The sequence below is a fragment of the Apus apus genome, chromosome 1 (genome assembly GCF_020740795.1).
Source record: "Apus apus isolate bApuApu2 chromosome 1, bApuApu2.pri.cur, whole genome shotgun sequence".
Classification (NCBI taxonomy): domain Eukaryota; kingdom Metazoa; phylum Chordata; class Aves; order Apodiformes; family Apodidae; genus Apus; species Apus apus.
Genome location: NC_067282.1, coordinates 122,732,824 through 123,021,181, shown reverse-complemented (window position 1 = coordinate 123,021,181; position 288,358 = coordinate 122,732,824). Strand labels below are relative to the sequence as shown.

At 42.5% G+C, this 288,358-nt stretch overlaps 1 protein-coding gene across 2 annotated transcripts; it reads right to left on the bottom strand.

Annotated features, from left to right (window-relative positions):
- Positions 1-49,726: 49,726 nt before the first annotated feature.
- ATP10A (ATPase phospholipid transporting 10A (putative)) lies at positions 49,727-166,508 on the bottom strand. 2 transcript variants are annotated; one of them, XM_051608599.1, is made up of 21 exons: positions 165,957-166,508; positions 119,656-119,860; positions 99,138-99,223; positions 92,894-93,000; positions 92,657-92,788; positions 90,135-90,268; positions 88,483-88,735; positions 77,583-77,800; positions 75,979-76,173; positions 74,054-74,615; positions 69,388-69,491; positions 69,088-69,214; positions 66,704-66,888; positions 65,036-65,357; positions 63,107-63,183; positions 59,184-59,309; positions 54,703-54,903; positions 52,425-52,505; positions 52,230-52,334; positions 51,712-51,899; positions 49,727-51,029 (listed from the first exon to the last, which is right to left on the bottom strand). In XM_051608599.1, exons 1-21 carry the CDS (start codon positions 166,400-166,402, stop codon positions 50,324-50,326), a joined length of 4,560 nt encoding a protein of 1,519 aa, XP_051464559.1. In that variant the 5' UTR covers positions 166,403-166,508; the 3' UTR covers positions 49,727-50,323. The 2 variants fall into 2 exon arrangements, with proteins under 2 accessions (XP_051464559.1, XP_051464560.1); XM_051608600.1 differs by lacking the exon at positions 51,712-51,899 and having other exon boundaries at positions 50,897-51,029.
- Positions 166,509-288,358: the final 121,850 nt, after the last annotated feature.

Here is a 288,358-nt window from a genome sequence, read left to right as displayed (position 1 = left end):
ATCTGTCTTTCTCCACTGAAGACTCTTCCCAGAGAGTTTCCAACTTTCCTAAAACACAGTGTACATACTCAGACATTGAGCTACAGCTGGGCTTTGAATAAGAAGTTATTTTGGGTGTTTTATAATCCTGTTCATACACCTCAGTATTATCTTCACGTAACAGTTCTGCCTCACTTTCAGCTCAGGATGAACCCCTACATCCTCTCCTGCATAACTCCTACTGAGATTTTCCCCACCCTTTAGGTCTCTAGTTGATTATTTTTGCATACCTGAACTAACTTGCATTTATCTCACTGAGTTTTGTGCTTTTTTTTTTTTTTTCAGCCTACATCTCCTGTTTGTTGAGATAATTTTGAATTCCAACCGTCTTTTGATGTACTTTCACATCAAAGTCTTCTCAAAGCTTGGTATTTACAGATTAAATAGCCACGAGGTTATTAAACACTTCCTGATCTCTCTCTGTTGCACCTACTTCTTACAAATAAGCCACAGAGGAAACACGAAAGACCAAAGGAAGATGTTCTTGTGCTATTGGAGGCTACTTCTGAGCTACGTTTTCACTGAGAAAAACAAAACCCGTCGGTTATGGCCACCTGCAAACAAAGGCCATATCATCCTCCAGATGATGAGGCAATTGATATCCCACCAGGGTGAAGGGTCATATCCTGAACCAAGCCAGCTAACACACTTGAGACACACATTCCCCTGCTGAAGGGCATGGTTTGGAAGGAGCTACATGCCCGCGGTGGAGAAAGCCTGGCTCTTGCAGCACAGTGCCAAGAAGTCTGCATTGACGTCTTCTGTGGAGCTGCTGCCTTCCCTCAGAGACCCACACTGCCTGCCTCCTCAGGCTGCAGGGTGTCTGGCCCATCTCTGTGTCTCAGGCCCAGGGCTTTTTGGTGCCACCCTGTTTTTTACTTCACCCAAGCAGACCAGCATCTGTACAGCCATCTCATATCAACCAGTGAGCGGTTCACAGGCAGAGGGGCTGTCTGTGCTAAGTGCTGTTTTGACTCCTCTTCTGATGCTTTAATGAATACCTCTGCTCTTCCTGTTTTCCAAATACTATAGGAAAAATGCTCAAAAGCATTGAGCTGCAGAAATGCTTTTGCCATGTGCAGATGTCCAGGCCCATAAGGCTACCATAAGCCTGACATGCAAATGTCACTGTCTGTCAAACCAGGGGTGGGGGGAAGCTCACATTATTATCTCCAGTTTGCTGAAAATGTGAGAGGTGTTTCTTTATAAAGAATTTTCAGTCTTTTAATCACCTCTCTTCGTTGGCTCCAGATTTTCCCATCTGAATGGCTGGGCATAATGAGACATAAAGTCCTGAAAGAAGATCTGTAACGTTAGCTTTGCAAGGACTCAAGGGATGGGCCACCTCTGCACAAAGGGCTCCTTTGGAGAAAACAAATACATTTGCTGTAGGCTTGCATGACACCAGTGAGAACAGGCAGCTTTCTGTCCATGCAGTTCACTCTTGACCATATGAGGTGATTGGTCAGGAAGCAGCAGTTTACTTCCAGGGTGGTAATACTGGCCCTGAGCTCATTCCCTTAGTGCTGGTTTGGGGTTTGTACACCGAGCAGTTACAAGAAGCCTCTGTCATTGCAGGCCCATGTAAGTTCATGAAAGTATCTTTGCAGAGCTACAGCATAAAAATGGGTGTGTGTTGCTGGACATGGGATGGCCTGTTGAGGAGAGCAAAAGGGGTATTTCTTCCCTGTGGCTTCTCCATAAACCAGATAAGCTACCTGTACGTAGCTGTACAAACGATGTTTTGCAATTAAACTATTAAATTAAATTGAAAATTGTGCTTACAGTGCTTTGATCCCACTCGCAGGATCCCCATTCTCTTGCAATTTCTTCCCTCTTCCTTATTTGGACTGGAGGAAAAGATAAGAAAGCAGTTTGTCCCAAAACACCCTGTCTGCAGAGGTCTGAAAGGGCAGCTTACATCAGAGGAGGTCCTGGTGTAGACTCAGAGCCAACTTTTCCTCTGGAGCAATGGACCTACTGGTTGCCCCCGTGTCCTGTCTTCCCTCTGATCCTCTGCCAGGCTATAGCTCTTTCAGCTACAGTCTGCCACAAAGCTCATACCACTAGAGAATAACAGTTGGATCCTTCCACTTCTCACAGACTCTTGTGTTAGCAGCAATAGGCCAAATTTCCAGTATCTATGTAGTAGAAAGACACATAACTCCTACTGCTGCATTAGCTCAGTTCACTGTAGAAATCCAGTTTGTGTATCCAAGTACAGACTTAGATGTTCAAACAGCAGACCCCACACAGCCTTTATGTGGAAACTGTGATGCATAAACCTACACGACTAATGTCAGGTGTATTTTTTTACTCAGAAATCACACGTTTTTTCTCAGAGATAAGATGTGTTTGAATAACTCAGAGGGTAGGTTAAAGACTCAGTGTTTAAATCAGGAGGTGATTTGGACAAGTACAAATCCTGCTTTTCATGGCTGAGCCAGTTGTGAGGCTTTTCATGGTGTCTCTCAGGGTAAAGTCTCCAGGGTTATCTCTGCACTGCTGAACTGGTGTGAACCAAAGCCTGTGTCCGTGCTTGAGAACTTTCTGGGGGAGATTCATCTCATCTAACATACTAATAATTGTAGGTGTCTTCATCTGAACTAATCACTCAGGCCTCCCTTTATAATTAATGGAGCGAAATAGGCAATTTTAGGCTGTGACTCATCTGACATATCTTAACATCTACTTTAGAGTGAAGTGAATCATGGTCTAGAGTTGTTCTTTTTCTTTTAACTTTTTTTTTCTTTTTTTAAACTTTTTTTTCTTTTAAATTTTTTTTTCTCTCAAGGCAGCTAGGAATGCTAAATGGGGCAGATACTTCTAAACAGCTTCCTCCCCTTTTGCCCTAGAATGCATCCAAATTACAGGATCTCCTCTTAGCCTCTGAATACATAGGCTTTCATACACTGAGTTTGTGATCTGGTCACACCTTTGCCGTGACTTTAATATGTTCACTGGCAAAGTCCATCAGAAGTCACCCCACAACACTCTCTTCCTGCATCTCCCCATGATTCTGCAGATATTTCCTCCTCGTACTGCCAGGGAGCTGAGCAGGACACCATAATATCTCCCGTGCCTTGGGAATGTCCATACCCTGTGAGAAACACTTGTATTTGCCCAATGCTGCCTTCTACTCTTACATTGCTTCTGTCTCCACAGTGTCCAGCTAACACCTAGTTAAGTGATAGTTAAGCAAAGTCCCATCCTCAAGCTGAATACAAAGAATACAACAAACACTGTGGGTTTGGGAGAAGGAGACATATCTCAAAGTCAGTCTCTGGGTGACACCAACCCCAAGTGAGCCCTGAAGAATACAGGAGAAGCGTTCTTCTGGAGAGCTCATTTACTGGCACCTGCAACAGAGCATGAGAGATGCCTGTGTGCCATTAGTGTTCCCAGCACAAGCTGAGAATCCCATTCTCTTGAACTGTGCTTCAATTTCAAGTACGTCTGCAATGCTGATTACCCACAGATATATTACTTCTGTAGTACCACTGCTGCATCCACCCAGCAGGGCCTCCACTGGTGGCTTGCATCACTACATCATTTATCCAGGTACCAGAGGCTAACTGGGTTTCCAGAGAGCAGTAATAACTTGGTTTTGCATTGATATGGCATTGGGCTGATAGCTGCCCTGGAGTGAGCTCATGATACAGAGGAATTTGTTCTCTCCTGCAGAAATTCCAGAGCCAGAATACAACCCCACTGTGGTGAGTGAATTTCCTTGCTCCTCAACAGCTGCCTTGCAGGTGGGGTAAGAAAGCAATCACAGCATGCATGATGCTTGGCAAGTATGTGATACCCTCTACTCCTGGATATCCCTGAGGATCCCTGCAAGTCCTAAAAGTGTTTCTTTTCCCAGCAGCCTCCCTGCATGAAGGCTTCAGCTGCAACTGGGAAGCTGGGTTGCTTCATGCTGCTATGAGATGCCCGTGGGAGTGGTGCAGAGGGCTGTTGAGCCACCACTCTAATGGGAGGGAACAGTTTCCATCTTTTGGAGCTGCAGAGAGCAGCAGGCAGTATCCATTGCTGCTGTGCCAACTGCTGAGCAAAGAGATCATCCCTCGCGTCTAGAAAGGCTCTTCTTTTCTGTCCACTGTGCAAGGGTGCCTTCTGTAGCCTGTGCACCTATCCCAGAAACTGGAAGGTGGAGGGGTCTGTCCTGAGCAATCAATTGACTCAGCTTGGATGGAAAGGGGACAGTCACACAAGCTGAGCCACATAAATGCTGTTGACAGACACTCTCGCTTCCCTACATGACAAGATTAGAAGGTGCAAGAAAGCATGTGGTGGGATATCCCCTCCAGGAGATGTCCAAGCAACGTGGGATCACAGGGTTCATTTGCCTGACTGGGATTTTTCATGATTGGGATTTTTTCGCTCTAACATCCTGTAGGAACTTTTGACATCTGACATCCTTTTCTAATCCTCCAGTCTCTTCCTATAATTTTTACTACTTGTTTTGCTGGAATTTTTAAGATGGAAGCAGCTAAAACACTTTTGGAGAAAAGGGAAGAAATTAAAGCAGGGGGACAGATTGCAATCTATTGCTAGTTTCAGAAAAAAACCAGCAGTTCTATTACTGAAAAGGAATCTGTAGTGCAATATTTAGAGATAAATTTCTTTGAGAAAGAAATTACTCTAAGAGGGATGAATATTCTATTGCATATGTGAGATTGGTGTTCATCCAGGATAAAAAAGGACATTTTATAAGGTCATATGAAACATTTTCAGCAAGCAGAAAATGTTACCCATTTACATTCCCCAAGTTTTTTTCTTAATTTAAATATTTTCTAGAGCAAAAAATAGTTTCAGGCTAAAAGACCTCATTCACTAGGATTACATTTCTCTTTGGTTTGCACACTATGAGAGGCAAAGGTGTAGTTCTGCTTTCTGCTGAATCAGAGCAGTATTTAGGGACAAAAGCAGCCCAGCTGAAACAAATCATCTCCTTTGTGGAGGAAGAGATGTTTCAGTGAAGTGGCAGAGCCTTAATAAAAAGGCTTGGTGCTGAAAGATGTTTAGCAGTCTGGCACTGATCCCTCATGGTCTGAAATCTGTGACATAACCATGTCTGTACTGTCCAGCGCTTAGTTCCATAATGCAAGAGCAAAATACCCCATCCACACCCTACAGGATATAGGCCCAAACGAGGAGAAGAAATAACCTGAGCACAACAGGACAGAGGTTTTGAAATGCTAAGAGAGCTGGTGAAGTAAAAATGTTGACCTCAAGAGGCACCCAACTGATGTGCAGTTGGTGTGTGAGCCAGGCAGATTTTAATAGATACTGACTGGTGAGGTAGCTGTGCTCCAACCAGCTGGTATCCTGTTCTTCATCTTTAGATACAAGCTAGAGCAATTAAAGTTAATCCTATTATACATGCTACATGGAAGATTTGGGAGCCAAAAAGATTGCTTGGCACTTGCTGTTCATATTTTTATATATATATATAATTTTTTTGGGGGGGAGGAGTTGAAGACTCAGGATATTTTTTATCTTTTAAACATTAAGACCCTGAAGTTTTCATATTCTTGCAGATTCTGGAATTTTTCTTTCTCTACTTCAGTGTATTAGACACTAGGTCTTTAATTCCCTGCCTGATTTGAAAATGATGACAACACCAACAAGGGTATTTGCCAAGTCAAATGGTTTATTTTTTCAAGGATACTTCTCACCGGAATCTCTTAAGTTCTTTAATTTTTTAAACTCTTATCAGGGTAAAACCAAAATGATAACTGCAAAGTATTATAAGACTACCCTACATCCATAGAAGTCAATCTAAAAGTTTAGTTTTCATTGGCCATATAAATAAGCTGCTCTCAGTGACCACTGATAACTTCTTGCTTTAGAAATGTTAAAAAATGAGCTTTTTTTGGATCAGACCTTTGTGGACAGCAATTATGCCCCAAGAATGGCTCATACGGGATGTCTTGGGAGAAGGACCAGGAAATCCTAGAATATCTCAAGTTGGAAGGGACCCGTAAGGATCATCAAGTCAAAACCCCCACTCCTCACAAGACTACTTAAAACTAAACGACATGACTAAGAGCGTCGTCCAGATGCTCCTTGAACTCTGACAGGCTTGGTGCTGTGATTGCTGCTGGTTTTCAACTGCTCGTATTCTAGGGGCTTCCCACAGGGATGCTTCCCAGCATGGTTTCTTGGCCACCAATCACCTGAGCTTGACATGCCTCAGAACTGCCCCAAGCCTAGCAATCCTCTGAAAACCTTGCATCAGAAGTTTTCTGGAGGACTCTTCCATTTAATTTATCTTTGAAGGGTAGTATCCTTCCCCAAATGAAAGCCAGGAGTCATTGCATGGTGAGGATCAGAATAGATGCACGTTTCTTGGTTTCTCTGGGCCAGTCATGCTGGAGAAAAACAGACAGGATTAAATTGGGGTTTAGTTTCTAAACATCTGTCTGTCAGCCAATGAGTCATGAGCCGGTCAAAAGCTGAGGGGATGTGGTGGCTGGAGCTGCTTTTGAGACATTGTTTTCCTATGCTGGGAATTAACAAAAGCAGCTAATGACTGTGCTGAGCCACAGGAGTGCACATGGGTGTCCTGCACCCCTTCTCCCCCAGGAGCTGGGGAAACAGCTCGTGACCATCTCCATGTCTAGTGCTGCATGTGCAGGAGGAGACGTTGGCTGCAGAAGCTTCAGTTTCCTCCTGAATATTGTCAGGCTCTCCAGGGGAAGGGAAGGGGCATAGGGACACATCCCATGATCTGTGGGCTGTCAGCTGGACCACTGTGAATAGAGGCTGGTGTTGCCCCACGAGCACAGACAGAAAGCAACCATCCCTCCTTCTGTAGAAAACAGCAGGATGGTAATGCTCTTGTTTCCTAATAAGGAGATTTTGCAGAGAATTTTAGTTCAGCCAGTTTTTGTCACATATTGCTATTTAATTGTTTTTGTCTCTTAATTAAGTTAATCTGCCAAGATTTACCCAGAGAACTGTATCTAAGAGCTCTTTTGCTGACTGCAAACACTTGTCTTTGAGAACATTTGTTCCTAAATTTTTGGGTTTGCTCTACTTGGGTTTGTCAGTCAGCATCATCAAACATTTAGGACAGGACTCCTGCTACATTTAAGGAGGACTCTGAAATTTGTAACTGGCAAAGTTTAAGTTTGGATAATGATATTAGAGGTTCCCAGACACCTCTCCCCCTCCAGAACCTGAAAAGCACAACAACAGATCAGAGGTGAATATAGAGTTGCTGAGCTTCAGCATAGTTACCTTTGTGAACCTGAACCCAAGCTCCATAACATGAGATGATTCATTGTCTCACAACAGAGTCATCCAAAACTTGGCTTTTTGTTGTTGCAAGGGAAAATTCCACAGCTTTGACATCTCTCTGAGTTTGTTGTGCTTACACAGTTAATTTTTAAAAGGCAAAACAGATGCTACTTTGAGAAAATCTATGTAAAGAAATTAAAGGAAAAAGATGATTACTGACTGAACTAGAACAAAAGGACAGTGTACAGAAACTTTTCTTATTTTATTTGCTTTTTATCCACTGCAAGTATGTAAAAGCTGAGGCTGCTATCATCAGAACAAATACAGAAATAAGAATGGTTCCTTACACCAGTAAGTATTTATTTTTTATCCTCCAAAAAGTTTTGGACACATGTTGGTAACTTTAATTTCAAATGGGTTCTCTGTCTTAGATTTTGGAAAAAACAGTCTTCTATGTAAAAAGACCCCAACACTGGGCTCCAAAATATATTTAGTGCTTAAATATATCCTGTTGTGAGATATAGCACATGTGCTCATGTCCTCATCTTTCAGTATTCATACTGAACACCTCTCATTTTCTTGGGTCATGAAGAATTATCTGCATTTCTCTGACTTCAGAAGAACAGCTGCATTTATAAAGTGTCTGCATCTTCCTTATATTTACTGCTACAAATAATAGGTAATGGAAGCCAAACATGATGGACAACAAGGCAATTGCTACATTGCAGTTTCTCAGTGGATCCAAATTTCCATTGAATGCAATGCAAATGGTTCCAGACATTCAGGGTAGTGAAACATCTCTAGTCCTGATCAGCTGGGAGACAATCCCCCAGCAATCCTAAATAAATCTTCCTGAATTTTTGGGGGTTTTTATAGACTGGAGGGCTGGGCAAAGAGGAAGCTAATAAGGTTCAACAAGAGCAAATGCAGAGTCCTGCACCTTGAAAGCAACAACAAAATGCACCAGTACAGGCTAGGAGGTGATCTGCTAGAGAGCAGCTCCATGGAGAAGGACCTTGGAGTCCTGGTAGACAACAAGTTATCCATGGGACAACAATGTGCCCTTGTAGCCAAGAAGGCCAATGGTATCCTGGGGTGCATGAGGAGGAGTGTGTCCAGCAGGTTGAGGGAAGTTCTTCTCCCCCTCTACTTGGCCCTGGTGAGACCTCACTTGGAGTATTTTGTCCGGTTCTGGGCTCCCCAGTTCAAGAGGGACAGGGATCTACTTGAGAGAGCCCAACAGAGGGCTATGGGGATGATGAAGGGACTGGAACACCTGCCTTATGAGGAAAGGCTGGGAGACCTGGGGCTGTTCAGTCTGGAGAGGAGAAGATTGAGGGGGGATCTAATTAATGTCTATAAATACATGAGGGCTGGGTGTCAGGAAGGCAGGGACAAGCTCTTTCCACTTGTGCCCTGTGATAGCACGGGGGGCAATGGATTCAAACAAACATAGGAAGTTCCACCTCAACATGAGGAAGAACTTACTTACTATGAGGGTGACAGAGCACTGGAACAGGCTCCCTAGAGAGGTTGTGGAGTCTCCTTCTCCAGAGACTTTCAAGACCTGCCTGGATGCCTTTCTGAGTGATCTGTCCTAGTTCTGGTCCTGCTCTGGCAGGGGAGTTGGACTCAATGATCTTCAGAGGTCCCTTCTGACCCCCAACATTCTGTGATTCTGTGAAATCACAAGAAACAGTCAATTTCCCACTGTGGTCATGTCGTGAAACACCAAGGTTCACTGTGTCCATGGAACAAGAGGAAGCAGCACAGTCAACAAGATGGATCACTACATCCATTTTCCAGCTACAATGTGCTGGAGAAGCCTCTTCACCTTCCTGCACATTTGCTTAGCTTTATGAATCTTGTGGGAACTGTGGACTTAAGGACTGTCTAAGTATTTCCACAGTGCTTGGTGAAATGGGTGGCCTTTCTTGATACTAAATGTAGTGGGCAAAAGGGTTGGGAAAGAAAAAATAAAAGAAAATGCTAGTAGGTGATGGCTAAAGAGCAGTTCAGTTCCCATCTGGATATTCCCAGTTAACCCACATCAAGTGAAATGGCTTTTTTAAGGTGTACAAGTCAAGGAAATGGCCTCATCTTTAAAGACAAAGGGTCACGTGCAATCCTGCAGCAGGCAGGCATGTTGGCAGGAGGAAAGAAATCAGAAAAGAACAAAGGGGATGGATCCTTTTATAAGAACTGAACTTGCCCTACAGAATGGAAGAGGTTGCCAGTCTGTGGTAAATGACACTGTCCTTGTACTTCAAGCAACCACAGCCCCAATAAGTCTCTGAAGAGAACTCCAGAAAATGAGAAAAGCAAGTGTCAGACACGCTCTTTTAAGGAGATTATTTTTCCAATTTATCTTTTATGTAGAGGGGAACTGATTCTGTGCCATCTCAATCTTAGAGTTTGCTACGAGATTTGCCATTTTTATAGTCTTCAGTGAACAGAATAATTGTTTGCTTTTTGCTTCACCTTGGAGAGAAACACTGAAACCTAGAAATGTTGCCAGCAAACAGATGGGGATATTTCTCAGGAAGATGGAAAAGCAAAGACTTAATAAATGAAGAACATTTGAGAAGGAAAGGCTCTGCTACACTGTGTTTAGCATTATTATTTTAGCAATGTAAGTAGTTTAAATTTTTTTAAAAAATGTTTCAACTGCTGCAAAGCCTCTGAAGAGGTGGGTGGATGGTGTTTATGGTACACCACTAAGGACCAACCTGATGTAGGTCCCAAACCTAGCTATATGCCAGCTTTTCAGGTCTCCTGCAGCTCTGTCTTGGCCAAAGGGCTGCAGTACTGCCAGCCCTTCTCTGTGGCTTCAGCATCCCCTTCCTTGGGAGTCTGTCCTTGCTGGTGCCAGTCAATCCATCCTAGTAACCACCCTGAGACTCGGAGGCAGCCAGCTGAGGGGTCTGGTCTCCAGCTTGGCTTTTCCCCTTCTCTCTGTATGTTAAGAGGTGCCGGTGGAGAACACCACCAGTGGCTTTATGTTTGTGATCTGAGGCTGAACCTGGTGCAACAGTGAGAAAATCAGGGTGAGGCGTAGAAAGTTGGGTCCCAGCATAGCACTTGTACTACAGCTACAGCAGGGTACTCTGGATATACCCTAGGTGTCTGCTTAGCTGTTCCCATCTAACTTCCTTGCTTGACATATTACTTTTGAAATTGAATAATCTGTCTCTCTGAGGTGAGACAGTCTCTTCTCTATAAATTAGACATTTTTTTGTTCAGTGTCTTTTTGGTTGAGCAAAGAGTCTCAACAGAGGAAACTGAATTATAGTTTTGTGTGTGTGGTGTTGCGGTTTGTTGTTTTTTTAAAGCTGGAAGTGTATTTTATTCCTTCAATTTCCAGTAATCTGAAAGTTTTCTTTCAAAACTAATATGTGAACAAAGTTTTCTCCTGAGACCAAACATGAAGAATCTGAGATTCAGCAGAGAGTTTATCATCAAGACAGCATCCTGTGAAAGCCAGCACTCCTAATAGAAATTTATAGATTTTAAATCCAGAAAGGGCATCATGAATGCATAATATGACCTCTTGTGTAACATCATCCATAGATTTTTACTTAAAGATTCTCAACCACCTTAACTAAACCAAATCATTTTGAAAAGATAGCTGGTCTCTTTTCAACAATGTAAGATTTAAAGACATACTCTGGTATTCATATTTTGTTTTACCAAAGAGTAATTGCTGTCGCTGTTAAAAAATATTGATCACTTCTGTTGTGAGTTTCTCTTAACTGTAATGCACATCAGTCTGCTCTGGAAAGAATCTTCTCACATCCAAGTTCTTCTCACAAGTGATCAGCTCACATCCATAAACAAATCATTTCCTCCCCTTATCCTGCAGACTAACCAGAGTGAGCTCCCTCATGTTCAGTGGAGGAGCCAATTTTACAAACCTAGAATAATTTCTGTTGCTGTATGGTGGGGTTTTAAAAATTGCTTATTTGGTGTGTCAGCAGCTTGTGGACTTGCAGAGAAAGTCTTCTTTCCTCTTCTGCTTCAAATGGTCAAAAAGCATGTGAAGCATGTTTTGTGGGCCCATCCATGCTTAAGATGACTGATGCTGGCTAGCAGATCTGCTTTGTTTCACCAAGGCTTTTTTTGGTTTTGCCTGTACAGGAGTAAGTCCTTCAATCAGTGAAAACTGGGGGGGAGGAGAGTGGGGAGGTGTTAAATAATAAGGCAAAGACATGCAGAGCCACATGCAAGGGAGGACATTTTCTTTATGGCCACTGGAGCTATCTGTAACCCATACGAGTTATTTGAGTTTGCACAGTGCATTTCGTTTAGATATGTTCATGTCCTGGCCTCACAAACAAGTAAAAGTAATTTGATTTGGAGGGAAGAATTAATGGATTGTTCCACTGTATTTAGGGCTTATATGTCAAAAATATACGTGGAAGAACTTGAAGAGACTCCACATTATCTGCCTCTGTAACCAACTTGAAAGCAACAGAAGACACAGGCTGGTCTCTTTGTGAATGTACATTACATGTGGCAAATTACAGAGCTGTAGAGCTACTTGCCACAGAATGGATGGGCCCAAATGAAAACACCATTGTCCAGCTAGGAAAAATATCACAGAACCACAGAGTTTTTTCAGTTGGAAGGGACCTTACAGATCACCTAGTTCTAACCCCCCTGCATGGGCAGGGGCACCTCCCACTAGAACAGGCTGCTCAGAGCCCCATCCAGCCTGCCCTTGAACACCTCTATCAACTAGCTGATCTGGAATTGGCTATGTAAAATTGATTTGAACAGAACAACAGATTTATGCAGCTATCGATTTTGTGGGTATTTTGATTACATTTGGAATTTGCAGTCGAGGCCTCTTGCTGATAAAAAAGAAGGTTGCAGAAATGTTTGATCCTAAGCACAGGCTTATGTCTTACAGTCATGAGACGAAAAGTTGTGTTTCCAGGGGTGGCAGCTGCCAAAGTGCCAAGAGTAAATTTCTGTCTAAATTGTAACTAGCCCTTTCTAAAGAGAAAGCAGCAGCAGCAACATTTGCTCATGTCCATCTATTGAAAAGGATCGTGAAAAGAAAAATTCAACAAGGTGCAAGCACCTGTCACTCTGTTACACACAAAATATATCTGAGCTTGGAGTGAAGAGGAGCAGAAAGCACAGTCCTGTCAGCACACTTTGGAAACCAGTGGAAGCTTTGAGCAATTCAGAGTTTTCCCTTCAGTGATTGATCAAGAGGCATCCTTTACATTATTGAGTTAGCTTTTCTACTATCTCATCTTCCTCCACCTCCTTGCTAGTCTTTGAAGCTAGTTGTTGGTATGTGGGCAAAGGGCAGCCCCCAGTTACTAGCAGCATTAATCTGCATTGCCTATGGGGGTACCTCACCTTTCTGAAGGAACAGGCTCACTCCAGCTTTTCTTTCTAGACTTGGGTGATAGTTTTTCTTTTTATTGTATGTATCATTTTATACTGTTAATGAGTGACAACCAAATGACACTTAGCTGCACAGCAGCTTTACAAAATGTCATGTTTTTATACCAGACTGTCACATTTTTATTGGGGATGAGCAGGCTATTTTCCCACTAGAAAACTTGGTGACTTCATTTGGACTGCTGGTAGAGTGGGGGCCCACTGAAAGCTCAGCCTCCTCTTTGCTCCTGGTAAGGCAGTTTTTACAATGAACGAAGACCCTTTGATCTCCAGCATCTCAGCCTTGGTAAAACAGCAGTGTCACCAAAGATAGCAGGATGAGGGTTTGAGCTTTTGCTGGAATGTTAAGCAGGCCATTGTTTCACATTTCCTACTTAGTTCCTTTAAAAATTCCATTTGATCTAACTCCATTGCTAGTAGTCTAGAAATAAAGCAATTCCTTGGGGCATGAATGCTATTCAGACAAAATAATACCAATATTTGTCTGCCTTCCCTCCCTGGTATCCAGCACCTTTGCCAGCTAATTTTCATCAAAAAGGAAATAGCCCATTTCTGGAATTCAGATTTTCCTGACTTCTTGGAAACAGGGAGTATCAAGTGTTCTCAGTAATGTTTCCCTTTGAGACTCTCCTAAAATAGTCTTTAAAATATCTGCCACTTTTAAAAGTTTTAAGCTCCCTGGGGGTGTAGTTCTGCTGACATTGAGGGCATCTGCCAGCAGAAACTCTGGTTCTGCAGTTTCTTCTATGAGCTGCATTGCCCTTTGCTTAGTGAGGAAAGCTGCATGAAGCAGGTCCAAACCCAGCCATGAGTGTCTTTTTGCTACACTTTTCTCAGGCTGTGCCCAGCATCTACGCAGGTCTGATGCTTATTTGCCAGGAGTTGAGCTACTCTGGTTGGCTGGGTCACCGCTCCGAGGATGAGGAAAGGGCAGCCCTCAAAAATATTGGGTATGGAAAAAGGCAAGAATTTGATCATTTTCAGATGGAACCAAGAAAACTACTATAAATCAAAAAGCCAAGGTCTCTCACATTACCAGAAGAGAGGTAAAAGGCTCATAATTCTTAGTGAACACATCACATGCAAGTGAGTCATTCATAATTGCTTTACAAAAATAGTGAATAAACGCTGTCTTATTCTGTGCTTGATTAAGCACGTGTATATCTTTAGTCAAAAGAACCTGTCTTCTGAGCACAAAATTGGGGGAATAAGGCTCAGTAAGAACAGCACCTTGTGGAAAGTATGAATCCCACAGCCAAAAATGTCTTTGGGAGATGCAGTTACCTTTTAAAGTGGATCTGCTGGAGGAAGATTTGCTTCTGTGTCGAGAAAGAGCCTCTGCTTGTGTCTTTAGTCTATCTTTGTGTACATGAAACTGGATCCCAAGTAAGCATGATGGAAGTAGGGATCTCATTTATCTAAAAATGAATTTCTTCATACATTTGTTGTTTATCTACCTGGATACTAGATGGGAATGATGGGTCAATTGTGTTTTACCTTTGTTATGTTTTTGCTCATAATGCTTTTTTTTCTCCCCGCAGTGAAAGTGTCAGCTAAACTCTGAATGCAAAATAAAAGCAAGTCAAACAAATATTCAGGTACAATGCCCTAAAAAGGGGAAAACTTATGCCATGCTGAATTTCACAAATTCATTTTTTTAAGGTTAGTGCTATCATTTTTTGGCTGGGGCAGTTCAGCATCTCTAAAGCTAAATACAGTCCAAGGAATCATTTTCTTTTTCACACACACATGTAAAAGTCAACACGAATATATGAGTTTGGCTTGAAAAACAGTTTCTTTGACAGGTATTGCCCAAGGGAGCCAAGCAGTCTTCAGTCCACTCACCTGCAGCTCTCCTACTGACAGGTGAGCACATTCAGCACTCCCTCAATCAATATTTCAAGAAGTTGCTTGTGGAAAGAGAATCTCAGAAAGCTCTTGCAAAGTGGAGCATGGGGTGTTAACATGGAGGGCTAGCAAGTCCATAAATACAGTCTTGATGGGAAGGCTGGAAAGGCTGAATAGTCCTGCATTGCCTGTGTCTCATTCATTTGGTAGAGGCCCAGCATCCTGCAGGTGGAGGTCTGCCTGATGGATTTATGTGCTCCAGCCCTGTTGACTGTCGGGATCCCTGATAAGATCCAAACTTAGACACAAAAATTTAGGTGCCCGCACACAGGGATGGGAGCTCAGCTTCCCTTGTTGGCAGCTGGGATCTCCTCAAGGCAGTCTGAGGACTGTCCAGCACACCCTAAAAGAAATGTCTACATCTGGTCAGTGCAACTGCTCTTCAGAATTATATGAAAACATCTAAATGTGTGTTAATCTGTGAGGTATGAGCCAGCTGTGGTGGGTCTGTAGAGATCATGCTGTTGCCACTGCTCCTCCTCCTCCCACTGCAGGGACACCAGGGCTGTCCTTTCCCACTAGAGCTGGTGCAGGTCTGTGTACCCCTCCGAGAGTGAAGAAGATATTTGACAGATCTGTGCTCCTGGTGTCTTCCACCTCAAAATGCCCCAGAGTGCTTTTCCAACACACAAATTTGGACATCAAGGACATACTTCAAGCTTTTTCTTACAAGTAATTGAACAGAAAGCTGCAGACACCTTGTTGTTACTTTTAGGATGACAAGCAAACAATGAATGAGGGCAATATTCAAAATAATAGGGATTCATACATTTAAGGATCTTAAAGGTATTTTTCTGTAAATCATTTGCTCAACAGCATTAGGCCCAGGAGTAGCTCATCTAGCTCTCAGGGTTATCTAAAATGAGTGAACCTCCTAGGCCAGATCTGGTAAAATAAATTGCTTCTCCAGGCCTGGTAAGTATATTCATTACCAGGGCAGTACTGGTGTGAGGCAGAAATGCAAGTTCTTCATCTGCCACCAGGTCTGTCATAACATGGCCTTGCTGGTCTTCTGGTTGTCTCTTGGCTGCTACACCATGTCCAAAGAAGACATGGGCAGTGCTCCTCTGCTCTGGGGCTCAAAGAAAATCCCATCTGCTCTGGCAGCATCTCTGGGGGTGTCAGACTTGTAGGAGGAACTGGAAGAGAAGTTAGTTGTGCTTGCTGCCAGGAGAAGTGTTGTGCATGGCAGCTGCCTGGAGGCTAGGATCTGGTTCTTCTCCCAGTGCTGGGCACCATGGCAGCTCTGATTAATGCTGTTGTCACCTCCTGCATTGATTCTTTCAGCTATCCTTGTCCTCTTCTTCAGCTTGTCCTAATTCAGGAGATGGCTGCTCAGCAAGAAAGTCCCCATCTCTCTCACACAGACAACCTACCAGTCATGTGGCGGTGACCTACCCAGCCATGGTCTGCTTCAGAGTGGATAAGTTTTATGCCTGATCTGAGGTGGGGTGAAGTCTCATGCAGCATTTCACCATGTGTTTTGCCATGTGTTTTGGCAGGGCTGTTCTGCCACTCTGTCGTGTGGCTCATGGGTGCTTCACCCACCATGGGCACCGTGGGTTGCTGGCATTCCTGGAGTGACCACTCACCCTCAGAAACACCACTCATTACTTTTTAAATATGGCTATTTCCTTAAATACTGGAGACTGAATAGTGAAACCCTCAAGCCCTTCCAGCACAGGGAACAGCAGAGATCTCCATTCCTGACACAGCACTGTGCAGCTCTGAGAAGTTGCAGAGAAGGGGGTGAAGGGTGTGAATAGGCTGAGAGGAGGGGACTCGCCCTGCACCCACCCTGTCCAGCTCCCAAAGCAGCCAAGGACCAGCTCTGCCTTGGCTTCTGCCTGTTACTGAGTAGTGATGCAGCTGCTAATTACTGGGAAACTGTCCCACATGGTTGCATGCTGTTCAGCGTCTTTTTTATAAGTATTCCAAACGGATTCCTGACGTTGCCCATTGTGGTAGGAAGATGACAAACATGGACAAGCAGCTAATGGCCACAGGCAGATCTGAGCCAGGCCTAGCACACTGCCCTGTTCTCCTCTGCCTGAGCAGAAGACATTTGCACACATGATCTCCTCACTGTCCTGGGGGCGACTATGCCAGCCCAGGACTTGCCCAACCATGGCACCATGATAAACGTGGCACACAAGTGTCCTGAGCTGCACTGGGTAATGAGACCAAGTGTGTTAAGGAGAGAACAAACCCAAGTGACAACAACCAACAGAGTCTGTGCACATTCCATCCCTACAAGTTTTACCAGTGTACCTGTGCTCCCTCCTGAAACCATCTTCTTTTTCTGGTCCAGGTGCAAACGAGAAGTTCTTACAGTAGCCCAAACATGTTGATTTGATTAAAGGTATAACATGGTTTTAATATAAACTGTGACCTTAAAGAGTGCTTTTTCACCACTGGATGGCAGAATCTTCCTCTGGTCTAACAGCAGAAAAGCAAACCAATTTGCTAAAATTAAAGCAAAATTGGAATTGTCTTAATCAATCTGTTGTCTCACCAGAGTGGAAGGATCTACTGGAAATGTAATCACAGAGGCAAAAACTATATTTTTAAGAAACTCCTTTCAGACTATAACAACTGAGCTTTTAATAACCCTCTTGTTTACACGACCTGCAGGGCAGTTGTTCTGCAGATTTGTGAGTGTCCCACAACACTGCCCACCTTGTCAATGTGACACATGCTTACACTGATTTTTTTTTCTCTTGAATCCTATATTGCATCACAACTAACCATTTTACTTGCAGAAACCACCACACCCTTGGGTTATGTGTTTAGAAAGATGTGTAGTTGGCAATAGTAGAACCTCTTAAAAATACAAACATAATAGTAGGTACAGGTGTTTAAGTAATATAGTTCTTGGGCCAGCAATGGCAGTGTTTTAAAAGAAAATTATGTATTTGATTTCTATTGGGGCCATGTGGTATTGTTAACAGCTGCAGCTTTTCAGGAGTTACTTTTAAATAAGCAAAAATAGATGTCTAGATCCACCATTTCTTCTTTTACTTAGAGTACATACTGAGCAGCTGCACTGGACAGTGTGTGAGGAAAAGGAGAATTAAGGTAATGAGCTAAGACTTCACCACTGCCAAGTGGGAAGACAAACTTTTTCTGTATTCTCAGAGGGCTGGTGTTAGTTTCAATCAAGTACACACTATTAGTTTCTATTAGCAGAGATTATTAAGTAATTCTGAGTATTCTGAGTAAAACTGATTCTTTTCTAAGAACTTCTTCCATGGGGTTGTATGTCCACGAGAAGTGTTGGTAAAAGTTTTCAGAGGTTTGAGTAACATTCAAAATGAACCAAATCTTGTTACACTTGACAATAATTATTTTAAAAGCATATTTTTAAAATGTTCAAACAGAAAACTTCTCCCTGAATTATTTATATGGAAATCAAGAAGTTTGCAGACAGATCACAAAGGACAAAATCCAAGGCACCACATAAAGTTGGTTGAGCACATGAAACATCTGCTTGTTCCGATCTTTGACTTCTGCAGCATCCTGTGGCAATGAGTTCAATGACTTCATTACATACTTTGTACAGAGTGTGTCTTTAGCAGTCTTTGTTCATGTTATTTTTGCCCCCTTTTTCTGGGTTATTTACGAATGTCTAAACTATACCTCCTCATTGAAGCAATTTTAGTTTAGAAGGGCATAAATAGCATTTAGACCAGTAGGAACTGAAATGTCCTTTGAGTCATTCTATCAGCAATGAAATACACAGGCTATTGCAGAAGAAGCAAAGGAGAAAGCAAACATGGCATGATGAGTGCAAACAAAACAAAACCCCCCTACACATCTCCAAAGGGATCGATGGGCAGAGGCCAGTTGTGTAAGGCCAAGTGTCGGGTCATGCACTTTGGTAACAACATCCCCAGGCAACCCTACAGACTTGGGGCAGAGTGGCTGGAGAGCTGCCCAGAGGAAAAGGACCTGGGGGTGCTGGTTGACAACAGCTGAACATGAGCCAGCAGGGTGCCCAGGTGGCCAAGAAGGCCAACAGCATCCTGGCCTGCATCAGGAATAGCGTGGTCAACGGGAGTAGGGATGTGATTCTCCCCCTGTGCTCAGCACTGGTGAGGCTGCACCTCGAGTTCTGTGAGCAGTTCTGGGCCTCTCACTATAAGAAGGACATTGAGATGCTGGAGCGTGTCCAGAGGAGAGCAACAAGGCTGGTGAAGGATTTAGAGAGCAAGTCCTATCAGGAATAGCTGAGAGAAGTGGGTCGGTTTAGTCTGGAGAAGAGGAGGTTGAGAGGAGGCCTCATTGCTCTCTACAGCTACCTGAAAGGAGGTTGTAGGGAGATGGGAGCTGGCCTCTTCTCCCTAGTGAATAATGACAGGACTAGAGGAAATGGCCTGAAGTTGTGCCAGGGAAGGTTTAGATTGGATATTGGGAAGAATTTCTTTACTGAGAGTGGTCAGGCACTGGAACAAGCTGCCCAGGGAGGTGGTGGAGTTACCATGCCTGGAGGTATTCAAGAAACGTGTAGATGTGGTGCTTCAGCCCTGCTCTAGTGGGCGTGGTGGGGTTTTTTTTGTGAGTGTATTGTTGATTTTGTGGGCTGTGTTGTTCTGGGGTTTTTGTTGTTGTTCGGGTAGGTTGCGTTTTTTCCTTTCCCTGCCCCACCCTGGGCGGACAGTTGGACTAGGTGATCTTAGAGATCTTTTCCAGCCGTGACAATATTGTGATTCTGTGATTCTGTGAAAGGGGTGGAGGATGCCACTTGCATAGGCATGAACGTGGGATCTTCCCACATCTTGGCTGGTGCTCTGCTGGAGCAGCATTTCAGCACGCAGTGGCAGCTTGTGTGGGAAACCCCAGTGAGGGGCTGGGGATCTGCCTCTTCACCCTGCTCAGGGGATTGCTGTTTGGCTCAGGATTACAGGTCATCTTGATTAAAATGACCCTGCAGATCATCTAGGATCTAGCCCCACCATCCCTCTGTGCTGAGCAATCCTCCTTGGTGTGCTCTCCAAAGAGCATCTTAACACTGAAAACTGCAGAGCTGCAGTTCCCCCGTGCGGTGCTTGTCGAGGCACGCTGGAGGGTAAGAGGGCCTTGAGAACATCTGGATTATAATGAAGCAGGACTTTACAGTAACTACATCTAAGTGGCTTGGACACCAAATTTACTGCTGATAAAGCCAGATGAGTTTACCCAGCTAATCCTCCGTGTTTCCTTCTGTCCTGAATAAAAATGCAGCTTTGTTATTTATATTGGGGGAGCACCGAGAGAGCCTCTTTTTCACTTGAAGGCTAATTGCACCTCCCATAGAAGATTTCAGCTGCACCATGGCATTACACAGCAGAGTTACTGTTTGCCTGTGTGCTGGGCTTGGTGGAGAGACATAAGATCCTAGCTGCTGATTAAGAAATGCAAAACCAGATTCAGGGCAAATAAACCATCAGTTATGATGTTTTAAAATATTGTGTTGAAGGCATAGTGAAAGTACACAAAGAATTTGCAGTGGGGCCTGTAGTTTATTTTTCTAAAGGCCTCCTTATTCAGCAGGGGCATGTTGGGGTAAATGGCCAAGACACCTGGACTCAGAATCACAGAATCACCAAGGTTGGAAAAGACCTTCAAGATCATCAAGTCCAATAACCCTTGACCACTAAACCAGCTCCTGAAACACCACATCTACCTGTTTTTTAACACCTCCAAGGATGGTGCCTCTACCACCTCCCTGAGAAGCCTGTTCCAATGCCTCACCACTTTTTCTGTGAAGAAATTTTTCCTAATATCCAATTTGAACCTCCCCTGGTGCAACTTGACCCCATTTCCTCTTGTCCTATCACTATTCAGTATACCTCCTCTCAGGTAGTTGTAGAGAGCAACGAGGTCTCCCCTCAGTCTCCTCTTCTCCAACCTGAACAGCCCCAGCTCCCTCAGCCTCTCCTCAGAAGACCTGTTCTCCAGACCCCTAATCAGCCCAGCTGCCCTTCTCTGCACCCTCTCCAGCACCTCAATGTCCTTCCTGTTACTGCGGTGCCCAAACCTGCACACAGTGCTCAAGGTGCAGCCTCACCAAGGCTGAATAGAGGGGCAGGAGCACCTCCCTGGTCCTGCTGGTCACGCTATTCCTGATGCAGGCCAGGATGCTGTTGGCCTTCTTGGCCACCTGGGCACCCTGCTGGCTCATGTTCAGCTGCTGTCAATCAGCACCCCCAGGTCCCTCTCTGCTGGGCAGCTCTCCAGCCACTCTTCCCCAAGCCTGTGGTGCTGCTGGGGGTTGTTGTGGCCGAAGTGCAGGACCCGATGTTTGGCCTTGCTGAAACTCATGCCATTGGCCTTTGCCCATCTGTCAGGCCTGTCCAGGTCCCTCTGCAGAGCCTCCCCACCCTCAAGCAGATCGGCACTTCCACCCAGCTAAGTGTCATCTGCAAACTTACTGAGGGTGCACTCTGTCCTCTCATCCAAGTCATCACACTTGCCTGCCACTGATATTCATAATCTGCTAACAGGGTAAGACATTGATGTTACACCTGAATTAAACACACCTGGGACTGCCCTCTTGCATCAGACCAGCAGGTCTTGGGGCCACCCTCACCATATTTTTCAGCCTCACTTCACTTTGGTAGCAGGACAGGGGCAGCCAGCTTGTGCACTCAGAGCGGCTGCTGGAAGTGGGATTCTCTGACCACAGCCCATAGAAAGGTCTCTGCTGCTCTCCTTGTGAGACCCTACAAAGAGAAGGCTGTACCTCTTTTGTTCCCTGTTTTATTACAGAAACCAAGGTCTGTCCAGTCCTTGGCCTTTTATTTTTCTTTCTTTGGGTGCTTACCTCCCCCAAAGGTGGCACAAAGCACCCTCCACACAGGTGGAAACTCCTTGAGGTCTCCTCTTATAACTCACATCTGCAGCAGCATTAATGCTGCTATCTTACACTTGCCAAATCTCTGTTGTCTTGCTGTTAGGTGGAATTTTTGCTGATATTTTTTATGTCAGACCACCTTTTTCTTCCATTAATGCATGGGGCACTGCCCCATAAACCTGCTAACAGACTTTGGGTGGCTCATTTTGAGGGCAGGTCTTGTGTTGACACCACACAGCCCTCAGCTGCCAATGTCTTCATCCACTGCATAGCAGGTTCACTTTGGAAGGACCTGACAGACTAATTGGGCATGTCAAAGCTAATGTTGTGAAATCCTTGGGTGTATCAACGTTTCAAAGCACAGTAATACAACAGGCTGCCCAGGGAAGTGGTGGAGTCACCATCTCTGGAGGTATTTAAAAGAAATATAGTGCTTAGCAACATGATTTAAGCACTGAACAGGTAAATCAGGTTATGGTAGGGGGATTTAGGTTATGGTTGGACTTGATGATCTTCAAGGCCCCTTCCAACCAGGATGATTCTATTATTCTATTCTATGATTCTGTAATAAATGTCAGCAACTTCAGCAATGGGCTGAGTAAAGCAAAATTATGGCTTAACCTATGGTGAAGAGTAGTCTCCAAAAAACTAGTGATCTTGTCTGTGTTTTGCTATGTATGTCTTTGGTGGAGGTCACACTGGGAAGTCACTCCCGAGTGTTTAACAGAAAAAATGGTGTACAACCTGGTGCTTATAAACTAATCTTGAATTTTTGCTTGTGCTTTCAACATCCATCTGGTTTTCCCATTTGCTGTCTTTCCTTCTGCAAGGTTATCCCTGCTGTCTGACTGTCCCTGTGACATGGCTGCTGTCTTTCAGTGTTAATGTCACAGATACGGGGCTTTGTCTCTCTGTGACTCTGTTCCTGTCTGTAAAACAACCCAGGTAAGCTCAGAGAAGCATGTGAAAAGCCCTTGGTCCTCCTATCAGCATCATCCAATCTGTTACTGTCAGGCTAATGGAAAAGTCGTCACTTATGGCCTAACCCTACTCAGTAAGGTCAGGATTAAGTGTAAGGGTTTCCTTAACTGAGCTCCTCAGGGCTAATTCCTTTTCTCTGGCAAAAGGACTTTTGAGAGGGGATTCCAGTTTGATGTCTCATCTGGGGAGAAAGCCCCAGCGGCTTTTCTCAAATGGACTTTTCCTCCAACAGTTCAAGTCTTTCTCAAGTCCCTTCCAGAGGCTCAAGTGGCCCCTTTCTTCTTGTGCCAGCTCTCTATGTGGGTGCAAACCACCACCTCAGGACACAAAATTGTCTCGTTTGCCAAGGTGGAAATCTGCTTCTGCTTCAGAAAATGAGGTATGATTTGCAGAGGGATTTGGGAACGGATGGGATGTGCCATCTTTCGGACTTAACTCTCTCAAGCTAAATGCAAAGTGGGGTAAAGATTGTCTAGCAGCAACAGGGAAGAAACAGGTATCTGTTTTGCATAGCTGTTATCCAGGGAGACAGGGCCAGAGCACACATATTCAGTGATAAGTGTCCTTTTTTGCCTCATTTCTGGGTGTAAAAAAATCACAGCTTCAAGATCAAGCAGGCAGAATTGGACACAGAGCATGAAGCTTGCTGGAGGGGCTTGGCTGGGATAAACCAAGAGACATGCACACAAGACCAGAGTGGGTTTGTGCTGAGAAGAGCACTTGCAGTTCTTGTGGAACAAAACTATAGGCAGGTCTCTACAAATCTAGGGTTTTTTAATGTATTTTTAAATATTTATATATATTTTTTTAAGAGAATAGAAAATCTTCATGGCGAGGAAGTAAAAATCCCTTAGTCCTTCCAGAAATGGTGGCTCACACTTCTCCAGAGGTTCTTAATCCTTCAACAGCCTTTGGAGGATAATGAGGTGATCTGTGGAGGACTCCTTCAGCTATTAGTCTTCCCTGGACTGAGTGGTACTACAGAGAATTAAAGCTCCCAGAAGACAACGGCCATTCCCATGGCCTCAATACATTTTATTTCTTTAAGTGGAAGAAAAAGCTCCAATAGAACTATTCACCCTCCCCCTACTCCCCACAACTTCCTTCATCACTGTTCTATAAATTAAAGCTTGCAAGGATTTTTCTCCCAAGCAGCCTCTCAGGGAAAGTGCAAAATTCATTAAATGGAAACAAATGTTCAACCCTTCCATGTTATTTCCCTTCCCAACCGGCCTCTTTAAAAAAAAAAAATCATGAAACTGAAATAGAAGAAGGTAGGTGTGTCCTGTTTTGCTCCCTGAAGTGAAAGGCCAGGCTGAGCCCTGATGGATGCAGTGGGACCATCCATCCTTGAATTGAGACTGACTGAGAAGGGAGAAGCAGTTTTGGGAGTTGGTGTGGGGATGCTGGATGCTGAGCTCCAGGGATAGCTGGTGAATGAGGGGGACCAAAGCATGTGCCTCTTCTTTGGAGAACAGCCCCATGCCACCTCTGGGTGCAGGCCTGCATGCGGGCACTGTGTCCACCAGCAGCTGGAGAAAAGGCTTGAGCTGGCCACTTACTGGTTGTAGATGCACTCAGGGTGGTTCCAGCTGTGGTGCAATGAAGAGAAGAACCACCATGGAGATACATCAGCTTTGCAGAAATACAGTGAGTTTGCCTCCCTGGTCATTAGGAGGAGGTGTGAGCAGAAAAAAATATGCAGAGGAGCATTGGAGAGGGTGAAATGGCCACCTGATGACAAAGAACTTGAACAAAATACAGTGGAAAACACAATTTCTTAGAAAACTAGGGGCACTTTACTGCTGTCCAAGGGTGCCTGAAATGGAGACATTTCTGAGGGGTAAGTTTCCAGCAGCATGCTGCAGAGGTTTGTTGGGAACACCAGGCTTCCTGTGGCAGTTTTCCTTTGCCCTGGTGTGAACTAATGTCTTCATAACTCTCTTGTCAGTGAATTGTATTAACTGCAGTTCAGAGTAATCAGTCTCTCTTGGGAAGTTACCATTTGACTTTCTCACTTGCCCTTACTAAGTAATACCATAAATCTTTGAATCGTCTGCCTGCCTTGGATCTAGCTGCAAGTCTTGTGGAATACTTGGTGACTGCAGTGGAGGAAGGAGGGCAAAAAGTACCTCTTTTCGGTGGTAAAGTCATTCAGAGTGCTGAAGGGGAAAAAATAAAAGAAAAAGAGATGGATATGGCTCATCTTCGTAATGAAACGAGCTCAGATTGTGTTGCTACAATTTGTGTTATCACACTTCAGAGCTGGGGAGAAAAGATTAATTTCCTAAGTGTATGTTCTGGAGAGTGAAAAATTACCTCAAATTACTCTTAGGCTAAGATCCTGCCAACAGCAGAACCCACAGGTTGGTTGTAAACAGCACTTTGATGCACAATAAAACAAAGGATTTGAGCAGGACAAACCTGGGGGAGATACACTGCCTGCAGGTGGAGCACCCAGGGCAGAAGACAGGGAACTAGGTTTGCTACATTTGCAGCACAAACGAGTCATAAGCCTAAGTGATGGCAAGCCAGAAAAACCTTTTGACTTCCGAAGACTGGGATTAATCTCATTAAATTCAGGTCTCACACGGTGTTCTAGAGTCCCTTTAGAGGCTAACAAACGTACTCAGCTCGTTGCACTCCCACCAAAATGTGAAGCTGACCCTGGTTTTTTTGTTCCTAGTGAGTTGAGGGCTGCTGTTTGCATTGCCCCTTCAAGCAGGCCAAGGGGCACTTTCCTGTCCCCTCCATATTAATTACTGACATTGTTGTGATGTTGTGAAGCAGGAAGACAGACCCAAATCCTCTATCAAAACTAGCATGGGCTGTAAGAAGCATTTAGAACAGCTACGACTGGGCAGACAACTCTCTTGTGGTGGATCAGGCATTGCTGAGGTGCATGAGGTGCAGGGCAGCAAGATGAGGTGGGGGAGGTGCTTTGCTGAGAGGCAGCTTCATCTGGTGAAGCGACACTGGTCTTACTACACCACAGCAACATCCCAGACACCACTTTGCTCTGCAATCTGTTCAGAAAAATGAGAGTGATAGCTGTGCCAAGCAGTACATTAAAAAAGAAAAAACAAAACGAGGGGTACTTGCGAGGCTATCAGCCACATCTCTCAGCAATCATATCTATTAACATGATTATTATTCATAATGTGCCCTTCTGTTCCAAGCTTCCTTAATTTGAGCATTCATGGCAATCAGGTCCACAAATTTTATTTTGGGAATATCACTATCCAAAATTATTGTCAATGATGAGAAATCTCTGAAAAAAATGCCTTCCTCTAGGAATTTAATGTTGGCATCCTTTTTAAAAAATATTACTCTGCAAATCTCTGCAACAAGAGCAGAAATGGGAGAAAAATGTGTCCTTGAGTGCATGATCAGTGCTCAAATTCAGCTGCAGCACCAGATTTGAATGAGACAGCAATGCAAGGACAATCACCTTTTACTCCTGAATGCTCTTGAGGTCACAAGAGAGAGAAAGGACCATTCAGCTACAGAGATCTCCAGCTTCTGAGGCAATGACTTATTTTTTTGCTGTTATCAGCTGCTCGCAGTGCTGTATGTTACATAAAAAAATGACTCCCCCACCCTTTATATCCTTGTATTGTGCTTGTTTATGCAATTCTGCTGAGGCGCTTACAGAACAACCCGAGGAAGTCTGAAACTAAGCCTCCTATAGTATTATACAAGGCTGACATGTGTGTGTGTTTATGTGGGAATACATATCTATTTCTCTGGAGTATAGTATAGTTCTGGAGTGTAGTATTGTTCTGGAGTATACTCAGGCATCCCTGGATACATTTATATATGCCCTAAATAGAACAGTGTGTCTCACTATTAAAAAAGAGGCAACCTTGTTTTATATATATATATATATATATATATGTATATATATATGTATGTAACCACACACCTGTGTGCCCAGTCTATCCCCATTGTCACAGATGTGCCCACGAAGGTGTGTTACAGAGTGTAGCTTTCTGGCTACCCTCACAAAAAGTGTACATTGTACATAGGTTGATTAGTACTAGCTTTCCAGTCCTTATGGGAAGCATTATTTCCAGCTTAAAATATATTAGGGTTTAGCAGCCTTGAATTTCTTTTGGGAAGAGGAAGGCTTTTACTCTTCAGAAAAGAGGGGTGACTAGAAAGCAAGTCTGGTTTGATTTTTTTGGGGAAAAAACTTGATGTTTTTATTATGTTCCAGGACAACACTACCTTCCTATTTTTTGCAAGCAGCAGGGAAAGCATATTTTGTGAAACACACTTCAACTCTCTTGACACAGCACACCAAATTAATGCAATTGGTCAAAACTATGGGCAAGAAAGCCAGGTGCCAGACTACCAAGGGCAATGAAAGCACTTTTCTCAGCTGTAGTAAAGTCAGAGGTGCAAAACGTACCATCTGCTTTCATCCAGTGTGTGGGATTCACCTCTGGGGCTGCTCAGCTGAATCACAGAATCACAGAATTGAAGAGTTGGAAGAGACCTCTAGAGATCATCTAGTCCAACTCTCCCACTGAAGCAGGATCCCCTAGAGCACATTACTCAGGGCTGCATCCAGGTGGGTCTTGAGTATCTCCAGAGAAGGGGACTCCACAACCTCTCTGGGCATATGCAACAGGGTACATTTGGGGAGGGAAAGTGTTGCAACAATGGTTATGAAAAGGGAAGGAAAGGCAAAGAGCAGGCGCTGTGGTGCACTTTTTATCTGCCTGCTTTGGCTAGTTTACTCTGTCATGAGGGAGCGTTCCCTGCTTCCCACATTTGCAGCAGAGCACTCCCCCAGTGTGAAACAAGCCAGGAGATGCAACATCCATCCCAGACAGCAGGATTAGCTCACCAGCCATTGCCAGTGTATAAAGATAAAACGCCAGGAGGAGGTTGCATGAGAAATACTAATTCCCTCTAATGGCCGAGAGCAGAGTCATGAGCATCAGTTGGATTTCATGTATTTTTTTTAAGCAGTGAAGCAGGTCACCTTGGATCTGCTCCAGACAGCTTATTCTTGGCTTGTAATAGAGTGAATAAATATCACTTCTTGCTTGTAAGGCCAGGTCCAAGTAGGTGACATTCCCCCTGGAGAAGCTCTGTCAACCTCTCTTCAGCTCTACCACGATCCTATGATTAGGCTGAGTGTATTATACAGTAATAAGCCTCTTCAGTACTTTGAAAGTCTATATTAGAGCCAGCAAACAGGGGCTTGCATGACAGTACAGATGGATGGACAGCCTGGGTCTGTTGACAGCAGCAACATCAACAACACCGGCAGGATATCAGCTCCTGGCAAAGGCTGTGGCAGGCTGAAAATGAGAACAGGTTCAGGGAAGCTTAAAAACATGTCCCTGGAGACCTTTATTGCAGCTTGAGTCCTTACATCTGTAACCACAGGCCATGTAACCAAGCTGTGGGAGCAATCACCCCCTCAGGAAGCTGCTGCTTACCTGGTCTCCCAAAAGGCTCATGGATCAAGACAAAGGACAAGGAGGGTTCTTCACCGATTAAGGTCCCAGGCAAAACAGACTCAATGTAGGGAAAAATAATAATTTAATTTCACCCTAACCACACACACCCAAGACACAGACACACACAGAGCAGGGCTTGCAGATGTTACCCCACCCCTCCCTTCTTCCTGGGCCCAAATCCCTTTGTTCCCGGTTTCTCTCCCTCCTTCCCCCCAGCAGCACAGGGGGACAGGGGATGGGGTTTAGAGTCACTTCACAGGCTGGTGGTTCCTGCTGCTCCTTCCTCCTCAGGAAGAAGGATTCCTCACAGTCCTGCCCTGCTTCCCCACGGGGTCCCTCCCATGGCAGAGAGTCCTCCACCAACCTCTCCTTCATGAGTCCTTCCCACGAGGTCCGGAGCTGCTCCAGCCTGGGCTTCCCACAGAGTCAGGGGCTGCTTCGGGAACAGCCACCTCCCCTGGCCCCGGGGTCTTCCACAGCTGGGCAATCAGAGTCCACTGGCAGCAAATCCTCTGGCCACAACATCCAAGTCCAGTGGCCAAGTTCCCCCCTCCTGGCGCCTTCAGGGAATGTTCCACCACGTTCCCCTATGAGTGCAGGGGGACAGCTGGCATCTCGCCATGGGCTGCAGGGAAACTTCTGCTTGGGCACCTTCCTCCCCTTCTTCCTCACCAACCACTGAGATCTTCACCCCAGCACTGCCTTCCACCTCTCCAGCTCAGCTCTTCTTTTTTTTCTACCTACTAACTCTGCTCATTCTGCTCAGGTCTCATCTCAGTTCTTTCACATGTTAATGGCAGAGGCGCATCTATTGTCATGGCTCTCCTCTGCATAGCCACCCTGTTTGCATCCCCAGGCCAGGGGCCAAGCAAAGCAGGGAAGGAAGATCTGCTGCCACCACTCATGGCTGCATGAACCAGGGCAACAGAATCATAGAATCATAGAATGCCAGGTTGAAAGGGACTTCAAGGATCATCTGGTCAAATGTTTCTAGGTAGGAACACAATTTAGATGAGGTGGCCCAGCACTTTGTAAAGCTGAGTCTTGAAAGTGTCCAGTGTTGGGGAATCCACCACTTTCCTGGGGAGACTAGGGACTCTTTTGCATGTACTCGTGGGACAGAGTTGCTAAGCTGATGACATTTTGAAATTAGAATCACAGAATCACAGAATGGTTTGGAGTGGACCTTAAAGATCATCTGGATACAACCCACCTATGTGGGCAGGGACACCTACTGCGAGCAAGTTTGCCACATTAGTAATGCTCTTGCTGCTGTGCTTGCAAAGCCATGAAGGACTTCCCAAAAGGGTAAAGTTTCTGGCCAAAGAGCTGTGTTCTTATTCGTATTAACTACAGCCAAGCAGGACCAGGACAAAGTATGGCAGCTGTTATACTGGGGCAAATGGGGCTACCTCAAAACCCAGTCATTTCCGACTGTCTTTTTTTGAAGCCTATCACACATATGTTAAAGACTCAAGAGGTCAAATGCTCCAGTATAGACATCCTGACCTCTGCAATTTCTGAGTGCTGCCAAATTGCTCTGGGCTGTTTGGCCTCATATCAACTTCTCAAATGAAGGGAAAAATCTTTAGAAGACACAGTTTTCCTCAAAGCCTTACTTTATCCTTCTACAAGGACAGTGGAGATTTCCTCTATAACAAAGGGAGAAGCCTCTTCCTCTTCCCGATCACTATACCACTTGGCAACAGCCAAAACACCTCTTCTGGAAATAGCTGTGTGGAACAATTCAGATCCAAGAGCAGACTGGAGCCAAACCACTGCTGTAGTGGTCTCCTGGGGATGGAGTATCTTCCTTCAGAGTCCCTCAAGGTCTCTCCATAGCCTGAACGCATCTCACAGCCAGCACAAGAGACACCCTCCAGCCTCAGGATGAAGCCTGTGACCGTCTCGTTTCCCTGTTGAGCAAACCACCTCCAAGAAAATCTCTGATCTCACTGTGGGGAGTAATACTCATCATGTAGACCTTGCCACAAAGACCAAAGAACTTTGTATGGGACTGGAGCAAGTGCACTTGCAATAAGCAACCCTGGTCCTATTGAGGGAGTGCCTTTGGTCTGCTTTTGGTTGCTCAGCCAGGAGCTGCAGCCAGCAGTGTGCTGGAGGCTGGACATTTGCAGCCCTTCAGGCAACTCCCAGGGCTGAGAATCCATGTCCCAACCATCCACACTCACTCCTCAACAGTGTCATGTCTCCTCTTGTCAGCCTTATAGATTATGGCTCAACAGAAGCTGCAGTGAATTAAAATCTATCTAGCAGAGCTTGGTCTGCAAACAGGGCAGTCTGGGGAGGTCTGGCAAGTCCCCAGAGCACTACATGATAATCAGGTCGGGTTTTAATTATTTTTAATTTACAAGAGCAAGTGTCTCTAGTTAAACCGTGTAAAATGCTTCTGTATTCACCAAAAGGATTTCCTGCTGGGCTTTTACACAAAAGCTTTCTGCTGCTCATTGCTAAAGGCAATCATCTCTCTGGCTTTTCAGGACTTGTAACCTCAAAGCTCAAAAAAAAAAAAATTAAAAAAATCTCTTAGTCACATTTTTATCCCAGAAAGAGTTCATTAATGAAACCCAGTATCCTGCTTTTTACCTTTTACCAGTGAAAGTCTTTGATTTCAGACCACAGCTGGTAGCCCCTGTACTTTTCAGGGCTCAGCCTTTTCCTTCTCCTTCCTTTTGTATGCTTGTTTCTTCTAGTTTACCAGCTCCATCAAAGAAAGAGATGGCTGTTATGATTATGCTCCATGCTGAGTTAAATGTTACTAACAGTGTTGAAGGATTGCTATGGAACAAAATGCCCCCCTGGGTGAAAATACAGTAGTTAAGTGCAGAAAACACGAGTCTCTCCAGGCAGTCAAAACACAATTTAAAGCAGTTGGGTTTCAAAAGTGCTTTAGCTGGGCAAATATAATACATACTTTGGTTATCAAAATATATCTAGATCAATATTCCTCTTTGAAATCCCACAAAGTCTCTGCTGGAAGAGAGCTGTCATGAAAATCACTCTGTCTAGGATTTCACATTGGGCTTTGTTTGCTCTCTAACCAAGAGAGAGGTCAGAGAAATGCTGATGCTGAGTGTACCGGGGCTACCTCTGAAAGTCCTTCAGCTTTTCTTTGGTGTTTGATGGCCCAGGGATGCAAGGCAATGGAAGTCAGGCAGAGCAATTGCTACAGACCCTGCTAAGTCTCAAAACACAAGATTATAAACTCAAGATATTACTGAGCCCTAAAAGCAGATTGGTTAACATTTATTAATATTGATTTCTTTTTTCTTTTCTCTCAGTGGGATACTTGCACTTGAATTCATGGTACCATAATAGCAACTTTTCAGAAAGAAAAAATGAAATTGAAGGAAGTGGTGATCAGTGCTTTAATACTGCAAAGTTGCTTTCTTTCTGGGGGGGAAGGTTTCTTCTGAGATATGTGCGTGGCTTGCAAAAATCTAGTAGGAACATGGGGATATTGGAAAAAAACAAAGCCATTTCAAACTGCTAATGTCCCATCTGCATCCCTAACACTCCAGACCCTCTGCAGTTTCTTATCTCATCCCCGCCTTGATGTAGCTTTTTATACTATTGCCCCTGCAGGGATGAAAACAAGCCCCACTGATAACTAACTGTATGCACCAGAAAAGCACAGCCTCAGGATCAACCTGCCCATCTGTAGCTCGGGCCAAGGGCCAGGTGCTGGGAGATGGGACAGTTCCCTGAAGGAGCCTGCTCGGTTGGTGTTCAGTACACCCACACACCATCGACTGTAGAATTTCCTTGTCATGGTGATGCAAGTGCACATGTTGTCAAATAATCTGAAGGATGGATAATAACTTCCAAAATGCATTTTTAAGGGAAGTGCATATGTTCTGCAACGCCTGCTAACAAGATGTGCAGGATTAGCATGGAAATCAGGATACCCCTGCCCCTGCTGAGACTAGGAAATGCTATTCAGAGCAGGTGGATTTTTTTAAATATTTTATTTTAGTGGAGAGAATTGCTTTAGAAACTTATAGTCTCTATAGTATTATGAAATGTATGCCCTGAAAAGCATGTTGTTTAATATGTTTTCTTGTTTGTGTACAATTTAATGCAAAAGTGAATGTCATGGTTTGGGCCAAACACAACAACAAGGAACCAGCCCCGTGGCCACTCACTCAACTCCCCCCTCACACACACACTGGGATAGGGAGGACAAAGCCCAACTAGAAGCTCATGGGTCAAGACAATGGACAAGGAGGGATCTTCACTGATTAAGGTCCCAGGCAAAACAGACTCAGCTTGAGGAAACTAATGATTTGATTTCACATTAACCCAATGCACACAGGACACAGACACACACAGAGCAGGGCTTGCATATGTTACCCCACCCCTCCCTTCTTCCCGGGCCCAAATCCCTTTGTTCCCAGTTTCTCTCCCTCCTTCCCCCCAGCGGCACAGGGGGACAGGGGATGGGGTTTAGAGTCACTTCACAGGCTGGTGGTTCCTGCTGCTCCTTCCTCCTCAGGAAGAAGGGTTCCTCACAGTCCTGCCCTGCTTCCCCACGGGGTCCCTCCCATGGCAGAGTCCTCCACCAGCCTCTCCTTCATGAGTCCTTCCCACGAGGTCCGGAGCTGCTCCAGCCTGGGCTTCCCACAGAGTCAGGGGCTGCTTCGGGAACAGCCACCTCCCCTGGCCCCGGGGTCTTCCACAGCTGGGCAATCAGAGTCCACTGGCAGCAAATCCTCTGGCCACAACATCCAAGTCCAGTGGCCAAGTTCCCCCCTCCTGGCGCCTTCAGGGAATGTTCCACCACATTCCTCCATGAGTGCAGGGGGACAGCTGCCATCTCGCCATGGGCTGCAGGGAAACTTCTGCTTGGGCACCTTCTTCACCTTCTTCCTCACCTACCACCTGCACCGCTCTCCCTCTCCAGCTTAGCTCTTCTTCATCTACTAACTGCTCACTGGGCTCAGCTCTTTATTCAGTTCTTTCACATGTTAATGGCAGAGGTGCATCTCTTGTCCCTCTAATGGCTCCTTGGCTGGGTTTGGAGCAGGGGGAGTGTGTCAGCTTCTCACAGGAGTGACTCCTGGGGCCCTTCCCCAGCTACCAAAAACCCCGCCAAAACAAACCAGCAAAGTGAAAATATGTAAAAAAAAGGAAATGCAGAGGTTTTCTACTGTTCTCTCCTTAGCAGGTTTTTGGAAGACAGTTGGTATGTGAAAGCAAGGGACATGGTATTGCCTCTGTGGTAGAGATGCAAAGAGGGGTGCACTTGGGACGGGCAGGGATGAAACGTGAAGTGAGGAGCTGAGCTCTTCCTACCACACTGGGAGGGGGAATTTATGCTGCTGCTTAACACAAACAAGAAAGGGGTTGAGCTTTTCGGTGTTTCATCAGCACTCCAGCCATTTCAGGACATGGCAACAGCCTTAGAGGGAAATGGCTATCTGGTACCACTGATAGCACCCATATGGCTAGAGCTGGGCTTTCTCACACCAAAAGTGATGGGCTCACTCCAAAATCTCAACCAGAAAGTTTCAAAACTTGGAAAAAAAAAGTTGCTCATTTTAGCCCAAACTTTCCAGAGCAGGATTGTTTCTGTTCCTAACCTACCTGCAGAATAAATGGCTCAGTAAGCCCTTTCTGTACTTAGTGAAAAGAAATTCAAGGCAATTTCTGCCAGAAAAAGAGGGTCATTCTGGGGGCTGAGATGCTGGCCTGCAGAAAGGGTGGTTTTCCCTCCTGGTTCTGGCAGGTGCACAGCCTCCAGCCTCATCCTGCCCTGCTCCCGTGAGCTGGACAGAGACAGTCACACCCACACAGGGCTCTGGGGAGCACCCTCAGCCCCTGCCCACAGACGTGGCTGCAGAAATACCGCCAGGCAGATGTTTTGGGGTTTAAAAAATACTTGCTGTCAAGTAGGGCAGCTCCATTTTCCAGCAGTTCGCCAGCAAAAAAAAGCAATTCCTGGGATGGCTCTGGTGGGATGCCAAGTGATTCCTGGTTCTGAGGCAGCCCTGGAGGGTGGTGGCCATGGGCTGCAGTACAGGCACTTAATCCCTCCAGTAATCTTTATAGTGAGACAAAGACAATTGAAGTCTGGATGCAAAATGAAAATCCATTGAATAAAGGCTGAGACAGTTGAGGTTGTTCAGCCTGGAGAAGAGAAGGCTCCAGGGAGACCTTATTGAGACCTTTCAGTAGTTAGAGAGGGCTTATAAGAAAGATGGGGTGTAACTTTTTAGCAGGGCCCGTTTTGGTAGGACAAGGGGTGATGAGACTGAGGGGCGACCTCATCAATGTTTACAAATACGTTAAGGGTGAGTGTCAGGATGATGGAGCCAGGCTTTGTTCAGTGATGTCCAGTGATAGGACGAGGGACAATGGGTGCAAACTGGAGCATAGGAGGTTCCATATAAACATCAGGAAGAACTTTCCTGTGAGAGTGACAGAGCCCTGGAACAGGCTGCCCAAAGAGGCTGTGGAGTCTCCTTCACTGAAGACATTCAAAACCCACCTGGACACATTCCTGTGTGATGTGCTCTGGGTGACCCTGCTCTGGCAGGGGGGTTGGACTGGATGGTCTTTCGAGGTCCCTTCCAACCCCTTAGATTCTGTGATTCTGTGATTCTGTGAAGGGGTAATGGTTTTAAATGAAAAGAGGGTGGATTTAGACTAGATATAAGGACACTTCAGGTTCAAGAGGAGAGGAGGAAAGAGACTTATCAGTCTGGACATGGGACTCCCGACACCCCTCACCTTGCAGCTGCCTGCACTGAGCACAGGCCCTGCCCTTTTCCTAGGAAGATTTTTTGGTGAGATTTCTCCAAGGCTGTGCAACTCCTCTGCTCTTTTGGCCCACGGTAGCTTTGCAGGGGGCAAAGATAAGGGGCTTTGCCTCCCTCCTGCAGCCCTGGATCTGTGTCTGGCTCCCCACAGGATGGGAGCACTTCTCAGCCCATCCTGCCATCCCACTCTCGCTGTGAGTGAAATTCCTGGCTGTATTGTGGCACCAGCATACTGTAAAAATAATAATAATAAAAAATTAAAAGGCCCAAAAGCAGTGTTTCCTACAGATTTCCCTGGTGCATGACATAGTTGTGATCAAAATACCTGAGGCAGCGTTTTCAGAGCTTCCAGTAAGTGTATGGGCTAATCCAAGGAACTTTCTTGGTACAAAGGACTGTCCTCTGGCAGTGGCTGATGGAAATAGGACTAACCCGGGTATCAGGCACAGCAGCTCTTCAGCTCCAGCCTCCTAAATGCTTCATCAGCTGTCACTCGGATGTTCCACCTGCCTCAAGTGACCATACTCTGAAAAACCCTTCTTGTCAGAATTACTGAAAGCAAAATACCTCTTTAATCTACTCAAGCATCCAGTGATGATGGCCTTCATCATGCTGCCTGGGCATCTCCAAAGATTGATGGCAGCCTGGAATTTGTGAGATATGAAAGAGGGACTGCAAAAAAGATCCCAAATTCTACTAAAGTCTTCCCTGGAGATGCAGAATGCTGCCCAGAGGGACAGGATTTCCTCATGGCACAAGGCTTGGACTACAGCTTCTTACCCTGAGAGGAAAAAATAAAACAGGGTACTGATTTTTTGAGAGCATGAGAAAGGACCCACCCTTCAGGCACAAATTTTCCTTCAATAACAGAGTCTGAGACTAAAAACAAAATAAAAGAGTGAAAAAGAAGAGTGGCCAGGTTTAAAAGCAATATCAGGGGTAGGAGCCTTGCAGTCATGCACAGCTGTATTCTGGGTTTTTGATCTACATCCTGGACGTTTTATGGCTGGTAACTCCAGAAGTACCTCAGCTAGAAAATAAAAGCACAGAAATCAGCTAGTGCCTTCCTAAATCAATACAGCTGGCAGCAATCATATTATGGGAAAGAGAAAGTACTCAATTTTGTCTTAATTGCTCTTTGATTTTTTTTAGGGAAACAAATGCTTTAAAAACCTGTTGCTGAATATATTAATAAATAATAAAAATAATGAACCCAAACTGGATTGGTCCTAGCCAAACAGCATTCCCAAATTAAAAGATGCACTCAAGAAAAAGCAAATTCAAGTGCTGGTCATTTAATAATAGAAGTCAGAAGACTTTTTATGATCTGTATAAGAAAACTAAGGAGTGCCCCCAAGTGAAAGCAGCCTGTGGAGTACTAGGAAAACAAATGGTTGACCATTTCCCAGATGGTTTTAGCCTTAGCTGTGTCATTTGAGAAAGGTCACTTCTCAGGTTGGTGGAAAGAGATGTCTGGCTGTGGAAACAGGGGGGAAACAGGTTGGATGGCTGTAAACTGGAAGAGGGGAGATTTAAGTTAGACATTAGGGAGAAATTCTTTAGTGTGAGGGGGGTGAGACACTGGCACAGGTTGCCCAGGGAAGTTGTGGCTGCCCCATCCCTGGAAGTGTTCAAGGGCAGGTTGGATGGGGCTCTGAACAGCCTGGTCTGGTGGGAGGTGTCCCTGCCCATGCAGGGGGGTTGGATCTAGATGATCTTTAAGGTCCCTTCCAGCCCAAACCATTCTATGATTCTATAAAAACAGGGATGTAAATCGAGGTGGGGTGAGTGTGTCCACAGACAGGGTAGATGCTGAATGTAAAAACTTCAGTTTTCGGGTAGTCTTAGTCTGTTTGTCTAGCCCAGCCTTTCTTATTTCATTTGTGCCAAATACCGAGAGGATGGTGAGCGGCAGGTCCAGGATCTGCTGTGACATCAAGTTACTCACGTTCTCAGGGCAAGCACGTGTGGAAGAAGGGGCCAGCAGTGGATGCTTTCTGACGGGAAATTTATGGCTGCAGAGGTAGGTGAGACTTTTTGGCAATGGGGTTGGAGGCAGCACAAGAACTGGGAAAGTTTCATTTCATGATTTGAATTGGAATTGTCAGTCATTTTTCCTTCCAGGCCAGTGGTCGGAAAAAAACAGGGAGCCTCTGTTTTGGTATCAGAGAGATGTTAAATTCAGGCTGTAATTCTTGCATGGCCCTTGAGACAATTTGCTCCAGCCTACGAATGCAAGATGGAGCCATGCTTGGTACCAAGATGAGACGTCAAGTTGCTCTGCCCTTCTGAGTGAGATGAGAAAGACACCTCGGACATTATTGCATCCATCTTGAATGCCTGCCTGCAACCCCCTCGGGTCTGCCTACAAAGGAATAAACCTGACAGCTGTGCATTGGGCTGGCTCTCAAACACAGGCATGCCCAGCTTCTCTGCGTGGACACTGGGTTTTTATCTGAGCTCCAGGAATTTGAACAGGGAAGCTGGCAGCTGCCTCAGCAGGGGTCACCTCCCATCCTTGCCAGCAGCCTGGTGAGCCCGTGGCAGCATCTGCAGCACAAGCACATCTCGTGTCCTGCTGCATCCTGTGGCATCCCACAGCATCCCACTGAATCCAAAGACCCTATGTATAATGGCTTTCCTGTACCTGACGGGGACCTACAAGAAAGATGAGGAGGGACTTTTTACAAGGGTGTGTTGCAAGAGGACAAGAGGTAATGGATTAAAACTGCAAGAGGGGAGATTTAGGTTAGACATTAGGGAGAATTTCCTTAGTGTGTGGGTGGTGAGACACTGGCACAGGCTGCCCAGGGAAGTTGTGGAAGCCTCATCCCTGGAAGTGTTCAAGGCCAGGTTGGATGGGGCTCTGAGCAACCTGGTCTAGTGGGAGGTGTCCCTGCCCATGCAGGGGGGGTTGGCACTAGGTGATCTTTAAGGTCCCTTCCAACCCAGACCATTCTATGATTCTGCCACGTCTCTTTGCATCCTGCTGCCCTGTCACTGAAGAGGAGCTCATTTACCCCTTCCAGCTGGGCTGGCCCAGGGGAAGGATGCTGCTTTCCTGACCAGACTTTCCTGGCTTGTACAGAGATGGCACCTAAATGTAAGCACTGTAGTTTGTTCAGTGTATCCCCTTTGAATATAGGTCACAGAGGCAATTTAGGCAATGGAGGTGCCTTGCTTCCCAGCCAGTCTATAACCATGTCTTTATTTTGGTTGCAAAGGACCAGAAAAAGGGACATGCCAACATTTATGAAGTCACATGTGTTATCAAGGAGAGGAAAAGGAAAAAAAAAAAAAAAGCCTTATTAAAACTAAGCAGCACTGTGGCTGGCAGAGCAAGCTGCTGCTCTCACGATCCATGCAGCAATGTTTGCAGGCTGGTGGGGCTTTGGGGATGGTCTTGGCAGGACCCCAGAGCTGCCTGCAGTGACAGACACCCCCTCCTCTGCCTGCACCCCACGCGGTGGCACAGGCAATCCTGTCATGCAGTTCCCATGTTTCCTCACTCTGCTCATGCAAATCCACCTCATCAGCCAGGCTGCTTTTCCTGCCGGGCTTGCAGTTCTGTGTTAGATTGAGTGGTGCATTTTTTTATTAGCTAATTAACCTGGCCCCAGTCTGTGCTTTTGTCACTGTGAAGTGTTATGGGGACTTGAGGTACTTGAGTCTGTGGTTTCGCCCATCTGCTTCCGTCCTGGGGCTCCCAGGGTGAACCCCTCTCAGGTATGGAATGGCTTAACTTCTGGCCAGGTTTATTTAAATCTCACAGGAGACACGCACACACCAACACATACACATCCACCTTTTTATGTTTTAATACTAGAAACAAAAGTGGCCCCACTATTCTTTCTCTGCTGACTGGTGCGTTGCTTCTTTATTGGCTCTAAAGCTCTGCTGCTTGCTCTGCACTGCCTGGGAAAACCTGTGGAAAAGACCAGCCCTGCATGGCAAACTGTTCATTGCAGGAGGGAGGGAGCAGACAAGCTTGCCTTGTTCCATGGTTTGTTTTGGAGGTTTGTCACAGCCTGACACCTGCCTTGTCCAGGCACCACCCAGCCTCTGTGGCACTCATATACCCCTAGGGGACCCCAGGGACTCCTTGGTGCCTTCAGGGTGGAGACAGTTTTCCCAGAAACCCACTCCCTTGAAAACTGGAGTAAAAAGTAGTCATTTGGTATAGGATTTGCTAGCAGTGTGCCTGTTTTTTTGGGAGGCATGAAGAACAGCTTTCAATATGGTATGAGTGTTTTTCCAGATTAACGGTGGTTTAAAAATATATCCTGACCTTTTAAGGTCATGAAGACATTTTAATGTCTTCATAAACCTGTCTCAAATGGGTTTCTTAAGGATAAGCCTCACCTAAATCTGAAGCAAATATAATTGAAAATATTCCAGGTTTTCCTTCACATTTCCTTCGTCAGTTTTGCAAGGAGCAAAACGTGGTTCTCCCCCTTGGAGGCTGCTGAAGCTGAGCTTTCATCTTCAGGTACCTTGTTGCAGGTTTAAAATCTCCTCGTTGTTTTCCAACAATGTGCCTGGCAGCCAAGAGGGCAAACCACATCACACACAGCACACCAGCTGCCAAAATAGGTTCTTACCCTACTGGAGTCAGTGTTGGTGTGGCTTCACTGTGAGCACTGTGTGCAGTTCTGGCCCCCTCCCCATTTAAGCAGGGTGTGAAGGTCCTTGAATGCAGGAGGAGGGCAACAAAGCTGTTGAAAGGGCTGAAATGAATGTCCCATGGGCTAAGGACCTCAGGCTTGTCTAGTTTGGATAAAAGGAAACTGAGGGGTGACCTTGTTGCTCTCTACAGCTTCCTGAGGAAGGGAAGTGGAGAGGGAGGTGCTGGAAGCCAGTGACAGGATGTGGGGGAATGGATCAAAGCTGCTCCAGGAGATGTTTAGATTTGGCATTAGGATCCATTCCTTTACCAAGAGGGTGGCCAAACACTGGACCAGGCTTCCTAGAGAGGTGGTCAATGCCTCATGCCTGTCAGTGTTTCAGGGGCATTTGGACAATGCCCTTAATAACATGCTTTAACTTGGTCAGCCCTGAATTGCTCAGGCAAAAGGACTAGATGATCATTGTAGGTCCCTTCCAGTTGAGAGATTCTATGCTATGCTATTCCATTCCACTCTAAATAAATGACACAGTTTTTGCTTTTAATTAACCTTCCCCCCCCCGCCCGCCATGGAGAAGCACCTTTTGTCCATGACAAGCCTTGATAACAAGTGGCTGCAAACAGAGGCCAGCACTGGTGAGCAGAGGCAGTTCCAAGCACTGGCTGTGTTCCCAGCCCTGCTCATGCAGCACTGCTGGCTCCACAGCCCTGGGCACCCTGCAGACCAGACTACAAAGCCATGCAGATGTTAGTGCCTGGCCAAGTGATTCCGAAGGGAAAAACAGTTCTCATGCTGACATCCAGCACCCCCATGCTGCTGATGGGATGGGGAAAGGTGAAAATCTAAAGTAATTTTTTTTTTCCCCCCCTTATTTTCTTCTTTTCTACCCCATTTCCTACACCCCCTCAGATTTTTCTCTGAAGTCAGGTGTGGGGCCATAAACAAAGGCTTGCAGTGTTAGAACATGACAGACTTGTTTAAGCTGGGGCACTAGAGGGCTATGAAGACTTTGCTGGACTTCAAGTAGTTGATTTGTTGTTTTTTTTCCTACTCCCAACAAACAACAGAAGATGTGAATTGCTTCTCTCTTCAGACAACACTAAAGTACCTCTAAGTTGAAGTGCCTATTATTCACACCTGAAGAAGACTGCCTGCTTCTTTCTGCTTCCTTTGAAAAACAGAAGTTTTCTCCTCTTCAAAAACCAGAGGCACTGACCTCTGGGCTGTGCTGGAGGTGCCAATGTAGACCTGTCCTTGCTGTGTGGCAGGGGATGATGAACTGAACAGCTGTCCCCAGCACAGAGCTGCAGGGCAGGAGAAACCCAGCATTCAAAGAGCAACAGCAGCAGCAGCAGAAGGAAGGAGACAGGCTGGATATTTATTTATTTTTTTTTTCAGCAGCATTTCACTCCACCCTGTGGTGCCAGCAGATGGAAAATACTGGTGGTGGATCTGTGGCTGTAACAATAATTGTGGTAAAGCCCCTCTTGGAGCACACAGCCTTAGCAGGACTGGTGTCCCAGAGGTGTCAGCCAACCTCCTGCTTAATAAAATGTGATATTTGGTTTTTATGATGGACCTTTGGGACAAAGAATGAACCTTGGATGCATTACATGAGAAGAGCTACGCAGGGAAGTGGAAGTGGCTGAAGCAAGATCCCAGGGAATGTTTATATCAGACTGAGTGAAGACGAACGAGCTGGGGGACAGAGGAGGGTCCATGGGTGTTTGTATGGAAATGTGTGCAGGAATGTGTTTCCTCTGCTCACACTGCTGGATGCACAGGGGCTGCAGGTGCCCACGCAATGGGGAAGGTGCAGGTTTTTCAGAAGCTGGGAAAGGGCTGACACCTCCTCATCCGTGGGGCAGAGGTGTCCACTGAGACCTCTCGGTATTCGGTGTGTCCCCAGAACCTCGTGTTAGGAAACACTGCCTGACTTGGGGTGAGGAGGGGCCACCCAGCAGGGCGGTCACTGCTGGGCTACAACAACAGCCAAATTAATGCAATAAAACCAGATGGGGAGCTGCTTTAGAAAAGCCAGCATCTCTCTTTTCCTTGGGCTGCTGTTTAAAGCAAAACTTAACTGGCAGAAAATGCTGATCCCCCCTGCATGGGCAGGGACACCTCCCACTGGACCAGGCTCCTCAGAGCCCCATCCAGCCTGGCCTTGAACACTTCCAGGGATGGGGCATCCACCACTTCCCTGGGCAACTTGTGCCAGTGCCTCACCACCCTCACACTAAAGAATTTCTCCCTAATGTCTAACCTAAATCTCCCCTCTGCCAGTTTAAATCCATTACCCCTTGTCCTCTTGCTACCAACCCTTGTAAAAAGCCCCTCCCCAGCTTTCTTGTGGGTCCCCTTCAGGTTGTCTGGATTTGACATTGCACACACCACTAGTATGATCAGATAGAAATAAATTACTTCATTTTTAAGCTTCAAAATTCAGACAACTTCAGACAAATTGCAACTCTCAGTACCTTTGTTGATCATGATCATTTCTAGAGTCAGCCAGGGGAGAGGAGCCTTTGCCTGCAACTCCTCCCCATGGTGTCATAATTTGCCCTCAGTTACCAGATGATGCCAACCCAAACTTGCTGTTTCCATCATCTTATGTGGAGCTGAAGATTGAAGCTCTTTCAGCTGTAATGGTTCTAATGAGTTGTTGGGAGCTTAGCAGAACAAACCAGCTACAAAGTTAATTGTGTCTGCAAAATTACAGGGATCTTACAAACTGCAAAGACCCAGCCCACTCCAGATAAAATTGGTTCATGCAGCTCAAACAGGACACATGGCTGATTGAAAGAGTTTGTCTGAAATATGGGTTTTTAGTAAATACAACCCCCACATATTTATCAGCAATTTAATTTTAAAAGAAAGAGCTTTTTTCATTTTCAGGTGTTTATGGTGAAAAGCTCAATATCACTCCCAAGTTTTGGAGCATTTGTGTGTAAAAAGTAGGACAAGAGCAGTGTTGGATGCTGCTGAACCCTCCTCAGTGGCCAGGTGTGCTGAAGGTCGTATCCACCAAGGTGTTACTTGAACTAGAAGCATCTCTGCTTTTTCCACTAAAAAAAAAGGGGCCTGGAGCCCACACCTGTCTTTTGCTTCCAGGCATGTAGATGGTGAGCAATGTATCTATCATGGATTGAGTTTCTGAAAATCCAAGTGAGTCTGTGGCCTCCATGTTTCCAGGAGGAAAGCGGGGAAGGGTGGAAAGGCAGGAGCTGCATCCATGCAGACCTGGCTGCTGGGATGGTTTGGTGCCTTAAAACGTACAACAGTCCATCTGGCAATAAACTGGAGACTTTTAAGACCTACAGCTTTTGGGAAATGCGATGAGCAAACACAAGCAATATCCCCCTGGGAATTTCAGGCCAGGATCTACTAACCTTAGCTACAGCAGTGTTGTGTTGGGTTTTAGCACCCAAAGGGCTGCAGGGCCACAGTGAGAGGCCCCTTGCTCCAGCTCTGAGTCAGCACTGCCTCTGGCGTGGGGCAACTGCCCAGATAATAAACAGGGCTTGAAATCCTGGGACATCTCTCTGCAGAGGGAACCAGGCACTCTAGCTAGTCTGAGCAACTTTTATTTGCCTGGTGCCAGTTCTTCACTGACACCTTTTCCGGTCTCTCAAAAGGCTCTTTCAAGCATTTTGTCTTCACAAAGAGACTGCTTCCATGCATGTGCTAGACGAGCTGGGACAACACCAATGACCATGCTAAATGTTGAAGGCCTTAATCCACTTTTAACAAGGTTCTTGTTTAGTCACACCTCTCATGAGGCTACACTGCGGGCAGACATTATGCAAGACAAGCTGATGAAACAGGACTCTGAGGGCTGACCTAGTCAATGTCCTTCCAGCAGCAGAGCTGGCTGCAGGACCTGGCTGTCTTTGCCTGCCCTGGCTGGGATGTGCTAAACCTCCTCTTGGAAGGATTTATGGAGTGCTGCACTTCATGTATCAAGGGAGGCATAACTGCACTGAGCAAACAGCTTTACTTAGAACCACAGGGAAGCTGATGCTCAGAACAGAGATAATTCCTCATGCAGCTGTGTAGGAAAATCTTCCTTAAAAGTTAGTCCTTTCTTTTAACTACTCTTTTTCCATGCAAATAAAATAACAATTCTCATGGCACAGGCACCATTTTCAACAGTGGCTTCTGATTCTGGACCTTAGGATTTAAGGGTGGCCAGCCTTCCAGGAAACCCAGGAAGTTCTGAAGACATAAAGCACCAGAGATCCCTCTGAATGTGTGATGGAGACCTTGCCCCAGCAAGGGTTTCCCAGCCCAGGACAGCTAGAAAAAACTCATCTTGATCTGGGTGTCCAGAACTAGGGACATTTTTAAGTCTTTCCCTATTATGAACCTCTTAAGTCAGGGTGAAAGTATTTTGTTGGGTTTTTTTCACTGAAGATAAATGGGCTGTGACCACACAGTGTCTCCTCCAGCATGAAGAAACCTCAGTGAGCAGCACACGTGGTGACCAATGGAGCTAATGGGGAAGGTGCTTCTCACCCCTGTGCAGTGGTCCCTGGCACTGGTGCTTCACGGGGCTGCTCCTGGTGCCAGCAGCAGAATCCCTGTAGCATCTTCAGCAGCAGGAAGAGCAGCCATCCCAGGAGGTTTCTGCTGGCCAGGATTACTATTAGAAAGCAGGGAAGAAAACCAGAGGCATTTATGAAATGGCACAGGAGATTCCTGATGGAACAGGAAGGATTTCTCCACCACGTTACCTGCTGCTTCTCTCACATGCTGCTAAATGCCTGAAGTTGTCCTGGACACTGCAAACAGTGTGGTCTCAGTTTATTGAGTAGTGGAGGGTTGCTCAGGTCCTCTGTGCATGGGAGGACACCAGAGTCCCCCTTGTTCTGGCTCTGACCCTGGCTTTTGACACAGGGAGGGACCCTGGGACTGGTACTGGGACCTGCCCTGGTCACAGGTACTGGCTAGGGACCACTCTCAACCAGGGCACAGCCAGCACGTTCCTGTTTGCAAAGCAAACACCAACCTACCTCCACGTGAGTCAGTAGAGCTGCATTGCTTGTCACCTGCTGGGTGTCCGACCCCATGATGCATGCTCAGATGCAGCCCATGAGGCAGGTCCCCTTGTGGTGTAGCTCTTGTGAAGTTTAAGGTCTGTACAAATAATCCTGCCAGTGGGTGCAGAGGGAGAAGTGCAGAACCACTTTGCAAAAACCACGTGGTTGGAAACCCCTGAAGGTCCCATCCTCTCGCTACCCACCTCAGGGCTTCCAAATAGCATCTAGCAGTGCTTTTCCTTCCTGGCTTCACTACAGCTGCAAGCCCCTCTCTCTTGGGGCTTCCAGAGTGTCTTTGACACGTATCTGCTTCTGCTCCATCACAGCACATGGCCCGTTGTATCAGCATCATCTTGCTGAACTGCCATGTGTGCTCAGTTCCAACAGGCCACTGCTGGATTTCATGCTGAGCTGAATACTGCCCGAGGCACTGAGCAGCCTGGATCAAGAGTGAGCTGCTGCAAAGCATCAGGCTTTTTTTTTTTTTTTTTTTTTAGTGCAGGTTTTGATGCAGAAGTTATCATTAGGGCAGGAATTGTCTCTCCCAAATGACCCAACCACATGCAGTTCTGACTGAGTTCATTTTTAAGCTTAACACCTCCACATGCAGCACCCAGAGAAATGTAAGCATGCCTCTAGAAAGCTGGGCCACAACTTAACAAAGCAGCACTTGTTCATGAAGGGGATCCTACAGGAGACATTCTGGGAGCAAGCACAGACTGTGGTCCAAAGCAGAATCTGGTGTGATTCATGACAAGTCCAGGTTTGGCACAGGATAGATGGGAAAGTCTTACAGTGGCAGCAGGAGAAGTCTCTGCTTGAATCATTTGGAAGGCTCTGAGGAAATGGCTAAACGATGAGCTCTCCCCACCAACAAAGCAGTTAAATCAATACAGGGTGCCACAGGGTTTAGCTACAGTGACAATTCAGCACTTGTCACCAGCTTTCCAGTTGATGAAAAGCGTGGAACATCATTTAATGACCACCAAGGGGGAAGGGCCGTGGTTCCACAGCTGATGCAGGAGGATGGCAAACAGGTGCACGACTGTCTGGGCACACAGAGTAGTGATGTATAGCTGGAATATCTTGGAAGAAAGATGAGAGTGCTGCTTTGTTCCCGTTTTGACATCTATATGCCAAGTTCCAGTACACTGGCATATATAGCAGATAAAAATTCTGGGATTAGAGTGTTAACCTGATAGAAGATTCTGGTTGTTTCTCAAAGACCTTTCCACATCCAAGAGAAATTTATAAAACAGATCAATGATCACTGGGAAGTTAGTTCACAGAAAGAAGAACTATGGAATGCTGTGATGCTTAATTCACAACTCTCCTCAGTCATCAATTTCAGCTGGACTGTTTCAGCTGGCAACATCGAGCAGATGTAGAAGTGCTGGCAGAGGTCAGTGCAAATATTTGGGTGAGTGTGTGTGCGTTGGTAACAGACCAAACCCAGGTATTGTTTTAATTGCCTCGTGGGACTTCCAAACAGTTGGATGCTCCTTGAAGGATTGGCCTCATGCATTTCAAGCTTTGTTTGGCCTGATACAACAACTGCTCCACTGCACTGACAGGAATAGTGTTACAAGTTTTTTACTATCTTATTAAAATCAATGTATACAGCTTCAAAAAGCCATTAGTAAGTATTTGTTTATTGAAAGTGTCTCAAATATTAATAGCAACTTCAAAATGATGACAAACCCTGAAAGCCCAGCAAGTAACATGCTTTGATGTGTTTGTATTCTGGCAGCTGAAGAGAGAACTTCTGATTTGAAATGAAAAGAATTACTTTGCTTCATATTTTCTTTTCAAACGTAAAATCTGTTGGGTTTTTTCCTCCCAACCGTGTTTGAAATTGCATTGTATTGATATTATATTATGATTTATTTCTCAAAGGAAAATGGAGACCTCTTGCTTACTGACATCCTACTGACCTGCTTCTGTGCCCGTATGCATCTTGCTGTTGAAGTTTTGGCACGTGGAAGCCTCCACGTGGCACATCTCCCAGTCTAGCTGTGAGCATGCAAACCCTCCTGCTGACGTCAGTGGGATTAGCTGGTTTATTTCAGATTAAACTCATGCAGGTTTGCAGGATTCCTGCCATACTAAGGTGGGTTTGTTTTTTTTCTCTTTTTGTGTGAAGGAAGCATTTACTATTTATGGACTTCAAAAGGTATTTCTCAGGATTTGTTTATTTATTTGTTGGCTTTGCTACAAAATACAGCACTTACTGAGGCCTGATTCCCAGCTGGGGTAAAACAACTTGCAGAAATTAAAGGGTCTATGATGGTTGTAAAAGGTGAGGATCTAGATCTACACTTTCCCTAAACACATAACACACATGTTCTGCTCTCACACTCCCAGTGGCAACTTAACACAACTGTCTGGCAGCACATGAGCATCTCTGAGTCCCAAAGGAACATTTTCAAGCTTTAGCTACACAAATAGTCTTTGAAACACTGCAAGCACAACTAAACCAAACCTTGTGTCACAAAGGCACGGTTGGTGAGGAATTTAGGTTCTTTTTGATGAGAATATCATTGAAAGGCCAAAGCCCAGTGATGCTCCAGCCCTTTCTACTGTCAGAAGGCAGGCACCACAAAGGCCTGTGGGACACCAAACATACTGTGGGAAGATGTGGATATGAGTCAATAAGCTCAAGAGATCCTCACTCTCCTGAGGGCACATAAATCACATCGATGGCAAACTCCTGTTGCTACCACCTCACAACACTCTTGGACTGACTCCAATGTCTTGCAAACCTATGAACTCTGCTTAACTCTGATTCTGTGTGTCCTTCTGTGAGATCCTGTTTGACTTTTCTAACCAGATACCAATATTTACACCTTTCAAAGTGCATTTGACTTCCCCTCTGACATTAAAAGGCACTGCAGCTCTACACAGATGAGACAATCACTGCAGAGTTTGTGTTAAATACAGCCAGCTAACCTTGCAAAAAACTACCTGCAAAGTCATCCCAACAGTTACTACCAAGAATGAGGAGGCTGGTAGAGCCATTAGAGATGTCTAAAACAGGAAATGTCTCACCCAACAAGAGACTCTTGCAAATGAGGTTTCTCCACCTGAGCTGAATCCTGCAGGCTTCCTTTCCAAGGAGCAGAAAGAGGTGTTCTGAGGGCATAGGACTCTGCTCTGCTTTACAGGTGTGTGTCAGGACACACCTCCCAGTGGCTCCAGGCTCACATTGGTACTGGCAGTGCAGATGCCCATTTGCCTTCATGGAAACACACTGGTTGACACCCTGGAAGGGATGCCAACCAGAGGGACCTTGCCAGGCTCATACCAATCTCATGAAGTTCAGCAAGGCCAAGTGCAAGTTCCTGCACCTGGGTCAGGGCAATCCCAAGCAGAAATACAGGTTGGGTGGAGAATGGCTAGAGAGCAGCCCTGAGAAGAAGGACTTGGGGGTGATGGTGGAGGAGAAACCCAACATGAGCAGGCAATGTGCACTTGCAGCCCAGAAAGCCAAACGTGTCCTGGGCTGCATCAACAGAAGCGTGGCCAGCAGGTCAAGGGAGGTGATTCTCCCTCTCTTCTCTGCTCTTGTGAGACCCCACCTGGAGTGCTGTGTCCAGTTCTGGAGTCCCTAACATAAGAAGGACATGGACCTCTTGGAGCAAAACCAGAGGAAGGCCACAAAGACGATCAGAGGGCTGGGACACCTCTGCTAGGAAGACAGGCTGAGAGAGTTGGGGCTGTTCAGCCTGGAGAAGAGAAGGCTCTGGGGGGACCTTATAGTGACCTTCCAGTACCTGAAGGAGCTACAGGAAAGCTGGGGAGGAGCTTTTCACAAGGGCATGTAATGATAGGATGAGGGGTAATGGTTTTAAGCAGGAAGAGGGGAGATTTAGGTTAGACATTAGGAAGAAATTGTTTCCTGTAAGGGTGGTGAGACACTGGCACAGGTTGCCCAAGGAAGTTGTGGAAGCCCCGTCACTGGAAGTGTTCAAGGGCAGGTTCGATGGGGCTTGGAGAAATCTAGTCTATTGGAAGGTGTCCCTGCCCATGCAGGGGGGTTGGAACTATATTTTTAAGGTCTCTTCCAACTCAAACTATTAAAAGTAAACAACAAAAAACCCCAAGTGCCCACTCATTGCTTCATTTCCATTGTAACACTGTAAAGCAAAAAATGGCTTAATGGTTCCAGCCAGTAACAAACAAGTCAATACTTGTACTTTTTCTGCTAAGATCTAGTGGGAGGTGTCTCTGCCAGTGCAGGGGAGTTGGATCTAGACAATCTTTAAGCTCCCTTCTAACCCAAACCATTCTGTGATTCTGTGATCTACATACATAAACCCACGTGCCCTAACTAGAAGCTAAAAACAAGAAGTTGTGCTTTATGTAGTTTTCTTTTTTTTTTTTTTTTTTTTCCAATCAATCAATCACATGCTTCAAGCTGTTCACAGGAGACTCAATATCCTGTGAGTTCCTTGGCATTTTTGCCCTGTCCTCAAACAATTCTAATCCCAAATGTAAGTTGAGCTACATATGAATGTGTCATGTTTCATGAGGATAACGTATTTACAGGCTGACAGCTCCTATTTAGATGGCTTACATCTCCTCCTTTCATTGGCATTTTAAAGTTTCATAGTACCAATTCTGCCTTCGGGGAAGAGGCCAGTGTATAAATCTTGCCAAAAAACCCACAAAAGCATCCCAAGTGGATTATCCAGTGGCACATGGTAGGCACTGTGGGCTGATGGGTTGAGGCAATCCATGCTGGAGCCCGGCTGCCTGGCACACACAGCTTTTGGCCTCACAGAACTGGTGGCAAGCAAGGGAAAAGCCAGCTGAAACCCCCCCACCAAAGAAACGAAGAAGTGGAGCAGCTATTTAATACACGGTCATGGTGACTCGATGTGAAAAACCCAAGCAGCCCTCCAAGGCCAAAGGCCCTGGGATTGGCACAGCCAAGCTGCACACCTGTGTTCCAGTGGTGGCTTGAGGTGCACGGTGACAGGGCAACTCAGGCCTAACCTCAGCAGGCAGCCCCTCCCTTGGGGGCTGGAGCCAGCCTGTCTTAGCCCAGGCTCAGCACCGCACACTCACGGCTGGTCATGCCCTCCCTGACCACCAAGGACTTGACTTAACCTGGCTGAAGCAACGCTGCAGGTGCAGAACTAAACTCCACCTCCGCTCACAAGCAGGACTGACGACTTCAGCAAAACCAGCCTAGTCATGGGATGGCTCCACCACAGAAGATCACAGACCCTCTCAGGTCACACTCTACAGCAGACGCAGTGCACGGGCTCGTTGCCACTGAATCATTCCTCACAAACAAGCAGCAGCTTTTCTCCAGGAGTTCCAAGCCATGAGTTGAATTACTAAAGCCAGACTGGGAAGTCACTTTGCAATACGGATGGTCATTTATTTATTGCTTTATCATGACACATAAAATGCTATGGCTGCAATATCAAAATACGGTGTCACTTATAAAATACCAGTATTATTAATGTGGTGGTGAGATACTGTTAACATTTACAGAGGTGTGTAAATAATTCGATAGTCTTGCCTAGTGATTTGCTCCAGTGACAAAACACCCTGGCAAGCAGATGATGGATGGAATAGTGTCTATTTATTACCATGGTTTTTCCTCCTTGATTACTGAATGGCCTATAATGATAATTGTTGCTGAATCTAATCCTTTTGAATATGGTAGCTAGGTCCTTTGCTTTTACAGTATGTGTCAGAATAAAAGAGAAGCATCTGAAAAATAGAGACAGCATTTCCTTACAAAATGAGATGAAAAAATAAAACAATATACATTGAACTTTCAAGTGTTTCTTTTTATATTTAAAGCTCTTATTTCAATATATAGTATTTAAACATTCTTAAATAATCATTCTGTACCTTTGATTTTCTGTTTCATCTTTGGAAACAAATAGAGTATTCTCACTACAAATGTGTGCAAATAGAAAATATATAAATATATTTAAGGCCCTCGTCATAAAAAGGTGGTCTCGCAATTGTCAGTTTTACAATGATCAGCTGGGGTCCCTTTCGTTTTGTCCTGCAAGTTGTTTGAGCTCTGTTCTTTCAAGCCTTTGAAGTCCACATGCAAAGGGGAGCCAAGCACACACACGCTGTCCTGCGTTTCGTTCTGTAAACTGCTCGATGACACCTGTAACACGGTCCCGATGCGACTGAACAGCGGAGTTGACGTGATCCACTTCAACAAACTGAAGTCTGCTTGGTCGACTGCTGAGCTCCACGGGAATGTTATGCCTACAGGCAACGACTCCATCTCTGAAGTGCCACGTCTAACTTCATGAAATCCCATGGACCTTTCCATGCTACTTGCTGATGCGGGGAGTTTGTTCTCCCCGAGCAACACTGCGCCCTGGGGAGAGGCAGCCACAGTCTGACCTGTGGTATGTTCTGCCTTTGCGTGCTGCTGGAAAAGCGACTCATTTGTTTGAGGAGAAGTTGGCAGGGGTGTGCTTTGGTTATAAGCCTTGAAACAACCACTAGCATTTGAGCCAAGGCTGGGTGAGAAGGTATCTGCAAAGGGTTGTGTCTGATGTGCTGTTTCCTTTACATTCAACTTGGTCAGAAGCTGGGTGTGCATCTCTGGGGATAGTTTACTCAACTGGCGTCCAAGCTGAAGCTCAGTTGGGAATAGTGTTCCCTGGAGGGTTCGGTACAGGAATCTGCAAGAGGAGAATATGCAGGTGAAAAGAACTGAAAGAAGGAAGCACCCAAGATATCATTAAGAGGAAACAGCCAAGACAAAAAGTACAAGACAGAAGAAGAAGAGAGTTTCACGTGCCTTTCTTGCGTTCGACACAAGCAAGCTTGCAGATGAAAAGCTCTAAATGCTATGCTAATAATTTAATTTATAACAAGCAGTGTAATCAGACTGCAGCTTTAGCCAGTGATTCACCTTGTGATTACACATGATGGGGAATAAAAGGCAATGGGAATCTGTCTGCAAGGCAGGCCTCCTACATCCGTAACTAGGCAAGTAAGTCCACAACACACTATCAGAATTTCTGTCCTATGCATGTTACGGAAGAATGGGTTGAATCTGGAAGCATCACAGAAAACCTCAGAGGGTAGCAAATCTCTCCATGGCCAGAAGTTCAACCAACAGTCTACAATTATCCCACTCCTGTGGTCTATGGCCAGGAGCTGTGGTTTGTTCCTGTAGTCAGGAGCTCAGAAAAGGTCAGACAACCTGATTTCAGACAATCAGCTGCTAAAAAAAACCTGACTTGGCTGGTTAGGCCAAAAGAAAGAGAGGGAGTGGAAAAGGAAATGTTTCTTGTGCTCCCAACCATGTGCATAAAGTGCTTTCATAGATGAGAAAAGATGTGAGAGAAGATACAATACCTGGGCAGCAATGCAATGACTGGTGATATAATGCAAGTGAAATAGAACATAGGGTCTCCCATCAGCCTTTCCATAGTCCAGTAGGGATTGGATGGAGGATGGCACACTGGGCAGGAAGCATTGTAAACCAGAGCCACAAAGAAAAATAAAAGGATACTGAAGATGCAAGATGACCAATGGAGGAAAGTCTAGAACAAAAAAAAACAACAACAGAAGAGTAATGATTCTTTCTACTCTGAGAAACTTGCTGTGATTCTGAATTAATAATTTCTGGAGCCAAATCCATGCACAGCAAAGTGTTTGCAGCCTTGTATTTTCTAAAATTCTTATTATAGACACAAAACCACAAAGCTGTTTGCAGATCAGTTTAAATCCTTTTTCATGTTTGCTTAAAATGCCTGCTAAAAATAGAATGTGATGAGGGGATGAAACAACCATCTTCTGCTTTTGAAGAATGGCACTATGAAAATGATTAAGTATATGACAGCAAGTTTCTATGTAGGCTGTGGGTACCTTACCCAAGTTTTGGTTTCTATAGCCAAATGCAGTATGATGGTGAAAAGAGCTATTGTGGTGATGGGGGTTCCCCAGGAGAAGATATCCACCTCCGAATCATAGTAACTCTGTAAAGAAAGAGACAGAATTTACCCCAAGTTGTATCACTAGTTCTTGTCAAAATGCTAGAAATAGGATGCCTTAAGCCAAACACTTACAAAATAGGGGATGAAGAAGCAAACCAGGCTTTGATATATAGCATCAATCATGTTCATCCAAAACATGTGTGGCTGGTACTCCTGCGGCACAAAAAAAAGTGAAGAGAATCAGAGCCCAGTGAAACTGCTGTTTGCTAGGGTTAAGTATTTTGAGGGGGTCATTCAAATGGGCACTTTTAAAGGCTGGTGCAAATAGCTTCACAACTTTGCCAGTCTTGAGGATGCTCTCGGGGATTAAGTATGAAGAGTCAACCTAGAAGTCGCTCTGTTCTGGGAACTCTTCTGCTTTCTCTTTTCTTCTTTCACCCCTGACAGAGAGTGTCATTTGAATCTGACATTCAGGCCAGCAAACATTTAAGAAGATGCCCAGCTTTATGCACTATAGTTAGACTGCTGATTTCAGGAAGAGTTCTCTGAGGTGTAAGCACCTTTAATGAATGATGTAAATGCGCTTTACATGGTGGACATGAAAGTACAGAGTATTTATTCACACGAGTATTTCTCACAAGCTAGAAAAAGCACACACAGTTAGAAAAGAAGATCCACAACAATGATCTTCAGCAAGCAGTGCAGCAATATATGCTATATTATAAATACCTAAATAAACATATTTACATGTGCACACATGTGTATCTGTGTGTCTGGGCTGAAAATTGCTTGCTACGAAACAATATGAAACTAAAATTTGGGTTTAAGGACATACACAATTCCAGAGGTATGGATGGTCATAGGAAAGAGCTGGGTATAAGGAAAAATAGTTCATAAATGACAAAATATGTATGTAATTAATTTTGGGATATAGGCTTTCATCTGCACCCACTGGGCTCATCACGGCTCTTTAGCTCTGTGGAGAATATAACTGCAGCTTCAAAATGCAAATTGACAGATCCTTAGAAACAATTCTGCTGTTATTTGGCCTACTGAAATAACATGCAGTTAAGCACTGGAACAGGTTGCTTAGAGGGACTGCAGAATCTCCACTCTTGGAGACATCCAAAACTGAACTAGATAAAGACCTGAGAAACCCTAATTGCTCAGAAGCTGTTCCAAGCAGGGGGCTGGAACAGAAGTTCTCCAGAGGTCCCTTCCATAGGCTTTGAATCGGTGATACCTTTTTGAAAGAGATTCTACCTGAAGCAGGATCACTGGCAAGTTTTAAAAATGCCTTATTATATAACCATTCTGAGAACATGCTCACTAGATTTCAAACAAACTTAGAATGGTCCCTGGGCTTCACTATGAAAATAATTGTACTGTGAACCTGGGAGACTTTGCTCCTCAGTTTGCCAGTTGAGGACAGGTGGACAGGACTTCTCAATGAGCTTAAGACATTACAATATTTCTATCACCTTAAAAAACGTGGAAAAAAAAGGAAGGTATTCATGTTACAGACCAGTGGAACAGAAGAAATGTAGAAAATTAAGAACAACAGCTGGGTGTAAAACAGCGAATTTGGACTAAAGCAACAGAAATAAGTGATGCTAAAATTATCCTTTCACCTTGCCAGGACAGTTTCAAGGAACGTCACTAAAGATGTAGGGTATCAAATGCAGGTGCACAGTTAGTGGCACGAGATACTGACTGTCTCCTCTCAGAGGGCACCACGTCAGATACTTTTTAAGAAAAGCTTTTGCTTTGGAAGCAATGTCTTCATATGGATAGTTCTGCCAAGCAGAAAGATTTTTCCCGCAGTTCGCTGTAACCGTAATTACCAGAAATAGTTTGGCTCAAATCCCTCCTGCAATTTCTTCTTTTTTCATTGTACAATTCAAGCAGATGGGGACAAGTTGTTTTCAACAGGCATTTCAGCTGGATATGTCATCTTGCTGGTTACTGCCTCCCTCAGAGTCTCTATCTAAGCCTATCAACCTCTGCTTACTCCTAAAGCCATCTTTCACTTCTGACCGTAAAGGGCTGGGGCCTCAAGTTTTGTGTAAGTAGTGTGAGGCTATTCTGTGAAAGTCTAGTCTGCAAGGTATAACCGGCTTTACTTTGGTGGTTAGTTGTGAGTCTGGACCATTAGGGAGGTGTTCAGCTTAGGAAGACTTAAAGCATCCAGCCTTCTCCCCATGACATATTTCAAAATACAGCTTTTTGTTTGTTTGAAATGTATTTTGGGTATTTAGATGCACTGACTCAGACGAGAAAGATCACTAAATATTATTAGTGACTTCCCAGACTGTTTTCATCAGTCAACCACCCTTTGAGAGCAGGGTTGTTTTTTGGTAGAAACTAAAGATGTCTAGGAAAAAAATTAGAAAAAGCAAGAAGTTTTTACCTCCATATTCTGGCCACTTTTATAAAGCTGAGGTACAGCAATTAACACTTCAGCTGGCACATCCTTATCCAGCACGCCAGTGATCAGTTGTGGAAGAGAAGAGAAGAATAAATTAAAGAAGATGAGATACCACTGATCAATCATTGATGAGCCAGAGAACCCGCAGTAGAACTGGTACCAGAAGAGAAGGGCCACAAACATCTGAAACAGAATGAGCAATGCTGTAAATATGACAGGATAAGAAGGGTCACCACCCATTGCATTCTGAAACCATTCTGATTTCAGTTCTGCAAGGAATTGTCTATGAACTTTTAATATGTGAGCAATCCTTCTAAGGACACCTAGTAACTTCCTGTTGCTGATGCCCAGACTGCTTTGCTAAGCTACAAACATCTCTCACACCTGTAAGTCTTTGTGTTGCTGGAATCTCAGATCCCACCTGTCAGGGATGACTTCACACAAAATTATCTTTCAGATCTAGTGAAACGCTGAGGTGCAAACTAATTAAAAAGCTCTTCCAACCATCACTGACCTCTAGGTATGTGAGTACTGATCTCATAGCACTTACATTACTATCCTAAGGGTAAGCATCTCCATAACAATATCCTCTGCTGGCTTGAGCTGTTTTGGGAGGCTCAGCTGCTCTGCAATAAGTAAATGTGGAGTTTTTTTGCAAGATCAACGTAAGATTAGCAGCAACAAGGAAAGTAAAACTGTAAGGTCCAATAATGTTAACTATTCTATCTTTTTGCTTTGAAACTCTGCAAATTAGCAGCGCCCTAAAGATTCCCGTCTCCCTTCCTTTTCAGCTGCTTAAAGAAAACAGCTGCATTCACAACTGCATTGGGACTGTCCACACAGCTGGGTTAGAATCACCCAAAAAGAGACAAACCACACAGCTTGCTGGTCCTACAATCTCTGCAGCATGGAGGATCCTCAGACTGAAAGTCTCAGGAGAGGTGCTGATCTCACCATTTGAGGCCTAGAAAAAGACAGACAGCTTCCCAGGGAATGTAATAAATTCCCAGGCCTGGTCCTCCTAGAACTGCGATTTTTATCATTCTTTGTGAAGTTATCAGCACTAAACGGAAGGCAACCAGAAAAACCTTGGTAACTGTCCCTTGAGGGTTTTACCCATTTGAACTATGAAGAAGGGAAATGACCTCTCCTTTCACTTCCTCTTCTTTTTGTATTCTGTTCTCAAAAGCTTTCAGCCTGCTGGATCATGTCAACCCTTCATCCTTGTTAGATATACAGAGGAAACTGTAGATCTGTTCTATCCATACACCAAAATATGTCTGAGCTTTAAATGTAGGAGAAAAAAAGAAAGCTGTGGCCTTGATTGGTCAGTGAAAACTGCTTGAAGGAAAGTGAGTCTATCTTGTGAAGAGGAATTGCCACAGAATAAGAGGGTCAGTCTGCTGTACAGAAATGTACAGGTATGTGTGTATATGTATATATATACACACACGTATATATATTTTCAGGCAATGTTTGCATCCTATGTTGAAGTGGCTTCTATATCAGCAGCAACACACCTCTCACTCTTTGTAAGCCCATACTATAAACAAACCTATAAGAAGTTAAATGGTAGTATTTGTTTAAAGATCACGTCTGGAAATGTTTCTGTAAAGAGGTTCCAGGAAAAAATAATCTTTCTCTGCCTCAAACAAGACTGAGTTACCAGAGTTTGCCCTCTTCAGTACAGTTGGCTGGGAGGTGGCAATTTCATCTCAAAATTGAACAGATAGTGAAATTTATTTCCTTTCTGGAAACTCCACAAAACTTTCTGAGTCTTTTCTCAAACCAGAATTGCAATAAATATGTGTATTTAGATACTTTCATCTCACTCGTTTGAAATAAACAAAATTCAGCTAAGCCTGAACCTAAGACATTTTCCTCTCTAGAGCCTTGCTAAAACTAATCTGTCTTGGAAACAATTCAGTTCTGACAAAAAACAGTTAGTTTGATAAAAATATAGTTAGCTGAGAGTTTTCCTACCACCTCTAGTATGGATCTCAGCAGTGCTCTAAAAGAAAGCTGCACAAATAAATGACTTTTCAGTAACCAACCTTAAATCAGATTTTTTTCCCCTGACATTTTAGTTTCTATTAAACAAGTGTTCAATTTAATTTCAAATAGAATGTTAGAATTTTAATAAAAAAGGTTTCTTTTTTCCCCCCAGATGAGACTCCTTCATGAATGTGGCCCCAGACAGAATTCCTCAGGGAATGAAATGTATGTCAAAAAAATGTCCAGTGCTGTCTTTCAGAGATAATGTATAAAGGGAAAGAAGCAGTGCCTGCTACTACAGGTAGAATTTTGTTTACATTAAGTGCCTTTTTGTCAAGCTCAGATATTTCCAGTCATCCTATGTTTTAATTTATATTTCACTTGTATTTGTATTCTCTCCACTAAGCCCACATCTTCTTGAATAAGTACTCTGAGATTCCAAATGGCTTTTGCAGCAGTTTGGAGTTTAAACTTTGAATTAGAGAGGTTCTAGTGGAGGATGAAAAATTTCACTCTATGAGCAAATGGGGAAAAAAAACAACTTGCAGAATATTTGCAGTGTAGCTGTCTTGACTCTCCGTGGAGAATCATCCAGAGTAGTCTCCTTGCAAAGGGATCAGGTGCTCCTATGTTTCATTTTCAAACATTTTTTCCTTAAGGGCAGGTACTATGTCAGACATATTCATGTCTAGATGCTGGATACCCCAGTCAGTAGCAACAAGCAATGCTCAGAAAGCTCTCAGGGCTGGCAGAGCAGAGCCAACACAAAGAGATATTCTTCAGTTGTACTTCAGCCTTGAGGCAGCAACTTCTGAAAATGTCTTACTAAAAATGGCATGAGAAATAATACTTTTAATCAAAGGGAGTTGTACCAAAGGAAATGCAAGATTTTACAGGAGCTGAGTAAAAATGTAGATGTATGAACAACCTCTCAGGCTGCGGATTGCTGGAATGTCTGAGGGACATTAATTTTTTAACATTTTATTTTGATGTAAGGTGGTCTGCATACACTTCTTGGAAGTTCAGATTCAACATTCTTATGCCAAAGGCTATCTTGGAAATATACAGCAGTAGGGATGGGAGCACAGACGTTCAGCATCATTCAGGATTGTGGAGAACAGCCCGTCTTCCCCCCAGACACGAACCGACAAGGATTAAGCCTTGAAACTCAGGCATTTGAACACCAGCATCTGTTTCACTGTTGTGTTTCACCAGGTAGCTCTCCACTCATCAAGGCATTATCTAAAACTGCTTACTATTTCAGACCCAGGCACCAGTTTAGACTATCCAAGCCCCTTCTTTTTTTGTGTGTGTCTGGAAGGTTGCCTGCATGCAGTTTCTGATCAGACCACAGAACATATTTTAACATGCTTGTGTTAACACAAAGGTGCTTTATTATTTCTTTATCTCCCTTAGGTATTCCTGAGATGTTCAGAACTTTGAGCAAATGATGGTCTTCTCCTGATAAAATATCTGCCTTCAGATGGAGATCAGTTGGGATTAGTCAAGCAAGGATGAATTTGCATGAAAAAGTTGCCATTGATTGAAAAAATGGAGGATTAGATTAAATTTGGAAAGCAACTTCTATGAAATTGAGAGCTACTTTTGTTCTGATATTGAAGATAAAATGCAGCCTCCCGCTCACAGTTCACACGTTACCCTCTGGAGCAAACAGAGGTATGAGAGTTGTGGCTCTCCTCTCTTCCCTGCCTCTTCATATCCCTTGCTCCCAAAGGGATTTGTAGGAGTCACAAGTGAGCAGACCTGCGTGCCTGTGAGTGATTCCTACACAGCTGATGGAATTCTTGGTTGTCTTGTTTGGCAGTTTTTAATAATCATCTTTGTACCCTGAGATCAATGCAAAGGGCCTTTGTTAGGGCCAAGGAATTGAGCTGCTACTGGCTCAGTGCCCAGTACTGGACTAACTCCCCTTTCATACACCAGGGAGGAAACGCAAATCCATAGTCTGTTCTTTACACACTGTGCTTCCTTTCTTGGTTAGTTGAGAGTAAGATAAATCAAGAAAAAACCTTTCCAGTCTCTGCATCTGAGACACAGAGAGGACTCAAAATATCTCAAGTCACTTGGGAGTATGTACAGTGATTCATAAGCAAGAATGAGATAGGAAAAGACACTCAACTGCTACTTTGGACCAATGCTGGATGGCTTTGGCATTAAAGACTCCTGTGTCTAGCCAGCTAAATTCTGCAAAACTGCTCTATAAAGAGGAGTTTTTAAAGCAGTGCTTGTTATTTCTGCTACCTAATTTGCACATTCAGCAGCACACTGGAGCTGCTATGCAGTGGGTCCTGTATTTCTGCAAATGGCAGTCAGCTGTCTTTCAACTCTGCAAATTTCTTTGCAGCTTATTTATAAACCATTTGAAGGGGCTGACCTAATGCTCACTTAGCACAAAATCCACCCTGGAAACATGTGATGCCATAAAGCTACCACGTTAAAACACTTACTGCATTTTTGTAGAAGAAATACAGCACCATGTTAGCAAGTCGGGAATAACACCAGTGGCCATGAACAAGCAAGAGCTTCTCCAAATGCCGGAACCTTGGGATTGCAAAGTCGCTTGCCATCACCGCCTTTAAGGAAAAACAAGTTGGAATCATTATTCTAAAGCATCACCTTCAACACCAACAGTGAGTCTAGTCACCTTCTTCAACTCATACAGCCATACTGATGAAGAATGAAATCCATCAGAGTGCATCTGAAATGCAGCTGTCTCTGCAGTGACTTGGAACACCTTGGGAGCAAACCCGGCGGCTTGGCAGAACATGCCAGGCATGCTGGTCCTCACCCAAAGGAGATGACAGCCTGTGTTCCAGATGGTGACAAGCAGCAGCAAAAAGCAAGTGGTGGGAGAATGGCTGGCAGTTGCAGCTGGATGCGCATGAAGGCTCAGGGTCCACATGCAAACAGCTTGGTGGCTGTTACATCTTTCTCTGTAAAACTACAGGGTACTTACAGGGTATTTACAGGGTACTTACAGGGCAAAATGTATTTACAGAGAATAACAGAAGAAAAGCACAATTAAATGGCTGCATTATAACTACTGGACTTCAAAAGACAAAGCAATAAAAATATTAGTTTTAATTAACATTTGCAATCCTGGCTTATAAAATTTACTCAGCTGCCCTGAGATCAGTATGTGTAGGGGTTTTTAAAACTGCATGTTTTCTAAAACTGTCTGTGAAAAAATATCACAGTGGATGAGACTCCTCTGTGACTGTGCAGACTGCCAAGTCACACTGACAAAATGAATCACTCAGTTTCTCTCTACGTCTGACTATAACTTAGGGTACTGTACATCTAGATGAGATCTTCTTGTAAATGATGGTGTTATCACAGTCGTTTCCTGATCCTCCATGCCCTCAGGATCACACTAAGATTTCATTTAATATTATTTTACATTTCATTTTCTATTTTGGTGTCACCTTTCTTCTCACAGTCCAGCAAAAACATGAGGAAAGGTGAAAACCTCCGAAGGTGTCTTCCTCACACTCTGTATTTTGGCTGTATTTTTAGATGAGATACATCCTTCCTTTTAATTTTTTCTAATTCCCTTTCTTGGTAGATCATCAAAAAGGGCTCAGTTTTCCCAAGCAGGTGCTTGGAGGAGCTATTAAAATAAACTCTAAAACAGTATGCAAGGGAAGTTGTAATAATGCATTGTAATTTAGGCAGTGTATGCATATAAGCACTGGGACATTTTTTAATAAGTTGATACATCCTGGGATTTCTCAGGTACTGAGATACACTTGGAACAGCCTCCTCACACAGAACAGTCTGATTTCTCTTGCAGATGTGCAGCTATCTTGCAGTCTGAGGAGAAGAGAGCTGTGCTATGTCTGCTTCCTTGTCCCCCCTCCTCAGCCTATTCCACTGTCAAAACAAAACTGCTAGCTTCTTTTCACTTGTGATTCTAACAGAGTACTTGACAATACATTGTGAGAAGTGTTGTGGTTTTTTTTCTTTTTTATTCTATTTTGATTACAGCGAGGAACGTAGCGAAGAAGATGGTGTTACCCAATTACATTTGCACGTTTATTTCGTCTCAATATATCTCCTTGCTTTTCACATTTTTATTTTTTCTGCCAGCTTTTTCACAGGGAAAAAGTGATTCATGCTCCACACGCTTCCACAGAACGTGGAAAGAAAATAAATCAGAGAGTATTGCTGGTTTAGACATCTAAATGCTCAACGCCTTCTGAGTACCTGCATGTGCAAGATTCTGGCAGTTGTTTATAGTGAAGAGGCCTGCATGGCTCCTTAGAACCTTGCAGTAAAGGAAGGGAACTATAAACAACTATAAACATTTTCCACCCTGCTGAACTTTCATTTAGAAAAAAATCAAACAGGTAGTTTAATGGGTTTCAGGTTTGAACATATCACAAAAGCCAGGGGCATTAGAGGAGGGATTATTTTAAGTGTATGAACTCAACTGAAAGTTGTAGAATGGGGAGAGGAGAAAAAAATATACTAGGAGCACTGTATGTCTGCTTTAGGAAAAAAAGTGATCTGAATTAATACATTGACAGTAGGAGCTAGTAAGTTCATAAGAGATGATAAGAAACAAGGTCTCTGAGGTAGACTTTTTTGAATTTACAGGCTTGGAGGGGACCCCACAAAATCAGTCTCCTCTGGGTTCTCTGGAGCCAGGACTGCCTGCAGAGTGATCCTGCAGAAATGACACAAAGCTCCTGGAACCTAGTGAAGGCTGTGGAACCACAAAGACACTGGGTATCAGCTTCATCTACAACTTCCGTTTCTCCTGCCGTCTCCAGCCATCACAGCCACACAGGGTCTGTGGCTGGGGTGCCACATGCACAGTGAGTATCTGAGTATTTTTGTGGCAGCTTCTTTCCAGTCTAACTTACAGCTGCTAACATGTTTGGAAAGGCATTTTTAATGGATTGCAGGCCTGAAATCTGTTTGTTTGAATAATGCTGATAGACACCCATCTGCCCTGGCTATTACTTTGACTGAATATACTGGGAAAAGTGTAATAGCTCTGCTGGATCAGGCTGAAGCCCATCTTCCCTAGTATCCAGGCACCAACAATGGCCAAGAGAGGATGCCTTTGGAAGAGTATATGAATAAGTAAGAAAAACATCTACTGACTTTTCTACAGAGTACTCTCCTAGCTTCTGGTGACCTACAGGTGAGAAAATGTACAGAGTTGACTTCCAAGTTCATAACTCAGTTAAATTTTTGTTTCATAAAAGTGTGTGTTGACCCAGTTAAAATTACAGCATTCATGAAATTCCATAGAATAAAATTCTATAGCCAACTTGTGCACTGTGTGAAGGATGACTTCCTTCCATTTTGAGCAAAACATCCAGCCAGTGTTGCAAAAAATGCAATGTGGGTCAGAGAACCACCCACTGGTAGCTAAGTTAAGGAGCATGTTCATCCGCCTAGGTCCTCAGGATGGAAACACTTCCCATCTTCTCTGAAGAATTCTTCATCATGTACTCAGCTACTCTATTTTCTCATGCAATCAGGTCTGCACCCAGCCCAAATACAAGGTAGGTTGTGGAAATGAGGTATCTTCCTCATTCTCTGTGTTTTGCTGCCATGTCTGGTGCCAACAAGGCAACTGAACCACACTGGCAGGTGAGGAGGCAGAGGTAACAGGTAATACAGTAGGGAACACATCCTGTACACACACATACTCTCTTCTTGGGTCTGCAGAAGTACCTCTAATACAGTGCTAAATACAGTAATCACAGGCTGAACACATCCAAAAGACTACAGGGCAAGTTTCCTTACCTTGCTGTTCCCTGTGGCAGGAAATGGGGAGAAAACCAAGACTTGGAGGAACAGTGTGCAGGGAGCAGTGGTTCTGCAAAGGGCTGCAGTTTTCTTTTTTTTCACTGTTCTGCTGTCTGAACAAGCTGAGTGAGCGAGGTGTGTGGGTGGCTGGACTAGGGGTCACCACCATACTATGCAAATAAGCTGCATCAGCTGGATGTGCTTGTGCAGCCTCTCCACAGAATAAGTATACCAAGCAATACAGGAGAGAGGAGAGTAAAAGCCAATAAGATAAACCTTTATTTCCTAAATAATGCATAGCTGAGCTTTTTTTCCTCCTTTAAATCAGTATTTAATAAATGATTTCTAAGCTCAGAGGAATCTGATAAGGTGAATTTGCTGAGAAAGTCGCATGCTTAAGTTCACCACAGATCTGAGAACAAACACAAGCTCAAACTCAAGCTGAAAGTATCCTTACAGTGTGCTGCTGATACTCCTAAGCACAACTTGTCACTTCTCCTTTATTTGTGCTGGCTAGCCAAAAGTAGTTTGGTCAAGCTGACATATGGGCAGTGCCTATTTCACCCTTTCATGGAAGTGCTTTTCAGTGAGTAAGCAACATTACCTGCATGCCTTCTTGACCAGAGATCCCCACACCAACATCTGCCACTTGGATCATGCTGACATCATTAGCACCATCACCTAAAGATCACAATATACAGTTTTGTTGTCACTAGTAGATCAGGAACAATTAGCAGCAGCGAAGCAAAGGAAAAGCAATGGTTACTGAGTGTTGGGTGGGCACAGTAAGGGAGATGTGGGTCAGGAAAGGCCCCATCTTTGGAATTTAAGGTTCAAAGCTTGGCAAAACTGCCAAGACATTCTGATCTTTGTACACCTTTTATAATGGAAAAGTAAAAATGAAACAAGCCTTTTTAGTAAGACTTAAAATTCAATTATTGAGCCTAAACTGCATGAATACTAAACCACTGAAAGGCTGAGAATGAGGTTCCCAATACTTCTGCTTCCTGATAAACTGTGCCTGCGATCAGGTATGACTAAGAATGAAATGCAGAAGGTGGCCTAAAGTCAATGAGAATGCCTAAACAGTAAAAATACAATAAAGATAAAAAGTAGATGAATTTTTTACTTGGATTGACCAGATGATGATCTTTAATACACCCATCACAGGTAGATTTAACTACATTGGTTGCACACTCTCCCTTGCTCTGCTTTCCTATCATGATACCACAAGTGATAGGTGCCACAGAACAGATAACAGAACAGGACATCTATCTACTTCTTAACCTCTTAAATTTACAGCCAGTCTGCTAGTAGAAAATGAAACTGTATTAGCTAACCATAAGAAACTTCAGCGGCTGAGGCACACATTCACATCTCACCCCAGTTTCCCTGCTGTTGGTACATGTAAGAGTGGTATCTGCTCACCTGACAAAGCTGTGTGACATATCTTTGTGACTGTGCCACACCACCCCAAGCCACCTTCTGCTGGTGGAAAGGGAGCTCAGCTTTTTAAGCTACACCAGATGCTTAAGTTCAACTCACAGGCTCAAGATGCTCAGAAAGAACGCAAACACAAGCTGCCCAGCCTCCACCAGTGTTTCTAAGCATTCTGGATAATTCAAGTTAACCAGTCAGACATTTTTGACAACATATGCTAATGATTACGTCCACAGTCAGCCAGCCAAAGACATAAATTCAGTATGAGAAAGGCATATTTGAGCTAGATACAATACAGGGAGTGCGAGGACTGCAATGAGCACACACTTGGTGATGCATATATCACAGGAGTCTGGCAATTTTTATCTGTATTTCGGGTTTCTCACGGGTAGGTCTAAACCATGTCTTGCTGCTTTCATTAACCAAGACAGGTAGATGAAAGCTGGTGTGTTTGTGACAATCTATGCTCCAATCATACCTTGTAATGCAACGAGAGCCTAAACTTGAGACAGGGAAAGAACCGGTCGACTTTTCTTATGTCAAAATCATGGAGACATGGAAAATGCTGCCAGATTTAAAACTGGGTGACTGACAAAATCTCTCCTTTGCCAGCTAAGCAATTAGCTGGGAAGAAGCGTAAGCACTGGCATGATGCCAACTGCAAATCTATTCTCTATATTGACAAGGCCAATTCACACTCTATGCTGTATGTCCCACTTGTGATGGAAAATGCAGAACGTTTTGTTTAAACATGATCGGATGAAACAACACTGAGCACCATCTTGTGTTTTGTAACACAGTGACTGCAAAACACTGTTCTGCACAGCATCAGCTAACCTAGTTCTTCACCCGTGGTCCCAATCAGCCAGCTTCTGTAGGAAGAAAACCCAACTACTACTCCAGAGTTCTATCTTGGTTTTGAATAAATATGTTAGAGTAAATATGTTAGAGCTGTCAGACAAAGTTTCAGACAAAACTGGAAAGCTATTTGAGTTGTGAGGCCGCTGGAAGGGTCCAACTGCAAGTCAAACCCTCAAAAATCTCAAAACACAGCATATGTCAAGGCAGGCTAGTTTAAACTCAAGATACTTACCTATTGCCAAGGTCATTGCTTTGAGTTTGTCTCTCACCAGCTTCACTACCATACTCTTTTGGAGCGGGGTAGAGCGGCAACACAGCACTGAACGGCATCGCTTGGCGAGTGCAAGAAATTTATCTTCTAGTGTGGGTTCCAGAGCATAAGCTAGAGTCCTTCCATCAATCACTAGGCCCAAGCTGGAAAGCACAGAGGAAGAGGGTGGATAGAGAGGGGTGAACCCAACAGTCATGTTTCCAGTAGCTTCGTCTATTGTGCTGTTTGAAAATTTAGACTCTACGCATTGCAGACACTGTTCCAGCAAGACAGCACATGTCTCCTGAAAAAAAATTCAAAATAAACATGCTTGAGAGAAAAGAACAGGTATTCAAACATTTGTGTTTGCTGTATACTCAGGCATAAGGAATATGGAGAATGTGTTATATTTGCAGCACTGTTAAAGTTTTAATTCCTAATAATCTTCTTTTCTATTTGTTCTAAACTCACTTGATTGTTCCAGAAGATACGTCAGCACTGAGGACTCAAAAGGCTTAAAACCTAATTCCTGTTTAACATGCAGTATTAGATGGCAAACTAATTTCTTTTAGCTCCTTCTCAGAGTAACAGTGCTGGGAGATATAATCAGTACCAAGTTAAGTCTGGTGCTGAACACCATGTATACGCCAACAATTCAGATCAAAGAGTTATGTGTTTTTGTAGGCCAATTAAAGGTATTTAAGCTGAATTCTCTCTTAGCTGTACTCATCTAAAAGATGTTATTGAGAACATATGAACATTTAAAATGAAATGCTATTGGTCTTACAGCAAAGTATGACAAAAAAAAAGAGAAATCATGGAAGATCAATTTACCAGGTCAGTTGATACACTCAAGAAGGGAAAATGCTGTTATCTTTTCTTCCTTTTCAAAAGAAACTGGAGCTGGATGCTGCTGGCCTACCTCTCCTCTGCTGATCTGAAGTCCAGTTTTATCAACCCATTAAAGGACTACAGCACTATCAGTCTGGTTCCTTGTATGTTAGACCATATCAGTACACTCTTTGTGACTGCTTGCAACAAGTTGAGCACAGGAAAGATGAGTAATTCAGAAGAATGAGAAAAGGTCTGTTAGGAAGCAAGGCATTGCTGTAGGTGTGGATTTCTGCCTCAGTGTTAGCATCAAAATTTAAGTATTGCTTCTATCTCCAGAGAAAAAGCCACCTGAGAAAACATGAATGACTGAGTTATCTGAATACTGTATCTTAGTGGTGTAAAACAAAGCACAAATTCTCAACGCGGTAATCAGTTGTTTTCTTCCTCAACACATGTTTAACAACAGGTTGCTTTTGGAGTCCTTTTAGGGCCAATAAGCAAAACCAGGGATGTTTTGAAAATGCGTAACAATGGCAGGCATTGATGCTGTGATGGTATATTTTCATTCATGGTGGAGCCAGCTACACGTAATATGATGATACATGACAATATGATGTAGAAGCATGATTCACTGAAAAGTATTCAAAAAACAAGGCACGTCCTTCCCGAAAAGTGCGCATGAAGCAGGAAAAGAAGAACAAACAAAAAAAAACAAAGGAGGGAAAGGAAAAAAAGAGCAATCAAACTTTAAATTGTACAAGTTGAAAATAAGGCAAAGCCAGCTCCTAAGTAAACTTGTGTATTGGATCTGCTTACTGGTGATTCAGCATTCAACGTGATGATTTCTTCATCGTGGTCCAGTAGCTTGCAGGCATATGCAATATTAACAGCTGTTTCTTGCTTGTCTCCAGTAAGAACCCAAATCTGCAGCCCAGCTCTGCGCAAGTTTGCAATGGTTTCTGGAACACCGTCCTGTAAACGGTCTTCGATGCCAGTTGCACCTAAGCACAGAGAAAAAGCAAAATGTTCCACATGAAATGAACACTTCAGGTCCACGTCAAATTGTAAGTTTTGATTTAAAAAAACCCAAACAAACAGCAGTCGCTTTTCTTGGGAAATAGCTAAACTACCAAAGGCTGCAAGATTGGGGCAGCTCTTTGGGGGGTATCAATAAGAACAGAAAGTAGCTGGGGTAAGCATTAACAGTCAAAAACAAATCCAGAATTCAAACTTCAAAACTTCAAAAGCAATCTGATGCCACTTCTAGGCATCAGAGGTTCACAAGGCTGATGTTCTTTTGCTTATTGTCTCTCTGCTCTGTTATCTTCAGCGTTTCTTCTGAATGTTCCTAAAGAAGTTCTTGCTTCTAGGATATAGTTTCAGTTCTTTCTTCCTCAACTAGGAGAGGCTGGGTCACTAGAGATTTTTCCTTCTTCAAGGGGAATGACAGCAGAATTGCATCTTGGCAACAGCACACTAGGCTACAGAGATAAACCTTTTCCTGCCTTGTTGCTGCTCTTTGCTCTTCCAGAAAAACACCAACTGCCAAATGAGATACAGCAGAGAACAAATCAGAGATTTGTTCACCATTGTGAAAACAAAATGTGGCTTTTCCATGCTTTCAATGTATCTCTCTAACTGTTTATATATGAGACTGAGTATCTTTCCCATGCTTTCATACATCGAGAGAAACAAGACTTTCAAACACAACCAAGTTCAGTGCTCCACTGAGTTTCAGAGTTGCTTCAATGTGAGGAAATGTAAACTCTCACTATTAGAGAATGGGGAAGTAACAAACATGTACATTAAATGGAAAAAACAGAAAAGCAAAGCAGACTTTTCTCAGCTATTTGTTATTCCTATGGTTGTTCCTTCAAAAGAAACATTTTAGCAAGGTAAGTCTACATGAAGTCTGAGCACCAGTCATGTACCTGGAAACACCCTCCTAGGGTAATGTTGGGAGAGCCATTATTATCCAAACAGTGCATCAAATAAAATAAATTCCTTTTCCAAACTCACTTTTTTATTCCCACAACCTAACCATAATTATTGCTAGGTACAAACCACAGTATGAGGTTCTTGGCAAATGACTGTACTTCTGGCTAGAGCTCACTTATTGGTTTGACAGTTCAATTGCACTTTTTTCCCCCTCTTTCTTTTCATTTTCTGAGTGCAGCCAGAGACACTAGACAAACCCCTGATTAATGTGGTCTGAATTAGTCACCTCATGCTCCTCTTTAAGTGAGAGGAGAGAAACAGACACTTTAAGGGCCTGATTCATCTAATCCTAAAGTGGGTAGCTAAGACAGACCAAATGAACTGCACTTCTTTTTTTTTTTTTTTTCTGGTCTCTCCACTGGCTACACGGAGAGCCTTAGAGATCTGTAGCAGACATACCAGAAGTTGGGTGAAGTGGATCTCATCTCAAAGAGGCAAGGATGCTGAAAATTAGTGAAGTTTGTTATCTCCAACAGTGCTATGGCTGTCCCAGTATCTTTGCCAGAGAAAGCAGCTGGATGCTTGGAGTAATAGTGGATATACAGACATTTCAGAGCTCAGGGCTTTCAACATCTCAACTGAGCAAAGGAAGAGTATGACTTTGGCCTTGGTGTACATTTTACATACATTGATTTCAACTGCATCATTATGAAGTACTGCAATCCTCTTAACAGAATGCACAGGCCCCGAGCGTGTGTGCTGAACTTCAAGTACACCAGAGTTGATGCCCCTCACAAATGCAGTTTATGAGCTTTGGATTATTGAGTGTCTCTGGTGCCGCTGGAGTCATGGAAGTCTCTGACATGTTGAAGTGGCACTAAGAAAATGAAACCCCACAGACAGGTTGGGCAAAGTCCTACTCCTGTTTAGAGCAGCAGTTTCCATTTATGATATTGTGTCAAACTCACCTCTGTTGTTAGGTGAGTTTATATCACCTAGTATCTTTTTATATCACCTTTGTATCACCTCCACTCACTTCACTAGTGATAAAATGATGACAGGAACAAGGAAAACAGGGTATGCTTGTTATGTTAATTATATTCCATTCCTTTGTGGTGCCGCACATGACAGCCATGACAAAGGCAAAAAGAAGCTAATTTCTGTACTGTCAGAAGCCATTTAAGGGAAAGAATGGATTTCATAGCCAAGCTTTCAGAATGTTTAACACATTTTAATTTCATGTCCAGCTCTCATTTCATTACCTAGCAGATGTAGATTCTTCTCTAACCGCAGTGCTGACTGAAACAGAAGGTCTTCACGGTTTTCAATAGAGGATTCTGCTTCTAAATGACTTTTTAACCAACAGGCATACTCTTCCTTGCTGAGAACCTATTAAAAAAAGAATATGTGAGGGCACAGTCAATGTGATGCAGACCCATTCGCACTTCACTGAATAAAATTATAAAGAAGTTATGGATCAAGAGTAACAAATGAATAAATGCCTTCACTAATTTTTGTCAAGACTCTCCTTGAAGACAAACGAAGAGTCTGCATTTACTTACTCTTTTTGCAATACAGAGGGTCCTCAGCCCATCTCCAGCATACAGATTAAGGTAATTCTGTGTTTTGCTTTGGATTTTTTTTTGATGTTTGCCCCGAGGGTCATCTAGATAAGAATCAAAAAAGAAATCATTGATTAAAAAATAACAGCAGCTGAACTGCCTCAGAGAATAACAACTTGTCTGCAGTACTCACTGTACTGGCACTTTATAGCTGATACTTTTAAAGAGTTGTTGATGTCTCCTGGGAAACTCAAGTAAACATTCCTTTTAGAAAAAAAAATCTTGTATTTTTGTTCTGTCTTTTCTATCTTCTCTCTTCCAAAGTCTCTATGGATGTATGTTAGAAAGACCTTCTTTTTTTTACTACTTAAGTATTTGTTTGGCCTGAATACTTTAAGAAATCATTACAACCTTCACAGCACACAATAGTGTCAGAAAGAGAAGTATGATTTCAAATACACTACTAGCAAATGTTCTCCACATCTCATCATGTGCAGAAAAATTACACTTAATTAAAAATAGGACTTAATATTCCACCAAGATTAGTATCTCAAAAGAACCAGAAATTATGCTTTGTTTTGTATATCTAAGTGTAAGAAGGTACTTCAGTTACTGATACTACCTATTGACCTGAGTCAATGCAAAAAGTCCTGGGTATGACTGTGATTACACATAAAAGATAATTTACACTTGAGGAAACCTCCCAACTAGCTTCTGCCTTGAATGTACATTGATACCCAACCTGATCTTGCTATGAGTGATCATTTATACATATGGCTATCTGCCTGTCTATAAACTTAGCATTCAGCACTTTTGTTTTTATACAGCAGCACACTGTCAAACCCAGCAATCTAAGTCTCCAGCACAAACGTGTACAAGGATCAATGTCGTAGGAAGGAAGGAGCTGGGAGCTTGGAATCCCAATATTGTGGTTTTTTTCTTGTTATCTCAACCATGTATAGCACATTTTACTCACTGTATAGCCATCTTCTTACCTTTAAAGACTGTCCTATCTTCTCTAGGTCAGTAAAGCTGGGAGTATACATAGCCAGCTGTTCCTAAGGGACATATTTTTGTATTTCAAGCATTACTTCATTTTAGTTCTATCTCTGATTAAGGTCACATGGCGAATACTGGTAGGAATATCCTGGTAGGCCTGTCCATCTATCCATTGATGCTGCCTATGCTATCACTATAGACTCTCTCAAGGCACCAATGCAGCTATATTAGTCCAGAAGAACATCCCTACAAATATTATTTGCAACTGGAAAGCCTCTTCTTACACTATAGCTTGTGGCTCCAACACACACACCACCAGGTTCCTTCAGAAGCTATTAAACCAGCTCACAACTAGACTCAGCTGCAACATAAAGTGGAAAATGTACATACACTAAACTGGCAAACTAACACATTTTCTCTTAGCTTCTTTTCTATTTGTACACAATATTCCTTTTGACATTTGTGACTTGGCTGTGTGATATATGAAATTTTTCTCTGGGAGAAGTACTGCAGCAAATCTTTTTGTTTTTTGTTTTTTGTGAGACATTACTGTTTTAGAGAGAAATGCCGTATTTCTTGCATATCCCACCCAAAACTGTCTTACGGGAGTGGCTATTTCAAATGATGCAAACTTGAACAGGTGCTTAAATGCACCAAAAGTAATTCCTATCACTTTAAGTCTTTTTAATAACTTCAGATCCCTCTGAGCACCACAGGCACTAATGCAGTGATCACAATGTCAAATTCTTTACCGTCTTCAATGAACAACAGGATTTCTCCACGAGTAGAGATGTGCACACCATTTCCCATGTGAATTCTCAATTCCAGCATGTAAGACTGCATCTCTCTTCTCCACCAACACATCAGTGAGAGCTGAACCCCTTTTAGCTCTTCATGTGCTTTATCAGTCCTACTCTGAGATGCATCTTACACTCAGAAGTTCAAAGGAGGGAAGGAATCTCTTGTAGACAAAAGCCAGTTGTGGAAATTATTTTTTTGTTGGGATGCAGTGTCTATGCTGATCAGTGTGACCACAAGCACCATGGGAGTGAAAACCACCACATAAGTCTTCTCCAGAAGAATGACAGAGCTAGTGGTGGTCTGCTTGCTTCATTTCCTTCCACAATCGCAAGCTGCAGAAAGCCAACCCAGTCATTGTTTTCTCAATGACTTATGCTCACAGTTCCTTTGTGAGTTGGTTATTGACTCAAACAGTAACTTTCTTATTTATGAACATGGTGACTCTTGAGATAGAAGTAAAAACAATACACTCTTGGGAACAATTTCAAGGCATTTGGAAATAACTGTATGCTACCAGAAAATGTCAGGTTTCACAGTCTCAACTAGATATACAGGCAGAACAAACTGAATTAATTCAGAAACTTTTAAAGTCTTGAAGCTTATGGTGATTTCTGATTTTCTGTAAGACACAACTGAAGCTACAACATAATACATTTGCTTCTGGTTGTTTCTCATGTCATATTTTAAAATGCTCTTCCTCCCAAACAAATAGGACATTTGTGTCTGATAGGACACAGTCACACAATGTGATGTTAAGAGTTGGGAGGTTAGGGACATGGTTTTGCCTTGGTCTTTCAGTCTAAGAGCAAAAGTACCACAAAGTCTCCAGAACCACACTTTACTGGTGAACAATTTACATGTCCCTGAGGCACTGAGAGAGTAAAGAGTGAGCACTGGGGTTAGCTATCATGTCAATTCACTGATTGGATAATTCATTGAAATGATAAATGCCTGAATTCTTGTGGCATTTTATCTCCTGTCACATTCAGGTTCCACCATCACCAGTGGGATGAAACCACAGACAGATCCTGCAATATAGATAATAGCCAGAGTATAAATCTCCTTGAGGTTCCCTCTACCTGAAGAGTGCCTCCCTGTAACAAGAAAAAGATGCTCTTCCCTCAGGAACTGACAACATATTCACAGACATGAGGATACTGCAGGCAGAGATGGCAAATGCAGTTCCAGGAGTGAAGCTGCTCAAGAAAAATGTCAAGATGTTTTTCAGACAGATCCACTGAAATGTACAGAGTTCCTGAAGACAGTGGTGGTTTAGGGGGCTAGAAAACGAGGGTAACTGTTTATGAGGTTCTAGTGGCTGAACTTTACGTTGCTTGCAAAAGCAAAATATACTAAAACTCATGGTTCAATTTGGGCTAAAAAATTTAAAAATATAAGGGCGCAGTTTCAAAGTCACATTCAATTTGCCTGTAAAGATGCTGGAATTTGCTACAGAACCTGCTCACTGCCAGCACTGATCTTCAGGAACTTGGGTAATGTCACTGCTTGGTTCCTATGGCCTTGTTGGTTTTAACCAGGTGGGTCCTAGATTTGCCTGAAAATTTCTTGATCCATCAAGTGTACTGTGAACACATGGTGACAAAATATTTGAGACTTGGCATAAAATAGTATTTTGTTTTGTTTTTAATGCTCAGTTCTCATTCTGAGAACTCATTTCCAAACATTATTTTCTAGGTATGTTATTAGAAATTCTCAGCACTATTAATTCTCTGTTAGTACTTTGGAGGGAAATAGCTTCTACAGATGCTCTATGTACCTTCTGTGATATCAGATCTTTACTAAAAAATTATTCATGAATACTTTGTCGTTAGTCAAGGACAAGTTGTTCTTAATTTTTTTGGCTCAGCTTTGATTTATATGGCTATAAACAGAAAATTAATGCCAACGTTTTTCTGTATTTCATTAAACTAAAATTACACAGTATAAGCCTTTCACAATTGTTTACTCCAACTAATGTCAAAGTAACCACAAAGTCAATGCACAGAGGAAGTACCCCTAGCACTTTCAGGCTCTGTCAATTCATACTGGGGTAACTTTGAATACTGGATTAAATGCAGTGTTGAAAATACAGTAAATTAGATGCAAACTGAGTCATGTAAACTGAAACCCATGTGTCTCCTCTAAAAAGCTCACAGGGTTCTTCATGAATCCAACCAATTACAATTAACAGCTATTTAAAGTTGTCTTTGTTTCATGTGACATCTGGGTGGAAGAGAAATACTCCATGCTTTAGGAAAGTACTCCATGTTCACAGCTACCCAACTATCCCTGCTAGTCAACTACATATTTGAAACCAAGACTTCTCATCTGAACATCATCTCTCTTCTTCTTAGCCACAACCTTTCTGTTTTGGTGGCTAATTGATTCACAGTGCCCTTTAGTGTCACAGTTAAAACAGCATAAACTCTTTGATTTAAGCAAACGTAATGCAGCAAAAGGAAATAAAGCTTCACAAATGAAAAGGAGAGGGGAGCTGCAATACGAAGTGTTCGGGTTCACATAGAATACTCAACTAGCCAAGCACTGCCAGGCAGGTTTTTCTGAAGAAATGTAAATTGATTTAGTAGAGCTTGAAGAAATTCCTTCAAAATAAAGTTTGCTAGCAGAAGATCTTGTGCAGAAATTAATTTAAACCACCCTTGTAAGGTAAGGAACCAGTAACTTGTTACAGAAAATTTGCTGTCATAGCAAAGTATTATAAAAGAAGAGAGATGGCTGCCATTATTGACAATAAAAGTAGGCAGGTCTGTTTCCTAGAGAAGGCAGGATGATGAGTTTTTCAGCAGTTAACCGGAACCACCTCCCTCCCACCCCCATCTCCCACAAAGGTAAGAAAGAGGTGTACCTGAAGAGCAGGGCAGAAGAAGATCCATAATAACTGAATCTGCTCCTTTAGTGTAAACATTTATTTCATCCGTGAGAGGATGCCTGACCACCACTGACATCCTCTTCCTGACAGAATCAAAGCCCAACGTATGTAATACTTCAAAGCTTAAGGTTCCCAGGTGAGGTAGCTCCACGGATACCTGGTCAGACAGCCTTCCAACCAGAGAACAGTTATATGCCCTTGCTGCATAGACCAGAGCAGCTTCATCTGGACTCTCTGCTTCGTAACGGAGTTCTCCTTCCTCAGGCCCACTCCTCCCAGCTGTCCGGCCTTGCTGGGAGCTGTAGCTGTTGTTATTCATCTGTGCAGAGTATGCCAGCTTCTCTTCCAGTTTTAATAAAGTGCTATCTGTAGATGCAGATGAAAGCACACTAAAGCCAAACCTCTGCATTGATTTGCTTGTAGCTAGACTAGACGAACTGCTGCTGTTGGATCCAGAGGTCAAGCGGCTCGGAGTGAATCTTCGGATGAAGTCTTCTATGGTTTTTACTGGAGATTTTAGTTCAAATCGATCTCTAACCTTGAGAAGTAAAAAACCAAAACAACCAATGAACTAAAAGGGAAGAAAAGCCGTACAAAAATTCCAACACCAATCTTAAGTCAAAGCAGCTCCAAGTAAAAGTAATGCCATTTGTACCAGAAGCAAGGAAAGTAAAAGGACAAAACCTGACTCAACAGCAAAAAAAATTACTAGAACTTCAGAACTGTGCCTCTGTTTGAAAGCAGGTATGTTTGTATTAAAACCATTTTTTCTTCTTTTGCCTCCTTAGATATGGCTAAAACTCAGGATTAATAGGAATCATTGGCATTCTTTGTGCGTATTCAGTTGAGGTAGTAAAAAAGAAAAAAAAGTTAATGAAAGAGTTTTCTATTGAGAAGTGGTGGTATCAGGAAAATTTTATGAGCCTATGCCAAAGCTGACAACATTCTCAATAGGAATATATTGAAATAAATAATTTCCTGTCTTCTCTTTCAGCACCAAAGCATTTTGCATCAGTTTTATCACCTATCTCCATTTACCGAAATATCTTTTACAGATAGAATGCTATTAAATGTAATAGCATATTCATATTAATAGATATAAAATGATTGTCTAACAGTGTAGTAGTCCTGAAACAGCAGAACTGAGCATTCTCCAAATGTTTCCCTGGCAAAAACCCATGTCATTTTGCAGACTAGTTTACTTTTTATTCCAATCTGGAACAGAAACAACTCTCAGAATTTTCTCCAGAATGGAAATTCCAGCTGCTGGCTAGACTTAATACTACATTCCATTATATTTTTCTCTTACAGATCATTTTGGGATTGCATTTTTGAAATTCTCATTCATCAATGACAATGGTTTAGGTGGATTTAAGCAGTAATGATCATTATTTTGCATAATGAGCTTAAGATGCATCTTTTACATAAATTGAACATTTTAAGTCATGTTTTTAAAGTACTTTCTCCTTTTAAAATTAAAAAAAAAGTCTTGGCATTTTCTTAATTTAATCCATACATGCAAAGTATTCACAGTCAGCTTATATTCTTTTCTGCAGAGTCTTGCACATTTATTAGTTGGTGTCCACACACAGTTCCACACATATTTACATTTATTAAATGGCTAAGTTACAGTACAAGAAATTGAGAAAGTTTCAGAAGTAGCTTGAAATTGCTGATGAAAACCTATTTTACCTTGAAGGTAAGTGAAATAGCTGACATACTCCACCTAACTAATGCTTAACTTAACCTGCTTAATCACATAATGGATCCAAGAGTTGTTTCCCAGCTACTTCAAGTTGTTTCCCAAAAGAACAGGACGTTTTCATTTCCCCAATTTACAAGATAAATTAGTATCAATGCAAGAGAGTCTTAAACTCTGTTTTGCTGATTCTTTAACCCACCTTCTGTCGGGGCTGATTTGGTGCAGTAACTACAACTGTATTACATATAGTCAAAGCGATGAAGAAGTCAAAAATGTCACACAGTTCTGGGCTCAGATGGCATAAAGGCTGTTCATGGCTCCTCATGACCTCCAGGTGCTTTGCACATTCATTCACCTTTTCTAACAAGCTTGGGTCAGGTGTGATGTCCTTCTCCTAGTAAGAAATAGCAGTGATTATATCTGTGATCACACACATTTCCAAAGCAGCAACAAGCAATCAAAGCATCCAAAGCAGCGTCAATATAAAGAGTTTATGGTACCCTTACACCATAGAAGGCAGGTGGAGAAGAGTGTAAGACACCCATTCTAGACAATAAACAGTTAAAAATGAGCCTACCAATAGGAATTGATATGTGTGAAATTGTGTTATCACCTTTTTCACTACAGATAACTATGGTGGCAATATTCATCTACTTAGGGAGTAGTGGATAAGAGAAGAGTTACATACTGATACTGCTCCCTCTCCCCTATCTAACTCAAGACATTTATTACCTATTACTAAAGCATGGCACAATTCAGAGTCTGAAAGAGTGGAAAAATTAGACCACAATGACATGCAAAGCTTGGTCTTGTATCAGTACAATAAAATTAAGCCATATGGGATTGTTTGTTAGCTAACAACAACTATCCACACATTTGAAACTAAGTCACGTGGCTTTTTACACTGAAACACAGAGCACATTCCACTCTATTTCATCAGCACTTTCCACTTATTTAATCTGTTTCTCGTCAGAGCAAACTCCAGTATTTTTTGAGAGGATGGATGGAAGGATGTAAAAGATTAAAAGATACACCAATCTGAAGTTCTTCTTTCAGTAGAATTTTATCTGCTGATGAATCTGAGCAACCACAGAACCCTATGTGTAAAAACTGCAGCTTGGAATTGTAATTTGTTTTAAGGGTGAATTTGTGTCAACAGTGCAACAATGCAAAATCCCTAGACAAGACATGGCTTCTCTGCTCTTATTACCGTTCAGCTCGTGTAAAACTTCCCCAGAATTACAATAGTATGAAATAAATGAAACAAAGCAAAGTTGTAAGGATATTAATTCACCAACATTTTCAAATGGAGTTTTGGGGTTTTTAAACAAATACAACACGTGCAATCCACTGTTAACCCTGGACCACACTAAAAATTATGCTATGGTGTACGTCAGCTCTGTCTAATAATTGGAATACTCAGTATCCAGCCCAGTATTTGTTAGTTTTAAAATCCTCTGATAAAAGAGAAATGATGAGGCATATGCAGAGCAGTCAGAATCTGCAAACATTATGCTACTCTCAGCTTATGTAACTAAAATCAAGGTATACATTTTCTTTTCAAAATCAAGGTATAACTCAAACAAAGGTTTAGCTTGTTCCCAGAGAGAAGGGTATTTAGATAACATCTATGCCAACACTTGATTGTTTTTGTACAAACAGCTGTGACTACAGAAGAAAAAACGGCAAGATGAAGTCTGTCAGAGGTACGCAATGTGCTACAGATTTCTTTACCTTTCCTTTTTCAGGACATTGTTCTATTACAAGATGCAAGACACTGTGCATTAAGTTCTCATGACTTACCATGGGGCTACTGAACGCAGTGTGCTTTGAGAGTATGCTTGCTCTTTTTGCTTCAGCTCTGCTACCCGTGCGCCGGTGAGTTTTGGTGCTCTGGCTTCTGTGGATTACTTTGATGCTCTGATGGCTGCAGATACTACCACGCTGGGAAAGAGTTCCTCCTTTTGGGGCTGCCTCTTCTTCCTCAGAATCAGGTTCCTGGTACATTGCTAAGCGTTTGGCTATCAGTAAAAACACAGAGGGAGAAATGTTGTGTATGCTAAACATGACTGAGAAAGAGAGGTCTTCACTTGCAGTCTGGGAAAGAAACACAGTGACTTTGTTCAAGTGATCTGTTTTTAACATCATACTGTGCCTTTCCAGTAAAAAGGAAGACTCCATTATCAGGGGATAACAAAGTCTAGACTTAATTGAATGGTAGTATCTAATGGAGGATGCAGATAACATAATTAGAAATGCAACGCAATACACTGTCTCCCTCATCGCCCTACTCTCTCTGAAAGGCAGTAAGACTCTGCAGTAACACACTGCAGTTCTGAAGACTATCCCACAGCTCAGCCTGAGGAAATCAAGCAAATAATTTGGTCTTCACTTGCAGTCTGGGAAGGAAATAAACAGAAAACTTTCATATCCTTTCCAACAGAACACAGACATTTCACAAAACGTATTTTCCAGCAAAAATTTCACATCTACCCGATACCTGTTAACTGACATCTGAAATGTCCTCAGATCAACACACCTACAGACATTACCGCCCTTGTTTTATATGCAGTGACAAGGTACAGAGTAAAAGCCTCGCCCAAGGTCAGGGCCATCTGGTGGACAGTGGAGACATGAAGCCAGATTCTTGACTTGCAGCCTCGTGCTAAAACTGCCCTAGAGTCCATCCTTTCCTCTCTGAACAGCATGGTAGCCAGGACAATACAGCACACAGTTTAAGAAACAGGGAACCCTCACCTGCTGCAGCAGTTGTTTGCATCACCATTTGCTGCAGCAAGCAATACCTAGTGTACCAAGAAAGAATGAGGTTTTCCAAAAGATACCTTTTAGATTAACACTTCCCCAGTCAATAACGCAACTACAACAATTAATGTTGGAAACCCACTCTGACAGTTTGATAACAGGAAACAACCATGGCATACAGCCCCTTGATTGACATGTTCCATGTTGCTTTAACTGATGCATAATGTATTTTTCCACTCATAAAGTCCATGGGAATTTAATAGTCTGGGTTCTTCATTAGGCAGGCACGTGCCACTTTAACAGGTATTTATTTATTCCTTCATTAGGCTTCATTGAAAGGCTTTTCTTCATACTCTCAAAACTAACCACACCATCCAGATATACAGTTACATACTTGTGGTTTGGCTTTGTTTCAGTTCTCTGATGTAACAAATTAAGACTTTTGTAATGTTGAATGATAAATCACTAGTTAATTATTCAGGCATTCAACAGCAACAAAAAAATCCCAAGAAACCCACGAAGACTTTTATTCCAAAATACATCCTGAGAAAAATCTTGCCTTACATGTAGTGCTTTGGCACGGGATCATTTTTTAACATAGTTCAAACACAGGATCAAAGAAAAACCCATCCTTGCCATCTGCAGCAATTTTCAAACATGTTCTGGCTGTCAGAAGGGAGTTGGAGGAGTTGAAATAAGACCAGACACACTACATGGTGATAGCTCTATCAGTACAATATTGTACATCATAGGTTATTTCAACTCCATTTGGAACATACATAGGCTTTGTCTGAAACACAGGAGCTGGGAGAGCTTCCCAGTCCTGGCTGTGAATATAAACCTTGTTGTTTCTCTAACTGCATGCCCAGGTACATAATATTCTGTGCTGCACTCTGTTGGAAGAAAATTCAGGCCATGTGGGTACAAAGGGCCATAGTGCACTTGGAGACATGGAGAAGAGACTGCAGGGCATACTGCAGATCACTTCTGCCCTATAGCTGGAATACAGCCCTGCAGCCCAGGCCCTGAGGCTGATGTAGGGTAACTGTGGATGACTGAGGAGTTGCCTTCATTAGGATGATTTGGTGTGATTCATGCTCCTCTGTGTTATGTAGTGGGAAAGAGATGAAGCAACAGCATGTTCAACACTGTGAGGGCAGCCACTCATTGAGCTACAAAGCTGCAAAAAAAAGGGGCACAGCACTCTTGCCCTCTCCTTTCAGCATCCTTTGATTTACATGACAGTTCAAAAGCTTAGGGAAGTCACTGGTCTCCTCAGCCCTTCCGTTAGGTGGTAATGAGTTGCAAGGAAATAAAGTTCATTTCACCTGCACAGGCTGCCACCTGCTACTTGTTGCGTGTGCTTTGAGGCAGCATAGTTCTAACCTGTCCCATCACTCTTGCCCACTGATTCCCACTGTCTTCTGCTCAGGAAGCCTCTATGCACTTTTCCAGTGGAAGCACAGGTTCCTATACTGTGAATTTAACTCAACTGATCATAGCTTTGCTTCTATCAGGAGGGTACACTGAGGGTCCGAAGTGATCTGCAGCATGCTATAAGCACTGATCCAGGCTCTTGATCAAGATATAAGTCAGGCTGCTCACTGTTCACTGCCAGCATCCCAGCTCATTTCTGTAGGAAATGCAGGCATACAAGGAGGGAAGGAGTCATGTGGAGATCGTAGTGTGTCATTTTAACAGGATGCCTCGAGTAGCAGAATCCAGTGTCACACGGAAGGACTTCCCTTTGCTGAAGGTCCTTTTCTGCACTGGAGAAGTATGATGGAGTGTAAATCCTGGGATAAGGCCTGTGGAGGGTAGTTCCCAGTCTGGCAGTACAATCTCTGCCTCAGATATCTCCTGCAGGCTCGCAGCTGCATGCTGCATACCCCAGACTGAAATACCATTGCTCAAGATGACACACCAGTAAGGTTTTCTGCACTTTAACCAATGTGTAAGACTTAAATAAATCATTAGAAGCACAGTTTTGTGCCTCATCTTCACTAGGGTTCTTGGCAGCTAACCCAGTCTCAGGAAGAGCTGGTGTAACATGTGGATGTGCAACCTCTCTCAGGAAAAGAGTAAGAAAAGCTTGTATTTGCCATAGAGATAATCTTCCTCACTGTGGATGCTGGGCATTTGAATGGCAGATTGACAGAATGCTGCACTTCTTCTCATAACAGGTAATATTCCTTGACAGGGAAAGCACTGCTATAATTAGTCTTCTACAGTTTTGCACAATGTCCTACCCAGTTGGTTCAGCTCCCTTCCAAGCAGTTTTTAAAAAAGGACATATATTTTCTTTAATAATCATACCTAATTTAAGCTTCTACTCCCAAAATACATCTCGAAATACATGACTCTGAAGACTGAACTGATTATCATTTTATTCTGTATAAAAACTCTATGGTTAAGCAGAGAAGGCATTTCATGCAAGTTATGTTTGCATCCCATATATATGTGTATTCACAGAATCTTATGGGTTGGAAGGGACCTCGAAAGATCACCCAGTCCAACTCCCCTGCCACAGCAGGGTCACCCAGAGCACATCACACAGGAACATGTCCAGGCAGGTTTTGAATGTCTCCAGCGAAGGAGACTCCACAGCCTCTCTGGGCAGCCTGTTCCAGGGCTCTGGCACTCTCACAGTAAAGAAATTCTTCATTGCTCTTTCTTCTTTCTTACATTACATTTTTGTATGTTTTCTAAATTTTGTTTATTCAACACAGTGAAAGCTGTTTCCTCAGCTTATTTATTGGAAATGTACCAATAGCACTGTCCTTTCAGTCTATTTAATATTAGTTGCCTTCTTGCTCTCTACACAGGTTTTCATTGTAGCACATTCATTTAATTGTTCCTACCTCTGAGAAACAAGAGAAAAAGGGCAAGTAGATAGAAGATTAGAATCTCATGTAACCAAGTCAAATGGACTTCTTTTGACACAAACAGTGTTATTTCAGTTTTATACCAAGGTAAGCTTGATAACCAGAAAGCAGGCCTTAGCACCTTTCAACATGTTCTCAAGTGCAGTCTTAGGTATTATGCAATGGTTTGAAGAAATAATGAAACCCAGTTCAATCATCATATTATGGCTACGGCTCAGAATGTGCATAGTGTGCTTTGAGAACACACTGTTCTGTCCACCCATTCAGCCCTCTCCTGATTCAGAACTTTTCCCTGTGAACATTATAACCTGAAAGACATTGTTGTGGGATGCTTTTCAGTTTCAGCACTGAAAAATTGATGGCCTTGATCTTTTGTTGCTTAGGATGGTTTTTATTAAGGGCAAAGACACAAACAACGTTGAGAAAAGCAGCAATTCAATTAATGGAAGTAAAATTTCACTATCTTTTAGTTCATTTCCTATTTACGGCACAAAGAAGAAACAATAATTAATACTTATTCCATGAACTCTCTTCCATCTTTTAGAAGACAACAGGAAGCTATAAATACAGCTCCTGTAAGTAGCTGCTAAGTATTTGAAGAGATACTCTTTAAAAAAACCCCAAAACATCCTATTTCATTTTTTTTTTCGTTTTGCTTGGTTTTGTTTCACCTTCCACATGATCTGTATTCTACAACGAGGCATCCATTTTGCAGGCTGATTGAGACACCAATGCAATACAGACAGATGTTGCACTAACTAAAAAAGTAGGATCAGGACACTCTAAAGGACTTCCCTTCAAGCAGAATAAAACTGCAGGCCCCCTAAACCAGAACAATGCAGCTGTCACTGTGTAGGCCCTAATTTCACCATAGGATTATTTCATTTCACCCCAAACTCTTTGAATGAAGCTGTTACAGAACTATCATGAAGTAAACCTACATGTGCAGTACACCATCTTATTTCCTTATTTTATGAGTGCAAGCTTATTTCACTTTGAAGTGCAGTCTAGTGTCTACATAAAGAGTCAGTTAAGCAGTTAGCATGCCATAAATTTGTACAAGTGTGCTAACATAATCTTAATTTACTTTGCAAAAACTTCCCCATAATGACGAGTTTTGAGATTAAAAAACACCAAGGTTTTCCTTCCTCTCCCCTCTTGGCATCCTCAGGGGCTTGAAGTTCTTCATTAAGAACTCTTTACTTAGAAATGGAGATCATTCCTACTTTTCTGGAGATTTTCCAGAAAAATTGTAAGTGCAGGTATATGCTTCAAAAAAGTATTACCTGTCTTTAAACACAAGTCATTCTGTCCTCTATAGGATTTAAAATGGGGCACTCCCCATGTACTGAGTTCTACATCTGCTGGCACTGACTGTCTCCTCTGTTACCAACTAAAATGTTTCAAAAAGCAGTAACAAATATAAAGTACAAACAAGCTACACAGAGTGACTGAAGCACCCAGTCCTGCTAAAGGTCTTGATCTTTCTGGGGAAGGCCTATACAGACTATTCTGATTTCTGAAAACTGTGAAATTGTAAAGGTGGCAGATAAGATGTCCCTGTGGAAACAACCTTCTAGAAAGGTTGTATTGATTTTTTTTTTTTTCAAGAAATCCAGTTCTCCAAAGTGTTTAGAATGTGTAGTCTATGCCCACTTGACTACATACAAGAAATTTAAGAAACTTCCACTACAAAGCGGTACCCCAAAGATTTTTTTTTTTAAATAATGCACTTTCCTATGAAAAGTAGTTGCTGGCCAATTTTCAGCAAGAAAAAACAGAGAGTAAAAAGAAATTTTCTTTCTCAGATTTAGTGAACAAGAAACTTTGTCAGGCAAGAGAAAATCACTGAGGTTTTCATCATCTGCCTTCATGTCCATAAACTTCACTCATTCTTATGTTGTCCAGAGTTTTTTTCACAGTCAATGCAAGGAAGGGGAATGAATGCAAATAATGACAAAAATCAGATTTTTCAGATTTCTGTGGTTGCATTCATGGATATTCAACTCATGCTTTGTGAAACTTCCATACAAACAGGAAGCTAAAACTAGAAAAACAGAGATCATAACCCATAGGTAAGAGTGTCATTAATTCAGTATTTGGAAAACAACCAGGACAAATGTCAGGCCAAGAGCACCTGGTTGTAGTTACATCATCTAACAACTTCAGAAGCACAGGCAGCTTTTGGGCATCAACTATCTCTGGGATTATCAGAGAGACTGGAAACATGGCCAGTTCCAAGAATTGTTAGAAGCTACTAGCTTGAAGAGAAGAGCTATGGTACAGCAATATAATTCTACATATAGGGAAACAGTCCCCTTTTTTCAGTGCTAACATTATTTTAGGCTAGGAGGAAGTACTGGATAGAGGGATATTTTTTTGTGGTGTGTAGCACTCCTTTGCAGTATCATTTTACTGGGATGCAACATATAGCAAGATGTTAGCTTTAAGAAGTAACAGATACAACTCCATCCATTTTTGGGATGTAACCAGAGTACAGTGCCAATGAGTATTGTATAAATACCTAGAACATTTATGAATGGGACAATCATTTTTCCACTTGGAGTGGTCCATGACGTACCCTGCTGCTGAATTAACACACTGCAAATCAAGAATAACCTTTGAAGGAGAGAACAGAACGGATTCAAAGAACACGGGTCACACAGAAGTGAGGTGGAAATTCTCCTCACCTGTATTTAGATTTCTAAACCACAGAGAAAGAGGAACATATTAGACAACAAACATAGATGTCTAAAACATGCCTGGTTAATTTAATCCTAAAAATGCTTAATTTTCCTTATTATCTGTAAAGTCACTAGATTACTATCTTTCATACAAAAATCTATAATCAGGTAACAAGAATGCTATCCCTATCAACATAAGTCTCCACACAGCCCAAACTGGCAAATTCCCATAGTTTGAGCCCTGTAAGTGCACAATTCATCACCAAAATATTATAGGTGACCTCAACAATGCTGAATATTTGATAGAGCTTGCATCATGGAACTCACACTTTCTTCTCAAAGCCTCCACAAGTGTTCCTGGATTCCTCTTCAGTGCTAAGCTCCTTCATAGCAGTACCCATAAGTAATACTTTGTACTACCTCCAGTTGGCAAAGAGTTTCCACCCCACACCGATGGAATTTATTGGCCTCTCATTGATGTATTTGTCACCTCGTGTCTAGACTAAAAACAATAGAATACTCCTGGGCGTAGTGCCACCAGCCTTCTAAGAAACTTAGAGCTAATACAAAATTCTGAGGGAAAATGTTTTACCCAGCAAATTAATGAAAATTACCCTTTGCTCCCTAAACAACCCCAAAAAAGTATTAAATCTCATTCAGGGTTTCAGTTTCTATTTTGGGAGCCTTTAATTGCTTCAACCCTGCACAAGGTCCACGTGTGATGCAAAACAGAACTGTCTCTAGTAATCATAAAGCTCACCTTTCACATGGGGAATTGACATGGCTTTGTGCAAGAATTTTCTGAAGAAAATAAGGACACACTCTGCTCAAGTGTGTCCTCATGTGAGACATGCTGCCTCAAATATGCCAAACCTAACACAGCATTGCATATGCCTTTTAAGCAGCCTGGGCCCAAACAAATTGTGCACCACATTCACAGGGAGAAGAAGAACGAGGAGGAACAAACTAGATGTAAGGGAAGTCACATGCATTGTTTAATACACTAGTGGAAGGAACTCGGATATGGCAACAACAAATGCATCATAACAATCACTGCAGAACAGAAATGAATGGGATAACTGCTCATAACTGAACAAATTCTAGGGAAGAAAAAGCTTATAATGCAGCATAGAGAAAATTTATGAACGCAATGCACAATCTGCTCACTGAGTAATTAACAGATATGTGTCAGTCCTAGATCATGCAGAAAAAAATATGTCAGCAGAAAGTTGGTGGTCCAAACTGAGGAAATTTCAGATCTCAATCTGCCACTTCAGGCCTAACTTTCCCCCTGTGTGTGGCTGTACCCTTGAATGTAAGGCCTGTAGGTGACTTCAGAGGAAAAAATGCGAGAACTTCTTAGCACGGGAAAAAAGTCTGTTACATCTCAACCTTGCTCTTCAATATGGCTGAATGGAGATGTTCTGACTGAAATCTGTCCCCCAGAATTCATGCCTGAGGCAAACATCTGGCATGGCAAACTTGAACAAAACAGTTGAAGTTTTGTAAAACTATCTATAACTGAAAACATAATCTGATCATGAGAAGAGTCAAGCAACTGGAATAACAAACACTGCTACCCAGCTACCGTAGGATAACAAACTTAGTCCAAAGAGCTCAGAAGGTTTTTTCCATCCTGAACTATTGGCTTTTGTAGTAGAAAATGACCTGTTACCTTAAGCTTTTGAATCTTCACCTGTGTGCAACCATTTAAAACTCATTTCTTAATCTAAAGTGCCACTCAGAGTTTGATTCCAAGTAACAAACCACTGAGCCTGAAAAATTACTCAGATAAGTGAAGGAAGACAGAGATCAGCTTGAAAATAGGTAAGAAAAGGATGATGTGTTTTACTCGCTTTCCTTGTGTATATGGAAGCCTCAGGTGACTTGACAAGTGAAGGGGTTTAGAATTTTCTGATTCATGAAAACTTCAGCAAAGTCTGAGGTGGATGGCATCAGTTACAACATATGCCCCAAAACTTCAGAGGGGAATTCAGATACTCTGGTATAAGACATAGAAAAGTGGTCAAAAATTCAAATGCAAGTAAGCACACAGCAATGAAATGTTGTTGATGTGCTTCCTAAAAAGAGTAAGAGCTGTGAGACATTTTACCACGTCTAAACGAGAAGGTTTTAGCAGCAGAAAATATATGAGATAGTTAGAAAATCAGACTGGAGAACAGAGCTAACAAAAGACTTCAATGATTAATAGCATTGTGTTATTAATCCTGATTATGGGGAAGAGAATATATAGAAATAATCACCAATTATATACAGAATGACAGAGAAAGACCTATTTTCAGTAGAAGAGAGAAAAAAAAAAAAAGAATAGAATATTATGTGGGATTTCTGTGTGAATTTCAAATTTGTATTTGTCAGAAATTGTATATTGACTGGAGTCACATATGTGAAAAGAATGACCAAAAAAATACTCAGTTTATTTTATGTAGCTGACACTTCTGTTTGTAGTGAAATTCACCCTGCTTTCAGTAACATTTATATTGTAATCTGAAATCGTAAGAGGAAAGCATGCAGAAACTTAGATTTCTATATTACTTTAGATACATTAGACAACTACATTCCTTTAGAAGAAAAAAGATCTGACACTCAATACTCAAATTCAGGAACTTGAATTCAGCTTACGTATTAGCTGCTGCTACCAAGCTCATAAAAATACCCTTTCTGAATTGTTCTAGTTGGTAGCACCATCACTCCAGCAAGGAACAGAGTACACTCTGAAATTTGCATAGACAAGCAAATGGTCAATGGCAAGGAAGAATAAAAAAAATAATGAATCTTCCAGTGCCTGAAGGGGGCTTACAGGAAAGCTGGGGAGGGACTTTTTGCAAGAGCATGTAGCAGTAGGACAAGGGGGAATAGATAAAAACTGGAAGAGGGGAGATTTAGGTTAGACATTAGGAGGAAATTCTTTAGTGTGAGGGTAGTGAGACACTGGCACAGGTTGCCCAGGGAAGTTGTGGCTGCCCCATCCCTGGCAGTGTTCAAGGGTAGCTTGGATGGGTGCTTGATCTAGTGGGAGGTGTCCCTGCCCATGCAGGGGGGTTGGATCTGGATGATCTTTAAGGTTCCTTCCAACTCAAACCATTCTATGATTCTATAATTCTATGAATAATCAGAGCGTCTGAAGCAGGACTGGGAGTCTGTTAACGTACACTTAATTCTTCTCTCTTTCTTACTTACAGTACAGAGCTAGGAAGTCACAGCTCCCTGTTTCAGTTCTGTAACACTGGGATAACAACACTGAAACAGTGCCTTAAATTTAAAGTCCCAGTACTACTTTATAGTAGGAGAAAAAAGAACAATCCTTGCATAACCCAAAACTTCAAAATATCTTTTTCCAATTCAGAACCTTATGAGCTCTCTAAAGCCTGTTTCCGATTCTCCAGTCTATTTCGATTCTTTCTTTTATTTTGTATCTTATTTGTAAGCTGAACTTCTGTAATGGTCTTTGAAAAAACTTTCTAATCATAATCTTTATATATTCTGTAGATGAAGAAAGCTATTTTTTGCAAATAGGAATGCAGTACTGTAGTTATCAATAGTTTCCTGCATGCAGACAGTGTGATTTGAAGAGTTCAGATCTGTTTTGTTAAAAATGATAACAAGAAAATGTCAGAGGAAAATAACATGAATTACAAACAAATCACAAAACTGGCTATTACTTCATTTTTAAAAGGGTGATGAGATGACACAGGGATGACAACCCTCACATTCCCTTGTGACAGAGAGTGACTTTTAATGTTTCAAGAACTTGATACTCGGGGACATTCTCTCAACTGCAGTGTTCATAGAGCAGAGAAGATACCTTAACGCGGACACCTATCACAAAGGAGCACTGAAAAGAATCTGACAAAGCTAACAAAACATGCTATTAGATCAGATTATGTCTCTTCTTAATAAGAAGATCAGTAGCTTTGTTCACATCTGCTTCTCGGAACAAAAGGATCATCTCATTCCCGGTATTCAATCAGACACCGTCTGTACGCTTAAAATTTGTAGTTGACATGGTATACTTCAAACACAAAACCCTATTGTGATACCAGTGGCAGTACTCAATTTGCTTAAGTTAGCCATGTGCTCAAGTGCTTTACTAGCTCCTGAGTGAAAACCAGAAGCTTTAACAGTCTTGACAACATACTGTAGATGTTACTGAACATTTTGATACAATTGCCATTGCCAGCTGAACACAGACATCAAATGATACTAATCTGAAAACAGCTATTATGGAGTTTGCTGACTGGATCCACACAATTTATTTTGGTTTTCTTTTTGATTTAAGATTACAGGAACTTTTATATCAGATTGCCCTAAGTAAAACTGTTAGATGGAAAACAAAATCATGAGCCTCACCGTTGTCATCATGGGAATACTCTATGCCAGAAACAGTGCATCTTCGAAAAACCATCTTGTTTTCAGTAAGCGTCCCAGTCTTGTCTGAAAAGATAAACTGCACCTGACCTAAGTCTTCTGTGATATTTAAAGCTCGGCATTGCAGCTGAGAATCTGTTTCCTCATCATATAAATCTCTGTCTTGATGAATAAAGTAGACTTGGCAGATTTTAACTATTTCAATGGATACATACAAAGAAATCGGAATCAAAACCTAGAATACACAAAAAAAGAAAGCAAATTAGGAGAAACCAGAACAAACGATACATTGAATTAGTAAAAACCAGTTAATTTGGTACTAGACTAGAAAGTAAAGAGGCTATGTATTTTAAGGATGTGTTGTAAAGTTATTAGCATGCTTGAAAAGAGTTTATTCACTGTGTCAGATGAGGAAAACCTAAGCTGAATTGCAGAGCTGAAGTGCCTTATTGTATCTTGAAGTGTGATTACCAAAACCTGGAGAGAAGTAAAACGTGGGTGACTAAAAAAACCAAGAAACAAATAATCCCAAGCAGACAAATACACTGAAAATCCTGTATATGTGAAAGAATGGGATAAATGTATTCTGCATAAATAACAGACTGATTTCAATCACTTTGAAGGAATAAAAAAAAAAAAAAAAAAGTGTAAACCTCTTCACAGGAACAATAATTTTGGCTGTTGAGAATTGTCAAAAATCCATGAAATAATTTTTCCCTGAGTTTTTCCCTACAGATGTATTTTAGGACAGAAATTCCTGACTGCACACACTATTTAGCTGATTGAATTAGGCATAAGGGACATACAGCACGTATATAATTGGCAAATATGGTTATTTTAACAAAACCTACAAGTAAATGCTGGTGTTTAAATAACTCTGTGGTGAATTTTTCAACAAATATTATAACCCAATACCTTTAGGCAAAATGTAATTTAACTCATGCTTTCTCATTCCCTTTTAAAAAGCTTTTGATGCCTCTAGTAAAGTAACCTCCTCTAGTGTCCCACTTGGCATACCTTCCCATGTCCCAGTGACATGAGTCTCAATTACTTCTCCTAACTTATCATCACCTTCACCATTCAGGATATTTTTACCAGAGTTTGTTATCTAGCTGAGATACGGAGATTTTAAGAGCCATAACTTTGAAAAGCAGTTAAAAAAGTACACAACCTATGGTCATACCAGGACACTGCACTGAAAGTGGCATGCACAGTCTATGAGGTGTTCCACAGAGGGTGGATAGAAAGCATGAAGCTCATTTTCTCACAGCAAGGCCCACTGCATCCTATCTCTTCCTAACTAGTTTAAAATAAAAAAACTTGGGGAAGGTTCTCAGATTATTTTCTTCTCCCATGCCAAGGGAGATCTGACAACTTACTATGTGTATCAGTTCATTTATCATCTTTTTTACTACTGGGTAGATGACGTCTATTATTCAATTTAGCTGTTTGGTTATATAATCTCACAACCCCTATAGTTAAAATTTAATGTCAATGTGACTAAATACATGTTTTAGTGCTTGATTGTCTTCTTACATGCCTTAGTGGTAGAAGGGGTACTACACATACTGCACATTTATAGCTTTATTACAGCAAACTATGAACAGATGTGACAGCACGTACAACTTGATTACCTGGAAAACGATGATCACTGTCAGAAATAAATACACGGAAGCTAAAACAGGAGACAAATATTTGCCATCAGGCCCCGGGACATCAAAAATTGGTTTCTTCTTCTCATCATATTGCCATACCCATAGCCCATGACCTGCAGAAGAGTTGAAAGACAGAAAAGTGCAAATTACCTCCAAGAAAAAAATGCTTGTAATACGAATTTGTTCTTAGACTTGAGTTACATGGGAAAGTGATATTTCTTTTCAACTACCTTGCATGACTTTTAAATAGGGCCACAAAACCATGAGTGTTTTTTGCCTTGGGATCTGGAGTTTGAGAAAGGGGTTTGTCTGGCCTTGAAGACTGCATGCAAGTTGTTTCACATAACTGTATCCAAATGGGCTGGCCAGTCTAAACTGGCAGTTCAGGCTCTTTCTGTGATCCACAGAGAAATCCAGACTATATAACAAACTGATTCACTTCAGCGATAGTTGATGTGTTAAAAGAAAAGAACTCAAATGACTGCACTAGGTGTATCACTAGCCAGCTATCACTACACATGTTTTAGCCGGATAATGTCAGAAGAGACTTCAATCTTACTGTGAATCGTACCCACCATTTCTACAGAACTAATGAAATAACAATATCAGCAGAGTCAAGAGCATGGATGCTGAGGAACTAAGAGCAGAAGAAATTCTAAGCCTTACTGGGGAGGGACTTTTTAGTAGGGCATGTAGTGCTAGGACAATGGCTAATGTTTTCAAACTTAAAGAGGGTAGATTTAGATTAGGTACAAGGAATAAATTATTTCCTGTGAGGGTGGTGAGACACTGGAATAGGCTGCCCTGAGAAGTTGTGGATGTCCCCTCCCCAGAAATGTTTAAGGCCAGGTCGGATGGGGCTTGGAGGAAGCTGGTCTAGTGGGAGGTGTCCCTGTCCATGGCAGGGGGGTTGGCACTAGATGATCTTTAAGGTCCCTTCCAAACCAAACCATTCTGCGATTCTATGACTTAGGTTCCCAGTGGACTCTGGGATACTAATGGTGTGCCTTCCATGGCTGGCCTATGATTCTATCCCAGTGAAACCAGGCCATGTCTACATTTTTATTCCTGAGAGCAAAACTTGCAAGCCCCACATTGAGGACAATCTACGTTAAGACTTGTTTTATAAATTTCCTGACTCAGATTTTCAAAATAATTAGTTAGGTGTTATACTTCCACTTTTTCTTTTTCAACTGAAGTACAAAAGCTGCCTGACTCTTAGAGAACACAGCTTTGCACGTGTTGGAGCAGCAGGCACCTCTGGTTTCCAAGGGCTCAAACAAATTTCTCTCCAGCTGCTTTTGGCTGTTGCCACCTCTCACAGTTAGCTCTGGCCCTCTGCTGGTAGTGTCTATCCTTGTAGCAGAAGTGGCAGAAGGGAAGGCATATGTGTCGCCTACTGTGTGCCACCTCCTCCCCTTCATATTTATGCATGTCAAGAGTTGCAGCTGAACTGAAGCCACTGCAGAGCACATCCCTGCTGCTGCTCTGGGGGCAACACCTCGGATGCAGTGGCAGAGGGGACAGCTGCAGGCAGGGTCTACCTGCAATTAAGCCTCCCGTGGCACTTCAGCCCTGAGGACTGTGCTCGGCAGCACTGAGGCACTACAAAAGAGTGTCCTGAACACAGTGGAAATAAACATGCTGGCTGATACACAGGTGGAAAAACAAATCTTTAAGCAGCATTTAACAATACCTGGAAAAAGGCACAGAGAGATGTAATAAATGGCATAAGATTGTTGTTGAACTACACCATGGTGGCTAGGAAACATGCTGGTGTTTATGTAGTATGACTCACACACAAACATGACAGAACACATAAACATTAAGGATGTAGAAAATACATGCCATACATAAAGAATCATTTTGGGTGCCAAAGGTAACACACAGCTCCTTCTTACAAGTGAATAGAAAAACAACCTGAAGAGTATTAACCTGAACCTCATCATTTCCTTAAACACTCCATGAAGTCTAGAGAGTCTTCTACTTGGATTTATGCATATTGAGATGTTTGTTTATTTCCTCCTATGTTAAAGCTGCAGCCTTAGGGTCAGTGTGTCAATGTTGTATGCTGTAACTTTGATTTAATAAATAGTACTGGGGATTAGCACTGTTCTAATCATGTTTATTCTCTATTCATAAATTACTTTGTTGACTGATTAAAGACATGCTACACTCTACCACCTGTACCTTTGAGGGGACTAGATATAAACCTATTTTGGACTTGACTTTTTTGAATGCTATCAAGGATAGTAGCATTTAAGCTTTTAGATCTCTGGTACTAATAGCATATATTTGATTGATTCTAAGAAGATATTTAGATCAGCTTATGTATCAAGACATCTTGATTTCAAAGAAGAAAAAAATGACAAAAATTAGAAAGTATGGAGGCAGCTTCATGGATCTGATGTTTTGGCAGATACCTATGTTTTTCATAAAGCTAAGTGCATGAATCCTAAGAGAGTCTGACACTTAAGTTTCTACTTTGAAAGAGCACTTACCAATGGCAGAAAACAGACACATGATTAGAAGTATGAGGACACACCAAAGGACATCAGCATTCATCTGTCTTTCAAGCTTACTGCGTTTGTAACGGGGTCCGTTATTATTTAACAAAGCTTTGGTCTCATGCCCTGCAGAAGCAATTACATCAAATGATGTTATTTAGATTTTTGTTGCTGTTTTAAGGAAATTATAAAAAGGTGGTATGCCTCATCAGACAGCAAACCAGCTTTTACCTGCATAGATTACTATTCCTGCAACCTCTTCAGTATTTCTAATGGTACATCCACGTAACAAAAGATTTTCTTTGAACAGTCCATCTTTTTTGCCATTTTTATGTACACTGCAGAAAATTTAAAGACAGAACAAAGCACAGCATGTCAAAACATTAAGTTTGTTACATCATACTACTCCATAATATAGCAAGCCCAGGAAACATCTTCAAAGTTTAAGAAGTGGTTTTTTTTCCTCCTGATTGTGAAATATTTCCTTAGATCTTCCTCCTGGGAAGATTCTCTGCCAGACTTTGAAAACTGAGAATACCTACCCAAGAATCCCAGCCATGCAGCAGCCCAGCTGGAGCAGTTGCTGTTGGATATACAAATGTACTGGACAAATGCTCACTACAGATAATGCAGGCCAAATCTACAGCATGTGTGTAGATTATCTAATGCTTTGAAAATACACTGGACTTACTGTGCATGTGCAAATTAACTGCACAATTACAGTTAATCCAGTCCACCTGAGGAGCAGCTGTGTTGTGCACATGATTTAACTCACCATTCACACGTTCTTTCAAAGAAATCCTAGAAAGAAATACGGTGCAACTGGGAAAGGACTGTGCTTCAGAAGCAGGGACACTAAGGAAGATGTGCCAGGGATAATACACTTCCCTTCAGTGAAAAAGAAAGGCAAAAAATTCCATGTGTTCATCAGTGAGAACAGAAGAAATTCCTTTCAGAATTATCTCACTGACTGCTTAAGAAAGATGAAATGGCCTGAGCTCTGATGATTCATATTGACTAGAACCAAAACACATGAGAAGAATGGAACAAAGTAACATTTCCACTACAACATATTGTCCACTGCATATGGACTGGCTCAAATTCCAGCTGAGGAGAAATACATAAAACAGCCTTATGAGAAATAACAGTTACCGGGAAATGCTAAACAATAATAACAATTTTAAAAAAGTATTAGAATTAATTATTAGGCAAAGAAGACAACCCAAGTAATAATTTCAAACCTCTTCTAAATGAAAAAAATATTAATTCAATAAATCACAGTATCCCAATGCCTCAAAGAAGATGAAAGCAAAGTCTGAAGCATTAAATGTTCTGCGTTCACTTTCAGAGTAACAAACCCATCACACTTCCAAAGTTTAAAAAACAGAATGCAACAAAAAACTAGTAAATGCTGAGAGTTCAAAAGAAGTCCTGGAAAAGTGTATGTGCTATACTACAATTAATATTGTGCTGCTGCAATGTCGACTTTTATGGCTACCTGAATTTGAGCATTTAAAATCCTGTGTCCCTTGAAATCCCTAAACTGCCTTAAAATTGTGCCTTTTAGAAAAAGGTAGTTATTTTTAATTGCTCCCTATTTTCTAAGCCTTCACACCTCATTTGTATCTTCACGCTTTTCTCTGATTGTTAGAACCTTTTCCTAAAAGAGGATCAAAATTCTAACTTTAGCACATGCTTCTAGGATCTCAGGCCTCAAGAACTGTATCAAATATCCTGAGATTTGCAATAAGAAAAGGTTCATACTGGTGAATCCTTTGTACTCTTTCCCAGCCTAACAGGACTTCTTGCAGATTATGCTCTTACGTTGGTTGTGCTATGTAGACTCTAGTTGATGCTTAGTGAGTAGCATATACCCATAAATAATACAGACATACATTCATACATACACGTATATACACACATATATACAGTCCTTTTTAGTTCAGTATAGACCTGCTCAAAAATATAAATAAAAAGCATTAGTGTTTTAACAGGCATGCTTAGCTTTTCACTGTAAGGATGGAGAACAAGTGGTGGGTTTGGCAGCTGGGGTAGCTACAGCAGTGACAACATAGAGACCAGAAACAAATGGAGACAAAAAAAGTAGGTAACATCAAGTGTGTGATTCTGATACAAAAATGAAGGGTGTTTCTTTTTTTTCATCAGGAGAGAAGTTCCCCCGCTCAGCCCATCCTCCTGGCCACCCTCAGATACAACAACAGTTTGCTCTGTCCTCTTCAGAAAACTTAACCCATTGCCTCACCTCTTGCCAAAGAAATTTCAAAAACTGGGGATTGTCCAACAGCCCTCTTGCCAACAGGTGTAAGCATTGCCAGCTGGACACCTACCCAAATTTGACTGGGCTTAAACTATGAGAAGTAATTTCTTAATGATTCTATACTGTAGAAATTACACTATACCAGGCTTTTGCCATTCCTCTGCGTTTTAAGGCTGAATTCTACACTAGCCTACTGAGCCTTCCCTCCACAACTCACCCTTACAAGTGTTTGGCACCGCTTCTTACTTTTGTATATCCACATGAGGTCAATCAACTTACGTTTTGCTCTCCAGACCTTTAGAAAACACAGATGAAATAAAAATCTGGGAGAAAGAAGCTGTCAGGGGCTGGAAGAAACTGCGTTTCCTTCTTGTCTGCACTCACTCCCAGTGATTCACTAACAGAACTTACATAGAAGGCAACTGAGCACTGATGATAAAAGGATGAAAAAATTACAGACATAAAGGTCTGGATTAAAAATTAATGAGAACTAGAATTAGATACAACTGCTCACTTTGATAACAAACCTGCCAAGGCTACAACTTTATGTCCTGGTTGAGAGATGGCTTAGATCACATTTCTAGCCCTGCAGAGTTCTGAACCTTAAGCTTGTTACAGAGGTTGAACAGCCTGTTTTCCCTTGTTCTGGATTCAGGCCAGTATAACTCTGGGGGCAAGAAGGAAACTCCTCTCTGTCAGAGAGAAACATTTCTCTGTCCTGAGACTCAGATGCCTGGAATGTGAAGGCCAGCCCACGTGGAAATGCACTGGCAAGTGTAGGTGCAATGCTTTTTCTCCGCAATCTCTCATATGGATGACACCACAAATATGCAGAATCTCAACATCTAAAATACACACATTAGGAGAAATGGCTGTACCAGATACAGTTAGCTATTACTCTGCCACAGCATTCTGAAAGTGTGTAGAAACAAGCCTCCCAGTTTAATACAGAAACACCAAAATAAGTCGGATGGTAACTCCCTTCAGCTTTCTATTATATACTTCCTTGTTACGTGTTTACTGGCATTAAGTAACATGGTGACCTATCAAAACTGTATTCAAAAGGGAGAATTTCATTGCACTCTCTGGTTTCTCAAGTGTCTTACAAAGCAAATGGTAAAGCTGGAATTACTTTCCAAGGCTTGACACTCCCAAAGAAAATATTCAACAATCTTAAAACAGTCTTCACTGCTCATCATCAGTCAGAATCCACCTGACTCTGAACTTCAATGAAATGTAGCCTAGGGTTGTTTGTTTTTTTTTCCAGGAGATGCAGTGTCACTATAGCACATTAAAGAGACACCACTGTATCTGTATAGATATATCAATATTTTTTTCTTTCAAAAATTGCAACATGATTTTATATTAGTTTGGTTTTGCTATCTTATCACAAGCTTTAAAACTGAAAAATACACATGTATTCATATCATTGTAACTCCTGCTACAGTTACTTTTTCATGATCAGAAGAGGCTTTCTGTTATTGTCTAATAAAATAAATTTTCCCTTTCATAGAAAACTGAAGAGCCAACTACTACTTCTTCTTTTCCCTTGCCCATATATGCCAACTTCTCCTTTTTCTTTGCCCACATACATACAAAAAACTAGAAAAAAAGATTTTAAAGCCAATTTTGTTATTTTTGGCACCTGACATGGGATTTTTAAATGTTTACTGTGGATGCTGTACATAACCTAGTTAGACCAATACAGATTGGTGGCATGTTAGGTTTTATTCTATTCCTCTTACACAGAAGACTTCTTAAAGGAAAAAAAAAAGAAAGGAAAGACTATTGGGATATCAGAGGATACAGAAACTGCAAAACAGTATTAAATCAAGCACCTGAATAGCACTGATAGTTTGCCTGTCCATCTGCACACCCAGAGTGTGTCCACTGCAGATTGTGTTGATGTAACTGAAAAAGTCCTAAGTAGTAAAGGGTATGCTACACTTTGGCAGATAAAGGATAGGGCCAGGCCCACCTCAATGCATTTTACAGCACTTTTGTGATTTTTTACTATCATGCCTCTTTTTCCTCTGGCCTGCCTGTGCTCCATTGATTACCTATAGTGATCACATTTCACAGTAACTGTGGGGAACGTAATTTTTACATGTTTACAACACACAAGTATTTCTATTCCCCAAACACTATGTCAGCACAGACATCAGAACCAAATGAGTTCTTCATGTTTCAAACAGAAAAAAACAGTCTTATGCAAAACTGGAAACCTACTAAGTAGTCAAAACTTAAAGCAAACTTTGACAGCTTTTACAAACAGGTATCTTGAAAGTCTACTGTTTCATAGCATCTCTAGTTAAGTGTATCAGTAACACTTCTTCTCAGTTGAGCTATTACCAGCTGGGAGCTATCTGAGCCTTTCTTTTAAGCACTTACTACTGTTAATATTTTGAATAAGAGTTAAGATCTGAGTTTGACATGGCAATGACATGTTTCAATTCAGATGTGCTAATTACGATTCATCTTGTTAATGTTCAATTTGAAACAGACCCATGATTTCATTATACCAATGAGGGAAATCTAAAATGTGGGGGAAAAGAGCCTTCCTCCTAAATAAATTAGGAGCTTGAGAGTTTATTGATTGAGGGGTTGGTCCCCACTCTTTACTTCAAATACCCCGCAGTCCTTTAGTTGTAAATCTCTTGCAGCATAACTGATGAGACCTGGAAATCACCTGTTACTTTCTGCCAGTTTCAAAATTGGTATCTTGGCTTTTTGCTGTGTCGAAACAGACTCACATATTTCATGAAACATTAAAATATAAAGAAGATTAAATAGAATAAATATTGAACAACAGTCTTCCAAAAGGTACTACCATGTTTTCTGCTACATAATTCAGTTTTGTAACTTACATGCTACAGACAATTTTCACGTGGAGTACATAAGTTAATATATAATGAAAGACAAATTTATGCATATTTTCTACAGTATTCAACCTCTGCTTTTGGGGACTAAGATTCACACACATGAAGTGTGCCATAAAAGCTGCCAAACTTTCAGCTTCCATATCTGGGAATGTCACTTCTGCAGTAGATCAGGCTCACCATTAAGGTAGACAGTTACACACCCTCATGCAGTAAAGTTTAATACTAAACTTTTATCTTTAAATGAACTGTAGGGCTTTGTGCTGCTAAATAAAGGAACACTTTTTCCCACACTACAACTTGATGCAGTTTCAAAAAAGCTATCCTGATTTATACCAGTTGACAGCACAATCTGTGACATCTGAGAGTAGTAACTGAGGTGGTAAATAGCATCACAATAAAAAACTCCCCAAGCACCAGCAACTTACCTTGTGCCATTTAAGCAATTCAATGCTTATCACTCCTAGTCAATATTGGTAATAAATAATTGTATTCTGAATAGAATTAGTATGTTTAACTCTCTTCATGAAAACCTAGAAAAAAAATAAATATCCAGGACTCTTTGCTCCCCATGTGGTTAAAGGCTGTAGAAAAATAACAGATGCAAAAATGCATCTCCTAAAGTCACTACTATTGGCAAGCCTACACACCACAGTCCTGGCTATATTAGAAGCAAAGTGCTTTGCACCTACTAAAACATTTTCTTCTGAGCAGTACTGAATGGTCAGACATGAGCACCCTATTAATGGAGTTCTGTTTGTTTAGAATTAAGTCAAGGGGCCATAGCTGGTTCTGCATGTCAATGTACATGTCCCATGAACCAACTGTTTTATTTCGTCTGAATGAGAGGAAAGGAATATTTCCATGGCTGGAGAAAGATCAGGTTTGCCTTCTGATTTTCCTCCATGACACTTCTACTAGAAGAAACGCCAAACAGGCCCATCTTCATAAAAGAAGTGTACAACAGACTGTTTGTTTGTTGGCTGTCGTGGACTGATTTTCTATTTCCTCCCATTTCTAGATGGGCTTTTTTGATCCATGGAGGGAACAGTACTTCTAACTGCACTGCTTCATATATTCATTTCTGGAGTGTAAACTGATCAAAGCCAACAACTAAATCCATCCTAAGGAATGGAAAACTCAGGCTACCATCTCACCCTGACGTGAGCATCCTCTGAAAAAGCCTTAGATATGCAGCCCTATGTAGGTGCGTTGATGATGCAACTCATAGAACACAGCCCCAAACAAACCAGCATTTATTTTGTTCCATATTTAAGAATGGGAGTGTATACTGAAGGATATTATATTAAATACTCACATGTAACCTCGAAACCTACTTAAGTCATTGTTTGGCTTCTCACATTCAATGACACTGGTGAACTTCAAGGGGTCAAATTCTGAGTCCTGGAATAATAAAAATATTAATTACTTAGGGCAAAGACTTGCAAATTATAGCCAAAATAGCTTTCTTTGCTAGCTTTCATAATATATCAAAGGGCAGTTTTTTCAAAGGCCATCAAATTAATGACACTGACCACTGGCACTGAAAATCAAAGGGACCTGGGCACCAAAATTCTTTAGATGCCTTCCAAAATCTGCTTTACAAGGATGACTTTTTTGCTCTGCAAGTCAAAAAAGGGCAGTTTTTTAAAGCATTAGACAAAAGATACCAATTTGGTCTGGAGTGGAAAAATGAGATTTATTTGGGAAGGATCAAAATATTCAATAGTATCACTATACTTCACATTCAGTGATATTACTGAAAATCTAGGACAACCTAAATCAATATACTGCCAATTATGAAAAAGTTAAGATAAGCTTTAGAAATATGAGCAAGAATTCTTAGTTGCTTTATGCCAACACAGATAAATTAATTTACTACAGTAAATTACACACATACAGCAGAATAACTTTTTCCTAATTAACAGTTAAAAACCTTCTTGATTCTCCAGCTCATTAGTCTGAAGCTGCTATTTTTGCTGACTATGTGTTTACCTGTAGTCAGCACCTTGTTGTGTCTAAGGAAAAACATCCTATCACAGCATGATTACTTGATTTTGTTAAATAAAAATCAACATTCTCCCTTCTTTGCCAGAGCAAACAAACTAGGCAGTGAAATCAGAGATACCAAGTCCTGGTACTGCTGAGAGGGCTGTTTGTTTCCACCAGTGAGGGCTACCTTTAGAAAACTGCTTTGCACACCACTTGAATGAAAGAACCACCATATTATTAAGCCTTCAACAGTGGTAACACTGCAAATGTTATGTTTTATAACGGTTTTGCTGAGCAGCTGTGGACTCTAACCACTACTTTTCAGAACCCACTGTGGGAACAGCTGACTGAGAATCAGTAACCAATGGACAGACACAATCATATTGCCAGCTTCTCTGAAACACACAGGTGTCTCTGTATTTTTGGCATTTTCTCTACTCAGATGAGGTGAAAGAAACTAGATTTTAAATCAGGGATTAAAGAAATCAGAGGATATGTCAGCAACACCATCAATGCCCTCCTTCATTTTTCTACCAGTTACACCTGGAAGAGAGACAGACTTACAGTATACAGGAGACAATTCAAACCACTCAAGCCTGACACTTTTGGAAACCTTTCCTGAATTTTGAAGAAACAAGAGATGATAAAGAGAACCATGAAGATGGGCTGTCACTTACAGACAGCTACAGCCCACTGGAGAAAGAATTGATTTTATATGCAGGATTCATCTTGCAAACAAGGAGGGGAAAAACAAAGGAGTAAAAAAAAAGGACTGCTCTGAGCAAAGAAGATGATTGTTATGATAAGAATCAGACTCCCTAGACAATGTCAAAGTTGGCAGGCAAGTACCTTAGCAAGAAATCCAGATGATCTCAGCACTGAATACAGTTGGTATTGAAGCTCATTAGGTACTTCTCCTGATGAGCTTTAAATTTCTCTAGGTGAATGAAGTTTGACCCTGGATATGCTCGGAAGTATCTAAATTTACAGAGGCACCTAAGAAATCATTAGGCTGTTGAATGGAATAGATACTGTAAAGCCACAAGTTCAGCCCCTTTGACCCTTGCTCCTCAGCTGCTCACTTCAGACAGGCACAGACCCAGAGGTCACAAGAAAGGAATCACTGGTGAGCACAGACATCATAAAGCTTTCAGGCCTTGACATCTGAAATGTCTTACTACAGATCATAAATTGTACATTCTGCCTCTGTCCTTGCCTCCAGCAGGCAAAGGTTCACGTTACAGAAACACTATACCAGCAACCAGTGCTACTTGGCAGCTGGCTATACCTGAGCTTCTTGGAGAAGGTGAAGTCCCAAGTCACATGAAAACTTGCTGTGCTGGGAAAGCCTGTGTTGTCTATGTAACAGCTGCTCTGCTGCCCCAGAACATCATCTTCTTTTCCCTTCTTGCCCCAGAATGCTCTTTGGCAGAAAGAACCCAACGAAGTGCAGGAAAAATAATCTACAAGTATTGCTCAAGGTGTTCCAATAATATACTGTCTGTCTGTCTAGGTACTGTGTTAAAGAAGTGTCACCACTGTAGCTTAAATTGCATTTGTAAATAGGAAGGAAAAGAACAGACTGGAAAGGGAAACATTTCTTGTCTTTTTATTATAACGTACTATACATAGTACAGTTAATTGAGCACAAATTTTCATTCAATGGTCTTAAAAAAAGAAAAGAAATAAATCTTAACATCTTTGATGAATGCCCCTGAGGGAATCCTAGAGACATCTAACAACAAAACCCAATGTAATCAAATGCAGGATTTCGCTGGCTGCTGAACTCAGCAGATGGAGCACAGTTTCAGTGCTGGACAGAAGCAGTAACTTCTGAAGCAATTGGAAGTTTTCACAGTGAATCCCTTTCTGCAAAGAAAGCCTGCCAGCAAAACCAGTCACTTTACAACTAATAAGAAAAAAAATCTACTTAAAGTCTAGAGCTAAAGACTTTACAAAAAAAGAAAGATATTGTCAAGTTCAGAGAGGACTAAACCTACCCAGCTTCCCCATCATGACCATGCAACACAGTCTTTCTCCCTCCTCTGTTTGTTGGATTATTTTCATTTATGACTCAGTTTTGGAACTAAAAGTCCTTTATCATTAAATCTAACCGTCTGTGTATTTATGTTCTGTTACAATTAACTTGAAATATGTGATTACAGTCTTCAATCAGATAATATCTGGGAAGAGAAAAAATCCAATTAGAATAGTAGTTTACGTAAGGAAACAGAGCTCCTGAATTCTGATTTATGGCAAAAGCTCTTTGGTTTTAATAATAAATCAAATAGCTCCATCTTTTCCCTGTAAAATGGCTGGGTATGTACACACTGATGACACAATTTTGATGTGAAAATGTCTTTTGGTCAGTGAATGAACAAATACATGAAACACTGCCTGTGTGTGACTACTTTCAGTGGTTATAAAGAAGATTTCACAACGATCAAAATTATGCTCCTTTTTATGCTGATATCCACACTTTAGCAGCAAATGAAACATAAGTGGTTATGATGTTCTCATGTATTAGCATCTGAGAGAAGCTACAGCTAGACAGAAGTTAAAGCCGAAAGTGTTGTTTTTACAGTGACAAGTCATGATTTGTGCAGTTTTCTGGGTAAAAGTCCCACAAAAAATTAAATTAATCACCACTAGCTTTAATATTTCTCTTACACCGAATTTCTGCAACACTACCATGACACAGAAAACAAGATTAAAATACAGTAAAAAATAGAACTTCCTCAGACTTCCATGCAGCAGTTATCTTCATACTCCTGATTTTCAGCACCTTACTTGTCACATATGGAACTGCTGAGTGTTGAAGCTGTCCCAGCCTCAGGAGGAATGAAAAGCTCTACGCCTAGACAGACTGCAATCCGAATTGAGGTTTTCCAGTGCCAGATTTCTCTAAAAACTTGATTTATTTGGTGCTTTCATGGTGCTCCCAGTGCACATCAACAAGACCAGGTCACTCACAAAAAAGGAGCTGGAGGCATTTTTTTCTTTTCTGAAGGTATATAATGGTATTATGTTTATTATATGGCACCTCTGTGTGTCTCCCAGGTTTGTGCCTTGTGCACTGCTGATCTGAACAACTTTCTGGTTGATGCAAACCTGATAGAGATTATTTACCACTTGCAAATAAGTTCCCTAGAGTATTTCATAAAACTGTTGGATGGCAAAGGCCAGGGCTAAATTCTCTTTATGTCAGACAGATTTTTGTGCTACACAACCTGTTCTTCCTTTGCTACAATGTAAATTTTAATTAACATCACTAATTCTAAGAATCAGTCCCTGTAAAAAGTAAGCAAGGCAAAATATCTTGCTCACACTTAAGGCTTCTAGGTAGTGCTTAATCAGAGTACAGACCAGTCATTGTTAAGACGTCACAGAAAAACCATGCTTGAAAGGACACATGAAGGTCACCTGGAGAAAAAATAAATCTAAAAGGGCCAGGGATGATGACACTAGTTTCAGTGAGTGCTGACTTTGAAAAAAGCCAGTATTAGCACTATGTATGTAAAGGTCTAAGAAAAATCAAGCACTTTAAGAGAAATAAAAGAAATAGCCAACATAACTCTAAGTTTTGACTCCTGCATTGACACTCTAAGGCTGTACACAATCACATTCCCACTTGTCCTCTCTCTCTCTCCAGGACAATCAATGTCAAATTCTCTTTGAAAGAGCTACAGTATGAGAGAGAGATCATATTTTTAGGAGTCAAGATATGCAGAGATTTGGCTTCTATGAAGCTGAAACAGGATCTGAATCCTTGTTTCGCTTTCTTTTCAGCAAATTGGACAAATGAAAATTCCTCTGGTGGTCAAGAAGGCCAGCAGCACTCTGGTTTACAATAGAAATAGTGTGGCCAGAAGGAGTAGGGAAGGGATTGTCTCCCTGTACTCAGCACTGGTGAGGTTGCACCTCTAACACTGTGTTCAGTTTTGGGGCCCTTACTACAAGAAGGACGTTGAGATTCTGGAGCATTTTCAATGAAGGGAAATGAAGTTGGTGGAGGGTCTAGAGAAACAGTCATATGAGGACTGTCTGAGAGAACTGGGGTTATTTAATGTGGAGAGAGGGAGTCTGAGGGGAGACCTTACTGCTCTCTACAACTGCCTGAAAGGAGGCTGTAGTGAGGTAGGGGTTGGCTGCTTCTCCCAAGTAACAAGCGACATGACAAGTGGCCTCAAGTTGCACCAGGGAAGGTTTCTGTTGGATATTAGGAAAAAAATATTTACTGAAAGGGTTGTCAAGCACTGGAACAGCCTGTCCAGCAAAGTGGTGGAGACCATCCCTTGAGGTATTTAAAAGACATGTAGATGTGGTGCTTAGGGAAGTAGTTCAGTGGTGGACATGGCAGTGCTGGGTTAATGGTTGGACTTGATGATTTTAAAGATCTTCTCCCACCAAAACAATTATATGATTCTGTGATAGTGCACACTATCTTAGCACTTGCAGGCCCTGAAAAATTAGTACCTTCATTCTTTTCCAAATGTTAGATATTGTTAGATACTTTTTTGACACAGTAAGCATGGATATATAAGTGAAGGAGAAAATCTGGGGAGCAAAAGTCAGAGCACTGATCAATTAATGGGAGGAGATATTCTGTCCCTTGTAGGTCGTAAACCATGGGAATAGAACGCAGCTAAGTGAAGTGGAAAAGCACTGACCCTGGGAAGCAGATAGTAAGAAGCCACAGTAAATCTAACTAAGGCTATGTTAGCAGAGGAATGTGCTAAGCCTGCGTTTAGATAAGGAAACTTGCACTTAGCTAAAAAAGTAGCATTTTGACAAAGGCAGCCTATGTGGAGTTATGCTGAGAGCATGACTGGCGTGTGAACAGGTTAAGGGAACGAATGAAACAGGAACAGGATTCGTGTGGACAGTGAAAATGTGTATAAAAGGCAGCCTGTGTATAAAATAAACGACATTTTGCTTGCATCAAGCTGCGTCCCATCTCTCAATCGCCGCATATTAGCATCATCATACAGGCTCCAATATGCTTCAAAAGCTAGTCTTTCAGATGGATGTTGTTTCTTCTATTGAGTTTGAATTTCTCATCACCATCATGGTATCATAGCAGTGTTACTTTACAAAAGGGCTCCCAAGCTGTACTGCCTGCACATGGGCAATAGGATGCAAGTCACTTCCAAGAGTAAAACCACAAATATGACTGGTTGCCTTTGCTCTGGAGAATGTAGGGAATGGCTGGATGGTTGACAAGTGCTGTCTAAAAAACTGAATGACCACAGGCCTGCACACCAGGGATGAGAAGGTAAAACTGGTGGCATGCCTTGTCCGATGCTGCATGGCCTAGTCAAACACCAGGAATCTGTTGCTGTGATCATCGTGGCACAACACAATTCCCTTTCTGTGGGTCAGTCATGACAAGGTCTTGACAGATGTGAAACAGAGGTTTCAATCATTTCTTCCCATACAATCTGACAGATTTGGAAAGAAAGAAGCACATTTTTTGGTCAATCACGAATGCATGTAAATATTAATGGATTTCCCCATATTGTGGTTATTGATACCCTACATTCAGAAGCCTTCCATGACTTTAATTTTATCCACTTCACTCCAGTGGTAAGAATTCTTTCTTTCCAAAAGCATTTTAACAACAGGTCTTGAAAGTTTCTGCAGTATGAAATGATACATCAGAGGAGTGAAGACCATTGCTTCCTTCACTCTTCTGCCATATTATGTCATATCAAAATGAAAAAAAGAAAAAAAAATGAGAAAGAAAAAAAAGAAGGGATTTAATTCAATAATAAGAACTGACTTTCCTCAAATACCTGACTTCACAGTTTCATTTTACCCACCACAGCCACCGTTCAATGCCTTCCTCTGACAAAGTGCTGACTTTTTAGCAACTCATAAGTATTTCTGAAAGGTTGAAACTTGTCAAAAGGACACACAGTGATACTTATATTAGGTATTTTACTTACTATGGGGTTCCACGGAATGTATTTCACTTTTTCAGAAGTGTTCTTGCTAGGAATATGTTTAACACCCTATCCATAAATCCCACTTCTTTCAATTTCTTAAAACTTAGGGAAATTCATTTTTACTCTAAGAAAGGCTTCCTTATGGAAGCAGACTTAGATAGCAAAAATATGCTGCATATTGCTTTCTTCAAAGCTGAGTTTTGAATGACGGTAGAATTGCAGATGTTGAGGGTTTTATGAGCAGGCTTTAACAATGCTCTACCTACTAAACATGATAAAAGAGTTCCATTTAAAACAATAACTTAGGTCTGCAATAATTGGGCTTTTTCTCTGGGGGAAGGACAAGTGTACAGAGGAGAAGAAAACATAATGGGAAGGAGTTTTACTTAATATTTCCTTTAAAAGAAACCCCTGTACCTTATCTCTCAGGTGATTATTGATGTATCCCCCTCTGAAAAACTTATATCCTAAAAAGACAAAGTATAAAGAAGAGGAAAATGTTAGAATGCCTCTTTTACAGAGTGGGAAACCAACAAGTAGATGGATTAAGGAAAGTATAGAGATCTGTCACAAAAAAAAGGAGGCTGCATTTAGCTCTCTCCAACATGACTTTGGAGCTTCAGCTGTAAGATCACTCCGAATCTCTACAGAAAAATGCCAGCCTTTCTAACTCTGCTGGCAATCTCACGAAACTGTCATAGCTCAAGAAGCAAAACATGCTGCTCTGCCAAATGAGTTAGTTTGACAATTACACAGTGTTCAAGCAACATATTTCCCTTCATTAAATGCTTGTTGTACGGGTGATTTAATGGCCCAATAGTGACATTAATATTGCATAGTTATTAAAATGTTTTCCTTTATTCATCTGCCCTACTTTACTGCTGCAGAAACCAGTTCTTCCCTCCAATAGGACAGCATGAGTTCCTCAGGATGCCCTTGGGTGACAGTGACAGTTACCCACTTATCACATTGTGTTTACTGGCTGGGCTGGGGATCTTACCCAGACCTCTCCCTACAGTATAATTTCTGGGTGAGGGGTCTGGGATTTGTTTTGGCGCCTACGTCTGGAGGAAATGAAAAGGGAGAAATGAAGTCATGGGGTCAACTCAAAGGAAATATTAAATAGACAAAAATCTGCCTTAGCCAGAAAAGTAGCTTTCCAGTTTAAAAGCTTTTAGGTGCACTAAGAACACATCCCCCTAATGCATTGGTCCATCCTATTATTGGTTTATTTAGGAGTACCTGCATTTATGATATAAAATTAATCTGACCTTTTATTAATGTGCAACTGGAATTACAGATTGATTTTACGTATTCAAAGCATGCAGACTGTTTATATACTAAAGGAGTGAAATGTTTTAATGTCTAAACTGCATTAGTCTCTCTGGCAGAATTTATCTGTGCCTCTAATTCACAAGAAAATGAAGAAACAGTCTGATCTATGCTATGTTGGAACTAAACAGATCCAGCTGTACATCAGAATTTAATAGCTTTGTTTTCCACCCTGACAGCTACTACTATAATTGGATTTTTTCAGTACTGTTTGTTTAAATGGAACAGAGATGTTCAGTATTCAGAAACATAGGAACAGCTGAGCAAGCCAAATACTTGTTAGGGGGCTGACCTTCCTCTGGCTGACCTAAGTAAAAGATTTCCCCTTTGTAAAAAATTATACAAGAGAACAGTACAATATTCAGCCTGCAGGAAACAAAACACATTATTTGCAATGCCTAGGAAGACCTCAAGAATTTTATGACAGCCATCTGAAGAGCCTGCTGTTAGCCAATCATAGGACAAAAGTACCTAAAAAATGTCAACAATGCTGAAAATACACATGTGCAAGTTGTAATGCCCCTTGGGATGATGGCCAGTCTTAGCAATACACTGAAAATTCCAGTGGTGTGAATGAACCAGTTCACCAACTATCATTAGTGCTGATGAGCAATCAGGGAACTAAGTACGCCAAAGCTGAAATATGGGCCCAGAGCTGGACAACTAAGAAAGCGGTATCTGTCTGTCCCAAAAGTCACTCACTGAAATAAATTAATGGTTTCATGATCTGTGAGAATTAACCTCAGCATTAGCTCAGGGCTTCAACTAAACCACAGACCAAGCCTATCAATGGCTTGCAAAAGTGCGTACAACCCCAGTGCTCCTCTAAAGGCTTTTTACTTCATGCTCACAGGCTTGGTAAGAGGTAAGTCTCCCCACTCTCCAGTGCTTTTTCCCCTTCTGGAGAGATTTCTAGCACTCTTTCTCCTGCATTTCATAACTGCTGGAAGAAAATTTCACTTTGTTAGTTGCAGCAGCACTGCACAGTCCTTTTAATTTAGTAGCGCAACATCTTAGGTCAGCTTCCAAATATACCTTGGCCTACTCCTGCTCTAGTCTAGGCTGCTGGCCAGTCTGACCTCCTGTGGGATGAAATTCTGCCAGAAGAAATGGGAATGGGAAGGACTAAGACCCTTCAGCAAGAAGAGGGAAATGCCAAGCACCTCTCTTACATCATTTCACAAATATAAACCAGAACACCAGAGTCCTGTCAGGAGAGAAAGCTGCTGGCAATGAAAGCTTTTCCTTATGAATGGTAAAACCTAACAGTAGCGGCTGTACTGTCAGGGGACAGTTAAACACACCAAAAGTTTGATGAGCCCATCTCAACCCGAAGACAGGGAATTTGGGTAAAGGCAGCCTTACCTTACAAGGCATTATGTTTAACAACCATTTCTAGGATGCGAGGGAGAACTGTAACATATAGCAACCACAAAACGAACTGAGAAACTTTAGCCCCTTCCAGCTGCAGGAGAGTGCAGAGGGAAAGAAGCAGTTCTAATGAAAAGACACCTTTTATTCCAGCTACTACAGGGCAGCATTTATATCAGCACTATCACAGGTTTGCTGGCCTTTCCACAAGTGTCTCCAGGACAAGGCAGCTCTATAACCACATAAAAACTCCCCAAGCTGGGCACTGGTATGCCAGTATATTGTATCTTTTACCAACATTCACCACCTGCCCTACTACTTGCTGCTAAGGCAAACACAGAATTGGGAGTGCATCTTCCCTCCTTAATGCCTGCTGCTTCCGTACTTCCCTCACAGCCCTGCAGAGAGGGTGGAGGGGTGACTGGGAAGATTAACAGCCAGTCTGAGGGCAGGAGGGCTGTGGTTGGCATGCACAGTACGTGGGGGAAGTCGGGACGGCTGCAGAACACCTGGAGTAAGAGCTTCCTTCTCTGGTCTGTCTATTCTCATCTACTATCTGTTTTACTGAATGAATTCTTCTTCAATCAGCATAAAGGCTGCAGTAGCAAAGTGAAAAACACCTTTTCAAAAGCTCCAGGGAGTCAAAGGCTTTTTTTCAGACACCAGCTGATTACAAAGATCTTATGAAAAGAAATTCACAATGACCTTGCCAGTTGCAAAAACTGGACAGCAGAGCTGGGAAGTGAGCTGATGAGGACAAACATATCATTGGGGTAGGGATTGAAGTTTGCTTCCCTATTCAGCAAGCCAGCCTCATGCTTCAGGCACGCACAATGGTTCCAAAGTTCCTGGATGATGGTGTCTTCAGTAATCCATATGCTTTGTTCACTTCAGTGTGAAGTTAAAACATACATTAATAATGTCATGTTGAATTGGAGCAGAACAGAACAGCAGAGTCTATTACTCTTAAGTAGCTTCCCCTCACCAGCTGGTTTCTCCTCTGGGCAGAGGTCATCTACCTGGACTTCTGAAAGAACCTTTGAGATGTTTCTCCACAACATTCTTGCCAATAAATATGGGTTTGATCGATGCACTGTTACATGGATAAGGAATTGGCTGGATGGCCCCAAGTCCAAAGAGTTAATGGCTTGATGTCCAAGTGGAAACCAGTAATAAGTGGTGTCCCTCAAGGGCCTAAACTGGGACAAACACTATTTAAAATCTTCACCAATGACATAGATAGTGGGATTGTATGCACCCACAGCAAGTCTGCAGATCACATTAAGATGAGTGGTGCAGCTGATAGGATTGAGGGAAGGGATGCTATCCAGAGAAACCCTGACTGGCCTAAAGTGTGGACCCATGTGAACTTCTTTAAGTTCAACGAAGCCAAGTGCAAGGTCCTGCACCTGGGTTGGGACAATCTCCAATATTAGTACAGACTGGGGGGTGAATGGACTGCAAGCAGCCTTGCAGAGAAGGCCTTATGTGCCAGTAATGTGTGCTTGTAGCCCAGAAAATCAATCATATCCTGGGCTGCATTATGAGAATTGTGGCCAGCAGCTCAGGAGAGGTAATTCTACCCCTCTACTCTGCTCGGGTGAGACCCCACCTGGAGTGCTGCATCCAGCTCTGGGGGCCCAAGTGCAAGAAAAACATAGACTTGTAAGAGCAGGTCCAAAGGAAGGCCACAAAAATGGTCCCAGGTATGGAGCACCTCTGGTGTGAAGAAAGATTGAGAGAGTTGAGGTGCAACCTGGGGAAGTCTCTGGGGACACCTTGTCGACCTTTCAATATGTAAAGGAGGCTTATAAGAAAGACAAATAAAGAGTTTTTACCAAGGCCTGCAGTGACAGGACATGGGGCAACAGTTTTAAACTGAGAGAGAGTAGATTTAGACTGGCTATGTTTTACTATAAGGGTGGTAAGATACTGGAACAAGTCACCCAAAGAACCTGTGGATGCGTCACTGAAGAGGTAAAAAAATCAGGTTGGATGTGGCTTTGAGTAAATTGATCTAGAGAAAGACATCCCTGCCCACGGGAGAGGGGCTGGATTAGGTGATCTTTAAAGGTCCCTTCAAATCCGAACTCTGTGATTCTGCGATTCTTATGCAAATACTCATTATTATAACCATTCAATAAATGTGAGATGTGGAAGTGCCACCTATGAGAAAAAATGTCAGGAACAAGACCACCAGGGAGAACATAATTGAATAAATTATGTTTGTGTAATTTTCTTCCATATCACAATCAGTTATCTATTCTGCAACCTTAACGAGATATTGCTTAAACAGCTTCTTGTGAGGGAGCAGAAGATACTACATTTGCATTTTGTTGCTCAGTAGCTGGCATGACCCACCTCCATGTAATGAGCAGTAGGATAATGCCATTTTTATCCTTTCCTGTTAAACTGCAGCAGCCTGTAAATCAGATCCTTGTGATCTTAGCCATACAGGCCACATTACTATACAGGTATATGAGTTTGCTTAGCCATCTGGCATGTTTTTGAATCTGGTATTTAAGTAAGTCAAGCGAAAAATAAAACAAGCAGACAAACTTGGAAAAGTTAAGTTGAGGCTGTTAAACGCTCGTGACATTTATACACTTTTTCTAACCATGTTGTATGTTAAACATCAAGTTCTCTTCCTCTTCAAAGCCAAAAAGCTGTGCTCCATGCTTCAATGTAAAACAGTTCATTACTGTATGATTAAGAAAGCTGAATTAGTCTGTTAGCACTGCTGTCTAAAAATCTCAATGCACAACTGACGTTTTAAATTCAAAACCAAATAGAAGTTGAAGCACTATCATTCTGAATATACAGAATCTTCTCCTGTCACGTACCTACAGGACAATCTTAGGTTCCTCTCTCACAAGCACAGACACATGTGAAGTGTCTGACCATCACAGGGTCATAGCAGACCTGTGCAGGGTCATAGCAGAGCTTGAAAGGATGAACCTGGGCATAACCAATGAATGGAAATTTTCATGAGTTTATTGAAATAACAGTTTTGAGACATATGGACAACCACTTCCCATGTAAGCAACATTTTAATGCAAATTTCTACTGGCCTCTGTGGCCTTATCAATACTAAAATGTGTAAAAGACGTGGAGGCTAGCAGGTGGAAAAAAGAGAAGTGGGATGAGGGTTCACATCTTGGATGATGAGATAAATATAGGAGTTCTTCATTCTGTTGCTCTACTGCTTCTGACAGAAAAGCAGACCCCTTCACCTCAGTGCTTCCAAAGGGAAGTGAGATCATACCGTAACTGTTGAGGTTACATGTGGCTTTAACACTGTGAATCCTTCTGCTCTGGAAAGGAAGGCACTTCAATCCTTTCCTAACTACTGATACTGCCAACTGAGGACATGGTATCAGAGACATGGTAGTATGACATGTTTCCAGCTCAAAAATCCTAGTATCAGGCGTTCTCAGCATTATATTACAAAAACTCATTTCTGAGAACAGGTATTCCAGATATTTCCTCTTCCCAGATAACAGGCCAACGTATGCCTAAGGAATAAACAGTTCCATAAATAAACTTTTGTTCTGTAAAACTGAAATAGGCTAGGAGATCAGAAAAGTAATGGCAATGAATAAATGGAATAATGAATAAATGAATAAATGGAAGATCCTTTCTTAACTGGCTTTAAATGTAAATGTGTACTTCACCATAACAGGAAAGCAGTACAGCATTTTATTTTCTCTATGGACCTAAAATGCTCACTTGTTTTCTAAGGCTTCTTCAGAGAAACAGCAGAATGGAGAGATGCTGGACTATCGATATGGAGAACAACATGTCCCACCTCTCTAGAGGTCAGATCCAGCACAAGCACTGGCATAACACATTTCCTTACATGGCTTTATCACTGTTCCACCGGTGCTGGAGGGTGGGAGGTCCTTCACAGCCAAGACATTCAAACTTCTGATGAATAAATTTAGCCCCTTTATATTTAAACACAAAACCAGCCAATGCCCGTGGCAAATGTCAAGTACTCAGCACTCTTAAGGACTCGACTCTTTCACCTCCCTGCCTTCCCCCAGAGCTTAAAGATATCCAAAATTTTCTCTTACAGTTATTCAAATACTTTGGCTCTCTGATGAACTCTCTCAACAGTGAAACTTGCGGCCTGGACACCTGCACTATGGAAACTAGAAAGACATGATAACCTTGCTCAAAGCTGACCAAGGAGGAAATGAACCATCATTCTTGAATTCTGTATTTCTAACTTCCTCCTAGGGTGAGACTGCTGACTAATCACCATGATTAAAATGGCTGAGTGAAAAATTCATAGAATCATAGAATCATAGAATCCTAGGGGTTGGAAGGGACCTCGAAAGATCATCTAGTCCAACCCCCCTGCCAGAGCAGGGTCACCTAGAGTACATCACACAGGAAGGCATCCAGGCGGGTTTTGAATGTCTCCAGCGAAGGAGACTCCACAACCTCTCTGGGCAGCCTATTCCAGTGCTCTGTCACTCTTACAGTAAAAAATTGTTCTCAGCCTTCCTTTAGTATTTCTGGCTCACACAGAAGTTTGCCACAGCACTGACTCGGGTCCTGCTCTACACCAGGCCATTCTGCTCACAGCTACTATACGTTTGTTTCTGTTAGAGAGACAGTAGTTCCTTCCTCTCACAACAAGACAAGTCCACAGTTTCCACACAAGTAATTTCAGAACATCCAAAAAAAGATACAATATACGTGTAGAGCTTTTCATAGCGATTCAACCCTCCTCAAAGAAATCTACTGAATGTTCAAGGCACGACCTCAGACAAAGGTCCTCTCAGGGTGTGACATGCTCACATCACAAAGATAAACACCACTTTTACAAGATGTGTTTCACTAAAATCTTCAGCTAAACTGTAAAACTAAAAAAAAAAAAAAGGAGTTTTAAATTTAATATTCTGGTAGTGCATAGGGAAAAAACCATTGTTTTCTTTGCTTGTTTGGTTATTTTTTTAAACTCTCTTTTCCCTCAGGGAAATCTAATTTTGGCAACGTGTGGGACAGAGCACTAATCTGCTGTTTTAACATGTGCGCATCTGGAATTTTCAAGACACTTTTCGTAGCCTTGTGAACCTTCTCAAAATACTGCAAAAAAGAAAGGCACAAAGAATAACCCCCTAAAAATGCCAAAAATTCACTGTTCTCGTGGTCTGAATCTACCCTGTTATAGTACTTAGAGTCTAAACAACACTGAGTATGCTGACTAGTTAATGTCACTTGATTATAATACTGTACTATTGCTACTAATTTCAGGTGGATGATATAGCCTGAGGCTGGTAGTGGGACAAGAAGTGACAGGGAGTGTATAGCTATGCCCATTCTTGTGTTGCTTTAGAAGACTCAATCAGACTCTTCGAGCTCATATAAACTCATACAAGCTCATAGAATATTTTTTTTTTGGAGAAAAAACTGAATGCAACAGGAACACCTATACTGAGTTATCAGGGCTGCCCTGTGAGCTGTTTTCATGCAATTAGTATGAACTGCCCTTCCCGAAGTACTTCACACATAGAGCAGTCACCAACACTCAGGCTTAAAGTGCAGCCCTTCCAGAAAGCAGTCTTGCCCTCTTTTCTGGACCAGTTTCTGCCTAGGACTCACAGGGAAAGAAAGAGATGGTATAAATGGCTTACTGTTTGGAACGGGGCTGTGGGAGTGTTCATCTAAGTTCAGCTGTACCCAGTATGCTTCCAGCACTGAGCAAAAACAGGTAGGGCTGGAATGAAAGCTGGATCTGTCAATTCAGCCCAACTTTCAGGCTGGGACAGATGAGCACATGTGCCTACAGTGAGCATAGGCTCTGAGTTCATACATATTCCAGAAGGAACATACTGACTTGTGAGGAAATCAGACTGATGAGTTATTTTGGTTCTAGTCTGCATGCAAATGAACCCTCCCAAACAGCCAAACAGGCAGACACCGAATTCAGATGTGCTTTTTAGACAAAGTAAATAAGCAGTCACAAAGTCATTTGCAAGACTTATCTAAACCTGTTTAATCATGCTAGTACAAGCTCGCTTTGAACAAAGGTCTACTCTTCAGAGAAAATGAGAGGGGGAAAAAAATAATCCAACCCTTACCCCCACCAACTCTCAGAGGGATACAAGCACCTTCTCACAGGGGATGGCAGCAGCTAGATTCAGCATAGCTTTCAGCTGAACTGAAGCTTTCCACATAAACATCCAGTGGTTGGCCAGTGGTTAATAAACCCTAAGCTGCTCCAGAATCCACAGCAAGTCTTTGTGAATTTTGTTAAAAGACATACTGAGTATAAACAGTGGAATATTTTGTTTGCTTTGTACTAGAAGGCAGCAAGAAAATGTAAATGTTTTTTGTGAGTCTAGATTCATACTATCAAAATATCTTAAATCAAGTTTGTGAAACCTGAAAGGGAGTTTTGAGCTTTCGCAGCCCAAGCTGTATCTGCTTATCCGCTCTCTGAAGCGCAGCTTACACAACATCTCACATGGACGGAAAACATTCCATAAGCAACTGCAGAGGGTGTGGTGGCACAGCAGCCTGCAGAGTAGCACAGAAAACACATTGATTCCTCCTGCCTACTGTGCCTTCTGTTAGATCCAGTGCACCAGAACTGGCTACTGGGATTGGCAGCAGTGCAGCTGGGTTAGAAACTTAGGGGACTGGTGAAATACCAAGAAATACTCTTTTTTTTCCAAGAGATGCTTACTGGTCACTGCTAACACCATTAGATCACTAACAGTGGGATTCCCTGGGCTTCCTCCTAGCTGCCAATGTGTCATGCTGCACACAGTGATCTGATGTGTGTTTCAGTGTGAAGACAGTCCACTGTCCTTTTTGCTTTAAAAACAGAGCATTCAGAAGTATATTTCTGACTATTTTAAACATTTCTAACAAATCCTGTTGCTGTAGTAGCTGGATAACAAGACCACAGTATTTAAAGTCTCCAAGGAAAAAATGTCAAGGCCTTTGAAAAATCTGTTTCCTTTTTTCTTTTTTAACTTGCTCATTGAGTGACTTTCTTTTTTCTTGACTATTTTTAATGCACAGCAACAAGATATATATTTAAACTGATATCTTCAGACACACAAATCACAGAGGAATGTATCAGTGATTCTTCTCACAGCTTGTATATCGATAGGGTGTAGAATCAAGTCCAGAAAGTGCAGGCTTGTGTCAGATCACGTTCGTTAACAAACACGCAAAGCTAAGAAGAATTATGTGCCGCTCTATATAAATTACTCAAGAGAAATCAAAGCAGTGCTTAAAATAAGCGGTATTTCTGATCACTTGCACTATAAAAGAAAACAAGTTTCTTGGAACACAGAAGTTGACAGGTCCAATCCAAGTCGAGAAATGCTGATCCTGGGTCTTCTGGGCATATGTTTAGAGTATAATAATGCCTGCAAAGCACAGGAGATAAGGATATAGAACAGCTTCTGTAATTGCTTATAGCTGCTTAAAGAGTTGGCTAGAAAGAAAACAGAATGGTACTTTTCTGAGCAAAGGTTTGGGAGAGGGAAACTAAAACCTTTGACTCTCTGAGACTATGGACCTTATATGCTGTTAATGCTGAAAAAAGAAAGACAAAGATCCTTCAGAACACGCAGGCAGAAAGGCTGCCTTTCCAGAGGCCGGCTGTACCCTACGCAACAGCGCTGGGCTTGCTCTGGAGAGTGCTCTGGTTGCAAGGGGACCACCCAGCACACATGCCACTTCAGCAACTCCAAATTGGCAACCAGGCTTTTTATGGCAAGCAGCTTGGTGTAGACCTGTGGGACTGTAAATTACAGAGGGGTGGGCAGAGGGCAGGGATAAAGAAAGCAGAGAAGTGCCTTGAAACAATTGCTTTACCCTCACTCTTGCACCTTTCCCATGCCCAGCAGTGTGATGGGTATAGAAATAACTGTTATTCATTGACCTGCTTCACAGGGACATGCTTGGAAGCTATCAGTTCATATAAGAGACACAGAAATCCTAAGCTTTGTTACACAGCTTATTTAAAATGCTTGAGGTACTGCTATAGAGATATTATTCAAAGACAGCTATCGGCACTGACATTTTGAGAAGCAGCTTCCAAAAAATCTGTGCTTCTTGTCCTATGATGAGCCACATGACCAGGCACATCACTCTGTAAGGGGAGTGGAGGAAGTGTTGAGCATGTGGGAACGAGAGGGTCACGGCTACATTATCTATTTGTTTGCTTTCCTGCTTGAACAACAGGGCTGCAGAATGACACTGAACACAACAGCTATGAACATAACTGAGAGTTATTCTGATGAGTGCAATGGTGGCATAAAAATGTAAAAGCAATTCTTGTTCAAAGCAGAAACAGTTTGGGATGCAGATCCTAGAAGAGATTTGGGAACAAACTGCCCTGAGGTTTGGTAAAAGGACATTCAGATTTAGTGCATGAAAATTTTGGTTTTCTGAAGTATTTTACGAAACCTCACAATAAGCCCTCTCCAGTTGTGGCAACTTAGAGGTACCCAGACAGGAAGTGAACTTCACCCTGAAAAAAGTGGGCATCACATTGCTATTCCATGCAGCTTGGGTGTGGGCCTACTGTTATCCAACATATCCTGAGGAGCTTGCTCATTCCCACTGCTCAGTGTCTCTCTGCAGGGCAACACCTTCAAGAACCAGTAAGAGCCTATCCCTACTAGTATGGGGTGAGGAAGCTAATGCTGCTGCATGAATTAACAGCATGCTCAGACAGGTCTTGGCCAGGATTTTAATGAGGATAGCAAGTATTCTGCTGGATGACTTACAGGATACTTGTGGGAAACGGTTCTTCTTCTTCCCCATGTTGCTACAGAGCAGCTCTGTGATGCTACAGCTGCTGAGGACTTGGTACTTGCAGGTGTGCACTTTGCCTACAACTTGGCTGATGCAGGAACCAGGACTTGGATATTTCCTGCTTTCTCTGCTATTTTAAGAGGGGAGGTAGTCACACGTGGTTTTCTTACAAGCTCTCTTTTAGTACTTGACTTCTTGGGGCCCAGTCCTTTTTTTCACTGAAATGAATGAGCTTTCTGTTGCTGACCCCGGTATAACCTCTGACAACTTATTTTGGACCCCACTGCTCGCATTTTGTGATCTAAATACTTTTAAAAATTATTTATCCACCTATTTTGGAGCACAGGACTTTGTAGGTGTCTACAAGACTGACTGTAAGTATGTATATGACAACTGATTTCCTCAGTAAAGAAGGGTATGCTGAGCAAGCCATGCCAGGTATATACCCTGTTGTGCTGAGCTGCCTGGTACATAAACCTAGCTTTGCTTCCCTAGGTAGGCACTGTTTCTTCAACTTTCTTCCATAAAGGGGCCTAATTTAGGCTCTGATAACCTATTTGAGGAGGAAATGGCACTTCCATGCAAGCCTAAAGGTTACAAGTCTTGCTAAACTGTACAAAACCCAGACCTGAAGTCTTTAGCTGCCTGGTTTAGATCAACTATGTAAACCTCAGGGAGTGTGCCAAACTCCTGGATTTCCTGCTGCATCAATGCATGCGTTAGATGGTTAAAGACAGAAGAGTGACTCCACAACTGATGGCTCAGGCACATATCTAGGTGTCACAGCTCCCAGGAGCAGGGAAGTCTGTAGGGTCAGCAAGTACCCATGAAGCCCACCAGCTGCCAGTAATCACACTCCTACTGCTGAGCCACAGCTCTGCTGCCAGGAAGCTGGGGATCCTGATGCAGTATAGGGGATTCGTCCAGGCAGCAAGGCTCTTGAAAGCCAGTCCTATGATGAGCTGCACTTAGACATGTCAGTTCCTTTCACTCCATTTACCAACACTTCCTGATGTGCGTCAGATGGTCTTGGATCACAGAAATCCAACCCTCTGCTGTGGATGAGTGGAGGAATTGGTGCCTTCCTGGGTCTTCCTTTGAGATTGAGGTAGGATGTGCCTTTAGCTTATAGCTGTACCCACAAACACAAAAGCATCCATGTATTCAGTAGCCTATATGCAATCTATAGTTTTTGTTCTACATAATATGCCTGAGGTCATGTAGGAAGTCTATGCTGGCAGACAACTGGGACACATCATCTGAGTACCTCCCTGGAGCTCTACCCACTGGGAGAAATTTCCTCTCAGTGGGAACAGGATGGGATGTTTGCGAAGCAATTCAATTAGCCTCTTTGAAACAGAGTTTTGAAACATTTGGCCTGTAGCTGATTAAACTTCTTGCCATGGCAGTTGCTGCTGTGTCATGTCTAAATTCTGTGTGGCAATCACAAATCTTTATCTCACATATTTATAAGCTATTAAGAAAAAGCCTTTATCTGCCACAAAGAATTATTTGGAAGGCACATTGATTTTTATCCTGTTGGTTGGATTGCAACTTCATTAGTGCTGAACCTCCTCAGTAAAACTATAGGTTTCTGCAGTTACCTTGGTCAGGACAGCAGCTACCACTGTCTGCAAAATCTCTCAGGTGAGAAGAGCTACTAAGAAAAGAGATGTAGCTGAATTCTAGAAAATATTTTTTTTCTCCTGACAAAATAGAGGAAACTGGGGTTAGCTGGAAAGAGGGATGGGAGAGGAGGGCACACAAATAAATACTAGTTCGATAAGATTATTAAAGCAAGTAAAACTTCAGGTAATTTCCTCTAACTCTGCTGAGAATAACTGATCTGGATTTTGTTTTGTTTCAAAATAGTGCTGTTGGAGAGAGATAAGCACAGTGAGAGAGCAGTAAAACAGATTTTCAGTGCAGATACCTCCAGAATGCATGCCCGCTGCCCCTTTAAATCTTAAAAGCTTTAATGCTCCAAGTGCTGGAGGGATAATTCTGCAACAAAGAGTTTAAGGCAAAATTCCTAATGGAAACTGATCTGGTTTACAGGCAGGAAAAGTAGTTGTTTATATATAAGTATCTTCTCACTGGGCAGTTAAAATGTGCTTTCAAAAATCAAGCTACAATAGAAACCATTAAAAACCCTCAACATTTTCCAACCACACACAATTGCCCCAAATAATTCCTATTCAAATTCAGGGAAAAATTATGGTAAAACTTCTGATACTATTATGAGGTCAGCTGTTGGCAAGTGCTAGCATTTTAATGACAACCATAACAATAATTCACTAGCGCTGCCAGAACAAGCGGACTTAACTGGTGTGGAGGAGATTAGTGAACATTTTACTTATCTGAAACAAATTCTTCTCTTAAGTAAGAGGAATGGTGACTTACCAGCTCTAAGAACCTCCTCACCACCTGTCTTTGTTTTAAGTTAGTTTCACCATCCAGGTTAGCTGTTTCTATATGGCAGAGCCCATCAGGATCACTTGAGGAAAGCAGCAGTATGTCAGCAGGTATAATTTCATTACAGCGAAGCTGCACAAAGTCTCCAACTTCAACTTCTTTCCAATATCTGCTTATATATTTCTTCTCATTCCTGGAAAAAAAATAAATACAGGACAGATATAAAAAGGATGCATAGACTGGGGTGCTTCTGATAAGACCTGGTTTGATTTGTAAGAGGAGTATAGTGCCTGTGGAAGGTACTCTTAAATTATGCTGGGAAAAGGCAATGCAGACTGTCAGGAGGCTACTTCCCACCAACTCAGAACCAGGTCTGAGTTCCCAGGGTGCTCTTTAAGTCCCAGAGGACCACCTGTGGATGTTAGACCTGGCTAAGCAAGGTCAGCAGGAGTGCCACACCCTCTCCCTTCCACTATGCTCTGAGCCATCCACCTGACTCCATGAAGGGGAGGTGGCCAGTGTCTGTCTGGCTGAAAAGGAGTGTCAGACTTTCAGGGCAGGGAGCAGGGGAAGGAACTGAGATCAGGCTTGGGCACAGGACACCTGCTTGGTATGGCTCCTGAACATCCTCCATCGTGCATCCCCCTCTGATTCACCCTCAGCTTCCCTTTGTTCCCTTTGTCAAACAGGGACAAACTTTGTGCTGCACCTGATATTTGGACTAAGGAGCCAAAAATCCGTAACAGAAAGCAACTTTCACAATTGATCACAAAACCTAGAATTGCAAGGACATGTCATACAGAAAAGTTCAGTCCCACTGTTCTACTGGGAAAGGACACTGCCATATTTTAAGTATTTCCACAGTATCTCCATTTTAGCCATAGCACTGTCTGTTATATGGCTAATTTCTGCTTAGTTACCCTGAACGTTTTCTTTTGGAGTGTAATTTTTTTGTCAAAGACTTACTCGCCTACAACACTGATGTGTGTGTTGTTCATTTAGATACAGCCACTAAACCTCACTAGGTTAAAGGTCTTGCTGCTTTGCTATTTTTTTATTTTTTAACTTTTTTTTTTCTTTTGTGAGCAAGAAGAAAAAGAAACAGGTGACTCCTTAACTAATTCTAGCTAAAATTCAAGGTTCTAGATCCATGACACACACAGACTCGTGTTCTCTTGGCATTTGTGTAAATTCTTCCGTTGTGTTTTTGAAAGAAATTTTATTTCAAATCAGCCATAGTACTAACTTGGTAAAATACCTCCTGAAAATGGGAAGATGCTACTCTTGATACTTTTCTAAGCTGTCAGAAGGCCTTTTGCCATGTGAGCACTGAGACGGCTGTCAACGCTGACACTGTCACCAGAGACAGACTCTGTCACAGCACTTCAACTGGCAGAATGGCATTCTCATGGGAAGGGGGGTGCAGTGGCAGCTATTTTATATTTGTTAAAGTATATTAGTTTAAAACACATAATAAACACATAAAACACAGTAGTAATGTGAGTAGATTTGTAACCCAGTGGAAGCACGCAGGTCTTGACAATGTTGTTACTTTGGAGTTACTGAAAGTCAAGCCGTGTCTAATTCATCCTTGTCATGCCTTCACTGGTGTTACAGGAATTAGTAACTTAATTGGCCTTTATTCATGGAGCTAGCCTAAATCCTGAACAATACTGTTAAAAACAAGGATTCATCAGATCAGGTTTTACCCCCCAGAATTTCTTCACTGTCCTTTTTTAACATCCAGTTTATAAAGGGAGGAATGCAAATTATGGCTATGATTTCTATTTCGATAAAGCCTGAAAAGGATTAATAAGAGCCAACTGTAAAACATGATAATCTAACAAAGACAGGTACATACCAGGTGTTGAAACTAGCCATCCCCTTCATATTCAGGCCAAAACCAACATTTAACTTTTCCTCATAATGAGTAAGAATTGCTTTGAAACCCAGTGTGCCCTAATGTACAAATCACTGCACCCACAGATCTGAACAGTTTGTTAACCATGCAATCTGTATCTCCAGATCCTTTCATATGGGGCCGTTGCTCTTCATCCTTTTTAATTTAACTGTGAGACTGGGTGATGTTCAAATGCATGTACAATGAGTAGCAGTACAGAAGTATGATCAGGCTAAGAATAGCAAGTAGTCCCATACTATGCTATAAGCACTACAACTTTTTATTTCACTCCTATTGTTTGAAAAGCACTGCTATTTTAGCATTTCCTCACCTCTCACATGCTTAGCAACTGCCACAACTATATACACTGCGGCAGGAAGGGTGGATTTCGAGCAACACAAGGCCAAATGGCTCTGCTGGGATAAATGAAGCTGTTCAGCCTGCAGAAGAGAAGGCTCCAGGGATACCTTATGGCAGCCTTTCAGTATATAAAGGGGGCTTACAAGAGAGACAGAGACTTTTTACCAGGATTAAGAGTTTTAAACTGAAAGAGGGTAGGTTTAGATAAGACCTAAGGAAGAAATTTTTTATTGTGAGGGTGGTGGGAACTGGAACAGGTTGCTCAGAGAAGCTGTGGATGCCCCTTTTTTGGAAGTGTTCAAAGTCAGGTTGGATAGGGCTTTTGAACAACCTGATCTTGTGAAAGATACCCTTGCCCATTGCAGAGGGCTTGGGCAAGAAAGGGCCAGCAGTGCCACGAGGGCCAGCAGTGGATGGAAAATTACTGTCCACACAGAAAATTACTTCCTAACCCTCTTTGTCCAGGGTTGCTCTATGTCCTCTAACACAGCTCAGAACTCAGACTTGTCCCAGTGCAGTCAGTGAGTGGTCACTGCAAGTATTCTCTGCAGAGTAGGGGCACAATACTGTCTTCAGATGGGGTGGTTCAGATACTAGATGCACTACAAATACACCAGTCCTTTAGAAGCATTCCTTTAACATGCTCAGCCTGTTCTTCTGAACATGCAGGTTACCTCACATTGAGGTAACACTGTCATACCTCTACCCGGTACAAACACACCAAGTGACCCTATTGATACAGTTCCAGTTTTGCCATTGAGTTCTGCAGAGACAGGACTTTGTCATCCCACTGTTAAATAATCTACTAAATATTTATTCTTGCTGATATATTGTGCCAGTAAATTGTACAAGTTATATATGAGAGTTAGGAATGCCACACTTCTTCTAAGGGCTGTCTTTAAAATTTAAGCTTTCCTTTAGGTTTGTAAGGTGTGGCATACAAGAAGGCTTGAAGTTCAAGGTTTTGAGCAGTTTTGCCTCAGTATGTCCTCACAGACATTATTCTTCCAGTCCCTCTTCAGAAGGGCCTCCTCCCACATCTCTAATGATGCCCACTGCATTGGCCTGCTGTCATAGAAAACCTGAATTAAACACAGTATATCCATGGGTGGGCATATGTGCATCATTACATGTTTGGTGTTGTTTTCAAACAGTTCAGTACACTTTTCAACTTCAGAACAATCATAATGTTTAAGCAGATGCTTCAGCTGAGCTCTTCACAGTAACACCAACAGTTCAACATCCAGGATTGAAATGAATACCATAACCCAGGGACCATCTCCTTACACCTGCAGGTGTTTAGGTAATGGAGACCACACCCTACGCACTCCTACAGAACATCAACAAAATGCAATGATGTGGGTACTCTTTATACATTGCACAGTCAGCACAATTTTTTCCTGGTAGTGTCCTGTCACTCCATTTACCTGGTAGGTGCTTCTGAAAGCCCTTCCTGTCTCTGGTTTTTAATATCAAAAAATAATCCTCAGATTTTGCTGTCTTTTATTTTACAATTACCCATCTGATAAATTGGTCTTTCAAACACAGATACTTTGGTCTATTTTTCTGGGACCCTGCCCAGAAAATTCTTGCTTTGCCCTGACTCTGTCACCACTATATGATCGATGACAGTCCTCTGCAGTCTCAGCACAGGGCTTCAGGCACTACTTGCAAGGGACTCTTCAACAAAAGCTTTTTGTAAGTTTAAGTAAACATCATACAGCCTCCTGGAATATTTTGTCAAAGGGCTCAAAGATCTGTGGCAGGAACACAGGACTGGGAGGCAGCACTGGTGGTCCATTGGTTGCAGGAAACCCTGCTATGGATATTTAGGCCAGAAGCTAACACCCCACAACTCTAGTTCTACCTACCCTTGCTTATCACAAGCCTGAAGATACATTTTAGTACCTATGACAAACTTGAGGCTGATGCTACAAGAAGCCAAAGTTATGACAAACCACAGGAAGACGTCAGAGATACTAATTCTTATCTTTCAAACCTGAAGAGTTAGACAAAAGTCTTCCCAATCATTATGCTGTCATGAACTACTTCTGTTCTGCAAAAAGGATATTGTTGGTACTCTCCAGTTAAATCACCATTATGAACTATTAATTTTAGACAGCTTTGCCCAGCTACTGTACCATGTGGTTTTGGCCTCACATATCAAAAATGTCCAGCCTCTTGTATACAAGCCAATCTTTATCAACGTATTTGAAGGCAAAGATTATATTTGTCAGCTGTGGTTTAAACCTACAGTCACGTACATCTTCATGTTCTTCTTCATAACTGGAAGCAGAACTTGCCAGCGCTTTCACTTTTCTAAGCTTATTTTTACAGGTAGACATTGACTGAAATCTAAAGATGGATGGCTAAAAAGTCAGCTGGCACAGCTGCATCAACATGGGCAAGGAGGAACCTAATGAGGTTCAACAAGAGGAAATGCAGAGTCCTGCATCTGAGAAGGAACAACAAAATGCACCAGTACAGGCTAGGAGGTGATCTGCTAGAGAGCAGCTCCATGGAGAAGGACCTTGGAGTCCTGGTGGACAAGTTCTCCATGGGACAGCAATGTGCCCTTGTAGCCAAGAAGATCAAGGGCATCCTGGGGTGCATGAGGAGGAGTGTGTCCAGCAGATAAAGGGAGGTTCTCCTCCCCCTCTACTCTGCCCTGGTGAGACCTCACTTGGAGTATTTTGTCCAGTTCTGGGCTCCCCAGTTCAAGAGGGACAGGAATCTACTTGAGAGAGTCCAACGAAGGGCTGCAAGGATGATTAAGGGACTGGAACACCTGCCTTATGAGGAAAAGCTGGGAGACCTGGGGCTTTTCAGTCTAGAGAGGAGAAGACTGCAGGGGGAGCTAATTAATATCTGTAAATACATGAGGGCTGGGTGTCAGGAAGGCAGGGACAAGCTCTTTTCACTTGTGCCCTGTGATAGGATGAGGGACAATGGATTCAAACTCAATCACAGGAAGTTCCACTTCAACATGAGGAAGAACTTCTTTGCTGTGAGGGTGACAGAGCACTGGAACAGGCTCCCCAGAGAGGTTGTGGCGTCTCCTCTGGAGTCTTTCAAGACCTGTCTGGATGTCTTGATGAGTGATCTGCCCTGGTTTCTGGTCCTGCTCTGGAAGGGGAGTTGGACTCAATGATCTTCAGAGGTCCCTTCCAACCCCTAATATTCTGTGAATCTGTGATTATGTGACATCAACACTGTTAGCCAACATTAAGTGTGGCCCTGGTAGGAGTCAAGACTCCTTCAGAGGTTGATGTTCTTTTGCAACAATGAAGTGTGATTATCCCAGCATAGCCACTTTCAAACATACAAGAATGTTGCAAACCAATGCTGTCACAAAGGCTCCTGTGTGAAATGAAAGGCATTTTTTAGTCTTATGTGGGGGGGAGAGAAGACGAATCATTCCCCACAAAGGGAAACTCTGCAACATCCCTTCAAGTGTATGAACATACCAAAAATTACAATAATTGTTATCAAGTATTTGTATTAGGCTACTTACTGCATATATTTGGCCTGTGTTCTGTTTTGAAGAAGAAGAGCCTGCAGCATTGTGCCAAATTTGAGATCAGCTTTGGTTAACAGCAAAAACTAATCAAAACAAAAAAATACTGATTTTTCCCTTTAAATTTCAATTTTAAATTTAGAAACACAAGAACTCAGAAATAATTTCTTTTCCTGTTAACTGTGCTTTTCCCTCTCCTGGTCTCCTTTGCAGTGTAAGCTGATAGAGGTCATGCCCGTAATTTTGCTTTTCTAGCCATGTAGAAATCAGTCTTTTTTCTACAGAAGGCTGAAGATTTCAAACTGTCTCTATTTAAACATGACAAAAATAATCATTTCATTCTTATTAATAGCTTTTAACTATTTTTGGTATAATAAGGAATTATTCAAAATGACCATACTTAAAGGGAGGTAACTAAACTACACATATATAAAATTTAAAAGGAATCTTCCTTCTCCTCTCAATTTTATTTTATTGTTTTTAAGTCTGGGGAAAATACCTCATACAATATTTGGTAGGAAATGTGAAGGCCATAAGGCTGTAATCTGTTCTTCTTGTGCCACACCTGCATACTAGGAGTTGTATATGTTAAAAGGAGGAGATGGGACTACAACACAATAATTTTTTTGCTTCCTTCTCCACAAACAAAAAATATAGTTAATGAACAGGAATGGCTGATGCAGATTTGCTCCACCAATTCCAGTAAGTGGTTGAGGCACCTGTGCTTCTGTGTAACACTGCCCAATAGTTCCAATATAGGCCCCTAAATTCATCTCAGCAGGGCTTGTAAAAGACATTTAGCAAAAGAAAGAGGATTTTTTTTTGTACCTTCTGAACCGCCCAGGCCAGTTTACACAGCACACCCCTCACAGGTTGCAGCTACAACCCAGAGGTTTTTAAGCCTCTCAAAACATCCAAATGGAGTGTTGTTTCCTAGTCCAAGCCCATCCGCTGACCTGCTTTTGAAGTAACAATTGTCTTCACTTCAAAGGAAATCAGAATCCTTTGCCTTCCTTGCCAGCTGAGGTCGGTCATTGAACCATTAGACTTTAAAAGAAACAGCAAGAAATTAAGTCTGTGGAAGAGGAAAAGCCCTCCACAAAAGACAAGTCAAAGAGTTGTTCTGTACAAGGCATACTTTGGAGCTGTTCTTGATGTTGGCCAGGTCCTTCCTGTCCATCTCAGGAGGCATAAATAGAGTGGGGTAGTGCTGAAGAACTTCTCAGGTACATCTCTGCCCTCAGTGACTCCAAATATGTCCAATTCAGTTGGCTACAAGTGCTGTGACAAGTGTTCTGGTTAGGACCAAGCTAACAAAAAAACTTGAGGCTAACTGGCAGCGAGCAAGCAGAGCAGCAGCTCTAGGAGAACCTTAATTTGTAACACAAGCACAGGAGTTCCTCATCAGGGCATACTATCTTGACAAAGGCTCCAGCATGTTTCTCAACAAGTCCTTCACGCTCATCCAGTCCTCTCAAATCCTCAGTTCTTTCTCTTGCCTGGGCTGGAGCCCTCAACTTAAACCCTCCACCTCTCCTCCCCACACTTCTGCAGATGTGGAGAGGGTTCCCACTAACTGAGCCCACAGCACTCTATTAACACTTCAATGGGAAGCAGAGGTTTTGCAGAATTCATCACAGGCTACAAAAGCAGAGCTGGTGTACAACACTGAAATACATGTACAAAACCACACTATTATAACCAGTAATAATAATAATAATTTGAAAACTACAGGTGTAGCAGATCTTGGAGTTTAAAAACAAGAGCTATCTATGAGACCAAGGAATATACTACACAAAGTCTGAACATGTTAAGTATCTATGGAAACGCACTGGGAACCATTTGGGTACAATTACAATGTTCTGGCAGAATAAGGAAAAACATGTAACATAAGTTAATGCCAAGGCAGGTTACATAATGCCCAGAATATGTCTCCATTCCACTGCAAATGATAACATCTGTTTCTATGCAAATAAATCATGAAGAGGCTCTGAATCTGATATTAATCAGACAAAACAGATTAACAGACTGTGTTCCTGAGAAATGTTGAAGAGAAAAAAGTCTCTCCATGATTCAAGTTTGTAAACAGACCCCTTAATCTTCACACTATTTTAAGAGCTCTTAAAAATTTTCTTGTTTTCATGGACTTTTTTTTTATTAGCAAGTGCAAATGCATGTTAAGGTCACAAAAAAAAAAGGCATGTGCAATGATGAGGCATAAATGTGCCTTTATTAGATTCACTCTTTCTTGAAAATTGCTGATTTTTCTGTTACAAGTCAAACTTGCTATGAAAAAAATGTACCCAGGAAGCCTCAGTGATTCAGGTTTATAATGTGGAAGTAATAATTTAACTTCTCTTGGCAGTGTTATCTCCATTATACCCCATGTTGAAAGAAACCTCACTATTGTTCACTATCATGAAACATTTACTACCCGGAATAAATGAATTTTCAGCCAAGAAACTTGTTGTTGCGATAACAACATGAAACATAAAGGCAGAACTTGTACTGAAACTTTACACAAACTGAAGAAAGAAAAAGCTGTCTTCCAAAACTTGATTTTAAAACTCTAAGATTGTTTCAGAGAGATATCTAGTATTTCTTTTAAGTAGTGTGATTCTTGACACTCCTATGCTTACTGTCAAAAATGCTGAACTCCTATATAACTCATCCAGTAAACAGACACAGTAGGTGAGAAGACTATGAATTGCTTATATTTAGCAGGATGGAGAGGTATTGGTTAGCCTTGAGCAAAAGTTTGGAAGCAGTAGAAGAATGGCATGGATGTGATTTGCACCCAGAGCTATAGACATTAAAGTCCACAAGACAGGCACCTCCACAATAAGGCCACAAATTTTTTGATAATTCGATGAATGAGAACTTCTCTTCTGAACAAATTAATGCAACAAGTGCTTGTCTTCAGATGTCTTCTTCCAGAGCATCACCAAACACAGTCTTTGGACTTGACAACATTACTTACTGGTACCTAAAGCAAAAGACAGATGCAAAGAAGACAGCCAGCTCAGCAGTGGGCCCACAGCCAAACAAGGTTCTCATCCTGAATTGCAGGACCATCACAGAGAAGGAAGGCCAAGTGCACCTTGGGCAGAGCAATCCCAAGCACAAATACAGACTGGGTGGAGAATCAATTAAGAACATCCCTGAGAAAGACTTGGAGGTACTGGTTGATGAGAAGCTCAAGATGAGTTTACAATGTGTGCCTGTAGCCCAGAAAGCCAACTGTGTCCTGGGCTGCATCACAAGAAACGTGGCCAGCAGGTCAAAGGAAGTGACTGTCCCACTCTACTCTGCTCTTGTGAGACCCCACCTGGAGTACTGTGTCCAGTTCTGGAGACCACAGCTCAACAAGGACCTGGAGCTGTTGGAGCAAGTCCAGAGGAGGGCCACAAAGATGACTGGGGGGCTGGAGCATCTCTCCTATGAAGACATGCTGACAGAGTTGGGGTTTTTCAGCCTGGAGAAGAGAAAGCTCTAGGAAGACTTTACAGCGGCCTTCCAGTATTTGAAGGGGCTACAGGAAAGCTGGGGAGGAAATTTTTACAAGGGCTTGTAGTGAGAGGATGAGGGGTAATGACTTTAAACTGGAAAAGGGGAGATTTAGACTAGACATTAGGAAAAAATCCTTTCCTTTGAGACACTGGAATAAGTTGCCCAGGAAAACTGTAGCTACTCCATCCCTGGAAGTGTTCAAGGCCAGGCTGGATGGGGCTTGGAGCAACCTGGTCTAGTGGTAGCTGTCCCTGGCCATGCAGAGGGCTTGGAACTACGTGATCCCTAAGGTCCCTTCCAACACAATGTATGATTCTATGATAGTAAGACTGATACCTCACAGTGGCTTTCCAAGCCCCTGCAAAAAGATTCACCTGAGCTTGGTATTGTGCAAACATGGAAGAAGAAACCATCCTCTGCCTGGAGGGAACCAACTGAAATTATACAGACACCTAATTACACAAATCTCCTCTATCTGTGCCTGCTTCCCAAACAAGTGTAGAAAAAGCAGGAACTCTTCCAAGTGAGATCTTAGGTGCCACATTTTGGTAAGACATGAGCTGTATGTAGAAACCCTCCAGGTTCTTTGTCCTCTAAACCGATAATAAATGGCATGAAGACACTCAGGAAAACTGTCTTGAGTGCCTAAAATTCAGATGCAAGCTAGATGTATAAATTTGGTGGACCAAATCCTCCTTTCAGTGCTTTCCTACTGCATTTAAGCCAATGTACTAATTAGGTAACCATTTCAACTGAGCTCTTCATCTCTGAACAGTAAATCTGAAAAGGCAAATTTAGCATGGCTCTGCAGAGTTAGTGAGGAAAATCCCATTCTTTAACAGATTCAGACACTTCAATGGAAATGTTTTTTATCTCATTCTTCTGGTTGTGCACACCTGCCTAATTTGATCTTAGGATTGCCTGACGGGCCATAAAAATGCATTAATATATTCACTATGTATACACACAAAAAAAATGTACAAAATGCTGCTGAAGAGAGGTACTTCCTAAATTTAAAAAAAAATGTTCCAGTTCTATGAGCTAAATGTGTAACAGTTGAAAGAATTTTTATCAGAAAGGTATTTCCTGCTAATTATGTGCACAGCCCCAATGGAGTTGTTCACTGATATTCAGCTTGGGAAGCGTTTTCTCCACCAAACTGTGTCAGACAAACACATCTTGTTTACAGCTCTAAAGCTCACAAATCATCTTATCACCACTAAGCACTCTAGATGTTAACATAGTTCAGCTTTTTTACCTTAACAAGACAATTAGTGAACAGAACATTAATAATTCACCACTTTCACATTTAAAAGGCAAAATCAATGTCTCAGACTAAGTATAAGCGTTCTCCAGTTCCTCCTGAAAATTATAAAGTTTTACATTTTTCTTCCTTCTGTTCTTGTCTGGGGAACATCCATCCATGACATCCTTCTCATCTGGATTTTCTCATCTGTTCTTGTCTGGACAATCTGAAGATCAGGTTGAGGACAGGAAAAATATTTACCTATTCTAATACAAGCTTACATCTCAGTGGGTCTCAGGGTGCAATGTTTTCATTCACAACATCCAAGATGATGTTTTGCATGTTGCCTCTAAATTTCTTCTAGCTGCAATTCCAGAAATTAGCTTTAGCCCATACACAAGACTTTGCTACTTCCAGTGCGACACAAAAGTTACCAGCTTATAGAGCTGGCAAGGATTAAAAAAAAACAAACCCCAAACAAACAGAAAAAACCTTTTGGCTGTAATATTATTGGAAGAATCTTGCAAAAGAAAACAAAGGTGGATGCTCCTCTATAGTTGCAAAACATGTTAACAGTTCCTTTTACTCTGAAACTAACATGCAAAACTGTGTAACATGTGGGTTACTGATTTGCAAAGATACTGGAAGCATGTTTTGTTGTACTCATTTGTCAATTCTTATGAATTTTACTCTAGAGATACTAAGGATTACTTTTCTCTCTGTCTGAGGACATGGATTCAATGGAGATTGAAGAGGCAGGGAAACCTCAAACTCAGACACACTCAAGCACACCTCCGTTGACACTGAGAGGTATAAAGGGAGATTTAAGGTGCTATAGTGGAAAAAACTGTGGTCCTTCTCTGTATCTGTTAAGTCAGATGCCTGCACAAAACACCCCAGGCAGGTATGGCAAAGTGGGCAGTTTTACCAGCAGTTGTGGATGCCTCCTCACTAGCAGGCAAAGCAAACTGGACACATCTGTGGGCTTCTTTGATTTGGCAGGATTTGTACACAAACACTGACCTGACCTTGAATGCTGACTTGTGAATAAAAGAGGCCCCAGAATATTTAAAAGTTGGTCAAAACGTGTATTGCCAAACGTTTGTTAATCAGATGCTGTGCACTGCTTTTAGAGCCCTGTCACTGGTATGAGTGGCTGCCCTATGCCCCAACACAAATTTCCTGTGGGCCAGTATAATGCTTCACTTGTGAGCCAATGCTCCTGCTTCATGACACTTCATGTCTCCTTAGCTGGTTACAGCTCAGCAGAAAGGAGGTCAGCAACTTTGGGATAACTGGGATCTCAGAAGTTGCTTCTTAATCTGGAGGAACAGGAGTGTCAGATAAGGTCCTCAAATATGAACGTAAGTAGATTTTTATTTAAAGCCTTTTTTTTAGTCTTAACAATTATATCTTGTCGCTATTTCTCTATGCAGTTTCTCAAACACCAGAGCTATGAAACTTCTCAGAAGAGACATCTCTATCATAGGAACTGAACCAAAAACGCAGGAGCCAGAAGTTGCTGCACTGCTCTCACTAGTGCTTGTACTGGCAGCCAGAGTGGAAGAACTGCCTGACATTTTAAATTTAGTTCTCCAAAGTCACTTTGTGAGCAGCAATATCAGTGTAAATCCCAGGGGCTCTCCTGATGTGAAGCATAAACATCTATCTCTGTACACTCCCAAGAGTGAAGTGGCAGCAAAAGAAATTACTATTCAGAAGAATCCTAATTCTTTCACCTAGCTGGCAGGAGAATGGGCCTTAACTTGTAGTTGGGGCTGGTCTGAAAAGCACAGTTGAAGTTTTAAAAATAGTGACTTATCCTAGGCTATCTGCAGCAAATGTTTCTATATTTAGCTGCTCTCATACGTTATGTAGTCTGTCTTTATGTTTCTGGATCACTGCTTGCCCCAACAAGACAAGAATACTAATGTGAGGAAAAGCAAACAGCCTCAGGCTATATCTTAGTACTAAGAGATGTTAAAATTACCATATCGTTCTCAAAACAAAATAAAAATCTGAAAATCTCTAAAATACTGGTCTAAATTTCTAACAACGTGTTTCTCAGGAATGCTTTCTACATGAAGATCAATAAGGCCATATTTAAACTGGGACCTGGGAGCATGTCCCAGTATTCATGACTGAGTATGCACATTGCATGAGACTGAAACCAGGGTGTGTGTAAGCCTCAACTTGCTGTGCTCTAGGTCCTGATGCAGTTTGAATTCAGCCTTATCTAAGGCTGTTTTACAGAAATTCACAGAATACAAAACTGTTGCTCGCTGCTATCAGAGAAGAATTAGAAGACCGAACTCCATGCAAATCATATGCAGTGATACAAATCTTTGAAGGTCTGAGTCAAAACAAGTATGTCTACGAATGCAAACTTTATATTCAAAATTCTTGGTGAAAGTCAAATATAACAGAGAACCATGTTGAAGAAGTGAGAACCACAAAAAAGTGAAATTCTACTATTTAAAGGAAATTGTAGGATGTCTTTAGTAACGTTTGTGTAGTTCAGATTCAACAACTTGACTACAGTCAGAATTAATTTAATATTTTCAGTGTCAGTTTGTCCATCCTGAGCCCCTATTTTCACACTATCTGTTGCTTCCCCTGAATTACAGCTGTTGGCTTTCATCTCATTCATATTCCATGCTTAACTGGAGCCAGTCAATGAGTGTAATTTAATATGAAATACTAAGCCAGAATAATACTTTTGCTTTCACAAATGCACTCCTTTCCTGTCCTACCTAGTTACAATAAAAATTGCTATGAATTACAGTCAGCCCAATGGAATTATGAGAGTCAACTAACACAGACTAACTCAGCTAACACAGTACACCATAACCTGCTAAGTTATTCAAAGGCCTTATAATTAAGGAGCTCTGCAGAGAAGCAAGTCATCTTTGCCACTTGTCCACAACTGCTGAGCTACCATCCATAGAAAGGGCAATTTAAAGAGAATGGCACACCAACAATATAAATTTTGATGGTGTCTTTCCCTAAGTTCACGAGACAATACATTTTCACAAGAACCTTTACATAATAATTTCCACTATATTGTTCCAACTTTTAAAAAATAATGGAGGCAGTTATAACCTGAATATCTTCAAGAGCTTGTTGGTTGTCAGACATGTACATACCTAAACAAGAGCATGCACACTTAAAAATATAAACACTTCTTCACTTTTACCCTGTAATAAAGAAATTGTGAAATTTGTGAAGGCTGTTTCATAGAAATTCTATTTTACTTCATTTTGAAGAACTTAAAATCTGAGCAGGCCAGCCAATAGGAATTGATAATGTGCTTTGATTCTTTTTACATGAAAGGGTTACTTCATGAAGCTCAATCTGCCTTGGTAATGACTAAATAAATTATTTGCAAATAGTATGCTCACAGTTAGAAAAAAATGCTCATGTGTGATTTTCACTTATTGTTCACTGAACTCCAAAACCAGGCTACAACTCTTGGCCCAAATTCAGCAATTTCAGCTAAATATATGTCTAAACTCAGGTGAAAAAGCACTTTTTCTGGCCAAACTCCAGAACGAAAACTTCACTGTAGTTTATATTCATACCCTCCATGGGGGAAAAATGATAAAACATTGGAATTCAACACCCTAGAAATAAATGTTAAGTTCTTTACTGCAGCCAAAGGAAGAAAGTGACTGGCTGCAAACAACTCAGCTTTTCAAATGCCCAGAAACTGATCTTAGAGCAAGCAATTACAAAGAGACTATTTACTGAAAGCGTTTGAAACACAGAGAGGGAACAAAGAGCCTAACAGAGCTTGTGAGAACTGCAACACCTCAGCAGGTGGCGGGCCACCCTGGTCGTGGGCAGAAAAAGCAACACTCAGCAGCCTGGCATATACTGAGACCAAAACAGTAATGTCACAACCTTTAGGCAGAAGCTATCTTAGAAAGGCAGGAACATCAGTTTTAAAATTGAACTTCAACCTGATCTCGCAATGTGCTATTCCAAATTAAACCAATCTAGTCCTCCAGGTAGAAGTTGCAGACCTAACAAAAGAATTTCTTACCTTGAACCCTTCTCCCCTGAGTCTGTAAGAAATTAAAAGAAAATTAATTGCAGTTTTTTAGAGAGCACACAGATCTTCAAATTAGCTGAATTTTAACACATTCAAAGTTTAATTCTTAAACTTCCTTTGCAGATTTTTCTCTCTCCCTTTTACTAACCATTTTCATCTCTATTATTCTAACCCATAGCTGAGGGTTATTTTTCACTTCTCCTCTCCCCATCATAAAAAAACATCATATCTTAAATGTGTGCCTTTCTTTCTCTTCCTAATGCCAAACTGTTACCAGGACAGTAATTTCCAGTCTTGCCTCCATCTTTTTTCCACACTGGTTCTGCTACAATCACTTCCCTTCTGTATCCTCAGCAATTAATTACTTTAAATCCAATGGCTCCTCTTTGCTACATCCAGTTGAAAGATAAATCCTCTTCAAAGCATCATCCTGCTCTTTAACTTTTGCAACACTTCCATAGATGGTGATCTTTTTTGTTGACACCTCATGATTGATCATGTGGGGTTTTTTTAATGAGTCCTCTTCTGGGTAATACACTTTTCCAGACATTAAATGGATTACATTTAATTCCATAACTGCAGGGTTAACTAAGGAGAAGCCCTTCTAAGGAAGACACCCCAACTTGTAAAACTGCTAAAACTGAAAGATGTGGCTCTTAGTACAAAGAAAAATGGTATTTTTTTTCCTGCAGGTAGTAATTTAGACCAAGCTGCTTTGTAAACGCATAGTATAAATTCTAAAAATGCTTTCCTGACTATCCTCAAAGCAATAAATTTCTTCTGTAAACATATGTCAAGAGAGACGTGTGTCACCAGGACAGAAATTCAGTCTAGATGCCTTCCAACATACAGCAGGTCACACTGTCAGCGTGCTGCCAGCTTGTGTGCTGCCTACAGTGTGGTCTGCCCATGGAGACAAAAGCCATACACCACCAGCACCTTAGGAAAGCCCTGACCTACTCTGCTAGTTGAACTGTGGTATTAGAGCAAGAGAGTTGTGTGAGACAGCTGGATAAATTCTTCAGGGTTAAACTAAATATAGTAATTTATTTATTTTTTCAAGCGTAATCCAAACACACGTCTTCTTGAAATTTGTACTTATATTCATTGATTCTGCATAAAAATAGCCAGAATGTTTTATGGAGGACAGGAAGGCATCTTCAGTAATTTTCTGTTAAAATAAGAAAATTGCTCTTGGCCCAAAACCTTGTTTGAGAACTCTGTGTATATTTTCCTTCATCTTTTCAAGCAACAGGACAAAGCAGGAACAGTGAAATGATCTTAATCTGAGAGGCAAGGCTGTAAGCAGCCCCAAATACTTCCTGTGACTACAGAGCACGCCTTCAAAAAATCCAACCTGATAAACTCTAAAACCAAATGGAAACCACTCTGTTCTGCAAGGGTAAAAAAGTGTCTGTCACATACATATGAATTTCTGCCATACAGTTTACTATGACATATTAATGATGTGAATATTTAGCCTCTGGAGACTGCCTAATGAATCATAAGAAAGGGTGGCATTCTGTAGCAAAGTTTTCTACAGCTTATGTTACTGCCCATATGCTACTCCATCACAGCTGGCAACCCACTGGAGACCAGGCCACTGTTAACATGCAGTTCAACTGCCTTAGATCTAAGGCAGCACCAAATGAGACTCCTGCAAAGTACCAGCTTAGTTACAATGCAACTAATTTTCAAGAAACGAAAAGGGGGCTTCTAACCCTAAGCATTTGCCAGTGTGTAAATTCATTTTTTACAAGAAATATGAAAAATTTATCTCCTTTCTTACCATCTTTATATTAATAAGCAGATCCCTTCCAGGCTGGGTTTACATCCTTTTAGAAGAGCCCTGATTTTGCACATATGTCTCACACAGATGAAGAGACAAACAAAGAGACAGACAGCACAAGAGTCTGCTGTATGGGAACTGAGAGATGGTAACAGGTACATGAGATACATACATGCAGAGAGGAAAGTGTGAGTATACCTGGAGGAAAGCCTGTGAAGATTAAAAGCAGAGAAAGGGAACTATTGGCCATTTGAAAACACACAGCAAGGACTGTTAAGGAAAACTTGCTTTAACTTGAGCAAGTGAGCAGAAGTTGTGTTTTTGGAAAAATGAAGTCAGTAATTTGAAATGGTGAGAAACTAGGGCTGGCTGGTAATAAAAAGGCTGTTGATTCTGTGACTCTGTGTTTGCTGGGGTCTCTCTAAACTTTATTGCTAAGACTGCAAAACAAGGCAATACTGTGCAGCTCTGTCTTCTGGACCTGCCACGTTAGTTTTGAGATTGTACCAGTTTGTGGACCACAATGGTCTTTGGAGATGCAGACTGTGAAAAAAAAATCACATGCTGAATGCATGGTGAGGGCTGTACTCCTGCAGTGACTTCTAGCAATGCAGGAGACATTAAAGAGGATGTAAATTAATTACTCAAATTCAGTTTCATACATGGGGCATACCAGTTTTCAGAGACAGACAACCAAAAAATGTTGTATTTTACTGTATTTTCTTGTATTTATCTCAGAACAGTGAGACCTGCTCAGTTTCCCCCAAGTTGCCTAGGAAGGGAATTAAGATTTCCTTATTTGTGGCTTTCACAGTGTTGGTAAATAATCTTGACTTCTGTACATCTAATGACATACAAAACTAAAGGGATGAATAATATTTTATGTAGGATATGCACAATATATGCAATACATTTTGTTATCAATCACACTTTGCTTCCACATCAGTTCATTTGGGAAACGTTACAGAAACTGTATGGATCTATTTTTCCTGGTTTAATTTAGAATTAACTTTTAAAAAATAATAAATAAAAATCTTTTTTCCTGGTCTAACACAATATATTGCATTTAGAACAGAAACGGAAAAGGTGTTTCTCTAAGGTTAATCAATTACTTTGAGCAAATCTAAGAAATTAGCCCATTTAAGTCCAATAATAGTAATGTCTACAATCTATGTAGGTGAATTTTCCTTTTCAGTAAAATCCTATGGCTCATCTTTATACAAAGACATGCACTTCTTTCTTCAAGAAAAGTCATATGCTTTTTTATTTTTCTAAAAGAGCTTAGTGGAAAAAATTAGAAAAGGTGTAACTGTCTGGAGACTGTGACTATTTTAACTGCTACTGTGCCTCATTCAACTTCATCCCTAATGTTTATTAGACTCTGTATGTCTTTGTATGAAGGAATAACTCTCTGTAAATGAAACTCCTGATTGTATTGTACTGATTATTATTTGATAGTGTTTAGACAAATTGTAACTAAAAAAAAAAATAATACACTGTTGCAGTCTTTGAGAAACTTGGAAATTTATGGAAAAATGTGCAGTATTATGGTGGATTCTTAATTGAGGTGACATAATGATGAGAGACACGAGTCTGGATTTTGTCACCAGTGTAACAGGATTATATAGATTAATTAAAAAATGGAGTTCCTTGAGGGTTGGTACTGGGCCCGGTGCTGTTCAACACCGTTATTGACACGGACAGTGGCACTGAGTGCACCCTCAGCAAGGCTGCTGACAACACCAGGCTGTGTGGTGTCATCGACACAATGGAGGGAAGGGAGGCCATCCAGAGGGACCTTAACAGGCTTGAGAGGTGAGACCATTCCAGCCTCATGAAGTTCAACAAGGCCAAGTGCAAGGTCCTGCACCTGTAGCAGAGCAATCCCAAGCATGATTACAGGCTGGGCAGAGAATGGATTGAGAGCAGCCCTGAGGAGAAGGACTTGGGGATGCTGGTTAACAAGAAGCTCAACATGAGCCAGCAATGTGTGCTTGCAGCCCAGAAGGCCAACCATGTCCTGGGCTTTATCAAAAGAAGCGTGGCCAGCAGGGCCAGGGAGGTGATTCTCCCCCTCTACTCTGCTCTTGTGAGACCCCATCTGGAGTGCTGTGTCCAGTTCTGGAGTCCCTAACATGAGAAGGACATGGAGCTCTTGGAGCAAAACAAGGAGGGCCACAAAGATGATCAGAGGGCTGGGGCACCTCTGCTAGGAAGACAGGCTGAGAGAGTTGGGGCTGTTCAGCCTGGAGAAGAGAAGGCTCTGGGGGGACCTTATAGCAGCCTTCCAGTGCCTGAAGGGGCTACAGGAAAGCTGGGGAGGGGCTTTTTACAAGGGCATGTAATGATAGGATGAGGGGTAATGGTTTTAAGCAGGAAGAGGGGAGATTTAGGTTAGACATTAGGAAGAAATTGTTTCCTGTGCGGGTGGTGAGACACTGGCACAGGTTGCCCAAGGAAGTTGTGGAAGCCCTGTCACTGGAAGTGTTCAAGGGCAGGTTGGATGGGGCTCTGAGCAACCTGATCTAGTGGGAGGTGTCCCTGCCCATGCAGGGGGGTTAGATCTAGATGATCTTTAAGACCTCTTCCAACCAAAACCATTCTATGATTTTATGGAACTCCTCACTTTTTTTTAACTTAAAAAAAAAAATGGATACTATGAGTTTCAAAACCTGCAATCATATTTTTGGGGTGACAATAGGATATGTGAAGAAATACATTATGCACCAGAATGAGTAACAATCAAAAAAGGAATCACAGATGTCTGAAAGAGTTATGTGTCCAAATTCTTACTTATGACAATTGCTGGTTTTTGGCTGGCCTCTCTGGCAATAAACAGCTGAAGAAAAACACCTGCAAGGACATAATTCTAAATCTGAGTGCATTTCCAAAAGCTTAGAAGTACAAGAAGAAAAGAGAGTACATAGAAGTCTGCCTGTAAATGCTGTCATCAAGATAGTATTTCACAAAACTTTCTGGAAATGTTACTTTTAATAGTATCAGAGATAAAGAGCAGTGTAATACGGCTTATAAATTACTGGAAGGGCTGTTGACATAGGTTAATAAGAAACGACAGCATATGGAGTCATGAGAGAGTCACAGTGGAGTGCTTGATTGACTCCAATTTCAGTCACCATCAAAGCTAATGATCTGTATAGGCAGTGGCATGCACCAAGCTAGACATACCACATTACATAGAGTACAGGACCTATGAGATAGGTCATCTATCTGCTTTATTACACAGGCATAGCCATGTTAGATTAAACTGATGGTTTTATTAGCACTAGGCTGTATTCAGTCAGTTTTTAAGACAGCTCTTCCTTTAAGAGAGATTCCTAATTCAGTGCTTGTGGAAAGATGCAAGACATTCAGGTTAAGTACAATATTTTTTATCACTGTAAGCAGCACTGAGGAATCCCTCTCCTGAATGCTCTCTGGAAATCATGCGGATGAAGAAGAAATTAAGTGAGCTATTAAATACAACATAAAAGTGTGGGCTCATAGAGTGTGGGTGGAAGAGGGCTGTGATATCCTCTGGTCAAGTCACAGGTCTAGATGACACAGAGATTAGGATGTGAAAACATACTGAAGCACAAGTCCTGCTCATGACACATGAGGGTGTGGATGGCAATGCTATCTTGAAAGAAAAACAGTTGAGGGTCAGTGCAATTTGTAGCTAAATGCAGAGATGATCACATCTTCTAGCAGGGACTTCTACTCCTCTTACTGCTCTGCAGTTTGAAATATTGCCAGGAACCTCAACAGTGGAATGAAAGGGATGAGAATCTGGGCAGAGTTCAGAGAACACAAACATGGAAAGGTCCTTATGAGGAAATATAAAAATAAATAAATATGATGTACACCGCATTCAAATAATCTGCAAAGATGTGATATCCTTACAAATACTGGGAGCTGTTAACATGAAAGAGTGAAAGCATATTTAGTGTGGCACAAAGAGGCACAGAGCAAAAGAACCTAAGTCTGTAAGAGGTTTTGCATTTGGGCAGCAAATCCACTAACACAGACTAGTAGGCTGGGACTACTGTTGTGCTCAAGCAGTACAGCATCCATTCATGTTGATAAAGCTTGTCTTTTATTCACACTTGAGGAAAGGAAAGGCTCGATAGCCCACGGCTCACCCTGAGCACTAGCACGGCAGAGACAGTGGTACTTCATGTTTGCCCTGCACTGCTCTAGGAAAATACTGCAATGGTTTTGCCTGTTCTGGCAACGGCTGTCAAGCCTCTGACCCAGCTTACCACAGCATTCTCTTGGAGAAACTGGCTTCTGGGTTGGATGGGTGTATCCTTTATTGTTTAAAAAAAAAGCTAGAGGACTGAGCCCAGAGTTTTATTTGGGCCAGTTCTGCTTATTATTTTTATCAATGACCTGGACAAGTGGATAGAGTGCACCCTCAGTTAAGTCTGCAGATGACACCAAGCTGGGTGGGACTGTTGATATGCCTGAGGGTAGGAAAGCTCTACAGAGGGACCTGAAGGGGCTGGATCAACGGGCTGAGGCCATCTGTATGAGGTTCAACAAGGCCAAGTGCTGGGTCCTGCACTTGGGTCACAACATCCCCAGGCAACCCTACAGGCTTGGGGATGAGTGGCTGGAGAGCTGCCCAGAGGAAAAAGACCTGGGAATGTTGGTCGACAGTGGCTGAACATGAGCCAGCAGTGTGCCCAGGTGACCAAGAAGGCCAACAGCATCCTGGCTTGTATCAGGAATAGTGTGGCCAGCAGGACTAGAGAAGTGATTGTCTCTCTGTGTACTGCAGGGAGTACTGATTGTATTCCCTGTACTTGGCACTGGAGAGGCTGCACCTCAAATACTGTGTCCAGTTTTGAGTCCCTCACTACAAGAAGGACATTAGAGGTGCTGGAGCATGTCCAAAGAAGGGCACTGAATCTGTTGAAAGGTCTAGAGAACAAGTCTTAAAAGGAGCAACTGAGAGAACTGAGTTTATTTAGTCTGCAGAGAAGGAGGCAGAGGGGCAACCTTACTCTCTCTACAACCTGAAAGGATGTTTTAGCAAGATGGGGGTGAGCCTCTTCTCCAAACTAACAAGCCTTGTGTTGCAGTAGGGGAGGTTCAGATTGAATATTGTGAAAACTTTCTTCACTGTAAGGGTTGTCAGCCACTGGAACAGGCTGTTCAGGAAAGTGGTTGAGTCATGAACCCTGGAGGTATTTAAAAGACATGTAGATGTGGTGCTTAGGGACATGGTTTAGTGGCGGACTTGGTAGTGCTAGGTTAACGGTTGGACTTGATGATCTTAAAGGCCATTTCCAACCAAAATGATTCTGTGCTTCTATGATGCTGAATACTGCTGGGCCAAGGTGAATGGTTACCCTCTGCAGCTCACCACAGACTGCTCACCAGTCTTCCTGTAATAGATCACTCAAATTGCTGGCACAACTGCTGGTGTGGCTGCTTCTTAGGTCAGGTCAGTTAAAAAACCCAAAAGAATCCCATTATTATAAGTGCTGGGGTTCAGCTAGGTCATTTTGAGGGAATTGAGCTAGGAAGTGACCTAAAAGGCAGTTAGGCTGAGCAGATGAGGGGTGGATGAAGGTCCTGGGGGTAACCACATCTGCAGGGCTCAGCTGCAGCTAGAACAGGATGTGTAACCACACTGCCATCCCCTGCTCTATATCACAGGATGTTTCTGACAGAGAAAATGAGCTCTTTCTCCAAGCCTTGCTAGGACCACCACCTGAAATTTCAATCACAATCAGCAAATATAATATGTTATTTATTGTTACTTGTCTGCACAGAATTAAAAAAAAATAAATTAAAAATCAACCTCAAGTAAGAAACTTTACCATGTTTCTGATCCCCAACCAGTATTTTACCTTAACTGAGTATGAAATGAGGAAAATAAAAGCAACCTCCCTGAATCCTTCACATGCTCCAAGACTTATTTTTCTGGAGGTTTACTTGGCACATAGCTTAAAAATGAGGTATTAAACAGAACTGCTGAGTGAAGGTGTCTGCCATGGTTCAGTGTCCTGTGAAAATGCTAGTACAAACCCAGAGCTGACTGGAGTGCTTCCCACTAAAGTTACTGTCTCTGAGGGCTGTGACCTTTCAGCAATCCAGCTTTGTCCCTAATGCTCTGCAACACCTTCAGAGTGGTCTGTTAGAAGGATAAATTAGTTTAATGAGTAGTTCCATTCTGGGAGACTGCCCCTGCCAGTATATTCTGGGTTGTGTGGTTCATTTCTCAAATGATAATATTTCCTAGGAAAAAGAAATACAATTCTTGGCTGCAGGGTGGATACCGAAAGGTGGTTTTCCAAAAAAATAAATTAGGTCAGTCTTTAAATAAGTCAGCTCCTTCTCCCCAGATAAATATTTACTCCTTCCAAACTAATATTAGGTTTATGTGTCTCCCAACAACTTTTCTTCTGTTCTTGTTTTCATTAGGAGCTCTGGAGTCAGCCACAACAGAAATCTACTAGATAGCTACAGGGAATTAATAAAAAGAAACACCAAAAGAACAAAAAAACCCCTTGGCTCCGAGTTATCAATAGAGCCTGCCTCTGTTAACTCAGCAGCTAGGCACAGCACCATTTTTAAGGTAAGTTATTTCCCCAGCAAAAATAACAACTACTGGAACAAACTAAAAAAAAATATCTCCAAATGGAACAGAACCACTGGAAAGCAGGAGTTTACATTTTTTTGCATTACAAAAACAACTGACAATTTATTAGAAATAGAATATTAGAGAGGCTTTATTCTTCCAAAGCTTGGGGCTCCAAAAGGCTGGTGTGTCAAAGGTAGGGAGAAAAGGATTATTTTCAGGGCATAAGGCTCTGCTGTATATGGCACTGTTGACTGAGCTCAGGACAGAGCCCAGAGAACAGGTGTCCAACTACTAGAGAATGGCAACAGGAATTAACTGAGAAGGAAAAATCAAAGGAAGAGCTATTCCACAGCAAGCAGTGAATCTTAAAGATGCCTGATGGCAGACAGATGACCATTTTCAGAAGTCTGATGGTTTTCTGGTTTAAAACAGTTTTTGTCTCAAACTCTTGTACCCTCAATATTTTAGAATATAAGTGTGTTAACCTAGAATGAAGAACACCTTCAGGGTTTTCAGTGATCAAAATGTGCAGAAAAAAAAGGTAATTTTGTGTCCATCAAATAGCTTTTAATTTAATTTTGAGCTTTTATTATGATCTGAAGGTAAATTAAAGAAAAAATCCTTTTCACCTACCTCTGGCTTGGTTTTCTCAGCCTACAAAGCAAAGCCTAGAAAGTGGCTTGATTGCTGCCATGAAAACAAATGTGAGAGGAAGAGGATGGCTATTTAACCATGGGGGAAATCTTTGGACAAGACCAAGTAGGTATAAAACTGTTTATGAAAAACTAAGGCTGGAAAGAAGGGGATTTCTAAGGACCAGAGAAAGGTACACTGGGACACCCTTTTCATAGCAGTGATCCAGACAAGCTGCGGAGGCGCTTTAAGGCAGAGTGTGACACACACACATGAAGGGGTAGGAGGGACAGGGCAACCCTACCCAGCCCTGTGCTTCTACTGGCAGGCAAGTTTTTCTCCCCACTGACCTCAGTAAGGCATTGGCACATGTGTTTTCCAGTGCCTACACAAGTGTCCTTATTTTCAATATGCTGCGCACCAGCGATTTGAAAACAACACACAGGAGCTTATCATCCTGGTATTGCTGTGATTCGAAGCTCCCCCCTTCTAAAGAAGAAAGGCTAACGACATCCAGAGGAATGGAAATTTTATCTTTTAACCTTGAATTTTAGAACACACAAGCGTATTTTCTAATGTCTAGATATTCTTTCCTAATGTTGGCAACTGTAAGAGCAAAGAGGCCTGGTATCAGTCGGTCACACGCAACAAAAGCCAAGCAACAACAACCTGAGTCAGGTTAAGTTCTCAGTGGCTTTTATGGTGAGTAGGGTCTCTTGTTCTGGACCAAGTACAAAGCTGTTCTTGTTTATCCTTTCTGCCATATAGTTTGTGCTTAGCTGAAGCAGAACAATCAGCTGAAGAAACATTTATACCAAAAAAATAATAATAAATGGACTTCATTCTTTATTATTCAAAAAAGGGGAGAAAAACAAACATGGAATTTCAGTATACGCCCCAGAGTTTTTTTCCAAGAACATTTGTATTTGTTATTAGATCAGTAACTATGCTTTGCTGGCCACATCAAAGCTCTTTAATATATCTGTGATCAATCTAGGGTAAGCTTGTAAGAAAATATCTTTTTTTTTTTTTTTTTTTCATCAGCTAAAAAAAAAGAGTAAGCAGGAAAAAAATACCTTCCACATCAAACTAAATAGAATTATACATGTTTTTGGTCTCCAGCAGCTCTTTAAAAGTGATTCTGGATAACAAAGTGGTCTGCTTTAAAATTACTTACAATTAGAAATATTTGTTATTTTTTTTCCTTTCAGGAAAGTCTCAGTGCTTTATCCCAGACTCATTGAAGTCACTGAGGGTTTTTGCAGTGATTTCCACGTGCTTTGGAACAGATCTCTGGTGCATTTAGATTTCTGCCAAGCAAAAGTTCTGAATTAATACCTATGCTCCTGTGTTAGAATGTGTGGGAATGGATTTGATTCTCACTGTGCTCAGAATATCTTGCACAATGTCTGACACTGCAAATTTTCCCCTACATAAATGGCTTATTTCCATGAAAACTAAAGGCAAAATATTCACTTAGTGAGTAGTGAAAAACAAACCACTGTGCTAATCTAATAAAGCAATGTGTAATCTATGGTCTGAAAATGCAACAAATAGATTTATTTAATTTAGTCTGTCTAAATTCCTTCTGATTCTTACTCTTTTACCCAACTTTGCTTGGTAAACTGAATAGATAATGTACAACTATGTAGGAGGAAAATCTAACCAAATCTTGAGCTTCTGGCATACCATGAATGACAAGGATAATGCTTGGTTTCTATACCATGGGGTAATTTAGTTACTTAAGAATGAGAAAGATGAAAAGTGATCGAATAAAGATTTGTTAACAAGCTACTCAGGGCAAGGCTTTCTGAGAGAGGTGATCAGGCAAGGAAAGATCAAGATTCACTGGCTAAGAATTAAATCTAAATAAAGTTCATGTGAATATTATGTGTAAGTTTTTCCTTGTAGAATTGGGATGATTTCAACAGGGATGTGGTGGATTTGCATTTAGCTGCTAATTTGTAGAAGAATGTCTCTCAGAAGTCAGCTTCCTCACACCTTTTCTCCCCTCTTAATTAGGAATGCAGTAGTGAAATCTGGCATTTTAGATTGTGATTCTTAGAATTATTGGGATGCCTCTGCAATCTGGAAGGTTACAGCAGCTTTCTTTCAAAACACCTGCCACGTTATTACTTGAAATAGTGCTTTTCTACAGCAATTCACACCCTATTCACTTCCCATGTGAGGAATGTCTGACTATCACTGTTATTCCTGAAAAGTTGTCATAAGATTCAAGCAGTGTGGAAAAAAACCAAACAATTTACATTCAATTGGAACGCTTCCATTATCTGTTTGGTTGTTTGTCTGGGTTTTTTCCCCCAAGAGAAAGGAATTAAGCACACTTTGGAGGAAAGATGCTTTACTCATCATCCTTACCTGATGAGTAAGGACCTGTCTATTTGAGGCATGATGCATAGCCCTTCTTAAAGGAAATATGCACCTCAGCCCTTCCTACAAGTCTGCTCAGGCTGTATTTAGAGAATAAACTTACAGCTTCTCACCTTGAGGAAACACTGTTCATAATTGCATGGTCTGGAAATAAACAATGGGGTGACAGCAGTAAGTGTAATAATGGAATGACTGAGTGCATTTTTTTTTCAGTAGAGTGCACTACTGAAAATTTGATTTTTCATTTTTGCCCACTTGTTATATTTGTAATGTTCCACAATTGCACAAAAAAAAGTGTTGGGGCAACAACTCAGCTGGGATAAAAATAACTGAACTGGATAGGTTCAAATAAGCACTGTCTTGTAGTCTTTGCAGTTTGAAGAACAATTCAGTCCCAAACATTAGACATCAGAAAATGTGTCATTTCACCTCACATAAGTGATAGCAGAGGTTTTTGAGCTTTGTCTTAATTTTTACATGCAAGCATTTTTCTTGTGAAGCACAGATCCAGCATTTTAAGCCTACTGACAATAAACTTGTTTTTACCCTTCACAGAACTTATGCATAATGCCTCCCGCACCTCCTGGGATTTGTTGATGCAGGTGGAAAACTACTGGTGGGTGCACTTCAGGAGACAATGTCCAAGAGCATAAAGGCAGACTGGCAGAGCTGGAGAAGGGAACAGACTCCCAACACGGCTGAGTCCCACTGCTTCACTCCATGGCCTGAACTGCTATAGTCTCTAGCTTTTCTACAGGCCTGATAAGAAAGACATCCTTCATTTTTAAAGTTTAAATCTTGCACAAGTGATTCATTTTTCTGGGTCAAAAATAACACATTCCATTCCAAAAAATAAAACTGCTGCTTCTTTTCTCATCTTTCTTATAAACTCACCCTCCTTTCTCCTCCTCTGTGCTCCCACCACACCCTGTGAAGATCAAAACTGAAGGAGAAAACTTAATGCTTGGCAAGATATAAAACGATGTGCCACTACGACCAAAAGAATCTAGAGCAAGTCACACTGCATGTAAATTTTCCATTTCCATATTTCTTCACGAGACAACAGCTCTCTATCAGCTCTTCAGCAGCCTCTGCTTCCTTTCTACATAAAGCTGAACACTTATACTGCTCAAAATAGCCTAATCTTTACAAAATTCTTATAGAGCTACAGAAGACATCATGGGCAATGGTCAGACTCCTACAAGTATGTGATATTTTCAGACACTTGCCCATTTTATGGAGAATACCATTTTGCAGTGATGTCAATGCTACTGAAAATGGAAAAACATTTAAAATGCCTATATATCTGATAGGAGAATGCTTCCTGTAGCATCATCCAAGTCTTTACCAGAAAGACTTTAGCACTCATTATTTATAAGTTTCAACTTCTTAATTATGACGACAATAAATAGCACTTTGGTATCCGAGTTTATATAAGAAAACCTGAATACTATTCAAGAAATTTTTAAATTCAAGTAATTTTCTTAAAAGGATTTCATAAAGGGTTAACCTAACATCTTTCTTGTGGCAGTAGATCTCAGTGGACTTAGATATGCCCACAGCTTTGGAAAGCCTGTGTTTCTTAGGTGAGAGTGCTGACTGAAGTACAGGGCAGAAAGGCTCCATCCACTGGAACATGAGGTTGACATTAGGAGGCTCCTTTGGCACTGTAATGGGGCAGGGCTGGAGATGGCCTGGGTATGGGCTTCTGGCCTGCTGCTGAGTTTGCTGGCTTCAATCTCACTTGACAGGAAAAGCAATGTCTTTCCAGTGAGAAGCGAAGCATGATGATTGTTAGGAAAACAGCACATGTACTACCAAAATTACCATTTTGACAAAATAATAAAGCACAGGATTTGGTGCTGATGAGCAGCTTAGTGATACATGAAGTACAGTGAAAAGAGCTGCTTCTGAGAGAGCACATCCCTGGCTTGTATAAAGCAATGGAATAGCAGTAATTAGGCCTAAACTTGATAACATTTAGGCTAAAATTCATAACAAAGTTTGCCATTTAGAACAAAATCAAACAAGCAGGTGATGGGTCACTTGCTATGATTACGTATTTATCATCACTACAAAGGTAAAATACTTTCCTGGTTTCATGCACATCCACATCCACTCTCCTGGTGAGGCAGTGTTTTCATTTCGCCTTCTTTTAGCTGTCCAGATGTGATGCATCTCATCAGCTCTACTTGCCTAGACATCTCCACAGCAGATGGTGGGGGGAGCAAGGGCATTTTTCAACAGAAGATGGATGGGACAACCACCTCTCTGGAGATGTTCATTTTTCTTTCCAGACTAATGAGGAGGTCTGAAGGTTTGGTGGAACTAAATGTCTAATATCCAAACAGCTGAAGCCAAACAAGACAAATCTCATGCTGCTCTAGATAGTTTCAGAGAACAGCAAGCAACTTCAGCAGTTTAAAGGAAGTTTGGCTGGCAGACACAGAGAGTAATTAACATCTTTCTCTCACTGTTTCTGGGAATCCCAGCTTTCCCTCTGATCAGAAATTAATGTGGAAGTCCTTTATTCTGCTGCATGGATTCAAATAATGGTTTAGGCTGGAATATACCTTCAAAGATCAACTCCTCTGGGCAACCTGTTCCAGTGTATCACCAGCCTAATAATAAAAAATTTCTTCTTAACGTGCAATCTGGATCTGTCCTCTTTCAGTTTAAGACTGCTACACAATCTAGTCCTAGGGAAGGCAAATAAACACAGAATTGGGTTTAACGTTTCCCTTGCTTATCAGCACTTCCTCCAAACAAGTTTTCCAAAAACACACATTTCATTTTTAATCTGATAACATAAGTGATCCTCATGTCTAGGTGCCTGCAGAACATTACCTACAGTAAAAACCTGTAAGACTGTTGTTGCACGAGAAAAGTTTCTCACCTCCTGAAATATTTTCAGAATAAACCTGCTAGAGACAGTTTCAGTATTACCCTTTTTTTGCTCTGAAGTCTTTTTTTATTTGACCTCTGGAACAAATATTTCATAGGATTATTTGTAGCTAAGGAACATCATGGAGAATTTGGAATATTCTCTCTTTCTGCCCATACTTCTTACTATACATACGTTTTTATTCTGTGTTGTTCCTTTCCTTCTAAATTCTTCCACCTCTAGCAGTTGTCACCTCTTATGGTGCAGTAACAATTTTAGTAAAGAGGCATTTCTGAAAGGGGTTGCACATGGCACTTTCAAAAGTTTGCTTTGTCTTAACTAAGCCCACATTTTCTTCTGGGGTGCTTGCCAATGCCCCTTTAATTTTTTAATATTTTTTTTCAGATCTTTTCTGAGAATTGTGGGGCAAGTAGAGTAATTTTAAAACTTCTACTGCAGTAGTGCTGGGACTAATCACGGCATTACGAATGGTAGATAAAGATTCCTTTATAACTGGGACTGTGGTTTTTCCATAACCTGTTTTTGTACTCTGTTTAAAGATATTTTGAAATCAGATCACTAGTAACTCAAAAATTCAAGGGAAAAAAAAAAAAACCTAGGCTTTTCCACATAAGATAGATGCTTTGAAAATCTCTGAAATGAGAAAATCAAGACAGAAAAAATCACAACAAAGACCTCTTTTAAAAGTCCCAGTTCAAACCTCAAAAACCCTGTGAGATAATTCATGCTGTTCCCATTTTGCAGACTATGACTTTGAGACACAGAAATAGTTATGAAACTTGCTGAAGATCCCACTGAAGACCCTAGTTGAGATCTGCTGATTCTCAATAAGTGTGTTTAAGATTTAATGCTGTCCTTTCTCCCAAAATGCTTGAAGCCCTTTCACCAATTCAAGAAAACCCTAGACCAAACAAGAAAAGAAAAAAAAATACGTGGAGAAGGGAATATGACTGTAGCACAGATGGGATATTTAAGAGTGCTCTGGATGAATGGGAAGGAGAGAGTAAACACATCTTCATTCAATTATGCCCTTATAGTCCTGATGCGGGGAGAATTTAGATTGCCTTGGGACTGCTGACATTCTCCTACAGGTGATGCTCCCATCTTACTGCAGGGAGTGTTCATATGCTTGTGAAACAAAATTAGTCTGTCATGATACAGAAAACTATCCATGAAAAAAAAAGAAATCAAGGACTGGATGTAAATCAAAACCATGACAGACCCCCCATCTCCTCCCAGGGCTCATGTCAAGGCCCAGTTAAAAGCACTAACAATTAATTTTTCTGGGCAGAACCACATTTGCCTTTTGCCCTATTTTTAAATTTATCTTAATATTGGTCTTATCTCAAGCAGCCTTCTAATAATAAAATTTTGCCTATTTTTCTCCAACTGTCTCTCCAATAGCTGACCTCTACAGTACTAACTAAAAAGACATCAATTTGTCCACCTTGCAGACACAAATGTTTTGTCCACAGCAGCTGGTAAGAAGTACTCTCTTTCTAAAAACATGCAAGCAGAAAATAAACTCATGAATGCTGATGCAAAAAATAACTTGTTTTGGCAAGTTCAAGTATTTTTTGTGTGTATATCTGCAAGGTGTTGGTAGCAAAGCTAATTTCTACTTCACCCTGAATATTGTAGAAATAACAGAAACAAAACACAAAACCCCCAAATACCAGTGCTTGCCAAGTAGGGAAAAAAAGAACAAAACCCACTGGTAGAAGAAAAATATTTACTTCCCAGCATCTAAAATTATTATGACCATTAGAGAGCATTTAGGAAAATGCCTTTTAAATAACCACTGAAGTGTTATTTTAATAACTTGAAACAGAAGACAGGGTCAGTGCTACTGATCCATGAAGCCTGACTCTGTTATCCCCTTTCCTAGGCTGAATTAAGGACTGCCTGTATTACCCTTGCATCCTGATCTCTTTGTCAACCATCAGCCCCCCCGTGCCAAGAGGGTGGAAAGCACAACTTCAGAAGTAAAGTACCTCCCCTGGAAATGTGACACCAGGACTAAAAGTTTGAGCTGGCCAAAGCATAATCCCAGGTCAGGGTGAAAAGACTGGATTTCCACTTTCTGGGTTATTGTGCATTACCTGCTTTCAGCATCATGAAAACACGGTGGTTATTTTAGCTATCAGCTTCTTTACTGTGAGGGTGACAAAGCACTGGAACAGACTACTCAGAGAGGTTGTGAAGTCTCCTTCTCTGGAGATATTAAAAACCTGTGTGCTGGTTTGGTTTGGTGGGTTTTTCAGTAATGGGGGAAGGGCCCCAGGGGTGGCTCCAGTAAGAAGCTAAGCTGTCCCTGCTCCAAACCCAGCCAAGGAGCCATTAGAGGGACAAGTGATGTGCCTCTGCCATTAACATACGAAAGAACTGAGGAGGTCACACTTGAGAGCAGCCCTGTGGAAAAGGACCTGGGGCTACTAGTGGATCAAAAGCTGGACATGAGCCACCAATGTGCAGTTGCAGCCCAGAAGGCCAACTCCATCCTGGGCTGTATCAAAAGAAGCATGGCCAGCAGACGGAGAGAGGTGATTCTGCCCTCTACTCTGCCCTGGTGAGACCTCACCTAGAATATTGTGTTCAGCTCTGGTGCCCCAGCACAAGAAAGATGTGGACCTGTTGGAACGTGTCCAGAGAGGGCCACGAAAATGATCCAAGGGCCGGAACACCTCTCTTATGAGGACAGGCTGAGGGAGTTGGGGCTGTTCAGCCTGAAGAAGAGAAGGCTCCGGGGGGACCTCACAGTGGCCTTCCAGTACCTGAGGGGGGGCTACAAGAAAGCTGGGGAGGGTCTTCTTACAGGGGCTTGCAGTGAGAGGACAATGGGTAATGGTTTTAAGCTGAAAGAAGAGATTTAGGTTAGAGATCAGGTGTAAATTCTTCAGTGTAAGGGTGGTGAGACACTGGAACAGGCTGTCCAGAGATGTGGCGGCTCCATCCCTGGAGGTGTTCAAGGCCAGGTTGGATGGCGCTTTGAGCAACCTGATCTAGTGGGAGGTGTCCCTGCCCATGCAGGGGGGTTGGAACTTGATGATCTTTAATGTCCCTTCCAACTCAAAAAATTCTGTGATTCTGAGTTGTTGGAGTGAGTCCAGAGAAGAGCTACCAAGATGGTGAAGGGTCTAGAGAACAAGTCATATGATTAGCAGCTGAGAGAACTGGGGATGTTTAGTTTGGAGAAGAAGAGGCTGAGCGGAGACCTCACTGCCCTCCACAACTACCTGAAAGGAGGCTGTAGTGAGGTGGGTGGTGGCCTCTTCTCCCAAGTGAATAACGACAGGACCAGAGGAACTGGACTGAAGCTGTGCCAGGGGAGATTTAGATTGGATATTAGGAAAATTTATTTACTAAAAGAGTGGTCAGGCACTGGAACAGCCTGCCCAGGGAGGTGGTGGAGTTGCCACTTTGCATGAATTCAAGAAACATGTAGATGAGGAATTTCAGGACATGCTCTAGTGGCCGAGTTGTGTGTTTGTGCTCTAGTGTAGGTTGTGTCCTCTCAGAGGTCCTTTCCAACCATGACTATTCTGTCATTCTGTGACTCTTTGGAGTGTAAAAAGACTGACCTCTGCTTCTGTAATGGCTACCCATTCAGTTGCTGTTCACTATCTATTATGCAGAGGTTTCTTGATAAACAGCATGTCTATGCAAAACAGACAGCTGTACCAGCATACAAACTGCTAACTTGCTAGGTGTGAAGTCGCACTTCCTTGTGACAAGACATCAAAACTGTCGCCCTGGCTATTTTCTCTTTGTACCCATTCTATTGTAAAGGAAACTGACCGATGTTTACAAAATGCCCTCTCCTTTGTTACAGAGAAAAAGCTAGGACAACACTTGTATACATTTTAAGACTTATTAAGCTCCCAACCATCTTTTTAATATTTTCCCAGCCCAAGAACTAAACATTTGATGATGCTATCTACAGCTGTAAACATTTTAACCTCAGCATTTTTTCTTCATTACAATGTGCACGTAAGCCAGGCTCACAGAGTCCTCTAAGCTGCAAAAGAATCTTGAAAGTCAAGCTAGAGACATTTGAGCCAACTGCTGTACCAGTCAGCTGCAGCCATCTTTCCCCTCAAAGCAGTATGACCATAAGAAAAATATGACATGCCTTATGCAGACCAGCTAGCAAGCACTCTCGAGCAGTTCAGAGACACTAATTTGAGTAATGTTGTGTTGGGCTCTGCCCATGCTGACACACAAGCCTGCTGAAGTGCCAACACAGACCTTGCTGGGTAGCGTAAATGTGCCTTAGAGTTCCCTCCACAAATCACAATGGACTGCCCTTATCACGGAGGCAGATGCAGACAGACGTCAAGTATGAAAGCCAGTGAAGTTTAAGGCCATGGGAGGTTTTGCCATACATGACAGGGAGTGTGTCAGATTGACCAAAGGAAGGTCTGACTTGCAAGAAGGATCTTTTTAGAAAGCCAGGGGAAAACTCATGGCTTAAAGAAAGTGTTCTCGAATTTACTTCATGCAGGGTGAACATGACTCTGGAACACAAACAGCCCACGCTGCTGTGACACTGACAGGTTCTTTTTTGAAGCTTTGGAAAAGTCCTCAAGAATGCTGTGCTACCTTCCTAAGAGTTCAAAAGCAGCTTTTCCACTTCATTTAAGTTATCATTGCAAATGGATTGAGATGGAAGAGATACGGTTGAGGTATAACAACTTGCATTAGCACTTGTTTGCCTATGCTTCACTTGAGTATCTTAAGCCTTTATCCAGCTTGTTTGATTTGCTTTTCAAGCCTGAATCATGACCCTTCTGGTAATTTGATCAGGGCTGATGTGGTAAATCACACCTATTATATGTGTCTCTCAAAAAATAAAAGGGTTTTAATAGGGTTTTGGTTTTTTTTACAATTTACTTCCTTGTTATTCATGAAACAATGCTGCATTAGCTCTCAGTAATGAAAATAATGGTTAACTATCCATTTGCTTACAGCTAAAATGAAAAAACCCACCCCAAACTAAGTGTAGTCATACAGTTTGCACCTGCATTTACTGAACATTCTTACTGGCTTTTTTCAGTCTGAGGAAAATAAATTAGAGCAGGGTTCAGGATCCCCAAACTCCCACCAGCTGTGCCCCATTCACAAACAGAAAACTGTCATGTGAACTTGGCTGGGCTTGAGCAGACAAACCTTGCTAAGAGCACGGCAAGACTGGCCCATGTTGCTTCCCGAGCTGCAAGCACCTCTGCACAGTGCTCTGAAGGTGTTTTTAGATACAGCAGTTGGGACAGCGCTGCTTCATGCTGAATGTGTGCCACATAAACACACTTTTTACAGATGAGAATTTCAAGGACTGGCATTCCTATAACTGTGTAGGAGGACACACTTTAAAAAAATGTACAATTATTTTCTTCTGGGCTTCGCCTCTTATTTGAGTTATACTTGGGGAAAAAGATGATCAGACTAGGCTTTCTAAATACATAGCTCATAGTTTCCCACTGTGTAACTGCATAAGAGCTCTCACTAAATATGCACAGCTGTGTAGCACAATAATAAAAGGTACAGTGAACACTGACTGAGGACCCTTCCTTTGCAGATAATATTCTAATAGCATATGACCTCTGTGGAATCTAACTGGAACTAATGAGTTACAAAAACAGGGCAGAAAAGAGTTAGACATGGATGGGGAGACATTCCACAGAAGCGTTGGACACTTGGATGTATGTTCAGTAACTGGAAAAGTAAGAACTTTGCTCCTTAATGATGAGTGTTTGGGTTTGCATGTAGTTTGAATGATACTTGATTACCTGGGACCATGAACCATCAGTCTAAACTACTTCTGTAGAAGTGGTTTTGTTTCTAAACTTTCTTTCCATAGTAAAGAGTAAGGAACACGTACTGTATGGCTACCTTGGGTATGCTTTCTGTAAATGTGGAGAGTGGTTAAAAACAAACAAAAAACCAAACAAAAAACCTTTCCAGAAGTTGCTGAAGGGAATGTTGTTACGACTAAGAGGCTGGATTAACCGCACAAAATAGCTATTTCTAGTGATAAAGCATAAAGGTTAAACAACTGAGGACAAGACTGCCAGATGTAAAATGGAAAGTTTCCAATTTAGAAGCAGCAGAGGAAGAACATGAATTAATATGCAAGGACCAAATTAGCATTATAAAAATCCTCCAAGCTAAACCAAATGCCATTGAAAATAAACTCAGAACTTTCCTCCTCTTCTGCTCCCTGCATTCCAAGGAGGATTGAATTTAGAATAACCATGGGGAATTTTACAGAATTCTTACACTAAAATGCTGAACAAAGGTATGAAAAGGTAGACACTGTATGTGCTTCAAGGACACTATTTCGTTTGCTATCATGCTAGATTCTCCTTCAGTATTTCTGTTTGAAAAAGGAATAAAATTCTATCTTTAGTGAGACTGGTAATGACCAGACTGATTCCTTAACAGTTTTGAAACTGTGGTAATAACTGAAATTTCTACCTGGCTGAAAAATCTGGAAGAAAACCACACACAGACACAAAACCCCAACAATAAAAAACCTCACCAAATAACTTAAAAAAAAACCAACAACAAAATGCTTGGCAAATACAGAAAATCCACTAGTTGTTGCCTTATCATCCTGGACTACATTTCAGTCTAGCTTTGTTAGCTCTACGTATAGTGATACCCTGTCAGGCTGGAGATCCTATGCTGGAGTATTATTTGGCAGATGGGCCTTACTGGTCATATGCACATTTTTCTGGCATGAGCTGGCAAATGTCCCATTCCAGGAAGAAAAACTATTTTAATACAAATAAGTAATGTTTATTATAAAACATGGTAGGACATAAAAAATGAAGTCTATTGTGGTATTCCTCAAACTGAAGGGATACCATGGATTGTGCCGTCCATGACAAGGACTATTAAGGACTTTAAACTGGACTGCTGGAAAACGGGTGCAGCAGATTAAACATCAGCATTACTTGACTGGTGGTTGGCTCAGATGATGCACAGCTTTTCTGTTGAACTTGCATTTTGGAAAGCTCCCACAGGGTCTGACAGAAATAGGAGCTCCCACACACAGCCACGATCCCATGATAAAAAGCAGACAGACACAAGGAAATGCACTAAAAATAAATGAGACATATATGTAAGAAAAACCCAATGGGAGAGAGTACATTTAAGCTTGAACAATCAGGAAGAGCAGAGTGTCAAATGATGCCATCAGATGAGCAGAACTTAAGACTTTGATAGCAAACAGCAGTAAGACATTTTATGGTGCTGCACCCCATTTACTGCTACACAGTATGTCTGCATGTGCCTACACTCCCATAGGTACAGGGACTACAATTCCAGAAAAAAAACTGGCAACCAAGGTTAAATCAGTGATATTTAAAATTAGCAGAATAATTTCACCATTGAGTCCTCTGATTCAATCCTTCATCACTTAGCAGTATCACTTGCAGGTTTTAACATCTGATCCTAGTAGATGTAAAATATAAGCCAAATAGCCACATATATGTGAGATGTCTGACAATGAAGCCCCACTTTCACTCTTGTAACAGCCACAATTAGGTCAAACACACAACAGCCCTCTGCATTTTAAGAGACTAAGCTTTCAAATTTGTCTTAGTGAGCTAATATTTAGGTACATCCAGATAAGCAGAAGAAAGCAGAATTAGGAACCCCCTACTTTATGTTTCAACACTCCTCCCCAAAAGCTGCATCTGAGATCAAAGAGTAAATAACATCCCAGAATACCAGGATTCCTCACATTATGTGAGCAGCCTGATAAACTTCACAGAAATGCAAATGTAATCAATCATTCAAAGAGGAAATTATTCATTGATAACAACTCATCTCTTACATTGTTTCTGAGATAAATAGTATTATATATCTTATACGTATAAACCCTATATTAATGGCTAATGCTGAAGGCAGAATGTGGCAGGAGATTAAACAGTGGATACTGGGTTATCACATTCACTTGACAGGTGAACATACTTGCATCTGTGATTCTCAATTTGTAGTTCTTAAATAAATCATTAAATATATTGGAGCAGGATGGGCTACTCTTCTACAGTCCAAAAATCATAAGGAGCATTATCAGGAATTAAAATCTGTACCTTCTGAATGTACTAATGGGATTAATCTTGGTTTAATTTAGCTGTGTAAGCAGTTCACCTAGTACAGCTTCACCCATATCACCACTGGAAAGAGGTAAGGACCTCTTGATTCAAGCTGACCCTAAAGTAAGTGTCTTAATTAAAGACCCACCTGCCCTCCCCCCCAAAACCATTCAATGCTCTCCACTGATTGTGGCACAATTATAAATGACTTTGTCAAACTGGACATGTACCTTTTAGCTAAAAACAACATGAAATAAATCTCACTTCATGTCCCTGAAAGAACCTACCAATCTCGTTCAGGAAATACCCTTGTCAGATCAGAGAAAACCTAATTAGCACTTGAGAGAGTTTCCTGCCAGCTAGCTACAATCAGCAGCTCACTATTATTTACAGGGAAGACAACTAATGGCATACGCAGAGGAGTTAAGATGCAAAGCAGCCTGTCTATCAGAAGATGGGCACTGCTATCCAAGCATCTCTGATAAAATACGAACATAGGATAGCGAAGGAAGGAAGATCAAAACGCTCGCAACTGTGCAGATAAAACCAACATACGTCTTTATTCTGGTAGACTGTAGAAGATCAAGCTTTTGTTTCACAGCTTTGCAGGTGTACAACCGAGAGAAGTATAGCAAGGGGAAGCTTGCAATGAGAACATGAGAATCCTAAAAGGAGAAAAAGAAAATATAGAAAGTATCTGAATCCCCAAATTTAAGTGGGGGCCCACACAAAAATAACGCACTACAACATCAGACTTTGGTGGTTTAGATTTGATTTCTTATAATCTACTTTTGCCCAAAATAGATGATGTCTTTCTAATGCATGTAATGAACTTCCTTTACCATTAATGGTTTGGCTGCTCAATCTGCCTGCTAAAATCTGCCCACTGCCATCTCTTCTCAGGCATCTTACTCCATTGCCTGCATTTTGAGAGATCGTGAACACACTCAGTTGTATTTCAGTGACTGCTGTTCAGCAGTTTGTGGGTTGGCCTCAATATTTTGGGAGATTTCACAATAACTAGCCCAACAACTTGTGAGTGAACAAACAAAATCAGCTAACGTAGCCAAAATAGGCATATTCAGGTTGTTCCTGGAAGGCAGGAAGGTGAATAGACAGGGAGCAAGCACATAAATATATGGCTGTGCAACCTAGAAAATCCTAGCAAGCATAAAATAACATAAAAAGGTACAAGAGCTATGGTTACAAATGTCACTTCATAACGGACTTTCTCTCCCAAGGGTCAAAGCTAAAACCTCCACTGAAACTAGAAAAATACCAAATATTTTGCACTAGTATTCACATCCTCAGTGTTAATATAACAGCAGCACAGATATACATAAAAACTGCTGTGCAGTTGCCAGTCAAAATTTAAACTCTTCCCTGAAGTAGGTCAGTATTTCCAGGCAACCAGAACATAAAAACAAAACAAGTGACCTCCATACCTATTGTAACAAATCTCCAGCAGAGTCTGGGTTTATGAAATGACTGGGCATGATGAAAATGTTGGCCACTGCACTGGAGAGACTGGTCTACTTGTCACTCTAGAGAAACTGTGATCAGACAAGAATAATATTGTAATAAAATAGCAGAGGAGATGGCAGATGTTTCCCACCCCTAAAACGGATGTCATGCCCCTGACAACGCATGTGTTGCCAATTCATGACTGTCCTTTGACCAACATGGCCTTAAGGACATATGCTGACCATGGCAGAGATCTTCACCTGCAACAGTCTCGAAGCAGATTAAAGTAATGCTTCTGTTGGAGCAAAGAACTAGGTGTCGGTTTGCCAGCTCACTGGGTTTTACATCCTCAGCAGCCCACACAACAGAACACCCTATTAGCTGGGTGGATAGCAGCTTTCTATGGGCAGGGTGCATAGCTATATCCTAGGAAAGTAAAAGAGAAAGTTGTTCCTCTCAGATCACATTTTGCAGGCACTGTAAGCTCTTAGTTTGACCTCATTCCCACTTCCTGGACATGCAGCAAAAATTAAACCACTCCTTCAGAAACTTGCATGTCATCTTCCTCAAACTAAATCTGTGGCTGCCTCTATCAAATCTTTCAGAATCAAAGATACATTTTTGTATGTACATTTCCTCAACTGACCGCAATATTATGGCCACTCAAACTCCTGGAACGGGATATCGTGGTCACACTTTTTGTACCACCTCTCCCCTCTAAAGAGAGGAAGATGCTGCCCGTATCTATGCAGAGTTATCAGGAAGAGGTCAGTGTCCTGGCTTTTATCATCGAGATGTCTCCTCACTTTATGATGATGCCATTCACTGAAAAGCACTATCCCTGGTTCAGTGCATGAAGACTCCCACTGTCTGTTACGACACTCTGGTGAAACAAGGTGAGGCAGAGTGTATTGCTGTGGGGTAGTAGCAGGTTTCAGATTGCGTTTCTGCTGCAGATCTCTGCTGGGTACAAACATGCTTGGCCCCTAATGTAGCTGCATTAGTGCCAAGTCCCAAGTAAAAACACTGAGGCTCAGCGTAAGCTGTAGAAACTGGTTCGCCTCCTCAACTATGTGAAGTGAAACAAATCGTTCTGCTTTTCATGAACTGAATTGCCCTCAATCTATGCGGTTGCTAAAACCAAGCCTGCACAGTGTAAATCCTGCCAATTGGGCATAACCCTGATGCTGTGTGTTTGGCTTACCAGCTGCATTGCCTTTAGCGTGTATATACACACAAGCTTCACATACCCAAAAGGCCCAGTGTTGCAGTGGGAGAGGAAACACACCTCCTAGACTGCTCTTGTGCAGAGCAGCTACTCTGCAAATGGGGAACATGCTGGACTACATAGCAAGGGTATATCTGGCATTCCAACTTTGCTGCTGCATCAAGGTAGGCAGCCTGTCCATCCATATGGGCTGTGTCAGCCTGAATGGAGGTGTTTGACTAAGTTCTGCTTAGTGGCAGGGACCCTCCTTCTTTCCCCATTTTCATCTTCCTTATCAGCCAACACTGAACAAAAGAAAGGAAAACTACAAGAAGCCCTTTAAGTCTTCTTTGTTCCCAGAGTCCTTTAACACTCCCATAGTAAAATCACAGCCTCCAAGGCAGAGCCTGAAATAATACTCCAGTAAGTACTTCCAGAGGACTGGTCTGCTAGTGGGAGGAATGCCCTGGCTAAGTCATACCATGCTAGTTAACGAGCAGTTCCATAAAACATTGATCTATAGCATGGTTGTCAGGGTTTTCAATTCTGGTTTCCAGTTCCGTTGACTAGATGATGTGGAAGATGGAATCTGGAATCACAGTATCAGGAAGAGTTGAACAATACATGCTGTTCTTTCCTTTTGTACAGTTTCTTTGGAAATGTGCTTTGAACAGAATCACATAGGTCTGTTATTCATCCTTTGGCCAGCTCTAGAAATAATCATGGTCTCAAGATAATACCAACACATGACTTCAAGTAGATCTGTGCACAAGGTGGCCACCTATACTTCTGGGCTGTGGTCTGCTTAGTACAAACTAGTGTCTCTCCAGAGCACAGCATGTATCTGCAAAAAGTAATGTGAGGACATCACTAGGTCTTTCAGTGGAGATTAACAACATCTTCCTTGGCAGTCAGCCAGAGGCATGTGAAACAGCCTACAACGGCTCTCATGACATCCTATACAAATGAAAGAGCTTAGTAATAAGAGGCAAGCATTTTTTTCTTTTCCAGTAGTGAAGCTCAGGCACTTAAAAAAAGTTGCCTAAAAAAACCTGCCTTAAAAAAAGTTGCCTTACACAGAATAGCAAATAAACTGCATACATATAGTTGGACAGACAGACAGATGGGTCCTCCTGAGCATTGCAGCTGGTAACATGTCAGAAGATTAGCACAGACATCCCTTGTTACTAGGATAAACTACTACAGAATGAAATTGCTCCCTATCAGTCTAAAAGAAGAGCCTCTACTACATCTCCCAGTGAGTTTCACTCACTGCCAGCCTGGCCAAAACTGAGGACAAAGAAACAGTAAGATGGAGAAATCTGCGTATCTCTGAAACCTAGGGAGGGAACACTAACTTCACCAACAGATTCACAGCATTACTTTTTGCTTTCAACTTTCTGTGCACCAAGTCTACTTACAGAGGAAGCTGAGTAATTCCAGGTAGTTTCCTTTTTAATCACATCTAGTGACATTTGCCTTCTGGAAGAGATGAGACAAGCTTACTTCTTCTGGTGAGAAATGTCTTATCTGCCAACATTTTTTAGGACAAGAAGTCTAGTCTATTCAGGTAGTAGTGGGAGATAATCACAACCCAGGTCCCCAGGGATTGGTGTTGCCAGCAAAACAGGGTACCTAAGAAGTGGAGAGTTTGCAGGGCAAGTCATCATGTGGCTGTTTTAGAGGCCACGAGTGGGATTTGATGTGCTCTTGTGGGGATTTGGTAACACTGCTGTATCTTTGTCTCCAATGCTGGAATTGCTTTTACTGGCGAGTTTACAGAGGGTAAAAACTAGGGAGCATATTTTTGAAATTTGGAAATTGTATGAAACACATTGCCCACATCAAACTCTCTTCCGTCCTCCTCTTGAGTTTTGCAGGAAGAAATTAACATTTAATGTAAACAGCCCACTTTGATAGCTGCCTGAGTGCCCCATTAAACATTTTCCACACCTCAGGGGAGATAAATACCCAGTTGTAAATTCCAATTTGTCACGCATTTTCTAAGTCACAGGTCGACAGAAGAAGCAGTTATCACTCTGATCAGTATGCAGACACCATTACACTCTTCAGCAATACTCTTCAATGGACACAGCAAGAGTTAGAGAGTAGATGTAAAAAAACACAGCCCTTTGGTTTTGAACTGAAGGCTTCTAGAAAAATATTACCAGAGACTATTACACCAACACAGCATGGAGGCAGTAACAAAATGTCATTCCCTGCTGGATGAGTGCCATTATTTGTTGTGACTGTAGTTATCACTATTCATCTTCTATTTACATACCATGCAAATGTATACCATACTTTGTAACAGCACACCAAAAATAAAGCCCCTGCTTAGAATAGTTTTAACACCTCTGCTCCAGTGACAAATGTAGTTATATCAAAAATGTAACAGTGGCAGCAATGTGCGCATCCTGGAATTATTTGGAGCAAACATATACGTGTGCCACCTACAACTCCAACCAGAGCTCATGAGCACGCTCATCCTCCAAGTTTAAGGTATTAATGAAGAAAAGTAGCTAGCCAAACAAGAATTTATAATTAAATTGTGAATTTGTAATCTCCAGCCTTCAACCTTCATCCCTGGTTGATGGAAATGAGGAAGAGAAACAAAGAGAGAAGACTAAGATGATCACAGGTTTGCAGAGGTTATGCACACAAAACCATTTTCTGCAGGCTGGGCTCTGATGCCTTGGTAACTTCCCTCCATTTAAACCCACTGAGGAAGAGTTTTGGCTGTAATCCATCATTCCTAACTTAAGCACCTGTACAGAATCTAAATTCTAGGTGACCTGTGAAACTGTCCTCCTAAAGTAAGCGCCTAATTTCCTCTGTATTGCCAAATGGGATAGGCGTCCTTAAAGGCCTCCAGAGAGAGGCCCTATTAAATTCTCTTGGCTAAGAAATTTTCCTTCTTTGCCTCTCAAGACTGTGGCTGCTCTCACAGGCAGGCCTGTAAACTCAATCACAAAGCACCACAAGTCTGCCATTCTCTAGTGTGTTTCATTCTGTGACATATGCTGCTAGTTCAAACTCAACAGCTTTTTTCAATCTATTCAAAGACTTAGGTCTTTTCCCTTTCCAACACCTGATGCTAGAAAGCAGTATCTTTTGAGGGACTCTTCTGAACATCCAGAATTTCTAGATGAAAGCTGTCTTCTTTCTGAAAAATCAAGCTATATCTTTCTTCAGCTTTTTACATTAGGTTGCATCATACTTTGCTGTTCGGTTGTCTGGTAAGTGTTGCCAACTCTGAGCCACTGAGTCATTGATTCAACAGTGGCTGTATGAGAATGGGTCATCTGAGTCCACACCACTGGGCAGGAGAGAGGAAGAAGGCCCTGTCTGGGCTCCAGCTGTCAAGCAGTCAGCAACAGGAGAACAGTGTTTTCCCCCACATCAGATCAACAACATGATCTGCCTGCATAGGCTGTTCCAGAGGACCTTGTAGTGGACACTGCCTGCATGCTCTTGAACCTCCTCCTGATGAGCTGGGGTGAGTAGCAGTTGGCTCTGCGTATTCCTGATTTCCCTCTGTCCTGAAGATCTTGCATCATTAATTGTTGCTACCTGTATCTGCATCATTAATTGGTACTTGTCTCTAACAGCTGTCAGGTACTTCAGCAGCCATGAAAGCAGCACATGGAGGATGTATGACAGAATACACAGGATCCAATTTAAGTCTTTATTTGGTCACTAAACAGTATATAACATGTGATTGAAGGCTTTTCTCTGCTACTGTGAAGAAAAAGTCCCTGTCTCAAATTGCTGTCATTTGCTGTAGTCTGGGTTGAATGCTGTAGGAGGGTGGGAGGCTGTCAGGAAAGGGAGGCCCATCATGGCACAAAGGATGGCCCTGGTACTCAGATACATCCCATCTCACAGCAGGGCTTTTTCAGAGCTACGAGGAGTCACTGCTATCTGGCAGTCCTCAGGGAGCACACAACTGCAGCTGTGTTCATTAACCTGCCCCACTCCCAAAGCATCTCTACCAAGGACAGCATTTGCATCAAAGTCTGCCTTCATCACACCACAAAGACATGGCAGAGCAAGGGGAGACAGAGAGAGTCTGGTTTGGTCAAAAAGTGGTAAAACTGATGAAGTGATCAGCATAAAACAGATGTGGGGAGAAAAGCTGTCATTTGTTACTTCCTTACATGACATTTATACTTCAACATTTTTCCAGAAACAGAGTCTAAGGAAGAAAAGTAAAAGTCATGTCCAATCACTTGTGTTTCTCCTGGCATGACACCTTTCTGAGAAAACAATTTTACTGAATTCACACCCAGCAACTTTCATGACCTTGATACAGATCTCTCAATCTTGGCTTCCTGTCACCTGAGTTACTGAGAATCTTAGCTTTTATCTCCAAAACCAGCAAGTTTCCAGTCCCACCTCACCCACTGGGGCTGGAGGTTTTTAAAAAAAGTGACTTGGTGAAATTTTAAAAAGGCTAAAAAGAAGGATAAGTGAGCAAATTAAAATCATTTTAACGTCCTGTTTTGTATTTAACTGTGGGAGCAGAGCTTTTCCTAGGGCCTGCTGGAAGAGAGAAACAGGTGAGCTGCTGCTGGGGACTAGGCTTCTACAGAGGGCTGGAAGGACATACGGGTTCAGCCTTGCTCTCAGCCAGAAAGCTGTGCCTCAACAGATGATGGAGTTCTTCAGAAGTTCCCAAGCTTCCACATTTGCTCCCCCACAGGGATTAGGCTAACATGTATGTGCCTTTGATGAAAACGCCGAGCCAAACGACTCCCAAACTGATCTGTCACTCAACAGTAATCCAAACTGCAGTAAAAGGAACAATTCTGACTTTTACTCCAGCACAACATAAGCAGTACAAAGGGCAGTGTACTTTTTTGGGACTCCCAGTAGAGCACAAGTGATACTAACACCAAAGGTACATATTTTCTCATAGTCACATCGAATTTTTTTGGCAGCAGACAGGATATGGAAAATTGCAAGGGGCAGAGACAATCCAGAATTAATACGCCAGCACCAGTATTTCTTAATATTTTTAACAGCTTCTGCAACAGGTAATTCTTTCTTTTCAACATAGGAGACATGGGAGCTTATTTCTAAAGTGATTTTGTTTGATAAAGGCTAGATTAACCATCCTTATTAGCACTTAACTGCAAGAGTAGTCCCTTACTAGTTCTCCTCATCTCCCTCAACACCAGAAGTGTTCAGTTAAGGACAACTCCAGGCAAGCAAGGTGCTAGGCACAGCCTCAGGTCAGCAATGCCTACGTGTGTGATTCGGCTAGGTTATTCTTGATTTAGTTTACAGAAATAAGGTCATTTCACTTGTGTTCCCATACATGCATATCTACTGGTGGGGGAACATCCCAGGGTGAGATTTCTTGTGCAACAGGAGCTCGTGAAATAACAAGCTGAGCCTGCTGATGTTGAAAACATAGCCTATTCTGAGTTCTTTTTAGTTTGGGTTTGTGTTGTGTTTTTGTTTTTATTTCACATGCCTTTCTAGCAATACAAGAGTTGCTCTCTGTCTCTGTGCTTACGTCAGCCTAGAGGACCCCTCCCAGACAGCCTGTGGAATCAGAGTGTAAGCTTCTTGGCACGTGTTTCATTTCTGTTGGACTTAGAAGCAGCGGAAAGAGAACTAAAATCTGCTCCCTTGGAAAATATGTTCTTCTCTCACTCCCCAGAAAATCTTAGCAGTAGTTGCTACAAGATGACTATCTGGAAGTGAGAGAAAAGCAAATAGAAAAATTCTGCAGGGCTGGATTCTGAGCACATAAATGTTGGTACAAAAGTAATTTCAGTCTGATACATGGATACGAAAGCTGTGCTCTAAATGTATAACCCAGATAATTAAAAAAATATATATATCTGAAGGAGATAAATGATCTCATGCTTCATTCACGAGCTCTGGGAAACAGTGAAGTCACAGGGAATGATGACACTTGAGCCAATAAATAAGAAGCACTTGCTTAAAAGTAAGCGTTCAATGGAAAGATTGCCTCATTCTTCAAAGCAGCAAACATAGCTCAGGCTTGCTAATTCACATGTCATGATACCTCCATCCCAACTCAAATGCAGAAGCCTCTGGCCTCTATCTTTCCTTCACTCAGTGAAGAGTTACGAGTGGATTACTTGAGTGAGGTCTCATATTGCCAAATTAATGCCTGAAATCATACACCGGTGTAATTACTGCTCACACTGGGGAGCGTTTGCATAAACGCTGGCAAATCAAATACTGCTTCTGATGCTTATATTCACTTTGCCACGCACTGTCCTTCCTTTAAAACACAAAACACTAACAAGCACGGAGCGTATGTGCAGACCTATAAAAAAAAAACAAACCAAAAACGTTGCTTACTCATAAATCAGTGAATTACTCATAAATCGGTGGCCCCACCGATCAGTGCTGGTTCGCTTTCACCTGAAGGGCCAGGACTGTAGGAACAACTCCCACAGCTCTGAGGAAAGAGGTGGGAGATGCCAGCTCCAGAGGCAAGCGGGTGTTTTCTTCATGCTTGGGGCGCTCCACCAGCGAGGGACCTGCTGACTTCCCTGCTTCCAAGCTTGTCCAAGCCCCCAGCGCCGGCTGCCAGCGTGATGCTCCCCAGCGCCCACCACCCACCCTGCCTCACCTGCTGTACACCAGGCACTCCATGTGGTTGATCTCCTTGTCGGAGAGGTAGCGGCTGTAATCCTCCCACAGGTCCTTGATGGCAGTGACGGCCAAAATGAAGAGCACGGGAGCCAAGGCCAGCTCGGGCTGGAAGGCATTGACGGCGGGCACGAAGTTGAGGAGGGCGATGAACACGAAGTAGACGTTGGCCAGGCGGTGGAACTGCTCGAAGAGGTTCTTGGGCAAGAAGGAGAGCGCCGTGTACTTGGTGGTCTTGAGGCAGTTGTCGGCCAGGGCCGCCCCCTTGGACTTCTCCACCTCGGCCTCAGGTAACAGCAAGTTGGAGCGCACCAGCCGCGTCTTGCTCTCCTTCTTCTTCCTCCGCCTCCTCTTCCTCTGCCTCTCTTTCCCCTCGGGCAGCACCTGGGGCGCTCCCGCTGCTGCCGCCGCCGTGCCCCGGGACATCGCTGCCGCCCTCCCAGCCGCCCTGGCCCGGGCAGCGCAGGCAGCTCCACCCGGCCAGCGGGCCCTAAGTTATCATCCTCCGCCGCCCGCCACGGCTCTCCTTTCCTCTTCCCCTCCGGGGGGGGCAGGGCTCTCTCAAACCCTCGCCTAACCGCTCAGCCGGGACCTCTTCTCGCTTTCTCCTCCTCCTCCTCCTCCTCGGCCGGGGAGGGGAGGTGGGCAGGCCGGTGGAGCCGAGCCCTCCTCCTCCCGCCGGCCTCGCCCCGTCCTGCTGGCGCGCCGGGCCGCGGGGCCGGGGCAGGGCGCGGGGGCTGCGGCTGCCGCCGGCCCGGGCTCGGTGGCGGGGCTGCTGGCGGGGGCCGGCAGCGGGAGACGCGGAGCTTCCGCCGGCCGTGCCGCCCCTTCCCCGGGAGCCACCGCTGCGGGCCCCCAGCCCCCGGGGACGGGCCCGTAGCGGGGAGGCTGGAGCGGCTGCCTGGACTGCCCGGGACACGTGGGGATAGAGGAGGGAGGAGGAGGAGGTTTGGGTGTAGAAAGGGGGGGGGAAAAAAAAAAAAAAAAGAAGAAACAACGTGCACGGAAGTGTTGGCAGCTCCGCAGTCCCGCGGCCGGCGGGAGCTGGTGTCAGCGGGCGCCTTGGGAGAGGCTGCTTCTCTCCGAGATGGAAAGCGGGTCGTAGCCACCCCCCGCGCCCAGCCCCGGGCGTTGTGGCGGCTCCTGGCTTCTCGTTTCTGCCTTTCTGGTTTCCTGCCCTTTGGTGGCCCGTGTGGCTCTCGGGACGAGCCCAAGGGTGGGGAAGCAAGAGTCGCGTCTCCGACGGAAAGCCTCGGGTGCCGCCAGCCATGTGCGCCTCCCGGCCCACCTGTGCTTGGCTTCGTGCGGGCTTCTCTCTGCTCCCGCGTGGGAGGGCTCTCCAGGGAGGGAAGGGAAACTTCAAGCTCTTGCTCGGAGGTTTGTGCTCCACACTTCTTCTATGTAGCGAGCCGTGCAGCTGTGGGTGCGGGCAGAAGGCGTGGTGGACTTGAAATACAGGTGAGAGAACAATCCAGACAGAAAGGCTTAGTCTGATGTCACAAGCAAATAAATCTATTCGGATGCTTAAACAACAAAAAACATGAGAATAATGAAGATTATCACTACTAGACGTGACGTGAGACTTTGCAGCATCGTTTTCTGTTGGGATTGAAGAGCAGACCCTGCACACAGGTCTGGGTTATATTAGGAACACTGTGGCCAGCAGGATCATCCCCTTCTGTTTGGCGCTGGTGAGGCCACACTTTGAATATTGTGTTCAGTTCTGGGCTCCTCAATGTCAGGAGGACATAGAAGTGCTGGAGCGTGTCCAGAAAAGGGCAACGAAGCTTGTGAAGGACCTAGAGCATAAGCCCTGTGAGGAATGGCTTGAGGGAGCTGGGGTTGTTTAGCCTGGAGAAGAGGAAGCTGAGGTGAGACCTCATTGCTCTTTGCAACTACCAGAAAGGAGGCTGGAGCGATGAGGGGGACAGCCTCTTCTCCCGGGTGACATGTGACAGGACCAGAGGGAATGGACGCAAGGTGCACCAGGGGGGTTTACGCTAGATATTGGGAAGCATTTCTTCACTGAAAGAGTTGTCAGGCATTGGAATAGATTGCCCAGGAAAGTGGTGGAGTCACCATCTCTGGAGGCATTTTACCAGCATGTGGACCTGATCCTTAGGGACATGGTCTAGTGGTGAACTTGCGCTGTTAGGTCTAGGGCTGGACTCGGTGATCTTGGAGGTCTCTTCCAGCCAGGGACATTCCGTGATTCTGTGAATGTGGGATTCCTGAGGCAGCAGAAAAGGCTTCCACAGGTCACTCCAGGCTGTGTCCAAACTGCAGCACAAATGCATTTTGTGGTGTGACCCTTGGTCCTGATCCTGTGCTCTTCCAAGGTGGGATCATACTGAGTACAATAGCAAGCCTCTGATAATTGTCAGCGCGTTTCTTGTTATTGTGGAAAATATATGCATCTAGTCTTGATAAGTGGTCAGGACAGAACTGGGGCATCTTCTGGAGATAGTACCTGGGTTGCACAGCTCAGATGTTGCCATGACAAAATCCCTGAAAACCAAGGAGCAAAAGCCATTACCTCTGAATCTCACAGCCTGTAGCTATAGCACACTGCTAGATCTTCATCTTCCCTTCCCCCATTTGCAATACATTTGTAGTTGCTTTTGAATGTGTGTAGATAATTATGAACCCTTTTCAGGCCCCAAGGCACAAGTTAAGTGCTAATTCAGCACATGGCCTGTTAGTGGTACTGTGTGAAGCCATAAACCCTTTACCAATCCTGCTGTCAGCTCTTCTGATGATACAGCAAACCTAGCAGAGCTATCCAGGATTTCCCAGCTCTTGGAATATGGAAACAAGGTTTTAGTTTGTGCAAGGGGAAAAGGGAGAATTGGTCTGGGTTTCTTCCCTAACTATTCCTTTGTTGATACTGAAAAAGTACTTACCCTGTACAGAAAAAGAACACAAATTAAAAAAACCTCTGAATTTTAATTTTTTATGTCCTTTTTTTATCTTGGTTAACCAATTCCCAACTTGCTTGCACTTGGAGTTAACTTCGTGGCTAAGCTGGAATGAACAAAAATCCTGTTCTTGTTCTTCAGAAATGCTGAAATGGGATAAGGAGGTCACAGTATCACTCTGCAATGTTCCCAGAAACCGAACTTCACCCACCTGAGGGCTCCTTGCAGGCAGCTGCAGACACTCCAAAAAGTGGGCTGCTGGACCTTTTGCCCACGCCAGCCTCTGCAACCCACCATTTTGTGGGGCTGTGGCTCACCCCCAGGAGCTCAAGCACCATTCAGGATTCATTGTTTCTCTGGACATCACACTAGCTTGAATTTGTTTTAACATTAGACTTTCAATCACAGTGCTCAAGCCAAGGTAGGGGAAAAAAAAAAAAAAAAAAAGCTAATTTATCCCTTAAGCTACTTGTTTAGGGAAAACACCTGTGCAAGCTTGGAGAACCTAGCCTGGGATGAATTGTCTTCAGACTTAGTGGTACCGGTTGCATCCTCAACACCAGAGAACTCAAAACTGTCAGTTAAAACCCCACAACTGAGAAATGGTCTATAAGTCAGTGGGATATATTTTAAAAGCTGTTTTACTTGCATTCTGTTTTGGAGTGCTCAGGGTTCCAAGCTTTCTTCCACAAAAAAAAGGAGCAACAGGAATGAAACTTAGTTTACAGACATTAATTAGAAGCTGAAAGTTCTTACGTAATTCCCACCTCATACAGCTGAGTTTTACAAATAGATACAGCAGCAGAAAGATAACAAACAATTGGGTGTGAGCCTCTGAAGACTCCTGTGTTTGCTAAATCCTTAATTTCAAAACAGTTAAGAGCCTTTGGATTTGAGCATACAAGTCAAGAGCTGGCCTTGCAAAGCTTCACTATAAAACAAGGGTAGGCAACTCTGCATGGTCAAGGGCTGAAAAGGTCTTGTTCTTATATCATAGACTGGGACTCTGTTGCTAGTAAATTGTGGGGGTTTTTTAATTGTTATTATTATTCTAGGCAACCTAGAATATTGCAAGGCAGTGAGGATTTTTCTATTGACTGGAACAACCTCTCAGTCACATGAAGAGTCCGAAGTCCTGGATATTTATATTAAAACCCGAGGAAATGTAATCCATGATAAATAAAAGCAAGAGTTAAGTCTGATTTTTAAATGCCTATAAAATACAGTGTTGGCCAAGCTTTGCTTGCCAAAGACTTTTGCAATGTAGACACTCCCAGGTATGAAATCTCTCCTTTCCTTTTCTAAGTACAACTGTGTTCATAAGGTTTGAGAAAGCATAGTTGTTTGTATCTGAATTCATATTGGAGCTCTCCCCACCCACACTGTCCAAGTATGTGAGGTTGCAAATAAGAGGCAGGCTGAAAATTCAACCTTCAACCTCTACAAAATACACACGCAGTCTGGCCCTAGCTTTTGGGTTGTAAAAAGACATGTATGTTGTTTTTCTTAATTGGAATACACCTGCATCTCAAATTTATGGGGTCTTCTGGAGGAAAGGAGGCAGAAGGATTTTGGCCGTAGATCAGTCCAGATGGTCCATGGTCCTTACAAGGCATCACACTCTAGAAACATGAGCTAAATGGAAAAGCTTGAGGAGCTAAGAACTAAGGACTATATTTACTGGATAACCTAAACTAAAATGTGGGCCCTTTGCTATTTTTCAGGGTCATTGGAGCAAAGCACTAAAACTGGGGCATGTCTGAGGGTTATTTTGTGCTCCAATTGAGCAATCCCTTCCATCCACAGATGTCTCCTTCTTGTGCAGAACTCTTCATTGTCACATAGCTGCTTCTGACCATCCTCCATCTCACTGGCCAAACCCCTCTGCATTTTGCTGGGTGTCTGCTCTCTGACTTCTCCTGCTATTAACCTGAATCCAGCCTCTGATGCCCACTATCACTTGAATTTCGAGCTCTCCCCAGAGGCTTTCCCAACACCTAATTTTTTTGCAAACACACAGTTTCTTCAGATCAAGAACTACAGTTGAAAAAGGCAGGACTTCTAAGCATCAGTTATGCTGATAGTATGCCTAATGAGCTAATATTTGATAGCCTAGGCCACTAAAAGCTAAATCTTCACATATGACACTTGCTTTAAAGGCTTAGAAGGAACGATGGGATTGTCCGGCCTAAAATACTGTATTAACTTGGCCTTTTAGATGCCACACACCCTACAGCTTGAAATCATTATTGTGTTTCTATTTATGTGAGCAGGCTGGTTGCTTAGATGTGCGATATCCATTTTTTTCCTCTTCTCAGAGTCATCAACTCTGGTTATATTGGAAGTATTTTCTGTGGTTTGGGGTTATGTGGATATATGAGAATCGTAATATCGACCAAAACATGCCTTTGGCACGGTGACTGCATGAAACAGTTTGAAAACTGCATCCACCTGAACCCTAATTAAGAAGACCCCACAGGCAAGGAGAAAGGTTCCCAAATATATTTACTTCTATAAAAACTCATTATTTGACTTGTTATAGTTTTTGAATACTTGGAGTTGTTATTATTATTATTCCATTTTAACAATTGACTGCTTCATGTCATCAGAATGTGGAGCAAATCTAATTTTCACACATTGTCTAATTTACTAGGCCCTTTTTGTAATATTTATGTAGTACTAAAATAAAGTTTTAACATGTGGGATGTTGCCAGAAACATCTATCAAACTACCCCTGATTCTCATAAAGAATCACCTTTGTTCCAAAGGAGCTATTTTAATATTAATATGCTTAATATTATGGAACCACCCAGAGGCCTCAGTCAGAATCTGGGACTTTGAGAGCTATAAAAATAGACATGGTACCACACATCAGACAAAATCTGTTTTTCCCTTTGCAGATGAGACATATCCCATCTGGCTTTTCATAAAGGGGACAGGCACACATGTTTGGAGCTAGCAGAAAGAAGGCAAGAGGCTTTTAGTGTGATAGCTTGCTAAAAACGCCAGAATTGGATGAGGACAGACAACAGCCAAAATGGCATCTTTCCCTATTTCCTTCCATTCTGCAGGAGATGCATCAATACACACAGACACACACATGCATGCACAGAGGCATATATATGTATGTACAACAAGCAGCCTCTAAATCCAATTCCTGAGTTTCTCAACAGCCAGAGGGGAGATATGGGTCCCAAGGTGAGTAGGAGCCATGCAAAGAAGACTGTGTGGCAGCATTAATGGAAGCGGATCTTGTGCAGGGCCTGAGCAGACCTTTTCAGTGCAATGGTAAGATGTAGCTGAGGAACAGCTTCTGCCCGTCAGAAGTGAGAGCAATGTTATGGGGACCTAGCAAGTCTTGAGCATTCTGCATACATTTCACTGGAACGTTTTTCTCATCTATCATACCCTGAAGACAGGTGCATCTTGTGTCATGCCAGACACATATTGTAGGAGCTCCTGCTCCCCCAGACCATGAGCCAGCTGTTCAGCCTGATCTGTGATTCATGAAGAAGCTGTGTCTGGCTTGCGGGGTACTGGAGTAGGAAGGAGGCTACAGCCCCATGGAATATGTATGTTTCATTGGTGTCTTGTATGGAAAGCAGTCTGCTCAGAAAACAAAGGGGTGCCAGGTCCTTTCCTCCATCACCTGAGTGGTTGTGTCTGCTCTATGACCCTGTTTGCATGCACACCCCTGGCGGATAAGCTGACTGATTCCTGTGGAGCCACAGGGACTAGGGAGAAATGATTTGGAACTCTGTACTTCTGTACAGTAAGATAAATGAGAAACTAGTCAACATGTAGCAGAACCTGGAAAGTCAAGAAATAAAGCACTGACATAGCTGTATTGAGGTTTTAGGCATGATACTTGTAGCAATAGGATGAGGGGTGATGTTTTCAAACTGAAATAGGGTAGATTTAGTTTAGATATTAGGAAGAAATTCTTTAATGTGGGGGTGGAGAGACACTGGCAGATATTGCCCAGGTAAGTTGTGGATCATTGGAAGTGTTCAAGTTGGATGGGGCTTGAAGCAACCTGGTCTAATGGGAGGTGTCCCTGCTCATGCTAGGGGTTTGGAACTAGAGGATCTTTAAGGTCTCTTTCAGCCTGAACCATTTTATAATTCTGTGATTCTTTGACTAACCATATGGAGCCATTGATCACCATTTAGACCTGATTTAAATCCGGAATTTCCCTGTAATGACCTCAAATAACCAAAGACGTGCCATTACAGTTAGTGCAGAGAGCCCAGCACTTCTAGGCAACCAGTAACATCCTAAAGTTGGTTAATAGATAAACAGGTCAGGTGAAGCTCATACTCAAAAGCACTTTACCACTTTTCACTGACTGTAGAAGTCGTCATAAGTGACTGTTGCAGAGGAGGGTGTTTCCCGGGTGGTTTGCACAGCTGTGTGAGGTTAATTTCTCCCTTAATGTCTTGCACAAGCCAGTCCAGAGCACAGAACAACCAGCTGTACACCAGAAAAGACACAATTAAACCACATGGGGCACATCCAATAGGAGATGCCTGTAGGAGAAACCCCAGCCATGTAAGGATTCTGTGGCCACTCAGCTGTGCCTGATAGACCTGCCAAAAAAAATTATGCAGCATCAAGTTTCCCCCTTCAGCAGTGGGAAAGGAGAGACAGCTCCTTGCCCACTTAGCCTTCCCACTTGCAGAAACACTTTTTTAGGTAATAGCTTATTGTCAAAGGAGTTTAGTGGGCAATGCAAATAAGCATTGTGTCGTGGTTTGGCATCAAATCAACAAAAAAGAACCAGCCACGTGGCTGCTCACTCAACTCCCCTCCCTCCACACCCCCCTACCAGTCCCCCCACACTGTGGGATGGGGAGGACAAAGCCCAACCAGAAGCTCATGGATCAAGACAAAGGACAAGGAGGGATCTTCACTGATTAAGGTCATGGGCAAAACAGACTCAGCTTGAGGAAACTAATGATTTAATTTCACACTAACCACACACACGCAGGACACAGACACAGAGCAGGGCTTGCATATGTTACCCCACCCCTCCCTTCTTCCCGGGCCCAAATCTCTTTGTTCCCGGTTTCTCTCCCCCCTTCCCCCCAGCGGCACAGGGGGACAGGGGATGGGGTTTAGAGTCACTTCACAGGCTGCTGGTTCTTGCTGCTCCTTCCTCCTCAGGAAGAAGGGTTCCTCACAGTCCTGCCCTGCTTCCCCACGGGGTCCCTCCCATGGCAGAGAGTCCTCCACCAACCTCTCCTTCATGAGTCCTTCCCACGAGGTCCGGAGCTGCTCCAGCCTGGGCTTCCCACAGAGTCAGGGGCTGCTTCGGGAACAGCCACCTCCCCTGGCCCCAGGGTCTTCCACAGCTGGGCAATCAGAGTCCTCTGGCAGCAAATCCTCTGGCCACAACATCCAAGTCCAGTGGCCAAGTTCCCCCCTCCTGGCGCCTTCAGGGAATGTTCCACCACGTTCCTCCATGAGTGCAGGGGGACAGCTGCCATCTCACCATGGGCTGCAGGGAAACTTCTGCTTGGGCACCTTCTTCCCCTTCTTCCTCACCTACCACCTGCACTGCTCTGCCCCTCCAGTTCAGCTCTTTTCTCCACTACTCTGCTCAGGTCTTCTATGAGTTCTTTCATATGTTATGCAGAGGTGCATCTGTTGTCCTTCTAATGGCTCTTTGGTTGGGTTTGGAGCAGGGGCAGCTTCTCAGCTTTTTACTGGGATACCCCTGAGGCCTTTCCCCTGCTACCAAATATCCTGCCAAACCAAACCAGCACACATTGCTTCAGTCCATCATCTAACATACTGATGATTCAGAGGGACACAGCAGAAGAGGAAATGCAGAAAAATCTATGTAATTAACTGCAGCAAGAGTAAAAGAAGATGCTATTTATAGAAACTGCAGTTTGGGAGGACATGAAAGTTAATACCCTTACTGCAGCACTCTTTCTTTTTTATGGTGAGTCTCATGATATTTGTTGCTGTTGTTAAAACTTCATGTCCTGGAATCTTGCAACAATGTTAACTCACTAAAGCAAGAAACTGTGGCTCGAAAAAGCTTCAAAATGAGAACCCCAAAAGCAGAAAATAGTAGAATATAAAAAGACACAAATTTGTGTTTTTCAAACCACTGTGATTCTTAAAGCAATTCTGTGAGTTTCTTTAATCCTGGTAATTTTTATCACCAATCACTTGGTAATTATTCTACTTGTATATAAGCTGCTGTTGGATTTCCTGTACCAATGAAGACCAAACCTCAGATTCACATCTTTCTAAAAATAAACTGTTGTCTCAGGATATTGCAGTAAGATTCCTGAATGCCAAATTGGGTGTCTTTTCAAATTAAGACATTTAAGATATTTAACAACATCATGCTTACATTTTGCTATATCTAGGTTCCTTTAAAAGCTGCTAATGAGAGCTGCTTGAATGAGGTTTTACAAGGATTTGTCTGAGAGGAACTGTGCCTTCACTGGAGAAGTAGCAAAGGGAAGTTGTGGCTCTTCTGCTATTTCATCCTTAGTCAGGATCGCTTGAAGAGAAAGTTGTGGAAACCATTATTACTAAATGGTTTTGTTTGCTGGCTAATCGCTATACTAAGTTTTGCCTTTGGATTTTGTGGTTTTGCAGAGGGAAAACGAAGCTCGCATTCAGCTAGGATGCTGGGTAGTCATCGAGAAGAGGTGGCTGCAGGCTCTCTTCTCCTGGGAAGGCAACTGCCCCTTTCAGTGTGCTGCAGGTCTAGAGCAGCTCTGATTGATTGTCTCCTGCCCAGCACTGACTCAGAATGGCCGAGCTTAGTACAAAGGGTGTAAATGGGCTGTAAACAACAAGATTTGAAAAGAAAAGGAACAAAAAACCTCAACAGCAGGAGAGTGAAAGGGTGACTTTCCCACCTTTGGGGAACTCATCTGCAAGTAGAACCTATCAGAAAAAAATTCTGGTTCATTGACCTTGACTGCTTTGTCTGAAACCTTGTAGCCTGGAGAGCTTTTGCTGAGATTAAGGCAGCATTCTCTGTGATACAGCTTATAGGGAGGTTTTCCCACTCTGCTCTTCCACTTGACTCAGCAGCAAAGGGTGTCCTAGGCCTGGGATCCCTGACTCTGCAGCACTCATCCTTGGAAGCTGGAGCCTTTTGAAGTACTTGGGCAGCTCACAGGCTTCTTGAGGAAGCAGAGAAGCTGTCAAATTCAGTATTTTGGTATATTGCATCCTGAAAAATGCTTCAAGTAAAGGAGCAGTTTGGGGCCAATTCAGACTACCTACAAAATAATATAACAAAAAGTAGAAAACTCATTGTAATAGAGCAGTACAAGCTCCTATCTACTTCTGCTTTTAATACCTATGCCCAAATTCAGTGCTGAATGCCAAGATCCAACCATACAGTTGTTTGCTACTCCCTTAGAATTTCCAAGCACAGACTTGCTGAAAGACCACATATTTTAAGAACACTGATTTGTGTCAAACTTATTGTCTGTGTTTATATTATATGCCACTAACAAAAAGAAATGTCATACTTTTGGCCTTTGAAAGCTAATGAACTTCAATGGAGACCTGCTTTTAATAACTGTATATAATCAAGTGTTTCTGCAGTGCTAAATAGACCTGATCTGGTTTTTACTGAAGTTGGTTCAAGGAATGTCACGAATTCCCTAGAATTTCCCAACCATTAGAAAACCTAGTAAGATGCAGACACTTTTTTCATTGTTGTTTGGTTTGGTTTTGTTTGCTTTGGTTTGGGTTTTAGTTGGGTTTTTTTGTGTGTTTGCTTTTGTGTGTTTGCTTCTGTGTTTTGTTTGTTGTTTGTTTTTGTTTCTTCTGGTATAATAGTGAAAGTGGTGTTCTCTAGGTATAGTGATTAATCTTACTTTTCTGTAGACTTCTCTATTGTGTCAGGCTTGCATGGCAGTGGAAAGTGTATAAGCATGACACAGCTAGATACCAGTGGGGAATGCATGTTACAGAAACTGCTTCAAGTTTCTATCTAATTCAGCATTCACTAATGCCATAAATAGAAGCCTGTCCATTGACGACTGTATATTAAAATGAGAGGTAAGGCTTTTTATAATTAACTAGTTTTTCCCATATTTGGAAAAACAGAAAATGAGTTGATATTATTCTTCAGATCTGGAAGTAACTCTCAGTGGGTAGAAGGAATAAGTATGTTTTTTCCTCTCTGTTGTTCAGAAGCTGAAACTTCCAACTGGTTCCCCATTAATAGTACTTCCATGGTGCTGTGCTGGCTTATTGGCTCAGGAAATTGCTACCTCTGCTTTGTCAGCAGTGTCGACGATCCATGTTTCTTTCCTTACTCCAGTCTTCCCTGTTGGCCTTAATTCAAACAGGTTTTTATTGTCCGTGTTTTTATATTATCATGTAACACTACTAATCCCTGCATGACAGAGCAACTGTAAATAGACTATATGTACTATACAGCACCCAGTACAGCACCCACCATATGTACCCAATATAAACAGACACAATTGCACCCTTTGTATGTATATGCATAGTCTGTGCATGCACTGAATCTACCTCTGTGTTGTGGTTTGGGACCAACACAACAAAGAACCAGCCCTTTGGCCACTCACTCAAGCTCACACACACTCTGGGACGGGGAGGACAAAGCCCAACCAGAAGCTCATGGATCAAGACAAAGGACAAGGAGGGATCTTCACCGATTAAGGTCCTGGGCAAAACAGACTCAACTTGGAGAAAAATAATAATGTAATTTCACACTCACCACACACACCCAGGACACAGACACACACAGAGCAGGGCTTGCATATGTTACCCCACCCCTCCCTTCTTCCCGGGCCCAAATCCCTTTGTTCCCGGTTTCTCTCCCCCCTTCCCCCCAGCGGCACAGGGGGACAGGGGATGGGGTTTAGAGTCACTTCACAGGCTGGTGGTTCCTGCTGCTTCTTCCTCCTCAGGAAGAAGGGTTCCTCACAGTCCTGCCCTGCTTCCCCACAGGCTCCCTCCCATGGCAGAGAGTCCTCCACCGACCTCTCCTTCATGAGTCCTTCCCACGAGGTCCGGAGCTGCTCCAGCCTGGGCTTCCCACAGAGTCAGGGGCTGCTTCGGGAACAGCCACCTCCCCTGGCCCCGGGGTCTTCCACAGCTGGGCAATCAGAGTCCTCTGGCAGCAAATCCTCTGGCCACAACATCCAAGTCCAGGGGCCAAGTTCCCCCCTCCTGGCGCCTTCAGGGAATGTTCCACCACGTTCCTCCATGAGTGCAGGGGGACAGCTGCCATCTCGCCATGGGCTGCAGGGGAACTTCTGCTTGGGCACCTTCTGTCCCTTCTTCCTCACCAACCACAGGGAACTTCACCCCAGCACTGCCTTCCACCTCTCCAGCTCAGCTCTTCTTCCCTAACTGCTCGCTCTGCTCAGCTCTTTATTCAGTTATTTCATATGTTAGTGGCAGAGGTGCATCTCTTGTCCCTCTAATGGCTTCTTGGCTGGGTTTGGAGCAGGGGCAGCTTCTCAGCTTCTCACTGGAGCCACCCCCGGGGCCCTTCCCCCGCTACCAAAAAACCCGCCAAACGAAACCAGCACAATAGGGGATAGAGATGTAGCACAACGTGTGGTACTGATACCTTCATCTGAGAGATTTCAGTAGGGAATTGCCTGCCTGTATGCCTGTCTTAAATAAACTATATTCATTAAGCCCCAGTAACAATTTTGTGCTGCAACTCAAGCTCCTGTATGCCTTGCAAGAAAACCACCGGGCCTGAGATAACTAGTGTTTCAAATAAATATTATGTAGGAAACCAGAAGGAATGCCTGTGAAAGGGTGGTGTATCAACAGTAGTTGGAAGAAATCTGAAGAGCAGCCAGCATGATAAATTTAAAGGGTGGAGGAGAACTACAATGACAACACAATGTTTTTCATTAGAGACCCATGCATTCAACAACCACAGGCTGCCTTTCAAGTTTACAAGCTTAATATATGATCGTATTAAAGAAGAATATATATTACAATTCTCTTTCAAAAAACCATCAGACAGCTAACAAACCAATGAAAAACAGAGGCTTCTTTTTCAAACAAAAAAAACCTCCAAGTCTGAATTAAAAATCCAGCCAGTAAATTGTGGTGAGTACTGTTTATTCTTAAATACTGAATTTCTTTCTACTATTACTCACTCTCTGCTTGGTTGCAACACAAAACCCTCTCTTCTGCTTTCTGACCTTCCTTGCCTGGTCTTCTGACTCCCCCACTCCTAGGGCAGACCTTGCCCAGATCAGCATGACAAACTATTGCAAGGGATATACATCAATCAAAGCAGTGTTGAAGTGTGATCTCAACCAACATAGCTGTGCCAGCAGAAAACCCTAGTATGGATTAAGACAAATCAGCAAAAGTGCTGTTTTAAAGGATGACTTTTTTTTTTTTTTTCCCTCGAGAAGGCTGCAATAAGTTCGAAGCTCTATCAGCAAAGGAGAGTTGTTTTCCCTGTCTAATCTGTAACTGGAGTATGAACAGTTTGCCAGAGTGTAGCCTATCAGTACAAAGCACTCATACATAAATTTAGCTGTCTGCACTCTAGAGGTGAATGTTAATAAGAATATCTCCTGAAGTCATACCACGGCCTTTGCTGTCTCTCAGTCCTCTTCCTCACTCATCATCCTGCTTTGCCCTGCATCACTCCTCTCAGACATATCCAAGACTATGTATTTCACCTCACCTGCATTTATTCTGTGTAGACTGGTCTTTACTGTCACGTTCTCCACACGCTTTGAACTACCTCGTGCCTGTCCTCAGACAATCATCTTCCTATTACCTAGATATAAGCATTTTACTATCAGACTGCTAATGCATGACATATAAAAATGTGTATTTTTGTTCCCTAAGCCCCTTTAATGTACAGAAGAAAAACAGCATGATTAGATCTTTTTTATTTGCCATCTGGTATTTGGAGTTTTCAGACTCATTTTCAGGCAATCATGACAAAATTCCTGCTTTATTTTTTATATGAAAACTGAGATTCTCGAATAATAACAGAATCTGAGTATCTGGGGATATAAGGGTTATTATTTTTTATCACCTGCCTTTCGTTGAACAAACTAGTTCAAATCCTAGAATACTTTTTTGGTCTCTGCCTAAAGGCAGGTAAAACCATCTAACACCTCCCCAGGTCCCAAAGTTCAGGCTACGTCAATGAGGGAGGAGGATGACAAGTAACCAGACCTGAGCTGCAGTTCCACCCTCAGTGGCTGTTTATATTGAAATGCTGAACAATTTAGGCAAAGCCATCAGACCCTTCAGCTTCAATGCTGAGTCCGTTCACCACAGGGCAGCTTATTTGGGAAGGAAAAGATGTTTTACTCTATCAAAGGGACATTGATCTTCTGGTTCTCCTTTGCATGCAGAGTGACCCTGGGGGGTTACACTTGTGCTGGTATACTGAGGAATTAACATCCCTCCTAAGTATCTAAGAACCCAGAAAGTAAAGGATCCTTCATGAAGGGGTTGCAGGGGCTGAGATCTTACATTTTAGCACGTGTATGAAGCCTTGAAGTTTTCTGGGAGATTGGAAATTTACGTGAGAATATGTTATTCAAATATCAGGCGACTCAATTTGACTGATAAAACAGATGGAATGACTGTGCAGATACTATGGAGTCAAATCAAATGGTTCCCTCCTCACCTCAAGCTTCTCTGTGGGTAAGGGCCCCATTTGCAGTCCTCAGGGCAGAACTCTGCCTTCTTTGATTACTCCATGATTTAAAGGCAAAGCAGAAACAAACCTGGGGCACAAGCACTAGCATGTAATTGCCTGAAATGCTTAATTCTTAGCTGAGTTTTTGGTCCTCAGTATTGTTTTGGTCTTTGCCACCTACCAGTCATTCAGGCAGTGTCTGGCCAATGGTTTGAAGCATTATATATACCAGGCATTTGGCAGGAGATTATGAAGGAGACAGTTTAGCTCTTCAGATGTGAACAGTACCATCCTAATAGCCTGCAGCGATTGGGCCCTGGTCCATTTGATTTATTATTATAAAATAGCCTCAGAGGCTGAAACTAGTCCTTTCACACTTCCATTTAACCCATTATTTTTATCTCTTCCCTTTATATTTTCTTCTCCACCTGACTACCTTTCTTTGTCTGCACAGTGAACCAAGAAAGTAATTTTTGTTACCTGCAGACAACATTCACCCTAATTGCCTTGTCCATGCAACACACAGCAAGTTTAGGTAGTGTGCTATCCCTGCCAGATACTTGTTCCTCAAAGGATAAAGAAAACTCAGGAAGCACTGGCTCCTGTCTTGTCGGACAAACCAGTTCTTGAATCTCTTTGCAGATGGAATATTCTCTGCAGCTCATTGACCCCATCACATGAAAAAGCTACTGCTGTGCTTCATTTTCACATCGTCAACAAATTGATGGCACAGCTGGGAACTCTTATAATCTCCAGATGTTTCTTTCCACTTTCTTCCCAGTATATAAAATATTTTAATTTTTTTTTCCCTAGTAGTGCTTTTAATCACCTTACAGAAAACACTGAGTGGGATCTGTTGATTGCACTGCAACTTGAGGAGCCCAAAAGACCCCAAGAGGTTCAAAGTAAAGCTTTGGGTTGATATTTAAGGAGCATTTATCAACAAACAGATTTTAAAGCAAATATTAGGACAAGCTTGCTAATAACGGGAAGTGGTTCTGTAATGTCGCTCCCACTTATTTTCACCTTGAGATCTTTTAGGGGTTGATGACCTGGAAAAGTGAACAAGCGGTGAGTACTGTACAGACTGTGGGCAGTAGGAAAAACTGTTTGTCTAAATTCAGTGTTATGACAACTTTGTGATAGAGACATCAGGCCCTGGTGTCCTTGGAGTGTGGGTGGGCGGGTGAGTCACTTATTGCTATCCTGACATGCCATAAGTAGGTGGCTGTACTCCCTTGTCAGAGTGTGGTCCTTCAATTTTTATTCAGTGAGAGACACCACCATTTAAAAATGGATTTATTTTGGCTCATACTTGAATACCCAGGGTCATTTTTCATTCTGAGCAGTGAGCTGCTTAAAAACAATACACTTTAGACCTGTCTACTGCCATTTACCAGTCCCATAGTCTCAAACTCCTTTGTTTGCTTCAACATGATGTAAGGTGTCCAAATGTGGACAGCACGGCTGGAAGCAAAACTGCAGCCAAAAGCTACCTTTGAAAAATGCTGTGCTATAAATATTTTTATCACTGATCATGCCACCTATGACAGAAGCCATACACAGGAAAAGGCGTAGGAAAAATGTGCAAGCAGCACCATGGGTAACACACTTATCTTATTCCAGGCATCATATCCTCAGAAGACTGGAAAAGTGTGCAGATGGAAGAATTCTAGTGTCGCTGCTGTATAAATGGGAGTTTAACACTGGATTCCCAGAAATGGTTTTGGTTAATTGTGAAAATCTGTCAGAAACTGGCACATAATTTTGAAGAGAAACTTCAGAGTTTGTAGTTGCCTCCAGTGAACAGCTGCAGGGCCTGTAGTGTTCCAGTAAAAAGCAGATGCTACCCATTAACAGCCATGTGACTGAGGGGGCCATTACAGAGCTATTCCAGAAGGTCTTCCATTACCATTATTAAAAATGAAACATTCACCCACACTAACATAGATTTTTGTTACATACCCACATTCTCAATTTTGTATCAGGCTGGACAAAGCTATTGAAACCTTAGGAGGTAGTCCTACAAATGTCTGAATCATTAACATCCAAACTAGCCAGCCACAATATGACAGTTTGAAGGACCTGTAGTCAAGATGAAAGATACTTGTTCAAAACTGTCATTCCTCTAAGAGTCCTCACTCTCCTATACTCTTGGGAACTGGGCATGGTCCCCAACAGCAGCACCAATTCTGTTTCATATTCGAAACTGGTTATCTGGCTTTGGGTTGATTTTTTTTGGTTTTGTTTTTCTCGTCTTGAAGAGGCAAGAACTTGTGTCTAATTTACTTTTTCCTCCCTGTTGCATTCTATAGAGAAATTGCCTTGGGTAAGCCCAGGTGCAGACCTGCTTTTGTATTTCAGCCAGCACAGCCTTGTCTAAGAGCTGTTTGGCCTTGATTCAGAACGGAAGGGCCTTTCCCTGTTTCCGAGGTATCTAGCTCCACTGCACTCGTATCCAGGCCCTCAAAGGCTGCAGGCATGACCACTAGTTCTGAACACATTTGGGCTTCCACAAGCAGTCTTTTTTTCTCCTCCATTTCTTCCTCTCAGCTCCCTTGTTTTACCATCTACCACAATCACTTCACTCATCCTCATCAATCCAACCTGAGTCATGAGGCAGTTTGCTTCTCCCTGAAGGCTGTAAGAATCCCTCCTTTTTTTCTCTGTCACAGTCTCTGTTTCTCTTGAGCTCAGTGTTTTTGTTTTACCTTTATTTGATTTACCTTTACTTTGGGTTACCTCTCCTGAAGAGAAAGCCCCCCTGACAGCTTGTATCTATATACCTCTTCTTCCTGAAGCTGCTAGTTCAGCTAACAGCCTTAAAAACCACAGTTAAATATTTTTTTCTTGGAGAGATATGGGCAAATTTGAGTTTGGTACAAGTAGTCACAACACCATTAATACTAATAGATTTATACCAGGGACAAAATTAGTCTAAATTGCCTGTTTTCCATTTAAAGTAACTATACAGAATAGAAAATGTGCATTCTGCCCAGCCACACAGTTAATTCATCCTCATTGCCTGTGTCTGTTGTGGAAAGCTGTTCTTTTTAAAGATTTCAGTAATAAAAAATATTCCTATTTCTAGTAATGTGCCATTGTTTGCAAGTTGGGACAATTCAGCATACTTTTGGTGTGTTTCTGAGGATTAGCTCTTGCATACTGCATGCTTATTTTAGTACAAGAAAGACTCCTTATGCATCTTTCTTAAGTCATAGTTTAATTTGCTGTTAGAAATAAATCCTGACAAATATACATGATTTTGAAAACCAGTAATGTAGAGAATTATAATTTATAGTGAATATTTAAAATTTCACTCCAGTTTTCTGTCAAATGTTAAAAGTGAATATAAATGGCATTTGGCATAGAATTTGGAAATGACACTAGGCTAAGCAGTGAAAGTGCAGCTTCCTTACCTTTCTAGCATTGAATGTAGCAGATGTAATTACAAAAATGCCTCATTTTCTGAGGTTTCTTTTCCAACATTTTCTTCACTTGAAAAAAAAATGTGATTTTTAAAAATCAAGTTAGTGACCAGGTGAGTTCTATGCATACAGAATTAAAAGAATGAAATCCTTGCTCAATTTTTAGGCTGCCTCACTTTCAAGAACAGGCTTTGCAAGCTACCTGTCTGTCTCAAGGACAGCAAGATATAATGAGGCCCTCACCAAGAAAGGGAGTCTTCTGGGTCGTGGTTGAATGATTTTGCTCAATGAAGTTTTCAAGAAGTCTGCTTTTAACCTGTGCCTGCTCTGTAGGTCAAATGGGGACTCTGCCTTTCAGGCTCTGAACCTAACCCCACTGCACACTGCAGTAGACAAGGTTCTGCAGAACAATTTATTAGACTTTTCATTCCTCGTTTTCACCATGGATCACTCCAAGGATCACTTACTCCGGCACTAGTAACAGGGTCTATTTAACGCTGAGTTGTCTCCCTGCTCCACCCAATTCTCCCCTTCATGTGGTTTCCTAATTAGTTCTTTAGGTATTGTCTGGCATGAGGACAACTTCTCATGGTGTGTAACTGTATGTTACATAAAGGGTCCTTAGTCTTCTTTGGTACCTCTAGTTTGTATTTCAGTACCACATTATACCAGCCTGAGAGATGCAAAGACATAGTTCCTGCTACAGCACTGTCATGGTTTTAGCCAATAACCAGCTGACAGATACTCTCTGTTATCTCCCCAGTATCCTACTAGGTAAGATAAAAAGTGGAATAAGGGAGACTTTAAGATTGAAAAAAAACCCATACAATGAAGTAGTAATGATAAGGATGGTGAATTACAAATATGTAAATATGGAACCCATGCTCCTCAGTTGGTAATTCTTTCCTGACCAGAACAGTCCCAAACTGAACTCAGTAGCAGATGGGGGTGCTTGAGCTCAAAGTGCCAGTGCCAGTGCACAAAAGCCTGGGAGCAGCCACGGCAGTCATGCTCAGGGAGGTAGGAGAAGTCAACCTGTCTTGATAAATTATGTTCTTCTCCATCAAGAAAAACAGGATGCAGGAACACTAGCAGCAGAGGGAGAGATGACAAAACAGATGCCAAGCCAGTCAGCACAACAGCTAGAGAGGCCAGGGCAGGACTCTCTTAGGAGCCATTTCATACTGACTCCCATGGGAGGGAACACTGTGCCATTTACCAGGTGTCCATTTAGGTCACCTAACCCACCCTCTCCTCCCCACAGGCATAGTTTCCCCCCCACATTGTAAAGGACACAGCAACAGACGTCTAGTCTGGAGGCAGCATGTGGTGCAGGAGAGCTTCAGAGCCTCAGGCAGCTACAACAGCGAATCAGCACACTGAAACAGGAGATTTGTCACCTGTAAACATAAGAACAAAACAAATAGGAGAGCAGAGAAGCCAGCTGAGCACTCAGCCGAAGTCTGGAGACAATCACATGTGACTCACACAGTGGTCCAGAGAAAACACCACAAATATTCCAGGCAAAAGGCTCTGCCTTTTTTTTTCTCCTTTTCTACTTCTTATGTGCACATGGACCAGTGTCTTCAAAGTAGTACTGGTAGTAATGTAATGGACATGGGGACTTAGTGAGCAACTGTGAGAACAGAGAAATGTACAGCAATGTTGGTCCAGAGAGAAGTGGCACCAGGAGACATGCATGTATCAATCTAAACCACTGACAAGAGTGGACAGAGCAAACAATTACTCCATCACGCAGGATCTGCTTTGATAATGCAGGCTTATAGCTGATTTTGTGCAAGATATTGACTAGAATGTGGAGACATTCAACAGGGAATGAAACACTTGAAGTTCAAGGTTGTCTATGTAAGAGACAGTGTAGCACGAATGGCCTCTTTTGGAGCAGATTCCCATAGAGAGGTTTGGGAGGAAAAGCTGCCAGGGAGCTAATAACTACTTATAACCTTGTGTTTATTTGAATTCCTTCAGATTGGTAAAAACAGCACAATATTAACCACATTGGTTTTAAAATAGGTCTGACAGGACATTATTAGAATTCCCCCTTCCTTCGAAAATCTAATGTCCACACCTGAAATAATAGAAGGAAAAATTGCTGCTCAAGGAACAAACCATTGCAAGCCCACAAGCTCTCATATTCCCCCAGGGCATGGATAGGGCAAAAAAAAAATGTGCCTTTGTCTTTTCTTCTACCGTGCTTTTAATTTCTCCTGCCCACGGTACGGAGGCGGTGCTGCATCACACCTCTGCTGCTCTCAGACACCTTTACCAAAGTCAGTGGATGCTGACACAAGCTATTTTGTTATCATTAAAGTCCATATAGCTTTGCCAGCTTGGCAATAGTCTGTGATTAAGAACGATAAGTAGGCCAGAGAGCCTCGGCATTTCCAGCCTCAGCACAGCAGTTATTTTCCTGTAATTACAAAATCGCTATGGCTACATTAAATGCCAGATGCTGCTTGTTACCTTCCAGTTCCAGTTCACTTCAGTTAACACCTTGACTAGCACATCTTGACTAAAGCACCTTTTTTCCCTGTGCCCTTTCTTTTCCCATCTGAAGTATTTCCTTACAGTATTCATCTGCTTTAATCCAGACCGATGCAAAACAAACCAGAATGGAGGCACAGTGGGCTTCAATATAAGGGGATGTTAGTTATATCCAAGGGGCTTCCTGGACAGAAAAGGTCACTTCCCTTCTCTTGGTGGCCATCATCTGCTGGGAGGGAGATGCTCACTTCAGTTTGTTCACAATCTTAACAAGCCGAATTGTGGTTTTTTTACACTTTGGAGCATGGTGATAGTGAGCATGACAACTGTGTACCAGAGTGGAAGGCAGAAAGGAAGGCCAGCTGCTGCGTCCTTCTTGACCTTCTGTGCTCCTTGACTGGTGGATGTTAAGGGTTGTAAACACAGACTACATGGATAGTGTCTGGAAAAAAAAACAAAACTCACCCCCAAAGCAACCAAACTAAAAAAAAAGAAGTCACAACAGAAAGAAACTTTTCTAAGTCTGTGCAAGCTAATTATAGCAACTCTGTGCCAAACTGTCATCATCCCCACAGTGAGCAGGCACAACTTCAGGGAGAGGGACCTGTGGTGAGCATTTTTGTCTCACAGCTATTTCCTTGGCTTACAGTTCATAACTGTACACTGTTGTGATTGAAGTCAGGAAAAAAAAAATCTCTTTCCTGTCTGTTTTTTTCATTATGTGAATCTCAATGGCAACCCAGAATTAACCTCATGGGCCCCTGGGGAGGTCAGGCTGACGAGGTCAGAGAATGATGAGCATTCATGTTTGCTATAATTGTGATTTATTTCCCGTGTAAAATTCACTCGTCTCAATAAAGATGGATGGACTGCTCTTGAGCCTGCATAAACTGTTTCTTACTCATTAAAAAAATAGTTTTGGGGGCATGTTGAGGATGTAGCTTCTCTGGAATCAGTTCAGTATTTAATTCCTGCTAATGTACACTGTGAGATTGTGCCTAGTTCAATTTGCAAAAACATAAAGTGCCATTTAAGGGGAACTTGTATATGGTTAGATGAATGTGTAACCCAGATGCCTCTGTAATTTCTTTCAATGTCATTAATTAGATTTGCAGAATTGTTATTTACAGACTTTGGTTCCATCTAAAACAGAATAAACCCCAGAGAAGGAACCACAGTAAGTGCTTTTAGGAGTTTGTTGTTTTTCTGTGCAGGAGCACTGAAGAATACTAATATCTCTTATCTATCTTGTCTTCAGCCTTGTAACTTCATTAATATCATGACACAAACATGCACTGACAAATGCAAAACCAAACCAAAAATACCCCGATAGATTACTGAGATTGGTTTTGTTCACTTAGGTATCACTGTAGCACAACAAGTACTAGAATCAGTAATAGTGAAGTCAAGAGAATTTAGGTCTCAGTATATCACAAGTGTAACAGAAAAGTTGTGTACTGGTATCATAGCTTGGCCATCTGACAGTCCATTTTTATTTATTTTGTGTAACTCATCACACGTGTGATCATCCAAGTTCCAGCAGATGACAGAACTCAGCCCAACCTTTTATGCAGTCAGTCAATTTGATCTACAGAACAAGGGTGCTGATTTTACATTCCCAAACTGCAGAGCTAACCTCTGTTGTGAAAACTGACGTTTCTCTTTCTGTATTTTATTCCCCTGGAGGCAACATAGCTTTAACCCTCCCAGCCTGACTGGATCCCATTCAGCTGGATTAATCTCAAATCTGACTGTTATTAATGAACTTAAACTTGGAAAGAAGTTTAGTCACAAAATGGGCTCAGGCAGCAGCAAACTCACCCTCATGTACAGCAAACAACTCAAATGAGCAGAGAAAAAAAGCTGAGGGTATGCCTGGGTTAGATATAAAGACTGATGTATTGAAGTTATATCAATGCTCCTTGGAGATTCTGGGGCAATTCCCCCTGTCACCTTCAGTGGTGTCTGCTATCATTGGAAAAGGTGTTGTTAAAATCCAGTTAAGAAATGCAGTTGCTCCTTAGGAAATGACACCCACACAGGGAATTTTTACTTCAGACTACTTCTGCCTTTGTCCCACGGTCTGAATGCACATTAGAGGCCATAGTGGTATGACAGTAAAAACATGGTTAGAGGGGATGGCCAGGAGATTAGCTCCAAAAGCACACTTTGGATCTGAAGTGCTAATGGAGGTGCACCCCTGAAACCCAGTGCGCAAGGTGCTGCCAGGAAATGAAACCTTTGCATGGGGAGCTCAGCTGTGGCACTGGAGTTCCCCAGGAACTGAGAGCAGGACAGGTGCATTGAAGTCAAGATGTAAATAACAGGCACGAAAAGCAGCCAAAGAATGTGCAAGAGAACAGAAGATGGTAACAAAACAAGTCTTAGCTGAAAAGGGGGTTAGTTACTCAGAAAGAATTAAAAATTTATGGGGAAAAGCTAAATGCAAAGGAAATGTTATCCTGAACATGAAATGCTGTTTTCCCTAAAAAGGGGTGCTGTTTGAGAAAAATCCTGTGGAAAGAAGTTAAATAGGAAAGGCTCCACCTTTCCTTAATAACCATATAGCACCTTTTCTTTACGTAGGATATCTGAGTGCAGAATTTGTGAACATAGATTATGTTGTACATTTTTTGTCTGGCTTGCTCCTCATTAAGCAGTAAGCACTGGGGAAAGAAATGAGCCTTATCTGGTTTGCTACCCGCCTAACCATTATCAGCTGGCATCAGGTAAAGAAATGAGCCTGAAAGAGTGAAGGATAGATGCAGAGGCTGGAATACAGAGAGGTCAAAGGAGTCACACAGATGAAAGGAATGAGAAATTTTCCGAACACTTGTTTTCAAATGAGCAGCTCTAGCAGCAGAACAAGCAGTGAAGCGTGCTTTGCCCGGGGACTTGTGTCTTGTGACTGGATTCTCAGGTATCTAATCAAGTAGAAGCAGTGATCTGAGGTGGTTTTTTTTATCTCTCAGGTGGTCTGTTCTCTCCATCATGTGAAATTTCTTGTGATTGATGTGTTGAGCTAATGCTATGGGCCTCCCCTCAATGGGTGTGTTTTTAATGATTTCTCCCTTTACTTGTTAGCCTATTCCCATGAAAATGGTTGGGTCTTAGTATCACTGTGGTTTTGATCTTCATATCAAATTGGTCTGTAATTAATGATGTGGTTCAAGAATTAATGGGTGGGGGATGGTGGTGGTAAGGAACAAGGGGACCAAAATCTCAGATGCAAGACTGCAGAAGCCTTGTGTCCTTTAGAATCCAGCCTGGGGGAAATACATAACTAAAAAAACCCAATAGGTGCAAGGTTTGAAAGAACATTTTTTCTAGATTCCTGGCATTTTTCTCTTTAATTTTAATTCAGTTACTAGCAGTTGAATGAAAAGAGTACTGCCTCAAAAAAGTGTAGCTGCTGCATGTCATCAAATTTGAGTGTTTTGCATGAAGTTGTTTGTTCTGGAGTTTGATAAAGAAGATGAGTTTCACTGCCTCTCCCTTTGGAATCCTCACAGAAACCTGAAGGTGCATCTTTTAAGGAAATGTTTTGAACAAAACAAGAAGGAGGCTGCAGTGGTGGTGCTGGAAAATGAAGAAGAAAATACCTGCATGACTGAGCTGCCCTTTTTATCCAGAGCAATGTGAGACAAGCACACTGAATCAAAGCCTGAGCTCCAGATGCCATGTACAGTTGGAGATGGCTTCCTGCCAACGAGTTTCCAAAGCAAACAAGGAAGAGCAAATTTGTGTAGCTTGAAGTGAAGCCACACAGGGAGGCAGTGAACAGGGTGGTTCCCTTCAGTGAGGAAGGGAATGTTAAGTGCTTTAGTACAATGAAGTTTCAGCCAGAACAGGGCCTGAAAGAAGAAATGTAATTTTCAACCTTGATCTTAAGCTCTCTGAGCTTAACCAAGTCGGCTGTTCAATAACATTTCAGCTGTGTGATGTAATGCTGTGTTTGTGCCTTCCTTTAAGGCATGTCTTGATGACTTAGAATGGTTTCTGATATTGATAACCAAGCTAGCACTAGAGCAGATCGGAAATAAACTCTAGATCAAACTACCTGAGGCTAAAATGGGCTCAAATGCATTTGGCAATATATCCTGTCAATGGCACAATCTGCAGATCCATGCAGTTGGCTCTGTTGGCTGATAAAAGAAAATATAACTTCTTACGTCCAGGTACATGTACGGAGCTGGCATGTAAAAAAACATTGGGAACGGGGTGAGTGGAAATACCTATCGGTGTAAGATGCTGTCGCAAGCCGGTACCGGGGGGCTTGTCGACCATCCTTTCTGTCCCGGACCACATCTGTTGTTTTGGGTTCAGTTGCCCTTGAGAAGCAAGTCTGTTTTAGTCCGTTAGCTGGGGATAATCAGGAGAGGCCTTCGCTGGCTTAAAAGGCATTTTGTTTAGACTTATGTGGGGAAGAAGAGAACAGTTTCCCGCAGATGCTTTCCACGGCTGGTAGAGTGAAGGCATAACGGTGTTGAAAATAAACACCATCTAAGAGATTCTCAGTCATTCAGCCTGATTGCCTGGTATGCTTATCAACTTCAGGAGCTGACTTTTATGAATGCTAAGAACAGTTCCTGGCTTGTCACCTTCTTCAGTGACAGAAGAGCTGACTGCCATCGTACTCTCGCTGCCACGGAAGCACCTGGCTCTGGTTCATGGCTTGTAAACCTCAGTCCTTGTTGTTTGTGGATTTACTGCTGAGGACTCTGCTTACAAAGGAAAACTGATGAATTTATCAGCTCTACATCAGTCAGTCTGGGAAATTTCTAAATGGGATTGCACAGGAATGACTGTGGAAGATTGCAAATTGAAAATTATGCCTTCGGTTTGTTACAGCAGAGGTCTGGGTAGCAGGGAAACTTAGTACAGGAAAACAATTTGTTATTTGAGACTGTGATTCATTCAGGGTTCATGGCTTCATTCTGTACCCTCCTCTGCCCGGTTATCCATTGACAAAAAAAACAACACCAAAACCCACAGAATCATGAGAAACAAATGTTGCTGTTGAATTGGTCTGCAGTGGCAAGTCAAACTGTATAAAATACTTTGTTACTGTTTCAGTCACATTTTTTTAAATGATAAATAACTCTGAGTTCACTCTCAGTCCAGAAGTTCAGGAGCATCATCCCAGAAGTGAGCTGCATCCCACATGCAGATTCAAGCAAGAAAACATGCAATTGAAGGCAACAGCATAGTCCCTGGGATCAGAGTGAGATCCTTGCAGTGGCAATGTGAGCATCTTTGAACATGCAGTGGAAAGGGTGAATGTTAACGCACATGGCAGCGCTGCTTGTGCAAACCAGGTATGTGTGGCTCTTCAGTAACTGTTTAGAATGGCTGCATGGGAAAAAGGGGAACCCAAAAAAGGGCCAAAGCAGTGCAGTCCGTTTCCCTGTGTTGGGTACGTGTGCTCCCTAAATGTGTATGCAGGTCTGAGGAGCCTCTCATAGGCCAGGCAATACGGGGAACCTGTGTTTTGGCAGCTCTCTTGCATCCCCACGGTATTCAGGTGTCAGCTGCTGGGTAAAATAATCACTATCATTTCACAGGGGACTGGGGAGGGATTACTGAGCTGCCTAACATGGCTCTGGAAAACAGGGTCAAAGTGTTTTAAATTGTGTTAAGCCTCAGCTTTCAGTTCATTCTCTTTTTCTTACCTTATAAAGTACCAAATCAGCAAACTCCCTCCAAATTAATGTTTTGATTTTTTTCTTTTGTTTTGTCTAGACTTGCCATATAGATTCTAATCACACATGAGGGAAAAAAAAAAAAAAAAGGAAGTCCACTACATCTTCATGGTGCACATACATATATATACATGTATTAGCAGTCCTTATGTATCTTAAGTTTTCAGCACTGTTTCAGAAAACAATTATTTCTGAAACCAAAAGTTACAGCATCAATTGGCCATTCTACCTGTGTGGGCACTGGTTCTTTACTTAGTTAAAAATCAAAGAATAACACACCATTATCCTTAAACTACAGATGTCACTCCTGTTTTTACTACCACTCTTCTCTTAATGCTGCATAGCACGTAAGGTTTTAACTTGCACACACATTGTTGCCACCTACCTGATCTCCAAAGTGCCTGTATGGTTTATTTCTATAGCTCTGTCTGCTTAGAGATTGCTTTTTTGTGCAGCATTTTAGAGTGCATTCTGTTGCAATTCAGCATGAAAGCATTTAGGAAAGGGTATCTGTATGTATATATATGTATATAAAAATAAAATATGTGTATATGTGTGTGTGCACTCAGGTGTGTGTATTTAAAACAGAGCTGTTAGTTTCCAAGATTGGAAATAAAACCTAAGCACTGCAAGTGCAGATTCAGTGTATTTCTTCCAACACAATTGTCTGAAGATGCAGTGACCTGTTATGGTAAAAAAACCAGCCACATAAAATTTTAGGAGCCGAGTAGGCTAAAATATATATCTGATGAATTTGTTACTTAAACAGCCCTGACTGTTCATTGTGAGTTGGGGATTTAATAGCAGCTCCCAGCTGAAATGAGTGGTGTTTGCATGGCTGAGCATCCTAGTCAGCTTTGAAAATTTTAAACATGGTTTTATCCCTGATGGCCTTTTGGAATCTCCAAGGAACAATCCCAACTGTCCTTTCAAGGCATCCCTACTCAGGAGGAGGCAGACAAGGGATGGCACCTGCTGATCAAATATGCCAAAGTCAGCAGGCAACTCTATAGATACCACTTTGGGAGCTCATTCCCAGATACAGCTTGGAGCTGGTTGCAAGTCAGTGCCATCTGTGTAATCTCAGAGACATAAGCAAAGCTGAAGGCAGCTAGATGAGAACACCCAGCTTTTCTAATATATCACAGCCTTAACCACATTATGGATGTTTGTGCAAGTCTGTCCTTGCCAGATTGTCAACCTCAAGTGGCAGCTGTTGAAGCAAAGACTGGCAGTGCTGTCTGATGTGCTGCAAAGGATCCTGTACTTCTTCATCTAGCTTCATCAGCCAACAAAGGGGCAGAAGTCCAAAACCCAGGTTTCTTAAAAATAAAATCCCAGCAGATCTGGAAACTTAACATCCAAGCACAAACTAATGGCAGAATTGAGGAAGAGGAGGGGAAGAAAAGGAACTAATGCCATTGTCCTCCCCACCTCCATGCCCAGCTTCTCCAGGTAGCAGTTGTCACTCAGCTGTCACTTGTCATTCAGCAGCAACAAACTGCACTGGACTGAAGCCTTCCTTATTATCCATGTTCAGCCTGAGGTGGCATTTTCCCTAGGAGGAAGTGGTCCTGGGTGAGCCATCTCAGAAAAAGTGCTGGAGACCTAGCCTTGTGCTTCTCTATGTACTGCCTCAGATAGGCCATACACAATCTAAACTGAACAATCTTACCCCCAAACCAGTAAGACACTTCCTAGAGGGATCACCAGAATGATCTCTCTTACAGAACAGTGCTGGCATATTAACATCTTATAGAATCACAGAATCTTTAAGGTTGGAAAAGACCTTGAAGTTCATCAAGTCAAACCGTCTGCCCTACAACCCCTAACAACTAAACCATCTCCCAAAACACTGCATCTACCCATTGTTTGAACACCTCCAGGGATGATGCCTTCACTACCTCCCTGGGCAGCCTGTTCCAATGCCTCACCATGCTTTCTGTGAAGGACTTGTTTCCTGCTATCCACTCTTAACCTCCCTTAATGCAACATTTCCTCTTGTCCTATTGCTGGTCACTAGGAAGAAGAGGCCAACACCCACCCCACTACAACCTCTTTTCATGAAGCTGTAGAGAGCAACGAGGTCTCCCCTCAGCTTCCTCTTCTCCAGGCTGAACAGCCCCAGCTCCCTCAGCCTCTCCTCAGAAGACCTGTTCTCCAGACCCCTAATCAGACTAGTTGCCCTTCTCTGCACCCTCTCCAGCACCTTGATGTCTTTGCTATACTGTGATGCCCAAACCTGCACACTGTGCTCGAGGTGCAGCCTCACCAAGGACGACTGTAGGGGCAAGAGCACCTCCCTGGTCCTGCTGGCCACTGTTTCTAGTACAGGCCAGGATGGTGTTGGCCTTCTTGGCCACCTGGGCACACTGCTGGCTCATGTTCAGCTGCTGTCAATCAGCACCCCCAAGCCTGTGGTGCTGCTGGGGGTTGTTGTGGCCAAAGTGCAGGACCCAACACTTGGCCTTATTGAAACTCATGCAGTCAGCATTGGCCCATCCATCAAGCCTATTTAGATCCCTCTGCAGAGTCTTCCTGCCCTCAAGCAGATCGACATTCCCACCCAACTTAGTCTAGTCTGCAAACCTACTGAGGGTGCACTCTATCCCCTCAGCCAAATCATCAATGAAGATGTTAAACAGGAGCAGCCCCAGCACTGAGCCCTGGGGAACACCACTCCTGACAAGCCACCAGCTGGATTTAACTCCATTGAACACAGCTGTTTGGGTCCAGCCATCCAACCAGGTTTTAATCCAGCAAAGTGTGTGCACATCCAAGTGACAAGCAGCCAGCTTCTCTAGGAGAATGCTGTGGGAAACCTTGTCAAAAGCCTTGATAAAATCAAGGTATACCACATCCACAGCCTTTCCCTCATCCAATAAGTGAGTCACCCTGTCATAGAAGGAGATGAGGTTTGTCAAACAAGACCGGCCCTTCATGAACCCCTGCTGACTGGGCCTGATCACCTGGTTGTTCTGCATTCACTGCATGATGCTACTCAAGATGACCTGTTCCATCAGCTTCCCTGGTACTGACGTCAAACTAACAGGCCTGTAATTTCCCAGATCATCCTTCCGTCTCTTCTTGTATATGAGGGCTACACTGGCTGATTTCCAGTCTGCTGCTACCTCTCCAGGCAGACAGGACTGATGATAAATGATGGAAAGTGGCTTGGTGAGCAGCCCCACCAGCTCTTTCAGCACTCTTGGCTGCCTCTCATCCAGCCCCATGGATTTGTGCACATCTACGTGGTGCAGCAGGTCACTGGCCATCTCCTCCTGGACTGTGGGGGGATCGTTCTGCTCCTGCTCCCTGGCCCATAGCTTAGGGATTTGGATTCCCTCAACATAACTGGCCCTGTTAATAAAGACTGAGGCAAAGAAACCATTAAGCACCTCAGCCTTTTCCTCATCACTATGTTTCCTCCTGCACGCAAAAACCTTACTCACTTCGTGCTGGCTGTGTTGGGCTCAAGGATCTCTGTGCTGAACTTCACTGGGCAAGCTAAGTGTGCACAGATGTACCAGCTGTCCCTGGTGTGCCCACAGCATCCATCCACACATACACCCTCACCTGCAGCTAAATATCATAATTTGTCATAGACAAGCTGTATGGCCTGTTCTGGGAGTGCAGGCATAAGTCTAAGCATTGCTTACACTTGGGTGGTCTGCTCTGTGGTGAGGACAAAGGCAGCCTTTGGAATGCATCTAGTCTTTCTCAGGAGGAGAGAAAATTCACCCTGCAATTCACAGGGAAAAAGCATCTCAGATGATGCAGGAAATTGGGATGCAACTCCTTAAGTCTTAGTAATCCCCTGGGAAAGGAAGCACCAGTGATGATATCGTAGCCAGTGCAGGAAGACTGTAACTTGTTCAGTTAACTTAGATTATTTCTGCACTCACCCTCACTTTCAAATCATTGTGGTTCCTGGGGCTCTGAGGTCCCTAACATTTACAACAATTTGCCTGTAAAGCACCAAATCCTTTCTTCCTTCAAACGTCTATGAGCTGCAACCTCTCATGAATAAATGGCTCCTTCATAGAAGGGTTTCAATGGAGAAACATGTTTTACACTCTTATTTTGACCAGAGCATGCCCATCAAGCCTACTGAATAAAAGCCTCAATGTTTTTCTGAGAACACTAGATGAAAAACAGACCATATTTCTTCTTTTACACTGATGGTACTGACTTTTCATGGAGGAGTAGTGAATAAATTTGAGAAGAGCTTTGCTTTTATGGGACAATAGGTCAGGATGTCACACAACACTCTTCCTCTGCAGCTCTATAACAACAGCTGGATAGGAGGAATTAAGTCTGCCTGCCAGCCCTCCAAGTTCCCAAACGATTAGATGGCAAAGTGTGAGCCCTTTTCAGCCTTTGAGCAGCTTGGAAGAGAATTTTCAGGCTTTTCTGTCTGCCTATTCTGAATGTAAAGATTTGGACAGTCCTGCAACTCATGGGAAGAGAATGTAGAGTTGACAGAATGTTGCTAGGCCCATGCTCTGGGGTGGGGCTGGCCACCTCTGAAAGGGGACTTCCACCTGTTTCGCAGGGGACTATGAAAGCTCACCCTGAGCTATACAACCCAATGGCCACAGCATAAGGAAGTAACAAATTGCTCTGGGGAAAGACCGGAAAGAGCTTTGGAGGAGAAGAGCCATCACTGCTCACTGGATGCTTGTTCTCTTTCCTTTCCTCTGGTTGTGGGAACACCATCCTGAGCAAGGGCAGACTGGTGTAGAAACAAAGAGCAATTTGCTTTCCCTTAGGCTTTTACAGCAGTGACTGTAAGTTAATTCACACCTTGTGCTGAACTTGTAGGTTTATGAGAAGACTACAGTAGTATGGTCACATGCCCATTGGCTTCCTTAGCTCTTGAAGTAGGCTACAGGCAAAGTGGCTTTTGTGGTCTGCACAGGCATGAAGAGCAGTGCTGCTGCATGCTGGTTTAATGTTGACCCTTCCTGCTACCTCTGTTCATTCACTACCCTCTGAAATTACTTGCCCCACAATCTCATGCATCAGAGACACTGAACCTCACTCAGCATGGCGACAGGGATGCTCCCACCTTTGTATCCCAGTCATAGCTTGGGTCACCTAAATGGCTTTTGGGAGTGGGGAATCTTCCCTCCAGTCAGACACTGATTACAGAGGAATCCTTCTCTGGCTAACCCTTGTCTTACTGCAGAGGGATGCCAGCTGACTGCTTTAGAGGGGCCAGCAACTTCTAGAAGCATAAGTTTAGATGAAGCAAATCCTCTCCTTAGAGCATAAGCTTGCATAGATGATGCCTGGTCTTTACGTTTTAATAATGTCCCTCTCTCCTCCCTGGATGAAGAACACATGGGTCTCCTACTCTTTCTTGGTGGTTGTTTAAAGACTTCCCTCATGCTGGGAAAATGAAAAATGATCCAGCTGAGGGCGAGAAGGGGAAGCGCAAGGCAGGCTGAAAGAGAGGGAAAGAGCTGGTGCCTGGGAGAGTGGCACAGGAAAGCAGAACAAGAGTGATTCTCCACAGAAATATTTATCCTAAGTCAGGGCGCAAACACAAGGCACAGCCATTGCCTTTAGTTATAGAGACTGTAGCGGTCTCTATTCATAACCTTCAAATGGATTATTTTACAACCTTTTACTGTGTTACAGTCTTGTTAAGGATCTTTGAACTGTATTCCAGGGGAACTGGTTCAAAAGGCAGACAGTAAAATCACAAAACACTTATTTGGGCTTTTTTATTATTATTTTAAGCTGAACAATATAAGTGAAAATATCCTACAAAGAAAAATTTCAAGTGGGCCCCAAGGTATTAATATACAAGTGCAAATGAAACCAGTAAGAAGTGTCAGGTGGACTTTATTTGAATCTAGACACTGCACTTGCAGTAAATAACAGACTAGATAAAACTATCTACAGTTCAAAGGACAGTTTCACTAGAAGTGAAACAACATCCCAATAAAATAATCAGACCATAGAGTGATACAGTGTGAGCTGATAAATTGTCGAGAGTTTTAGTTAGGATTTTAGGGCCTGAGCATTTATGTTAATCAGGTCTGGTAGAGCTGCTGCTTCTGGTATTTTTATAAAAAGCAATGAAGGAGGTTTTCCAGTCTACTAGGCACCTGATGTGGATTGCTTATATGCAGGCACAGATGTTTTATTTAAAGCACATGTGAAAAGCCTCCATGTAGCAAAATAAAAGTTGAAAAGGAATAGAAAGTGCCTGCAGGGCTTGGCCAAGCAGGGGACTGAGTTTTGGGGGAAGCCAGATCTATGAGCATTCCTCAGGGAATTCCTCTTTTAGTGCAAGCCAGTGCACCCTCAGAGGTAGCTGGAGCTTTGGCTTTTTTGGGAGATGCCAGCTTGCCTGGGCCCTGTGCTTTGCAGTGATGCATCTTAGTGCAACGAAACAGCCTGAGACCTCCATTTATCATGAGCAGGGAGCAGAAAGTGCCTGGGAGTGAATGTGGTGGCTGAGCAGTTTCCCATGTGGATGGAGCAATAGGGCTTCTAAATAGCACCCTCCAATCCTGCAGTGCCTCTGCAGTGGGGAGGAACCACCCCATCTTCTTGCCCCACAGCTTTCCCCACTTCATATGCCCTGCTGAAAGGGCACTGATTTGATTGAGATGTCCAGATAAAGCCTTTCTTTCCTTATAAAACTTCTTTGCCTATATTAAGGATGATGCTTCATGAATAGGGCAAGAAAAAGAGTTTCTTATGGAGGAATTGGGACCCAATGCAGAGCACAGAAGACAAGAGAAAATCTGCTGCCAAATGTTTCATGGTGCTGGCCAAGGTCATGCAAACCCTGACAAAATAAGCACATGCCAACCTGCATATGGTTTGGTTTGTGAAAAGGAGGAGGGCTCCAGTTCTGCATGTGTTCATGTATATGAGCAACTTCTTGCATTGGTGAATTGCTAGTGAAGCTACCTACAGTTGTAAAATGCCTTTGAAGTGTAAGAACTGGACCTTTTTATAGCCAGCTTTGGTTATCTGCTGGGAAATCTTCATGCATTAGTTTTTCCCTGCTGTCTCAGAAAAGGCAGAGTAGCCACTCAAGCAGTCTGCTGGCTTTCCCACAGCTCTTCTTCCCTCTTCTTTCATGTGCTAATGTACTGTGAGGGATCCTGACAGAGACCAAGGGATAAAGTTGCTATGTAGCAAACACTGCAGATGAGTCAAAATGCAGAACCTTGCATGATGCAGCTCCCACCCTTTGTGCCAGGGGGAGGGTCAAGCGCTCTCCCCTCTGTCGAGACAGGCAGCTGTGCACTTTGTTCCTTCCCAGCTGCCCTCTGGACCAAAGCCTGGCTTTCACCCTCACTGACCCTCCCCGTTCCCTTGTTGAGCTTAATGGTCTTCCAACAAAAATGATTATATGATTCTATGATTGTATGATCCCTTCTGTCCTTGGCTGTCCCTACTGCATGGATTCAGTCACCTTTCAGAGAGGTCTGTGGACCCCAAAAGGTCTGGGGTCACTCCTGTTTAACATCTTCATTGATGATTTGGATGAGGGGATAGAGTGCACCCTCAGTAGGTTAGCAGACTAGACTAAGTTGGGTGGGAATGTCAATCTGCTTGAGGGCAGGAAGACTCTGCAGAGGGATCTAAATAGGCTTGATGGATGGGCCAATGCTGACTGCATGAGTTTCAATAAGGCCAAATGTTGGGTCCTGCACTTCGGCCACAACAACCCCAGGCAGCACAACAGGCTTGTGGAGGAGTGGCTGGAGAGCTGCCCAGCAGAGAGGGACCTGGGGGTGCTGATTGACAGCAGCTGAACATGAGCCAGCAGGGTGCCCAGGTGGCCAAGAAGGCCAAGAGCATCCTGGCCTGCATCAGGAATAGTGTGCCCAGCAGGACCAGGGAGGTGCTCCTGCCCCTCTACTCAGCCTTGGTGAGGCTGCACCTTGAGCACTGTGTGCAGGTTTGGACACCGCAGTAACAGGAAGGACATGGAGGTGCTGGAGAGGGTGCAGAGAAGGGCAACTAGTCTGATTAGGGGTCTGGAGAACAGGTCTTCTGAGGAGAGGCTGAGGGAGCTGGGGCTGTTCAGCTTGGATAAGAGGAGACTGAGGGGAGACCTCATTGCTCTCTACAACTTCATAAAAAGAGGTTGTAGTGAGGTGGGTGTTGGCCTCTTCTCCCTAGTGACCCGCAACAGGACAAGAGGAAATGGGGCCAAGTTGCACCAGGGGAGGTTCAGATTGGATAGTAGGAAAAAATTCTTCACAGAAGAGTGGTGAGGCTTTGGAACAGGCTGCCCAGGGAGGTGGCGGAAGCACTGTCCTTGGAGGTGTTAAAAAACAGGTGGACATGGTGTTTTGGGAGATGGTTTAGTTATTAGGGGTTGTAGGACAGGCGGCTGGACTTGATGAACTTGAAGGTCTTTTCCAAAGTGAGTAATTCTATGATTCTATGATACACAAGTGTAGCTTGCTGACAGACTGCGGAGATGTCCACAGCATGGGGATGGGGAGAGAGGTACTTGGTGCATTATTGTCAAGATTTTATTGGCAAGATTAGTGTCACATGTGCAAAACAGCAAGTCCCCACCCAGGGCTGGGCTGGGCTTTGCTATTGTTTTCATGTGAGCAGACACAGACATTGCAGGTGCCCTGTATCACCTATAGGTGACAGCAAAACGCCGCTGAGGTCTGATTCAACCCCCTGGAGACCCTAACAATCCATAATCTAAACTGCCCCTTGCTTATGAGCCAGTGGTGACTGGGCACAGGGGGCAGTGCTCAAACCCCACTCCCAACCCCTCATCTGGGGTGGCTCCTGCCTGGCCGAAGGTGTCCACCAAAGCAATGTGCTTGGTGGGAGCCAGCCCAGCCTGGGGATGGGGACCTCAGGGACCCTTGCCCCTGGCTTGTTTTCCCAGAGGGGCACTACGTGCTGCAAGGAGAGGAGTAGTGGTTGCTCTCTCCTCATCCACACCTCTTGCTGCTCACTTTCTGATTGGATTTTCTGTTTTTCCTTTTCAAATAGGGCCCTTTCCTTCACCCCCTGCTGCAGGCAACTGGAAACTGTGCATTTTGTTGCTGTGAGCACAGCTAGGCACTGCTGTGGTGCTCAGCTGACTTGTTCCAGTCTGGATGCAAGTCAGGATCCTTTGACTGGGTCCAACCCAGATGTGCAGAACAAGTCCTAGCATTTGCCCCAGGTGGTTGGATTAAATAAGTGGATAATTTAATGGGAGTGCTAAGTCCTGATGTTAACAAGTTAAGTGCAGCTTTATCTTTTATAGCAAGTTTAGAGCTCCTAAAAGCAGTTCTGTAATCCCCACACCACTGTAATAATATTTCTGTCACCTGTGGTTATTGAAGGGTAGAGTATTCAGGAATTCTTCCAGGTTTATTCATAGATTTGTGTATTTCAGCAAGTTATTGTATGGGGATTCCTGCTGGCTGGGTGATAGCGTGACCTGAGCATCTGGGGACAAACAAGTAGGCATAGAGTCTTGGCACTGAGAGAAACAGTGTCCTACATGTCGTGGAGGACAAAGCATATGGGCAAATAGACCTTCATTTATGAAAGGAAAATGTAGGAGGATGACAGTGAGAATTTCTGATACAGTCTCCTTTTCCTTCTCTGCCAGCAGCTTCATTTAGATGGCTTCCCCTGTGATAGCTGTCTGCTCTAATGATCAGGCACTTACATGCTAAGCAGTGAAAAATTTTACATTTCAGACTTCTAATGCATCCAGAAAGGTAATAGAAAACTGTTCTTTTTAATGCTCTATCTGAGAAAACCTGAAATTAATTCTTAAGCTGTAATTCTATGGCTTAGCATAGCCCAGATGAACCATCTATATTATGTAAAAAGCTTAGGTATCCCAGGACAGCTCATGTCCCCACACCTTGTCAGTTCTCATGTGCTTAAGGAATACGTTAAAATGAGCGTTCCACTGATTTTTGTGGCAGCTATACTTCTACACATTGAACTCCATGTGTGTGGGTGGGTGGTACCACTCAGTGATTCATAAAGATCAGCTGAGGTAAATGTTCTCCAGTTATCAGTCTTACCCTGAAATCTTCAGCTGCTCCTCTCTTGTTATGTAGAATCAAGGAAGCTCATTCCTTTTTCTGTACATTCTTTTCATGACTGTAACTGGAAACATTTTTATAAGGGTTTTTTTTCTTACGTTCATAGGAGAACATAGTGAGACTGTGTGAGACCAACTGCACAGTTACTTGTTAAAAAACCTTAGTTTTAAGAGAGCTGTGTAGTCCTACTATTTATCTTTGCACTACGTTGCATCGTAGCATTTTACCCAAGTAATGTCCTTAGACAAACACTGCCCTGAAGGCAGGGATATGAGCAACTCGGTCAATTTGATGCACAAATCAAAGATCTTTTGTGCAAGGAGTTGTTCCGTACATAGCACTTTTTTTGTTTTAGAGATTCTGTATGTTCTCTTATTGTCTATCAATGCATTAACAATATAGTCAGAACTGAAACAATATGGGTAGATGCTTTCTTTAAAAAGCACAGAAAAGCCATTAGCAATGATGTGGGTGTTTTGTAATGCTCTCCTATTCATTTCCAACATTAGGGATGAACTCTGCTCAGAAATCTGTGTGTCTTTATGCTGTACTATGACACACAGCTTTGACAGGTGCCCCCTTTGCAGGGTAAAAAACTGATGGGATGACCGGGCCCCGGAGAGTGATGGTGAATGGTTCTGCATCCAGTTGGTGTCCAGTGACCAGTAGTGTCCCCCAGGGATCCGTGCCAGGCCCAGTCCTATTCAGTATCTTTACTGATGACCTGGATGTGGGGACTGAGTCCACCCTCAGTAAGTTCACAGATGACACCAAGCTGGGGGGGAGTGTCGATCTGCTGGAGGGTAGGAAGAAGCTGCAGGAGGACCTGGACAGGCTGGGTCAATAGACCAAGACCAGTGGCATGAAATTCAACAGGACCAAGTGCAGGGTCCTGCACTTTGGCCACAACAGCCCCAGGCAGCACCACAGGCTGGGGGAAGAGAGGCTGGAGAGCTGCCCAGCAGAGGGACCTGGGAGTGCTGGTTGACAGCCGGATGAACATGAGCCAGCGGGGTGCCCAGGTGGCCTGGAAGGCCAACACCATCCTGGCTTGTATCAGGAATGGTGTGGCCAGCAGGAGCAGGGATGTGATTCTCCCCTGTGTTCAGCACTGGTGAGGCCTCACCTTGAGCACTGTGAGCAGTTCTGGGCCCCTCACTGCAAGAAGGACATTGAGGTGCTGGAGCAGGTCCAGAGGAGAGCAACAAGGCTGGTGAGGGGACTAGAGGGAAAGTCCTATTGGGACAGGCTGAGGGTGCTGGGGTTGTTTAGCCTGGAGAAGAGGAGACTCAGGAGGGACCTTCTCACTCTCTACAACTACCTGAAGGGAGGTTGTAGTCAGGTGGGGGCTGGGCTCTTCTCCCAGGCAACTAGTGGCAGGGTGAGAGGGCAGGGCTTGAAGCTGCTCCAGGGGAGGTTTAGGCTGGATATTAGGAAGCACTTCCTCACAGGGTGATCAGACATTGGAATGGACTTCCCAGGGAAGTGGTGGAGGCACCATCCCTGGATGTGTTCAAGGACAGGCTGGATGTGGCACTTAGTGCCATGGTCTGGCTGATGTGGTGGTGTTGGCCATAGGCTGGACTTGATGATCTTAAAGGTCTTTTCCAGCCTTGATGATTCTGTGATTCTGTGACACAGTGCCAAAGCATCAACATTTCTAGAAATTTAAGGGAACAACTAAGTCTAGGAGGAGAGGACTTCTTTGTATGTGCTTCCCTTGCTTAGAGAATTAGATGGGTTATTCCCCTCAATCAGTGAGGCCCAAATCTTCCCTCTGCAACTGTCTGCTTCAGTGGGAATCTTGCCTGGGGAAGGGCTTCTGAGTTTTTCTGGTCAAAAGGAACTTCTTTTATTGGATCAGAAAAGCATGCAGTTAAGTGTGCAGCAATTAAATATCCCTCTCACTGTGCAAGAGACAAACCATCACTTTAGATTAGTTCTCTTTTAGATGTTTTTCCCTTTGCCATTAGAGTAATTTAACCTCATCCCTGCCTGAGAATCCTAATTTGCTCTATGCCAGGGAAGCAGATATGTGGGTACTTAGTGAATATGTATCACATGCTATTCTGCCACAGAGCCTTAGTGAGCAATGCTTCTTCATTGACTGCAGGCCTTGTTTTGCTACCAAAAGGCAAAAAGTGGGTATGTAGGAGGAAGGGAAAGTTATATGAATTACAAAAAATTTGTAGCTTTACAGCTGCCAGAGTACATGGAATGTTTGCAGACTGTTGTTCCTGTATACAAAGTGGTTCCATAGCCTAAGGAACAATTGACTTAAGCTGCAGAAAAAGCAGCCATGTTTGTATTCGTGCCATTTCTACACCAGCATTGCACATCTGAGAGCAGAGGAATTTCAGAGGATGGGTAGAAAAAGATGAAAACAGCTTCCCAATGAGTTGTGGAAACCAGGTGGATGGTGCCAGTAAAATTAACCAGGCTGAAACTAACAAGAAAAATGTTCAGATGCATTCTGTATTTGGGAGGCCTTCTAATGGAGACCAAACACTAGTCTATTGGTCTTGTTGTGGCTCCTGAATCTCAAGAATTCTGGTTTTCACTTGTCTGACATGAACATGAAGATGGGATTGGAGAAAAGAGGATGTATCAATTTAGAAACAAAGGAATATATTTTTTTTTTGTCCAGCAGCTCCCCAGTCTAAATAAAGCGGTCATTACCAAATGTCTTGAAAATTTTTGGGATAGTCTCATCAACTGTTGATCTGCTGGCATCATTACATGCAAGGTCCTAATCAATTCCTGTTTCCGTAGCACAAAATTGCTCTCCATTTTAAGTTGCCATCTTGAATTTAGATTTCAGACTCACAGTTCCTGTTGTGATCATTTGTTGTGAACTAAAGGTAATTAATTAGTGACTTTGGCTTGAAAATCATGTTTGTTTTGAGAACACTTCTGGTGCCACTGGTTTTCCCATTTTGAGACAGAATGATCTTGTTACAGCTGTAGTTAATGGCAAGCCATAGGAAGTTCCTCTCAAACCAGTGGACACCTTCTGCACAAGAGAAAGAAGGAACCATCTGAAAGCATAACCACTATAATTCAGTGTTAACCTCACATTACATACGTTCACAGTTCCTGACCACTTGCAGGTCAAGGAATCAATTGCCATGGAAAGTTGTTGACAGTTTAAGCTAATGAATAAATTTAGGGTCAGGATCCCTTCAAGCGCACTACTTGGGGAAAGAATGTTACTGAATGCATAATTTTTTCAGCTTCACTGAAGACGTGACATAGAAATTGTATTGCCATCCATCACCAGAAGAGAAGAGACACACAGGCTACATTAAACCACAATCACTGGTGTCAAAGAGACCTAGAGAAGTTTCACCCCAACCTCTTGATAAGTTTTTCAGTAAAAGAAACTGTGAAACAGAAGAGTAGGTAATGACAGTATCACCCTTGAAAAGTAGTTCTTGCCAAGCACCAAGGTTTCATTTTAGTAGTGAATCTGACCCAAACTCTATCCTATTTACACACAAAAGATCCTGCCTTGAGTCAAATTATGCTTCAATTTATGCAGCATACAAGGCTGTCAGGAAGAGCCAGAGACACTCAGCTTTCAGTGAGTGAAAAACTTGGTGGACAGCCAGTCTTGCAGTTGGGCACGTGACAACTTGAGCTGGACTTTGTAGTACACATGGTCCCAGCTGTCCTAGGTTGTCCCACTTAGAAATTATGAAGCCAAACTGTAAAGCACAGGTTTTCCATCCATGGCCAAAGTATCTCTGAGAACCTGCAGGCTGCTTCTTAGAGGATCTGTCAAAGCAATCTAAGCCAGCCTACTGTCAGTAAGCTTACATTACATTTACAAGACCCAAAACCTCCCACCTGAAAACACATAAGTATTACAGAATCACACAGAATCACAGACTTACCTTGTTTGGAAAAGACATTAAAGATCACTGAGTCCAACCATCAACCTAACACTGACAATTTTTTAATTAAAACAAATCCCTAAGTACATCTAAATGACTCTTAAATACCTCCAGGGATGGTGACTCCACTACTGCCCTGGGCAGCCTGTTCCAATAATCCACAAATCAAACTTGAAACCTTTCATTGGAAAGAAATAACCATTTTTATGCCCTTGTGCCCCCTCATTCACCTTTAGTAATCCCCTCAGCAACTCCAACTGCACCGTATTTTCTTTAGCCTAGAACAGTATAAGTTCAAACTCAGAGTGTAGTGCACACATTACACATCAGGATCCCAGGAAAAGGCAGAAATGGACAAAAAAAGTTTGTCAGTGCAGAAATAAATGACGTCCACAAAAACATCTACATGGAGGCAGAGAATCTAGGTAGATCAAATCAACCTTTTCCCCAAACAATCTTGAAATCTGTCAAAATAGGATGCATACAATAAAGAGAAAATCAAATGCTTTCTTTCTTCGTGGTGCTGCTGCCTGTGTTTCTGCAATTCAAAGTTAGCCTCCAGATTGCAGAAAGTTGCTTTTGGCTCTCCAGCTGAGTAATTGCTGGTGTTCTCCACATTCCTGTACAGTAACTAGTTGGAAAACATGTACCTGGGGCCTTCTAATGAAGCCTCTAGGTATTTTTTTGTAGTTTACAATGTTTTTATTAAAAAAAACATCCTCTCAAGCTGATTTCCACAGTGGGATATTTTGCTTACAGAGTGTAGGTTTGCTTGTTTTTCTGGGAGAGGATATTTCCACGTACTGATGATAATTGCCAGGCATTACTAGGCAGCTTCAGTATCTGACTTCAAAGGCCACTGACTTCTGGGATTGGGATGCTTCCTGTGTTATATATGTGTACACACATATGTGTATATATATATAGGCATATTTTAACAGAGTGAGGATGTGATTTGAATATGTGTTAAAACTCGAGCATGTCTAGCACTTGGTCAAAACTATCTTGAAACTGCAATACAAAATAAACTCCTTCTTATTGTTTCAAATGTGTTTGAAGTGTTTTGATGGATTAACTTTCTGTTAGCAGAGTTTATACTGGATCAGTATTGCTTGTCCAAATCCAAACACCCACAGTTATTGCAACAGCTTTTGCCATTCTTTCTTGCTTCTGCTCATTGCCATGCAGGATCGTGCCTTCCAGTTATTCTAGGATTTGAGCTCTGTGCTTCTACTTTCTTTCTGCTGATTTTCCTCCACTGGGCTTTCATTAGCTATGGCTGTCTATCCTAAACCTTGCTTTGCAGATGTTGTCTGCAATGTGACTTTCCTTTGATGTCTTTCTTTGAATGTCTTATGTTACACTACTGCACCACCGCAAGGCTTTGGATTTTACAACAGTGCTTTATTGCCAATACAGGCCATCCCATGCCATAAGATAACACTCTTTATTTTCTTGATCCTGTCTTGCCCAGCAGAGTCCAGAGTGGATAGAGACAAAGGTTAGTCCTGCCAGGGCTCTGAGTAGGAAGGCTGTTTTGTAGCAATATGCCACTGTCTGATCCCCTGTTGTAGTGATGCTTCAGCAGGGGAAGTGAGGCAACGGCACAAAGACCACCTTTCCTTAAAGGACCTAAAAGAGGTCTGGGGTTGCCAGCAGCCAGTCTGGCAGCAGGGCAGGGAAAGCTTGCCTTGCTGTAACAAGACTGACTGCAGACTGAAAGATGAGGAGGTTCTGGTTATCGAGTTCAGTGGTGGTTCAGGAACAGAGCCAGCCCACATGATCCCCCAAAAAACAGAAAAACCCTGGGGTAGGGATCAGAGCACTCAGTGAAAGAAGGCAAGGATTGGTTGGTGTGGTCTTAGTCCCCAGGTGTTCACAGGAAGGTCCTAAAACTGAGAACGGAACCACCAGCCAAGGTAAAAGTATCATTTCCCATGTTTTCTTTACCCTCTTTTGAGCATTCTGCTTAAGATACAGCACAGCATTGATAGCTCTACTACTTCTTCAGCTGCTCCTGTCTACACAGCTTCTGATCTCTGACTAGAGCCAGTTCAAAACAATGCTTCTTTGCCCCAATACCTGACCCTAGCACATGCACCTGGTTTGATTAAGTGAAATTAGCCTGAGACTGTACCTAACACTTTCTGATCCTCACCAATTGCTCCTCCAGCCTCAGTTCAGGTATCAAAGGTCACACAGCTCTGCTGCAGCTCAGCATGGTGCTGCATTGCTCCCTGTACTGACCCTGAGATGGGTGGGTTTCCCTGCTCAGGTGTCCTGCTGCCCAGCTTTCCGGAGCCTTAGCCCCAGGAGAGCTGGTCTGGAGACCACTCCTGCCTGTGCTGGGAACCAGAGTGCCCCAGAGCATCCAGAGGCAGCTGGTGCGTGTTGTCCCATTTTGTCTCTCACATGAATCCAGATGGTGAATGGGAGACACTGAGACCTTTGCAGAAAGACAGCTGCCCACAGAGCAAGCCCAGACAGCAAAGAGACGTTAGCAGGAATCATCCCAAAATAGCCCAGGGAAGAAGCACAGCTGGAGGGAGGGGGATGACTGGGTAAAATTTCTTGCTTGTGGAGAATAGAAGCAGGTGGTTGAAACCAGACAGCAAGGCCCAGGTGCACACCTCATCCTGGGGGCTGACTGCTCTCTGGTGGCCCAGCAGTAAGTGTTTTTTGGGGAAACAGGGGCTGCTTTATCAGCCACAGGGAGCATGTTCTGGGTGACTGCTCTTCACAGCTCTAGAGCAGAGCTTTCTGCTCTTGCTGTTGTATGGCATGCTTGTGAAGTGGGCTGTGTGTTGGGAGATACTTCAGGTGGTAGAGACATAACACTGTGCCCTGTCTCTTCAGCACCTTATATCCCTCATACATTTAATCATCCTCTTCAGCCATGTTTTTTAAAGCAAGTGAGTAATGTAGCACCTAGTCTGCCAGTGACTGTATCTTGGAGTAATGGAAGTGAAATGATGCAAAAAGACCATCAGGATTTCTTCTAGGCCTAGTTGCTACACTGCTTCCCTTCCTTCTCCTGCTCTCTGTTCCCCATATTTTCCAGGTGCAAAGTTATTTTTCTCCCCCATGGTTTGCACTTTATTAAATCTTTGTAATTTCTGCTTGTACTTCATCAGTGTTGAGATCATTATTTGTGGGGGTGGGATATGAAGGATTGCAGAAAGCCTGTAACAAAAGAAGATGCAGCTGAAAACAGCAAGAAATGGAAGGCACACAGGAAACTGGTATAGCTTCCTTCTCATTTCTGCACCATTCTGAGCTATCAGCAGCAGCTCCAATTAGTCTCCCATTAATTAATTAGCCAGTACTTCCCTGAACCTCACTGGTATGTGCTGGTACAAAGACAGCTTGTCCCACCTGTTCAAGTCCCCCCCTGCTGTCCTCTCTTCCTGGTCGTTCAAAACTACTCTTCAGCTGAAGAGGATCCAGACTGTCCAGATTGGACAGTCCTGTCCAGTGTCTTCCATCTCGTCTGAAAATCAGCTACATGCTCAGAACCACAGAGGCACTGCAAAAGCAATGGTAACAGAAGATCTCTGACAGTGTATGAGGTGGCAGGGGAGCAGGCTTAGATACAGCATGGGGCAGCAAGTGGCACAGCTCAGGCTCATACTGGCGTGGAATGACAGGGTTGCATGATCTTGCTAATTTGGCAGTGACCTTTTGGCAGTGACCTAGCTCAGCTGAGGGATGTAGTAACAGCTTTGGCACTAGAGCTGCTGTGGCCTGAGTCATGGGACCTGCAGAACTAAATCTGCAATTTGTTGGAGTTTTGTGTGTGTGTAATGCCTGCATGGTAACATGAACAGCCTTGTCTCTTTTCCAAAACAGAAGGATTTTTCCCCAGTTGCATCCCTTACCATTCTGCTCTCTTTAGTATTAAATATGCTTCTTACTAACTGTAGAATGGAGTGGTGCTGCTGTGATTTATCACTAATCCACAGAAGTTTTCTGGAGTAGAGACACACCCTTCCTATGTATTTATTACCCAACCACACAGAGGATCATAGAATCATAGAATGGTTAAGTTTGGAAGGGACCTTAAAGACCGTCAAGTTCCAACCTCCCTGCTATGACCATTCCCCCTTGTCCTATCACTGCCCCCTCTGGTGAAAAGTCCCTCCCCAGCTTTCCTGTAGGCCTTCTCTTCTCCAGGCTGAACAGCCCCAAATCTCTTAGCTTGTCTTCATAGCAGAGCCGCTCCAGCCCTTGGATCATCTTGGTGGCCCTTCTCTGGTCCCTCTCCAACAGCTCCATCTCTTTCCTGTGATGAGGGCTCCAGAACTGGACACAGAACTCCAGGTGGGGTCTCACCAGAGCAGAGTAGAGGGGCAGAATCACCTCCCTGGCCCTGCTGGCCACGCTTCTTTTGATGCAGCCCAGGATGCAGTTGCTCTCTGGGCTCCAGCACACACTGGTGGCTCATGTTGAGCTTCTGATCTACTACCACCCCAAGTCCTTCTCCTCAGGACTGCTCTCCAGCCATTCTCCCTCCAGCCTGTATTTGTGCCTGGGGTTGTGCCGACCCAGGTGAACTGAATTTTGAACACTTACACATCTTCACCCAGAAGACCTGTGAACACTTACACATCTGAATATGACGCACCTCACCCATTTCTTGAGCCTCAGATGTGTTCATTATCACCCCTAACACTTCCCTGATCCTGAGTTTTAATTCTGGCCAAACTCAAAGAAAATATAATGTGAAATCCTACTTTTACTCACCATTGCTTGTGACAGCATCAGGTAGTACACCACAAATATTTGTTACTTCTCTGTTTTCTTGAGGTGGAGAGTGATTATCACCTAGATAGGACTCTGCCTATACTCTTCCAAAGAGGGAACTGCCCAGTTGCAGCCACAGTAACAACCTGTGGACATTACAGTCCTACAGAAAGGTTGAGCAACCAGTTTCTTTCAATTCATCTCCATATTCCCTTTCCATGCTCTTTGTTATCTTTATTATGAGATTTCTCTAGTTGGTTGGTTGGTTTGGTTTTGGTTTGTTTTCTTGTTTTTTTTATTTGGTTGGTTGGTTTAGTTTTGTGTGTGGATTTTTTGGTTAGTTTTCAGGTTTTGTTTTGTTTTGTTTGTTTGTTTGTTTTCACTTCTATCTAAATTTAAAGTAAGTTTATCACCTTTCCCCGATGTAGATCAGGTACCAGCTGGAGAAGATATCTTTTGAGTCCTACAGGTGATCTATCATTTATTCTACACCATTCAACACTCCACTGATCAAGGCATAAGGATCCATCTTTCTTATATGTACTGAAGTGACAAATACTGGAATGAGCAGACAAATGGACTTCTGGAGTGTGTTATAAACAGTGTCCTCTTCTTTCTGCGTTAACACTCCCTTTCATTGTCTTCAGGTCTTGAATAACCCCCTATTTCTGCAACTCTGGGAATGCAGGGGAAAAAAATTCAGAGAACCATTTCTTCCTCTCAGAAGGAGAGGAGGAATTGGGTTTTTTACAAACCATCTTCATCTGCTCTGCATCACTCAAATATACAAACAAACTGGAGCTTTGTTTTCTATCTTTTGCCTTTCTTTCCCTGGATGATACCATTCATTTCTTGAGACCTTCTTGTCCCCTGTAGCAGTTTTTCTTTCAGATGGGTTTATAATACTTAATGGATGGTTGGGGCAAAGGCTTCTAGCTGGATCATAAGACGATGATGTTTCATTGGGTCATGCCCAGTATCTGAAATAGAAGGCAAATATAATGCTCAACCAGAAGTGAGATCACCTAGCAATAAAGTATGGTCATAGCTGCCATAGTCTGTTAGTCAGGTTACAAATTCTGGTCTGTAATTCACTGAATAGTCCTAGGAAGTATCATGGATATGAAAATAATAAAGTCTTCAAAACACACAAAATGTGATAAAGGGAATTTTTCCACACAGAATTTAACCTAATGAGTTTGAATTTGGACAATTTGTGTTGCAGAGGGACAACTAAGTATGTTTTGGGATCCCACTGCCTGTCTTGTGAGGTCAACAGAATGCTATTTTCTGAACCTGTATCCCTGTGGGTCTCTCTGACAGCTCCAGCTGAACATGGTAGAACTTCATGGGCTGGAGAATTTGTGCCATTGTCCAATACATTTCAAATACACCTTAACTGGATCCCAGTGCTTCAGAAGTCCCTTCAGTAATATTTCTATTCAGAAGAAACAATCACATGAAGCTCAAGCTCCTGTACAAATAGCTCAACTTTTTACCTTTCAACTGTGACCCAGAGGGGACAGTTAACCAGGTGGCTTTTGTGAGGGAGAAGGGAAAGCCCTCCAATAGGGATGTGAAGTATTAGGGAAAAAGAGCCAGGGAAGGACCAGATAGTAAGGATGGGGGTGGTTTGATAGGCATATCAGTATCTTTCCTGCAACAGCATGACATTTCATGAAAATGAAAGAAACCCCTTATGACTCCCTTGCCACTACCCCCCAGCAATAAACTAGACCTCACAGATGAAAGGCTGTAGTGTTCCAGTGAACAGAGGTAGTGTTCCTCTCCTTGTACATACAGTACACACCCACCACTTCATGCTTCTAATTATGGAATTCTGATACTTCCCCTCTAATAAACCCAGATACTTCCCCCTAAAAAACCCAGAATAAGTAGAAAAGTAGAAGAAAGATGGACAGAGGACAAGAGTTCTGGTTATTCCGTAGAGTGATCCAGATTGCCAAGACAAAATAGAGATATTTGTTGGCATTTTGTCCCTAACTCCCTGTCCTTTCTACTCATTCTTATCCTGGCTATAACTACTAGTGGTCTGTGTAGAGATCTCTTAGCATGTAGTCATTATTATTTAGCTGTAAAAACCCGCGGGATATAGGATGGGTATTAAAAACTGCATAGGTTTTGGGAAGATTTCTTTGAACAGTTCTCTGGAAATTGAGGAATGCCGTATCTAACTGCAGCTATGAAGGAATTTTAACCATGATAGCAAGGTTGTAACTAGCCTCATAAGAAATCAGCCAAGTTAAGGAATCTCTTAGAAACACAAGGAGTTGGGATTGTTTATATTGCTTTCTGAAACTCTCTTCTCTTTGTCACTCATTACGGAGAGAGACTGGGGACTAGCTCTCCGTATTTCCATGCCTAAAATTAGCTGGAGTAAGATCCCTTTGCATACTGTGTGGTTGATTCAATCCTAAATCAGTTTTCCTGGACTTGATTTGTTTTCCTCCTCCAGGATCAAGCCCACTGTTACTGCCTTCACTCTTCCCCCCCTGCTGTGTACCCTGCATGGGGATAGAGGCACATGTTTTATTCATATCCTGATGTTGTGATTCTGCCAGTACCATTCTTCCCTTTTGTTTGTCTTCTGCTTTTTTTTTTTTTTTTTCCTCCTGCCCTCAAGTCAGTGTACAAAATCAAGTGCATCTGTTGTTTATTGATTTATGCAGTGCTCTGAGACTACTCTACAGAAGCCTTTTACAAGCAGGGAACACTTCATTTATAACTAAACTACTGGGACCTCTCGCCTGGAACGCAACAGCCATACAACACCACCGGTAAAGCAGCTCAACAGCTCTCAGACAGGAACTGGAGACTACTGTATCCAATTGAAGCAACAAGGGATTGTTAACTACTGTGGGAGAATGTAATTGCCTACGATGAACATGAGCCAATATGCTAGGGTTAATATTCCTGCCCCCATAAAACGCATGCAGGGACCTTTACATGGTTACTGCTAATTATAATTACCCCAAATAACACGGCTCAAACCATCTTTCACTAGAGGGTCACACCATCAACTTAATTATTATTCATGCATCCTTTAGACTCTCTTTACAGTCTGCTGCACAAGAAAGCAACTCACAGAATGCCAGTAAAGCTGTACCCAAACTACTTTAAATCAGTGGATCGGGCACTAAAAAAGTCCCCAAATTAACACAGCTTTATTTGTAGCAAAATTTAAAACTGCAGAAAACATAACTTAAGAAGAAAAACAATCGTGCGAATGGGTAGGTGGATTTGGCTCATGAATTCAGCTCTGCTGTCCTGAGCCTGTGAAGAAAGAAAAGGGAGAGAAATCTCTCCTCTACTGTGTTGTACAGAGGCTGAAAAGATTCCTGTAAACTTTGAGGGATCAGGATGTGTCCATCTGAATTCTATCCATCAATTCCTTCCTACTCACATATGAAAAAATGTATCTGTGTTTGCCCCTGGGAGCCTCATAGTCACAGAAGACTTTGCACCTTAGCATTTGAGCTTTCACAATCACATTTAGAATTACATGACAAAAATGGTTGCAATTCCATTAACTACCAGTCAGGTTCAACTGAGGAAAATTTGACTCATAATGTCTAAGTTTGAAAGGTAATCACTAATGGCACACTGTAGATGCCTTTAAAGGTGTTCTTTACTTCTCCATTAACCATCACTTAATGATGTATAATGTAACTTTAGATTTAAGTGAAAAAAATACAGCTCTTTAGGTCTAAAATCTGAATAGGTTATTTTAAATAACAGCCTATGCAGGAAATAGCTGCTCAGGAGCACAAGAAATGCACTCAGACACATGTTCAAGCGTATACTGTCCCCTTATTCAAATCCAGAGCTCCCACGACTTCTACCCAAAGCTGCAGCCAGCAGCTCCAGAGCTGGCAAGGTCGGGCTTCTGCCGTCCTGTTGTGCTGCACAGCCCTTGCTATCCCTTGCACGATAAGAATTCCAGCTTTAAAAGCTTTTCAAACTGCCAGGAGGAGGAGCACCCCCAAGTAACATCCTTTTGGCCAGAGACAGTGCTTCAGAGTCTGTCAGCAGATCACACAGCAGCTGGTGCAGAGCAGAGGGACAAGGATGGATACCCGCAGTTAGTGGCACCACTCTGGGCACTGTCTCTTAAATTTGGATTTGATTTCTGGGCTGGTTTGGGGCTTCTGCAGAGAAGATGTTCAACATGAAGCCTCCAAGTCTGCACACTGGTTTTAATGCCTGAAGTTTACTGTGTCTGTAACTAATTGAAGGAATGAGGCTGTAAATTTTCATTTTACAAGCTTCTGTTAAACCAGTGGGCGACGGGGAGGTCTAGCTGCTGACAGCCCTTCCCGTGACTCACTGCAGCATCTCTTAACAAGTCGCTTCCCCCTCAACCCAGTCCCTGTCTGTAGAAGGAGCATAACAGAAACTCACAGTCTCACACTCAAAAAGCAACATCCAGAAAGAATTACCAGCTTTTTTTTTCCCGAGGACACTGTCACAGCAAATCGGGTGATCCAATAGCAAGAGTTGTAAGAAATTAGATTCTCTCTCCCTACAAGTGCTGCCTCTTGTATCTTTAACTGATCATGTCTATGACAATATTATAAATACTCAAAAGTTATTATCCTGAGACCTGGGGAATATATAGCCCCTATCCAACTGTCTTGCTGTGCTGTTCTCAAGCTACCAGCCAGGAACATCAATGTCTGCAAAGTAGCATCTTCTCCCTGAGCTGGTCTAAGCCAATGATACTATCTCAAGTACTCCTAGTCTTTTTAAGACATGGGTTTGCTTTATGTGTGTGTTTTCATAAATTATTTCCTGCAGACAGAGCTAAAGAGAGCTCTGTGATGAATAATAGTCCTGTATTTTGCAGAATTTATATTACCAGTAGTTAGAAGGATGGATGTTCCAGTCTGCTGAAGATTTTGAAATCTGATTTGCTTCTGAAGAGGAATAAACTTGAATGTTTTAAGCTTTCACAGAGAAGGACTTTGGAAAAAAATTACTTTAGATAAATACAGAGAGTTCAACTGAGTGCAATATTTTATGTCAGTTCTTACTTGTTTCTCTGTATTAAAATATGCAATAAAAGGTAAACATAATTGAAGAGGAAATTCATTTGCAAAGCTAACGAGGCATTTTTATTGATGAATATAATAAATGAATAAATTAAAATGTCACATAGTCTGAGAATGTAATGTCCCATCAAAGTTTCTTTATCCAGTTATCTTGGGAACGATGCTGAAGCCAATAAATAATCCCAGCCTCAAACATGCAGCTATTCACAGTCCTGCAAGGATTCACAATCCTTGCAAATATGGGAGGTTATTAAAACCATGTTCTTCTAAAGTCTAAGCTGAGCTTGACTTTGAATTCCCTGAGACACCACAAACATGCAAATCACATCTTTTCATGCTGGGTTTCAGGCCATGTAGATAGCTGGGAGTTTGCCCAGCATGGATACATTGCTGGAGGATGCTGGAGGCTGATGGGGATGGTGGGGCAGCAGCAGTGCCTGGCTGTGTGTGACAGCAGGAACTTGCTGTCATGGTCCATGAAGGCTGTTGTCTCACCTGTCACAGAACACACATCTTCTGTGGTATGTGACCATGTGAAAGGTGCATTGGAGAAGCTATGTAGCTGACATCTTGGAATGCATGTGACATTGTGGAAAAGGGTGAGGTTTTGGAGAAATACAGGTGGTTGGCCAGCAACTTGTGCTGCCACATATGAGTAAAACACCTTTAGAGGGAGCTATGAAGTTTATTGCTCAGTGGTGATGTGGAACTCCCCAGGGGAGAGCTGAAGTTCCTCTGGTGCTGACCCACACTGCCCTGGCTGATGGAACTTGTTTCTCATCTGACATGCTAGTAATTTATTATTGTCTCTCATTTGGATTTGTTGAGTATTAGGAATATACACTAAAATTGTCTTTTAAAACATGCTGCAAAGCTTCTGTTATTTCTACTGCAACACATGGGATTAGGGTGCTTTAATGGCTACTTACCAAGAAACCTCATCTGGGTGCATGAAGTCCCTAGGAAGCAGGTGGTGGTGGTAACAAATATCAACCATTTGTTAACGTTGAGAGGTTATTTTCTTACTGTTCAGTATAAGTATTATTTTATCTAAATAACTATCTAGAAAAGATCAGAAATTATTTGCTGCTTAATACACCATTAGAAGTCCTTGGCAATCCCTAGACATCTACTGCAATGAGAAAAAGGAACAAGAAAATCGAGGTAACTTATACAGAGTAAGTCACACAAGGCAAAGTGTACAAGTTCTCTGTGTATGAACTAAGTTATTTGATTACTGACTGAGTAGATTACACTGAAGTGCAAAAAACATAAATACTCGTGGAGATAAATCCCGGATTCATGCCATGCAACAACAGCTACTGAAATAAGGGATGAAAATTTGTCATCTGAGGTGGCTTTTTGTTATTCTAAATGAATCATTAACCTGACACCTTCCACCGATTGAAAATGTAAACATTCAGAAGAATCTCCTTTTTAAAAAGCTCTTTACAGCACTGAAGTCCTTCCAGTCTCTAGGGTGGGGGGTTGTCATCATTATAAAGTGCCAGAGAGAGGGTGCATGCTCAAGAAGTGCTCAGAGCCAGGAGGCAGTAACACAGAGACCTTTCCTTGTGGAGGGATGTTGCTTCGAGCTGAGGAATCCCAATAACCAAATGAATATAAACAAACCATTCCAAATCCAAAAGATTTGCAGGGAATTCTCCCCCTTTCCACACCCCATTTTGATGTTTGGAGTTTTGCAGGCAGCATATTTACATTTCCAGGCAGTGGGGTAAACGATTTGTCTCTGTAAAGAGATGTGTGTCTTACAGTGAACTTAATATCTTCCCAGCCAAGGCTGACATAGAGGCAGTATCTTCACTGTGAGGAAGAGTATAGTTTGACTCAAAAGTTTTATTGCTGCACAGCTGGGAGGAGCAAAAGGCACTGTAGGGCCATTTGACACATATAGTGGAAATCAGCTCCACAGGTGAGGGCAGAAGCTGCGATGCTTTGAAGTACTGACTTTGACTGACTGCATCTGGGTACACACACTCCCTGTGCCTCAGCACCTCTGCAGTTTCTAAGCAGGGAGCCAGCTTCAGGCACTTCTCCCTGTATATGCTGTCACCTTTTCTGGCAGGGGAAACAGCTGAGATTGCACTCCTTTAATCCACGGACCGCAGTGTTACTACATTTACTATAAATCTCTCATTCATATCTTGTCTGGAGGCTTCCTTCTATCACTTTTCCTTCATGCAAGAGTGATCTCCATGCTTTTGCTGCTGATTCCTTCCCCTGTGGCTGGGCTTAGATCTCAAGGTTTTTGGACATGAACTGTATTTCTTCCAGGCTTTCACCTGGAAATCAACCAGCAAACTTATTTTTGCTAACCTGTTTCTATCTTGCTGCTCCAAATAACTATACCTATTTTGTAATATTACCTCAATGCCTGCTATTAAAGAATTGGAAAACAAAGATTACAGATCTCTAAAACTAGAAGGTCCAAGGAGCATTCAGCCAGTGTGTCAGCATTACGAAGTCAGCTGCAAATGCTTTTTGCTTGCAGCTCCAGTGTTTGCAAACAGTGGTGGCACCCAAGGCTATCTGGCAGCCCATTGATCCAAGAGAGTCCAGAGGTTTTCCCAGCCCACAAAGCAAAGGCTTAAGATGCTGTGCAGGGAGATGGCAAGAAGGATTATGCTTTGCATGTAGTCTGGATAGGACCCAGAGGTACAGATATTTGGTTTGATGGTGTCCCTAGAGGGAACTATTCTGCAAACTTCCCAATTTCTAGTGTGGGGGATGTTTATGGGATGGAATACTTCGGTTGGCCATCTTGGGTCAGCTGCCCTGGGCTTTGCCCCTGTCAGCTCCCTGCACCTGCATGGTTCAAAACTACCCTCCACCTTGGTCATTATGGAAATCCACATCCCAGAACTAGGTGTAAATTAAAACAACACATCTGGTTCTTTTGTTCTCACAGAATTGGACTCTGCAGTCTCTCAAAACCGCAGTTTCTCTGAACAGAAGCAATTCTTTCAGAATTCTGTCTCTGCAAAACCAGGAGAGATATGCAAACCTCTCTTGGGCAAAAATCCTGCAAACTTCCTTGTCAAGGGAACTCTAGTGCTCTCAGTGAAGCACAGGTGTCAGGTAGAGTGGATCTTGCTTTCTTCAGACAGTCAGAAAGGACAGATACAACACATTTGTATGGACAAGACAAGGTAGTTTCTGCACAGCCAGGTGAAGAACAACTTGTGCTCTACAAAGTAGTTTCATTCCAGCTGGTGGCTGCCACCTATGAGGGACAGGAATTTCTGCCTTAACTGTTCATGTTTGGTTGCATAGCTTGTATGACAAGTACACATGCAATATTTTTTTTCTTTGTTTTTAATAGATTTAGCAGGAAATCTGCCCACTTACACTTCAGAGGTATTGAGAGTGTCTTTTTGATCAAATTGTAGATTCAAGATCAGAAGGTACCAGTGCAACAATCCAGCCTGTCTTTTTGTATAACACAAATCAGGGAAACTCAGATACTGTTTCCTTATGAGCCCCCAGGCATCTGTTGTATCCACAAGAAATTTTTTAGAAACAAATTGAGTTAGGGATCAAACATGAAGACAGATTCATCAGAGCACTTGTTAACTTGTTCCATAGCTAATTCCTCCAATACTTAAAATTGTGCCTTACCTACAGCTTGAATTTATCTAGCTCCTGATTATCATAGTGCTTTTTAACTCCTGGAGGATAGGGTAGTGGTCTACAGGAAAAGTTTTTCCTATATGCATTCTTGTAGATCATGATCAACACCTTTTGGTCCCTTAGATAAACTTAAGAGAGCTCTGTGAGCATTTAACTAAGTTTTATAGACAACACATTGCTTTTGTGGTCCTCTTCTGAGTCTTTTCCCATTTTTCAACATCATCCTCCCAATGCATCTATTAAGCCTAGACACACTGGCTGCATCTAGAATAGTAAATTCACCAGGAAATGCTTCTGGGCACTTGAACTTGGTTGCCCCTGGTGTTAACTTGTTAGCGCAGGCTCTAACATGGTTTTGGCTTGGATCAATGAGACAGATTGGCTCAGGCCAACCACGTCTGAGCACAGTTTGGGGTTAGCACAAGGCAGTGGCCCTTCCCAAAAGGCAGCTAGTCTGCAGCAGCTGTGGTTTAGAACTTAAGATAGTTTACGGTATGGACACAGACCCTTTCAGGCCAGCCATCCTCAGTGCTAGTGGTTAGCACAGGGGGCTTGTGATTTACTGGAAGAGGCACAGGCAGTTAGCAGTCCAGGGTGGCCTTATGATGCTGTATTTTGAGAGGAGAACACCACCTTCTTGTTCCTTTTTATTAGCCATTGTTCATGCCTCCAGATCTACACTTCCCACAACCCTGCTGCCCTTGAAGTTTGTAGTGATTTTATTATCTAGCACGTTCCCCAAAATATTACCATTGTCCAAAGATTCTGGGATATTGGTGACTCATTTATTTATTTATTTATTAGTATTTACAATATGAGGGCATCAGGGATAAAACTTGTATTTCTAAAGGCATATTTTTGATTCTGACTCTGTAGAACTATTATCTATTGATACTGACTATTTATCTGAGCACCCTTAAGAATGTGGGCAAGTTTCCCCACAGAAACATTTTGCTTTCAACATGATATATCCCTTCATCATTTTTACTGGAATTTTTTTTCAGAATTCCTTCCTTAAAGTAGTACTAATAAATAAAATAATAATAATTAAAAAAGATAAGTACTAGCTTTGTGCCAAGAAAAGATCTTTCTGGGAAGTCCTATGGATTCTAAAATTTCAGAGGGGGGGAGGAATGTTTTGCTCTTTGAAATTGATGTTTGATACTTAACAGACACTTTAGTGTCAACCCATTCCCTTAGCTACACTGATTTTATATAGCCTTGTCATTTTAATCCAGGGTGCTCTACACTTCCTCCAACAACCTCAGGGAAGTCAGTTTGGTCAATCTGGCAGTGAGAAAGAGAGAAAATAAAGCCTTTCACAGAGGGAAGGAGAGAAAATCAAACATTTTGCAGAGGACAGTAAGTAAGGCCAATGAAGATAAGCAGAATCCAGCCAGCTCTGGATTTCAACACTCTGTGAGATTCTGTCAGTGGGAGAAAAGTGTATGAATTGAAAATTCTCCTACATTTGTAGAGATGCATTTTTAGTGACAATGTTAACATGTCTGTCTCTCTCGCAGGTTCAGAAAAATTGTGTTCCTGGCCTGAAGTAGAGCTTTTTTTTTTTTCCTCTGGTAACTTCAAGATCCAGGATACGTTCCCATCATTCATCATTATGTGGAAGATGCTTGTGTGTCATCTTCACACTGTCACATAACTGGTTAAATCAATGCACATTTCACATCACCTCCAGACAGTTTGCAGGTTGGATTCCCCTGAAGTTCTTAATTTGTTCATCTCTGCAATAAATCATTCAGCAGTAAGGTTTCACTTCTCTGCTAATGGTGGACCACAGAATGATCTGTGGGATGAAGATCAAGAGGGGTATGTTTGAGGACAAAGTTGGTGGCTTAAATTAACCTATTTTTACTTTACAAGGGGATTATGATAAACTAATTAAATTTGACAGCTAACAGGTGGCAAGTTTTTAAGATGCATAATTTGATTGATTACAAACTTACCACTGTAACGTATCTTGGTGCAACGTCTCAGTCTCTAGATCATCTGGATTGTGGTCTACTTCAAAGTACAGACGTTTTAATAAAGATTTCAGTGAGGTTTAATTAAAAAGTATTTCTGGAATAACATCAATGCTATCATTGTTACTCAGTTGTTTTTCAAAAGTTGAGTCATGATCAGTTGAGGTGGATATAGAAAGGAAGGGTTCAAAAGGCAAGGCAGCAAAGTGTGAAAAAGAGAATGGTTGAGTAACAGTGGTGCAGCATCTCCAATGCAGGCAATCAGAGATTCTACAATTGCTTTTGCTGCCAGGAGAAGCCCCATTCCTCCAGGATGAGGAGGGGATTATACCTGTGATCAATGAGAAGGGATCTGCTGAGCAGCAGCAGGTACAAGGACATTGCAGAGAATGTGAACAAAACCTGCAAAGTGGGGATAATGTTGTGCTGGCTTGAGAGATCTGGAGCTCAGCTGGATTTGGGAAGCCTTGTCATAGATATAAAATGTGTCTTTCTGTTTAGTACATTATTTTTTCCACATGTCCCAAAAAGGAAGAATGAAACCATGTCTGCAAATAAGTTTACAAATGCCAGAAAATATCTGAAATTTTGACACACCTTCATCAGATCTCACCTCCGGGCCTCCTTATCTCTCTCTGCAGGACTTTTCTGTTCTCTTCCTCATTCCACTTCTTTCCTCCCCACCCCACTACCCATCTTGGCACACTTTTGATACCAAAGGTTGCTGAGTTTTTTTGTTTCTTTTCTCTTCCTTTCCCCACCTATCCTGCCTGCTTTCTCCTCCTCTTCCCCTCTCCCTAAAAAGGCTGCAGAAGAGAACTGCAGCAGAGGTAAAGTGGTTTAAAGGTACAGAGCCCCAGTGAAAGAGGCTGGAAATTTATGCTGTAAAATTTGTGAGGCTCCTTACATGTCCTGCCCTTTGCACCTCTGGTAAGCAAGGGGTGTTTCATACGGCTGCACAGCTTGGCTGTGTCCCAAGGACAGAAGAAGCAGCCAAGTTAAAGTTATCCAAGAGATCATTTTCAGGCTGGTAGAGTGTTCCTGCAGAAGGGATTGAACTGAGCCCGGTTTAAAAGTTACTTTTGGGTGACTAAGGATTCAGACAGACTCTGGGAGATTTGCAGAAGAAATTGGCATTGCTGGTTGTGCTGAGCTTTTAGAAATCCGAAAGTTTTATCTAAACTAATTAATCTCTTCTGCTTTTGTGGCCAACATTGTCTGTGGTCTACCAGAATTTCTTATCAGTAGTGAGAACCTCAGGATTTAACATATGTATTTACAAACACCCAGGAGGGCTCCCAAAACCCCATCTGAGAGCTTCTAAAATACATCTGCATTTCACTGCCTGCAAGCGGGCAAACCCCTCCAGCTCAGTGGGGGGAAGTTGTGTTCACACCACATCAGCAGGTGTTGCCCTTTGCTTGATATTACTTTTTTCCCCCCTTTTTTTGGGGAGTGGGAAGAGGAAACTGTACTGTCACAGATAAGGGTGATCTACCTCTCATGTTGCCCAGCCAGCAAGACCACGTCCCTGTGGATGGTTTGGATCACACTCCTGAGTGGCTGCAGCTCAGCTGTGCCAGTTCTGCTCTGGGGAAAAGCTCTGGGGTGGTTATGACGGGGAGATGGAGTAATTTTAACAATTAAATAGCACCATCTGCAGGCACGGCACACCCCACAGCCCTGCACTCACAAACACCTCCATCCTCGACCTGGATGGACCCTGCCTTTGACCACTGCCCATGGCAGCATGTGTCTTCTGATCCACTCCTGATGGGGTCCAGGTGGATGTACCAGCATGTGCAGCTGCAGGCACAGGCAGGGTGCATTTTGGGCTGCATCGGCGGGTGCTGGTCTGTGCAGGCAGTGGATGTGGCCTTAAGGTGGTCACCTCTAGGTAGGCTGAGCCGAAAGGTTGCTTGGCTTCAACCTCACAGACAAAGCACAGTTCAAGATGTCCTTTTGACAGGAGAAATCTTCGTCTTTGGTTATCATTGCTTATTGCCAAACATCAGCAGAGGAGAGCAGGAGCATCCCCTTGTGCCATCATCATGGAGGCTGGGCTGACCTGCCCCTTCCAGGAAAACCACCACCAAGAAAGAAACGTCTAGCAGGAGGTAGGATTCACCCCACGAGTGGGAATATACTTGCTGTTAGACTCAGTTTTCCCTTGAAAGGAAAAAAGAAAACAAAATAAAAAAAGAAGATAAACTCTGCTCCTGCACTTCATGGGTGGGAGAGAGACCCAGCAGGAAAGAGAGAAAGAGCCACAAACTGATGTTTTAGCATCGATAACTTTGCCTTTAAATCACAATTTTTTTTTTTAATTTTTAAGCCTTCTGCTGCTGGCACATTAAAATGCCTGCTGAATCCCTGACTACTCTTAAATCATCAGCACTAGGTTGTGAACATTTTTCTGCTGATACTTTTCTTTTACTAATAATATCTTTGCTGTCTTATAGGAATCCTGCTAAAAGAACCATGACTGATTTTTTTTTTCTCCTTTTTTAATGCTGAAGGTCTACCTCTTTATTTTCAATAAAGCACTTTCCTGAAATTCACCTGGGGAATTTTATCTGCCATTCAGCTGCATCTTCTCAACAAACAGGCAAGTTTAGTAAATCCTTCAGTTATAATAACAATACTTTTCCCTCCCCAAAAAAAAAAAACAACCAACAACCCAAACCCAACAAAACCAAACACTTAGAAAAAGTTGAGTGCTTTAGAAATAGTTGGATGAAATGAACCTCTCTGCAGAAGAAGACAAACATCTACAGCTCAAGGGGAAAGACAGTTTGCACTTGGCAACCACCATGCCCCCTTACCTCCACCTTGGCTTGTGCCCAGAGCAAGTGACCATCTTCTCCCATGTTTGAGGGGGCCTGTTTTGGCCCAGATCACATCTGGAGTTCACTGCTGTTGCTAGCAGCCTTCTTCAGATGTTCACAGCAGGGCTGCCAGTGGGATTTGTGTCCCTTGTAGGCTGGTGCAGTGGCCACTGTCACCCAGCCTGCCTTCCTGCCTGCTTCAGCCATTCTGACTTCCTGCAATGCTGCTGCCTGCAGTGAGGTTAGCGCTGGTGCTCTGTGCCCACGTCTCTAGACCTTCATTGTCTCTGTGACACCACCCTGTGATCAAGGTCACAACAGTCTGAGTCTTCCCTACAAGGACTGTAACAATGCCTGCTTCAAGGGATGTAAAGCTGGTGTGATGTGTAGTGGGTGTCTGGCTGCCAGGAGAGGTGATTGAACTTCAGCTGCTGTGTTGGGGGTGCCCTGTGGCTTTGGGCACTGCCAGGATTCCCCACCTCAGCTACGTGTGATTGCATCAGTACCTAAGTAAGTGTTCAGATCAGTACCTAAGCCACAAAATCACCCTTCTCTAGAGTCATATGCTCTGAGGATGCATTACCATCTGAGCCTGTGACCTTGTACAGTCAGGCAAATCAGAATTATTACTCTATGTAATGAAAATATTTCAGGGCAAGCTCTGTCTCTGATGTCTTTCTTGCATGAAAAATACATGAAGGATTTGTAGCAAAAGATGAAAAATAATTTGAATACAATATTGGAATCCCAGTTTGGCTGAAGAGCAAAGGTATTATTAATGCTATTGCACAGGGCTCTGTTGTGACCTTATGTGGGACATGGGACACAGCCATGGCTGCCAAGGTTCAAGTAAGAGAAACTCCAAGAGAAAGAGGGATGCCACATTGATGCTGGAAACATTGCCATGCAGTAAGAGGACACTTAAAGGAGCAGACCAGAAGAATCTAGCCTGTGTGCCTTAACCATACCAAAAGGAAGAGAGAGGACCAAACTCCCTAAATCACTCCTAAGAGGGGTCCTGAAAGGAGGTGCATGACAGTCATCTGAGAGGGCAGGAATGAGACTTGGTAAATGGTCTTTTCCAGCCATGTTCAGTCAATACACTGGCCAACATGTAACGCAGCTGATGCTTCACACTAAGGGTTGGATTCAGTGCTGTATAACTAAAGAGCTGGTGCCCAGACGTGCACGCCACTGCTCCTTCTTGCTGGATGAAAGCTGCCCAATAACAATACAAATGCTGAAGGGTGGCAAAACTTGCCTGTGACATAGCAGCCATGTCTTCACCCCTAGATGACCTTTTTCCTACTGCCTGGTGGGAGTACAGCACTGTTTCTGAGAGCCCCATGGAGCTGCAGGCAGCCCTCACCCTCCACTGCCTGAGGTGCCTGATCCTGGGTGTGATGGCAGCTGTGGATCAGCATGCTGTGTACAGTCACCTGGTAGCAATCTCTTGCAAAGGATTCTACAATCTAAATGTACTAGGCAAGAGGGAATAACCTGGATTTTGCTCTGCTGGCTGTGGTACGATTACACTGGGTATTCGAACCCTTCTTAGTTGGTACCCAGCAGCTCCTGCAGAAATTGCAGGTCTCTCCTGGGCAGCTGCCCTTGTTGGCAGGCAGAAATTCCTCCAGCCTCGTATTCCTCAGCACATCAAGCTCTACAGCCTTCTTTGTTTGACACCTGGATTCATGGGGGAATATCTTTCTGGAGACCATCACCAGCTTTCCAGAGCTGGAAAGGGGATGCTGCAGCAACTCTAAGCCAGACAGGCTGTTTCCCTGGGGAAGGAGCTGTGGCTCTTGCTGCCATCCTGCTGGGTGCTGCTGTTCAGGACAAGTGTGACTCCACCGGCTGGCAGCCTATCCCCTGTGTGTGCACTGGTAATGGGAAGAGTGCAGGCAGCGGCTCCATGTCGCTAGAGCTCGGTGACCTGTTACCTCCTTCTCCTGCCTGGGATGCCTGATGTACTGGTTTGGTTTGGTGGGTTTTTTGTTAGCGGGGGTAGGGCACCAGGAGTGGCTCAGTAAGAAGCTGAGAAGCTGCCCCTGCTCCAAACCCAGCCAAGGAGCCATTAGAGGAACAAGAGATGCGCCTCTGCCATTAACATACGAAAGAGCTGAGTAAAGAGCTCAGCAGAGCAATTAGTAGATAAAGAAAAGCTGAGCTGGGGAAGGAGAGAGGTGCTGGTGGTTGGTGAGGAAGAAGGGACAGAAGGTGCCCAAGCAGACGTTTCCCTGCAGCCCATGGCGAGATGGCAGCTGTCCCCCTGCACTCGTGGAGGAACGTGGTGGAACATTCCCTGAAGGCGCCAGGAGGGGGGAACTTGGCCACTGGACTTGGATGTTGTGGCCAGAGGATTTGCTGCCAGTGGACTCTGATTGCCCAGCTGTGGAAGACCCCGGGGCCAGGGGAGGTGGCTGTTCCCGAAGCAGCCCCTGACTCTGTGGGAAGCCCAGGCTGGAGCAGCTCCGGACCTCGTGGGAAGGACTCATGAAGGAGAGGTTGGTGGAGGACTCTCTGCCATGGGAGGGACCCCGTGGGGAAGCAGGGCAGGACTGTGAGGAATCCTTCTTCCTGAGGAGGAAAGAGCAGCAGGAACCACCAGCCTGTGAACTGACTCTAAACCCCATCCCCTGTCCCCCTGTGCCGCTGGGGGGAAGGAGGGAGAGAAACCGGGAACAAAGGGATTTGGGCCTGGGAAGAAGGGAGGGGTGGGGTAACATATGCAAGCCCTGCTCTGTGTGTGTCTGTGTCCTGGGTGTGTGTGGTTAGTGTGAAATTTCATTATCATTTTCCCCAAGGTAAGTCTGTTTTGCCAGGACATTAATCGGTGAAGAACCCTCCTTGGCCTTTGTCTGGACCCATGAGCTTCTAGCTGGGCTTTGTTGTCCCCATCCCACAGTGTACGCTGGGGGGAGTTGAGTGAGCGGCCTTGTGGCAGGTTCTTTTGTTGTTGTGTTGCCCATAATGGCAAGCCAGGCAGGAGAGAGACAAGGATCTGTGACACCTGGGCTGAAAACTTCCAACTAATTTCCCAGGCTAGTGCACACCTGCAAGAGTTGTGCTGGGAAGTAAGAGATGTTTTTCCAGTGTGCAGTGTGAGTAAACAAACAAGCCATTTCTGTTTCCTTATTTGTTCCTCAAAAATGAGAATTTGCCCTTTGGGCACAGTGGGCACAGAGCTTTGCCCTCTGGGCACCGATCATGGCTTGAACTCTGCAGCAGGTTCCACTGGCCCATAATTGATTATGCAGGAGTATAGGACTGATGGATGGACTTGATGATCTTGAAGGTTTTTTCCAACCTTAATGATTCTTCAATTCTGTGGGGTTTTTTTTTGGAGGGAAGGACACATCCAAGATTTGGATGATTCTGCTCGTGCACAAGGCTAGGCAGACATAAGCCAGCTCAGGTCCAGAAGTTGACAGCAACGGTAGAGTAGAGCTCTCAGCAAGTCTTACAGGTTGGGACACAGCTCCACTTTAAGCTGGTTTTTCATCTTCTGCAGCAGAGCTGGCTCAGGTCTGGACAATTCAAAGGCCACACAAAGACAGCCTCGGTCCCTCTGCATTCATCTGTGCTTATATATAGTCACAGAATAGAAACCTGGGTGAACAAGAGAGCTGGGTCACCACCCTTCCTCTAATGAACATGTGTTATGGAAAGGTCTCACACTGTAAACAAACAGTGCTGGTGAATCTAATCAACATTTGTAATCCAAGTCAACACAGTATGCTTTGTTTATCAAAAATTTTCACAGCACACTGTTTTTCAGTCAGGATCTCCACAGCTTGCCATAAATAGCTGAAGAGGAAAAGGATTACTCCCCAGAAAGGGAAATTTTATTACTTGAGATTCCATTAAATGTTGCTGGAAAAGATTGTTCCCCATTATGAAGTAAAAATATTGTGACCAGAATGGGATAGAAATGGAAGTAGCACTGGGCTGCAGGAAGGTTAAACCAATACAAAGAGGATTGTGCAATATGCAGTTGTGGAAAAACCAGCAAACTTTACTTTTGGTTCCAGCTCCCCAAATGATTACAAGTGAAATAGAGCGGAGATTTTTCTAAAATCGACCTCAATTTATGCTGAAAACTCAAAAGGCAAAGCTGTGAAATTCAAGCACCTCCAAAATGTATGTCTAGGTTCTGCCTTCAGAAATGCCTGATTGCAAATTCTTTTTCCTTTGTCATTTATGGGCTGTGATGGAGCTTTAGACCTTGCCAAATATAATATTGCAGGAGTGTAGAATTACATGTTCGATGACTTGAAAGACTGAGGAGGCTGAAAATATTAGCATTTATTTCCTGTTGCACCTGAAGGAATATAAGCCTCTGCATTCATGGGGCTGAAATGGGAACTCAAACCCCTAAACCTCACATGAGTTTAAAAGAAAAAAAAGGGGGATGACGACACCATTTTGGTGCTGTATTTTTTTTGCTGCTCTTTGGAATTTCTTAACTGTGAGTTAGATAGAAAAGAGAGGATTGAGATACTTAACAGAGGGTCAATTTTCAATATGTCAGTCTCTCCTCCCTTATCAGTTGCCCAGCTGTGGAAAGGTGTAAAGCCTGTTCCATCTTTGGGTATGCACATGCAATGGGTTTTTCCAGTTGCTAGTTCGAGGTGCTTTTGCCATCCATGGTGAATGTCCACTTCTGGATTCCACTCACTGGGAACAAGGCACCAAGGAGTTGGATATAACATCTCTTAGTGGAGTCTTAATTGGTCTGGCCTTCAACTCTTGTTCTACGAATTGAAAAGCTGGAACAAATAAAATGACAACAAACCAAATAATACTCAGAGAGGAATTTAGCAGGTGTGGGAGGCTGTATTGGTAAATTCAGGCATGGGATCTGTGTCTGTGAGTAGAAGTGGTCCACATTCTTCAGTATATTTGGCATATTTAGATGGTGTCAGAGTATCAGGTAGTATTTTTCTTACAGAATTAGGACTTGAATATCTACTCGGAGTAAGCTTAAGTTAGTCCATGCATTGGGGTTAGAAGCAGATTATCTTTAAGGTCCCTTCTAACCCAAACAATTTCATGATGGTGATGATGATGTTGCTTGATGCACCACAGGGAAGTTTGGTGGGATTTTAATGACAGGGCAATAGAAAAACCCAGCAACAAAAGGCAGGATGCCAGAGCAAACTACAGTGTCAGATATTAAGATTACAAAAAGATGATACTGATAAATTTATTGTTGTAAGATGTGTATGTACTGGAGAAGGGAAGATGTAAGTTGCTTCCCTGTCAGCTGTAGTGAGTTGCAAAGAGGAGTGCAGTATATAAGGTCTAGATTCACAGAGGTCTTTAAGTTTATAACTAGTATTTGAGCAATGTTGATTTTAACAGGTTTAGGGCTGTTTGGAGAAGGCTGAAACATAACCATTTCTGAGGACACAGCCAGTAACCAGACTTTGTAATTCAGATCCAATGAGCAAGTATAAATGTAAGTACAAGTAATTACCATAGGTACGTGTGAAGAAAGAAGTGACACTTCACACATGCAGTGTGTGAGCCTGAAACCCGACTGAAAGCAGGTGGTTTTAAGCACTCTGTGAGAAAGAGACAGGTACCACTGTCTGAGGTGCAGTTTGCAAAGAGGTCCCAGGGCCATCAGTCCCCACTTGGCAGCTTTGCTCACGCACCTTGCGGGTGTCCGTGCTGCTGTGCACTGTCCCCTTCTCCTGCAGAGCAAGACCAAAGAATCAAAAGCATTCCTGCTGTCCTTACGGACAAAAGAGTGGCTCTGGTGTGATTGTGGAGAGTTTTTCCTTGCCTGCTTAGAGTGAAGTACAAAAACATTTTCATTAGAAGAGCAAAATTCAAATATTGGATTTGAAAGGTTCCTACATGAAGTGGCTTGGGATATGAGCATGTACAGAGACATAAACCATTTTGGGGAAGGAAGCTAGAACTAACAGACAGATGCTGTTGTGTTTCTCACTGCTCGCTGAAGAAACACTGGAGATGAGGATGAAGGATAGCAAGTAGGTAAGGATACTAGAATCTGAGATGCACCATCTGGAAGCCAGCAAAACACCAGCTGCTCCCGAAAAGTGACTCCGAATTAGGCAGGCCTTGCATGTATAACAACAACAACAAAAAAGACTTAAAAGAAGACATGGCTATCAGGTTGGACAGTCTGAGTCCCACCTAGGAAGGCTGCTTTTCATTAGCTGCTACTGGTGACACAACTAGCAGCCTCACGGGAAGAATAAGACTGAGGGAGAGGGCTGAGACTGCAGCAGACTTTCTTAGGAGACTTGTGAATTCTATGTGCAAAGAAGGAGCAAGCAGGATTTTGAAAACAAACTGTTGGCAGAAGAAATCCTAGATTCTTGTAATGTGAGGCTTCTCTGAAGGAGGAGCTAATGTGAGCTAGAGACACTCCAGTAAATCCAGAGGGAAAATCACCTGCTAGTAGGATAGAGGGAAAGGTTTTAAGGCAAAGGAAGTGGAGGAAGATACATCCTCAAAAAACAAATGGGAAGAGGTTAATAAAACACCAAAGCTAGTGTTGTATACAGAAGGAAAGGAAATTTGCTCTTGAAGACATAGTCTTTAGGGCCTCAGCTGTTCCAGGGAGGCATAAAGGGAGGCAGAGAGCCCAGATGAGCAGGTTCCCACATGAAGCCAAGCCTTTTAGGTCCAAGCAAATAGTTCATATATCTCTTAGGTTGGTACTGATAAAAAGCATTTTCATCAGGTCAGCATAGCTTCAAAATAATTCCTGTAAACATCTTCCTACATATTATAGCACAGATTAGCTGGCTTACTTGCTCTCTGTTCTCAGCAAAGAATTTAAAGACTGGGAGTTACAGGTGAACATTTTGTACTAAGGGTAAGGCACTCCCTGGTAAGACCTCTGGCTCACTGTTAGGTTCATGTTCAGGGATTAATCTTCTGCAGCACAGCCCTTGGACAGAAGATTTCAGCCTTTTATCTTGGAAAGTTTTGTTTTCAGAAGATTTGCTGAAAATATGTGTTTTTCAAATACAACATTCTTTTCTACCAGCCTTTTTTTTTTAAGGTGCAGATGTCTGCCTTACACAACGGAGGCTGCAAGATGCCTCACAGAAGGGCTAAATGGTGTCATTTCAAACAAGATTAAAATAAATCCCTGTTAGATCTCCAGTTAGTCTTTCTCGGAGGGATCCTCCTGTGTTGCTGCACCTGCTGCTTATGGATGGTCCTCAGAAAACAAGCTCTTGTCCATGTCATGTGGGGTATTTCTGGCCTGTTTCCTGAGCCAGGTTGCCTAATCCTGATACCCTCCAAGACCAGAAGTATGTTTGAGATGCTGTTTAAAGCACAGATCAGTCCACTTACCCAGTCAACTGACGTCTGTTTATTCAGTGTGGGGCCTTTCATGGTTAGCTATGTTTCATAAAGAGGTAGCTGTATGGGATGACAGATCCTAGGGCAGGTTTACCCAACTGGGCTTGTTCTGGCCATGCTGTTGACATTGGCAAGCAGAGGAGGAACAATTAAAATATTTGGGCAGTGCAGGCATGCTGCTTTGAGCCTGTTTCTGTAGCACTCATGGTACATTTAGCACACTTCAGTAAACAGCTTGCTGAGGGAATGCAAAACAGAATTCTGTGCACAGCAAAGCCATGAATAGTTAATGCCACGGGTGGAGAATGGTGATTCTGTTTCAGGGAGGAGTTTGGTATTTGCTTTCTTTGACATTTGGAATCCAAACTAAGCCTCCTGCAATTCTTCATGCAGTGTTACAAGGTGATTGGGTTCTGGCTGGGCCTCATGGCAAGCCGTTTGACAAACACTGACCCTGATGATCCTGCTGTCAAGAGCTGCAAGACTTCACCTTCTGATGACTGTCAACTTTCTCTTTTGCCTGGCTGCTTGAACATTAATAAGCCCAACAAGAATAGTCTATCTAGCCCAATGTTCTGCATTTTTGGTGGTCCACAGTAGATGCCTAGGAAAATAAGAGCAAGGCAAATATATTCATACCACCTCAGTTATCTCCCAGGTTCCAGTAACATAGGAATTAGGAACTTTGTGAGCCAGAAGTGACATTTGCCACAGTGCACTTGTCCTGATGCATTTAGCATTGGTGACATCCTGTGGCAAGGATTTCTGTAGCTGAACTGCAGCTGGTGTGACCAACCATTTACCTCCACTTGTGTTTAACCCAGTGCTGCCTGCAATGCCAGAATAGCAACTGTGCTGGCGGGAAAGAAGATCTGGTATCTGACATGTGTGCTGCAGAGGCCACCTCAGAGTCAGGTGTCTGTCTCCTCCCACTTACATAGTTCAGGCAGTCTGTGGTTCCTTTCTGAATATGAAAAGGGCAGTATTGTAATGTGAATCTATAAGCCATCATTCTTGGAAAATTTAGAACAGGTTTTTTTACTTCCTGTACGTCCTTGTGGTTCAGGCAACAAAAGTAAAACCATATTGAAGTGGAAGAGAAAGAAGGAAAAGAAAAAAGGGAAAGAAAAGAAAAAGGAAAGGAAAAGGAAAAGGAAAAGAAAAGAGAAAAGGAAAGGGAAAAAGACAGGAAAAAAGGAAAGGGAAAAGAACAGGAAAAAAGGAAAGGGAAAAGGAAAGGGAAAGGAAAAGGGAAGGGAAGGGAAAGGAGGGGAAGAGGAAAAAAAAGGAAGAGAAAGGAAAAGAGGAAGGGGAAAAAAATAAAACAGTCTACAACAATCTGCATTAAAAGTATTAAAACAACAATTTACATAAACATATCCTGCTGACAGTATACACAGAGTGTTGAAGAGTTATCTGAATATTTGCATTTATTTTTTATTTTTTTTATCAGGTTACTGATCAATTCCTGTGTGACTAGAAGCTACACCAAAGATTTCTTTGTTCTGAATATCAAACTATGCCCTTTGGTTACTGCTCAGTCAAGACCACTAAGGGATGCTGAATGAAATCCTGGCTCCATTGAAAGCCAGTTCTTGGGGAATGGTCCAGGCTGAGCTGATACAGAGGAGGAAGGTCAAGAGATCTTCTCTTCATTGTCATGGTTAGCAGGAGGTCACAGCTGTTCCTCTGAGTCATTCAAAAATCATGATCTGCCCATTCCAAAGTAATGGCACAGGCTCAGTAAGTATTTAAAAACGATTTTTGGTCTGTTGGTTTCTTTTAATGAGCAAGTGCTCTCTGGACTTCTGGGGTTTGCTTGCTTCACATTTTTGAGCTTTAATCTGTAGTTCCAAGGCCTAGAAAAGGACACCCTGTCCAAATAGCACCCATGAGCCTTCACCTCTCCTGGTAGATCAGCCCTTAAGTTTAGCAGAGAATATTATAATGTTTATCATAAAACTGAACTTTATCTCCACTGTGAGTCCTGTGCATGCTCACAAAGAGCACTTTGCCTTCTTTTGGGCACAGGGCCCAGGAGTGATGCTGGTTATCTCCTGGTTCCCTGAGCGCTAACAACCCTCCCAGCTCCTAACCTGCCCCTCTGCCTGTGGGGAACACACAGTGCTGGGGGGGGGGGGGGGGGGCCTTAACCCTGTCTGGCTGCCAGGATGTGGCCAGGACACCACTGAGCTGCAGGCTTTGGGAGGGGGAGGCTCTGCTTGCACACAGAGGGCAGACACATGGACGCCTCCTCAGCGTGACATGCAGGATCTGGCTTTTGGGCAGAGGGTGTGCATGACTCCAGCACGATGACCCTTAACCAGCAGATCTCTGAAAATGAGATGTTGCAGCTTCTTCTAAGCCCCGTTGTGCTCCTTTGAGAAATATCACGAAGCAATTTTAACCACAGGGAGAATGAGCCAGTGTCTTACTGCAAAGTCCCGTTCCAAATCAGGAATCCACATCAGGAACAGCAGGGACATGCCAAAACCTTCACCAAGAACACAAACAGAAAAATGGAACCAGTGCTCCACCAATTCTATCTTACCTCTTTACAACTGGTCCATTTTCCTACCGTAGCTAGGTATAGAAAAATAAAAAGTTTGATAGCAGGAACATCTTGGTGGAGTGGGGGAAGAGGTTATTGAACTGCTTGTTAGTTGCTATTTTTTTGGCTGAAGTGGAAGTCAAAGTTAATCTGCAGCAAAAGGTCTCACAGCAGGAGCATGTTTGTGACAATCCCTCATACCAAATAATTACTGAAATTCTTGTTGCAGCATAATTTTTCTGCTCTTAAGTGGAGGAAGAAAAACTGCTCCTCCATTCACCACAGACTCTCATGTATTTGGGATTGTGCTAGGTTTTGTTGTTTTTTTAATAAAACTATAACTAGCTCACTGCTGCAAGACAAAATAAATTTGATTAAAAAAGACAGTAATACAAGAAAGTGTATTCTGGACAATGAAACTGAGAGCCTGCTAATAACTATTACAAGGAAAAGCATGTCAATAAAATAGTTTATTACTTTACCTCTGAGCTGACAGGGAAATCTTGATTAAGTGACAATTTCCTATTTAAACAAGGAAAGGAATAAATCAATGCCATTGACTAAAAGAACACTTTCTTTTTTCAAAAAGAAAAATGTGTGAGATGTTATCTTTAAATACACTGCACACAATGCCTGTGCAGCCAAAGCAATAATCAAAGCTGTAGAAAGAGACATCTCTTTTGCACTGAGTTCTTTTTCTGGGTGCCAGTGGCTGTCTTTTTGAAGAGGCTAGATGGTTACACAGAGTGATTTAGGAGAGTTCCTTCATGTACTGCCCTCACCTTTTTCTCTTGTCAGCTAGTCCCCCATCATCATTCTCTTTAAATTTATTGATACTCTGATGAAGGTACCCTCTGAACGCTGTAGTATGCAGCTGTAATTTGAGTACATAGCTGGGGGGAATACCCCGGTGGGCTGAAAAACCCTCCTACAACAGCCTTTGGATGAATGCTTCAGTAGTGTTGGCTTAGGGTATTGATAGGAAAGCAGAACTCATTAGTACTTGTGAAGCTGCGGAAACCATATTTTCAAAGATAGTTTTAGAGCTCCAAAATGTGGGGCTTTGCTTTAGCTTTGTCGTGGTTTTGGACATGGAAAGCAGTGACACTATTCTGTGAAACAGAAGATTATAGAAAAGATGGCTTAGCTACAACATCTTTGGTGTGTAGGCTGAAGGGGAACTGGAAACCAGGGAGGCCCCATTGGTAAAGTACCCAGGCAGGTGACCCAGCTGGAGTTCTCTAGTTCCTTGTCTTGGCAAGGCAGGCAGGTGGTGGAGGGAAAAACAAATAAACTGGCAGGACTAGCACTGCCCTTCTGCTTGGCAAGAAATGTGCCAGCAGAATCCTTGCTGGACTCTCCAGAGTCCAACCATCTTCTTGAAAAGCTTTTGGGAGTGTCAGAAGCCTCACAGGAGGAAGTAAAGGTTTTCTTCAGGTGAGTGTGATCAGCCTTGAACTGCTTTTCAGAGAGAGCAGGGATGATGCAGCTGAGGAGGCGTATATCAGAGAAACATTAATGACATCATATAAAATAAATCAGTGGTGAAAAGGATGATTTGCTGTGTTTATTAGAAAAATTACAGTGAGTGCGTCTTAGATTTCAAAAGAAAGTAATCTGCAAACAAATCAATCAATATACAATTTAATAGCAGCCTCTCACTGTGAATAGAAGTATTAAAAGAGGAATGGCAACAGGAGCTGCTGGAGCTAGCAGAAGCTCAAAGACCTGTAGTACTATGGAAGGGCAAAGACTCTTCTGCAAAGCCCTTAAGTGATACCTGTGGCATCCATGGAAGACCACAGGATTTAGAAAATGTCAGTGAGGTTAAAAGGAAATGTTCAGTCACTTTCCTAAAGACAAGAGGGTGCTGGAAGTTAAGCATATACCTGCAAGGTTTTGCTTGTCTGAGGCTTTAAATCTCTCCCCTGCGTTTTTCCCTCTCCAAAGCCTGTAAGTGTTATAGATCAAGAGAGTATTCACCTGTTTCTTTAGATAGATTAACTCAGGCTAAACTTCAAGGGTGATCCTTCATGATGACACGGGGATCTCTAGAGACCCTTGAATGTTTACGCTGTAGCAAACCAGCAATGTCTGTTTTTTTTTGTCACCCCCTTTATTTTATGAAAATAAAGCCCTGTCTCTTCTCCCCAACTCTTCCCCACCAGGAGGTTCTTGATAACCCTGGCTTTTTAAAAGAAGGTATAATTATCAGTGGTCATTTAAACTCCCACCGAGTCCTTAGCTTAGCTTTTGTGTCTCTGTGTTGACTACAAGTCAGTACTTTATTGAAATAATCAAGGTAAATAATTGGTAACACCAGTAACAGCAAAACCACTGCAGTGGAATCTTCATTAGTACTATTTCTCTAATAATCTCAGAGCAGAGATAATTTACGTGGAGAATGATCCTGCTTCTGTGGAAATCAGTGGCAAGCCCACAGACAGTTGCTAGTCTGGGTTATGGAAACAGGATCTTAACTCGTTTTGGAAGGAGTGGAGCACTGTTATGAAGGTTAATCCTGATGGCAGGAATGCATGTTACACAGCACATATATGCTGGTAAATCTCAACCAAGAAAGCAGGTAAATTTCCATTTTTAGGGGTTTTTTTTGAGTGTCTGTTGGAAGGAGGAATGAATGGGGAAAACATGTGTCCCACCTCCTTGTGTTAGTCATGCTTGGTGATGTTACTGCTTAGCTGTCATGTGGGGAAAACTAACTTGCTGCATCTCACTTGTCTGGTAAGGTGATGCTGTGGAGAGCTCCTGTTTTTCACAGAAGAGGCTGCCTGTCCTGGTTTGAGCCAGGATGAAGCCAGTTTTCCTTTTACTGATATATTTTTTTTTCCTTCAGTAAGCTTTCTTTTAACTAGTAGCAGAGCCTTCCAACTAAGACTGATAACAGAGGAATGTTTTTCTAACTGCTGGAGCTTCAAGGCCACATCTTTACTTTGCCAACTCAGACACTACGGGGACATCTATGACCCTCTCACAGGAGGCTGAGTTAGACAGACAGCAAAACTGGCCGGAGATGTTCCATTCCATATATCTATGTAAGCTCAGAGGAGGGTCAGAGATCACAGAAGACAACTTCCTTCCTGCTTCTCCTTCCCTTCTCTTCCATCCATGGCTGGTGTCCAGGGAGGATTCCGTCCATCCAGCACCACCAGCCCCCAGGCTGGAGCTCTCCTGACCCTCATCATTCTCTGCTTTGTCCAGCAGATCCAGGATTTTTTGGGACTGTTCCCAGCTCAGGAGATGCTGTGGGAGTTGCAGGGGGTGGGGGGAGGTGAGAGGCTTTTGCACATACCTGAACATATTTGTATATATTTGTATATATACTTTCTTATATCATTGGTGTTTAATTAAAGCTATGTAGTTTAGTTTTCAATCCAGACAAGTCTCTCTCTTTTTCTCTCTCTCCTTCCCTACCTGGGTGGGAGGGGATCGAGGGCGTTGTTGTCAGACCTGAGTCAAACACTTAACACTGCCCAAAGCAGGAACAACACCCTGAGATTCATATGCAGCACAGCAATGCAAGCCTGCCCTTGATAGGAAATCTGTGTTAATTCATGCCCCTTTCCTACTCTTCTTGTCTGTGATGCTTCTGCTGAAAGGCCTTTCAGGGAGGAGAAGTTTTAGTGGCCAGGATTAACAGGTATATAAACTGAATTTATGCAACCCAAACTAGCAAAGGAGAGAAGAATTAAGACTACATACTCTCTGGCTCTAAAAACAGAGCTCCATGTGGTGGATTGGTTTTGAAATACATTTTTCATATGCCTAATTGAAAGAAATGTTCTATTAATTTATGTTATTAGATGGAGAGGCTTGCATTATGCCACAATTACCAGGGAAAATGATAGCCATAGTCACTCAGAAAGATATGCATCATATTAATCAGAAATGTGCATTACATAAATAATTAATCTCTTGGTTCTCTTTGCATTATTATTTATATTTTTAAATTCCTTGCCAGTCCAAACGTTTTTTATCTTGGGAGTTATGTTGTGCAAAAATATATCTGCATTTTAAAGGAAATCAATCTCTGTTGCCAAGGAAAAAAACCAGCAATTTTGTCCACTTCTGTAATAATATTGAGAAAAGAAACAGCTCTGAGAGTGGCACAATGTGTCAACATACAAGATAACTTAAAGGCTTGTTTTTGTTTAAAAAGCAAGTGTGTTGTAAAGTAGCTTTGACAGAACCCCTTTTCCTAAAAATCTTATTTTTTCCAGAAGACTTGATCAGCCCCTTCATCACTGTAAGTAAAACAAAGCCTCTTGGAAGCCTTTTTAGGCTTTTGAGATTCATTAGGCACAGTTACCTAATAGCAGCACTGATGTGCCATGAGCCAGTGCTGAAGGAGATCACTTGAAAGGCATGAAAGGATAAAAGTAAAAGCCAGGTTAACATACATTAGAAATTACAAAGCAAAGCTCTAGGGAGGGGTTGGTAGCTTCATGCTGACTGGAGCTCCAGGGTACAGCCATAATGGCTTTTACCCTCTGGCAGGGTTACAGACCACAGGGATGGTGATAGATCATCTGTCTTTGGGTGGTCACTTGCATTTCTTACATGCAGTGGCAGAGCCTGCAGGCTGCATCTTTTATCCTGGCCCATAAACTACAGCTGCAGACATGATTTGGAAGCTCCATGACCTCCTGTGGCATGTGCTCCCGATGTCCACCTTCCCAAGAGCCTGTGGAGAGGTGTCTCTGCAGATGAGCTGAGGAGATGTGCACCTGGTGGAGTTACATCGGGTGACGTTGTGTTGAGTGGGCTGTAGTTTATGGTTCCTTAAGGCAGAAACCGTATGTCCCAGCCACAAGATCACAAGCAGAGCTTTCAGACCAAGCTAATTCCTTCACTTGGCTTCCCCCAAACATCACAGGGAAGGAGCATGTGCTGCTGGAAAGGGTGCAGCAGAGGGTAGGGAAGGAGGATACCAAACACCCTGGAAGTTGGGATGGTACCTCAGAATGCTTGTGGCAATCGGAGCAATGCAACAAACCAGTAGGAAATAAATGGGGTGCTACTTAGTAAGGAAAGGTTAAAAGTTCTGCACTGAATAATCAACTAACTGCCAAAACAGAAGACAAAGCACAGCTGGCTATGGAAAAGGAAATGTGATTTCAATGAAGTGTTGCTGCCTGGGTGTGCTTCCTACCAGCATCACACTGCTGAGGGAAACACAAACCTTCTCCTGGTTGTATAAGCAGGCAATCCTAGATGTAAAACAAGTGAAGGGACTTTTCCCTTGTTCCAGTCTGAAGAGATGTCTCAGAAACAAAGACTGCACACCGGCTTTGCATGGCTTTTCAAGAAAATGGAGGGTAAAAATTAAAAATAGTTTAGAAGAAGACAAGACTGATCAGGCTACACAAGTGATGTATATGGTGAGTGAAGAAAAGAATTCATGGACCTGAGTGTTTGTCAGTCTAAGGAAGACTGCTGTCAAAACATCAGGGGATATCAAAACAGCTTCCAACCATGTAAATGTAGCTGCAAAAAATGAAAAACATAATGGTGGACTGAATTTAAAAAATAGAGTTAAACACCAGCACAGGAGATGGATTTTAGGAGAAAACAAATATTCTAACAGTCATGCTAAAGAGTATTCTTTTTAAGGAGATACAGTTTGTTCATCTAAGAATGCCTTTGATGCTACTGGGTCTCAGCATAAGATTAGGCCAGTGCTAGTGTTAACATGTTAGATGTGAGCAACTACGTAATCAACTTCCACGGCTTTTTGAACGGTCTGCAAAAAGACACAGGCTAGTCAGGACATCTAATTTAGACCTATAGCCCTCTATTAGCTATATAATGAAATGGGTGAGACTGGGTTCCTTCCTTAGTCACTTCTGTTATGTGCTTAAATGTAGGCACCAGAGTGCCCCAACAACAGCACAAAACCCGAGGTAAATTGTCAGGCACAGTTGTACACTCCAGATTTGGTACTGTTTGTGTCCTGCCTGGAGTGACTGCACTGGGAAAGCCTGCAGCATTAGCCTGTTTCTTGAACCTGATGCAGTAAACAGAAGGGAAAACATAAAGGAGTGTTGTGCAGGAAAGGGAGTGCAAATCTGAGTCCTGCAACTGGAAAGGGCTCTGGGGCTGGTAAGCAACCTGCATGTGGAGCCAAGCTCACCTGCAGGAGGGATCCAAGATGATCCCAGTGAACCTGGTAGAAGAATCAAGTTAAATTTAACTGAACCCGTCAAGAAATATTTCCAGTGCAGCAACCTCAGAGAGTTCAGTCACCTGCAAACCCCTTTCTCAAGGTGAAATGAAATTCAGCTCAGCTTTAGTTTTTGTGGAATGGAGAAATGATGATCTGCTTCTAGATGACCCTTTTACTGGTATATAGTCATTGAGGAATTTTCTACTAAGGGGATTCCCAGCAGTCTTAGATCACCAGTGGAACCTCCTTAACACAAACCTGGTGGTTGAAGGATAAACCAGCAAGTTGCCTGGATGGAACTCCTTCCTCCTTCCTTTCCAGGGAGAAAACATGGCAGTGTAAATCAGGTTCTCCCAACCTCTGCCTGCATAAAATCCTTGTGAGGACAGAGCATGATTCTCTGGTTCAAAGATCACAGCTATTTTCATGAGCCTGTCTTATGACCAAGTCAGAACACTGCCAGGATAGGACATGGTTGGAATGCCTTTTAAATATAATGCAGGACAGCCTGTGGACTGAGCTTCAGGTGTGTTCAGCAGTTTCTTTCCACTGTGTCCAGTGTGGTTGTTTATTTCAGTGATCCCCATCTTGGTCCTATTAACACACTCACCATAAGAACAAGTATTTTATCACAGATTTCCTTCCTGGATAGCCTTTCTTCAGGTGCTTTTACTATTGATCCTGTCAAACAAAGGAGATAGAAAAAAAGAGTGAGAGGACACCCAGTGCTTCTGTTTTTAAGACACTTTAAGTCTGTTTTTATACCTTTCAAAATTAATTTTATGAATCATCTGCTGAATCTGGTGCAGAAGCTTGTTCTCCTTTCTTTGACCTATGCTTGCCTGAAAACTCCTCTTAAAATGAGAAAGGAGGGGGAAACGTACTAATTTTTCTCTGGATATTTTATAAAATCCTTTGAGAAAAGTGCCTGTCACAGGAAACAGGCCGGGGTGGCCACGTAAGATGTGTGCAGCAGGATGTTTTACACTGGCAATTCAGGCTGGCCACCTGATGCACCTCTGGCTGGTGGTTATCCTGACTTGGCATCTGACCTCCCCAGACCTGAGATAAATCGGTCTCATTGGTACTGCACTGAGACATAACATGGTGTGCATGGGATGGCAGCTCTTTGTCCTCCTCACCTCCATTTGAATATAGCAGAGCTCCTTGCCTCCTGGTTTGGCCAAGGGGGCTCAGAACTTAGCTCATGTCCAGGAGCCAACCCTCCTGATGTGTCCCTATTTCTGTTGCAAAACACTACCAGACTTTTTCCATCCTGGATCATGCATTACTAAGAACCACTTGCTCTTGACAAGGCTTTGATTTGAGCAATCAGAGCCACAAAAATGATTCCTTATGAGGAAAGGCTGAGGGAACTGGGTCTCTTTAGCTTGGAGGAGGCTGAGGGGTGACCTCATCAATGTTTACAAATATGTTAATAAGGGTGAGTGTCAGGAGGACAGAGCCAGGCTTTTTTCAGTGATGTCCAGTGATAGGACTAGGGGCAATGGGTGCAAACTGGAACACAGGAGGTTCCACATAAACATCAGAAAAAACTTCTTTACTGTGAGAGTGGCAGAGCCCTGGAACAGGCTGCCCAGACAGGTTGTGGAGTCTTCTCTGGAGACATTCAAAACCTGCCTGGACAAGTTTCTGTGTGATGTGCTCTGGGTGATCCTGCTCTGGCAGGTGGGTTGGACTAGAAGGTCTTTCGAGGTCCCTTCCAACCCCTAACATTCTGTGATTCTGTGATTTGCTTAAAAACCTGTCATGACTCCACTGACAGATGACCACAAGCTAGATAACCAAGCAAGTCAAGATCCAAGAGGTGGTTTCTAACCTGAGAAGTGCTATGTCAGCATTGACATTCACCATAGTAGATACTATTCTCTGCTTTTTGGGGGGACAAAAGCAAGGGTGGGTGACAAATATTTATCAAATGTGCATCGGTTTCTTCAGAAGAGATCTTCAAGTGTAGGCTGTTCCTGCCATTTCTTGTTTTTGAACTATGAGGAAATGTGCAGTAATCTTACTCGTTATAAGAACTTCTATTTATTTTTCCATTTTAATTTTCTACTATTTTCTGCTATTCAGTTCTGCTCCCACTAGTCAGATTGGTCTAACAACGTGTAATGCAACAGCAGCTCACTAATTTGCAGCAATGATTAGAAACTCTTTTCAAAATAATTCAATTTCCAAATTAACAAGTAGAGAAGCAAATGGAAATGTGCAATCAGTCAAAAGGTGTTATCAGCTCATTTATGTTGTCATCCCTGATTTCCTGTTGATGACAATGCTATGTTTTCTATCTGCTGTGCTGAGGCAATTCTTCATGGTATGCTAGCTAGCCCATGTGCTGTAACTAGGAGAAATGATGCTATTAATAGAAGACTGCAGTACCTTCCATTAAATCTTAGCTGAGAGGTGGGGAGAGGGTGCCAACTTCTGTTGCAGATTATAAAGTGTGCAGTCTAGCAAGTGCAGGTTAGCTAGATGCAAGTGCAAATTTATTGCTATCTACATCAAGCCCATTAAAATGTACAAATGTTTACTTTTTTTGCTGTTTCTGCTGCCCTATCAGAGAAATAAACGTTAGTAATTTGGTGATGCCACAGCAATGGTAAGGACTTCTATCCACACTGTCACTGTCATCTGTAGTAATAACTGTCAGGAAACAAACCTAATTGCAGACCTCCATCTTTGGGCAACAGCGGCATCTTAAGCACACTTCAGCAAACATTATAAATGAAGGCAGACCACAACCCAAATGGACTGCCTATACACAGGGACATCTTTCATGCAGAGAGGGAGAGGCAGACCCAGTCACCCAGGAGGTCGCAGGGTGGCAGTGCTAGACCACCATGGCAGCAGCCCCTGCCACCTCTTTGCCCCCATCAAGGAGCCACTGCCTATGGATGCCCTCCCACTGCAGTGTGAGGGACCAGCCCTCAGGACCTATACTTGCTGGAATTGGTGTCCAAACCCCATTGTAACCTCTAAACAAAGTCTCATTTGCATCCCAAAAGGCCTGCCTGAGAGGATGGAGACTGCACTGATGGTCTGCATGTGGCCTGGGGCTGCATGTACAGGACTGAGATAAGGGTAGAGGGGTGGAGGGTCAGACCTCCACTCCAGCTGCTCGGGCTTGTGACTCAATCATGCTTGTTCTTCCTTGCGAGAAACAAGGAAATTGCCTATAAAACAGGAGGCTGCAGTGGTGGGCTTCAGAAGCCCCACTGACACCAGCTGTCCCGTTTGCTGGCCCAACGCTGGATTCAGGACTGGTGACTTTCTATTATCTATCTCTCCAAACTTTTCTTCTTCTATTCTGTCTCTCTCTCTTCCTTCCTATCATCGTTAAGTAACGCAAGGCCTAATCATGATTTTTTCTCAGGTTGTGCAGCTTAAACATGTATGTATTGTACTCTTGTGATCTAATTGTCAGCCTTAATGATTGTGCAGCCTAAGACAATAACTGAAGTATCCATATTCCTTCTACAGCTTTAAGTAAACCTAATATTTAAATATAGACCTGGAGTGTCGTTTCACCTCAATCTGATCAAGGGGTATTGGAGCATTTCCTCAGGCTGTGACATTTTAATCACTCTCCCTGGAAGGGCCAGGGCTGAGACACAGGTTGGATCCAGCTGCACCTGGGCTCCTCTCTGAGAAGGAGTTTAGAAAGCAAGGGGGTCCAATCTGAATCTCCCTGGGTTGCCCTACTCGGGTCTTGACATTGCAGGCATGCTGGCTGCGGAAGCTGCCCTCAGCCAGGGGCATCAGCATTCCCAGAATCCATCTCCCCACCACTGGACCTTGCCCCAGCCCTGGGGACATTGCACCAAATGGGGCTGGAATGGCAGCAGCCTCAGGATTGGTCTCATTTATCAGGGCTGTTCTCTGGAAGTGCTCAGGGTCGCAGCCCTGGCACCTCACCTTGCCATTGCCTCCTTGAGGTCTGAGCAGGCTTTGGAGGCAGTTAAATGGTTTCAGAGTAGCTTATGGTAGCTGTTTTTTTACTGAAACACAAAGGTGAGAGACTACATGGAATAAAATACCTGTGGAAACTCCAGAATTTGTTTATTTCAGTATTTTGTTTCTGGGAGCAGCTCTGCTGTGCCAGGTGCTGCACAGATCATAGAAGACATAAAGCCTCTTTGCATATAGCTTCTGTTCTTGTACCATAAAAGCTGATTCAAGTAATCTTTAAAAGACAGGTGCATATTATCTATTTATTTATTTTTTTCCTGATGAAAACATTAAATTTATTATTCAGAAAACAACTACAGTATTTGTTTATGGGTTATTACCAGTGTTGAAATGATTTGTTCTTTTACAACTAATCCTCTAGCAACTTTTGTCACTTTTTTTTTTACCTGGGATGCTCGACTCCTTCTGAAATAATGAAGCAGACCTTTTAGGGCAATATGTAAAAAAAGCTTGTTTGTGTTTAAAGAAAATGCAAATAAATCAGTGGTAGCTTCCTTCTAGGGTTTGCAGATGGATATAGACTGCTAAACAATATAGGGTACAGAAATGTAGGACTATCCTTCACAGCCACCACCTACTATAATTCTCAGTGTCCAAGTCACTACCTTGCTGTCGTACTGCTCATACCTGTGTCCTATCACAGAAGAACAAGTACTGGGCAACCTGCACTGACTTTGAAGTAGCCTCTGTTTTGGGCAGAGGTTGGAGCACATGACCTCTAGAAGCCCCATCTAACCTAAATTATTCTATGATCTTGTGATTAATGGCCTCCTCTCTGCCTGAAACCAGTACACCTGCAATCGCACCTGCAAACACCAGAGCTCCTGCATTCAGCACCAGAAGTGGCTTTTCCAGATTCACTTGTTGACTGCATTTCTTTTTCAGCAAGATCTTGCCAAGTCAGAAAGCTCACAACAATCCAGGGTGCACCCAGCAGAGAGGGGTTGGGTGTCATTAGTGAGAAGACACAAGTATTGGAAACTTCTAGCTGACAATGTACTGAAATGTGCAATGACATTCCATCTTTAGGACCCGCAAAGGGAGGACTGATCTGTCTTCTACCCACTCTCCTGAGATGTTCAGTTGACTGTGGGATGAGCGTCATTGAAGTTCTTGGTGAAAGGGAGTGCTAGAGAGCACACTCAGAGCAACATCCAAACCCCACTTCACTCTTGTAGTCAGGAGACAATTCACATCCAAGTCAACTGAGACAAAAGCCTCTTCCCTTTTCCTTTCCCTTTTTCCCTTTTTTCCCCCTTTTTTCCTCCTTGCCTTGCCTTGCCTTGCCTTGCCTTGCCTTGCCTTGCCTTGCCTTGCCTCTCCTCTCCTCTCCTCCCTTCCCCTTCAAATTCCCCTTCAAATTCCCCTTCAAATTCCCCTTGTGCTTTCCTCCCTTCCCCTTCCTTTCCTTTAAAAAAGTTTTCTTCACAGAACTCCTGACTGCAACATTGTTTTAATACATTAATAAAACCTGTGAGACTTTGGGTTTTATCACTTTGTGGAGGAAGTGGAAGAAGCCTTCATACCTCTGCCCCTACATGGAAGAATACAAGAATTGTTGGGTACCCGCAGCTCTGAAAATTTAAATAGGGTTAGTATTTTGCCAGCTAATTTTTCCTAATCTTTGCATACGAAAAAGGTTAATGGGATCACTGCAAGATCAAATGTTTATATGGCAGTGAATTAACCTCTACTGCTAGCTCAGTTTTTTGCAGAAGTAAATTGTATTCAGTATGGATACCTGCTATCTGCACCATGGCAGTATGGACAACAGTTCAAGCCTTCATTAACTGAGTGCTAAATTACAGTGATAATCATGTAATTTTCAATAATTTCAATCCTTCTATATTGCTCATTACAACACAAGCATAAATGACACAGTCGAACTTCAAAAATCTCAACTGAGAAATAAGAATTACCATTTAAATCCACTGTGGGAATTTGACCTTGATATAATTTTATTCTGCATTGTGGTAAGAGTGTTATAACTATCTGGGGAGGCAGAGATTTTCAGCTTAGAAATATGATTTAGATGTGGCATTTTTATTTCTTATCTAGACTGACCTTTTTCTTCAGATTGTTTCCAAAATACATGCTGCAAGGACAATGACTGATGGAGGCTTTTTTTACCTTTTTTCCTGCTTCTGGCTGATTCTGAAGGATAATGCAGTGGCTTTGTCCTTTATTACTGCTAAAATGCAGCTCTAGAATGGGATCAACCACCGAGAGAGGGGTCATCCAGCATTTGAAGAGTGTTCCATGTGGATGGGAAGCATCCTGTGCTGCTCTGGCATTTGCAGGGACACAGGACCAGAGAACTCAGATGCAGTCAGCCCTCCTCTATGCTTCACTGAACTCCTCTTGCTGCACTTGTTCCTGCAATCACCAGGAAGAAGCCTGTGCTAGGTGATCAAGGCTTGAGGCTGTTTTTAGCTGTATTAAGTTTATGATATCACAATCTTTCAATTCTATGTGTATGTGCTGCATTGTTATGGTTTGCTCTTTGAGAGCTAGAGTCCCCGAGTCAATGTTTTTCTACAGGTTTGTCTTCCAGGACTTCAGCCCAATGCTTTTCTTTATATTTTCATTAAAATGTGTGCTCGCGGTAAAGTGGGGAGAACAACAGGGCAGGTTTACATGATAAATGTTTAAAAAAATTACCTTTCCAAAGGCTTTGTTCCACATTACCTTCACTCAGGCTTCATTTTGGGCTGCCATGCTCAAAGTATTTGTCGTGGTTTGTGCCCAACACAAGAACAAAGAACCAGTCCCGTGGCCACTCACTCACTCACTCACTCACTCACTCACTCACTCACTCACTCACTCACTCCCCCAGCCCTGCCCTCTCCCACCCCCCAAACACACACTCTGGGATGGGGAGGACAAAGCCCAGCTAGAAGCTCATGGGTCAAGACAAAGGACAAGGAGGGATCTTCACTGATTAAGGTCACGGGCAAAACAGACTCAACTTGAGGAAAAATAATAATGTAATTTCACACTAACCACTTCACAGGCTGGTGGTTCCTGCTGCTCCTTCCTCCTCAGGAAGAAGGATTCCTCACAGTCCTGCCCTGCTTCCCCACGGGGTCCCTCCCATGGCAGAGAGTCCTCCACCAACCTCTCCTTCATGAGTCCTTCCCACGAGGTCTGGAGCTGCTTCAGCCTGGGCTTCCCACAGAGTTAGGGGCTGCTTCGGAAACAGCCACCTCCCCTGGCCCCGGGGTCTTCCACAGCTGCACAATCAGAGTCCACTGGCAGCAAATCCAAGTTCGCTCCTCCTGGTGCCTTCAGGGAATGTTCTACCACATTCCTCCATGAGTGGAGGGGAACAGCTGGCCATAGAATCATAGAATCATAGAAACATTCAGGTTCCCTTGGGATCACCAAGTCCAACCACCATCCCTACTCTACAAAGTTCTCCCCTAAACCAGATCCACCAACACCACATCCCAACGACCCTTAAACACATCCAGGGATGGTGACTCCACCACTTCCCTGGGCAGCCTATTCCAGTGTCAAACCACTCTTTCTGTGAAATTTTTTTTCCTAATGTCCAGTCTAAACCTCCCCTGTTGCAGCTTGAAGCCCTTCCCTCTTGTTCTGTTGGTAATTATCTGTGAGAAGAGACCAGCACCAGCCTCTCTACAGTGACCTTTCAGGTAGTTGTAGAGACTGATGTGGTCTCCCCTCAGCCTCCTCTTCCCCAAACTAAACATTCCCAGCTCCTTCAAGCATTCCTCATAAGATTTATTCTCTAGGCCCTTCACCAGTTTCGTTGCCCTCCTCTGTACTCGCTCCAGCACCTCGAGATCTCTCTGGAATTGAGGTGCCCAAAACTGGACACAACACTCCAGGTGTGGCCTCACCAGTGGGACAATCACCTCTCTGCTTCTGCTGGTCACACTGTTTCTAATACAAGCCAGGATGCCATTGGCTTTCTTAGTCACCTGGGCACGCTGCTGGCTCATATTCAGCTGCTTGTCAATCAGAACCCCCAGGTCCTTTTCTGCCAGACACTTTCCAGCCACACTTCCCCAAGCCTGGAGCATTGCTTGGGGTTGTTGTGGCCCAAGTGCAGGACCTGGCACTTGGCCTTGTTGAAACCCAGGCCATTAACATTAGCCCAACTATCCAATCTATCCAGGTCTCTCTGTAGAGCCTCCCCATCCTCATGCAGATCAACACTCACGCCTAACTTGGTGTCATCTGCAAACTTACTGATGATGCACTCTGTGTCCTTATCAGGATCATCAATAAAGATGTTAAACAGAAATGGTCCCAACACTGAGCCCTGAGGAACACCACTTGTGACCGGTCGCCAGCTGGATTTGACTCCATTGACCACCAACCACTCTTTGGGCCCAACTGTCCAGCCAGTGCTTGATCCAACAGATTGTATGTTCATCCAGGCCATGAGCAGCCAGGTTTTTTATGAGAATTCTATGGGGAGCCATGTCAAATGCTTTCTGGAGGTCCAGATAGACAACATCCACAGCCTTTCCCTTGTCCAATAGTCAGGTCATGAGGTCATAGAAGGAGATCAGGTTCATCAGGTAGGACCTGCCTTTTGTAAACCCATGCTGACTGGGCCTGATCCCCTTGTTGTCCTCTATATGTCTTCTAATAACACTCAAGATGATCTGCTCCATGACCTTCCCTGGTACCGAGGTCAGACTGTCAGGTCTATACTTTCCCAGGTCCTCCTTTCTGCCTTTCTTATAGATGGGTCTTACATTTGCTACCCTCCAGTCCATTGGGACCTCCCCAGTTAGCCAGGACTTCAGGTAAATGATGGAAAGTGGCTTGGCAATCACATCTGCCAGCTAATTCAGCACCCTTGGATGTAGTCCATCCAGTCCCACAGACTAAGTGTGTTTCTAAGTGATGTAGTAGGTCTCTGACCACTTCCTCTTTCATTGTGATGACCTCATTCTGCATCTCTTCCCTGTCTCCTAGCTCATCACTGCCAACCTGAAAAAACAGCAGTGGATAGTAGCCAGAGGGCTGCACCAGATCAGGGAGTTTCCTTTTAACATCTCTAATCTGATTCCCAGGGAGGCAGCAGACCTCACTGTGGGATGGGTCTGGTCAGCAAATGGGCCCTTCTGTTCCCTGCAGAAAGGAGTCACCCACCATAATTACTCTCCTTTTCTTCTTAGAAGTCCTAAGGCGTGGGGGTGAGTGACAAGCCCTAGGTGACTCACCAGATGAACCTTCCTCTCCATCTCCATTTGCCTGGCCCTGAAGTTCCAAAGCCTCATACCTATTTTTCAAGGGCAACTGGGAGGTTGGTGGGGGGGGGGGGCTGTGAGGGTTTTTGCTTGCTTCTCTGAGGAGGGACCTCTCTCCATTCCTCCCTGTCCCATGGGTCCCTTCCTTCTGTCTGACCTCGTGGGTTGCAGGGAAACTTCTGCTTGACCACTGTCTTCCCCTTCTTCTTCACCAGCCACAGGAACCTCTCTCCCTCTCCAGCTCAGCTCTTCTTTAAGTGCTCCCTCTACTCTGGTGTTATAATTTCCTTTGTATGTTAATGGCAGAGGCGCATCTCTTGTCCCTCTAATGGCTCCTTGGCTGGGTTTGGAGCAGGGACAGCTTCTCAGCTTCTTACGGGAGCCACCCCTGGGGCCCTTCCCCCACTCCCCAAGATCCCACCAGACCAAACCAGCACAGTATTACCCCAGCATACAGCCTGGAGACCAGATGTTGCTGAAGATGTAGTGGAGCTAGACAGGAGGAGTCTGTTTCCTTGTCTGTTCGAAAGGAATCTCTGACCAGGCTATAAATGAAAAGTACAATCCACAAATCAACTTACAAACAAGTTTGCAGTTCATTGCTGAAAAGCATTATCCTGGGGCAAAGGGGGACTTATTGGTTAGTGTCTGTTTACAGATTCTGGGTGATCAGTGTTATATTTTTAACTGTTTCATATAGAAGAAATACATATTTCCTTTGTTTACATATATAACATGAGGGAGGAAACAAGAAACAAAAAAAAGAGAATAGAGTTTTGTTCACTTCTGAAAAAAATGACATGAGAAAGAAGGCAATTGGGTAACAGTATTGAAAAAAGATGCTTATGACCATCAGAAACGAGGTGTGGGTTAACTCTATCATGCTCTTTGGCTAAAGAATAGATATATAAAAGAAAGCACAACACGTGAAATTTTAAAGCTTTTGTGCAACTTCAGTCAGTTACTATATTCTACGACTTCCAAAGTTATTCAAGAAAGCTTATTTCAGCTACATTTGTTCATTTCCAAGTGTTAGGACATCTCATTCGCAGATGAAATGTGTGACAGCCTGAAGCCCCTAAGGAGCATACACAGGAGGGTAAAGTGAAGAACCTTCATGTGTATTTGTATAGTTCATCATTCTCAGCTCTGCATCTGATGTCAGGGCAAATATTTAGCTTTGAGTTGTACTAACTTACAATACTGGGATTTCACCAGAGGAAAAGTATTTCTTGAAGACACCAAATCCAGTTCCTGAGTGAGCTTAAAGAAAGCCTTGCCCTTGAGTTTCCTTAATGTGCTCTGAAGATTCTGCATTTTAGGAGACTGTTTTTCAGCTGTAGATAGTTATAACCTTGAAAAGGTTGAACTTCCACAGCAGAAGGCCCACTGAGGATTTTTCATGCTATTCAAGAGTAACATATGCCTCATTATCCCACAATAACCCAAGAAATGTTGCAAATGCTCCAGAGAATATATTTGCAATCTTTCAAGCAGAAGCTGGTAAGAAATGTCATATTCCTTAGCTCCCCAAATCCTTTGTTTCCACTGTTTTGACCCCTGCCAAAGTATTGTCTTCTATATGGCCTTCATCACTATTGTATCACACCACAAAAGTAGCTGGCTAACGTAATTCTAACTAACCTTGAACATAACTCAAGCCTAAGCTAAGGGTTACATGAATGGTACTGCTAGTAAGTTTAAACATGACTCCATGCTCTTTGAGAAGCTCTGAGGTACTTGAGGGGACTGAGGGGATGCACTTGTTGTGTGTCAAACTTCCTAACAAATGAGGTTGTAGGCCTAAACATGTTGTTTTGCTATCAAGAGTCAGGTCATCAGTTGACGTGTATTGGCTAACATCTGATGATGAGTAAGGACACATCATCATGGGGGAGAAATTATAGAGTGCTGTAAGCCTCAGCAGGTGACTGAGTTGGCACTGCTGTGTGAGCAATGGGGAACCACCCAGGACACTAAAGGTGTAGAACCTGATGTGAATGCATGTACTGTGCACTTAGAAAGAGAGGCCTACACTGGGCTTGAGAATTCTTCAAAAAATGTTCCTTCACTCTGCTGACTTATGCAGGTTTGGCTCAGGCAGCTAATCTATCCATCCTTCATCTTGTCCAGCTACAGAATTATCTTAGGATAGTTGTGTTTGTATCATTTGATAAAGATAATAAAATCTCTGAGTCATCGTCATATTAGAGGGGGACAAGTCCATAATATTACTACGGTTGCTTTTAAGAGTTGGAGCATGACCAGAGAGATAACTGGCCAAACAATAAGTTTTGCTATTCCCTATCATCTACTGAGACAGGTTTATAATCCTCCATTTAATGTGGGTCTGTACTGGGAAGGCCACACAGTAAAGTTTCTTGAATGCTCTCCAAAGGATAGTCACGGGCACTTAACCACAGAACAAAGACAGTCAGCAAGATATTCCAACCCCTTGATTTTAAAAACATATGTCAAATATTACTTCAGATTTCATTAACTTTTGTAGGTATTAAATTACACTGTATATAAGATTTGCATTGGGCAAGCAATCTATTTTAGCTGACTTTCTGATGTTGGAACATCTGATTCTAGAGCTACTTCTTTCCTAACATGACCACAAAAACACCCAAGCAGAGAAGATACCAATACTTTCAGAAGAAATTGTACTAGCATATCCCCCTTCTCCCCTCTCCTTACTTACTAGTCCTTTTCACCACTTCTGATGGTATCCGTAACTGACCAGGACGTGTGAAATCTGGTTAAATCTGTCCTCTTTTGTAATTTTTTTCCCCCTGTTGATTTGGAAGAAGCAGTTTGCAAGAGCTGCTACCATCTTGCAGAAGAAATAAGAGGATATATAACTATTAAGATATCAGCTGAGAATTTCTTCAAATAGTTCCCTGCCTTTTTTATTATGTAGATCTCAACCTTGACCTTTTTGTGGGAAAATAGCTGAAGATCTTCCTCTAGCACTTCTTTCACAAAACTGGTTTCCTTTTTTTTTTTTCTTTTAACTTTTGTTTTCTTTTTGCAAAAATACGTCTTCCCTCCCCAAGATCTTCTGCAAACATTTTTGATGGACTTAAAGCCAGATCTAGAAAGCATGAGCATTTCAGATATTATTAATCTCACAGAATCTTTGTAAGTAGGAATCCCTTGCTCCATAGCCACCTCAGAGCTGCTGAAACTCATTGGACTTCTCCTTCTTTGATGTCAATTATGAAGTCCCCAAGGTCTGAGCATTTCAGGTTTGAATATACTCTCCTATCTAGAGTGCATATGTTTATCTCTCCTTCCTGAACCCTACTTGGAGCCAGGCCCTCGGAGAAGTGCAAGTCCTCAATGGGACCTTGCTTGGCCCCACACATGCACACAAAATCTGGCTCTCCACAGAAAGCCTCCGTGGCTACCTGACTTCTAAAAAGCAGGCAGAGGAAGAGGAGCCATTGTTTACTTCACATACTAAATATAATAATTTCCCATTACAGCCCTCGCTCATTCCCAGCCTACAGGAGTCAAATTCCTGCTGTGGTGCCCCAGTCAGGCTGGCTATAAGGTTTCTGAACCACAACCACTTCATGTTTCTAGTTAGACCCTTATAGAGATGCTCATGTCTGCAGATAGTTCTGATACCTAAAGGACTCTGAGGTGGGATTTTCTTGGAATGATAATGGAGCTCCGTGTTTAGTTCACAGGAAGAGAGACTTTGGTACATAAATTCCTTAGGTAACTGAAAAGAGTCTGTTTGGGCTACAGAAGGGGCACCATATGCATTGTGAAGAAAAAGGATTCCTGATTCATATATCCTGCTTTCCTTCTCTCTCTACAAATGTGCTGGTGCATTTTTCTGCCAAATTAGTCATCAATACAAAAGTATTATATTAGAGGTCACACACACAGATCTTCACGTGCTGATGTGTATAAGCCTTTTATCACGGTATTTTACTGTGGAAATTAAAAAAAGTAAGATTGTTAATCGATTCTTAGACAGGAAGATCTGTTGATTAAATGCATGTTGTTTTGCAGTTGATGTGACCTGCTAGAGTAGCAGCATCTTTGACTTTAAAAGTCATAGTAATAAGTCATGGGGAGTGCTTATTATGGAAGGCCAGGCTGCATGGTAGTCAGTAGGTCTGGGGAACTTCATTAGGAGGATAAAACATAACAATTTATGGGGAAAGAGAGGAAAAAATCAACCCTTTCCTCACAAGAAACAGCCAGGCATAAGGAATGAGGGAATTCAACATTCCCATGATTTCAGCAACAGCGGGCAATTTGTGGGATTGTAGGATCAGGCTGAAAGTGAGCTAGGGGAGGTGACCTGGCCCAACCTCCTGCTCAAAGCAGGGTCAGCTATGGGATCAGACCAGGCTGCTCAGTGATTTGTCCCATTTTGTCTTGAAAACCTCCAGGGAGAGAGACTACAGAACCACTCTGGACAACCTACTCCACTGTCTGACTGTTCTCAAGGGGGAAAAGCTTTTCCATAGATTAAGTGTAAAATTCTCTTGTTTCACTCATGCACGTTTGTATCGCATTCTCCCACCCTGTATCACTGTGAGGAGCCCAGCTCCATGTTCTCAGTGACCCCTTGTAGGCACTGGGGGCTGTTAGATGCCCCTAAAGCCATCTCTTCTCCAGGCTGAACAAGTCCACTCCCCTCTGCCTCTCCTTGCATGCCAAGGGCTGTAGCCTCCACTGTCTTAAGGGCCTTCCAAAAGCTACATCCAGTTGCTCCATGTCTTTCCTGCACTGCCCAAAACTCGATGCTGTTTCTAGATATGTCTTACGAGTGTCATGGAGAGGGGGATGATTCTTCTCCTTGGTCTATGTGCCTCTATTCACACACACAGGGGCTCTTGGCCACCTTTGTTGCCAGGGCACACCATGGGTTCACATTCAGCTTGCTACCTGCCACCATCTCACAGCCTTTCCCACAGAGCTGCTACCCAGCTCCTCCATCTTTTCCTGGAGAAAAAGCCTAGATACTGACATTATATTAGGCCCCTACCTTGCAGATGTTTATATTTTCCACTATCTCGGGTGGAACAGAAGCTGTCATCCTAACATGCATTTCTTAAAAAAGGTTAATTTCATAGTCTTGATTTTACTGGGATGACTCATGAGTCATGAGTTACTCATGTGCATAAATGTTTTCAAGATCACGCCTGGAGCGTGTACCTAGGTTTGGAGGACTTTTGACTGACAATTTTATTCTGTTCTCTTTTCTTTAAATATTCATTTGTTAACTTAAAAATCTACTTATTCATACATTACTCATTAAAATATGAATAAAGTTAGTTATGAAAGGTCTAACCTAAAAAAAGCCCACCCGCTTTTTTTTTTCAATTCTTTTGCAAGCTCTTAGAAAAAGTGTTATTCCCATAATATTTGAGGGATGCTAATGATTAACAAGGTTCATTATTAGTAGTGTATGCTGATATTTTAGCACTTTGAAGATGAAAAATCTTGGCTTTTCATCAAAATGATTAAACTGTTATCTCTGTCCACCTCAAAATCTTTTATGAAAGATCATGTATTAGTAATAAAGGATTAAGCTGCCTAGAAATTATGCAATGACATCTTAATTTTCATTTCTTAATAAGCAAAGTGTGAATTCTCAGATTTCTATTTTTCATCTTGTTTTTTTATTCTTGGATTTCTGTCAAGGTCTCTCTATAACTCACTTCATCTAGTAGCTAAATCACCTCATCTTCACAAATGCGTGTACCCACTGCAGAAGCTTAATATGATGGGTGATCTTTGTGAAAACCTTCCTGGCTTTGATGATTTCTTGATTTATTGAAGCAATATTTGCTGACAGAGAATGGTTTCAGCTTTGAGATTAATTTACCCAGGGAATCTTTTGCATTAGTGAAGAAAAGTGATGGGATCTGTTTTGGTTTTTCTTTTTTTGCCAGGTAGCTGCCTTTGACTGGAGATATATTTTACCTCCTAGAATGAAGTCCAAGTACAGGATGAGCTTCATTCTTTTTTGGTTGTAAAAAAGGACTATTTCCTTCCTTTTATCTCCTCTTCCACTTCCCAAAGAGGTTAACTGAAAATAATTAGACTGAGGAAGGAGAAGGACTTTTACTGAGTCACCGAGTGTAGAAAAAGTGCCTAGTGAAACATCCTTTCCCTTCCCTTCCCTTCCCTTCCCTTCCCTTCCCTTCCCTTCCCTTCCCTTCCCTTCCCTTCCCTTCCCTTCCTTTCCCTTCCCAGATGGAGTAGAAAAATGTTGAAAAGAGAATGAAGAAAAAGAAATAAAAATTTCTTAAAGTATAGAGAACTGAAATTGTAGGATTTTTCTATGTCTTTTATAGAAAAGGTACAGAGAGTTATTGTTATGATTCTATGTCAATTAAACATAGTCATACGTTATAGAATCATAGATTAATAGAATCACTTAGGTTGGAAAAGGTCTTCAAGATCATTGATTCCAACCATTAACCCTGCTCTGCCAAGTCCAGCACTAAGCCATGTCCCCAGGTGTCACATCTAGATGACATTTAAACATAACTTTTAAACATTACTTTTAAACACCTTACTCACTATGAGACAGTGAATGATAACTAATAATCCATATTAGCATTAAAATCCACCTTTTCTTCTGGGTAAAGTGAAGTGCACTGGAAAGAAGGTTTGTGGCATGACTGCCAAGTCTGTAGACCACGACTGCCCAGTTAGCTCTATAAGCACCTGCCATTTTCACAGTAAGAACATGAATGACTACCTACAATGTCCCACACTGTAGTTGGTGTAGTTCACCAACACACTTTGGAACACGTCGTCTGACATTCCCGTACTGGTAAAAAACCCTATTATTGCCCTTCTCAACACTTCAAAACCTCTGGGGAGGAGGGTTAGCGTGTTGTCGGGGCGTGAGTGGGGAAGATCCTCCCACATGTAATCTTTTTAAGTCTGAGATGCAGATACCTCTTTGCACATGCATGTTTCCTCTCCAGCTGTGCTTGAGCTGAGGGCAGTGTGAAGGGGTTGCTCATGCATATGGCAGCACCAGAAAACAGGCTTTGCTTCCCTGTATGGAAAGGAAAACCTCAGGGCTTATGGCTAGAGGAAAACAACAGCGCTCCATGTAAAACTGGAGCTCCTGCTTACTTCTTGTTGCTGTAGAAGGACAGCTGAAATGTATGTGGAATTTCACATGGGCTTTGCTGCTATTTGAGGTCTTTCTGTTGGAATTAAAAGTGTGGTCATTAAAATTTCATGATGCGCTTCCAAGAAGAATGTTCTCTGCTTAGAAAAATAATTAAAAGCCTGCATGGTCTCTGCAGTAAGTGGCTATGGAGGGATGAATGAGAGTGCTGTAGAGGAAATGTGCTTGTTTTAATCAGCATTACATCAACTGAGTGAGATCCTTGCAGGAGAACTGCTAAAAATCTATCATTCAGTAGAGCTGCATCATTTCCAGACCCTTGGGGAGAGCTCAGTGCTACTCTGCATTTCAGATACACTGTGCTTGGGTCAGACCAGAGTAAATCTAAACCACGGCCCCCCCTAGGGTGCTTATATCATTCTAAATAAATAGAAACTTCCACAACAGAGTATAGCAGAAAACCACTCCTCTGTCAGTCTTCAGGTATTGCTGTCAGCCTCTGTGCTATTTTAAGCTCCTGTATAGGTGGCAAATGCTCAGCTTGGCACTGAATCTCAGTGACATGAATGCAGCATTTACGCAGCAAATGGTGGTGAAAGGGAGAGCAAGGGATAGAGAGAGGGTTTATTTTTAGATTCCTTATCCATCCACCCCTAGAGCCCTTTCTGCTCCTCTGAAAACAGACTGGCTACTCTGGCTACAAGATTGTGGTACACACTAGAACTGGACTGCTGGCTTCTAGGAGACTCAAGACAGCAACAGGTGCCACCATGAGCAGCAACTTGAAAGTGTCAAAAACTGCATGAAAGCTGAAGAGGTTTTTCTTCCAACCCATGGGCTCCTGGACATTGCACTGAGTCTATCTCAACTATACCCTGGCAAACTGCAATGTTCAGCTGCCTGCTTTCTAACTCTGCCTATTATCATATTCAAATTAAGGGCAGACAGTACGTTCCAGAGCTTATGCATCTCACTGCAGTTGTACACCACAAAAGCTGCTTCCCCACAAAAGCTGCTTCCAGCTGTCCTCTGGATTCTGCTGTGATAGCACACAAAAGCCTTGAAACAAGGATGTGGAGAACTGAAACACAGAAGGAGCCAAATTCCCAACACACAATATTAGAAAAGCAATTGCTTCTGAAAGCTGATCAGAAGCTGCTGTAAGGGGCATTTAACTCGCTTAATTGCAGAAAATCTACACTTCCTTTCTGCAGCATGGAAAACATTCTGCTCTTTTTATAAACATGCCCTGCTTGGTCTGCAAATTGGGCATGAGCCTTCAAAGATCTTTGCTTCTCATTCAGCAATTGCTCTTAAGTAATCTAATGCTTTAATTTTGGTTTCACATGTGAGCAATCCCATTAAAGTCTCCACAAAGCAAAATAAATCCTTAAGTGCACCAGTACTCAACACTGTCATAACAGGTCCCAGGTAGGTGATGTTCCAGACTCCATGTAAGGTTTTAGTGTGTTTTCCTGTGTGGTGGCATCTTTCTCTTTACTATTTTGGGTGCCGAGGTGTTCTCTCTTCTGCACTTGTCCTCAGTACACTTTGCAAAGTTTACATTTCCTGAGGGGATTTTTTTCCTAGCAGTGTTCTCCTGTCACAGCCTACAATTTTTGCTTTGAGCTAAGCAGCAAAATGCACAGTAATTGGACTGCAGCAGCATATGATGAAGATTTTAGGTCTGCTTCACCTCTCTGTCACTGAGACCTCTGAATGACCTGGCTTCTGCAATCTCTGCCTTCCCTCCTGCTACTGTGGGATGTTAATCACATGTTGTTTTCCTGACTAGTCAGGAGGGTCTAAAAAGAACTACCTATTCCAGGCATTGCTGGAAAATGCAGGTATAATTTGGCCTGTACAATGACACAAGCATTATTCTTAAAGAAAGCTCCACGGACAGGCTTGGGGAGGGGATTTTCCTGACAAATTTTACAGCAAAGTCTGTGTTATTTGTTGCATGGATCTTTGTGTGCAATTAGACTGAAAGGGGCGGGCATTTTCTAGAAAGCACATTGGTATAATATATAGAGCACTTATTTATTATTAGCTATTGGGAGCTTTATATTAGGCAACTAATTTCCATGCTGCCCCTGGCTATGTTCCCACCACTGGCATAAGATACGATAGCAAAATGCCACCTCTCATAGCTGTTCAGGAGATTTAGTTGCTTGCATGCAGAGGAGAAGAATTCAACAGCTCTGGATGAAAAGTTCCTTACCCTTGCTTTCAATAGTGCCACTTTTAATGGCTTTGCAGTTCTTCAACAAAATGAAGTTACAAGATTCATTTCTAACCTCAAGAACACACGGGCATTTTTTAAAACTTAGTTCTTATGCAGGAATTTTATGATTTCACAGAAACAGCCCATTCATCTTGCTAGTCTAGTATCTGTGACCCAGAGTAACTACTTTTCTGCCTTCTGTGAGGCAGCTCAAAACTAGGTGGTATTTCTTTACTGTACGTGGGATATTCATGTGACATTACCCTGAGCCACAGAGCTGTGTGTGCATTAGCCCTGGAAGGTGAGCCACTAGAAAGAGGATTTTAGATGATTACTAGGTGTGTGATTCTATGTACATGATTCTAAAGAACTGGTAAGGAAGCAGAGATTTTACAAATATCAGCTAATCCAGAACATAAGCAGTTTTCTTTCTTCACCCAAGGTCTCAGAAGAGCTTCCTTCACCTGAGACCCTTTACTAGCTGTAGTAGAGCTCCTTCCTTTACGGTGAATTCTTTCTGGACAAACTGTTACTCTAGGCTGCCTATTGAGGAAATAAAAAAATTTAAGTCAGTGATTTAAAAGGCCACAAATATTTTCTGGATTTATGTCTTACTTCTAGCCATTCTCCCTATCTCACTTTCTGATTCTCCTGACAGCCCTCTTGTACTCCTGCAGTGAACACTTTTATGTAGATCTAAATACAGTATTCATAACTTACTCCAGAATAGCTCCTGTTTTTTGGTATGTGTTACTCTGCCTGGTGCAAACAAAAGTTTTATGATATACTCAAGACTGTGTTGTTAATGACAGGAGCCTGGCTTATTATTCAGCCATCACACTCTGGCCACGAGGTATTATTTCAGTCAGTGTCCCTACTCAGTGCAAAGTCTGAAAAAAATTAACCATCTGAACTCATTAAAGATGCAGGTGCCAGCCTTAAGAATATTTATAAATTCTTAAGACCATTTCTTTTGCTCCATATTAAGTATTTGTTATTTGCAAGTGTTTTAGAAAATTGTCTTTGGCCCAGATATTTGGTTTGGTTTTGGTATGAAACCCTTTTTAACTTGGCATCAAGGATAATCATGCAGGGAAGGGAATATGTTCCATAATCATCATTTATTATTCCTTTTCATTGTTAATAATAGTTCGTTAGCTTTTGAAGAGGTATCCCAGTGTAGAGTCAAAGAGGCATTTATAACTTGTGCCCATCTTGATGTGTGATTAATGAATAAAGTCAATAGAGTGCAAAGACCCCATAGGCTGACTGGTTTTAGGCAAATAATCTGGTGAATATTTGTGGAAAAGGAGTTGATTAGCAAAAGTTAGCCTAACTTTCCAGGTTACATCACTGCAAAAAAAAATCTACATTTAATGGGAGAAATTCTCACAGAATTTCTTATTGCCTGTTTCTCACAATCTGACTTAAAATAGGTTTAGATTTGAAGATGACTGTGCTGGAAACCAGATTGCGTCAGGTTTTTCACAGAAAATACAAAAGACCCATGTAATATTTGTGCCAAATGTATCACCTTCTGGCTTTCCTGCCCAGTCAGCATGGCACATCAAAAATGCTTATCACTCAAGGGTTTCAGTGGCAAAACATTTTATAATTGCTAGTGACCAAAATAAAAAGCACATGGACGATGATAATTCCTCCTTGCTCTGACCTTTCAGGCTTTCATATTTGTCTTCATCTCTTATCAGAAAACCAGTAAACACCCATAGTATTTTCAAAACATGACTTGTGATGCAATGTCTTTTTTTAGATCAAAGAAGTCAGATTCATAGCTTTAAAACAATGTTCTCTTTTCTCTCTCTCTGTGCCCAGTTCGACCTCAGAATCTTCCAATTGAAAACTTTTCAAATTAAGATCTCTCTACAAAAGTTCTAGTTTACCTGAAACAGCAAAAGGTACTTTGTCACAAATGCCCTAGGTGTTTACTAGAATACCTGTCTAAAATGGATAATGCCCTATAGTTTGCAGGTGAGAGACACAATGATGCATCTATATTTAAGAGATGAAAATGAAAATTTATAAGCCTGTGTTTTTCTTTCTATAGCTTGCCCCAGGACACACATTAATGGTAGTTAAAAAATACATTTCTGCACAGGAAAGATTACAATAAGCTAAGAAATATCTCTCTTGTCTTTGTGTTAGCCGTATCTTCCTCCTCTTTGAGTCCATTGTTAGCAGGTGTGACAAATTAAAACTTTTCTTTCCCCCCCCCAAAAAAAATCCCTCTAATTCAGAAATCCATTCGCACTTGCACAGGAACACTAGTTTAAAGCATAGGCAAAAACATGGCTTGGGTGATCTGCCTCTTTCAGAGTATAAAGGTATTCCCACAGCATATATATTTGTTAGAAATTTTGCTAAGGCGTGATGGAGAAGAATAAAATTTTGCTTTGTTTTCCTTCAGAATGTAATCACAGAACCACAGAATCACAGAATCTTAGGGGTTGGAAGGGACCTCGAAAGATCACCCAGTCCAACCCCCCTGCCAGAGCAGGGTCACCCAGAGCACATCACACAGGAACGTGTCCAGGCGGGTTTGAATATCTCCAGTGAAGGAGACTCCACAGCCTCTCTGGGCAGCCTGTTCCAGGGCTCTGTCACTCTCACAGGAAAGAAGTTTTTTCTGATGTTTATGTGGAACCTCCTATGCTCCAGTTTGCACCCACTGCCCCTAGTCCTGTCACTGGACATCACTGAAAAAAGCCTGGCTCCGTCCTCCTGACACTCACCCTTAACATATTTGTAAACATTGATGAGGTCACCGCTCAGTCTCCTCTTCTCCAAGCTAAAGAGACCCAGCTCCCTCAGCCTTTCCTCATAAGGCAGATGTTCCACTCCATCATCTTTGTGGCTCTGCACTGGATTCTTTCAAGCAGTTCCCTGTCCTTCTTGAACTGAGGGGCCCAGAACTGGACACAATACTCCAGATGTGGCCTCACCAAGGCAGAATAGAGGGGGAGGAGAACCTCTCTTGACCTACTAACCACACCCTTTCTAATTCACCCCAGGATGCCATTGGCCTTCTTGGCTAACAAGGGCACATTGCTGGCTCATGGTCATCCTCCTGTCCACCAGGACCCCCAGGTCCCTTTCACCTACACTGCTCTCCAGCAGGTCAGCCCCCAACCTGTACTGGTACATGAGGTTGTTCTTCCCCAGACGCAAGACTCTGCACTTGCCCTTGTTGAATTTCATCAAGTTTCTCCCCGCCCAGCTCTCCAGCCTTTCCAGGTCTCACTGAATGGCAGCACAGCCTTCTGGTGTGTCAGCCACTCCTCCCAGTTTACTGTCACCAGCAAACTTGCTGAGGGCACACTCTGTTCCCTCATCCAGGGCGCTGATGAAAATACTGAACAGTACTGGTCCCAGTACACATCCCTGAGGGACTCCACTAGTCACAGACCTCCAACTAGATTCTGCCCCATTGACCACAACTCTCTGACTTCTTCCTTTCAACCAGTTCTTGTTGAATCATGTCGAATGCTGCCATTCTTTAAAGACACAAACAAAAATGTGAAAGTAAAGTAAGTTCAGAGTCAAACATTTCACTGATCTGGACTTTAAAAACATCTGTGTGCACATAATTGACTGGAGATATCATTGGCACACAATTCCCTGCACTTCAAGTACTATATAGCCACAGCTTCATCTCACTGACTCCAACAGAATTATTATTATTTTATTTCCAAGTATTGTTTTTATCTAATTTTGTCAATGTGGTAAGCGTTGTAGGTGATTACAGAAACATACTGTATCTGAAAGACCAAGAAAAAAACACCATTAAAAAAGAACCACTTTCCCTTTGATCAGCAACCCATAGAAACCTGCTGACTCCTTTCAGACATTACGGCTCTTTTAATTAACTTACTACTGGCTTTGCTATTACACAGAACTTAAACCACTGCAAAAATGTTAAGGCAATAATAAACATCTCATTTAAATCCACTAAAGAGAGAAAAAGGTAATTTACAGCAAGATCTTTGTCCTTAGTTTACCCTTTTGTGTCAAATATTTGGAGAGCATTTGGGAACTGACACAGTTTTTCGTAGGACAGAAAGGAGTCCCGCTGAAGGAAGCAAGTTACTTATTGAGTGAGATGAAAAATATCAGGTCTGTGCTGCCTAATATCTGTCTAAGCAGCTGGGATCAATATCAGCTTGCAAGATTTCCTGTTTTTTCATTTCCTTGTTTTAGTAAACATTAACCCTGTTTTTAGACTTGCAGCAACCTTCCACTTCTTTAATTAATTTCTCTTTATTTTTCAGCATTTAAACCTCAATGCACTGATGACAATCTACAGATTCTAAAAAGGAGGAAATTTTGACTCAACTAAATTCTTTCTGACTGAAAAAAAAAATGCTATTATCTCTATCTATGATTCTGAGGAAAAAAATGGTCTCATTACTTAAATAAGTTTGGTGTTTACCTTTTGGCAAAGAAGAAGGGAAGAGTTTAGAGAGGGCTTAGATAAGAGCACTGAAAATATTCCAGGAATCTAGAAAGCCTGCTTCCCACAGCATACGAATTAAGAAATTAAGAAATATTTGTTTTTTAAAGAGTAGTTTGAGAGATCATTTGATCAAGTATGGTGAGTATCTCCCTGAGGAAGCAGTTGCTGGTGCTGTAGAGATCGTTCCTCCGCTGAACTAACGGCAACAGGCTGAAGCAAATCAAATTCCAAATGAGGAGAAAAGGGAATTTCTGACCATGGTTGTACCAAAACCAAAATGGAGATTATAGAACTTGGGTTGTCTGATTTCTGTAAAACAGGAATAGATGCAGTTCTCAAAATTATGCTCTAACTGTTAGATTTTGTGGCCATGTGTCTGGCAAGTAGACAAGTAGATGCACTATTCATATTCTCATGTCATGGTTTGGGCCCAACATGGCAGCAAAGAACCAGCCCCGTAGCCACTCACTCAGCTCCCCCCCAACACACACTGGGATGAGGAGGACAAAGCCCAACTAGAAGCTCATGGGTCGAGAAAAAAGGACAAGGAGGGATCTTCACTGATTAAGGTCCCGTGCAAAACAGACTCAACTTAGGGAAAAATAATCATGTAATTTCACACTAATCACACACACCCAGGACACAGACACACGCAGAGCAGGGCTTGCATATGTTACCCCACCCCTCCCTTCTTCCCGGGCCCAAATCCCTTTGTTCCCGGTTTCTCTCCCTCCTTCCCCCCAGCGGCACAGGGGGACAGAGGATGGGGTTTAGAGTCACTTCACAGGCTGCTGGTTCCTGCTGCTCCTTCCTCCTCAGGAAGAAGGATTCCTCACAGTCCTGCCCTGCTTCCCCACGGGGTCCCTCCCATGGCAGAGAGTCCTCCACCAACCTCTCCTTCATGAGTCCTTCCCACGAGGTCCGGAGCTGCTCCAGCCTGGGCTTCCCACAGAGTCAGGGGCTGCTTCGGGAACAGCCACCTCCCCTGGCTCCGGGGTCTTCCACAGCTGGGCAATCAGAGTCCACTGGCAGCAAATCCTCTGGCCACAACATCCAAGTCCAGTGGCCAAGTTCCCCCCTCCTGGCGCCTTCAGGGAATGTTCCACCACGTTCCTCCCATCTCACCATGAGTTGCAGGGCAACCTTCTTCCCCTTCTTCCTCACCAACCACCACCACCTGCTCTGCCTCTCCAGCTCAGCTCTTCTCCCTTAACTCCTGGCTCTGCTCAGCTCTTACCTCAGCTCTTTCATGTGTTAATGGCAGAAGCGCATCTATTGTCCCTCTAATGGCTCCTTGGCTGGGTTTGGAGCAGGAGAAGCTTCTCAGCTTCTTACTGGAGCCACTCCTGGGGCCCTTCCCCCACTACCAAAAAACCCACCAAACCAAACCAGAACATCTGACAATACCTCCTACCACAGCACTGTCACTTCAATTATTTTTTTCCTCTGACATGATAATACTGAAATTTAAACTGCCCACTCAGAAGGAACTTGATAACCAAACACTAACTTAAAAATGCATGAGATGCTTTTTCCTTAAATAACTTTGTTTTGATTTTTCTGTGGAATTTCTGTGCCTTAGCAAGCTAAATTAAGCTTAGTATTCTATCCTCAAACACTGATTTGCAATGAACAAGCCTTATTGAGTGTACCTAGACATAGCTGCAGGTGCATACAGCAACGTCCCTCCCAAATCCCATCTTCTATTCATCCCAGTCAAGGACCATTCCACCTCACTTCACTTTGGCTGGTTGGTCCGGACCTAGGAGCTTGGAAGAAGCACTCTGAATGCTCTAGTGAGGGCATGGCCATTGCAATTAGAGAACCGAAAATTGCTCTACCAGTGCACAGGCATACTTAAATGGTGTCTGCTGGGGAGAAGAAGCTACGGACTTCCTGAAGAAGAGATGTTTTCCACTGATGGGCACAGATTATATTGGGACTGATGCTGGTAGGTGCTGGCTACAGCAGATGCTGTCAGGCACTAGGCAGTGCCTCTTTAGGGAAGCATTGTGAGGGGTAAGAAGGTGGCTTAGGACCCAGTATTTGTTACAGAGCACCCTGAAAGCTTGAACTCCTTCAAGATTTTTTGTAAACCCTTCTCTTGATTATGAATCATGCTAATTCACTCCAGGGTCAACAACAATCCTCTATGATTTGGGACTACTCTCAGCTATCCGAAATGGTTTGAATTTCATATTGAATCATTCCAAAGAGGTCTGAAAAGTATTGCCACAAGATGTGCCATGTGAATTCAAACAATGAATAGATCAGACATTTCTAGATACTCTGTTTCTGGATATTCTGTGAACAGGAAGAAGAGCTAAATTAACCAAGTGAACTATTAATTGCAAAATTTTTTTTCAGGCTTAATCATGAAGAATTATACAAAGATGAACTCTCTGCTCTTAAATCTTCTGGTCCTTAATGCAAGCATTTTTCCAGAAATGGGACAGGGTGTTTGTTGTTTTACTCTCCCCCCTTCACCACCACCCCCAGCAGTCTCATGCAGAACTGTTATGCTTTTTGGTTATGTGTTAATAACCTCCACTGTTGCTGGCCTAGAAGTACTGCTGTACTTCGTGCTTTCATGTCATTCATCCTGCTTGCCATAGCTTAAAACTTCTTGCTGAAGTGTAGGAGTTATGACAAGAATCATGGTGAGACACAAATCTCGACTCCATTATTAAATTTATTTGGAGTTCTTTTTCTTGCTGCTTGCTCTTGTTTAAAAAAAAAAACACAACAAAGTGAAATTATGATGTTGATGTTGATTATGGGCTCTTGTCTGAACAACATGTTTTCCCATTTAAAACTGAAAAGGAAGATAGTTGTTTTCAAACTTTGATGAGGGTACCCTGAGTATTTCACTCCAGCAGCTTAATTCCATTGAGGCAATGATGAAACTGTCAAAACATTGGCTCAGAGTCATTCTTACTTCTATACATTCACTCACAAAGAGTTTAATGCACAACAGAATAAAGGAACGGGATTAGTGGCATGTTTTTGTGTCTGTAACAATTTACAATAATGAGAAAAATAGAGAAAAATATACATTAAGTCCTGTGTGCTTTGTAGGAGTTTGGTATCATACTGGACACCTGTTACTGTCTTCAGTTCTGTGACTCTGGCCTAAAACACCATTCAAGCACCAACCTGTGCTTCCAAACTGTTATTGAATGAATTTGCTATTTTTCTCCTTTTAATTTCAATGGATCTTTTGATCCACACAAACACATTACAAACTCAAAAGTTTTTAGCTTATACATTGACTTGGAAAAGAAAGTTGTGCACATCCTGTTTCTGCATAGACAGCTTGATCTGTACAATACTTCAGTATGCTTCATTGACTCCAATCCAGTTCCTAGTCCCTTGTATATGAAATAAAACCAGAAGAAAATTGGTATCTACTGTCACCTTTTTCCTTCAAGGGCCAACAGGGTACCCTAAATATCTCTGAAGACCCAGTAATGCATTAAAAGGCCATTCATCACAGGCATGAAGTCACTGATGGCTTTACACAGAAGACTTGAGCACTGTGGAGATTGTCTCTGTATTATGGACTTCTTGCTCTTGATGATAACAAAGAGCACTGGGAACACTGTGGATTTTATGTGAATAAAGCAAGAACTGAAAGGAGGAGGAGTAGGTTGCTTGTCCTGCAACACTTAATGCTTGGTATTGGTAGCCCAACCGTGCGAAATCATGGGAGAGGTTTCCACAACTGGGACCATTCGGAATCCTAAGAATGACAGGAATATTCACTGGCTGTTAACAGAGGTTTAAAGGGGAGAGGAGGAAAAAGAGCCTTTACTGAGAAGATGCAGCCAACAACAGGCTAACCATTTCCATTCTATACACCTTATTATTATGAGCTTTGCATCCAACTTACTTCTGGTAACTACAAAATACATAATAAAATTAATAACACTTCATTGCCACCAGCTGCTCACAAGAATCAGATGCAATTATGAAGCCATTTAGTCAGCATTCCTTCCTTCCTAGTTATACCTCACTGTGTGCAGGAGATATTTGAATAATGAATTGTGCATTTGACTATGATGTAGGACAGATATAAATAAAATTATTTTCCTAACTACTGCATTTTACTAAGTAGTTGCACAGTTAAGGACAGGAGATTTAGATGAAACACATTTGTGAGGAAAATTCAGCTTTGGCATCATTCAGCTGGGGCATTTCCTCTCAGTAGCATCCAGCTTGAGATATGTGCGTATGTGCACAGAGTCACATAGAGTCAGAATTGTTCTGTTTGGAAAAGACCTTTAAGATCATTGAAGCCATACATAAACTAACTCTACTAACCATTAACCTAACTCTACCAAATTCAGTGCTTAAACCATGTTCCTACGCATCACATCTGTACATCTCTTAAACACCTTCAGGGATGGTGATTCAACCACTTCCCTAGACAGCCTATTCTAGTGCTCCCATGGAGGAATCCTTTGAATTGGAGCACAGGGTGGCTTAATCCCTGCTCTGCCACCAGTTGCTATTCCTCAGGAAGGACCTCAGGGGTCCTCCTTGGCCACTTGCTTCCCAGGAGTTTTTGGGAATTTTTAATCAGATTTGATTTGTTTGAAATCAACCAAAAGGTTCAAACAGTGTTTGGGAGGCAGGAGAGACACACAGGCAGTGATCAAATCTGTCTGATTTCTTTGGGAATGCAGGTAAAAAGTTAATGCCCCAAGGAAAAAAATCGGTAAAAATCTGATTTTCTTTTGTGTGCTTTATGGTTCTTCGAGCTTCTCAGTTTTGCTTGGTGAATTAACTGGATGCAGTCCTCTGCTTGCTGATGAGGGTGTTGAGCATCACTGTCTTCTCTTCCATTTCTGCAATGGCTACACATTTATGCAAAAAAGAAGGCATTGCTTTGCCTTTTTTATCCCCTTCTCCCCCTTCCCCCCCCCCCCTGTTTTTTTTCTTCCCTCCTGTGTTTTACGTTCCAGTTTCCCCAGGAAACAAGAGTTATGCATGTTCCATGCATGTTTTCCTCCTTTGAGGGTGATATTTCTGTCTCAAATATAGTTGTGCTTCTGTGATTTTTATGAAAATTCCATGAATAGGCAAGTAAGAGTTGTTGACATTCACAGGTTCATCTTACAGTGAGTCACGTATCTCTCTTTATCTCTGTTTTCTTAAGAAACTCAAGCTGACTCCTGCTAAGAAAGACACTTTTCCAAAATTTGCTGACATCTGCATTTCAGGGGTTGGTGAGACCAGACAGTTTTGAGAATCACACAGATTAGTGGGCCACAGACACCCTTCTCCACTCTGGGACAATCATTTCAACAACTGGGAGAAGGATGTTGGGTTATGGCAGTGTTATACTAGTCATGGTCAGGTTTAGCATGAAGCCAGATTGAAAGATAGGGAGACAGACAGATGAATCCACTCTTTGATGAGGTATGAAATGTACAAGATTTAGAACATTCTTCTTATTATAGCCATGACCTTACATATGACAGTAAACCTGAAGGATGACAGATATGAGTACTTTTCTTCTTCTTTCTTTCTTTCTTTCTTTCTTTCTTTCTTTCTTTCTTTCTTTCTTTCTTTCTTTCTTTCTTTCTTTCTTTCTTTCTTTCTTTCTTTCTTTCTTTCTTTCTTTCTTTCTTTCTTTCTTTCTTTCTTTCTTTCTTTCTTTCTTTCTTTCTTTCTTTCTTTCTTTCTTTCTTTCTTTCTTTCTTTCTTTCTTTCTTTCTTTCTTTCTTTCTTTCTTTCTTTCTTTCTTTCTTTCTTTCTTTCTTTCTTCCTTTCTTTCTTCCTTTCTTTCTTCCTTTCTTTCTTCCTTTCTTTCTTCCTTTCTTTCTTCCTTTCTTCCTTTCTTCCTTTCTTCCTTCCTTCCTTCCTTCCTTCCTTCCTTCCTTCCTTCCTTCCTTCCTTCCTTCCTTCCTTCCTTCCTTCCTTCCTTCCTTCCTTCCTTCCTTCCTTCCTTCCTTCCTTCCTTCCTTCCTTCCTTCCTTCCTTCCTTCCTTCCTTCCTTCCTTCCTTCCTTGTCTCTGTCTGTCTGTCTTTCCTTCTGTCCGTCTGTCCTTCTGTCTCTCTTTCTGTCTTTCTGTCTTGACACAGCATTCCCATAGGCTTTGAATACTAGTATAACAGAGGTTAACCATGCTGTAGTTGAAGTAGTTTCACATCTTTAGTTAGAACGCAAATGCACAACACTTCTAACTGCCACAGACAATTTTACACTTGTGGTCTTTTAACAGGTACAGAACTCTGATCCTCTACATAATACTATATCTGCTTGAGCATTAATTCTGCTGTGGTTTTTAAACCACCTCACTGTGGTTTGGACAAGACAGTAGCACTTAACTTAATTTTAAACACATAATTTGGCCAGAGTAGATGACATTTTCCCTGAAAACTGGCTAGAAAGATTTTGTGAGAAGCTAACCTTGTGGCATCAAGATGTGCCAACATTGTTGGAATGCAAGCTTGTGGTGTTAGAAATGGAAATGAACCTTGGCGACAAACAATGGCTTATCGAGTTGACATGGAAATTAGCCAGAAGGCGCTGAAATGGCCAAGGCAGGACACAGCTCGGTACCCAACCCCTCCCTTCTCCCAATGCCTGCAGCCCGAGGTTTGAGGAAGACTTGTGGGGAGGAAGTCGCCGTGTGAGACCCCTCTCGAGGGCCACCTTGGAGACACATCGTGCCCGTGTACGGAGGAGGGGCTGAGGTCACTAACCATGACTATAAAAAGCTGTGGCGCTATGAATACAGAGAAGCACTTCCCCACCCAATGACATGGCTGGAACATGGTGGTAACTACCCTATCACTCGCTATTCTCCGTATTTCTGCTTTCTCCTCCCTTTCCAGTCTTTTTGTTTCTGCCCTGTCCGCTCCAGGGATCTTGAACTTCTGCTGTGCAACTCCAATGGAGTTTGGTGTGTACGTGACATCTGACCTCGTTTGCTTCTTCATGTCACCCTTTGGGATCACCTTCAGGTCTTCTCAACAGGGTCCCTCACGACAAAGGGGTGTACAGGATAGGATACTATGGGTGAAATGGTCTTCTGGGACAGGATATGCTATGGTATGTGTTGTTAGCAATTGACTCTCCTGGTTGATTATGACAGCTCTGATGTCATTGCTGAGCTCCTCGGAAGGAGAAGATTCAGGTACATGCATAAATATTAGGATATTGTGCCATAATTAATTTAAATAATCAGTCAGCTAGCTGATAGCTGACTAATGTTACATTTTAATTAGAGAGAAACAGATTCCGGGTAACTCCTGGCTGGGGTGCTCACCAGTTGTTGTAAGAGACTGAATGTTACGTTATCAGTATTGTTGGACATACTTTATGTGTCTGCTGGAGTGGTCCTCTCAGGACATACAGCCACCAGGATAGGTCAGTGCATGTATCCCATCTAGGCTTCAGTTTGAAACAGATGTTGAGGCTGCTGGTTCAGCCTGATCACAACAGCATCTGAGGCCATGCAAAAACAATGACGTCCTTGGTCCTTCGAGTACCTAAGCACTTAACTAGTTCCTTCATGAGTGACACTCTTAAATGTAGGGGCCTGTAGTTAGATCACTGTTAAAGCGAAAAATTTTATTGCTGACCTCTAGCAACTAAATAAAGAAGTACAAGACTATAAAGGTGTGGAGTATGAATCCAAGCATTTAATTGAAATTAATGGACAGGGTGGACTTGAATGAGTGGACCTACCTTCCAACCCAAACCATTTGATGAGTCTGTGATGCACAAATATCAAGTAATAGAATTTCAAGAAGTGTACAACTAATTACCATGCTATCTGAATTACAAGTAATTACATCATTGCAAATACCCACTGATCAATGCCTTGGTTTGGAGAATTGTTGCTGTATTGGTGAAATACGCAAGTGGATTGAAACCCTGCTGTTTGCATAGGCAGGTGGGGAGAAAGAGCACAGTTTTCTTTGTCATGATGGAGCAGTTTCAAACCCTCCAGTAGCCTACCCTTAGCCTGGTGGAAACAAAAGCCTGAGAGACACTTGGTCCTCACCTACGCTGTGAGGTAAAAGGCACAGCAGTAACTGGGTGCCCAGCTCCATCACAGCCTCCTCACAGCAGCCGCCTGAGGCCTGTCCCCAAGCACCACTGAAGCAGCACTGTGGGCCAGCACAGCTGTTTGTTAACATTCAGGTGGCACTAACAGACCCAAATCAGCAATTACTTGCTAAAAAATGACAAATTTCACCCCTCTCTGGGAGGAAGGCAGCCAGGTAAACTGTTACCGTGAAAAGTGCTACATCTGCGCTTAGCACGGCGTTGCTGCAGCGTGTGTTTTGATTTAGCTTCCCCAGCCCTGAAAACACAGGCAGCATCTGGCAGGGCAACAGCCATGCAAATTTACTGAGTGTGGAAGCAGCAGATTTAGACACTTCACACCCAGAGTGCCTCAGTGCATGCTCTCACTTGAAAACCGGCCTGAGAGAGAGAGGTAGGAAATCCAGATGCAGCACAACAAAGCAGCAGAAAGCCTAAGGAGACTGGAAACTGTCATTTTCTGAATTATATGAAATAAAAAGACCCTGTCACACCTTTGCCAGCGACATATGGCTCTTAATTACAGACAGTCCATAGGGCACTCCTGTGTGGTTTTTCTCCCTTAGTACTGTACGTGGGGTGCTCCAGGCTGTGCCTGTGCCTGCAGGTCCCTGAGGTCAACTGCTCAGGACCACTTGTGTGAGCTCCCTCCTGCTTTCTAGACCTGACTGCAAACAGTAGCAGATTTGGCTTTGTCCAGCTGATTTTATGATTAATGGTGATGTGGCAGAATGATTTTACTTAACTAAGCACATGAAAAGTAAAAGAGCCTGTGAGAAGACGAGACTACATAGTATAACATTCCTTGGATATGCATCATGACCAAGGAGTATATTAATGGAATGATCTTATTATGGTAATATTTGTTCCCTCGTTTACTGACTGATGTTTAATTTGCGAAAAGTTTACAAGAACACTTTATCGAAGTGCTCATAATAATCTTCCTAAAAGGTTTGGTTGACAAAAAAAGAAAGAAACCAGCTGTTGTCAAGGCAGAATTATTCCATCTATTTTACAGCTGAGTGGAGGATTGATTGGGCAGCTTGCTCAAGGCCAGATATCAGTGCCTATGGTTGTGAGTGTTTGAAAAAGAAGTCTTGTGAATTCCTGTCCTGAGCAGCCACATCCTAGGCAGTCAGTGATAGCATACAAATGCATATGACAATTCCGAATATCATCCAGGGCAGTGTGTGTGCACAGCAATGCTACAGAGCCCGTGGAGATAGCAATGAGAACACCAGGTTCAGAAGAGAAGATAACCCATTGCTTTTTGTACTCTTCATTTTTATATGTCGGGGTTTGTTCTCTTTTTTTCCTTAGTTTGTGTTTTCCCTGGAGTACTGTCTTTTCATCTTTCTGAAACAGAGCATTTAGTTTCTATAGTCCCCAGTATGTGGTTCCATCGATGGATGTTTTTATATGACACTGAAAAGAGTCCAACATCAGCCCATCAATCCTGTTTGTACATGAGGAACTTTGGAATACTGATCTTTCAGGGCACAAGTAGTCATTATGAAAAGTAAAGACTGCTCCTAATTTGGGCTTAAATTTTTGTAGCATCTGTGCCCAGTTACAATTTCTGGAAAAAATATTGGCATCTATAGATTAAAACCTAATGATCTCAGAGAAATAGACAGAAGGCTGATGAGATTCTTCCAGGCTTTATTCTTGCACCCAGATCACATAAGAGCTGTAAAGGGTCAGCAGATTTAGCTCTACTTTCGATTGCTGTCCTGACTGAGAAATGCCACTTAGCACTTCTCCTCTCCCACGTGTCTCATTTATTTGCCAGCATTTATAGCAATGCAAGCCTTGTTGATACCCGTGAGAGGAAAACGATTCGAAGACTGGTGCAGAAAGTACAGTTGTAAATTATGTCCATGTTCTTCATTGAGTTGCTTTTAGTTCTGTCCATAAACATCAGTTATGGAGGTACACAGCACACTTCACAAAATATACAAAAAGAGCTGCATCAAGGTTACACACCCTACGGTGCTGCTCAGGCAACAAAGGGTATTGGCAGTAGGAGCTGCTACGCATAGAAACACATTGAGCTCTTCAGAAGAAACAGAAATTATTTGCTGCACAGCTCTAGGAATGGGTGCTTCTTTCTATTTTTAACATCTCCGGGGCCTTTGTGCATACTCAAAACCACTAATAATAATAAGTAACTTAGGTTCCAGTATGCCTCACAGAGAAGGGTAATGAAGTAGGCAGTTTAAAAAGCTTGTCTGGCCTTTAATCAGCTCCATTGCAGAGCCAGGCACACCCTGACCCCAGGAGGCACAACCCAGTACGTGTTTGGAGAACACGGCTTCCCACCACTCTGGCTGCAGAGCTGGGGGCCACTTGCTTATGTGTGCCCCAATACAGACATTTTGCGGGTCCAGTTGAGGTCCTCAGGGCAGCAACATGGCATCTTAGGGGTGACTGCACCATCAGTGGCACCGAACAAGGCACCTCAGATCCCCTTAGGAACATGGTCAGAGTGTCCTCACATCTCCTCTGACTTGGCAGCTGAACACTGGGCATATCTTTGGCTCCAAAGTTTCGGGGAAAAAACTTCCAAAAGTCTTTGGAGTGAACAAACCAAACACCTGTAGAGGTCTCTCTTCACTTCGTCAGAAGAGATTTATCTTGTCTCTGCCAGTGCACTTGCCTAGAGAGCATGTTTTGTGCTCCTCTCCAGCAAAAGCAAGCACAGTGATAAAGCTTTCAGAAATACCATTTTGCCGGTTGAGTTAATTAATACGAAATCCTTACCATTCAATTTCTTCTGCCATTTTCAGGGAGATGAATTCCCAACATTCAGCATTAATCATCAGGCAGCTACATCTAAACCATGTAATAGCCAGATGCTCTAAAGGGAATTGACAGCTGATATGTACCAATAGTGTTACTTACCATGGCCTGAAACTGAGGGAATGATGTGACAAAACTTCCAGGAAGCAGCTCTGATTTTAGCAAGGAACAAAGAAATACCATTCCCTCACAAAGATTTATGGTAGGTAAGTTTGATCAGAACTTGGTACCTTCAACATACCACTTCACACGGTGTCACCAGGTATCCCTGTAAACACATTCATCTTGCTGGATGTCACAACTTGCTCAACACAACCAATAATATAAGTCCTTACAGCAGGAATATATTTGGGGAAAAAAACTCCAGCCACCCAGCTTTCTCATTCTTATATTTAAAAATATATCTTCGTAAAATTACGGTTAATCAAGCATACAGGATTCACTTAACAGGATTTTCCTTCTATCATAAAGAATTTGAAGGCAATTTTCTCACTCTGACTTGGTGGATCTGATTTTAAACTTTTTTTCCCTCTGTAAAGGCTAGAATTTGTTCAGATTCTACCAAACAGAATCTTCTGCAATCCTGTGATTTGTGGCATGACAAGTGTATTTTTTTTAAAGTAAAAAAGGTCTGTTTCTTTAAAAAGCATTCCCATAATGCCCCAGTAACTGAGCTGAGAAAGTGGAGGAATTCAATACTTACCAGTTTGTTTTTCTTTCCAAACTGCCAGGTTAGCAAGGATCAGGTGGTGGTGTTATGCTTTATGCATGCTCAAAATATCTTTCCAGCAGGGGGATGTAGAATTCCAGTCTATTATATGTGCAGGACACGTGAGACAATTATTCTCCTGTGTCATGAACACCAGAATAAATCTATTTCAAAGAAGATCCAAAAGCAAAAAATCAGGGAAGCTAATCTGAAGAATTCCCAGATCTGAGCAGTTCCTCAATTTCTTCCCTGTTTGTAATGTGAATAAATGATTACCGTGAACATTTTTTAATCACTTGCCAGATGAATTTTTGGGAAATGACCAGGGCAAGTATGCCTGAATCTATTCAGAGTAAATTACAGATAAACAGTGAGATTCCTTGTGGATGTTTTGGAAACTATTTGGCTAGTATGTAGTTGACTGAAAACATTGCAAACTGGACCTGGCATTGCTCTGGAACATGTTTTTTCCTGGTGCAAATCAAGTTAAAAATAAGCTGGTATTATTATTATTGTTATTATTATTGTTGTTATTATTATTATTATTATTATTATTATTATTATTATTAATTTCTTTACAAGACACCCTAGAGCCTTTAGAACAACAAATGTGATTTCCCTTATTAAAGTAGTTCAGTGCCAATCACAGGGGGAAAGCTGAGCCCAGTCCAAAAAAAAATATGAAATGCCATTAAATTTTGAAAGACATATCGAACATTAGCACCTGCCATTGAATCTCATTTGGACATCCACAGTCTGCTCCTGTGGAGCCATCCTGGATCCCCTCTCTCCTAGAGGGCCACAGCTTCTGCCCTCCTCAGGAAGCCACAGCTATGTTGTTACAAGGGCATCCTCCTGCCTGCACCTCTTCTGATGAGAGAGATGAAGGCTGAGTTGTATTTTAGGGCTGAGGACCTAAATCTGATTAATTCAATGAGGAGATCAGCTAGAGCAGCTCAAGGCAGGTGGGAGCTGAGCCAAGGGCTATCCCAGCCGACTGTGAGCGGGAGCCCCTCACCTGCTGCCTCTGAAGGATCTGAACTTCAGTTCAGGTAACAAATATTTTTTGTTCACCACCCTTCATTTGTTCATCCCCAGCTGGTGTAAACCAATAGCATGGCATTGAATTGTACAAGAGTACACAGCTGTGAATCTGGCATCTGCCCAGAGCAGGGAGTATAGGTCCAGGCTTTTGAATGTTTTTTTGTGTACACCTGAACCACGAACCCGGAAAGGAAATAGACTGGGTTAATTCCAGTTCCCAGCTGGAATTCCCCTTCCTCACACTTCCCTTCATCTAGTCCCTCACCTCCCACACTTCCTTCTTCACCCAGAGATTCCTGGCACATGAAAAGATGCTTTTGCAGCATGCAAGTTGAAATTTGTCCTTTTGCTCATAAGCTGTTTACCGTTCTTGTTGTATGTCAATTGAGGAAGGAAACAGTTCCTTTTTAATCACAGAAGATTGCATTCAAATGCAGAATCATCCCACAAAACAAAGTGGATGGTTAAGCCAATTGAAAGATTCTAAATTTGAAAAAGAGAGAAAGAAAGAGAGAAAGAGAGAGAGAGAGAGAAAGAGAGAGAGAAAGAGAGAAAGAGAGAAAGAGAGTAAGAAATAGGGAGAGAGAAATAGGGAGAGAGAAAGAGAGAAAGAGAGAAAGGGAGAAAGGGAGAAAGAGAGAAAGAGAGAAAGAGAGAAAGAGAGAGAGAAAGAGAGAAAGAGAGAAAGAAAGAGAGAAAGAGAGAGAGAAAGAGAAAGAGAGAAAGAGAGAAAGAGAGAAAGAGAGAAGGAGAGAAAGAGAGAAAGAAAGAAAGAAAGAAAGAAAGAGAGAAAGAGAGAAAGAGAGAAGGAGAGAAAGAGAGAAAGAAAGAAAGAAAGAAAGAAAGAAAGAAAGAAAGAAAGAAAGAAAGAAAGAAAGAAAGAAAGAAAGAAAGAAAGAAAGAAAGAAAGAAAGAAAGAAAGAAAGAAAGAAAGAAAGAAAGAAAGAAAGAAAGAAAGAAAGAAAGAAAGAAAGAAAGAAAGAAAGAAAGAAAGGAAGGAAGGAAAAGAAAGAAGCTATTGTCAATATACCAATTCTATTGAAGTCAATGGCAGAACTCCCAATGATACTGGGGGGGCAGAAGCCAGTCATAAATCTGCAAGCTGCTGGTTCAGTTGGAGTCAGAGTAATTATGCAGATGGCCATAGAAAGAAGTTCAGCTGAAAGTCATTTTGTGTAAAAAAAAAATAAATCCAGAAAATCGAAGGGAAATACTGTTGTAACAGAAAATGACTGAAGGCTTAGATTTCAGAGATAGGAGATAAATCATTTGACGTGGTGGAAAAATTGTAACAGAATTGCATAACAGGTATCAAGATGGGCATAAAGAACAAGTCTATATGAAATTATACCTTTATTTTGGTATTAAGATAGGATCTTACAGGTTTAATTACATGCTGAGTTTTGTGCTGTTGGAAGCAACTGATTTCAGTAGGACTGTGAAGAGTATAAGTTAGTATATTACTGACTTATTTAGATTTATGTTCCTTGAAACAGGGAGCTGGGTTCAAAAGAAGGGGAACAGAAAGAGGGAAAAGTGTGTAGATCTTAGGGCTGGAGGGAACCATTTTAAATTGCTGCAGGGGAACTTCAAATTAAATTGGGAAATAGTTTGTCCCCAGAGGCTGTGAAATCTTTATTAGCAGCAGTTTTTAAGAGTAGTTGTTAGATAAACCTTTTCAGGAACATTGAAAGATGAAGCAGATCCTGACTTGGGAAGGCAGACTAGAGGATCTCTTGAAACCCCTTCCAGACATCTTTTCTATGATACTTCAATTTTTATGTTAAATTTTTCAAACTGATGATTTCCTCTAATTTGTAGGTCACATCATTTTACTCACTGCTGCTGCACAGAATATAATGACTCCCATTTGGCTTTTGGTTTGGTTTTAGAAGAATTATAAAACAAAATATGCTCTTCATCCCATTTATTACAGCAGGGACTTTTTTTTTACATCCTAATGACCAGGGAAGGATGGTGTCACTGCACTAAGTGTTCTACTCAGTGAGCCTTAGAGGATCAGTGCCTCTGAGGCTTTGGGGCTAAAAAGCCTTTGGTAGTTTGTTCAAGCAGAGAATCACACTCTCGCTGCACAGTCTTTGCAACCTCCTTCTGCTCCATTTGGAGAACTCCGTTGGACTTCCTATTTTCTTCCTCTGGAAGTACTTACACTGTAATCAAATCAGGGCTTTTGGTGAGTAAGTCAGGTTTGACTCTGTTCCCTGAGCATATCCTGCTGAAACAGAGATGCCTGTGTTAAAAGGTTCCTTACCGCTTCTCTAGATGAAAGGGGAAGTACCTTCAGGTGATGGTTTAAGGCTCAATTAGGTCTGTGTTGCCCTACAGAGGTGATTTCCATTCCCCTGTCCCCATTACATAGGGAAATTCAGATGTCAAAACCCCTAACCTAGGACTTTCAACTTAGTGTTAGGTTTTTAGATGGATTTAGTCTTTGAACTTTCTTTGTAAGATGTTTTCTCCATTTATTCAACAGGTTCTGTGCCTTCTTTCTTTAGAGGTGATGGTTTTATTCTCAATCTGTATCAGCAATGTCAAGTGCAAACCTTGTTTTTACCATGCCCATCATTAAGACCTTACCCAGAGATGCTTCTGCAGCAACAATCTTGAATCATCATCTTTCCACTCATTGCCATTTACAATCACTCTTTGTACTTCCTTTTTGGGTCTGATAAAATTAACCAGCAGGCAGGAGCATGGACACTTACACCATGCTGGTGTAAGATGGCAATAAGAGATTTTGCTGCCAATGGGGCCTTATCCCCATGTTAATGTCAACAATGTGCCATCCCTTAGGCATTTTCTTAGACTATAAAAGAGTTGTGTTGGTCTTCTACTGTTGTTTTTATATTTGGAGTTTGCTTTGAAGGACTGGGCTCACTGTGGGAGATGGTTCACATTGATTTCAGTACCTCTATCAAATATGATCATGTGCTTGGATGTTTCATTTTAACATCCCCCTCCAATGTTTTGAAGGAGAGTTCCCAATCCAGGCTGACCTCTTTTGAAATGATCCATTTTCCCTCTTGGGGTACAATACAGTGAAATTCATTGCACAGACTCACAGAAATTAATCTTCCACAATCCATGAGAACACTATTTCATCTTATTCTAGCTGCTTTCTGCTAGTATACACAATGTGCAGTACAGCACAGGAACCAACGTGCAGGTTGATTCCGAATCAACATGAAATATAAGTGCCCAGGGAAGTGCCTGGAAACCATCCTATTCACCATCTGCCACAGCAGTTGAATCACAGAATCATAAAGGCTGGAAAAAACCTCTAAGATCATGAAGTCCAACCAACAACCCAACACTACCGTGCTTAGGAAACCATGTCTTCATCTGCCATGTCTACACATTTTTTTAACACCTCCATGGATGGTGACTCCACCACCTCCCTGGGCAGCCTGTTGCAATGCTTGACTACTCTTTCAGTGAGGAAATTTTTCCTAATACCCAGTTTAAACCTCGCCTGGTGCAACTTCAGGCCATTTCCTCTTGTCTTATAGCAAATAACTTGGGAGAAGAGACCAATCTCCACCTCACTACAACCTCCTTTCAGGTATTTGTAGAGAGTGATAAGATCTTCTCTCAGCCTCCTCTTCTTCAGACTAAACAATCCCAATTCCCTCATACGCTTCTTGTAAGATTTGTGCTCCAGACCCTTCACCAGCTTTGTTACCCTCCTCTGGACCTGCTCCAGCACCTCAATATCCTTCTTGCAGTGAGGGGCCCAGAACTGCTCACAGTGCTCGAGGTGAGGCCTCATCAGTGCTGAGCACAGGGGGAGAATCACATCCCTGCTCCTGCTGGCCACACTATTCCTGATACAAGCCAGGATGCCATTGGCCTTCCGGGCCACCTGGGCACACTGCTGGCTCATGTTCAGCTGCTGTCTATCAACACCCCCAGGTCCTTTTCCTCTGGACAGCTCTCCAGCCACTCTTCCCCAAGTCTGTAGCATTTCCTGGGGTTGTATGACCCAAGTGCAGGACCCAGCACTTGGCCTTGTTAAACCTCATACAACTGGCCTTGCCCATCAATCCAGCCTGTTTGGGTCTCTCAGTAGAGAAAGACAGAACTGTGAAACATCATAGCCTCAAAGAAAATAAAATCAACCCCCTGCTGGGAGAGAGGCAGTGGGAGTAAAATACTCACAGCAGATCAGTTGTTTTTAATAAATACCAGTAAAACTGCAGTGGGCTTCTGCTGCTTCCAATGGGCATTCAACCAGAGGATGGCCAATGTAACCTGTGTTGATATGATTTCAGTGCTCTTAATGCCTTAGCTTGCAGTAAAGATAACGCAGTAAATACCTGCCCATGCTGGAATCACACCCCTGAATGCAGCATAGAGTCTTCTAATATAAAGGTAATGAACCATCAAGATTGAGTGGCTGGAAATTGCAAAGCTTCTATTGTTGAAGGTCTGTGAATGGAACCTGAAGAACAAGCTAGCTGGAATGGTGTAGTTACAGATGATCTCACCTTTGGGCTGATAGAGAAAGTAACTGACCTTTTGATGTCCTGGCCGGGCTTAGCTTTTTAGTTTATAACCATGCATTGTCATTGGGTAACAAACCTTGATAATTTGTTTTTCTGAGACTCTTACACTGCCTCAGTGCAATGTTGATGCATCAATCTTCAGAGTCACTTCTGAGCACTAGTAGTGCCTATTGGGTTTGCTTGCAAAAATCGTTTCTAAAATGACATTACGCTAAGATTCTTCTGAATGTAGCAAGTCACCTCCCTTCCCACTGCTGGGCTTTGTAGATCTGTGGCTATTCTTTCATCCAAAGAAAGCCTTCAAATATGAAGAGTTATTGGCAAGGATGGCAGCTCTGTACATTTGGAATTTAATAGGGGAAATGTCTTTCTACTGTATAGAATTTTTCAAGCTGGTTAAGTGTATGGATTGCATGCAAAGAACTCCTTGCCTTTTAAATTCTGCATATCCCTCTCTCCAACCTACCTACAGAATTTTCCTGGTGGCTTCATTTGGTTTTATAACAGGAATGGAGGTTAAAAATATAGTTAGATTATGACTCCATCAGATTTAGCTTTACCAAGTTCTAAAGCACTTAACTGGATTTCTGATTGCTATTATAACTAATTAAAAAGTTATTTGGTTGGCAGTCTGGAAGGTATTTCTATAGAATAACTGAGACAAAAGAGACGAACACTTTCCTCTTGGAGTCTCCTTTCTGTGGGCGTAGTGATCCATCCATAGACCTTGAAGTGCCAGTGAAGTTGTGGAACTTGGGAAGTTCCACACAAATAGACAGGGTTTGTCTGCTAGGAGCCCCACTCTTGGTCATGAGGCCCAGAACCCTCCTAGGCACATCTTCCTGTGAGTGAGTATATTCTGTTCAGCCAAATAAGTCTGAATTTATGCTTTGTTATGCCTTCTTATTAAGCAAAATATTAATTATATTATATTATATTATTTGGATGTAGCCTCTGAATAGAGAGAATGTATTCCTATGTAAGACTTGCTCTTTCCTTGGGGATTTTAAATAACTGTTAATATACAAATTTAATATTTAAGTTAATATGGTATTTAGAATGTAACAGTCCTTTGTGGTTTAACCTGTCATTATGTCTGATTATTCCACTACATTATGAGCTTACTCAGACTAGAAGAGAAAAACATCTTTTCTTCCTGACAAGGCGAAGGAGAAAAAGAAAATTATGACATAAAGGAGATAGTGGGTCCCATTCTGCCTCTGTTACACTGTATTTGCATCACTATTATTTCAGGCATTTCAGCAAACTTATTCTGAATTTGCATCTGTGTCACCAAGGGCAGGATTTGGCCCACACTGTGTAAAAGCTGCACCCAGTTGTTATGGCAACAGAAGTTCTTAAATTGCGGAAGAAAAGAACACCAGGCTGTTGTGATAAATGATGCATCACAAGTGACTGCTTTCTTATAGTCTTATAGTTTTAATCGATGCCTTTTTGTGTGGAATCCATTTTTATTGGTGGATGCAATTAGCAAAGATGCTGCTGTAACATTCCAGTGGCCAGATATCACCTGGGAGATGACCAGGTTCGATTTTATAGGAAGATGAGTGATTGGTTAGCATAAACTTATATGACAAACTTAAGTTCTGTGCATTCCAACGTGATGTCTGCACCAGCTGTCATGCAGCAGCAGGAATCAACCTAAAGCTAATGTTATCACAGTGACAAGTAGGAAACCACATTTTTAACATCTGGAACATTTCATATTCTGAAGCAGGCTTGGGAGAAAAAAATGTTTCTGTGAGTTCCTTTACTTTTTTCTTTCAATATCCTTGCATGGAGTTATAACATGTTCAGTGCTTCCTGGTCTTCTCTCTGGTCTGCATTGGGCTGAACTTTGAGGTTTATAAACCTATCCCAACCAGCCCTTTGAGTTTACAGATCATCAGGCTGGATTTGCTTGATTAGCTCCACCAGCCCCTCCCTGACAAATTAGCCTGCCAGCAATTAATGTCCTTGGGAGGAGAGACTTAACTCATATCTCCCTGAAGAGTTATGGGTGGCACTGATTAAGAAGCATGTATAGAAAGGAAACATCTGGAACCAAAGGCGCCAGTGAAATAAAGGTGAATTTAAGTTTTAATGATACAGCATATAATTATGCATATAAAATAGAATGCAGTTCCATTCCAGTGTACAGGCATCTAAGTTCAGGTGCCTGCATATGTATGTGCTTAAACTTCTAGCATACCAAGTGGTCCCCAAGTCAATGGTGTGGGATTTTTTACCTCTATATGTCACCCATTGCAACATGAGATATTTTGGGGTATCAGAGACACCTCAGACTTCTGGAAGGTTTGACCATTTTTGAAGCAGCACCTGGATATACATAATAACAGCACCAATATTTAGGCAGCTGATTCTCCCCACTATCTAGACTGGATAATTACATAGCTCAGATATTCAGCTGACACCAGTGTTAGTCTTGTTTTGTTTAAGCTGTATTAATCTGTTGGTCATTGACTGTAACGAGATCTGAAACACCAAGTAACTGGCGGTTACCTATTCTCTAGACATCTTACTGTCTAAAAACTGGTGCTGAATTTTGTACTAGATTATTTTTTTCCAGACTTAACCCTAACACCAGATGAAACAAGGGAAGGCAATGGGTTGGAGGGGTTTTTTTTGCTTTTAATGAAAATAATTTCCCATTAGCTCAACTGAAATCAGAATAAAATTTCTACTGATTTCAGAGGACGAAAGACAGAAAAGATAATATTTTAAAATATATGAATGATGATATGAATGATAATGTCTGGGTGACTGTGGTTCCCAGTCTTCATAGTTTTGTTGTATTTGTTGTATCCAAAGTAGTCTGTTGTTGGAGAAGACAACTCTTCATGGTCTCTTTCCCATTATTAACTAGTGAGCCTCAGTCACGAGACAGTGTTTATGTCCAGAATAACTTTTAGGTGCTCAGAGTTAGGTGAGATTAATTGCCCTGAATAATTTCAAATAACTAGTACTACAGTTATTTGGGTGCCCCAGTTAACATTGGATTGTAGGTAAGTGAGAGTAGATGAGATCAGCTTTATACTTACCCCTGGAGAAACAACTGAAAATATTGTCAGGAATTTCTACTGAGAATCTTTATCACAGATATATAAATGGGGAAATTAATTAATAAACCAAGTTTTCAGATAAAATCACTGCTGTGACTCTGATACATATTATTAGAAAAGGGGTGTGAAGCTTCTGTGAGGCTGTATTAGTTTCAGTGTTGGTGTCCTGTATTGTCAGCAAGTTTCAGGAAATATATTGATCAACAGGAAAAAAATAGTCACAAAGACACAAATTCAGCAGGATATGTGAGCACACAAATAATTTTCTTTACTGGAATTTGTCCTGTGGTGAAGATTAGGTACTTGCTAATCAGAGCCTTGGTTACTACAATCCATAATTTGCAGTATGACCCATAATGTTCTGTTTTTCAGTTGCTCCACTTACCTCATTTCCTAGAATAACAAAACATTGCTGAGTTAAAAGGAAAGTCAACTCTAGCACATTTTCGGTGCACCCCAAGCACCATCCTGGAGAAAGACCCAAGGGAATGGTAGGAAGATGTGCAGGGGGAGAGTTATGTTGGACATTAGGAAGAGATTTTTCACCTAGAAGGTGTTGGAGCACTGGAATAGGCTCCCCAGGGAAGCAATAATGGCACTGAGCCTGACAATATTCAAGAAGCATTTGGACAACACCCTCAGGGACATGGTGTGAACTTTGGGGTTGTCCTGTTCTGGGGTGAGAGCTGGACTTGGTGATCTAGGCTGTTTGGGGAGGTGGTTGAGCCACCATCCCTGGAGACATCTAAAAAGACAGATGTGGTGCCAGGGGACAGGATTTAGTGGTGGATGCAGCAGAGTTAGGGTGGTGGTTGGACTCAATGATCCTGAAGTTCTTTTCCGACCAGAATGATACTGGGGGAGGAAAGCACCAAAATCTGAACATCCCTCAGAAGGCTATTGTGTCTGCAGCCAAGCTCTGGAGGTTCAGAGATGGAGCTGCTGCCCTGCCTATGCCCTTGCTCTTTGCCAGATATTACTGCCCAGCTGGAAGAACTGCAGAAACCAGCATATCCTGCCTCCTGCAGTTCCCCAGTGCAGTTACCAGAAGGCAACCTGCACCTTGCCTCCTCCCATCAAACCGTGGTTTATGCACCAAGCCCAGCTGGTGCCAAATGGCAGGGAAAACCAGAGCATCTGAAACATATTGTTAATGAAACAACCAAGACCTTTGAGTTAAACTGTCAGGCCTCAGCAGTTTGTGTTTTTCCCCTGAGACAATATGTGCATGCACACAGGTTCAGAGAAGTAACTTCTCTCTTAAAAGACATAAAAAATGAAAACTACATTCCATTGAAAAAATAATGGCTGAGGGCTGCTGTAGGATTATAATTTTTAGCTCCTAAACAGTGACAGTACTTTCTGTGCTGTAGGATAGTGAAGGTAAAATGTAAGTCTTGCTCAGATTAAGTTGCTTGGAAGAAAATTCATAAATCCATGGCTTTAATGAGCAGAAAAAGCAGAAGTGGTTATAGTCAGAAAAACACTTACAGGGCCTTTTTATTTATTCTGGTGAAACTACAGGATGTAGATTGAAGAAGAAGTTAAATCTCTCAGGAAGCTACAACTGGTTTGGGCTACTCAAAGCTGCTTTCAAATTTCCAGACCAGGGGATGGCTTCATTTATTTTTAAGACATGGAACTCCGAAACAGGATGAAATTAAACAAAACCCAGAAAGTGTACATAGAACCAAGTCCTGCATGTTCCTCCTGTCTTCACACTCAATTGCACACATTCTGATAGAATCTGATACTGTCTGAAGTGAAGAGATGGAAAATGAGCAAGACTGGACTTACCTAAACCAGCAATCTCTGAGTCCCTCAGCACCAGCAGTTTAGCTGAAGTTTTGTGTTTCAAGAAGGTTTGCTCTGGAGTAGTTGGAAAAGTCATAATGATCCCTTTTCCTCTGTCAAACATTCAGAAAGAGAAAATGGACCTGGAATGGGGAGTAGATGTTGACCTTCCTTCGGTTGCCTCCACAAGGGGAGGTGTGGACTGGGAGAGCAGCATGAAACACTGCCTTGGCATGCAGAGCAAGTGCCTGAGCTGGTGAAGATCCATCTCTGTTGGGAGCACCAGGGACAATTCCTCAAACTGCTTAGAAGAGAGTAAAAGGAATAGACATAATTTTCTTTTATGTTTGCAGAGTTGTTAAAAATTCATGGTCCCATTCTCCAAGAAATTCATCAGGTCTGAACTGAATGAACTGAAAAGTATGGTTTATGTTCCACATGTATATCTGGAAGGAAATTGAAAAGTGGTCATAACTCATGAAATAAAACTAACTTTTGGCCTGACCAACATACTACAATGCTCTATCCATTTCCAGGGGTGTATACATGAAGATTAAGCAAATAGAAGAGCCTTTTTAAAAGCCCTTGCACTTCCCTGGAGCATGTTGTCAATGCAGATCAGGCTTAGCTGACCTGTTGCTCCACAGGTTGGGTTGGAGCCACAGCCTAGACTGAGGATTTGAGGATGAGAGATGGGGTACATTCATTTACTCTTCACCTGTGGTCTGCAAACCCCCACAAATAGGAAATGAAGCTAGATGATTGCTGAGATCCCCAAAGGATGTCCACTTACACCTACTGATGGATTTTGTGTCTCTGAAATAAAATAGTTGCATAAGAACAAGCATGATGACAGAAGCTGATGGAACTTGCTCTTCCTTTCTGAGAACACTTATTGTGATACAGAAATCAGGGAATGAACAGCACATGAAAAGGTGCTTTCCATTAGGACATAAACTATGATCATTTAGCAATGTTTATAATTTAAACTATTAAAATACCTAAGAGCAGACAATGAAATATATTCAATTTGTGCCATTTCAAATTCAATATGAATTTCAGGATGACATAGTGGAGCCAAATCTTTTGCTGCCACAAACAGAAAGAGTATCAAATGTTACTAAAATAGATGGAAAATTGTTTATCTTTCTAAATTATGTCTTCTCTGGTAAATTTTGGTCAATGAACACTTTATGAGCATTAATTATTTAAAATGTCATGCTACGTAAAAGCCTTAGATTGAGACTTCTGAAAATAAATATAGAAGCACAATTTATTTTGAAAATTAATAAGTAGTAATAATTAATACTGCTAATGCTGTTTCTAGTTACTTCCTTGAAAACAGTTAATATAACGATTGAATTCATTTTACTGTTGGTTAGTTACCAATAATAATCACAGTTTTGTTTAGAATTTTATCACTCCTTTGTTGGCTTTTGCATGCATTTTTTATTTGTGTTTTATTCATGCACTGTTTTATTTGTTCTGTTTGTTTTATAGTGAAAGGAAGGTACTTCAGAACAATATTTTCCATTAATTTCCTTTAACTGTTTTTTTTATTCCACACTAATAGCCTCCTCTTCTTAATTTTCTTAATCCACCTAATGGCTGATTTACTGATCTGGAGGAAAATTCTATTCCAACCTTCTCCAGTCTTCTGAAAAGTAGCCTTAAGACTTGGCTTCATCTAGAGGAGAGCAGAGTTTTTGAGAAATCTTGACTGACTCTTCTTTCACCCAGAACTCATGTGTCTGAAAAGTTTGAATCACGTGCTGTTTGACCCCAGGTGTCAGGGCGGGAAAGTTGTCCGCCTGACAGATGTCATATGTCCTCTCCTCTTGAAGAGAGAGCACAGCATTTCAGTTGTGAAGACACTGGCAACACTTGTGAGGACACTACAACAGTTATGTAGACACTGGCAGTCTGGAGAAGGAGTGCTCTGGATTTAAATGATCTGTGGTTATAGCAAAAGTTAGGAGAATCTCTGAATAACATGTTGATTATCAGGTAATAGTTGGGGCTTCTTCCTTGCAGGTTTAATTTTGAAGTATTTACTTGTATGTCCAAGGTCTCACGGACAATGTTGTTTCAGAGGCCAGTTTCCACCAGGAAGGTCCATCTCCCTGTAGCACAGCAGCAGTCTGAAATCTGCATCACCTTGTCTCTCCACACACCACAAAGCATCTCTGCTTTTTTTCCCACAGAACTGATTTTATCATCCACACATGTCAGACTCACCACTGTATCCATCATCTTCTGCCAGTCATGATTTTAATGATCATGTTTGTTTAATGTAATTATTCTGGGGCATAGCTAGAGAGTACCAACCAAGATTTACAGTTTGGTGCTATGTCCTTCAGACATGATGGAAAGCCTTATCCTTCTCCAAGCCTTGGATCAGACATAAAGGATGAAAGATGCAGGGAGAAAATGTTGTCAAGTGGACTGGCAGAAGAGCCTGCAGGCAGATACTTCTTCATAGGTAAAAGAAGAGCTGCTTTGTGTCCTGCAGAGTGACTCCCGGAAGGTGGAAGGCAAGTGATGGAAAGAGTGGCAGTAAGATTTTGTGTCTGGAAGTGAGGAGAGACAAGAAGGGGGAAAAGGTGTAAAGGATCTTTGAAATCCACACCACCAGCACCGATTCAGCTGGGTACCAACCACCACAAGGAGCTTCCCTGCAGTCAGCCCAGCTGTCCCAGCACGTATTTTGCCCACGCACCAGCTGAGAGCCAGGCTCCCCCCTGCCCTACCCTCTCCATCTGTCGCTCCTGCCTTGGGAGGAGG

Bases quoted from the DNA above. Each gene is read 5' to 3' on its own strand.
- ATP10A (XM_051608599.1), bottom strand. From the start codon at position 166,402: ATGTCCCGGGGCACGGCGGCGGCAGCAGCGGGAGCGCCCCAGGTGCTG. The intron at 99,224-119,655 runs GTAAGTCACCAT...TTATTATTCCAG, and splicing joins TGAGGAGGTTCTTAGAGCTG to GACTCAGAATTTGACCCCTT. The intron at 63,184-65,035 runs GTAAGTATCTTG...TGTGATCTTTAG, and splicing joins AGCAATGACCTTGGCAATAG to GTGATGGTGCTAATGATGTC.